The 288,358-nt window shown below is 34.8% G+C and overlaps 2 protein-coding genes and 2 pseudogenes across 4 annotated transcripts; 2 read left to right on the top strand and 2 right to left on the bottom strand.

Moving 5' to 3' along the window:
• The first annotated feature begins 24,997 nt into the window (after positions 1–24,997).
• Positions 24,998–25,117, top strand: LOC134379416 (U2 spliceosomal RNA; annotated as a pseudogene).
• Positions 25,118–62,769: 37,652 nt separating this feature from the next.
• Positions 62,770–189,322, top strand: PHIP (pleckstrin homology domain interacting protein). Of its 3 annotated transcripts, none has more exons than XM_063096465.1 (40): positions 62,770–63,067; positions 63,183–63,241; positions 63,369–63,398; positions 63,588–63,647; positions 79,613–79,763; positions 79,860–79,958; positions 97,525–97,685; positions 113,620–113,841; positions 114,121–114,221; positions 117,914–117,984; positions 119,517–119,617; positions 119,711–119,751; positions 120,487–120,585; positions 121,528–121,681; positions 122,654–122,788; positions 133,785–133,913; positions 135,600–135,825; positions 139,327–139,464; positions 140,153–140,336; positions 144,376–144,490; positions 146,572–146,712; positions 149,450–149,526; positions 151,831–152,062; positions 156,435–156,554; positions 158,188–158,295; positions 158,858–158,982; positions 159,114–159,196; positions 161,032–161,143; positions 161,362–161,423; positions 163,601–163,756; positions 165,053–165,173; positions 168,349–168,474; positions 171,405–171,474; positions 171,802–171,852; positions 172,120–172,269; positions 180,785–180,937; positions 181,707–181,870; positions 182,328–182,581; positions 183,133–183,330; positions 186,709–189,322. In XM_063096465.1, exons 1-40 carry the CDS (start codon positions 63,028–63,030, stop codon positions 187,344–187,346), a joined length of 5,457 nt encoding a protein of 1,818 aa, XP_062952535.1. In that variant the 5' UTR covers positions 62,770–63,027; the 3' UTR covers positions 187,347–189,322. The 3 variants fall into 3 exon arrangements, with proteins under 3 accessions (XP_062952535.1, XP_062952534.1, XP_062952536.1); XM_063096464.1 differs by having other exon boundaries at positions 144,373–144,490; XM_063096466.1 differs by lacking the exons at positions 62,770–63,067; positions 63,183–63,241; positions 63,369–63,398; positions 63,588–63,647; positions 97,525–97,685 and having other exon boundaries at positions 79,679–79,763; positions 144,373–144,490.
• LOC134378160 (ribonucleoside-diphosphate reductase subunit M2-like) lies at positions 107,006–108,131 on the bottom strand (annotated as a pseudogene).
• Positions 189,323–209,107: 19,785 nt separating the features above from the next.
• Positions 209,108–236,220, bottom strand: IRAK1BP1 (interleukin 1 receptor associated kinase 1 binding protein 1). The gene is made up of 4 exons (XM_063098181.1): positions 235,902–236,220; positions 222,789–222,854; positions 209,487–209,617; positions 209,108–209,378 (listed from the first exon to the last, which is right to left on the bottom strand). The coding sequence occupies exons 1-4, from the start codon at positions 236,214–236,216 to the stop codon at positions 209,108–209,110; spliced, it is 783 nt and encodes a 260-aa protein (XP_062954251.1). The 5' UTR covers positions 236,217–236,220.
• Positions 236,221–288,358: the final 52,138 nt, after the last annotated feature.

The following is a 288,358-nucleotide window of genomic DNA, read 5'->3' as shown; positions in this document are numbered from 1 at the left end:
AATGAGTAGTAATAATAAAATAAAAAATCCCATAGTCAAATAAAAACTTTTATAACTCAATGATAATGTTTATTCCTTAAGTTTGAGGGAGAAGTGACCAGATTGTCCTACAATAGTACATTTATTTAATTTCCTTCAGGTTTTTTTTAAACTAACAAGATCTAGTTTCTTGAGAAACTGGAGAGTAGTGAGTCTCACCTGCATCAGCTTAGGAATTATCATGAACCAAAATTACAATTCTTCATAGAAACAAAATAACCACACTTTTCAATTTTTAAAAGAAGTTCTTTTTCTAACCCAAGAAAATCCAAATAAATCATATTTTTCTTATTTCTATATAAATGTTCATTTCTATCCAAAGATTCTCTCATAAAGGCTGAATTTGGGGGAGATTTATCCCTGACAGCAGGAGGCAAGAAGCTGTAAAAAAGAAATGACGGTGTAATTTTAAGGAGAATATTTATAGTCTATGTACTAATTTATTCTTTTAAACTGGTTTGGTATTTTGAATTGGTCTAAAATAGGCCAACCCTACTAAATTTATATTGGATGATTCTTCAGCTATTACAAATGTGCAGACAGGTGGCATAGCACCATGGTTAAACACCCAGACTCTGGAGCCTGACTTGTGTGGGTTCAAATCCCAAACCTGCTACATTCTTGCTGAGTTACTCTGGGCAGGTTTCTTGAACTCTATCCTATTCTCAGCTATAAAACAGGAATAGTAACAGTAACTCTCTCAAAAATAGTTTGGTGCACGAAAACCTAGCAAAGAGCAAACACTAAGCGTTAGCCACTAGTATCATTGTTTTTATAAAGTGATAACTGCAGGTTTACTGTTTCTACACTTTTCTATCTAAAACATCTTTCCTTTCCTCTTCTCTCTCTACTCTTACTTCCATTTCCTCGACTGTTTTTCATTTTCATGGCCATTCTCAATTGCCTAACACAGTATCTTCACAAAGGTGCTCAGTAACTGTTGAATGAGTGAATAAACTAAACTCCTATTTATTTGTTAAGTTCCTTCAGAACCACCCCCGACCTTCTGACTCTCTACTGCAGTGGAAAGCGTGCCCTCTTTCTTGATCCAATGACCCCTTCTAAATAACCTATTATTACAGTTAATACATTGAGATGAGTTGATCTGTATAGGACTCTTTCTCTTTTTCCTTCAGATTTCTTCAAATTCACGAGATCTTGTTTCTTATTTAGGGATTATTATGAACTAGAATTTGTACTTGTCTTCAGAGTATTGGCTCTCATCTGCATCCCCTAATGTAGGCTTGGTAAATGATTGACTGATTACATGAGTAAATAAATGGACAAACCTATCCCGAGTCCTCAGCAGTGGCTGGATATTCTCTTGCCACTAGTCAACCTCCAGAAACTGTAGGCACAGGCCAGTGGCTCCTCTACAGTGGCCTGACCCTTCGAAAGCGTGGCAGAAACCAGTAGCAGAAGTCTGCCTGCTGTCATCAAACCACAGAATGAGAGCTACAGCTGGAACTTATTGTACTCTAACAGCTTTGTTTTATGAATGAAGAAACTAAACCCTTAAAAGATTCAGTTAGCCAAGGTCTCCTAGGACATTAGAGAAACAATTGAGAACACAGTCTAGGTCTCCTGGCTTGTGGTCTATACTTATCCAAGTGCAAAAATATTATCTGTAAAAGGCTTGCATGTTCCACTGAAAGCTTAGGAGTAATGAGTGAATGGAAGAGGGAAATAAAATAAGAAATATCTTTATTTTTCTTATTCATTATTCTTAATAAAAGTCTTGCTGGCTGCAATATCCGTCCATATGAAAGTTTTAACTATTCATGATCAAAGCCATTTGTAGCAATTACAAATAAATATTATTGTTTCCTACATTTTAGAATCTAAAAACATGTACTGCTTTTGTCTGCCCAGAATCTTTTCCCCTTTTTGGTAACCACACTTCTTTTTTTCCTTTGGGAATCTATGTCTGTCCAACTGCCAGCCTGCTTTGTGGTAATTTTAGTGAAGACGTTCAGACCATCCCAGTCAGGGTGTGGCCTGTGAACCTGGCTAGGCTGACTCTTCTGGAAATCTGAATCCCAAGCAGAGTGATGCTGAGGTGAAAAATGGCCAATGCAGATTCATTCCAGTGAGTTTCTGGGGTCTCCATCCTCTGGTTCCTTCCACCTAGATCCCTAGAACTACTCTAGGGTCTGCCTTTCCCCAGGAGTTACCCATCAGTTTTCTCTTTGATTCTGTGAGCTAATCCATATCCTTCCAACAAATTTCTTTTTTGTTTAATTAGGTAGAGTTTGTTTTCATTGCTTGCAATCAAACTCTAATAGCAGTTAGACTTGTAAGTTTCACTTTAGTTATGCTTTGTGGGTACAAACATAACTGGCAGAAATAAATCTAGAAAAAATTCTGTGTATGTATGCGTGTGTGTGTTACCTACTAAGTATATAACTGCAGAAGAGAAAATAGACTTTGTGCAATAATGCATACAAAGGGTAAACAGACTAACCTTGATTTTACCATGGAACTCTATGTGTGACTGAAGATAATCTGGAATTTAATTACTCAAACAAGAGATTTCCTTGCATGTTTAAAGTTGTCATAACTCTTTTATAAAAACATATCATGCAATATTACAGGTATAAATTTGTAAATTTACTTTCTTTGTTAACTGACCTAACATATATTGCATTACAAGTTAATATTTAAATTAAACTGATTTATTTATGCAGGTATAGTAAACCAATAAAACAGATAAAATTTATAAATTGGAGAAAATAATATGTAATTGTAGCTTAATTTATTCCTATTTATTACATTAAGCTACAAATACATTATAATGTATGAACACATAGATGCATGTAAAATTCTGTATAAATCTTGTTAATGATATTACCATAAACTGTAGCTGTTCTTTAATTTTAAATTGCATTTAATAAATTAAACTAGACAGTTCATAAAAGGTTTTCATTTTTAAAAATTTATGAAAAGTCCTTAAGAATTAACCCATAAGAATAACCATCTACATTCTCTCTAAAAAATAATTATCTTTTGGAAGAGTATGACATAAAGTTTCTCAGTAAATATTTGGGGATTTTTTTCCCTTCTTACCCATCTCTTCTTCTGATTGTAAAATTTTCGAAGGTATAATCTATTTAACTCTTTCTTGAGTAATGTATATTCAGCAGGCAGAATGTTACATCAAGTGCTGGAAATAATTCTGATGCAGTATTAAGAATGGTAGCAAAAAATTACCTAAAAATTTATTGTCTTTATATAGCCTTTAATACACATTTTGTACAATACATGTACACATTCTAAACAACCTTCTCATAGTTAATGTGTCAGTTTTCCTCTATGCTTGGTATATTCTTGAATTTTAAAAAAAAATGCATATGGAGGCAACACCAGTTTTTATCTCTTAAGCTTCGTAGGCTTCCTAATAAATCCATCTCTACCCACCAATCACATATTAGGTTGATTATACATGTAAGAAACTGAAGCCTCGAGAGATAACTTACCTAAAGTCATACACCTAGGAAGTGGCCAGGCAAACTAATTGCAGTATTTTATTATTCTAAGAGAATTCTCCATATCTCATTTATCTGTGACTTGAAGTATTTTCAGAGGAGAGGTAGAGAGTTGGAGAGAGAGCTCAGCTCTGATTGCTACGGATCTCTGCTTCCCTTAATCACTCACACCAGTAAGAGACATAGAGGAGAAAGAGGGGGAAACCACAGGGCAGGAGGGAAGAGTGGAGAACAGAACAGGAGGGAGCAGAGTTTGTGTCATTGAGGGAGGGAGAAAGAGAAGAACAAGCAATATCCAAACACATGAGCATGTTCTTTAAAGGCTGTCTGTGGGCTGCCATGGGGCTTGCTGAAATGGGCAGGAGGAGACATGAATGAAGGGTATGAAATAACAAGGGTAGTTCCTGGTTGAGATTTACCCATGATGACTTACATGGTCAGGAAAGAATGGGAGATGGCCATGACAACTAATGGCATTATCATTATCAGGCTAAGGGATAGAAGAGAAATAAAAGAGAATCCAAAAATAGTGCTGTTTGGGGACTTGGAGCAGAAGGGAATTAAAGTAGCTGACACAATGATTGTATTTACAAGAAGCAGAAAGATTTGCACTTGAAAGAAAATAGGAAATATGCCAAAAGATGTAAGTGGAAGGAAGGTAAATTGGGCAGGTTCCAATCTAATTTAAGGAGCTGCATATTTTCAATACTCCTACATGGCTGATAAAGGCAATAAGGTTTGAGGGTGATTCTTTGGGGCTGATTCCAAGGCAGCCCTGAAGGAGCTGCCAGTGGAGTGGGTACTCCACTCCATTGCTATTCATCCTTAGATCTTTCACAGAGCCTTGCATGGTGTATAGAATAGGTACTCGGTGCACAAATTTGAATGAATCAGTCACTAGGTGAAGCTCACCAGAGAGGACAATCTTGAGCCGCCAGAAAAGTAAACTTTCTTAGGACCAAAAACTTTTTCTTCCCTCTGCCCTCCTATTTCCACCTCCCTTTAAGAAATCCCTTCTCTCCAGTAAATCACTGGGCATGGCTGGAGTCCTAAAGTAACTCACAGAGGTAGTTATTTCTCTCAAGGCCTGTGAAATCGCATAAAATAACTCCATAGGAATAGAAAGACCAAAGGCAGAGAGGTCTTCAGAAATAACCTGATTTATAGGTATGTATGAATAATTGGTGCTGTACAGTTCTTGGTCACTATCCTAAACTGGGTCCTCAATATTTCCCATCAATCCCACTAGATCTTTCACATTTGCCGCAAGCTCTTTTTCAGTCCTACAGCAATCAATCACCAAGTCTTATCAATGCTACTTCTTGAATATCTCTCCACTCGGTTGGTTTTATACTTTCCCAGTTCTCCTCCTGAGAATCCCTTCATCCCTCCTCTTCTTGATTACAACACCAAACTCCTAATAGATTTGCCTACATTTCCTAGCATTCCTTTTCTTTCTACATTCCAGTAATTGCCCTGATCTTCTTTCACCTTCTCAAACATAACACATTCTCTTCCTCCATGCTTTTTCATGTCTTCCTTTTCCCTGAAACTCTTTCTCTGCACTCTCTATTCAGGCAATATCTACTTATGCTGCAGGTTTCCAATTAAATATCTCTTTCTTAGTGATTCCCAAATTCCTGGGTCAGGTTAGGTTCCCTTCCTATATGTTCTATCATGATAGTCAATTCACTTTACTGCATTTATTTGTTGAATGTATCTTCCCCGCTAATCTGTAAATTCCTTGCATGTCTACTTTACTCCTGTGCTCTCAGCTCTCTAAGTTCTACCCCAGAAATCCACAGGTCCGTAAATTCTCTTTACTTTCTCTCTACTTTTTCTCCTCACCAAAGCACAGGGAATCTTTATCTAGTCTGGGAGGTGTTGAGAAACCTTCTCTTCTTACACATCCTGCTTTTTTCAAATGTTTTGTTTTTGCTGAAGCCTAAGTTCTTGAAACTCAAATGCAAATAATTGATCTCTTTGTTCTCTGCATTCTGCTGTTTCATCCCTCTGCCCCCGCAATGGCAGGTGGAATAGCAGAAAAGTAAAGAGTATAGGAATATGAATGTAGGGGAGGGGACCAGACAAAATGTTATCTCAACTGTCGTTCACCTCACATTTACAGCCAGCATTTGACCCAAGAATGACATCTGTTCTCTGTGACTTCTGTGGTGGGTGCCATGCTGCACTGCCCAGGTTCCTGCTCTACAACTAAACATCTTACCCTCCCAGGAGTAAGGTATTTTGCCTGCTGACAGCTATCAGCTTTCAGCTTTCTCTGGGAATATCCCTTAGCTGAAGAGAGCTTCCGTGCCTAATTTCAAGTCTCTTCCCTTGGGCATTTCACATCCAGAATAAAGGCTGGCCCCTTTCCTAATCTAATCCCAGGAACTGGCTGAAGTCTTGTTGTGACTACATCACAGCCCATCATCTTGATCCCATCCTACTTCCTTCCCTTTCTCCATAAGTTTTGTTCCCAAGAGCAATCCCCAATAAAATTACTGCACACAAATCTCTATCTCAGAGTATGCTTTCTGGGGAGCCTGTCCTGCAATAGACTCCTAAGATGACATACTATATTTTTTTCATCCATCTACCTTCCAGTTCCAGAAACCTAAAAATAGTAGGGAGATTTTAGGTCACATGGCTTATTTCTGTTAAATTTAGATTTAGGATACAGTCAATGAGGATATTTGTTGCAAGAAGAGGGAGAAGATAACAGAGACAAAAAAACCTAGCACATTTGCTTCTCTTGATTGCATCAGGAAGATATATATATATATATAGAAAGCTTGGAGAATTAAAAACAAGAAAGTTGTTTAAATGAAAGTTGCTGACAATTTTTTAAGTAAAAATTATAAAATTTTATAAAATTCTCCAAAACCAAAACAATAACTTCAGCCATTTTGAAGAGCAAAGGTGTTACATACCATATTCTAAGACTTTTAGTGTCAGTTGCTTTTCACTGGGAAACTGAAACAAAAAAATCAACTTGAATAAAAGGCAAAATTAAAAGAGATAACATTTATTATGCTGGGATCACAGTGTGCTTTTGGTTCAAAGGAATGATTATGTTACTTTTTACTGAGAGTTAGAAGGATTTTAGAAGTCATGTGGTCTAAAGTCCTGGCCAGTGCAGGAGTATCTCCTGTGGGTTATTTTGCTTTTGCTTCTAACACACAATTATATTTCTAATATTAATTTTATATTTTCTTGTTTTGAAGTTGAATTAGTAATCCTTGCTGAACATCAACTTGCGGCCCTATGTACCACATTTCTTTTTCTTGTTCTTTGATTGTGTTAATATTGATGCATTTACCTATCTTTTATTCAGTTTTCCCCCTGGGATCTATTACATTTAGTTAGCACAGAGTGTCTAAAGGAGATAAATTGATTTACTTTGGTCTGCCCTCAAACTCATACTACACTTAACCCATGTTCATGATAGTTCAGAAGGTTTCCTCTCTTTGCTGAATAACTACAAAACAAAGGTGGACAGTGTCCACATAATGTAGTATAATAACTCTCTTGACCACTGCCTTGTTATGTATGAATTATGCTACCAAGATTGCATCTGTAATTTGTTTCCCTGTGTATGAGCGTATGTGTATGAGGAGGAAGAGCTAGAATATCCCCTTTGCCGTACAGTTTATTATTTTTTTTCCTCTTTATAAGCACTAGAGCACTTTTGTTCAGAATACGGAAATTAAAACAAAGTAATGACAGCCACTCTTTGTAAGTGTTTTCTATGTTCTAGGCACCATGTTGAGTGTTTTACATACATGTGACTCATTGAAGCCTTATAACCCTGTGAGATAGATATTAGATACCTACATTTTATAAATAAGAAAACTGAGGGTGGTGACCTTGAAGTAATTTCCTTAAATTCACATGGCTGGAAAGTTATCATAAGCAATTTCCAACTCTTCTTAGCCACTCTTTCAAAACTCTTAAAGATTTTTACGCCAGGTCTTAGGTGACTTCTTCAGAAACAGCTTCTCTGCCCTCAACTTTCCCTCTATGTTCAAGTAACCCAATTCCATAGCTTTTCCTCCTCTCCACATAACAATGCTTCACACTCCTTCCCACTACCAACCATCTTCCTTCTTCCAACTACCTCTCACTGCTCAGTACTCTCTCTGTTATCTCTTAGACCTTCCTAACTGGATGACAAGCTGCCAGATAAGATCACAAGAAGAAAACATAAAAAGCATCTCATCTTTCCCTCTTAAGCCTTTGCTCTCTTCAACTTCCTTGTCAATGAGTGTTCATGTTCTCCAGTTTCCCCAGGGAGGCCCAGTGCTAAAAATAGCCCTCTGTATGTGGTAGCACTGGGCAGCATTTCCTGAGGTATATGAGAATCTAAGTAAGAACAACTAGTAAGATGAGATGAGCAAATTCTCAGAGTGAGTGTGGGAACACCCTATATCTCTTCCTCGCTCCCATGGCTGAGATGCTCAGACTTCCACAGAAGTGTGTTCATAGTCACTCTTGGATACACCTTATCAAAAGGAAGTGGTGTGTTTCCTTCTCTCAGATGAAGGTGGTATAACTTATTGTTTCAAGGTCATAAAACAAGTGTAATCAGTGAGGTAGAAATGTAATTCCAATTTATCTATCAACCATGTCATTGTTCAAACTAAACAGCAAAGCTTGATGAGAAGTAAATGTTAATTGAACTGCTTAATAAATGTTTAAAAAATATGTTTAAATTAATATATTTATTTTATACTTATTTATCTAACTTATTCAACTTAACTTATCTAACTTACAATTATTCACTTAATAATTATTTGTAACTATTAAAATGTTGAATAAATATAATTAAACTCCCCCTCCCACCACCAGGCACCCTGTGCCAGTGCCCTAGGGCCCACATGGGTACCCGGGGTATGGAGCCGGGGATGAACCACCCGTGCCAGCACCTTGGGGCCTGCCCTGGCACCTGGGGTATGGAGAAGGGGACCGGTCCTCCATCCCACAACCAGGCACGCTGTGCCAGCACCTCAGGGCCTGCCTAGGGACCCAGGTAAAGAGCTGGGGACTGCACCCCCCTCCCACAACCAAGCACACCATGCCAGCACCTCAGGGCCTGCACTGGGACCTGGGGCATGGAGAAGGGGACCAGACCCCCCTCCCACAACCAGTCACCCCATGCAAGTGCCTCGGTCCCTGCCCTGGGACCTGGGGCATGGAGAAGGGGACCGGTCCCCCATCCCACAACCAGGCACACTGTGCCAGTGCCTTGGGGCCTGCGTAGGGACCCAGGTAAGGAGCTGGGAACTGGATCCCCCCCCACAATAAGGCACACTGTGCCAGCACCTCAGAGCCCACACTGGGACCTGGGGCATGGAGAAGGGGACTGGACCCCCTTCCCATCACCAGGCACCCTGTGCCAGTGCCCCAGGGCCCACATGGGTACCCGGGTTATGGAGCCGGGGACCAGACCCCCCTCCCACAACTAGGCACCCCATGCCAGCACCTTGGGGCCAGCCCTGGCACCTTGGGCATGGAGAAGGGGACTGTTCCCCCCACACACAACTGGGCACACTGCGCCAGTGCCTCGGGGCCTGCCTAAAGGGACCCAGGGTAAAGAGCTGGGGACTGGACCCCCCTCCCATAACCAGGCACACCATGCCAGCACCTCGGGACCCACTCGGGGACCTGGGGCATGGAACTGGGGATTGGACCATCTCCACAACCAGGAACACTGCCACCACCATGGAGCAGGCCAAAAACATCTCCTCCATGTGGGTGGCCAAACACAGCCACAACGATAACCATGACTGCTGTGAAGGTGGCTAGATGCCACAACCACCATGCAGATGGTCCACCAGCCATTAGAGTGAGATGACACAAGGAGAGTCACCAGCAGAGACAAGGAAAGGAGGAGGATGTCTGTCTCCACAGAGCCCATTTTGTAGTGACGGAAGAGGCATCTGCTCTATGATAGTATTGGGGGACCTGATCACACATCTCAGCATTGGACAGATCGTTTAGGCAGCAATTCAACAAAGTAACCATTATTCTTTCAGAGGGAGAGAAGAAATCTAGGGTGACTAGAGGGGGGAAGGGGAGAGAAAAAGGGGGATAGGGAGGGATTGGACAAGGGGCATAAAGAATAATTACAATTTGTAACAATATATATGCTAGTAATATTGATTTGATCAGCATATCTCAATGTTGAACCCCAAAAATATGTATAATCAATTTTGATTCAATAAAAATTTTTTAAAAAATTAAATAATTAAATAAATAAACAAATATTAAAAAAATATAATTAAACTCATTGCAAATTGTTGGAGGAAAATTTTCTCTCAAGAAGATTGCATTTAAAAAAAAGAAAAACTTCCTGCCAGGACATCAATGAAAGTGACACAATAAAGAGATGTCCGGGATTATAAGTCCATACTCTCCCCAGCTCACTGTTATTATGAGGTAATTTTTTTCCACAATAAAAGTAGCTTTATCATTTTTTAAATTATGGTAATAATATATTTTATTTCTAAAAATTCAATTTGATATAAGGAAAAAAGTTAAAATTACGGAAAATCCTCCACACTGAGAAAACCAAATTTTGTGACAATCCTTTTATGTATACACCTGGGCCTAAGCCAGTCAATTCATTTTTCTAGTCACAGGGATTCCAAAATGCAGCCAGTTGGGGCCAATAAGAGGTGAGAAGAAACTTGTTGAAAGCTTCTTTCCTCACTCTTAAGAATAGATTATTGGAGGAAATTGGCTTTTTTTCCTGGCCATTGTCAAGTGTAGGTGCCACTTCCAGAAAAACTGCTGTAGCCGTTTGATACCAGCCTCAGGAGGAAACTAATTCAAAAAAGTGTGCAAAGATGAAAGTATCATAAATAAATGAATTGAATAAAGATAATGGGTTAAGCCACTCTTAAAGGCTATGCTGCCTCTGGATTTCTAGCCATTGTAAGCCCATAAATTCCTTTATTTTTGAGCCTGTATGAGTTGGACTTCTTGTTAGGGGAATTCATTCTAACTAGCACAGGTATATTTTGCAATAAAAAAATTGCTTAACATTTGTATAGGATCAATCATGAATTTTCAAAAATAATTTATGGCAAGATGGCCAAATAGACGGTTCCTAGCATCACTCTCTCCCACAAATCAACCAATTTACAACTATTAAAAAGCAATGGCAGCCAAGCTGGGGCCATTAGAGCTCAGGGGAAGAGGAGGAGAGACCTATGGAGTTCATGAAGGCAGGAGAAGCCACGATGAGAGAAAGAAAGGATTGCTTCCACCATTTTGAGTTCCGGCCGCTTTAAGGCTAGAGCTGCTGAGCACACAGAGCAGAAGCTGGCAAAAGCCACAGCAGTGCCCTTCCTATGAAGTTGCGTGGAGGTGGCAGAGGAAAATAGGAACTTGGTGGCCCCCAGACCAACAAGACCACTAACAGGACCCACACAGGAGCAAGGAGTCACAGACAACAGAAAAAATGAACTATTAGAGGTTGGTGAGTCATTACAAGGGACTGGCACATGGCCTGTCCTATGGGAAGTGTTTGGAGTGCAGGCAATGGGGACGATTGGGCCCACCTGGGGAACACTGGGGCAAGGACGGCCCTCCAATCAGCACAGGACCACTCAGTGGAGACTCGTCAGGAATATAGAACTGTAGAGGGTGCAGTTTGCTGTAAAGTCTTAGGCCCAGACCAGAGTTTCTACACAACCCAGGTGTACTGTACCTCACAAGAGCCAGAAGTACCTATAAAGTCAACCATTAAAACCTGAGCTGCACAGAAAGCCTTCTCCAGGATATCTCCAGCAATGAAGCAGTTTAGCTCAACCACAGAGCTCAGGTACTAGTCCCTACAGGACTTTCCTCCATTTTAGAAGTAAGCAAAGGACAACAAATTAGTTCTAGTGCAGAGTTTAAGTGGTAGGAATAGCAAATAGTCCAACACAGAGCTGAAAGAAATAACAAAATACCCACAGACCAGAGACAAAGTTTGATATTAACTAGTAAAGTTCTAACACTACCAAAGAACACCTATAAAACCTAGAATGAGGGGGAAATGAAGGGGAGGGTTTGGATAAGGGGCATAAAGAATAAGTATGATTTGTAACAATGAATATATTAATAAAAAATGTTTTTTAAAAAATGTCTGAATTACTAACTTACTTTGAAAATTATCTCCAACATATAGGTTATACATTTGGTCTCCTAAGTTTTATATTTTTAAAATTTTATTATTTTGTTTTTCAACTTTTAAGACCTATTCAGTATTTTTGTATATCGTATGAGGTAGTGGTCCAACTTCAATTTTTTTCAAATGAACAGCAAATTGTGCTATACACTGTTATGTAAATAAAATGTACTAATTTACTAAATAAATCATTCTCTCCCCTTTTAAGTGAAATACCCCTCTTGTCCTATATTAAGCTCTCACGTACTCTGTAATTCTTGTTCCAGTCTACTAATCAATTAGTCTTTCCCTATGCTAATACCCAACCATTTTCATTATGCTGACTTTATAACTTATTTTAATATCTGGCAAGGCTTCTCATTATTATTTTTCATGTTCATACATTTCTTAGCTTCTCTTGGACATTTATTCTTTCATAAAAAATGTAGGATAATCCAATTTTTAAAACCATAGAGATTTTAATTGGAATTTCATTAAGTGTGTATAACTAGTTGGGCAGAATTGACATATTTGTAATATTAAATCTTCCTATGCAAGAATGGGGTATTTTTTTTCTGTGTTTTTCCATTTGTTCAGCTCAAGATGTAGCCCTTCAATAAGATTTTATGGTTCTCTTCCTTTAGGCCTTATACCTTTCTTATTAAATTTATTTCAAAATATTTTAAAGTTTTTGTACTATTGAATGTGAATTTTTTTTTTTTACATTTCTAATTCTATCTGATTATTTCTAGTATAGAGCCATACCATTGCTTTTTAAATAGGTATTACATGTACAGGCATGTTACCAAATTCCCATATAATAGTTTTTAAATGGATTTTCTTAGGCTAGTGTCTAGAATGACATTTGCTTTTGGTTTTGCATAAGTAGTATTTATCATATTTAGGTGGTTTCCTTCTATTCTTATTTTTTATTAGAATTTTAGTAGGAATGGCTGCTAATTTAATCACATGCCTTTTCAGCATCTATTAATATGGTTTAAATCCATTAATATACCGGTATAATAAATTTTGTTGTTGAAAGAATTCCTGACATAAAAGCATCTTTGCATCATGGCAACAAACTATACTAGATCATTGCTGATACACTCCTGGATTTTGTTTGCTAATTTTTTATTTAAAATGTTGCATTTGTATTCATAAGTGAAATTGGGCTATTTCTTTTTCTGTTATTATTGTCTAGCTTTAGTATTAGCATTATGCTAGTTTTGTAAAATGTATTAGCAAGCTTGACATCATTTTGTATGATTTAGAATAGCTTAAATAACATTGGAATTATTTATTCTTTGATAACCTTAAATGTGATAAATGTATGCATGTTTTGTTTATGTAGTGAAAGAGCCCCATAGTCAGCTCCTGATTACAACTAAGAATTACAAAACTCTAAAAGGATTACAAGTGGTCAATGTAGAAAAGAAAATGAATATGTGAAGTTGAGGTAAACAAAAATCAAAAGCAAATTAACTCCCCATTTCTTATCTCATGATGATGGCTCAAGGTGCATACTCTTACATTCCCCTTTAGGAAATGTCTTACCTTTTTTCTACTCCCATCTGCCCTGGGACTGTTCTGTTCGAACACTGTTGGAGCAAGAGACAGATCTGTGGGACCACTGGACACACTGCTTCTCCCATCCTCATGGTCATTATTTTATGTTATCACTATATCTACTGAGGAGGTTACACTGACTTAAAATCTTCTCTTTGGTTCTCCTCAGCATCTTGAGAATAAGCAGTGCTCACACTGATGATTCACCAAATCCCCACCTTACAATTCCCTAACTTCTTTCCATCTATAATCTTCATGTCCATTACACTTTGACACTTATCCCCATGACTGCATAAATCCTATCATTACAACAACTTTTATTTGAGCACTTTATGCCACACAATATTCTAAGAACTTTATGTATTTTAACTCATGCAGTCATCACAAAAACTCTTTGAGGTAGGTTAAAATTTCCTATTTGGAGACTGAGGCACAGAAAAATAAGTGACTAACTTGCCTAATGTCACACAGCTAGTAAGAAGCAGATTGCTATTGAAACCCAAACAACTTGCTCTTAACCACTACATTATATTACTGTCTCCATAAGAATAATCTCCTGTTTTTAATCCATTTCTACACCCATAGTTCTGCTAAACTCTCCCTTTAACCCCATTAAAACATCCCATTTCTTATAGAATATTTTGCTCTATCAGCCTCCTTTTGGCTTCACTTTCTTCCTTTTTGGATTGAACACTATTGAGATCATCAATCATTTCAACTACTTTTTCCCAAACTTCTTTATTTATCTAGAATTCACCTCTTCATATCATAACTTATTTTCCAAGCCCTACTATGTGCTCAGTTTTTTGTTTTTTTCTGCTCCTTCTCTCAGGCTGGCAATCACTGCTATAGAAAAAATGATGAAATCGTGTTGACTGACTTCACTGAATTTAAATGCATGAGTTACAGACCCAACTGGACAGGTACCACTGCTTTGCAGTTCTTTTTCTTCTGTCTAACTGGCTGTTTTTCCCATTTCTTATAGCAACTGTTCAATCAACAACTGCTTATAATTTTACTTCCTTCAATCTTGCTACTCACCTTCTCAGCAGAAGACTTAATTTCTAACATCACAGGAATGTAATGGCCATGATGAATAAACTCCTTTAACTTCCCTTTTCTGCCTCCAAATTTTCCTGTATTTTTGTCCTTCCCTTTACATGTTTCAGAGGAAGAAGTGGACCTATTTCTTTCCAGGCCTCTTAACTTATGACCTTGAATCTATGTTCTTCCTCCTTTGACTTGTATGACCCTTAAGTATTGACTTTTAAATTTGTGCTTTGATTAGGATCTGCCATGCTATGCTGCAGTAACAAAACAAATGAATAAAACCCCTAAATCCAATGGCTTGATAAAATCTTTATGGCCCCCACCAGGTCCATTGCGGATCTTCCTAACTCTCCAGAGCAATTGTCTTTGATGTTGTGACTTGTGAATTTAGGCAGGTGTGATCACGTGGTTTCCCACATCAACATGAGGTCCCCTTTGTTCCCATGACAGAGAAATAGAGACACTGGGAAATCACATAAGAACTTTTCACTGCCTCAGCCCAAAAGTAACACATTAAACTTTTGCTCACAATTTATTGTCCTGAACTATTCATATCACCTTGCCTAACAGCAAGGGAGGTAGAAATGAAGTAAATGAAGTTTCCCTTTTACATGAGAATGAAGAATATAAAACAGATTTGAGGACCATGTAGAGTTGTTTCTTTCCGCTTTTGTATCAACCATCACTCTTGCGCTCTCTCTCACTATTGATTCTTTTGCCTCTATTACAAATAGCGTCCAGACTAAACCACTTTGAAAAGTGCCTTTCATAGATAGTGCCCCACCCCCACTTTCCTTTTTGCCCTCCCATTTATATGAAATTTGTCAAATCACTGCAATCTAATTTTTACTCTTTTTCGACCAAGTTTGCTTGCAGACCCTTGAAAAATGAATTATCCCTTTTTCTCCCCTTCCTCACCATTTCATGTACAACTCACATCTGATATATTCCCCACATTCCAGCTGCACTGCACTGCTTGGTGTTATCCATATGCCCCCTGTGTTCACATGCCTCATTGTCTGTCCTCAAGCGAGTCCGTCTTCCTCAAATATAAGTATTCCTTCCTGGAACATACTTTCTACCTCCTTTGTCTCTTCAGCATCGATGCTCATTCTTCAAACCCAGACCAAATTTTATCTTCTTTCTGTAGCTCTCTATAAGTCCTACAGACAGAAAGAAGGCTCTCATATCTGCAATTTATAAGTAACTCTATTTTAACCTACATCATAGTATATTATAATTATTTGCATGATTGCTTAACCTTTCATCTAAACTATGAGGTCATTGCAAGAATAATTATATCTTATGTATCCATATACTCAGCACCTTACACAGTAGTGCCTGGTACTTTGAAGGCTTTCAGTAAATGTTTAGTGAATAAATGGCTGAATATATCAATGAATAGTAAAAATACTGAAAACTGATAGTGGAGAGTATATGTTGTAATTTTTTGGTATTGTTTATGTTAGGGTTCTGTTTTTTTTTTAAGTGAAAACTATGAATAATTATTTACATTTAAAAATTAGTTGGTAGCAGAAGTACCATGAGGTAAAGAATTACTAATACTGTTATAATGTATTATTTATGTAACATTAAATAAACATAGCATGGCACAAAACACATACTAAACAAACTATTCATTTCAAGGAGTTGAAGTATGTCTCAATATTTATGATACAATATCTTACAACAAAGGCCAGGGTGCTCTGGCACATCTCTAGTGATAGGTGAAAATGTCTATAGCATCAGTAATATAGAAGTGAATTTTATTATGCATGCCTAAGATGTTATAAATGAACATGTCCCCTCCAATATACATTAATGCTGGAAAAGGGTTGACCAATTAATAATGATGATGATAAAGCTAACCAAATGTTTAAGGAAAAGTCTTTTTTAAGGAGTCTGACAAAGTTTATAATTATTAGTCAGAGTTCTTTACATTTAAATGTGAAATAGATGATAAGGCTTGGGCCATGAATAAAGCTAATGTATGAAGACATTATTTCAACCATTAATTTTGGATGTTTTATAGTGCTTATTCACTTGATTATCGCATTCTCTCATTTGGGTTGAATTGCAAGACAAAAATTATCTTCTGACTCTTTCTTTTGTTCTAAAATATAAGCAAAAAGACAAGGGGATCTTGAGCAAATAAAACAGTGTTTTATTCATTCACTCATCAAATGTTCATAAGTCATTCCATATAAAATTTGGGCAGTGTGAACCTTGCTTTTGTTAGAAAACACATTTTTAAAACTAAGATTCTTTTATACATTAAGCTCATTACTTGTCCCATACTTTGGGACTGGTTGGGGGTAGGTAGAGAGGAGCCAGGAAATAGTCAGAGGGGCTGTTAAGCATCAAAGCCCCCGGCAAGAGTTTGCCCTGAGAAGGGAGTCAGAAACAAAAGCAGTCAAGGTTTACCTGGATGGACACAGGTGCAGAGCAAATCCAGAGCCCAGAGCCTGGAAACAAAGTCAAGTTGGATTCTAACAGACAAAGTCATTAAGGGGAAAGAAAAAAAAACAAACAAAAAAAACAACCAAGAGAAGTCCAGGTAACCAAGGCTGGTTAATGAAAAATGTAGTAAGAAAGAGGATCAAGGAGGGGGCAGAGAAGCTCATTTGGAATTAGTGCCAGAGGTATCATTCAAAGAGCAAGAGTACCTGTTCAGAATTCTGCTGGACATATCATTTTGCTTCTACTTTTGTCTATTCTTAATCTCCTTATGCTGGTGTTTTTGACTCCTAGGCCTTGAAGGCACAAGGAATGGCTTCTGACATTTTAACTCTTACAAACATTTTCTTTCTCTCCAAGAAAAAGAGCAAAGTTTTCAAAATCCAAAGGTAAAAACATGAAACTGATAATTTTTTTAATAATGAAGGATTCTTTAAAATTTACAGAAACCTTTTTTTCTTTTCCTGTTGTTTCATATTCCATCCTATGTGAGAAATATTTATATACCCCAAGACAATAGCCAAATGCTTCTCAGTCATTCTATATGCTCTATACCATCTCACTCATTAATTCATCTCCTACTAGTAGAAATAAATGGAAAGTATTCGAGTCAACTTTTTGCCATTTTGTTTATTTTATAAACAATTATGGTGCATTAAGAAAAAGAACATATAAATCTATACAACTAATAGTCATATCTTACAGTTACTGTCACCCTGGCAAAAATGAAATTTCAGAGTTGTTTCCAGGAAGAAACTTGAGCCAAGGATTCTTTCATGGTGGAGAAAGTCTTCATGGAGCATTCTCTTCTTAGATAACAAGGAAAGCACATCCTACATGTTATCTGTGAATGCCTGGAGGGAAGTAGGCATCAGCTCTTCTGTGTGAGGCTGGCAAACTAAAGTCACAGTGATAGCTACCTTAATTAGTCATCTATTCTGTACCAGGCACTGTACTTGAGCTCTCATTTTGACCATTAGGATCCTGTCATTTAGGCATTACTACCAGCATTATTTAAATGGAAACAGGCTCAGAAAAGTTTAAAAGTTTAGCAAAGGAAAAACATCTGGAACTAATAAGTGATTATAGCAAAGTTTCAGAATACAAGTTAATGTACAAAAGTCATTATTCTTTCCTGTATACCAGAAATGAACAAGTGGAATTTGAAACTAAAAATGATACCATTTATATTAGTATCCCCAAAATTAAATACTTCGGTATAAATCTAACAAAATATTTACAAGATCTTTATGAGAAAACTCCAAAACTCTGATCAAAGAAATCAAAGAAGAACTACATAAATGGAGAGATATTCCACGTTCATGGAGAGGAAGACTCAATATTGTCAAGATATCAGTTCTTTCCATTTGATCCATAGATTCAACTCAATCCCAGTCAAAATCCCAGCAAGTTATTTTGTGATATGAACAAACTGATTCTAATGTTCATATGGAGAAGCAAAAGACTTGGAATAGCAAACACAATATTGAAGGAGAAGAACAAAATTGGAGGACTAATTCTACCTGACTTACTATACAGTTACAGTAACCAAGAGAGTGTGATGAAAAAATAGTCAAATAGATCAATGGACCAGAATAGAGAGTCCAGAAATAGATCCACATAAATATAATCAATATGATCTTTGACAAAGGAGCTAAGGTAATGTAGTAGAGAAAAGAAAGTCTTTTCAACAAATGGTGCTGCAAGACCAACTGGACCTCCACATGCCAAAAGAAAAAAAGATGAAAGAAAAAAAGAATCTAGGCACAGATCTTACACCCTTCACAAAAACTAACTCAAAATGGATTATAGATCTAAATGTAAGATGCAAAACTATAAAATTCTTAGAAGATAACATAGAAAATCTACATGTCCTTGGGTCTGGCAATATCTTTTTAGATACAACACCAAAGGCACAAATGAAATAATCGATAAGCTGGACTTCATTAAAATTAAAAATTTCTGCTCTGCAAAAGACACTGTCAAGAGAATAAAAAGACAAGCCACAGACTGGGAGGAAATTTTTGCAAAAGACTTATCTGATAAAGGACTGCTGTTATCCAATACATGGAAAGAGCCTTAAAACTCAACTAAAAAAAAAAAAAAAAACCTGATTAAAAAGTGGACCAAAGACATAAACAGGCACCTCACCAAAGAAGATATAAAGATAACAAATAAGCATATGAAAAGATGCTCCACATTATATGTTACCAGGGAAATGCAAATTAAAACAATAATGAAATAACACCATACTCATATTAGAATGGCAAAAATCTAGAACACTGACAACAGCAAACGCTGACAAGGTTGTGAAATAATGGAACTCTCAACATTGCTCATGGGAACGCAAAATGGTATAGACACTTTGGAAGACAGTTTGGCTGTTTCCTACTAAAGTAAAAATACCCTTACCATATGATCTAGCAATCATGCTCCTTGGTATTTACTGAAAGAAGTTGAAAATGTATGACCACCCAAGAGCCTGCACACATTTAAAGCAGCTATACTCATAATTGCCAAAATTTGGGAGCAACCAAGATGTCTTTTAGTAAGTGAATGGATAAATAAACTGTGGTACATCTAGAAAATGGAATATTAATTAGCACTAAAAAGAAATGAATTATTGTGCCATGATGAGACATGGAGGAACCTTAAAAGCATATTAAGAAGTGAAAGAAACCACCCAAAAAGGCTACGTATGATATGATTCCATCGATATGACCTTCTGGAAAAGGCAAAACTATGGAGACAGTAAAAAGATCAGTGGCTGTCAGGGGTTAGGGAGAGGGAGGCATGAATAGGCAGAGCACAGAGAAGTTTTAGGACAGTGAAAATACTCTATGGCACTATAATGGTGGATACATGTCATTATATATTTGTCCAAACCCATAAAATGTACAACACTAAGATTGAACCCTAATGTAAACTATGTACTCTGGGTGATAATGATGTGTCAATGCAAGTTCATCAGTTGTGACATGGGTTCCACTCCGGTTGACAATGAGGGAGGCTAATGCATGTGCGGGCATAGGGGTTCTATGGAAAATCTCTGTATCTTCTGCTCTATATTGCTGTGAACCTAAAACTTCTCTAGAAAAAAAGTTTGCTAAAAAAAAAAAAAGTTTAGTGATGGTAACAGTGCTAGTGAATGGTGGAATCAGAAGTCAAACCAAGCTCTTTCTCCAAAATTATAATTTCCATCTTGGGCTCCCATCTGAGCTTAGTCAAGTCATTAGTTTCTCTAATAGTAAAGAAAAATAGAAATATCTTATTATACCTTATTGCCACTCTAACATAGATCCTGCACTTAGATGCAGATTGTGCAGAGATAAGATCTTTGAAATGAGTGTGAAGATGGCAAAGACATTTCAGGGAGTAGGCAAAGCAGTGTACTCCAACCAATTTTCAGTCGGTGGTATTAAGAAGTAGAGATTACGAGCACAAAGCCTCCATTTCCTCATCAGTAAAGTGGAGATGGTGATACCTGGTTCACAGGGTTGTAGTGAGGAGTAAATGAGACAATATAAGGGAAGTGTTCAGCTCAGAGCCTGCATATAGTAATCACTTAAAATGTGTCATAAATTATCAATATCATTATTATCATCATGGATTACAGTGACCAGAGTCAATAATACCGTTAAGGAAATAGTAATAACTAAGAACCAAGAGACTTCATTTATTGTGTTAGTTTCACCTTTAATCACTTGTGTTAACTTCTATGAGTCAGTTTCTCAGCTGAAAAATGGAAATACTAGTTCTCCCAGCCATAAAGCGTTGTGCAGTTCAAATAAAACAATTTCTATGAAAACAAGCTTTAAAAATATAAAACTCCTAAGTTGTTGTAAGTTTCTCTTTAAAAAAGAAAAACAGTTTTCATATCCCTAATTGCCTGGAGAATTTTGCTTCGTAGGGTCTACCTTTCCAAATAAAGGTCACACTAGGTGGATGGTGATTCTCACAGACTTGTGCCCACAATACTTGATTCTGAAAACACAATTGTCCAGCTTTTTGAGCAACAGCACATGCTTGTTTAAAGGAGTACGATCCCTGGAGTCTGAGAATGGGCCGTGAGGATGTCCTGCTTGGCCCCCATTCCTGCTCCTAGCCATTACCGAACTATGAATATCACAGACAGCCCAAAAGTTCACATCTTTGATCTGTGCATAATTTGGGCCACATGAAATTTTCCCTAATAGGAGCTGAAAACAAAAAAGCTCAGAGCTATTTCACCTATCAAAGACTTTTTTTTTTAATTAAAGGAAGTTAAATAGAAATAATTAGCAAATTATTTAGCTGTAGGGTATTAAAAACCAATTTAGGCTTTGTTTTTAGAATTTGAACTAGGTCAACATACCCAAAGTGAATATGTAAAATGTAGCATGAAATGTGTTTATGATATTGCCAGTGCTGTGGACCTCCATATGTAAATCAAGTAATTGCTGAATCAAATGACCCATTGTTCAGGATTACGTGATCATGTTGTGAAAGTCCAGATCATAATGTATATGCACAGTTAGTAGTGAAATTTTTTTGCTTTAATGAATAAGAAAAAGTGAAATATTTTTCTATCTCCATTAAACACTCAAAAGATCATACTCCTGCTCTGATTATTTGTTATTATGATGGTGCTTTTTTATAAAGATCAAATATGAGTAACCTACAAAAAAATGTAAGCTGTTCTTAAGGGCATAACATTTAGAAACAACATATGGTTCCTGTAGTTAAGAATAGGTTCCTTACATCATCCAAAGACATTCACAGAGAGATGAGTTGAAGGAAATAGTATCATGAGCAAGAGAGAAAAAAAATATCATCTCTTTTCCCTCTGCTCATCTTCTTGTTTGCCTGGCTGAATGTGGTTTTCATTTTATACCAAATTCTAAATGTAAAAATAAAAACAGATATTGTTCAACTTATAACACATGATCTTCAAATGCACTCATCTGTTGTTTAGTTATTTTAAATGTTATTAACATAGAAGAATACATCATATTATAAAATGTAAATATTAGATTCATTCATTTAATAAACATGAATTGAGTGCCTTCCCGTGTCCTAAGCTAGGCCCTAAGTGGCTGCATCTATTCTCTATTCACTATTACAATCTAGTTTCGGGGAGAACACAGACTTAATCTGACTACATTTTTAATCTTGCACTCTCTAGTTTTTTTAGTTCACAAAACAATTAGAAAATCATATTACTTAATACTGAAAATCCTTTAATAGCTTGCCATGTAAGTAGAATAAAATCCAGACTGGTTACTTTGTCATATACAGTCCTGCATGATCATGCCTATTCCTCTTCAATTTCAGCTCTTGCCAACACCATCTACCGGCCTTCTTTCAGGCTCTCACATCTTCCTAACTTCTTCCCACCTTAGGTCTTTATATACCTCTCTCCTCTGTCTGGAACAGACATACATGCACACACACACCCCATAGCTAGTTCCTTCTCATTCTATAGGTTTCAACTTAAATATAGCCTGGAGAGACTTTTCCTGAAATTCACATGTAAAATAAATCACTTCATATGCTTTCTCTCATTCCCTATTGTTTCCTTCATTATACTTATTGCAATTTGTAATCATGTCACTTACTTATTTTTTATATGTTTCTCTCACTAGATTATGCATTCCATGAAAGCAGTGGCAATAGCAGTACAATATCTTGACCTAGTAGATGTTTAATAAATTCTGTTGCATGAATGACTATTAAATGAATAAATCAATAAAGAAATAATTTCAAGGTAGCGTTTACACAGCACATGACAGCTAAATACTAATTCTGGATGTAGATTTTAGGAAAGGATTGATCAGAATGGAGTGGAATTTGCAGTAAGATCTTTCAGTATAAATGAAATAGTCTACCTTGGTAGGTCATATGTTTCCAGGAGAAATTTCTTCACTGAGTTCAATAAAATGAAGGGAAAAGGAAGATCCTTTGTGACCTACCATCCTCCCTCCTCTGTACAAGATATGTAGGTGGCTTTGCCTTTGTGCAAGGAGCATCGAGTAGGCAGGACTTATTTTATAGGAGGAGAAAACTGAAATTTTCTATAAGTGACTCAAGTATTATAGCTAAGACCTAGAACCCAGGTCTCTTTCCAGTTTCTTCCTGCCCCACTCCCATTATGAACACCAAGACTAACAAATCATAGATAATTCATAGACATTTATCTATGGCATTTCTCATACTTATTTCTTCTTTTCTTCTTCTTTTTTTTGCATCACAAACTTTTTTTTTTTATTTTATCATTACACGATGTAAACATTTCTTGAGGCCCTTTACCAATTTCTCTCTAATCATCCCCTTCTTCTCCCCCTTTCTCACCTCTTGTGGCCTCAGTTCTGTTCTCTCTTTTTAAAAGTTCAAGGAATTATCGTTGATTGTTCTATCTTTCTTTCTTTTCTTTTTTTTTTTTCCAGCTCCCACTAATGAGTGAGGATATATGGTATTTCTCTTCCTGTACCTGACTTATTTCACTTAACATAATTTTCTCTAAGTTCATCCATGTTGCTGCAAATGGCAGAATTTCATCCCTGTTTATGGCACAGTAGTATTCCATTGTATGTTCATACCACATTTTCCTTATCCAGGCATCCATCAATGGACATTTAGGTTGGTTCCAACTCTAAGCTATTGTAAACAGGGCTGCAATAAACATGCAAGTATAGGTATCCCTTCAACATGATGATTTCCATTCCTTTGGGTAAACACTCAGCAGTAGGATTCCTGGATCGTATGGCAGTTCTATCTGTAGTTGTTTGAGGAATCTCCATACTGTTTTCCATAATGGCTGCACTAATTTACAATCCCCCCAACAGTGCAGGAAAGTTCCCCTTTCTCCACATCCTTGTCAGCATTTGTTATTCTTTGTTTTTTGATACCGGCCAGCCTAACTGGCATGAGATGATATCTTAGTGTGGTTTTGATTTGCATTTCCCTGATGTTTAGTGATTTTGAGAATTTTTTCATGTGTCTATTGGCTGTTTGTATATTTTCCTCTGAGAAATGCCTATTCAGTTCTTTTGCCCATTTTTTAATTGGGTTACTTGTTTTTTTACTGTGAAGTTGTTTGAGCATATTCTGTATGTTAATCCCTTGGTGGATGCATGGTTTGCAAATATTTTCTCCCATTCCGTAAGTTGTCTTTTTGCTCTGTTAACTGTTTCTTTTGATGTGCAGAAGATTTTTGGTTCAATATCATACCATTTGTTTAATTTTCCTTTTGTTGCTTGTGCTTTTGGAGTCTTATTCATAAAATCTTTGCCCAGTCCTACTTGCTGAATTGTTTCTCCTGTGTTTTCTTTTTGCATTGAGTTTGTTTGGGGATCTTTGAGCCTCTTAGATCTGTAGGTTTGTGTCTCTCCCTATACGTGGGAAATTTTCCATTATTATTTCATTGAACAGGTTTTCAATGCCTTTTCCTTTGTCCTCCCCTTCTAGAACATCCTTGATTTGGATGTTTGTGTGCTTAAGGTTGTCTGCTAGCTCTCTTAGATTTTGTTCATTTTTAAAAATTCCTTTTTCCCTTTTCTTTGTCTGCCTGGGTTACTTGAAAAGACTATCTTCAAAATCAGAAATTCTTTTTCTGCTTACTCTAACCTGCTGCTTAAGTTCTTGGTTGTGTTTTTTATTTCATTGAGTGAATCTTTCAGTTCCATGGGCTCTGATATATTCTTTTTTTAAGGTATTTATCTTTTTGTAAATTTCTTCCTTCATATCCTGTTTTTTTTTTCTTCTTTTCTGATTTCATTATGTTGTCTGAGTCTTCTTGTATCTCATTGAGTTTCCTTAAGACTGTTGCTCAGAATTCCTTTTCAGTCATTTCGAGGGTTTCCTGCTCTGTAGGGTCCAATATTTGAGAATTACTATATTCTTTTGGTGGTGTCATATTTTCTTGGATTTTCATATCTCCAGTATCTCTGGGTTGATATCTGGTCATCTGGTAGAGCTTTTGCTTCTTCTGTTACTCTGGAGTTGGCTTTGAAGAGAAAGACTTCCTCTTCTTTTTCCAGTCTCCGCTGATAACTCTCCTTGTGCCAATGCAGTTGAGTGGCTGGTGGGCTGCTTGAACAATGACTGTGGCTGCTACTGTGGCAGCTAGCTGCTTTTGCAGCATCCATGGCTGTGGCAGTGGCTGTGATGGGCCACCAGCATGGAAGTGATGTTTTCAACCTGCTCCTGCCTTCTGCCCCATGTGTGTTCCTGAGGTTTTTACTTCTAAATTATGAATGCTCTCATCGCTTCTCCGCCTTTTGGCTAAGATCATGTGTAGTATCTGTTCTTATCACTTTAAATTATGAATGCTCTTTTTAAACAATTGAATCTGTATTCTTTTCCATCAGTGATGTGACCTGCTTTAAAATCTTAGTGTCATTGTTGAGGACTGAATACATTGACCTTGGACTCAATTCTGAGCTATACATTCATTTCTCTGACATGTTAGTAAAAGTTATAAAAGTGAAAGCAAAGCATCTGTATACTTATCTTCCAGTCCTTAAATTTCTACTAAATCATTATTTACAGATCTAACACACTTATAAACTACACACAACCACATATTATTTGTTCTTCATGCTAACAAAATTGTTTTGTTATGGTTAGAAGATTTCTAGTAATCATATTCTAATTCTAATTTCTAGAAGTAATTAGGTAACAAAATTATAATATTTAACAAAAATATTAGTCAAATTAACTAAGACACTTTCCTCACACAAGGTTGAATTGGGCCATATGAAAAGTTACTTTGCATAATCTCTTCATGACTGCATTATTTCCAAACTAATGTAGCCAACCTTTAATTTGAAAAGCATTGTACACATTAATTTATTATTTTCCTTTTTGAGAACTTTTTGATAAAAATTTGGTTGCTTTACTATCTAAATCTAATTTTAGCAGTAGTTAGAAGGTCCAGTAACAGCTCTCTCCAAGGATTTGAGGTTTGGCATCCACCTTAGTAGGCGTTGCTTTGCTTTCTGTTTTAACTAGTTTCCATGTAAGGGAATATGCATATGGTGTGAGATAATGATCATAATTTATTCTCATATGAATATCCTATTATTCCAATATGATTTGCTTAATGATTATCCTTTCCCCCATTGAATTACCTTGACCACTCCATTAAAAATTAATTGATCACATATTTGTGAGTCTGTTTCTTCACTCTTTGTAGTGTTCATTAATCTCTACAATGATACCACTCTTGATTATTGTGAAATCAAGAAGTATAAGTCCTTCTAATTTGTTATTCTTTTTCAAAATTGTTTTAGCTATTTCACATGCTTTACATTTTGAATAAGTTTATCAGTTTCTACAAAATAAGCCTGATAGATTTTTATTGTAATTACATTGAATGTATAGATTAGGTCTTAACAATATCTAATATGTAAGCATGTTATATCTCTCCATTTATGTAGGCTTTATTTATTTTCTCTCAGCAATGTTTTATAGTTTTCCATATACTGGTCTTAAACACACTTTGTCAAATTTATCCCTAAGTATTTTACATTTTGAGGATATTGAATTAGTATTTTTAAGATTTCCTATTTCCAATTATTCACTGCTAACCTATAGAAATTAAATAGATGTTTTTATGTTCACCTTTTATCCTACAACCTTGCTAAATTTACTTACTAGTTCTTGTAGGTTATTTGTAGGGTTCATTGGATTTGTTATAACAATTATATAATCAGCAAATAACTTTTTATTTACTGTTTATATAACTTTTATATATTTCTGTTGCTTTATTGCATTTATTAAAACCTTTGGTATGATATTTAATAGGAGTACTGAGAGTGGATATCCTTGCCTTATTCCCAATCTTGGGAAAAAAGCATGCAATCTTTCACTATGAAGTATTATGTGTGCTGTAGTTTTTTTGTAGTTACCCTTTATTAGATTGAGGAAATTTTCTTTAATACCTAACACGGTGGGAATTTTTATAATGGCTAGTTGTTTAATGTTGTCAAATGCTTTTTCTTCATCTATTGAGAAGGTCGTATCATTTTTCTTTTTTGTTTCTTGATTTGGTGAATTACATTGATAGATTTGCTAATATTGTGCAACCTTGTATTCCCAAGATAAATTCCACTTGGTCCTGATGCATTATCCTTTTTTAACATTTGTATTGCTGTATGAGATTTGCTGATATTGTGATGAGAATTTTTGTGCCTATGTCCTTGAGAGATGTTGGTTTGTGGGATTTTTCCCCGTTAGAATGTCTCTGTCATGTTTTGTTACCAAGGTAGTGCTAGCTTTATAAAATGAGTTGGGAAGTACTTCCTCCTCTCCTCGAGTTTGTATAGAGTTTGTATTATTTCATCTTTAAATGTTTGGTATAATTTGCCAATGAAGTCATCTAGGCCTGGAGTTTTCTTTGTGTGCAGTCTTTTAACCATAAATTAATTTTCTTTAATAAAAACTGCCTATTCCATTTATTTATTTCTTCTTTAGTAATCTTTGATATTTTGTGTCTTTCAAGGAATTTGTCCATTTCATGTAAGTTCTGTAATTGGCAGGCATGAAGCTTTTCATATGTTCTTATTATACTTTTAGTATAGGTGTGATCTGTGGTGATGCCTATTTTTATATTCCTGATAGTGTTAGTTTGTGTTTTCTTTCTACTTCTTGATCAGCCTATCTAGAGATTATTCGATTTTATTCATTTTTTTTCAAAGAATCAGGTTTTGGTTTCATTGATTTTTTAATAACTTTGTTTTCCAATGTATTGATTTATGCTCTTAGCTTTATTGTTTTCTTTCTTCTGCTCGCTTTGTTTATTTTGCTCTTCTTTTGCTATTTCAAGCCAGTGAGTGCACTGGTCAGTCCTATATAGGATTCGAACCCGCGGCGGGAGCGTCACCGCGCTGCCAGCGCAGCACTCTACCCAGTGCGCCACGGGCTCGGCCCTTTTTTTGCTATTTTCTTAGGGTGCAAGCTTAGATTATTAATTTAAAAACTTTCCTCATTTCTGATATAAGCTTTTAAAACTATGTTTCCCTCTAAATACCGTTTTCAGTGTATCACATAAATGTTGATATGTTGTGTGTTCATTTTATTTCAGTTAAAAATAATTTTCTTTGTGACTTCCTCTTTGACCCATATTTTATTTGTAAGTGTGTTGTTTAAGTTCCAGATACTTGAGGATTTTCCAAATATCTTTCTGTTATTGGTATTTAGCTTAATTCCATTGTGGTTAGGGAACATACTTTGCGTAACTTCAATTCTTTCAAATTTGCTGATGTTTGTTTTGTGGCCTAAAATATGGTCTCTCTGGGTAAATGTTTCTTTCACGTGCACTTGAAAAGAATATATGTTTTGCTGTTTTGGAGTGGAGTGCTCTATACATATCAATTATATCAAGTTGGTTGTTAGTGCTGTTTAGGTATATTCTTACTGATTCACTGTCTGATTTTCCTATCAATTACCAAAAAAACAGTACAGAAGTATCTAAATATAATTGAAAGGATAAATACATTTATCCTTTCAGTTCTACCACTTTATGTTTTATGCATTTGAAGATCTGCTATTAGGTACACACACATTATGTTATGTCTTTGTAGGAAACTGGCCCTTTGTTATTATGTAATGATCCTTTTTCTTACTCTGAAGTGTTTATCTGATATTAATGTACCCAATTCAGCTTTCTTTTGATTAGTGTTTTCATAGTACATGTTTCTCTATACTTTTAATTATTTTTCATTCTTTTACTTTTTTCCTACTCATGTCTTTATATTTCAAGAGGATTTTTTGTAAATAGCATTTAATCAGGTTTTGCCTTTTTATCTAATCAAACCATCTCTATCATTTAACTTGTGTGCTTAGACCTGCACTGTACAGTAAGGTAGCCCCTAACCACATGTAACTCTGGAGAACTTAAAATATGGCTTTCTTGTATCTGTTGGTTGATTTTTCTCCTGTTTATGGGTTGCATTTTCTTGCTTTTTGGCATATTTGGAAATGTTTGTTAGCACCACGCTCACCCAGTGAGCAACCGGCCATCCCTATATGGGATCCGAACCCGGGGCCTTGGTGTTATCAGCACCGCACTCTCCCGAGTGAGCCACGGGCCGGCCCATGTTTGGAAATGTTTGATTGGATGCTGACATTATTAATTTTACATTGTTAGATGCTGGGTTTTGTTATGCTCATTTAAATATTGGGCTTTGTTACTTGGAATCAGTTTGATCCTTTTGAGGTTTGCTTTTAAGCTTTGTGAGGAAGATGCAGAATAACCTTTAGTCTAGGCTAATTTGTCCCCATTACGGAGGCACAATCATTCTGAGGACTCTGCTTAATGCCCATGCGTTAGGAGGCTGTTCCACTCTGGCTAGTTGAAACACAAACTTGCTTGCCTATCTGAGCTTGAGGATTGTTTAGCCTATTCCTTCCTGGGGATTCTTTCTTTAGCCTCAGGAAATTCCTTCCATGCATTCACAGATCAGTACTCAGCCTCAAGACTCATGGGGAACCCTCGGAAGATCTCTGGAGCTCACTCTCTCTTTCTATCTCTGTCTCCATCTCTCTCTGTCTCTGAAGCTCTCACCTCTTTAGCATTTGCTATACAAATTCTAGATGACTTCATCTCTCTGAACTCCAAGCTGTCTCTTTAACTTAGCAAGACTGCCAGACCTTGTTTTGGTTCTCTCTCACTTTGAGTGGCCTGGCAGTAAGGGGCTGGGGGAAGGGAAGGCAATCAAAGCCTTGCTTATTAGTCTCTCTTTTCTCAGTGATCAGTATCCTGTACTGCCTATTGTCTGAATGTCTAAAAATTGTTTTGTCCAACTTCTTGTTGTTTAAAGCAGGAAGTTAAATATACCCTCTTTTACTCTGTCATGTCTAGAAGTAGATGTAGCCCACTTAAAAGTTTTAACGTAGATAGAAAATCATAAAATTTTTGGTTAAATCACTCTGATGGGAAAATTAATTGGGGAGTGAGACTAGAAACCAAAATTAGGTTAAGATGCTAATAGTCTCAGCAACAGACAGCAAGAGCATGAATTCTTGGCAGTAGACATAGACCCTGGCATGGATAAGAAGTGATGGATATAATAAATATTTACAGCAATAGTATCTACTGACTGAATCTGGGAAAATCAAATGAGATAATGAACACAAAATTATTCTCAAATATCCGTTTAAACATTCAATGAGTAACTACCATGTGCCCAGTTTGGTAGGTTAACAGAGTACAAATATAAATAAGCCATGGTACCTTGGCTAAGAAAATTAAGATTATAAATACAATTATAAAGAATGAAAGGACTGCCATAGTGAAAATATAAACAAGGTGCTATATTACACAAACAATGGAGCTGAGGGGAGTCAAAGAAGCCTTTAAAGAGGAGGTCATATTTGAGACAGTGCTTGAAAGATAATGAGAGCTTTGCAGGCAGATAAGGAAGGAGAGGACATTCCAGGCAAAAAAATAATACAAGTATAGTGATTTCCAGGAACAAAAACAGTTTTACCATGAATTAAGTGTAGAAGACGTTGTATAATCAAGGTGTATAAATATAAAAATGTAGTATTACAAAAGCAAGATATTATTATTGCATCTCGGAAACGTGAAAATAAGTTCTGGTGATGCCCTGGTACTAAAGGTAGATTCTGTGTCATCAGTTACATAGCACAGAAGAAATCAATATTTATGCTTACTTCCAATCCAGTATACAACAAATGCAATTACTTTCAAATGTCTGCATTCATGTACCAAAATAATGTTCAAACAATCCATGCGCTTTAAAAGAAATAAAAATAAATATTTGAAATAGCTCCAAGAAATAAAGAAAATGTTACATACCACTCATTATTTTAATGTTCCCTTTATGTAGGTGGATTTCATTGGCAATCATTGCTACACATCAGAATAATGTCCTTTTTATTTGCCTCCATATCCCTTAGTAACATATAGAGCTCCTTCTTGATATTTCAGTTTTAAGCATTCTCATGTTAACTTTGACTTAATGCACTTGTTTTCCATTTGGACTTCCCATCCTCAAGTGTGCTTGTTGTCTTCTAGTCAAGACCTCCTATTTAACCCTTTCCAGAAAATAACCCTCCAGTCTGTTGCTACATGATAGAGAGTTAGTCGACTGGCAGTGCAGAGTGGTGGAGATGTCTGTGGATGTAACTGCTTCTTAAACAGACATTCGAGCAAATCTATCCTCGCCCAACATTTACCTCCACTAGCAGAGGTGCCAAGTCCTGGGGCGGCAGGGGGGGAGTAGGGGCATGGGTGCAGGATTCTGCACTGTAAGTCAGGTTGCATCTCTACTTTTCCCCACTGCAGCCTCAGCTTCCCTGGGTCTGGTAAGTCAGTCACCATTTATCTTTCTTCTTTCCAGTTTCCTATATTCTAATAGTATTGTTTGGCTCTTGTTTTCCTTGCCCTTGTGGGGTTTATACCTTATTTTTAAAAATCCATTTACTATCACTGTAGTGGGCCTTCAGGAGGGAACTGAAAAATGCATGTGTTCAATACTTCCTTTTTGTCTGGAAGTCCTTCAGCTCATTCTTTTTTAATGTTTATGTCTGTGTATTTTATAATGTACATAATATATTTGTACAATGATACACATCTAATTCGTAAATAAATAAATAAATACCTAAATATTGTGTTCCTCGATTTTAATTATTTTTTTCTTCTTCTTACAGATAATAGTGTACGATTATAAAAGTTTGAAGATAACTGCTCTGCCTGACCTCTAAATAGTGTTGTCCTCCAGGGCTCAGAGCTTGGCTGTTTTCTCTTTTTGTGTTCTTACTCCTCCAAAGTGATCTCATTTAGTCCTAATGTTGATGACTTCAAAATTTATACTTTTAACCTTGACCTCTCCATTTAGCTTCAGATATCCAGATTCACACTTGACATCTTCACTTGGATGTTTAATAGTTATTTCAAATTAACATCCAAAACAGAACCCTCCCCCCACAAACTGCACCTCATTCAGGCCACCTAAGTTATTTAGTCAAAAATTTGTATTGAATTTGATTCTACTATGATACCAATGCCGAGAACGTGATACTAAACAAAACTGAAAAGACTGCTGTCATACAGCTTACATTCTGGAGGGGAAGGGGAAGAGGAAACAAACAAATCAAAAAATAAATATGTATCTTGTGTTTATATTTGTTTACATTTATCTAGGTGAAGTGCTATTGAGAAAAATAAAGATAGGTAAGATGAATGGGTAGTCAAGGTGTGGCGTGTGTGTGTGCATGCCTGTGTGTGTGTTTTCTGTGTCTTCTCTCTTGTTCTTGTCTTTGTGAGTTTGGGGGCTTAAAATACATTCATTAACTGCCATTTAGTGGAGTTTGGGGAGGATACTAAGGGAAACACATGTGTTCAATCCTCCATCTTTACCTGGAAGTTACAGAGTGTTATGGGACTATCTTCATGATAAGATGATAATGAAGCAGAAACCTGAAAGAAGTGAGGAAATACGAGATGTAAATATCTGGAAGAAGAGCATTCCAGATGGGGGGAGCTGCACATGAAAAAGGCCTAAATAAGGAGTGCACTTGATGTGTTCAAGGGACAGCAAGAGGTCTAGTGTTGCTGAAGTGTTGTTGAGAGATGGGATGGAAAGGGAAGCCTGTTAGAAAAGGAGGTTAGAGAGGGAGCAAGGGGTCAGATTATTTTTTGGAGGCCAGGCTGAGGATTCTGATTTTGATTCAGGGTGAAATGAGAGGCTCTTAGATGATTTTAAGCAGATGTTGTTAAAATTGCGTTTTAAACAAATCACTTTGGCCACGATATAATCTCCTACAGGGAGACAAAGGCAGAAGCAGGGACACCAATTAGGAGAGTATAGGCAAGAGATGATGATGACTTGAACTAGAATGGTGGCAATGAATGTGTTGAGAAGTGACAGGATTCTGGATATGCTTTGAAGTTAGAACCAACAGAATTTTACTGATGGATTGAACAATAGAAGAATCAAGCATATTCCAAAGTTTTTGACCTGAGCAAAATGGAATTACGGTGTTATTGAAATGATGAATGCTACAGGTGGAACAGATTGTGTGTAGGGGTGGGGGGAGGAACGGGAGCTCAGCTGGACATGCCAAGTTTGAGATAACCATTAAACAACCAGATATTGATGTAGAGTGTTTGTTGGATATGAGTCTGCAGTTTGAGAGAGAAATCAGGTGGATCATACAAATTGGGGCTCATCAATGTATGTACAGTATTTAAAGCCAGAAGACTTGATTAGATCAATGAAGGAGTGAGTATAGCTAGAAAAAGTGAGGAGATCTGGTGACTGAGCTCTGATTTACTGATTGGGAAGTTGAGGAAGAACCAGCTGAGGAGACTGAAGAACGAGCAGCCAATGAAATAGGAGAACCAAGAAAGGATGGTGCCTGGAGATCAAGTGAAGAAAGTATTTCAAGGAGAAAGGTATGATCACCTCTATTAAATGCTGCTAAGGAGTTGAGTAAGATGAAGTCTGAAAAGTGATTATTAGACTGACAATGTGGAGGTCACTGATGACCTTGATAAGGGTAATTTCAATAGAATGAAGGGGGTGAACACCTAACTTGACTCAGGAGAATAAGAGTTATCTGCTGGAGCAATGTTCACAGGCAGGCAAGAAAGAGGGGATCCAGAGCACCAATGGAGATGATGGTCTTAAGTAGGAGACCAGAAAGTACATCCACTGCAATTGGAGGGAAGGCAGGAGATTCAGTCTGTAGTAAACTGGTGGATGTGGCCAGAGTTGCAGAAGCTCACTTCTACTTGAAATAGGCAGCAAGATCATAATCAGCTGAGAAAATGAAGAAAGGATAGGTGATGGAGCCTAAAGGAGAAAGAAGATGTAAAATAGTTATCTAGGAGAGTAGGAAGATGAATTAGTCAGGAAATTATAGTAGGATTGCATGACAAGGCTAAATGCTCAGGAGCACGTGAGGAGTCAATGGAGATTTAGATTTGACCAGGGTTGGGGTTTTGTCAGGGAAGTTTGATGGAGAAGTGCAAGGGAGCTGCAGGTGTGGTGATGTGATTGTGTAGTGATGAGCATCTCAGCAAATGCTCTCTTAATCACTTGGTTGCTCTAGTCAGAAACCTAGGAACCATCCTTGATTCCTCCCTTCCTTCATGTCCCACAACAGTTTCATCAGCAGGTCCTTTTTTTACCTCGAAGGTACATCTGGAGTCTATCACCATTTCTCAATCTTCATGGCCACCATCTTGGCTTAACTACTCAACTCCTCTCGATACCAGTGACTTGACAGTCTAATTGGTGCCCCTACCTCCACTCTCACCACTGAGCAACCCATCCTCCACCCAGCAGCCAGAGTCAATTTCCAGCATCTTCACCAGATTATATAGACTCTTACTTCAGGCCTTCAGTGGCTTCTCTTCATCTACATACTTCAAGTAGAATGAGGACATGGACTTTGTCTCTTTCATTTCATTTCTTATTCCTATTTCTAGAGCAGTGATCCTCAAATTTATTCATCTAAAGAAGTTTACATTCTTAAAAATCACTCACAACCCCAAGGAGCTTTTGTATATGTCAGTTATACTATTATTATTATTACTATTTGAAATTGAAATTAAGAAATTTAGAAAATATCTATTCCTTTTTTAAAAAATAACAATAATAAACCAATTTCATATGAACATGAGTAACATCTTTATGAAAAAATAATTCTATTTCCTAAAACAGAAAAAAATGGTGAGAAGAATGATATTATTTTCTTCATTTTGCAAATCTCTTTAATTCTGGTTTAATAGAAGACATCTGTATTCTCTTATCTGTTTCCACATTCAATCTGTGGTAATATGTTGTTTGGGTTGAAATATATGAAGAAAATCTGTCTTCACAGGAACCTACAGTTGGAAAGGAAAAATATTTTATTGACTTTTCAGATAATTGTGTATATCTTCTTTGATACTATGCTAAAGCTCAACAAGTGGCAGTCCTTTAAAGATTACTTGCATTATGGAATCTGAAACCATATCTATGAACTTTTTTACTGGACATAAATTCATTGGTCTACTTTGATATTTGAATGTATCTTTTACCTACATGTGATTTTGTAACTTCATGCACTGGTAATTTCAAAAATATTGGTTCACTAGTTTATAAAGAGTTTTGAAATACTGATACATTTTATCATACAGTATCAAAAAATCATATTTGTTGTGATATCATCAGAGGAGTCTTTAAGTATTGGGAAGCTGTCAAGCTCCTAGTAGTGGATAAAAATTTTCCAAAATTCTGATTTTTATTTGAAAGCTCCAATTTTTTATTGGCACCAAATATTGTCAGTTGTTTCTTTTGAAATGACAGACTCACTTTTATTTTTGGGAAAGTGTTTGCAAAATACCCAAGTCTGAATAATCATAGTTTGTCAGCCAGTTGTTCTTTCAAGTAATAATGATGTTCTGTGAAAAAGCGTGGCTAATTCAGCTTTCAAATAATGACAAGAGTGTTTTTTCCTGAAGATGGCCTTTGTCCTTCAGCACACATACTTTCCATTTTATCACAAAATATTTAAAAGACTTACATTCAAGGTTTTAGATTTGGTAAAATTAATAATTTTTACTGTTTCTGCAAGAATAGCCTTAATAAATAAAACTGGTGTGTGTGTGTGTGTTTTTTTTTTCTGTGAGTGCATGTCAGTGAAGGACACTATGACCATTTGGTGCCTTGATTCCTGCTAAGGTGCTAGCAGTTTTACCCACAATTGCTTTTGCACCATCAGTGCAAGTGTCAACACAGTGGAAAAAACAAATAGCATCTTAGAATTGTTACATATATAGTGCTTATTTCACAGACACCCTAGGGATCCACAGATCATACTAAAACACATGATGGCCTAGCACATGGCAGGATGTTATTTAAATTTGTAATATAAACAAATGAGAGACTGGATTATTTTACTACTTAAGTCTGTTATCTTTGATACAACAACTCCCTATTCTAAACGTAAGTTTTAGAATTTATCATTTTGTTGGAAGCATTTTATAAGAGAAAAAAAACAAGGACTTATTTAATCAAAAGTACATATTAATGTTCATCTTTACGTGGAGCTGTGTAGACACTGCATGGATCAAGTTAAACAGAAGACCTTTTTGTCTTGAGAAGTTTATGAACACTGCAGACATAGAGGCCATAAACAGGGCTAATATTACACATGTACGTTAAGTTAGTTAATAATGCCAACTTTTAGAGGGATAACCACATGTTAGATGAGATGTTATTAATGCCTAAGTCCTTTAGGGAGGAAATTTAAAACCATACTAAATGACATTAAAGAAGATCTGAATAAATGGAGAGCTGCATTTATAGGGAATGACTTAACAATGTAAAAATGTCAACTATCCCTTAATTACTCTATAAACTCACTGCAATTCCAATCCAAATGTCAATTGTAATAGACAAATAGATGAATGGAATAGACATAAGGAATAGACAAGGGAATAATAGCTGTACTATGGTGGGAACTCCTGGTATCAACAATACTGAAAACCCTAGGAAGATGAGAAAGATGGAAAAATATATGAATAAATAACAAGTATAACATCACAGTAAGTAGAGAAGAAAATCCACAATAAGATACTAATTCACACCCATCAGACGGGGGGAAATTGCCCATTCTGATAATGCTAAGTGTTGACAGAGAAACAAGAACTGCTTCGTAATTTGCTCTTGCCATTTTGGAGAACAATCTGGCAAAGTAGTTGCATGTGTACTGTATGATTATTCTATCCCACTCCAAAAGAGAAAGGGAGAGAGATCTTACAAAAAGAAGCATATACGATAATGCATTTTTTCACAACATTGTTTGTGGAAGCAGTGAATTTGAAGCAAACTCGTCCACCACTGGAAGAATACATGAGAAGGCTGTGAATGTATACTACTGAATACTACACAGCATTTAGAAACGACATAGATCTTACAAACATAATGCTTTGTGAAAATGGAAGAAAAGGAATGAGTCCTATTTATGTGAACTTAAAAATATATACATACAAAACGACACTACATATTTCCAAAGATATATATAAATTTAAGAATATACATCAAACACATTAGAGCAGTTACCTGTTGCAGGAAAGGGATGTGATAACAGGAAGAAATCAATTTAAAATTGCTTTTTTGCCTTGCTCAGATCATTTACAATACTATGCCATGAATGAACCAAGTAGTCTGCATCTATCTCACCCTCCTCTAAAAATAAAAAAATAAAAAGGAAAAAAACCACATACTGTCATGTATCGTAGAATGGTAACAGATTCATGTAGTCTGCATATTTAGACAAGAATAATTAGAAAAATTTGCTACCTACCTCTTTTATCATTAATCAGACGAACTAGCTAGCGAACTGTAGAGTTCTCAAGGGCTGAAAGAAGATCTCAATAATTCAGCTTTTCGAAGTTTTCTGACTGCAAGTATATCTGCTCTCTGACTATACCAAATTGATTTGTGTCTATTTCTCTTTGGAAAAGCCGTCAGCAAAGGAGACTCCACATCTTCTTTTAATAGCCTGGTTTAATATTTAACAAACAACACCGTCAGTAAATTCTTATGTCTGCTCTATATTTCCACAGTTACTCTCAAGTCATTTCTCGAAGAATATAAATAAAAGTTGGTCTACACCTTTCTTATGATAATACTTCATATACTAGGCAACAATTGTTTCCAGACTAATTCCAGCTCCTTCTGTCTTTTCTCATGGGTCTTATTTATTCAACACTTTAACCATATTATTAATGTATTCTGAATTTTTTCACTTCACAGCATCCTCATCAAGGTGAGTAGACAAAAACTGGAAGCAATACTAACTCCACAATGGCCCAATGTGTGCCTATTCAAGAGAGAAATTATTTCTAACTATTACTTCCATAAGTTCTCAAAGATAATAACTAGTGGTTGAGCAATCTTATCAACATTTTTCTTTATGAATTTTAATTATAACAATCTCTTATATGTATAAATGTAACTATTACAAAGCACCATCTTATTTGATCTTCCAACAACTCAATAATGTCAGGAAAGATGTCATGATTCTATTTGCGCAGATGAGTAATGTGAAGCACAGAAAGATTAAGGTAATTTGCCTGTGGTCACTGAGGTAATAAGTGCTGGAGGTAGGACTTCTCACTGTAAGCATGTAAGAAGCACATAAAGAACTCGAATGGCAGGTAGTACAGAGAAAAGAGCACAATTTGTTGCCAGAGGACTTGGATTCACAGTCTAGCTCTGTCACTGGCAGGCATGTGACCAAATGGGGATAATAATGGGGTTGATGTGAACGTTACGGTTAAGGTGTAATGAACTTCATAAACTTTGATTGCCGTGTTTTCCTTGTTCTGATGAGTTAAATACATCTGAATTGAAAAAGTTATTCCAAAATAATTTTCCTTCTCTTTTCTGCTCCCACATCATCAGTTTATTCTTCTTGAAAATATCTTTCCTTTTGTTGTTATTGTTTTTTTCTTCCTGTTTCACCTGGAGCAACATTCCTTAGCTCCTCTTATTATTTCATTAACAACATTAGGAAAACGAGGAAACATTCGTTCTGATACCTTCATCCTTCTTTAGACTATATAGTCAAGTTTGAAAATATTTATAGACTGTGGACAAAAAGCATTATATGTTTGTACTCCATTATATTTGAGGTTTTGAAGACGTGAAAGATGGAGCAAATGACCACAGGAATCAATGAAGAAATATTTTAATATTAATGTAACTTTTGCAAGACTTTTTAAACCTTTATAAGTTAGTGTTGTACAGCAAAATTTCAGAATGTGTCAATGATCCACTACTGGAATACTTTCATTTATTGAACATAATCATAGTATGCGTATCCCAGATTTTCCCACCTCGAGCACCACAGTCTTTACAGATGCCACACAGTCTTTACAGCAATGTATAAACTTAATTTTTTGCTACATAGGGGAAATCTAGAAGTGTCTGCTTAACACTCCTAGACAATACCCTCTTTTCATCCACATAATTAACATTTGTCTGGGACCTCTCCATGTTTCCAGAGTTTCCCAAGACTTAGCTATATCCCTGGTCTACCTATGATTTGGTTGTTCAGTACTACCTTGGATTACGTGAGACAGTTTAATTCTATGTTTGCCTGAATGTGGTAAAATTGATATTTCTCTTGCTCGCCACCCAACTAATACCTGCTACAACTGAGGTTTACATGGTTAAGGTGATGCCTGTCAGGTGGACTTCTGAGCTAAGTAGGTCCAGGGGGAAAGCATAGAGCAGGAGTAAGGAGTCTGGTGAAAGTACATTAACCTGGCATCAGATAAAAAAATCATACATCGTGGGAAGATGCAAGACCTTTACCTAGTGAGTGTTATAGAATACATAGTAAAGGCATCAGCAACATAGTATTGAAAGAATAACCAAGTGAACTGATAGCTGTCTCTGCTTTTATAGATACTGTGAGCTCTAACTACGTAGTTGTGGTTGATTATGCTGTAATTATTTAGTGTTGCTTCAAGTCTTTAACCCTTTCAATGTGCTGCCATAGCTGTAACATTCTAAAGTGTGAAAGGAACATAAAAGATTTGAAGACTCAGACTGATATACAAAATATAAAAAAAAGAAGTTGGGACATATCATATTTTTTTAATTCTAGGTCTTTTCTCTTCACATTTAATGTGTCTAGATTTGGAATAAATTTTACAGTGATTTTTCTTTAAAATTCACCAGCCATCAGGGAAAAAAAGAGTAAGCTGTCATCATCTACGCATGTGCAAACCTGCATACAGAAGGAATCTGTTCAACTCCATTACTTGCTGTTTGAATTTTAAATTAAATTGGTATCTTGTTTATGTGAAGCAAAAACCTTTCACTAGAACACTGAACATCTATCTGTCAAAAGCTTCCATCTGGCTTTTAAGAGAAGCAATTTTTGATTTACAAAAAAAAAAACCCTGTGATTTTACCCAAATAGTATATGCAGGAAAAACATTGGTATTCCTCAACATGCCTAGAAATTCGCCCGTCAAGCCTAAGGATCTTAAAGAGGACAGGGTTTGAGCAGATTGTGAAATGCAGCACGTTACCAAAGTATTATCCTTAATTGACAATAGCCTAACATAACTAAAAAATTCTTTGACATCACACACACACATTTACTCTGAAATTCTGACTTGCTGCTGAAAGAAAAAAGGTATGTAATTATATGGATAAAAGAATAAAATTATTGGCAGGTAAAATAGATTACCTTCATTTAATATAGTTTTTCTCCCCCTTGAAAGCTACTGAGAAACAGATGAAGTGTGTTGAAATTGCTAACAACTGACAGCTGAGGGATTCATGTGTTTTCTGTGCTTCTAACAAATCACTAATTGTGGCTAGAATATCTATTTTTTAGACACACATATTTTTCAGATATGTGTCTAAAAAAATAACTTTGGATTAAATAAACCCAGGTCAAATTGAATTGCTTAACAAGTGATTGTATTCTCTTCATTCTCAAAAACTTTCAAGACATGATTAGTTCACGCACATTGTTAATTGAAGGTTCTGTAAGTTTCTGCTACCATATTTTTTAAATTATCTTTTTTTAGAAAAAGTTTTTAAAGTTTTATGAGAAGTTTCCATCAGGAAGTCTATCAAAAGCAATTGGTGATAATTAAATATGAGTTTCACTGCCATTTTAGGGGATCTTTTTAAGCTCTCATAGAGATTGAGAATTGATTGGGATTGAAACGAGAAGAAATCTCCAACTTTAAAACATTTGAATGACCTAATCTTGTAAAGAATTGAAAACTGTGCAGTATGCTTTGATGCTACTGATAACTGAGATGGCAAGATCATGAGTAAGGCAAATACTTAGAGTAAATTTACCCAGCCACATACTGGTCCTTACATACCCTTGCTTATTTTCTAGTACCAATTGACCTGACTAAGAATATTTAGGTGATCTATAGTTCAGAGTTGCAACAGTATTGGGACTTTTTATTTTAGAATCTCTCATTTAATTGAATTTTATAGTTTATCCAGAATTTGTGTTTTATGTCAAGAATACATAGCTTTCTTGCATCTTCCATATTTTTGTTTAATAAATAATTGTTACTATGTGTTAATGTGAGTATGACCTTTTGTAAAGCAAAGTTACATTATGTAAAGATGTTTAATTTTTAAAAAGTAATTAAATATATTTGCTTATCAGGGCCCTAGTAGAAGCAGCGAAGTGTATTGTAGCTTGACACTGACCAATCAGATTCAGTTCCTTTGATCTGCTTAAGTTTCAGGGATGGACCTTAAATAGTTACCATATCATGCCACATATCCAAACTGAAATAATTATTTAAGTTAATAAGTTTGGGAAAACATATGTAAGTGCTGATTTTTCACCAAAAAATAAGAAAAATAAAAGAGTTGGCAGAAAAACTCAGAAGCTGTAGCTCTATTTATTATATTGGACAACTGGCAAGTCAAATACACCCCAATGTATTAATAATGTAGTAAAATGAAACAAAGTATTTCCCTATTGAAATATATATAGATAGATAGATAGATATACATATATATATATTTTTGTATAAACTGGCTCTGTTGTTATGGGTGAACTAATTTTTTTGATATATATTACTTAAATCTAGGATTGAAGAAATCAAAATGAAAAACTGCCGTAAGGAGAATTAAGTGGAATCAGAATCTGAGACGTGGCATGAAAATGAAGAATATGAATGACTGGTGAAATTTTTTTTTAACAATGACTTCATGGTGATCATTCTTTTCACCAGAGAAATATTCCCAGGTATCAAAAATGAAACCAAAGGAAGCATTAAATCAAAAGTTGGTGCTTACCAGAAACAAACCCACGCAAATATGGTCAAATAATCTTTGACAAATGCACCAGTAATACACAGTGCAGAAAGGATGATCGCTTCAATAAATGATGTTGAAAAACTGGATATCTACATGTAAGAAGAAAAAAAATGAAATTGGATCTTTATCTTAGACCATAAACAAAAATCAACTCAAAATGGATTAAAAATTTATACATAAGACCTGAAATCATAAACTCCTAGAAGAAAAAATAGAGGAAAAGCTCTATGACATTGGCCTTGGCAGTGATTTTTTGAATATGACATCAAAAGCACAGGCAACAAAGGCAGAAATAAACAAGTGGGACTACATCAAACTAGAAAGTTTCTGCCCAGTAAAAGAAACAATTAACAAAATGAAAAGCCAATCCACAGAATGGGAGAAAATATTTGCAAACTATATATCCAATAAGGGGTTAATATCCAAAATATATAAGGGACTCATAAGACTCAATAACAAATAAACCAATTAATGGGCAAAGGGCCTGAATAGACATTTTTCCAAAGATGACATACAAATGGCCAGTAGGTATATGAAAAGGTGATCACAATCACTAATCATCAAGGAGATGTAAATAAAAGCACAATAAGATATCACCTCACTCCAGTTAGAATGACTACTATCAAAAAGTCAAAAGATAACAAGGGTTGACAAGGGTGTGGAGAAAAGAGAACCATTTACCTTTAAATTTTTGATGGGAATGTAAATTGGTACAGCCATTACGAAAAACAGTTATGGAGGTTCTTCAAAAAAGTGAAATAAAACTACCATATGATTCAGCAATCCCGCCTCTGGGTGTACAAGGGTACTTCTTAACAAGAACTGTTCATGGAAAGATTCATATTATCTTTCAATTCTATTTTTCCATGAACTTTTTTTTTTTTTTTTAAATAATACACCCTTTTATTATTATTATTATTTTTTTGTCTTTTCGTGACCGGCTGCGCCGCACTGCACCGGCCATCCTTATATAGGATCCGAACCCGTGGCAGGAGCACTGCTGCGCTCCCAGCACGGCACTCTCCTGAGTGCGCCACGGGGTTGGCCCTTCCATGAACTTTTTGAAGTACCCTCATATATCCAAAGGAAGTGAAATCAGTATCTCAAAGAGATATCTGCATTCCCATATTCACTGAAGCATTATAATAGCTTCAATAAAGACATGACAATCACAACAATTCCTTGAACTTTTTAAGACAAGTGAACAGAGATGACATAGCAGAGGAAGGGAGAGAGGGAGTGGGAAAGCAGGACAGGTAAAGGGTCATGTAAATCAACTACAATGTATATTGAGAAGTTAAAATTTTAAAAAAGTCAGTTACCAAATAACATAAAAAAAAAAAAAAGATATGGAAATAACCTATGTGTGTGCCAACAGATAAATGGATAAAGAAAATATGGTGTATATGTATATATACAATGAAATATTATTCAGCCTGAAAAAGGAAGAAAATCCTGCCATTTGCAACAGTGTGGACAAATCTGGAAGACATTTTGCTAAGTGAAATAAGCCAAACACAGAAAGACAGATATTGCATGATCTCACTTATATGTGGAATCTAAAAAAGTCATACTCATAGTAACCAAGTAGAAGGATAGTAACCAGGGGTTGGGGAGGGAGGAAATAGAGAGATGTTGGGCAGAGGGTACAAATTTGAAGTTATAAGGTAAATAAGTTCTGGGGACCTAATGTACAGCATGGTGACTATACTTAAAAATGGTGTACTGTATATTTGAAATTTGCTAAAAAGGTAAATTTCAATTATTCTAACCACAAACCAAAGTAGACATGTGAAGTGATGGACATATTAATTAGCCTGATTATGGTAATTATTTCACAATGTATACACATATCAAAACATTACATTGCATACCTTGAATATACACAAATTTTATTAGTAAATTAGACCTGAGTAAAGCTGAAAAAAAGATAGTTCTTAATAAGAACTATTCAAAAATAAGAAAGTGGACATTGTCATGAACATAAATTGTTTCACAGCTTCTGAATTGTTAAAAATGACATAAAAATAATAACATTTCCCCTAAATGAATCATGATAGAATGAATTATTATAGAATGGTTGAAATTCCTAGCCTATGTTCTGAGATTTGCTGCTGTTTGGTTGGAAAGAAAAAAATAGCAACTGTGAGAAGGAGTAGTGTAATTTTTAAAAAATAATTAAAGTCTTAGTAGATAGTATAATTAATTGTATCAAATTGGCTTCATGAGTTAGTGTAGACGTCTGGTAAACTAATACCTTGTTGCTTTCACTTGAAAAGTTGACCATGTGAATGGACAACTTTATCTTTTTATGTTTTTTATGTCAGTTTCCTAGAAATATTTTATAGTCTTAAACAAAAGCTGCACCTGAAAATGTTTTCATTTTTTAACGTGAGAAAAGAAATAAAAAACAAATTCATGATAGTTATATTTTTTAAGCCACCAAAAGAGCTGATTATACTGGTGTTGAACAATCAGTTATAATTTGGGATATGGCAGGAGATCATTGGGACAAAAATGTCCATTCTGAGCCCTAAGTGGTCTAGATTCCTAATTCTCCCTCAGAAGATAAATTTACGGGGGTGTTGTTTTACAGTACTTTGACAACGGGTCTGGTTGTTCTGTTTCTCTACTCTGAAACGGACTACATGGAAGACTCTTAACATTTCAGGAATTTAAAAATCCTTTCTGAGTATCAAATAAAACCTATGAATTCCAGGTACAGAAAAAAAAACACACACAGACAAACATTTGCATATATTTTTAAGATGTTCATAGATTGTCCAAAGCTCTGGTGCACCTGGTTCCAGGTTAAGAAGCTATTTTGCAATGTCACATGTTCTATGAATATTCTATGAGCACAGGCTTTTTCCCTGCCACTGATGTCTATAAAACTTCCATAACATTATATTCTCACCTGCTGTTAGGTATAATACCTGCTGGAGAATAGAACAGCAGAGGAGAGGAGCTTTGTCAGCCTATAGCAAATCCCAGAAGGGTACACACTAGCACACAAAAGGGACGAATAAGCCCTAGGTATTAGATAGTCTGTCATCACTGACAGCCCGAAAGAAGTCAAACCTAAAATTTGTCTGTTTCAAATTTTAGCACTTGATTTTACAGTATTTTTGACAGACAAATATATTCTTTACATAAGTAATTGTAGAAAAATTTATATTTTTCTACTTTTAAGAGGTTAAAAAACATCTTTATGACATTCCAACTCAAAAAAAAAAAAAAAAAGATAACAAAACAGAATATGGCTGGTTTCCAAGCTTTTCTGCAAAGACTAGTGCAGTGGTGAAGAAGAATTACGTACAGCAGTTAAATCTTTTGCTTAGATTTTTTTTTTTTTTTTTAACAATTAGGGAGTGCATTCATCATACAAAGTCTTACTGTCAAATTGATCCCAATAGATTACACTGAAGACCTTTTATGAAGCTGATGGGTGAAAATTTTATGAGTCAAGCATGGAGCTGAACACAACAGTAGAAAGCTTTCTTTCCATTCCTCATGGGGAAAAGCTGCCTTTTTTTTTTATACTGTCAAAGTTTCAAAGTATTCCAAAATAATCATCATCATCATCATCATCATCATCATCATCATAATGTAAAAGAGATAAATTGGTCAAATTTGAGTGACATCAATGCTTTAAAAGTTGAAGAATAGACTTCCATCTCCAGCCAAGACAAAATAATAGGGACTGGATTTACTCTCCTGCCTGAAACAAATAAAAAACTGAATAAACTAAAATGTATGAAGCATTGGTTTTCGAGAAATTAGATACCAGGCAATGAATGACAATGATTCTAAGAGACCAGAAACAAATGAGATGGGCACCAAGATTGTCCCAGCTTATTGCCTAGAAACAGTTCCCAGACTGTGGCAGAGTGGAGGAATCCAGCCGTCTCCCTGAGTTCAGGAGGCAGAGTTGACAATGCAGGGAGGCCAAGGCTGCTAGAGTTTACAGGGTGTGGAACTGTACATAAGGAGATTTCCTACACGCACTAACAAAGCTCACTCAAGAAGAAGTACATCATATTAATAGCCACATATCTATTTTAGAAATTGAACTTTTAGCTAAAAATATTTCTTCAGAGAAAACACCAAGTCCAGATGGCTGTATAGGTGAATTTATCCAAACATCTAAGGAAGAAAATCGTACAAAAACTCTGCCAGAAAATTATAAAGGAAAGAATACTTCCCAACTCATTCTGTGAGGCCAACTCTACTCAGATACAAGAACCAATCCTAGACCTTAAGGAAAGAAACTACAGACTAACATTTTTCATAAGCATAAATGCAAAAGTTCTTAAAATTTTAGCACTTTGAATCAAAAAGTGGGTTCCAAGTAGGGTTTTTCCCAGGAATGCAAGGTTGGTTTAGCATTCAAAAATCTATCAATGTAATTCACTGTTTTAGCAGATGAAAAGGGAAAACTCTATGATCATCTCAGCAGTTGCAGAAAAAACATAGAACAAAATCCATTCCTGATGGATTTTGCCCACAATTAACATTAGACTTAATGGTGAAAGATTGAATGTATTTCCCCTGATGTCAGCAAAAAGGCAAGTATGTATGCTCTCAACACTTACTCAACATTTTACTGGAGGTGAGAGTAAGAAAAAGAAATAAAAGGCATATAGATTAGAATGAAAGAAATAAGACTGCTTTTATCAACAGCAACATGATTTTCCTACATGGGACATTTTGTGTAATCACACAATAGCTATTAGAACTATTGCTTAGTAAGTTTGAAACATACAAGATTAGTATACAAAATGCAATTGATTTTCTACTAGCAATGAACAAATAAAAATTAAAACTTTTTTACAAAAGGCAAAGAAAGTTTAGTGGTCTGAGAATGGATAGTATTCACCACAAGCCTTTCTTCAGATAAGAAAAGTCCACACTAAGTAACAAAACAGATTCATATTTCCCATGGCTCATTAAAATTGCCCCATAAGTTGCAGGACTAGTATTTCTGATTCCTGGTTACAGATGAGATTGATGACCCATCCTATAAAAAATCACAAAACTACTTCTTCTCATTGCATTCAATTCTAATATCCATAATCTAAGACATTTGAAATTAGTTGCCTTCATTGACATGATAGATTTAAAATAGCTTTCCCTAGTTCTGTAAATTCTAATTTTAAGGAAATTGATTAATCCAATAAAAATAATCAGTCATTTGTGTAGTCAGAGTTGCGCACACTAACATGTCTTTTTATCCTGATAAAAATGCTGAGCTTTTGTTGTAAAAACAGAAAATATTTAGATTAATGGTTGAGTCAAATGTTAGCCCTTTCTTATTAAGTGTTTATTTGCTCTTACCGAGTGTTAATCACAACAACTGGTCAATCTATTAAAAACAGCCAAACTGTCACTTAGGCCTGGGTTCTCTCCCAAAGAGACCAAGAATGGCTTTAGGAGGTTCTTGTGCTTCTTGAAAGAGTAAAAAATATATTCTGTGCAAGAGCATTTTTCTGAGAAGAGGTGTAATCCTTCACTGAATTTTCAGAAGGGCTGTTACTTATGGGCTGGCCAGTTAGCTCACTTGGTTAGAGCGTGGTGTTGGTAACACAAAGGTCGAGGGTTCAGATCCTCATACTGGCCAGCGGCCAAAAAAAAAAGAAGAAGAAGAGGGGTTGTTACTCAAATGAACTTAAGAATCACTGAGTTAGAGATATGTCAGTGATGGTATTTTAAAAATATCTTTCATAGAGGGCCATCTTACTCCAAACAAGACTGATATGTTTAAGTACCTATTAACAACAATAGCAATGTACCAGTTACTATCATTACATAACAAACCACCCCAAGCTTATAGCATAAACAATAACCATTCCATATGTCCAGGGTACGTCAGAGGTGGCTTGTGTCTGCCCTATAATATCCATGAAGACTCAAATTACTGGGAGTGACTCAAAAGCTTGGGAGCTGGAATTATAAGGAGGCTTCTTCACTCACATGTCTGGTGCTTGTGCTGGGATGACATGAAGACTGGGCTCAGCTGGGACTGTTGGCTGGAGTACCTACATGTGGCTAGTCCATTTGGGCTCTCACAGCAAGGCAGGTATGTTCTGAGAAGGGAGCATCCCTAGAGGGAGCTTTTCAAGAGAACCATCTGGAAACTGCATGGCCTTTTATGACCTAGCCTCAAAAGTTATGTACCAACACTTCAGCCATTTTCTATTGTTTGGAGCAGTCACAGCCTACCCTGATTCAAAGGGAGGAGACATAGATTCCACCTCTTGATGGAGCAGTGGCAAGGTCACATTGCAGAAGAACATATAGGATGGGAGAGATTTTGGTAGCTCTCTTTGAAAATACAACTTGTCACTCAGAACAACAAACAAACTCTTCCTCTTTTTAAATCAAATGTAATAAGAAGTTTCCCAATAAAGGCTAAATTAATAGAAATTTGTCTGGCTTCTGTTAATCTTTAAGCAGGAGATGAGGCATTCATGTTATAAGGCTGATTTTCCCAAACATGAGACTTCTGCCACATAGCTTACTCTTGGGAACCACTTCACTCATCCTGACTTATTGTTAGTCGTAGCCATAAAATGGTATTCCAATTTCTATACAGATAATAATAATAACCACATATACTTGGAGAAGAGTAAGGGATGCTTATTTTACATAGTGTTTCTATTGATAAATACATTGAGATAACCTGTGTATTATGGCTAAAGTAATATAAGGCTGAAGTAATTTCATTCTTCTACAAATGTAGTTGCATTAAATTTCTTATTCCCACTTACCTAAAATGAATTCAGTTTATTATTTTTTTCCTATCTTATCTGCAGCTCAATAATGGCTTGCTTATTTTTCTCAGTCTGCATGCAGGTCTTTTTAACCCTTCTACATCAAAAAACATTTATTACATATTTTGCTATGAGTCAGGTACTTTGCTGATGCTAGAGACCATCCTTGCCTTCATTCCTTGTGGAGGACAGATATCAAGCAAGTAGTTATGATGTGATGAAGGCTATGTTGAATTTTGGGATACGTGCCATAGGGACCTGAAATGGGAGGTGCAATCTAGTCCTTGGGGTAGAATGTAGGAGTGGGGATAGAGCAATAAGTTTTGGGGGAACAAACAGCATATATAGAAAAGATCACGGCACTTTTAAAGAACAGAGAATGATATTCAGCATCTTTTAATGTGCTTATTGGCCATTTGAATATCTTCTTTTGTAAAATCACATTCAAGACTTTTAGCCCTTTTTTATTAGGTTATATGTCTTTTTCTTATTGACTGGTAAAAACTTTTAAAAAATATATTCTGAATATGAGTCTTTTATCAGATATGTATGTTTCAAATACATTCTCTCAGCCTGTGGCTTGCTTTTTTTTTTTTTTTTTAACTTTCTTAATGATGTCTTTTGATGAACAAAAGTTCTTAAGTTTAATACTGTCTAATTTACCTATCTTTTATGATCAGTGCTCCCTGTATCCTATTTTCTCACCTACCCCACATTCAAGAAGACATCTCTTATGTTCTTTTTAAGAAACCTTTATGGTTTATCTTTCACATTTAGGTCTCACAACCCATTTAAAATTATTTTTTTTAATATGGAGTCATAGTTGCACCAGCACCATTTATTGTGGAGGACTTCCTTTTCTCCATTGCATTGAATACTTGGCACCATTGTTGAAAATCAGGTGAACACATAGGTGTAGGTCTGCCTTCTGGACTCTCTGTTCCACACTGTCTTCACGATGGCAATTTTATTATTGTCTTGGAATCTGGTAGTAGAAGTCTTCCAACTTTCATCTTATTCTTCAATATTATTTTGACTATTTTAGGTCTTTTGTACTTTTACATAAGTCTAGAATTGACATCAGTTTCTCAATAGGGAAACACAAGTTAGAAATACAACAAAATCCCACTACCCATCCACCAGAATTGCTAAAATTAATGGCTTAAAATATTAAATGTTGGCAAGAATGCAGAACAATGGTACAATGGTACAATAACTTTGAAAATATTTGGGATTATCTGCTAAAGCCAAAAACACCCACCCTCTAATTCATTAGTTCTATTCCTATACATATACTCAAGAGAAAAGAGTGCATATGTCTACAAAAGACTTGTACATAATAACCATGCATACAATTATAACTATTCATAATAACCGTCTTATTCATTGTAGCTACCAACTAGAAACAAACTAATATCTCTCTATAGGCAAATACATAAACAAATTATGGTATATTCATACAATAAAATACTACACATCAATATAAAAGTATAAACTATGGATACATGCAATAACATGGATGAAACTCAGAATGGTATGTTTGGGGAAAGGATCCAGGCACAAAAGAGTACCATACTATGTGATTCACTTATATAAAAATGAAGAACAAACAAAATTAATCTATGATGATAAAATTCAGAATAGTGGTTACCTTGGGAAGGGTATTGAGGGAACTCTATCAGTGATGTAATTTTTTTGTATTTTGATCTGGTTGATGGTTACATGGGTGTACACATTAATTAAAGATTCAACAAATTATACCCTTAAGATTTCTGTATTTTACTTTATGTATATTACAGCTTAATTTAAAAATAAAATAGAGAAATGTCCAGAAAAACTGGAGGAGAGAAATCAAAGTGAAAGAGGGGTATGAAAAGAGGCTTGAAAACTTTATCAGATCATGCAGAGACCAAAGGGTATCCCACCTTCTGGTGTGACAATTATAATGAAAAATGAAGCTGATTGTTGAAGGAATTATTAGCAATAGTTGATCATTTTTGCTATCAATTAAAGTGGCACATCTAACTAGATATATAGTGGTGGTGTTAGTTATATCCCTTTTACTTACAGGTGGAAGAAACCATAAATGATTTATCTTAAACAGGAGAATTTATTGCATGGATACTGGGTTGTCTCAACCAACCCAAGGACAGGAACTTGGTATCAAGTAGAACAAGGACTTGGACAACATCTGGTCTGGCACTTTTCACCTGGAGGAAAATTTAGTAAGTATTTAAACATGATCAGGCAACTTGTAAGTTTATATAAAAGACATGGTTTGATTGTCCAGATGGACCATTCTCTTCTTGGGTCAAATCAAAAGCTTTTTGTTTTTATTTTTTTGGACAGTAATTATAACAGTAATTATATGATATTGACATTTGATAAGAATTTACCAATTCTTATAACAACACTGAAAGATAGATGTTAACACTTCCATTTTACAGATGTGGAAAATACAACTTAAAGAAAATTAGTGACTTAAATGTAGGCAAGTAGGGTTTAAATTCTTTCTGCATCCAAAATCCATGTTAATTTTATTGTACCATGTTGTCATGAAACATTAACATAAAAAATTTCAACTTGGAAATTCTGGAAAAATTAATGATTCTCCGTATATTTTGTGCATCTTACATCTTGCCCAAGTTTTGGGAAATCTGAACTGTTAAGTTAAAAAACTAGACACTCAAGGTCACTAAGGATGCAGGTAACTTGGGGTTAGACAGTCTTAGTATATAAATCCTCTTCTTTCAAAGATTTTAGAATCTCTTCAAATGCATTCTGAAAGAACATTTAGAATCAATGTTACAAATGCCTAACAGACTGAGATCTGATTTTGTGATGAGAGGGAGAGAGACATTAGAAAATGCCATTTTTAGTCAAGCTAGTATAGCGAAGTCAGCATTCTGTTCTTCAAAGTAATGTTAAGAGATATCTGTGGAAAGGCATATTAGCCCCCATAATGTCACCTGCAAAAAGTTTAAGAGGTATTCTGAAACATCCCTTGATTTCTTAACAGATTTAACTTTTATGGATTAAGGCCTTTTATTTTAATTCTTTTGAACCAATGATGTTACTTCCTTTGTCTGCTCTTGGAAATAACAAATAGTCTTTGAAATGTGGTAGGGCTTCAACAATTCGAAATCTCTCCTCTTTCAACCTTTAAGAAGTGCTCACAGGATACAATACCTGTGCAGTATTCTTGCCAAAAATCTTTACCTTTCATCTAATCATGAAGAAACAGTTAGCTAAATTCAAATTGAAGAACATTCTGCAAAATACTTTTCCTGGACTCTTGAAAACCATCAATGTCATGAAAGAGAAAAAAGGATGGACAACTGTTCCAAAGTAAGAGGAAGTAGAGAGTTATATCGAAGAAATGCAATGGGAGATGCCTGATTGAACCTTGGATCAAAAAAAGAGAAGGAAGGAAGGAAGGAAGGAAGGAAGGAAGGAAGGAAGGAAGGAAGGAAGGAAGGAAGGAAGGAAGGAAGGAAGGAAGGAAGGAAGGGCCATAAAGAACATTATTGGGAAAATGAGAGAAACTTGGGTGTGGGTTACCTGCTAGATAATAGAATTTATGTTAAATTTCCCTAAGTGTGATAATATAAGTGATCCTGTTAGGAGATACATTCTGAAGTTCAGGGTTAACAAGAACAACAACAAGAAAGTTCTTGCTAGTACTGGAATTGTAGAATTTGATGAATAAGTTTGTGATCATCCTTTCTATTTTCATCCTTACTTTGTTATATCCTTTCTCAGTTTTCAAAGATATTAGTTTTTAGTTCATTTTCCAGCAGCCAACTTTCTGTATCTTTATATCATTTTAATTGTCTTTCTCTAGATGGTTTCTAGCCTTATGTCTTCTTTAAGGTGTGGTGATTAGAACTTCAAAATATTTCTTTTCTTTTTTTTTTTTTTGTCTTTTTCGTGACCAGTACTCAGGCAGTGAATGCACCGGCCATTCCTATATAGGATCCGAACCCACGGCGGGAGCGTCTCCGCGCTCCCAGCGCTGCACTCTCCCGAGTGCACCACGGGCTCGGCCCAGAACTTCAAAATATTTCTAATGCTGATTTACAGTACCATGGGATAATGCTTTATATGTCTAGTATTCTTCCTTGTGTCACTTTGCATTAGTTTTTGGCATAGAAACTTTTTAGGACAATGTTTCACAGGTTTTAATTTAAATGTATCATAAATGCCTTGTGTAGCAGCTCATCTTAGGATCCTGCCATTTGACATTGGTTTGGCTCTTTTCTCCCCAGAAAAGCTTATTGTCAACTGAAATTTAATAAATTTTAATGTGTATTTGTATCCCCCATCATGTTCTAAAACATAAAAACTGACTGGACTGGCTCCAGTATTGACTCGGGGATATCAGCCATTGGCTTATATTCTTCAGAGGCTAACCGTGCTACTCTCTTCATTTCTCTTTACTAAATTTTGCACACCTATAGGTCAAACAAAACATTGATATTATATGTATATGTGCCTTATGTCATATGTACATACATACTCATACATTTAAGTGTATTTTTGTTAGAAGAGGAAGAGCAAATGAGAGTGTGAATCTAAGTAAGAGTGAAGTCTAGAATGTATCAAAAAGGCCTTGGGCTTTGGACCAAAACGAATGTTCCCATCCCCTGAATCCTGGTTCTGTCCTATACTGGCTTCTGACCAGGGTTGAGCCACGGAACCTCTTTGGGCAGCTGTGGGCTTCCAGGGATTTGTGAATATTAATAGCACAAGAGTCAGGAGATTGACTGGCTAAGAGTGAGGGCCCTGGAAGCAGCCTTCCTGGGTTTGATTCCTGACTTCACTAATCCCTGGCTTCATGTCTCAGGACAAGTTACTTCACTACTATATGCCTAAATTCTCTCATCTTTAATGTGGAGAGACAGTGGTAGTACTTTCCTCATGGGGGCCTGTGAGGATTAAATGACATAGTATTTATTAAACACTTAGAACAGTGTCTGACATACAAGTATACTAAATACTCAATGTTAGCTCTGTTATAAACAGTGCTATTATCTCATTCAGTCCTCACAGTAGCCCGATGAGTTAGGTAAAGTCACTATTCTTATATCATTTGTGGGAAAATGATGCTAAGCAAGGTGAAATGATCTCCCCCAGACAACTCAGTAAGAGACAGAGACAGGCTGACCCCGTGGTTCACTCAGGAGAGTGTGGCACTGGGAGCGCAGTGGCGCTCCCGCCACGGGGTTCGGATCCTATATAGGGATGGCCGGTGCGCTCACTGGCTGAGCGCGGTGTGGACGACACCAAGCCAGGGGTTGTGATCCCCTCACGGGTCACAAAAAAAAAAAAAAAAAAAAAAAAAAAAAGAAAGAAAGAAAGAAAAAAGAGACAGAGATGAGACACGTAAAAAAAAGTCTTCTAAAAAAGACATATTAAAGTTAAATGGCAAAAGGGAATTTGAGGGGGGAAAAAGGGATTTGATGTTCATTAGTTCAGGTTAGGTTTCCTTTTTAAAATTTTTTTTGCCTTATTTTGTATTCTGTGACTTTCTTTTAGTGATCATATCATCCCTTCATTTTGTATTCATATAATACTGTCATGAAGACTCTGAAAGAGCAAAGCTGATATTTAAATGTCACATGATATTCAGTGTTTATTTTAAGTACAACACACACTTTGCTTTCTTCCCTTCAATGTGAAAATTATCCATGTTTCCATGTGCCTCCATTAGTGTTGTAAAAATATGGCAAACTGGGGTAATCATTAGGATCCACCTTAATATGCCTGTAGAAATGACCATAGCTTATTTAAAAAACATACTCCAAGTAAAATAATTTAACAAATATATTCCAAGTAAAATATCCACTGAACATATTAAGTACCTGTTTTATATTCTGAATTGCTCCACATAATGGGAATACAGAAATCTAAAATTCAGGGACTGCCCTAAAAAAAACCTCTTACTTTAGTTAGTGAGTCAGAACAATATAAAACTATAATGTACCTGAATACTGTGCTACTGTAGAGATCCTCTGTGCTACAGAAGATCCTCTGGAAGCAAAAAGGATGAACACCTAGTTCTTTGTTTGCTGGGAGGAGAAACATAAGGTAAGGTTTCCCAAAGAGGCAATGATTGAGCTATGTCTTGAAAACTGCATGGAAATTGCCCTAGTTTGAAGATAAAGATTCTAGAAAGAAACACCAGCATGTACAAAAATTAAAGACATATTTGGAAAATTAAGTATTCCCATATAGAAGGAGTTTAGAGTAATTGTGGTCGGGTGGATAAAGTTGAGTGTGGACAGTTTGAGCAGAACACATCATGAAGGATCTCACATGTCATATTAAGGATTGTCTGGGAGCCATGAAGCATCATGGATGGAGTTTAAGCAGTTGAGTGATAAGATGCAATTTGTTAGCAGTTTATATTTCCAATCATCTGAGAACTTCTCAATAAGGGTCCTAATGATCTTGTACAGCCAATCGATTTCCAAGGCTTAATACAGTGTCTACAGTGTGGTAAATGCTCAACAAATGTTTAATATATGAGATAATAAATAAATGAGTCAATGAATCAATAAAAGAAACCAATCAGGAACTTGTTTCTGAACTACACAACAAATTATTTACAGGGGTTAGGATGAGATTTGCTTTTAAATATTTAAGCAAAAAAGGAGGCATTTTGGGGAAGATTGTCAAAATTTAAATAATTGTGAATGCTGGGAATTGGGTACCTGGGCGGGGAGGGGGTCATCCTTCTATTCTTATTACTTTTTTGATGTTTGACCTTTTTCCATAATATAGAGATTTTAAAAATTGCTCCCAGTTAAGGTGACTTGATTTCTAGACTTCAAATATTACTGTGTTGAAGCATAAATATCTCAGCAAAAAACAACAACAAAAAAACAAAAAACAAAAAAACCCCCACTAAACTAAACTTTTAAAGAATGACAATATATGTTTGTAACTTAAAGAAACTAGAAGGAAAGGAAAAATCTTGCACACTATAAAATTTTTGAAGTCGAGGCAACTCCTGACTCAAGTTTGTAAGTTTCAATCTAATTGTGGCTAGAGGACTTCTTGACTCATATCTCTCCGTGGTTAATATTGCATAACTGAAACTAACCTGTTAAAATTTAGCTGTTAATTTTTTAAAAACATGGAAATTATACCCTCACTTCAAAAAGTGTTTTGAAAAAAAAACCCATGAACCTATATCATACTGAAGTGATTATTTTACAAAATTTTGTTATTTTGTAATGGCTAAAAATTATTTAGTAGACTTTATTCCTGCTAGTATTTGTAAAATATATACATTTTGTACTAAAAACAACTAGGTTAAGACACAAAAACATAGTCTATATGTAATAAGTACATACATTGTTTCTTTTTCAGGAATGTGAATTCATAGTTAAATTTGAATGATATGTATAGCCATCGATTCATATTTCTTGCAGTCCATTCAATAAATTAAATTATTGCTGCTAAAGTCAGATTTTAATAACTGATATTTTTAGGGGACTGATCCGACTATGAAACCTCTGCTTTCCAGGGGTAGCCATTAGAGGGGGACACTGTTGCCTCAGATTAGCTCTCATAGCTAGGATCAGCCTCTGGTGAGCTGGGCATCTCCATGTGTTGGGATAAAGTACATAATGAGGGTCAAACTGCAAGCCAATGATTCTTCAGCTGACAATGGAAAGAAAGAAAGTATGCTTCAATAAGGATACCATAGTAGTAGGAATGGCATATCCAGGCAAGGGACAGGTATTAAGAGGTTGACTTTGAGTTCCTATGTCAATTCAAATAATGTTGCCCAGAAAAACAAAACACAGCTTCACAGAAGTAGTACAGGTCACCAGAACTTGTGACAAAGTTCTTATTTACTTTTCTAACATTTAAAAAATAAATTTCTATTAAAATGTTCTTAGTAGTGGTAAGGGAAAAGATGGTAATATAATATAAAATAATAAAATAAAAAGGAAAAGAAATTGGGTGATTGAAAAAGGAAATTACTTTTGTAATTATTATTCTAATAGAAGAATGCCTGTGAATAGGCATTAGGAAGAACTATCTTCATTATTGTGCCATGGAAATTTGCCAAGGGTCAACATGAATTTCTTTTTAAAACTTTTTTTAGGTTTGATGGGATCTGGATCTGAAATAAAAATTAAATGAGATACCTAACTATTTCAAAGAGGTGACATTAAGCAATATTAAACATAGAGAGGTTTGAGTCAATGTAAGTCCTGGAAACTTTACAAATTAGAGTCTGAAAGATGCAAAATAATTTTTAAAAATTCAGTAATTCCTCTAGCTTAGTAAAACTTAACATCTGAAGAGGCCATATTTACCTTGACTTTGGCAAAAATGTTGAAATAAGAAAAATTTAGTAATACACAAAAATGCATATATATATACACACACACACACACACACACATACACTGCACAAATGGAAAATACTTGTTCCTTCGTACTTTCTTGCTTTCCTTATGGAAAAGCAGAGGCAGGGAGGTAGGAATGAGGGAAGGCAGGAAGGAAAGGAGGCAGGCAGGCAGGAAGGAAGACTTCTCCCCCCCTCTTTTTGACAGCAATTGTGTAAATTTTGTGTAATAACCAGGACAGCTTAAATTAAGAAATGTTGAAGATTTTAATATGTGTCAGTCCCAACTATAAGGAGCAAAGAATAGATTCATCTTTATATTTTTAGAGTTCTTAGGATATGTCCAAACTGATAATATAAAACGAGAATTCTTTTTCTAATTTATAATATACCTTATTTCACATATTTCGTTCACCATTGGAAATGAAAGTTTTAGTGATGGAAGAAAAGGAAAATTTTATGGAGACAGTTTGAAAAAACTGAAAATGTGAGGATATCAGGGAAAGGTGGAAATCATATACATGCACTTACCCCAAACCCCAAAACACTGAATGACAAAAGCAAGTGTAAAGTGTAACTTGTGCAAACCAGGAAGATGAGGATGGTAGGAGAAAAAGACAATATATTTCTTTCTTCCTATATGATACCACTTAACATTCTGAAGAAAGATGTTCTTTAATGATACCAGTGACATTATTTCTGACAACTCTTGAGGGAAAAAAGCAAATACATTCTCAGTCTCACAATATCCCATTTAAAGGCTATCTGAGTTTGTCTATAGATCATTGTCAGTTGGTAAGTTATGATGAGAATTTTGAAATCCAGTATAACCATTTAATCTGCACCTCTATTTTTATGCACTCAAATGTAAACATGAAAATTTTAAGTGCAATGGGATTTGTAGGTGTGATCTCACCTACAAAATAAAAAATTATATTAAATTATAAGCTTCTCAAATTTTAGCATACTTATCTCAGTTGAAAGATATACTTCCCATCAATGCTATTTTATTTTATTTTATTTATTTTATTTATTTATTTTTTTTGTCTTTTTCGTGACCGGCACTCAGCCAGTGAGTGCACCGGCCATTCCTACATAGGATCCGAACCCGCGGCGGGAGCGTCGCCGCGCTCCCAGCGCCGCACTCTCCCTAGTGCGCCACGGGGTCCGCCCAATGCTATTTTAAATTTTATAATTGTATGATAGAATTCATCCTTTGTTTGTGCTAGTTAGCTAATCATCATTTCAATAAATATGTATAAGTATATCCAGCAATGGGAATAAAGCAAGAGGTATATAACAGGAGATCTTTGCCCAGTATATATACAGGTATATAAAAAAGAAGAAAAACAAAAGCAATTTACAAATAAGGTTGTATAATTAGACAGGTCTCTTACAGGAATTCAGAAAATGAACAGACCATTTTTGGTTACAAATTCATTTTAAATCTAAGTTGGCTTCATTCTCAAGTTTGAGTTGAACTTTACTTATAGTCTCAAGTCAGACTTGTGTGCACTCTGACAGTTCAGATCTCATTCTTTCAAACAACCATTCTCCCTAACAGTGTCTAATTCGGTGTCCTTGATTCCTTGTGTTTTTATTATGTAGATATTTCTCATTACTTGTCAGATAAACCTCCCCCTTCCCTTTCCATAACTAAAATGATTTTTCTCCTTTTGGGTTCTTGAAGTTTATGAATTGAGGCACATGTAAAGGCAAGTGACTACATAACGCCACTCCTCAAGTCGCATCTTAAAATCGCATTGGTAATAGTATGCTTTATTTAAAACATCACCATCAGCAACTTCCCAGAGCCTCTGTGCCCCTCCTCCCTCAAATCTACCCTCTCTTCTTCCACTGTTCTCTATTCAACCCAGCCCACTCCTGGTCCCTCAGACATTTTCCTATGATAGAACATGCCTACAGACTTCTCCTTTATGTTTCCTGCCATCTGGAACAGCTTTTTCTGCTTCATCCACTGTGTTGCTCCAAATCATGGGGGAATATGTTCCAAAATTGTTTTTCTTCTTTAATCTTCGTAATTGTACTGTTAAATTCATGAAGTGATTTTTTAAAAAAAAAACTGTATAAATAAATCCATGATGATGCGTATTTCTTGTGCAAATTAAGACAAAAAATTTAAACTATTAGGATTATATAATTTGGAGGAAAAAAGATTGACTGAATTACTAAAAACATTTAAATATGCAAGGGATTATATGATTGTTGGGAACCAGCTAATATTTGTTACAGATTATAAGGAAATATGCTCTAATTTAAGTAAAAGGATTTCTCAGTGAGATGTAAGGGAGAATTATTAAATAATGTTAAATTTAAAAATTGTTAAACAACAGAATGGCTTACTAAAGTTGGTTATCCTTATTTTTCTGTAGCAGCCAAATAGTGTATCTGCTCATGTACTTCAAATTTGGTAAATATTCTTGCTTTATGAAGGAAGAAGGATGTTTGTTTGAGAAAGTCAGACAGGCTTGGATGGAAACATACAATATTGGGGAGCAAGCCACAAGGAGTGTGGTTTGTTAAACAAGACCCTTTTGACAGTTGTATTCTGTTCTTGGGGCAGATGAGTCCTTTAAAAAGGTATTTTTTGGAGATGAGTGTCTTCTACTATTTCATTTCTGTACTTCTTAGCATAAAGCTTTTGCTATAAAAGAAATATAACATCAAAACAAAAACAAGATTTAACATATAATTTTAAAAGGTGTACTTGTAGAAATTTTTGAGTTGTATATTATTAACCGTATTAGTGAAGACAAACCAAATTTCATATATGTAATAGAATTTTTATATTTATGAATACTACCCCATTTTGTCTCAGAAAGGACTTAAATGGCAGCATATGGTTATTTTATTAGAATACTAGTTTATCAAGATCAAGACAAAATTTTTGTTAAATGTTTTTCTTGTTCTGGTGATGCCAAATGAAAAGAAGTGATGAATTTCACAGAAACTTTTACATTGCAAGAAAAGTTTATAATTCTCCTAAAAAGACTTTTATATAAAAACATTGGTTGTGGGCTTTCCAAACTTTTATTATTTTTTGTTAGCCTTCCTGTTCAAAAGGCACGATCTTTTTTAGTTGATATTTTATTTTTGAAGTCCATGAAAAAGTTAAAATAAACAAATAGAAAGGATATAGATGGAATCCAAACTATCCTTATATGCAAAAGAGTTAGCTGAGAAAAGAATTGCAAGGGTCATTGCTTTGGAAACTAAAATATAGGACTCCCAAATAAGATTTTCTTTCTACTTGATATGTACAGACTTTTTGTGTACACATGCACAATAAAAGACTTAATAAGCCTTATAGTTAACTGATGTTGCCAGAATTCAGTAACGTGTTTTATATTTAAAGAAATTAAAAGGTTATATGTGGTATTTGTTACAATTGAAGGACTTAGTAAAATTCAATTTTACATACATTGTTAAAAACAAAGAGCTTATTTGGCTGAAGAGAAGTTTTAATTTTTAGTAGGTAATGTATATTTTCTTATAAAAAGACTGTTATTAATTCAATGCATGTAGTTAGTTCAAAGACAGGGTTACATCTATCTTCAAATTAGATATTTGAAAAAGAAACTATAAACATTGTCCAAGGTTAATCAAAATGACAGGAATATCATATTTAGAAACTTAGAAGGGGAATTTTTCTGAAAAATTTTTTAGGAGCTAAAATTTTTCCAGTAGCATACTTAGGAAAAAGCTTTCGTAGCTTCTAAATGAAAAGCATACATGAGATAATCATGCTAGCTTTTTATGTTTACACACCACACACAAGATATATTTGGAAAACTTTATCCAGAGTAATTTTATATTCCATGTCATAATTTGGTTTCTTTTCCTTTACAAGGATAAAACATCCATTAGTAAGAATCACTAATACAAACACATTAAAACCAGAAAATTCCAACAATAATTTTTAGTTCCTAAAATCTGTTTATTGGAAGAACATCATGATAATGTAAAATAACACAATTATTTAAAAACCCTAATACTTTTTTAAAAGTTAAGATGAAATAGGTAGCTTCAGTCATAGAAATAAATACAATTGCAAAAAAGGCATATAAAATGTCTATCTTTTCAAACCCAACCATCTACAATCTGGCTACTTTACCTATAATAGAATAGAATTAAATGTTTTTAAAGATGCAAATATTTTCAGTATTTGATGATAGCCATGTCAAAGAAAAAAAATGAAAAACAAAAACAAGACAACCAGTTATTTTGATAAGTAGGCTGCAATAGGACAAGTCATGTTAAACTCCCATTTTTATTTTATTAAGATTGAGTTACAAAAGGCAATTTTACATCCTATTATTCCGAAGGGGTTAAGGCTTTTCTCCCTTTTTCCTCACATTTATGATGATTTTTGGAGGTTTTAGTATAGAGCATCACACCAGTGCAGTCTTGCAGTGCAGCCCAAGGCAGTTGCAGCAAGTATTTCCCACTAGGAATGTAAGGAGCTAGGAGGGTACAAGGCTTGAGGAAACAATCTAGAAAACCACAATATAGCTTGTTGGTCCTTTCCCCCAAAATAACCTTTTTAAACCAGACCCATAAAATGCAGTTTATGATCTAAAATTTTAAAGGAGCATCTTTTGTTAAATGTTAACAAAAGAACGACTGTTCTAATTCGCTTTAAAATGCAATCCTTCAAAAAAATTTAACTATCAAGTCTTTTTGGAAAGTGCTTAAATCATCTGGAGATAAATATCACTTGGTATCCTTGTTTTCTAACAAATGGCTTTTTCCATTGTTTCCATTAATTTCACCCATATTCGTTTTTTTTTTTTAAAAAAACAAGGCCCTTATCCTCATCAGCAAAACACAGATGTATGATTTAGCATATAAAAACCGGTAATTACATACTAATTTACAAAAAGATTAATTTTTCTTTTTTTGTCAGTTTTCAAGAAGGCTTTCCGTGATTAACTGTAAACAGTAATGGTTTACACCTCAAATTAGAAGCCATTAATTAGCATGACGAAGTCAATTGCAAGATACACAGATAATTTAAATTAATCACTAATCACCTTGGCTAAACTGTAGTATACTCTTTCAATATCCTTCGGTAGGTTATTGATTTGTCACTAAATAATCTCCAGATCAGTTAGAGATAAATATTAGCGTCCTTTCCCTTTCCTCAGGTTTACATGGTCTCTTTTTGTAAACACTTAAAAAAGCTTTAAGGTTCTTTAATCCCAAACCCCTGATTAGCCATCACTAGCCTTTTTGTAATCAGAAAAAGAGTATCTGAAGTACAAATCAGGAGTTCGCTTTGCCCGTTTAACAATAAAAAACGTTTTAAAAATGTACGCTTAAGGCAATGGCAGTAATAAAAGAAATAAGCAGAGGTGGCTTTCAGCAAATAACGGGTTTGCAAAAGGCAAGTGCTTAACAAAAAGCAGTCCTAACCTCTATTGCAATATACAGCACTTCAATAAATTACACAACACTTGCATAGGCTGCAGAAATAACGCAGGACAAGACTTACACAGATGCCAATCCGCAGCATTTATACACATGCACATGGCAAGAGACAGAAACCAAACACTATCATTCAACTCGGGCAAGGTAGCGCGATTCCGAGTTTGCCCAGCTAAGAGTGCTCTCTGCGTGTGTGTCTGTGTGCGCGCGTGAGAGTGAGACCCATCCTTGGGGCATTTCCCCTCTTTGGACAGTTTTGCTTCATTTGTTTCCTATTTCTGCTACATAGAAACTAACTTCCATCTCAGCCCCAGCCAGCTCCGCTGAATAGAGCCTGTGCTGCGGCTCCGTGTGCGTCAGATCCCTCCGCGGAGCAGTCCCCGGCCCCCTCCCTCCCGCGAACGGCCTCCACAGAGAAAGCGCCTTCCAGCCAACCGGGGGTTCTGACTCCGACATCTTCGACTGGAAATTAACAAATAAATCGTACCGCCGGTCGGGGAGGAGAGGGCAGGGGCTGCGCCGTGCCGGATGCGAGGCGCTGGGGGCGAGGGTCGAAGGTACTCCTTTTTTTGTGCCGGGGGACTGGGGCGCGGGCCGAGGACTGAGCCGAGCCCGGGGCCGCGAAGGCGGAGGACTCCTTTCTGTGGCGGAGGGATCCGTGGCGGAGGCGGCACGGCCGTAGCCGCTGCCTGAGAGTTGTTGTTTCCTCCTCCTCCGCCTCCACCGCCGTTGCTTGAATGGTGGAGCCGAGGTTCGGCTCGTGAATACACACTGACAGCTATAGGGCAGGCGGCGGCACCATCCCCGCTTCCCCTCGGCGGCGGGGTGTCCCGCCAGCGGCCCTGAAGTGACCCATAAACATGTCTTGTGAGAGGAAAGGCCTCTCGGAGCTGCGATCGGGTAAGTCGGGGGGCTGCCGGGGCCGCTGGCACCGGGCGATTCCGCCCGCGGTCCCCCGCCCCCCGCCGCCCGGCCGCTCAGCCTGTGTGTCTCCCCGTCCTTCTCTCCCGCGCAGAGCTCTACTTCCTCATCGCCCGGTTCCTGGAAGATGGACCCTGTCAGCAGGCAGCTCAGGTACGGCGGCGCGCGGCGCGGGCCGGGTCGGCGCTCGCCGCTCGCGGGCGTGGGGGAGGGAGCGGCGGTCTCGCCGGGGCCGCGGCCCGGGGCGCGGGGCTCAGCTCTCCCCGCTTTGTTGTTGCAGGTGCTGATCCGAGAGGTGGCCGAGAAGGAGGTAAGGGCGGTGGCGGCCCGGCGCCTCCCGCCGCTGCGCGGTCGCCCCTGGGCCTCTGAGCCGCCGCCGCCGCCGGCTGGGCGCGGGGCGCGGGGCTCGGGGTCCCCGGCGGGGCGCGGGGCGGGCGGGGGAAGGGAGCGGGCGGGCCGGGGCCGGGGGCCGGGCTCATGGGGCGTCCTCTCCCTGCAGCTGCTGCCGCGGCGCACCGACTGGACCGGGAAGGAGCATCCCAGGACCTACCAGAATCTGGTGAGACATTCACGTCGCAGAGCAAAGAAACTTTTCCCTGAGTCGAATAAAAATTGAATTTCCCGCAATTTTTTACACAGACAAAAACTTGGCCCCAGAACGTGGAAGCTCCGAAGGCCATGGGAAGTGTTGGGAGGCCGGCGCGGGGGCTACGGGGGCCAGTGGCGGGGGGGACCCGCACCCTGGGGCCGCAGGGGCTGCGGACAATTTATTTGTGATATTTTGTTAATATACTAGAAATAAAGATACGTCATGAGTGTTGTGCAGTGCAAGGCCGGAGGAGGAGGGGCCGGCGCGCGCGTCCGTGCGGGCGCGGGGGCGCGCGCGAGGCGGCGGCGGCGGCCTCGGCGGCGGCGCGAGGAGGGAGGGCGCGCTCGCTCGCTCGCTCTGCACGCGCGGCCGGCTCGGCTTTCTCCAGCCCTACACAATAGCTGGTGACTAACTGCTCCGAAGTGGCATTAGCATTTCACAAGCAGGCTATTCAGTCGCAGCGGAACCGTGGCAAGACGTTATTTTTTTCTTTCTCCCGTTGCTTTTGCTGTCCGTAAATTCAGACCTAGGTTTTTTGTTGGAGTTCAGATGTGCGGTGATTGGTGGCCAGCGGCACATCTTGCACTTACCAAAATATATATTTACAGAAGTGTGAAGCCTGTAATACCCTAAAACCAGAAGTTTAACAGCTTTTTTCTAATTTTGCCAATTTTTGTGCTGTGCCCCTTATTCAAGGGCACTGAAGAATTTTTATTTTTATACATATAATTTTTGTGAGATGGAACTTGGCAGATAAAAGTTTTTCTGCTTATATTGGTATGTATTTTGTTCAATAGCATGAAAAATACCTGTTTCTTAATTTTGTGGATTTTCAAAGTGGATGTTTTAGTAATTTCTAAAAATTGTTTTCCAAAAGTGGACCTATCAGTATTCTGAATGAAAAAGTAGTTACTCTGAAGTTTACTTTAAAGGAGCCATATTTTTCATAACGTTTTCTGCTCCTAAACTGATTTAGGTTGTTTATATGAATTTGTATGTTGGGCATTTAAAGCAGTCACACCAAGCCTTTGAAATGTATGCAATTCATTGATTTTATGAGACATTTGTAACTGTTTTGAGATAGTTAAAGATAGTTAAAATTACTAGTGTTACTTCATCAGGGTTTCTGTAGTGATTAGGAGGTTTCAGCTAGCTTCGAATGAGTGTCTTCTGTGAGGTGAAGGCATGATAGGATTTTGATGGCTTTTGTTTCCTTTTACTTATAGTACATTTCCTAACTTTTGTGTATAAATCTCTTACGATTTAATGTAAATTGTTGATGACTGCTCACAGCAGTTGAAATAAGCAAGGGTGCTAGGTTTCATAAATCTAATGGTGACTCAACCGTATATTCATTTCCACACTTGAAAGTTTGTTAGTTTTCAAGTAGTGATTTAGGCTAGTTTCATTCAACATTTGGCTAAAGCGAATGGAGTTTGAAGTAAACTACGAGATTGACTATAATATTTGAGGTTAATTTTTAAGGTTTATAAATATTTGACAAAAATTTTCAGTCAACTTCAGAGTCTTTTTTGCTATTTGAAAAAATTTCTACAAAAGTTATAATATTCCATTTTTAAGAAGGGGCAGGTTTTATAAAACTTTTTGCATCTCCTTCCTTTTATAAAACTCATTTTTGCATTGCTTTTAAAAACCGACAAACCCCAAGTCACTGAGGATTGCTGTGTTTCCTTAACTTGGAGACTTTTGGTAGTGTTACATTTATATTTCCTAAATGAAGCAGCTAATGGTGTCTGGCCAGGTTATGGGAATGTTGATTCCTAGTAGGAATATTTGTTTTCTCAGTAAAAACGGGTACCTATTTTGATTTTGATATAATTTAATTTTTCTGAAAGGGAGAGGGGTTTCTCATCTTTCATGTTAGTAAAATGAGTTTATATTTCTATTCTGTTTCTCAGATTTAAGATATACTAAGTATCATCTTTAGTAGTGTATTATTATCAGAATCTACCTATTTTGCATGGAAGTGATTTTTCTTGGAGAGTTCACATTCTTACCAGAACAGTCATGTTGGCATACTCACGAGACAGTTAAGAATTCTTATTAGAACTTGGAGCTCTTTGACTCATTTTCTCTATTCATTCATCATTCTCTGTATCTACTGGATGCCAGGCACCATTTGAGGTGCTTTTATATCTGTCAGACTATGTATCTAGGTGTGTGGGTTAACTTTGAGTTTTCTATTGAGATTTGGTTTGCTCTAAAAACGTTTTGGAACACCAGGTTTCGGAGCACATTATTTTTGCTTAATAGTAATTCTTGAAATTTTATGTCTGGGTGAGCACATGCAAATTTGTCCTGTACAGTATTTTCTACTGTCTTAATTTATTCTTATGTCTTAAAAAAGTTTTACTTTGTTGTATATCAAGTTAATTTACATAACATCGGTTTAAAGATTATTTGGTGAGTGAAACTTTGTAATTTCAGTAGTTTCTTCTACCTGGAAATGATTTGTTGCTATATTAACTGAAACTGAGCAGTATTTTAAATGAGAGAATTCATATGTCAGACTGAAATTTCTAGAAAACCTCGAATTATAGCTGTTTAGGATGGTGTGTAATATTTGTGAGTTTAAAAATAGTCATTGATCAGCATCAGTTAGTCACCCTACGGATATAATCACAATGATTGAATTTTGATCAAGAGGAAAATAGAGTTTAAAGAGCAGTTTCAAAAGTTTACATGTGAAAAAAATCAAATCAAATCAATGCATTTATTTCAAGTGTGATTGCAAAAGGAAATGCTCACAATCTGAGGGTTTTTTCTGCCTTAGGTATTAAAAATCACGACATTACCATCTATCTTAAGATTTAAAACATTTAGCAAAATGAATCAAATTTTATATTTTATATTTTTAAAAATCCAAGATTTATTTTAAAGTGAAAGAGCATTTTTCAAGCATTTATCAGAATTCTTATTTTTTAAATGGAACCAAGCAGAGACAAACTTTTTATAGAATAAGAAAAATGTTTTTTGGACAAAGGGAAAACTTTGTCATCTATTTGTTTATTTCTTAGTTTGGATAGTGGAACAAGTTGGTGGTTTATTAAGTCTGCTTCTTAGTTGTCCCCTTAATTAGTTATGATTGCATATTTATGAGATCTTGAAGTAGAATTTTTAAGTGTTTTTACCAGATTTGGGACTCTCTGATTACATTTTTGCTTACAAGGCACTTTTTTCATAACTGGATTCATGTTGTGCTTCTGTTAAAATGATGTAATTTTTGCTTTTTTAAAATAGTGATATTTGCTTTTGTTAAAATCATTTGACTTTATTAGAAATCTTTCTTTTCAAGTGGAAGTATTGGGAATCAAGAGATGTGAATAGTGGCTTAAAACCCAGCTCACAGTTAGCCTGCAGGTAAATTTGGGCAAATCATAGAATTTCTCTTTACTCTAGTTATCTTATTTGTAAAATAATTGGTTTGAAATTTTTCCGAAAATCTGTGATTTTGAACTAGAAATAACAGTACATTTTCTTTAAGTGCTCAACTTTATTTCTTTCTTGGAGTTTAATTTTCCAGAAGAGAAAAGTAGATCTAGGGAAATCATGCAGGTTAAAAAGTTGTATAAATGCTTTTCATAGTGCTGTTCTTTGGTTGTAATGTCGTTTCTCCTTGCAAAGATGAAGATTTTGAGACACTAACCACACTGTAAAATATCTCTTCGTGTCTCTATAATTACTGTGTTTTCCACTATGCTTTAAATACTAGTTTTCATAAGTTATTGGTGGTCTCAAATTTAGAAATGAATAAGAACCATGAGTGGGATTTACTTAAGTTTATATCTTAGGTATACATTTTTTTAGAGTGTGATGATTAATGTGAAAGTTAAGGTATAAAACATAGGAGAAGAGTTTTAGGAAAAAAATAACATAACGTATTAAATGTTTTTTGAATCAGGGGTTCCAATTCCATATTAAAGATAATATGGTACTTTTAAGACATGACCAGTATAATTTTGGGGGGTGGGGGGATGAAGAACATGTAATGAAGTAAATGTGTATAGTAGAGTTACCATTTCCTTTTTTAATATAGTTTCAATGAAATTGTAAGCTTTGCTTGGTTGTCTGTTAAACAGGGCTTTAATATCAGTCATTATAATGATGAATAAAATACGTTAGGTGTGAAGGGACTAGTATATGCTCAGGGGATAAAGGGGCAACACTTCATCCTTTCTTAAACATACAATTATTCTATTGGTACTTACACCATTTAAAAAATTTGAGGCATTTATAAAAATTTTTAAATGAAATAAATACTCATTAGATTCTTAATAATCTTGAATGATTGCAAAGTGACATGAACATAAAGGGGAAGTTGGATTGTCCCCTTCCCAGCCACATAGTGGTGCTTTAAATGATTGTTATGACGTTGAGTAGTATTGAGGGAGGCTGTTTCCCATTCTTTCTTTCTTTTTTTTTTTTTTTTCCGGCAGCTGGCCTGTATGGGAATCCATACCCTTGACCTTGGTATTATAACCTTGTGTTTCCCATTCTTAAAAATGGGCTAACAATACCTCCTACTTTTAAGGTTCTGTAAGTAGTAACTGACTGGCACGAATCAAATGCTGTGTAAGGATTTGGGTTTGCTACTATCATAACTTTAGTAGTGGTAGTAAAGGTTGTTCCAATTATAGCTTTGTATTGTATTAAATTTTTCTTTAAGAAAAACATTTTTATTTCAGAAACAAGTATGCATTACTTTGTAAACATAGCAGCTGCAGTATAAAAAAGGTCACTTTAAAAACTTCAGAAGATTCTATTAGTATAATTACTTTATAGATTTAAGCCTAGGAAATAAGAAAGTTTAGTAAATACCAGAAATAAATCATTTTTAAGGCATTGTGGATAGACCTCTAGAAAAATTTTGCTGCTGATTCTAATTATGACTTTTTTGTGGAAGAATGAACATTAAGAAGTGTTTGGGTGGTTGAAATATCCCAAATTGATTGGAAGATGTATGAGGCTTTTTTTCTTTTGGTAATGATTGGAATCATTTAGGAATATGTGAAGGGAGCTTGGCTGCTGCATCTGGCTCCATTTTATACAGAGACTTGTAGGATTTTAAACCGTCACAGTAGTTTGTACTCTTTTTGGAAATTGTCAGAGAGGAGATGTTTTGTCTTCTGTTTGTCAGTCTGTTTAAAGATATATATGTTTTAAAGATAGTTTAATAAAGACATTTGAATCAATCTTTAAGTTAGCTTTAGGTTAAATAAATCATGTCAATGTTACTTTTTTAATGTACTCAGAATTTCTTTGTAAAGTAGACACAAATTGTTTTTTTGTTTTTATATCTGGAAACTTCTCTTTCACCTAGTAGTCATTCTTCTCATTCCCAAATTTTGCTGTTATCTAGCATGTCACTGCATAATTGTAATAGATGAAATTGTATCCTGCACAACTTATTCTGGACAAGTAATACTAAACAGATTAATTTCATTCTTCTTAGTAGTTTCCTTGTATACATTTCAGCATTCATAGACAAATATGTGTAATACCTAAGCCAAGTGGCCTTAGATAGCAGAGAGTACTAAGCATATCCATTTAAAATAACTTACTATTTTAATGTATTTTTAATTGACTTCCAAAAAGTCAGGCATTATAGGTGTATATTAGAAAAAAAATTTTTTTAACAGCTAATTATTTTAGGATATTTAAGTTGTTTTTGTAATTTATATCTAAAAGTGATAAAGGCTATATTACACAATGGGAATCATTTAAAATTTTAGAAATAAATTTTAAATGTATGAAGATTTTAAGTATCTTTTATTTTGTGAGAAGCTATGTTGGTGAAATTATGAGTAATTTGTGAATGTTATTAAATTACTTTGGAATTAATAAATTTAATTGTGTATAGAATATACAGGAGTGTATTTTATCACAAATTGGGCAAAATGATAATACCTTTTTTATGGAATTTGAGAATGAAAGGTACTGAAAAATTAAAAACAATTATGATATTCAACAGTGATATATATAAATGTTGAGAACTTTTGGTCTCTACAGAGAAGGTCAGTCAGTTGGGAAGCAGGTCCATCTGTAGTAATTTGCCTTACGCGTGTATGTAAGCAGTCTTATTTGAGCTTGGGCATCACAGATAAGGAAAGGCATGATTGGATGAGAAGTTTTTGATACTAAGAAAATTTATGGTGGCAACATAGTCTGATGCAGCTTCTGCTTAAGTTAAAGTAAATTGTAAGAAGAATGAGATTTATAGCATAAGCCCTAGGTTATCCATGGCATAATGGATGATGGTAGCCTGTTGCAGAAGCACACAAGAATCTATGTATTCTGGACTATAGCTGGCATGTGGTAATGGGGACATGACCCATTTGGTCTCTATCACAGATAGGGAACAGGCACTTGGCTTGTCTTGAAAGAGGTTATAGTATAAATGCAAGAAATATTTATCTTTACTTGTGTCTTTGACTCTGGCTGAGGTTTTGGGTGTGGAGACACTAAATTTTAGGTGACTTGGTGAAATTTACATTGTCTCACACAACTTTGCTGTCAGTGTATATGAAGTATTAGTTACTTTGAGTACTGTGTTTGAAACTGAAACATTACTGAAAATGAAACTGGTTGTTCTCTTGAGATTATTTATATTATCATTTTAAAAATAAGCAGTTTAAAGATTTTCCATCTTTAAATTAATAGACAGTAACTTTTTCAACATTCATAGATTTGAGTTTTAAACAGGATTTCTTATTGCATAGATTTTGCTTAGCAAATATATTTGATTGAAAAACAAAACTTCACGTGTTATTTTAAGAATTTAAATTTTGTCATTTTGTTGTGTTTTAAGTTAATTTTTATAGCAATCCCCACTGTGGTTTATGGAAACCTGAATTCTGAATAGAGTTTTTTTTAGAAAGATAAAATTAGATTGTGATGAATAAAATTTGGAAGAGTAGTATTGCGTTTTCTTTAAATGACAAGTTTGTATTCATAATTATTGATAATATGAACTGAATTATCTAAATGAGTTCTTAATGGTTGATTAGATTCTGAATATAAGACACAGTGTTTCAAGCGTATTTATTCATAATTACTTAAGTGACCACTTGGTTGTCTATTTACTCTTAATAGGGTTCTATATTAATTTTATTGTACTTCTAGTTATCAAGAAATTGGAGGCACCTAAAAGTCCTTCTGGGAATACTTACCCAGCTTAGAGGATTTGGCTTGACCTGACTTATAAGGGTTCTATTAAGTTTTTAATCATCAAAACTGGGTGGTAATGGGGAGGAAACTAAAGTTCTAAGAAGGAAACTAATGTAATAAAAATAGTAAACTTGGAATCGAAAGACCTGGGTTTGATTACTGTTTCTCCTGTTTTCCAAATATATGCCCTTGGAAACACTGTTACCTTTGGACTTCAGATTTCTTTACTTGTGAAATAGGACAATACTTAAGCTTATTTGCTTATGAAGATATAAGTTTTCAGAACCCTTGGCACAAAGTAAGTACTCTATATTTTTCTGTGGAGAAGCTATTAAAGTAAAAAAAAAAAAAAAATCAGAAAATGCTTACTTGCTTTAAAGATTATAGATATAATTTAACCCAAACTTTGTTACTGTGGTAACAAATTTGTGATTATCAACTTGGAATTTTGAGAATTATATGGGCTGAGATTTTGATAGTAGGCCTTATAGAGTAATTAAATAACAAATAGGGTTTTTTTAAGTTTATAATTTTGTTTGTATGTTATAATAGTCACAAAAATAAGAACTGTATTCCATTAAACTAGACTTTTAGAACTCAAACTGTAATAGAAGGCAAAAGTAACTAGCCTTTTAGATCTGACAAAATTGTGAGAAAATAGATTTGAGAAGATCTGAAGAACTTTTTTAGTACCTATCAGGTGTTTAAGACATGACATGAAGGATATTAAGACATGTTAAGGATGAAGTGAATAGCCTAGTCAAGACATGATACTGGTGCCAAACCAGTATGGTAGATCTTATTTCCTAAAATATTTAATTATATGTTACAGGAAAGAATGGCATTTCGAGGTCTCCACAGGTAAACCAAGTAATTGGAATGAGTGTATTGATCTAGCCTTACTTTGAAAAGGTTATTAAAAGGATATCCAAAATTTTTTTCCTGTTTACGTCCAGAAAGATTTTTTTCAACATGAAAGGGTCAGTATGTAATATGTAATGTGGAATGCAGTTAAAGTAACAGTCAACTCTTATGTCAGGTACAGTGCTAAGAACTTCATATGGTTTAAATAATTTAATAATTATGAATACCTTTTAAGGTGGTGACTGTTGCAATGCCAATCATACAGATGAGGACATTTAGAGTAAATGCTGTCCTCACATTCAGAATTAGCAAGCTTAAACCCAGGCTGTTTGACTTGAAGTCTCTTATTCGATACTACTGACCTTTTCTTTAAAAATTGAGTAGAGAAGTTCCTCATGAAAGTATGTTTGGTGGAATGCAGTGGCTTCCAGATCCTTTATATTCTCTTCTCACTAATAACACTTACATTTTAACTGTATCTTCCACTGATAATGGCAACATTTTCTTGGCTGGAAAGGATGGCTGTTTGTGTGAAGTAGCATACTAACCAGAAAGAGGTCGGTTTATTCAAAGATGCAGGATAATAAACTACTCAAAAAGCTTAGTTTCTTTCCCTGTTTCTTCTGTATGACAACTCACATTAAATTTAAATTTAATTTTTTCTGACTGAGTTTAATGTCTGTGTTTCAAACTACTCAAAATGTCTATTTTATAACTTGCTTATATGTTGCACATTGATATATATGTGTATTTGAGGCAATAGGTAATTTGTGAGGCAGTGTGAATATAGGCTCTGTAATTAGACTGCTTTGATTTGACTCCCATTTCTACCATCTACTTATTGTGTGTGACCTTGGGAACGTTGCTCTATCTTTTTGTACCATAATTTCTTTATAGAATGGAATAATAATAATATGTATCTCTTAGAATTGTTAAAATAATTTACTGAGTTTTTACATGTAAAACTTAACCACAGGGCCTGGTGTTTAGTGTGCAGCCTATATGTGTTAGCTATATTAGTGTTATTAACATTTATCATACTTAGCTTTATACTTTGGTCATATTTTTTAATGTGTTGAATATCTTTTAACAGTTTGAAAGCAGCAATGGTCATGGAAAGTAATGAGTATATTAGCAATTGAGGATGTCAAAGGTTTTTTTTCCCCAAATAATGGTTTATAACAGATTACCAGGAATGCCAATATAGATATTATGAATAAGGGATTTTATTAAGATATTTAAAATGTTCTTTTTAATTATTTTGTGAGTAAAATAAAAGTTGGTTAAATGAAAATCTTAAGTTTAATATTAAAGATATGGGGTTCTTACTAACTTGAAAAGTAAAAATAATAAATGTATAGCCATAAATGAGCTATTTTAATTTTTTAAATATGTTTTTGTTTTACATTTTAAATGTTGATCATAGTGACATGGGTTAATATTTATGAAGAATATGAATATGGCTAATATATTTTCGAAGAATAATTTTTAGAAAATGTCAGTAGAAAAAGATAGTTTTCCTTTATTTTATTATTTATTTATTTATTTTGGTATCGGCTGGTTTGGGGATCCACACCATTGATCTTGGTGTTATATTTCTTTATTTAAAAAAAAAAATTTATAGTTTAGTGTGAGGTCCAATTGAGAGCAAAAAGATTCATGGCTCCTGTTCTGTTGTATATGGTGAAATAGAGAAGAAAAGCATTACATCATTGTACTTTTAAATGTATAATCACAAATTGATACATAAGTTAAAAAGGAAAAGTCACAGGTAGTGTGTAACCAAGAAAATATACTTAGACTGAATAGAGTAAAGGAAAACAAAGGAAGTTACATTGGAGGGAAGAGCTGAAGCACATGGAAGAGTTGTCTGGGCAAGGGGAGTGCGGGGAAATGCAGAGAGTGCACCACATGGGAAAAGCTTGACAGGTGAGAGAGTGTAGGAGTGTAGGTAAAGGACCGGAAGGAAGGCTAGTGTGTCTGAAATGTGGAAAGTAAGAGCTGGGATGTTGCCAGATGAAGCTAGAAAAAAGGAAGTGATCATACATGCGTTTCAGAGTTTGTAGATCATGTTAAGGATTTGGATCTTTATAAAAGATTGAAGTAAGCCTCTGAAGTGTTTTAATATATGTGTTTTGGAAAGAGCATTTTAATTGCAATGTAGAGCATAGATTTGAATGAGGTGGAAGGCATGAGTAAATGTGGGAAAGATAGGAGTGTATTGCAAAAATGATTTGAACTTGGGCTGTTATGGAGATAGAGGAAGATGGGTTTAAAGATAGGAAGGAAAAATCAGCTGGATATCGGAGATGGAAGGGGAGGAAGGAATGGGCAGTGTAAAAAACACGATTCCTTGGTTTCTGGCATTTAACGTTGGATAGATGATGTTAACATTCACCAAGGCAGGGAACAGTTTTGGGGGGGTGGTTTTGCCCTGAGGATCTATGGGTTCAGTTTTGCATATATTGAATTTAGGAGGCTTTGGGACTCTAAAGAGAGATGTCTTGAGAAAGTTTGATATGCAAGTCTAAGCTATAGATATATACTTGGGAATAATTGGCATAAGAATTGTCCAAATAGTATACGAGGGGACTTCAAAAAGTTTGTGGGAAATGGAATTAAAAGATAAAAATTAAAAATATAAACTTTATTTCTCAACATAAGCTTCATCAAGTTTAAGACACTTGTAAGTGATGATATCAGCCATTTAGTCCATCTATAAAAAACTGAGGGTCCTAGGAATTTAACCATGTCAATGCATTGTTTTTTACATTATTAACTAAATAAAAATGGGTGCTCTTTAAAGATTTTTTAAAATAGGGAACAAAGTCAGAAGTAGCCAAATCAGACCGTAAGGTGGATGCCTTCCCATGGAAGCACTCAAAAAATTGCCTTCGTTCTGTGAGAGGAGTGAGTAGGAACATTGTCATGGTGGAGAAGAACTCTCCGGTGAAGCTTTCCCAGGCATTTGTCTGCTAAAGCTTTGGATAACCTTCTCAAAATACTTATAATAATCCTCTGTTATTATACTTTGGCCCTCCAGAAAGTCAATAAGCAAACTGTCTTGAATATCTCCAAAATCTCTTGCCTTGACCTTTGCTCTTTACTGATCTGCTTCTACTTTGACTGGACCACTTCCACCTCTTGGTAGTCATTTCTTTGATTGTGCTTTGTCTTCAGGATCGTACTGGTAAAGTCATCTGTCATCCCTTGTTATAGTTCTTTGAAAAAATGCTTCAGGATCTTGAATCCCACATGTTTAAAATTTCCATGGAAAGCTCTGCTCTTGTCTGCAGCTGAGTTGGGTGCAACAGTTTTGGCACCTATGGAGCAGAAAGTTTGCTCAACTGTAATTTTTCAGTCAGAATTGTGTAAGCTGAACCAATCAAGATGTCTGTGGTGTTGGCTATCGCTTCTGCTGTTAATCATTGGTCCTCTTCAATTAGGGAACGAATGAAATTAATTTTTTCCTTGCAAATTGACGTGGATGGTCTGCTTCTGTGGGCTTCATCTTTGACACATTGTCTTGTCACTTTTTAAAACGAGTTGCCTATTTGTAAACTGCTGATTTTGGGGCTGGGGGGGGATTTTTCCCATAAACTCTTTGTAAGTGATTTCACCATTCTTCCACCCAAGCTTCACCATAAATTTGGTGTTTGTTCTTCAGTTAACAGAGTTCATGTTGCTCTTTTCAAACTGAGGTCTTAACCTTCTTAGTGTCTCAAACTACATCCTTTTCTGACATGTTATAACAAGTTGGTATGAGTTTATTTTGGTGCACAAAAATTTTGAAATTCATGCATAGTTTTTTTTTTTTAAACATCCATGCATTTTCCGTGAACTTGGAGACTCTGTCTAATGAAAGGAAAAGAGCATCTGGAACTGGGTTTCATGACCCAAGACCTTAAGGAACTTTGTCATTTAATGTCTAGGTAGAAGAGGATAAGCCTGTAAAGGAGAATGAGAAGGAATTGGTATGAGAGGTAGGAGGAAAGCCAGGGAGTATCACAGAAGTTAAGAGAAGACAGGGTTTGCAAAGGAGGAAGTGCTCAACAGGGTTAAAAATTACTAAAATATTAAGTAATGTATAGATTTTAAAATGCTTATTGGATTTATAATATCATTCAATTAAGGTGAACCTTTGATAAGAGCTATTTTTTGTGAAGTTGTGAGTGTGGAGGCTATTTTGGAGTAGATTAAGGAGACATGGGAGATAAAATGATATTGCCTATGGACCATTCTTTAAAAAACATGTTTCTGAAGAGGAAAAGAAAGGGAAGGTGGTAGTTGGGGGATTTGGGTGGGGAGGGGTTGGGTATAGGAGTCAGGCAGGATTTTTGCTGCTTCCTAAAGTGGAAGCAAAAGTGAGCATGTTTAAATGTGTAGATGGGAAGGAGTTAGTTGAGAGGGAGTTGGTGAATTTACAGGAGTGTGGAGGACTAATTTATAGTGTAGGATTTCCATGAAGTTGGAAAAGTTAGGATTCAAAGCACAGGTAGAGGGATTAGATCTAAATATTAAGAGGGACAATTATGTCAAGAGACAGAATTAGTAGAGGGGTAGGTAGGTTTACAGATTTGATGGGGAGGAAATAGAAAGCTTCAGTCCTCCTCCCCACCCCCCATAAAGTTGGCTAGGTCATCCATTGAGAAAATGAGGGTTTGGGAAGAGGATTCAGAAGTTTATATGTTGGAAAAGAGAGGATAATATAGAGCATCATTTGTCAGTCTGTTTTCACTGCTCTTTCCAGAGACCTTTCATGGTGGTATCTCAGGGACTGCTAAGAGGAAGCAAGTAGGGAGTTAAGCATTGAGATATGTGTTCCCTGATGCCACTTAAGTAAGAACATTTCAGAGAACCTGTATTTTTATCTGTTTCATCTAAAATTTTGTTTGAGTATGTGTTCTGTGGCTTTTAAAAGTGTCTTATACCCATTAGAATAAAGAAACCATGTAATATAAAGTAGAAATTGTTTACTTCATCTATTTTTATGTGCTCGGACAGGTACTAACAAAATGTTTTGAGTTTTTGGGGAGTGGGGAAGTCAGTAGCTTCTGCATATTCTCGTGTGTTCATTTATCAAGCACTTAACTATAAGTACTGAATTAGGTACTGGGTAGACAGAGGTAAACAAGGTCTAATATCATGTCTTCCCACACAGCACATGGACAAGTAAACTGGCGATTTTAATGCAGGGATCTTATGAACCCCCAAACAGGGCAGATAGTGGTAGGGCCTGTTTGTGTATTTCTTTGGGGAAGAGGATGATACCTATCATAAGATTACCACTGAGGTTTATGTAGCAAAATATATTAAGAACAATTAATATGGTATAATAACTACTACAAAGTGCTGAGGGGATAAAGGGACGTTTGAGAACGAGCATAATGTGCTGTGGGAACACAAAGATAAGATGTCCAGAAATAAGGGGTAAAGGTCATAATAATGAAGTCAGGGAAGGCAGTGAGGCATAGACAGAAACATAAAGGAGATTGAGTTGTGGAGGTAGGCGAGTAGAGAAGATTGCCAGCAGAGGGACCAGCTTGTATGAAGTCTTAAAAGCCAGAGAAAGCATGAGGAGGTTAAGAATTGAAAAATATCTCCTCTAGCTTAAAAATGAAAGTTGATTTTGAAAACTATTTAGTCAAAGTGGATTCATAATGTTTCATTAAAAGATAGAATTCTGCAGAAAGGATTTTTGGGTTTACTACCTGAGAATGTATTTTGCCAGAGGATGCCAGAACAGGATCATCATAAAACTGAAGTTAATATGTAATGAACTTCATCTTGTTAAAGTAAAATTTTTAAAAGGAATTTTGATCAAGTTGGGCAGTCACATTAATATAGTCATCATATTCAAGTTTAGAATGGGAAAGGACCTTATAAATATTCTAGACTTTTTCTTTTAAATTTTATTTTTAAGTAAGTCAGTTTGGAGAAGATTAAAGAAAAGTATAAACACAATTTTAAAAGCTCATATTTTGGTATATAAGGAAAAGTGCTTTTTCTGTTTTATTTAGCTAACCATACTCATGTTTCCTAAAGTATTTTCTGAGTGAATATGATAGATATTAGGGGAAAAGGGATTCTGTAGCTAAACGAGTTTGAGAAATTGTTGGTTAAATATTAAATAGATTTATCTTAGGATTTCCTAGAGGCTTTAATGTCAGTGCTCTTTTTGAAAAGCAGGGATGTAATATGTATAATTTGTGTTATGTATACTTTATTAGAACCCCTTTTTCCAGAAGTATTTATTCTACCAAGACTTAATTGACTACATACTTTATGTCAGACTTTGTCTTAAATTATCTCATCAAAGTGTAACAGTATGGTTCCATGCTATCTTCATGACAGGAGTGGATTACGATAAAGAATAAGGTAGGTTTCTCTTACTGGCCTTAGCCAGTAAGGATGAGTATTAACCATCTTTAAAAAAAATATCATTCATGGTCTTCTGCAGTTAGAGTATAACAGATTCTGCAATATTGAATGAAATTATTTAACTTAACTTCCCCCGAAAGCAGTCTTATTACAAGGAATTCACATTAAAATTGGCAGGGCTTGGTGAACTTGAGTAGAAATTTTCAAACTACTTGGTCTTAGGACCCCTTTACACTAATAAAAATTATTGAAGTTCTTTAGTTTATGTGGGTTATAATCTATTGATTTTACCATATTAGAAATGTAACAGTTAACGTATTAGAAACTCATTAAATAATAGTATAATAAGCTAATTTCATATTAATATAAGTAACCTTTTTATAACATAATTATTTTCTAAAACAAAACAAATTTGTGAGGGGAGTGGCATTGTTTTACATTTCTGTGAATCTTTAATGCCTGAGTTAAAGAAGACAGTCTCATATTTGCTTCTGCATTCAGTCTATGTGACACCCATGTCATGTGGCCTTTGGAAACATCTAGCATACATTCATGAAAAATGAGAGTGAAAGAGCAAATAATGCCTTAGTATAATTCATAGTTTTTACCTGAGGAACCTCCAAGGTTTTCCAGATCATCCTTTGAGAACAGCTAAACTAAACTATTTAGTTACTACAGTGGGAAATTTTTTGTAACTTGATAGCTAAATATGAAGTGATAAAATAGTATATTTTTTCTAATTTAATTCTATTTAGATCGTTAGTTTTTATTTTTTTCTTTATTTTTATAACAGTTTTAGTTTTACAGAGAGATTGGCCAGAAAGTGCAGATAGTTATTAGCATTTTATATCATAGTTTTAGTTGCTGGCATAAATTAAGCAGTATTTTGAAGTTCTAAAAGTACTCAAACTTTTTATAGTCGGTAGGTTTATTTTATAGTTAAAACTTGTTTAAAGCAACAGTTGGAAGTTTGTCTTTTTTTTCTCTGTAAGGTTTCTGGAAAATAAGTTATAAAATTCAGCATAGATATTCTATTAAGTGTTCTTATATTTTGTGATGAGAATGTAAACTATCAATTCTTTTTAATTTTTAATTCTGGAGATTTTCTTTATAATAGCAAAGGCTAAAACCATTTATTATATTTTATAGGTAAATTTTTTTTAGTTGTTGCTTGAAGTTTTTGAAAATTAAAATGATAACCTAAAATGGTGTGTTTCAGTTTATAATGCTGGATATTTTTTATTGTTTAATATTTGCATTGAGTAGCTTCTGTTAACTTATAACTTGCTACATTTAAGTTACATTAATTTTTAGCATTTTTTTCTTGCTCGGTGGATTAAATGATGGTTGAGGTAGCTATTTTATTCTGTGAACTTTCCCCCAAGTAAAACAAAATGCTGACTAGCCAGAACAGATTACATATTTTTAAATGTATGTTTCAGCATAAGGAATTATATCACCATACTTAGCAAATTTTTTTATGTTTGTCTTTCACATAATAGGTGAAGTATTACAGACATTTAGCACCTGATCATTTGCTGCAAATATGTCATCGACTAGGACCTCTTCTTGAACAAGAAATTCCTCAAAGTGTTCCTGGAGTACAAACTTTATTAGGAGCTGGAAGACAGTCCTTGCTACGCACAAATAAAAGTATGAAATTTTTCTAATAGGATTTAGACATTATTTTTCTCACTTTTTGTTTTTGTGTGCTATTTTCGTATGCATAAAAATATGTGTGTTTAATAGGCTGCAGGCATGTTGTGTGGAAAGGATCTGCTCTGGCTGCATTGCATTGTGGAAGACCACCTGAGTCGCCAGTTAACTATGGTAGCCCACCCAGCATTGGTGAGTTTTTTGAGTTCACTATGTAGTAGATATCCTCTTGGTAAAGAGCTTTTGAAAATAAAATGGCTTTTTAGTTAACTGTGATACCAGAGAACTGCATATTTTGTACATAAAAATTCACAGAGGGAAAAACCATCAGGTTTTTTTTTGGATAGTGGTATTAAATAGTGAAGAAATCATAATAATGTGTAATTATGGATTGTGTACATTGTGTCTTATGTGGGCTAATTAGCTCATCGATATTAGATTTTTACAAAAAATTCCTTAGTAAAATGTGTATTATTAAGTTGCGTTTATAGGGATCAGTACCATAATTCAGAGTAGTTTAATGTAGAAAAGAAAAATAGTTTGGTTATCTTCTAAGAAACACAGTGTAATTTTTTTGCTTTTAAAGTTTCACAGAAGGATAACTGATGCAAATATGTCTTTGTCTTGAAATGCCTTTCACCTCTACTACTACCAGGCCCTTATCTTACCTGGTTTAATATAGCATCCTCCAAACTAGTCTTCTTGCTTCTGGTGTCTTCTACCTCTTTCCTTTCCATTGTACTGTGTACACTGTAATATTAATATTCAATTGCTATGTCACTCTTTTGTTCAAGGTAGTATAAAGATATCGATTAAGATATTTTAATGATGGTATATTTCCTCTACCACTTAGTCAACTCCTGACTTTCAGAGACCTTTGTATTTCCCCCACTCACACCCTCCTGCCTAGCTAGTAATGTTATTCTCCCTCTCTCTTACACTTATCCAAATCTTACTTATTTCTTCCTTTTCTGAGTACTTATACTGATAGTCATTATTGTGGTTTTTTATAACTTTTGTGTGGTGTTTATATATATATATCTTTTTCCATTGTTTTACCTTCAACTTTTTTGTATCTTTAAATTTTCCATGTCTCTTAAAAATAGCATAGAAGTGGCTAAAAAAAAGGATAATCTTTGTATTTTATCTGGAGCATTGGGTTCTTTACATAAAATTATTGATGTATTTTGGTTTGAATCTATTATCTAACTGTTGCTACTTTTGAAGGTGATCTCTTTTTGTCTGGTTGCTTTTAAGATTTTTTTTCTTTGGTTTTCTGCGGTTTGACTGTATATCTTGGTGTCAATTTCTTTTTTTATCTTGCTTGGGATTTATTAGGCTTCTTTTGTAATATCATTTATTGGAACTGATAAATTCTCAGCTGTTTTCTTTTGAATAACCTTTCTACTCCATTTTCTGTCTTCCCTGGAACTTCAGTTAAACAAATGCTAGACTTTCTCTCACTTTATCATCTGTTACTCTCTCTTCTATGTTTTACATCTTTTTGTCTTTCTTTGGTGTATTCTGGATCATTTCCTCTGACCTCTTTTCCAAAGGTATATTATGTGATATTTGCATGGTAGGCAATCATGGATGATCGTATTTTACTTTTTTTAACATGTGATTGTCTGGTTTAATAATTTTAATATGTAATATATATATTCAACAACCATTAAAACAACAAAGAATTTGAGACACTTAGTATATTTGCACTTAGAAAATTATACTGAGGGATGAAATAATTTTTCTGAAAGAAGGGGAAGGTAAAATACTATAACTTTCCCTTGTAGGGAAAATATTATCCTCTGTTTGGAAAACTGCAGATCCATGTAATAAGAGGACTCTGTTATGCTTGTTCTTCCAACACATTGTCAGTCCTGTGGTAAACAATGAAAGTATAAGAATGATTGATGGTAAATAATTTTTCTCTTAATGTTCGCTGTGTAATTACTATCTGCTAGGTACTATTCTAAGCATTTTTCATTTCTTTTCTCTTTTAAAACTTTAAATGGTCTCTGGGTAGGAACTGTTTTACAGAGAAGGAAATAGAGGCATGGAAAGGTTTGGTAACTTGACCAAGGTCATGCATTCAGTGAGATGTGAAGCCAGGATTTAGTCTGGACTGTTTGATTGCATTATGCTGTGTTTTATTTCCAGTAAGCTAAAGTTTCCAGTAATAATAACACTTGGCTACTTGAGAAAATTGGTGTTAGTAATTTTTTAGAAAAGGATACCAAATATTTGTAAAACCATATAAAATATTTTAGGCCAGGTTACTGATGGTCAGATCAGTAAATAAATACTGCTGACATGGAGCTAGAGATATAAACATGGCAAAAATACCTAGAGTTTTGTGTCAAGCATCCAAATGTGACTGGTTCATTCAGAGAAAAGAATTAATTACCAAGTAGGCCATTGTTGTACCTTTCTAAAAGACTTTATTTCATTTTTAGGTTTTAAGGTAGTTTTTTTTTTCTCTTCCATTCAGATTTTCAGGAAAGTCATAGTTCTTTATATTAAGAAATACCCGTACTTGCTACTTTTTAAAAATTATATTTACATGTATTTTTAAAAATCACTGAAGAGAAGCTGGACTGATCAAAATAACTCTGTTTATATAGTCATAGTTTACTGTTATGTCTTGTCAGAGTTCACTGTGGTGTACAGTTTTTCTTATCATTGCTATAAAGCTGTGAATAGGATGGTGATGGAAAGAAAAAGTTCACCAGGCTTCTTGGCAGAATGGTTTGTCTACATAGTGATACAGTGTATTGTTTCAAGCTATTACTAAATATGGGTCAGAAGAATTTTTCTTTAAATATGAATATTTGTAGTACTGACTTATTACATTTGTTGACTTCTCTTTGCAATCTTCTGTCTGGCTACTTTTAAGTTTTTCTTTGCTCTTTCCGTGGTCAGTGTTGTATTACCAGGTATCAGTGGAGGACGGATTTGACATTAACGTTTAACTTTAACATTTTAGCTTTTCTTAAGATATAGATTTAAATGTTTAACAGAGATCCCAAATATTGAAATTTTGACACATTATGGTAGTAGGTTTTTTTTAAATAAACTTTAAATTTTGGAATAAGAATTCATTTACTGAAAAGTTGAACAGATAGTTCAAAGAGCTCTTGTATACCCCTCATGCAGTTTCCCTTAATGTTATAATTTTACATTACCTGGTACATTTCTCAAAGCTACTAAACCAACATTGGAACATTACCGTTAACTAAACAGCAGACCTTATTCATATCTTACCAAGTTTTTTTTTTACTAATTGTTTTCTTATTCCATGATCTAGTCCAGGACACCATACTACACTTAGGATTTGTTCATTTTTTATTGAACTTCTTGCTGGAACTCAGAGGATTATTTAAGATGAAGGCGGTGGCAAAATTGGATTTCTTAGATATTTTCAAAATATGCAAACTATTGGACCTCTTCATTTGAATATTTCACATTTGTCTCAAATTTGAAAATGTCTAAAATAGAAGTTTTAACCTTTTGAAATTTGATATGTCAAGCTAGAAGCATAGGAATAATTTTATTTTAGGCTTATTGTTTATTGCTTATGTCTATTTTGTAAATAAGACCTGTTTGTTCTATTCTCTTGAATCTGTTCTTCATTACCATTGTCATAACCACATTTCAGGCCTTGCTACTTCTTGCCTGAAGTTCTACATCATTCATTCACTCACCATGTAAATATTGAGTCCCTGGATTGTATCTGACATTGGGCTAGGATCTGGGCATTGGAGTTGCTGGGTAAACAAGAACATGACCTCTCCTCTTCTAGAACTTAGATGCTACTTGATCCCCTGCCCCTGGTCTTACTCCTATACCCTACGACTTGGCTCTAGCCAGGATTTCTTAAACATGGCACTGTCCACAGTTTGGCTCAGGTAATTCTTTGTTCTAGGCAGCTGTCCATTGCAGGAAATTTATCATCATCACTGGCATGTACCCACTAAATGCTAGTAGCATCCCCCTTCCCCACATTGTGACAATTAGAAAAGTCACCAGACATTGCCAGGTATCCCCGGGGCAAAATTACCACTGCTTTAAATTTTCTGAAATGTAAATGTGATCCTGTCATGCCTCCTCCTTTCCCCCAGTGATTTTGAATAGTTTCAGCTGTTTTAATGTGGTACACAGACTGACCTTTTCTCACTTTTCCTTCTGTGTCCTCCCCTGTACCTTGTGCTCTAGGTTTGTACAACTCTTTGGCAGTTCTTAGAATCTGCCATACTCTTTTTCATCCCTTTTTCTCTACATGTGTTTTATTCTCTATGGAATGTCCCTCTCTTTTTTGTACATTTTATGGACATCTGTCTATTTATCCTTCAAAACTTAAATGTCACTGGGCAGAATTAAGTGATTATACTTATCTCTACTATAGCTTTTATTACGTGGTTATGGCTATATTTTTTACCTTTGTTTCCTTCACTATACTGTTTGGTCCTAGAGGATAAATATTATGTTTTATTGCTCTTTATTGGCCTAATTCCTCAGCATTAGCAAATATTAAATGAAAAGGCAGTAGATGATTAATGTAATTCATACACTGGGGTGAGACAGGAAAAGCTCAGGTGGGTAGGGGGTGAAAAAAATAGAATAGTGGATACGAAGAATAAGAGAGACTTGGTCTGAGGATCACTTTGAGGTAAACAGGGTTGGGGGTGTGTGTGTGGGGGGGACCACACCAGAAACAGATTTTTAAGAAGTTAAGTTTTTTAGGTAGACTGGGTTATTTCATTACTCATGGAATATTAAAATCCATACCTATGCAATTTAAAAACCCATTTGACTTATTTCAATGTATTTATATTCTGTTTTATTATATTATCTCCTTATAAATCCCAGCTACTTTGTACCTCCTGGACTTTGATGTAAATTGTAAAATTGAACTGGAATTGAGTTTCAGGGTAGGAGACCCAAAGTGGTTAGCTGCTGTACAGTGCTCTAGAACCTCTCTTAATACTATATTCAAAAGCAAAAAACAGAAGATCCCACCAATCTGTTGTTACTAGCTTGTAACTCATTTACTATGGAAGAGATATATGGTGTGTACTTGGCATAGCAGCAATTACTTTCAAAGTAATTCGAAATTCATTAATTTTAAAAATTAACGAATCTCTGGTATTGTCCTTTCTTGTATCACCTTACCCATATTATGCCTGTTTTCAGATATAGTTTATTCTGTATTTGCCTATGATATATAACCCTACTTAAGTAATAAATGGACATGGGATGGGGGAGATCAGAGAAGAAGAGATTTAAGCAGTTTTTAAAGGTCAAATTTGGAGATTCATTTAATGCATGTTTATCTTGTGAAAAAGAGTGTAATACATTAAGTTCAAGCAATCTTTTGCTGGTTGCTTTGTTTGCATTTTTCTTACATTTACCATATTAGCAAAGTAAACTTTTTATCTCTGGGTCTTCCATTTCTCATCTTTTTTGGTATTTTGCCTTGATACTTCCATGTCTTTGTTTTACTTTTTGCTTCCATGGATGGTTGCTGTTAAGTTCTACAGTCTTGTCGGGTGAGGATAAGTTTTGAGGAACCTGAATAAGGAAACACCTTTGCCTTGAAAAATAGCTTTGCTCCTCATTCAGTTAGTGCTAAGGAGTCTACATTAAAAGAAGTCTTAGATCTTGTCTACATTTATAATTTTGTGATTTTCTGAGAAACAGTTTGAACAAAGCAGCAAGGAGTCACTTAAAACTAGATAGTAATCTTTGAAAAGAAGACTCTCCTCCCTTCTGACTTTCACTGTTTTTTATATATATATATATATTGTTTTTTTTTTTTTTTTTTTTTTTTTTTTTGTGACCGCTAAGGGGATGGTGACCGCTAAGGGGATCGTAACCCCTGGCTCGGTGTTGTCTGCACCACGCTCAGCTAGTGAGTGCACCAGCCATCCCTATATAGGATCTGAACCCACGGCCTCGGCGCTATCAGCGCTGCACTCTCTCTAGTGAGCCATGGGGCTGGCCCTCACCGTTATATTTTGCCGTATGAGGGTACATCAAAAAGTTTTTGGAAAAAATGGAAATAAAAGATGATACAAATCTTTGTATGAACTTTTTGAAGTACTCACGTAGTTCCAGTATTGCACAGTATTTGAATTATTCTGCAGTTGGTAATTTCTTAATATTTATTCAATGAGGACTTTTTCCCTAGATCCTTAGGGGGAAAAATATTTTTTATGTAATTATTAGGAAGATTGTTTTATATTATTATACATCTATAAGATTTAACATATAATTTTAATATGTAATATATATTTTAACACTTTAACGTATAATTCAGTAAATTATAAGATTATAATAATATTCCTTGGACTTTTCCCTATTGACGTATTCTTTCTCTAATATTCTCTATTTAGTTTTGTTCCTTTCCTTCTACTCAATCCATACTTTATCCCTAGTTAGATATCTACTTATCACTTATTTAAATACATTTACTTTGACCTATTGTTTCTCAGTAACCATTTTTTCTTTTAGAACTCATTTTCTTCTGCTGGTTTATTCTGCTTTTCTTTTTTTTCTTTTTTGTCTTTTTGTGACTGGCTGCACCGCGCTCAGCCAGTGAGCGCACCAGCCATCCCTATATAGGATCCGAACCCGTGGCGGGAGCGCTTCTGCGCTCCCAGTGCCGCACTCTCCTGAGTGCACCACGGGGTCGGCCTTTATTCTGCTTTTCTAATCATAATTTTAGTCTTATAGTTCTATAATTTGTGTTTTTGTTTAATCATTTCTGACTTAGTTATATTCTTTTTTGTCTTGATCTTTGTTATTTAATCTTCATATTTCCAGTTGGCACAGTTTTTGTTTTTTTGACTTTCTTCAATATTCCCCGCTGTCAGTCCCTCTACCCACCATTTTCTTCTTTTTTTTGCCTCTTAAAAAACAGGTTAGCTGTGAGAGACTCCCAATGTGTATTTGCAATTTTGTATTTTTTATGGAAATTAAGTTAATGTTTATTACACCAAAATACCAAATACATGAAGTACACATTTATTTTTATTTTTTCCTTTGCTTAAATTCCTTTTCAAATTATGGTTGACCAAAAAAGGGTTGAAACATTGAAGAATGGCAGTTACCTTAGGTGAGTTTAAATTGTTGCTCTTGTAGCTCCATTTTAGTTTCTTTTGTAAATAATAGGATGAAATTTATTTTTAGTTTATAGATGTGATTAGGGATATCCCCCTTCTCTCACACTTTGTGTGATGTATCTGGCAAACAATTCTGGTAGTAATTAGGAAGCACTAGCCATTTCCCCTTTTAGTTTGCATCACATATTTTTCCAGAGTGATTATTGGGTTTGATGTTGAATTTTCATATCTGTATAAGTGAAGCAAATTAATATTATCATATTATTTTTCTCGTAAGGTCACTGACTTTTTATGTTTAATTTCTTCAGGGATCCTTTGAAGTTAAGGATTTGAACATTCTCCTAGACATCTTTTGAAACTGGGAAGTCCGTGATTAGTCCGAGTACATATTTATATAAACAGAGCAGTAATTTGTTCATCTTTTTAAGGAAGCTGCAGGGGAAAAATGGTCTCTCACAAAAGTCTTTAAAATGTAAAAAAAAAAAAAAACTTCAGTCAAGTTTACTTTTATAATACATTATTGTTAAGGGATAGTCGATATATATGTTGGTATAAAATAACTTTGACTTTGCAAAACATTTTATCTCATTTGTTTTTCATAGCAACTCTGTAAGACACCCTGCACTTTATTAATGAGGAAACCGAAGCTTAGGGAAGTAGTAACTAATTCAGTTATATCTCTGGTTCAGATCTTATGTATTTAACTTTAGATCACATTTGTATAGCACCTTTTTGCCTTCTTTCTGAAATTCTTTATGCATTAATGTACCAGCTGTGTCTACTTATTGGCAGTCCTCAGCATATGTACTCCAGAAACAATGAAACACGACATGTTCTTCCAAGTTTATGAATTGCCAGATAAATGATTAAATTTGAGAGCAGATATTCAGTACGTTAAGTAAACCTTAGTAATCTTGGTGTCTAACTGGTTAAATTTTTTTCTAAAATGAAATTGTTTTTGAACTGTTTGATTTCTTTTGCAAAATGAGCTTTTGCTTTTGGTGCTGTCTTTTCCAATCCATTTTCATTGAGGTCAGGAGATAAAACTGCAATTAATTATCCCAGCAAATCTTATTATGTTACTCCACTCCTTTCTCCCTAAAAACCTTCAACTTATTATTACTGTAATTTAGTCCAAAAAGCCTAACGTAGCTTAGAAAGCTGCAGTCTGCCCCCTACCTTCTCAGTCTGTTCTTGACACTTGCTTGCCCTTCCGTGCTTTGTGTGCTAGTCATACCTGATTGCTTTATGTTGCTTGAATGCTATGCTCTTTCTAGCCTCAGGCCATTGCACATGCTGTTTCCTCAGTCCGGAATATCCTCTCCTCCCCTCAACATTCTTTGGCTGTTTATTTTTTAGGTCTTAGTTTAAATGTTAGTTTTTTAGAGACGTCTACCCAGATTTCCCTGGTAACCCTTTCCCTGCTGCCCCCCATATGTTTAGAAACCTTTGGTATTTATTTCAAGATTTCCCTATATCTTCTATTTGATAACACTTATAATTGTTGTAAGTCCTTGTTTCATGTCTTTCTTCCCTGCTAGACTGCAATCTCCATGAGGGTAAGTACCATGTCTTTTCTTTCTCCCTGTTACATCCACTAGCCCATACTTGGCTCATATAGGTGCTCTATAAATGTTTGTTGACTCAATATTAAATGATTAAAATGTTTAACATACAACAAAACTACCTAACTTAAAAATTTTTTTATTTAAAAGAAAAAATGTTTTGATTAAAATAACAATAAAAACATTTTAAAATATTTAAAACTGAAAATATCATACCACTGTAGTATTTTCTTTTTGAAGTAGCATTAGACTAGTTTCCAGGAAAGAAAAGAGGAGGAAGAATAAATACTATTCCTAGTAATGATAGTGTTTGCCCTTTCTTTTAGTGCTTGTTATGTACTTTTCATGAATTTTTTTTGCTTAACTCTTGGAATCATTATCTCTTTGCTTTCTGTATTTTATTTGTTAGTATTTGGTTTCCTTTCTTTATGGTATCTGCTAAATCTTAAAAATATGGTGTGTTTCAAACAGGAGTTATAACTAAACACCAAAATTGAATATGTAGAGATATGGAGAGTAACTACAGTGCGTACTAGTTATTTTAATTACAGTAGTAAAACAAGGAGAGAAGATCTCATGGGTGTTGTTACCCAGGTGACTATTTCCCTTTTCTATTCCCCATTACCAGCCCCCTTTTTTTGTGGACAAAATGCTGATTATAGGATTATCCTTCTGATGTTGCAGCCTCCTCCTACTTTTAACTGATGTTGAGACTATTGTTCATTATAGTCATTATTGTGGTGTTTATTTGTCCTGTTCCTATGTTGGTCACTTGCTAGTTACTGATGCAGGATGATATAGAGATTAGATGGTGCTGTAGAAATAAACGAACCTGTGTTGAATTATTTCCCACATTATCTCGGGCCTCAAATTATGAATATTTCTTTGTTACTTCAAGGTACTATCTATATTAGTAACCTCAGAAGAATTATCATGGTAAGACTTTCCATTGTGGCTCCGTAGTGTATTAAATGTTCCTCCTTATATGGGTCCCTCCTAAATAAAATTTAACCTAAAACAATCTTTGACATGTTTCTCTTTCATTAAAAACTCAGTGGGAAAGATTTTACAAACAAAACTTAACAAACAAAATTGATGGCCTATTTTATTATTATTGCTTTGAATCAAAGCAGACATGAATTCTTTTTCTTTATAGCATATCATATTTAAATTTATTGTTAAATAGGCAACGGTCATTTTCTGTAGCATAATATACATTCTACACTTTAATGTACTTAGTCTTTAGTGTTTCTTTTTTATGATTAAATAAATTTAAATTCCTTACATCTTTTTCCCTGGGTCTGTTTATATCAGTCTTTGAATTTAAGTTAATCTCTTCAGACATTTTAGATTTTTCATATTGCTCTTTTGAGTTTCTTGGGGTAGATTTAAGTTACACTTTATTAAGTTAAAAAATCAATTAGGGGCCGAGCCCGTGGCGCACTTGGTAGAGTGCTGCGCTGGGAGCGCGGCGACGCTCCCGCCGCGGGTTCGGATCCTATATAGGAATGACCGGTGCACTCACTGGCTGAGTGCCGGTCATGAAAAAATGACAAAAAAAAAAAAAAAAAAAAAAAAAAATCAATTAGAATTAATGTATGTTCAGTGGAGAAAGCTTGGAACAGCTCAACAACCAGTCAGTCTCACTACTTATTTGCTATTAATACTTTGGCATATTTTAATCTTTTTTTCTAATATTTGTCTACATAGGCAGCATGTTAAGAGTACACTCTTTGGCACCAGACTATCTGAGTTTAAACTTGGACTTTTTCTTTAGGAAAGTTACGTTTTATCCTTTACTTTCCTTATTGGTAAGGAATTATCCTTTTTGGGGATAATAGCACAGTACTCACCTCAAATGGTGGGTGAGGATTAAATGAGAATGTAAAGCGCTTTGCATAGTACCTGACATGTAGTAAAGCACCCAGTAAATGTTAGTCATTATTTTCCAAACATGGTACACATTATAATAGTGTTCTATAGAAGCCTTTTTCTACCTACATTGTGTGTTTTATTGTGTCTTGACATTTACCTACATTATAAATTGCAGCAAATGATAAAACTTTCTATTATAAGATTTTTGAAGTCCTTCTATTGAGAATCTCTCTAGTTCCAAGCTGTAGTGGTTTCCCTTTTCCTTTATAGCCATTTTCTCAAGGTATTTGACACCTAGCTTTAGCATAACCTCTCTTGTAGAGAATTATAACTAGCGGTTTTTTTGTGACCTGACAGTCACATCTCCTTTTAGGGAGCACTTTTGTGATTCCCTAAAGTGAATAACATCTTATGTAATCTTATGCCTTATTATTTATACCACACAATATGTACATTTATCTGATAGAAATTCTGAAATCATCAAACAACATATGTTGAAAACTATTTGGACTTGAAATGGACTTGGGAGGTCATTTCCATAGAATTTGCTCTCTGAGTGTCTGGTCGTGAATATCTATTTGTTTAAAATTGGAGGTGGCATGTATGAGGTGTAAATATCCTTTTGGAATTTGTTTTCATGTACTCTTGCTACTGTTTTTAACACTTTTTGTAGTTCACTCAAGTTTAGTTTCATAGATTTCCAAACTCTTGTATTATAGTAATGGATTATTAATCTTATGTTTAGAAAGCCTTTATTAACACAGATTATAGAGATTAAAATGAAACCTAGGTAGTGACTATCGAGACTTCATTCTCTCATATTTTAATTTAGGAATTGTTTTTGTGGTTATTTATTATAAATTATAATCAGTTTTGCATTTTATTTATGGAAAACCTGGGGGCTTTCCTTCCAAGTGTTTTCTTTAACCAGAATCACAGAATAAAATTTTTCAAAACAGGGTTTAAAAAAAATGAATTTAATAAAAACTAGTTAAAACAACCTTCTGGTAAAATACTCTGACGTTGTTTCTTATCTGAGAGCTTTTTCTGTATCAGAAAAGGGCCCAAGTTGTACTGAGATACCTTCTGAGTTACATATTTTGTCTTCTTGTTGCCTCATCTAGTTCTTCTACTATCACAAAAATTGGTTCTCTGGGCTTTGGAATCTACAGCCAGTGCTTCTCCTTGCATTCATATTAGGCTACCAGCAGCAGGGCTCTGCTTTCATGAGTTGGCAGAAGTTGCAGGCACTAGTTCTAGGGCCCTGTAGTTCTGCTTAAGGGGGAACTGCTTTCCTACACTGGAATAGCTATTATATAGCATGTTATATTGCTCTTAACAGTTACAAAATAACAACAATGAAAACCTCTCTCTGCATAGTAATTTTATTTTTTTCCAAATGACCTTTTTTAACCATGGTTAATTTTGATCTTGGATTATTTATTGTAGTTTCACAGTGTGTGCTTGTTCATTTTACAAAGTGCTTTGCAAAAGGAGAAAAAAGTCTAAATATTTTGGAGGGAGGTGATGGTATTACTACTTTAGTACTTATTTGCAGAGATTTCTATCATGTATTCTTCCAATGTACTCACAAATGTAATTGCTAAGGTTATTGCAGATTCTCTTTTTCTGGAAGCTACCCATATTTTTTTCGTGACTCCGTTTAAATGGTATATATTTGTATAGTGAGAGACATTGACATAACTTTGATTGTTTTTTATCTTTTTCTGAAATCATTTACACTGAAAACTTGGGCCCAGCTATAGGAAGAAAGCGCTATATTCTGGATAGAAAGATGTCAGTAGTTTATCAGTGAATGAAATTAAATTTACATTTCCACCAATGTTGTTTGTTTGTTAACAGTTGTCTTCAAAATTAGTTAATAAGTAATCAAGAATGAGGCATTTTTAAATGAACTCAATAATGAAGAGGGATACCTGGATGGATATTAAAACATCATTAAATATAAAATTAAAATTTGGGGACTGGCATACGAATAGACTGTCAGGCATGTCAGTGGCCTAGCATAGAAATATACATACGATATAATAATCACAATTTAATAGAAAAGAGGATTGGTAAATGGAAAGGCTGGAGAAAATGGTTAACTAGTTGGGGGTAGAAAAAATATCTTCAGAGACTTCAAATGTGTATTAACATTGTAGATGCATTCAAAGTTAATTGAGGGGCTGGCCAGTTAGCTCAGTTGGTTAGAGTGTGGTGCTGATAACACCAGGGTCGAGGGTTGAGTCCTTGTTACCAGACAGCTGCCCCCACCCCCAAAAAAAAGTTAAGTGAGAAATTTAAACCACAAAAAAGTAAAAGAAAATGTAAGTGGGTATTTATTGTATTGTTGGCTGTCCTATTACAGGACCCTTCATATCAAAGCAGTAGAAATCACTAAGGAAAGGAAAAATGTTTATAGAACTGACTACATAGAATTTGTGAAATTGTGGGATGTCAAAGAATATTGCAATGTGAAAGCCAAGAATATTGTGGAAAATGGAAATATTTCTTTAGTAATATAACTGGAGAACTTGAAGTTTAGAACAAGTAACTTAAAGTCACTGCAGTTTTAGGTTTGAACATAAGTCTGAATTTAAATCCTGTCTCTTACTTCATTAAGGATTATGAGGGTATTTCAAAAGGTTCATGGAAAGATTCATATTGTAATTCTATTTTTCCACGAACTTTTTGAAATACCTTTGTGTAGCATAGCTATTAAAATGCTGTTTATGAGAAAATCCTTGGCAAAATTTTTAAAGGTGATAGGTGATAAAATTATGGATTTTTCTCCTTTTATGTTCTTATTGAACATGCATTAGTATTGTGATTAGAGAAATAAACTGATTCTTGAAAAAATAAGTAGGTATGAACTAAGAAGTTGTGACTTGTGGAGGAATTTGATGTATCATCCTAATACCTGGGGAAGTAATGGATAAGAACCTACTGGTACTGGTCTATTTTCAGAAAATTGAGTAAAAATATATTTACTTCTGCCCTGCCCTCCAAATTAAATCTATTTAGCAGGGCAGTTGAAGTGAGGCACTATTTTCAAATATTTTGGATCTTTTAATCTGTCAGATAAAGAAATTTCTCCATTTTTGTTATATTTTTAAACCTAATTATGTAATTTATTTGTTAACTAACCAAATTGATCATCTACTAAGTATCGGCCACCATTGTCAGCTTTAGGCTAATGAAAGAACAAAACAGACCAAAAATTCTGGAGTTTGTTATGTTGTAATGGGGAGAGGCAGGAAATAAGCAATAAACGTAATAAGCAAATAAATGTATAGTATCCAGTGATAAGTGATGAATAAAGAACAAATATAGAGCTCTATAAAGGGGGATTAGGAATTATGGGTGGTAATAGGGGGTGGGTTGTAGTTTTCAATGGACTGAACAGGTTAAGCCTCATTGAGAAGGTAATAGACATCTGAGAAAAGACTTGAAAGGGGTCAGGGAATTAGCCATAATGTGGGGAGAGCATTCTAGGTGGAGGGAACAGCCAGTGCAAAGACCCTAAGTTAGGAGGATGCCTGATGTGTTGGAAGAATGGTGGAGATTAGAGGAGCTGAGCAGGCCAAGGGACGAAGTAGCAGGTGAAGTCAAAGAGGTAATGGGAGTTTGGGCAGAGTCATAGTAGGCTGATAATGTAGGGAAGTTGGTGTTTATTCTGAATGAAATGAAGAGCGTTGCAGTTTTGAGCCTAAGAAGTGATGTTAGAGGTCAATCAGGAAGCTTTTGAAATTTGCCACAGTCTTTCAAGAGGAGGTGACATTTGAACTGGTCCTGGAGGAGAAGAAAGTATTTGTTAAGCGAAAAAGATATGTTTCGGTAGGCTTTATTTCAGAATATTTCCCATCACCGTACTTAAGAAAATGCATTATTTATTTATTTATTGAAAATAAATACTTTTAAGCCAAAGATGTGTATGCTACTTGATTTAAGGTTGAAACTATAACGTCATATAAAGAATGTCTTTGTGTCTTTTTATATCTGTTTAACCAAGCTCATTTTAAAAACTGATGTTCTAGTTTAATAAAATTTAGGGAGATCCTGTAATCCAAGAGACATTTCCTTTTTATTCAAAAATTTAATTAGTTTATTATTAATTTCTTTAGAAAGTGAATAATTGCCTTTTGCCTTTCTTCCATAAAACTGTAAATTAAATTGAAACATTTTATGTATGTTATTAACTAAGATTCATATATATGTGTATATATAGAGAGAGAGATGTATATATATATATATAAACTTTTTTATTTAAAAGGCTCTACACTCAAGTGTGAAAAATATGAGAGAATTTCTGTCCTTAAGATACTTAAGATCTGGTAGGGGAGATAGACATTATGTAAATAGTATAATAAAAGAAAACATGAGTTCATTGAATTGGAGTCCAAGACCATCCTCCTCTCTACCTTTGTAAAAATTATCTACCTATTTGATCTGTTCAGGCCTTCCTCAAATTCAGCCTCTTCAGTTGTATTTTGGCTACTGAGCTCCATACCTACACTTGTTCTTTTTCCTCTAACTTCTGTAGTTAGAAAGTTTGAACCGCCAACTTCTTACCTGGGAGCTCTTTACATACTGTTCTCTCTGTATGTTATATCTTTTAATGATGTCACACAAGTTCATAGATTGGTTGAGAGCAAAGACTCTGCTAGGTACCTTCTCCTTTAGGTTTCAGTCATAGTATAGATATTCAGTAGTTAACTGGTAGCTAACCATTACAAAGGGTAGTGTGGAATATAGTTTTAAGTATAAATGTATTTCACTTAGTGTGTTTCTGGAAAGTTTTACTTGAAAAGTAGACTGTAAAGTAACTTTTTGAAAGGGATATTCTTCTGTTCAATTGACCAATTGACTCCCAAAATGAAAATAAAGATATAATCTTAGTTTAGGTCAGAGATTCAGTAAAAACTATGTATGTGTAAGGGAACAGTAAGATGTTACTGTATGTGTTAGGGAAGCATTTTTTACTTAGAAAATGCTTTATTGTCTCTGATTTTTAAATCAGGTATTTGTAATGAATTCATCTAAAAAAAATTCTGACTTATACTTAACTAGTGTTTGATCGTCATTGAGAAATAATAGTTTTGATATTTTAATTATCTCAAGCAATCATGTATTCATACCTGAACAGTTAAATATTTTCATAAAATTTGACATTTTGAGGATTTTGTAAATTTTGGATAGAGGCATGTATTAGTCTGTTTCTGTTACTTATAATAAAATACCTGGAACTGGATAATTTGTAAAGAAAACGAAATTTATTGCTTAGAATTTCAGAGGCTAGGAAGCCCAAAGTTCAGGGAACACATCTGGTGAGTCTTCTTTGGTGGTGGCTTTGCAATGCAGGGGTCTCACATGACAGAAAATGGTAGAGTAGAGAGAGGGTCAGTCTCTTTATGTTCCTCTTTTAAAGCCCTAAGAACCATGCCTCTGACCACCATTTTTAATCCATTAACTAGGCGTAGTCCTCAGAATCTAATCACCTCATCAAGGCCCCACCTTTGAATTACCGTAATAGGGTTTCCCACCCTCAACAATTTCAGTGGAGATTTAAGCTTCAATGAGTTTGGGGGCATCCAGTCTATAGCAAAGGAATTAAAATGCATCTTTGTACCACTGTCAATATTTGTGTGATAGGTTATAATTTATTTTCTTATGGAAACAGGTGAGTCTGGGATGTCAGTAATCCTTGGTGTTTAGATAAGACAATGTGAGTTCTCATCTGGGAGGACAATTGATGTCTGTGGTTTTGTGTGATTTTTGCACTAATTCGTTTGGAGCCAAAGCATTGGAGGATGTCTTTTACCAGGCCGTTTCTGTGCATAGGGAAAATGTCAGTGGTTAAGCTGTTGCAAATTTATTGTCTCTGTTAAATTATTTATAACCAGCTTAAGCCTAAATATGTTAATTCACAATTGTCATAACTTGTCTTAGACATTCCCCGGTTTTGGAATAGATTGTTCCATGAACGTATATGCTAACAGCAAGAGAAATACTTGATCAGAATGTAAAATTATTGCTGTAGTAAAAGAACGTATAAGCATAAGTAATTATTCTTTAAAATCTGCAGTGCCTCCATCTACATGTCTTCTCACCAGGCCCCGAGATGGGGTTTTTTTTGTTTGTTTGTTTTGTTTGCAAGTATAGTATGAGACAAACATTTATTGGATGTGAGTAAAATAAGAAATATTATGATTCTGTACAATACACTCGTTATATTTATGTTTCATCAACTTAGGGCATAATTGCTAGACTCCAAACCTGGGATAAGTAGTATTTTGTATATATATTTAATTTTCCTTGTGACCAAATTCAAGTGAGAAACTGTAGTTTTAACTATCGAATGCAGATGGCAGTCACAGTTTTTTAAAAAAGCCTTATATTAAAAGATAATCCAAAGGTTAATAATGTACCTACAGATCAATCAACATTTATTTATTGAGCACCTTCTTTGTCTATAAGTTATCAGTATAGAAAATACAGTAGTAATTTGAATGAAAGAGAACATTTGGGGCTAGACTCAGCATATTGGGCTTTGTAGCAGAAGATAAACTTCAGTCAGATCTTGAAAGATGGTTAGAATGGATAAGTTGAAAAGAGAGAGCTACTGAGATGTAGAAGAGTCATTACACAGGGGTTTGGCAAGATTCCTAGTTTAATTATTTTTTAATAATGCAAGTGACTTATTCGTCTGTCTTGTTGCAAAGATTTTTTTAAACATTCTGTGTATCATATTTAGAGTGTTTAAATATTACTAGTTGATGAGAAGTAAAAATCACTGGATTCCAGTTTTAACTGCTTTTGTGAAAAAAACTATTTCATAGTAGATAGCTTTTAAAGAAAACTGTATAAAATGCTTCAGTTTTTAAAGAGCGCTAGCCAGAGAGTAAAGAAGTCTTGGTTTTAATTCTAGCTTTATGCTTTACTTTGTGACTTTGGACAGGTCATTTAACTGCATTTGCTTATTTATGAAATGAGGATAATAGTGCCTGACTTATTTCAAGTGAAATATGTTTTTATTGACTATTTTGAAGACTTTTATCTAGGAACCACATATATTAGAAAGCATCTTTATTTTTACTAACATATGACAAATTGGAATATATGAATTCTTAAAAGGTGATAATTTAGTAAAATTAATTTCTGGATTATATTTATTTTCCCCCTTTTTCTTGGTAGCGGATACTCTGTTTTCAAGGAAGCTGAATGGGAAGTACAGGCTTGAGCGACTTGTTCCAACTGCAGTATATCAGCATATGAAAATGCATAAACGAATTCTTGGACACTTGTCGTCAGTGTACTGTGTAACTTTTGATCGAACTGGCAGACGGATATTTACTGTAAGTAATTTTTAAAGTATTGTCTTTATTCATATATGGAATTTAAGAAACAGTGTTTATAGATAACCTGAAATAAAACCTTTGTTTTTTCTTTTAATGGGAAACTGGAAATTCAGGTCATTTAACTTGCTATAATAGATGATTTTACTTAAATTTGGACTTTATCCAAGTTTGGAAAGTTCCTGAAAGACATGTAGCACAGTCACAGTTATATTGTCTGTAGAAAACCACTTGCTTGTCTATGAGAAATTCCCTTAAAATAGTGATAGAAACAATTCTGAGCATATCTAACATTCTTTGCTGATTATCTTTTATCCTTAGCACCTCGTTCTTAAAAATATCTTTTTTATTTAAAGAGACTCTGGGTTTATTTATTTGCTGCTGTTTCTTTAAACCTGCTGAGTGGAGAAAAGCAGAGCTTTTCAGCTTTATTTTACATGAGAAAATTTCTTTTGTGAATATTTTGATTTATTTTTAGGTGCCTTAACTATTACATTTGTTAAGAGTAATACTCATTACACTATTATGGTTATTCTTATTATTAAACACTACCCTGTGGGCTGAAGGTATGCATTCATTCACAAGTTCCTTAATTTCTTTTGAAATAAGGAAATTCCCATTTCTGTCTTTGAGGAGAGTAGCTGCAAATTTTACAGTCATGATAATTATAGATTCCTCTTTTTAGTATATTTGCTTGTAAACTGAGTCCTATTTATACCCACTTCTTCTTTACCCATATGTTAAGTCATCTTTAAAAAGCTAAATATCAGGATGTAGGAAAGCATTTTTATAGATCACTTCCTATGTCACTATTTTCCCCTTTCAACTTCTCCTTATCTCCATTGTTCTCTGTGAAACAAAATAAAAGTGAAGTTTTCTAAACTTTCTGACAGGTTATTTTCAGAGTGGAGAGCAGGCTTCTTAATATTTGCTGAATTACTTGAAATGTCTATAATAGTAATTTGTTCTCAGTTAGTAATTGATAATTTATTTAGCCATTCAAGTTTAATATGCTAATATTAAAATTTAGCTTTTAAAAGCTAAAGTAAATTTGTCATTTCTAGTGTTTTAAAGACTTCTTTCAAAAGCATAGTAAGTTTAAATAATGAGAAAGAAGCATTACATTGTATTTATATTTCATTTTGGTGAGTATAAAGTTATGCCATTGCACTGAGATTATGAAAAATATATAACTTTTTAGGTTTTGATGTTAATAAAGTACATTGTAGGAATTTTTTTTAAAAAAATGATAGGGATCGTAAGCATTTGTTTGTCATACTTTATGAAGCCTTTGTGTTTTGAAATGAATTATATATATAATCTTCTGAGATTTTTTGAGGGAAAATGCAATGAAATAATGTGCTCGTTGCTATCTTAGGAGTTTAATAGAATGGAAAGTACAAAGTTAGAAGAGCACTTTGAACCAGAGGTTAGCAGTCAAATTCAGCTCGTCACCTGTTAAAAAGTTTATTCAAACACAGGTGTGCTCAGTTGTTTATCTATTGTTTGTAGTTGCTTTCCCACTACAATGGCAGTGTTGAATTGTTATGACAGAGAAAATATGACCTGCAATGTCTAAAATATTTCTTATCTGGTTCTGTATAGAAAAAAGTTTTCGTCCTTTTCTATATATTTAATTCCTCTAATGGCATTTGATTTGGGGAATAGGAATGATATGTGAAGAGTTAGCTGATTTGTAGTTATTTCCTTTAGTGGAAGGCACATAAATAAAGGGAAGAAAAGTAGCCCTGTAGTATTTTATATGGTCTTACCAAGAGTCTAAAAGATGTTTATGTGATATAATTTGCTAATTGTGTCAAACTCATAGTATCATTGGTAGTTTTTTACTGGCTCATTTACAGATTCCAAAATAATACCTTATGAAAAGATGTAAAGACATGAAAGTACTGTTTTTTTAAAATTTCTTCATATTTTTATGATTATCACCTCAAGTGGTGATAGGGTACATATGTGTTCACTGTTCATATCACCTCATGAAGTGGGATGGATGCCGAGTGTTTTCTCAGTAGGAACACACCAGACACTGACTGGTGCTTTGGAAATCAGTCTCAAAAATTGATAGTATAAGGCTTTAGGATAGTAGATCATGATTGACCAGTGAAAGATTCCTGTAAGAGAACCCACTGTTATTAGTTATTGGAATAGCATTTCAGTAACAGACCAACCAGTGTTTCCTTTTTATTTATGGCATTTTAAGACCTTGCAGATTTCTTTTGAAGGTGCTTGTATAGATACATTTGAAAGCTTTCTCCAAGGGATTAATTCTCTTGAGTCCTTTCTCAGGAGGCACAGCTAGAGGTCGTGTGGTGTTGTGGTTATGTGCATCATTTTTAGCATCAGGGGGCTCTTGGTCCTGCTTTACCACTTCCTAGTAGCGTAATTTTGGCAGATTACCTCACCCCTTTAATCTCCAGTTTTCTCATCTCGTTTAAAAAAAAAAAAAATGGAGGAGAGTAGATAATAATAGTACCACCCCCACAGGATTTTTGCACAATTATATGAAATAATGCTTATAAGTAGTATTAAACAAAGTATGCAGTACACAGTTATTGTTTTACCTACTGCTGCTGTTAATTTTATAGATAGATTTAAGTAAACTTTATCTATTTTTTACCCGACTAAAATCTGATTTATAAATGCTATACAAGATTTAAAAGGAAATCATTGTAATTGATAAGTGAAATTCTTTATTAGGAAAATTTATCATTATTTTGTACTAGAATATTTTTAAAATAGATCTTTTTCCAATAGAATAATGAGAAAAACATAAGAGAGGGAGGTAGCATAATTTCCAAGTAAGATTTTGCTCCCTGATTCTCTCTTAGCCTTTTAATTTTTCTACTTGGTTTCAGAATCATTGCCTCAAATATTATTTACCAAAGAAAAGCAGAGTTAGTGAATTCTTAGGACTAAGGCACTCAAAATACAGCAGTATATTGAACACCATAAAAAAATTGGGGAGTTTTTTTGCCCTCTTTTTCAGAAACGTAAAATGTATCTCTTGTTCAAATTAAGGCAAGGAACACAAAATATTTCCATCAATATAAGAAGTTATAATAACAAGTAGGAGTTTATGCCTTCCTTTAATGAACTTTAGAGGCTTTATGAGCCAGTCACTGTTCTAAGCACTTGGGATATAGAATTGAAAGACGTTATAGCTGTCCTTGGAGAGTACACAGATGGTTAACAGACAATATTGATAATAATGTGATAAGAACCTTGATAGAAGGTGCACAAGATACTGAGGTGTCATAAGAGAGAGGTTCCTGTCCAGCTTTGTGGTAGGAGATGGTTAGTGGAACTTCCTAGAGAACTGACACTTCAGCTGAGTTGAGCTGGATATTGCAGACTTAAGGAAAGGCATTTACAGACTTTGGGAGAATGTAATGTGCAATTGTCTATCGTTGAATATGGCATAGTATAAATATGGTCATGATTAAGCAAGAGCTAGACATGTTGGTGGGTGACAAAATCATCAAGATCTTTTACAACCTGCTAAGGAGTGGATTTCTTACCTGAAGGCAATGGAGTGCAAATGATGGATTTAGATAGAAGAACGAGTAGAATTTCTCTTTTTAATGATCCCTTTGACATTGTGGAGGGTGGATTGAAACTAAGGATGTATACAAAGGAGTTGGTGGAAATAAATCATTAGGGTTTGAACAGAGTCACAGTGGAAGTAGGGATGGAATTAACAGATTAAAAATAGGATTTCTATGACTTGAGACACTGATTTGTATGTAGGAAAGGAGTCACAAGGAAGAGTATGGGATGACATGTTTCTAACTTGTGTGACTCAGCCCTGTTATTTACTGCAGTAGGGATTTAAGGGGAGAAGTTTTTGAAGGTAGAACATGCCACCTTTGAGATATCTATGTGGGAGGCCAAATAGAAATGCCCAGTAGGCAATGGGCACTCAGGTGAGAGATCTAGCCTAGAAGATTCAGTGTAGCAATCATTCAGTATGGAAAGGGAATATATTTCTTCATATGTTTGTAACTTAAGAAGGCTGAAACTTTAAAAGCAGACAAAAGAAGAATGAGTAATCAAGACTAAGGAACTGCCTGAGAGGCCAGAGAAAGACCAAAAAAGATGTGGTGTCTTAAAAGTCGAGAGATGAGTATTTCATGAAAGACAGAAACTTAAAGTAAAATTAGGACTGAAAGGCATCTTTTGGATTTGGCAAGGTCATTAATGACTGCTAAATGAATTAATGGTCTGAATGTTTGTGTCTCCCCAAAATTCTTATGTTGAACCCTAATCCCCAATGTGGTGTTATTAAGACGTGGGGCCTTTGGAAGATGATTAGGTCAGGAGGGCTATACCTCATGAATGGGATTAGTGCTCTTATAAAGGAGACCTGAGGGAGCTTGTTTGCCCCTTCCACCATGTGAGGACACAGCTATAAGGCTCCTTCTGTGAAGCAGAGAGAGAGCGTTCTCCAGACCCTAAATCTGCTGGTGCCTTGATCTTGGCCTTCACAGCTTTCAGAACTGTGAGCAGTAAATTTCTCTTGATTGTAAATTATTACCCAGTCTAAGGTATTTTGTTACAGCAGCCTGAACAGACTGTGACAGTGACCTTCACAAAAAATGTTTTATTTTAGTATTAGAGATAGGAGTGAGATTGTAATGCACTGAGGGAAGAGTATGGGAATTGAAAATTTGAATGAACTTAATGTAGATTAGTCTTTTTAAAAGCTTGACAGTTTTTAAAAAGATAGTCTGTTTTCTGAATGTGGCATACTGCCCCTGAAATTTGTACTTCCATTGTATTGTTTTTCCCTACTATGTTGCAGTGAACTTGTTTAGGTGTCTGTTTCCCTATTAAGTTGTGAGCTTTTTCAAAGCATAGTCGTCTTCTTTTAGTTTTTATATCTGTGGTGCCTGACAGAGTAACTAGTGCATACAACAAATGAATGAGTCAACCAGTTAGATATAAAAATGAATAATGTCCTTTCTTGCAAGAAATTTAGAATTTGTTAGGGGAGATACATATTTACATGTGTGCAAGGTAAGTTCCCCTGTTCTTCTGTGCTTTAGTTACATTGGTCTTTTCCTATACTTCAAATTTGCAAAGCCTTTTTAAGGCTTAAAGCCTTTGTACTAGTAATTCCCTTGGCCTGGAATTGTCTTCTTCAGAATGTTTATGTGGCTGATTGCTTTATTAGCAGGTAGAGACTGGTAGGATATCTTGGTTTGAAGATCTTGTCATAATCTTATAATATGTCCTGACAAGATACTAATCAGTTAAAAGAGGAAAAATTGCTTCCTTACAGGGGAGAAACCTTGGAAGCACTAACATGACCACTAATGTGACCAGGTTAACTTCACAAGTGGTGGGATAGGTTGACATCATGAGTTCTCTGAAATGGAGCATTGAGAAAAACACAGCATTTTGTCTGTGGGATTCCTGTGAAGACAGTATGACCTGGATCCAGACATGAAGAAACATTTGACAGACCCAGGTTCTGGGCCATCCGACAGATTGTAAGGTCTGTTTTCTTTATAAACTGCTGAGGACAAGAAAGAGTAAGCCATAGAAAGTATTCCAGATTCAAGGAGCCTGAAGACACATGACAGTTAAATGTAACATGTTGCTGTATGGGGTCCTGGGCCCAAAAGGAAAAGAGAACATTGTTGGCAAATTAGTTTGACAGAATTTGAATGGGGCCTGTGGATTTGATGGTAGTGTTGGTTTTCCAATTTATGTAGGCAAGTATCCTTGTTTTAGAGAAATACACACTGGGATATTTAGAGGTGATGGATCATCACATCTGCAGCCTATTCTTAAATGGTTCAGAAAAAAGACTAATAGTAATGGGTGGGTGTGCAGGGGTGTGGGTGTGTGTTATATGAAGAGAGAGGGAGGGAAGAAAGGTGGTGATGAAGCAAATTTAGTGAATTGTTAAGAATTAATGAATCTTGTGATAGAGATATGTCTCCCATATCTACAACACCCAGATTCTTGAAACTTCTGTAAGTTTGAAATTCAAAAATATTTTTTAAAAGCTCATAGGAGATTGTGTATAAGTGATAGCAAGTATTCAATACATTTAGTCATAATGGAAAGGAGAACCAGAGTATGGTAATGTAGAGGAAGATAAATTGTGAAAAATCTGTGTGTGCTAAGGGGAAGGAACTGAGAGAGCAAATATGAAGAAATAAGAGGAGATCATTGATATGCAGTGGTTTTTAAAAAGGATAGATAGATGAGTAGATGAAAGTGGGCTGTATAAAAAAGCAGTTTATTTGACTTTAAAAAGATAGCTAATTAGGTCCACAATTAATACATTCCACTTTTTAATGTGAAATATTTCATCTGGTGAGAGTGTTGGTTTGGAAAAAAGACTGGGTTGTGGAGATGAGATATAAAGAGTGGCAGTCAGAAAGAGTATTTAATAGGGACCAGTTTAAAAAGAAGGTATTGCCGATTAGGCTTAGCTTCCCAAATAAATAGGAGATCCACAAATTTGCAATGGTGCAGAATTAGTGTGATGATATCCTTTACTGTAATGGTACTTGGTATCATGGCAGCAGGATCAGAGCAAGTGATGGTTAGATTGATATAGGGCTGGTCTTAGGTGGTATAGATGGACAAGGGGGGCAAGAAAATTGGGCATGTTATTAAAATGATTGACACTGAAATTTAGGATAATTTATGAGGGAAATGAAAGAGAGGTCTGATAGATTGGGAAGAAAGAAAATAGCCTCTTGAAAAAGTAATGAACTAAATTTAAATTATAACCAATTTTTAGTTCTGACTAAAGAATAGGCTGCTTTTCAGCTTGAATAAGAAAATGAAGTAGTATGCATGACAATATACATGACATATTAAACATTCATTTCTACTATTCTAATGACAATAAAAGGTGAGATCCCTGACTCAAAACTATGTAGTAACAGCAAGAGAAATTAGAATTCTCTTTGTTGACTCTGCCAGATAACAGTAGACTTTCAAGGAATGCCAAATTCTCTAAGATATTTAAGTTAAAAATTACAATGTTTATTTTATTTTCATGTGGAGATAGTAATCTTTGATTGGTCTGGATGATTGCTGTTTTTCTTTTAGCAGAGTAAGGTTTACAGATCCATATTTTAATTTTAAGGTCATCTGAGCAGAAATAACCTGATTCCAAATGCATGCAGTTTTCTGCTTGCAGAAAAGTCAACCATTCTTTGTCATTTACCAGTGCATCCTGTAAAATACTTTCTTCACTGAACAGTTCACATAGTTGTCACCTCTAATCTTCTAGCTCTTAATTTTGCACAGCATTCATAATTGACTGCTGGGCCTTATACTTCATTTATATAGTCAAGAATATCTACTGAACAAGCCATACCAAAAAGAATTCTGTCAAGTTGTTCTGAAACTTAGCTTTCCTTTAAATAAATAAATAGTTCAATTAAGCCCTTTAAAACTTGTCTTCTGAAAGCTAATTAAATTATTAAAATTTGGTGGTATAGACTTTAGGTTCTATTGTGATTTCTGCATTTTGCCTTTAAAGTTTACTTATTTTGGTGTTGCCCAAGTGTAAGACCCATGTAATTTGGATTTAACTTTAGGTAACAATAATTTGAAAGTTGAGAAAAGCATCTCATATTACAGAAATTTAAAAATTGACTGTACAATAAATGATGAAAACAACTGTCAGCAGAACAGGTCAGTCAGTATACAATATAATCAGTTAACAAACAGGGCCAGAGGACCTACATACATCATGTGTTATCTTTCATGTAATGTCTTGGCTTTTTTTTCCCAAACACAAAGGCAGATTAATTCAAACTACCTCTATTAAGTATTATCTATTGGTTTATGCTTCCTTCTGAAATTAATATTTGAAGCATGTATTAATAGCTCATGCAATGCTAGTTTTCTGCTGAAGTTTAAGCATATACCAACTGATGCTCAGATTCAGGCAAATGTTAGAATTACACTGAGCAATGTTTAATCAATTATGCACTTTTCAAAGTACAAACTACATGTAAAAGCTAAAAGGGCATATGTATATAGTAAAAAAACATTTTCTGATTTAAAAGACATGGATTAAATATAAATGGACTAAGTCTCAACAGCACCTACTTACACGCAAAAATAAACAAAATCAGAACGAACACCCAACTTTTAGGAGAGCCAATTTCAGTCCTGGTTTTACCACTTAACAGGAGCAGGATCTTAGATGGGTCATTTTGTGTAAGGGCAGTTTGAAAATTTACAATACTGTCTTAAATCCCACCTAAAAAGACTCTTCAAGGATCTTTTCATAGCAACGAGAAGTTGGGGAAATTACAATTTGAGAAATAAAATGATACCTCCCCTCACACATGTTAAGACCCAGGTCTCTGACAGTTGACTAGGTCATGCCTCAATTTCTAATGATTTAAGTTAGAAGTTCCTTGCCCTGAAAGATTACCCTTTGTCTCTTATCCCACAATGCTCTACTTCAGCTGGGGCAAAGAATCCCATGATATTCTACCAGGGCTATAGGATAAAAAGCACAACCTGTCTTCTGTGTGGCACCAGCAGACTAATAATATCTAGATATGCACAAGATTGACTTTAAAGTTGACTAAAGAGGATTTCAGTTCATTAAAGAAAATAAAGCTTAGAAATTATATGCTTAGTCTGCACACATTTAATTTATTTTAGTCACTTAGGAAATTTTGAATTGGCTCCCATTAAGTGGTAAATAGAATACTTTGGTGTAGATACCAAATAAATCGGGCTTTTACCTCAACAGTACAGTGTTTATTTGTGTGTAAAGTGTCCATTTTATACATAAACTAGTTAAATAAACTTTAAAATTTGCTTTCAACTCTCTTGTTATAGTAACTGAATGTTTAATCCTGCTAGGTCAAACTCACTTTTGAGGGTTTCCCTCAGTTGAAAGCCGCGATTGCCGCTGTTAGCTGTTACTGCTGTGGTGGAGTCACAGCCAGCCTGCTTGCAAAAGCCTAACACAGACAAGATTCTTTCCTAAGCATCCAAGTGGCTTTTATCTTAGTGATACGGCTAGGATTATTAATAAGCAGGATTGTTTTTGAAGTAACTACACAGTTCTAAAGATGCTGTTAATGACATGGACAATTTACAGTTGATACACTTTAGCTCATTTTTTTGTGTGGCTTTTTTTTTTTTTTTTTGGTAGCTAGCTGGTACAGGGATCAAACCTTAGACCTTGGTGTTATCAGCACCACACTCTAACCAACTGAGCTAACCAGCCACCCTGATTTTTGGTTTTTTGTTTTCTTGGTAAGGAAAAATATTATCAGTAAAACAAGAGAACATCTTCAGTTCATTTAGAAGTGAGCATCCAAGGTAAAAGAATTCTCTATTGGACCCTTCTTCTCAAAGTTAGTACTCCCTTCTGGTGAAGTATTCTCCATAAAGTCAAAGGGATTAGCCACTCTGAAAACCTTACTAAAACCCAGTTCCAGCATAAACCTTTCTTCCACGAATTAAATGTAGTGCTTCATTAAGGTGCAGTTCATCCCAATGAGCTTCACAGGCAAGGCCTCCCTAAGGAACTCCTGTTCTATCCTTGCTGCATTGGTAATTATTTCTTTCACTCTCTGCTCTGGTGTTTTGTGTAGAAAGTGTTTGAACGTTAGGCAGGAACAGTCACAGTGCAAGCCCTCATCTCTGCATAAGTTCATTGGAAAATGTGAGGCCAGGCATCAGTCCTCGTTTCTTGAGCCAGAATATTGATGCAGAAGAACCAGAAAAGAAGATTGCTTCCACTGCAGCAAAGGTTACAATACGTTCTACATAGGTAGCCTCTTTGTTCCCAATCCAGTGCAAGGACCAATCCGCTGCCTTCTTGACACAAGCCATCATTTCAATGACATTGAAGAGAAATTCCCTTTCTTTGGAATTTTAATGTAAATATCAATAAGGCAACTATAGATTTCAGAATGTGTGTTTTCCATGGCAATTTGGAAGCCATAGAAACAGCAGGCTTCTGTAATCTGACTTTTCTGGCTAAATCGCTTCACCAGATTTTCATTTACTATGCCATCACTCACTGCAAAGAAAGCCATAGGATGTAAAATATCTCTCCTCAGGTTTCAAGCCTTCCCAGTGCTGAGTGTCCTTGTAAAGATCCACCACCTTGGCTGACCAAAAGGAAGCTTCAGCTTTCTTATACATTTGCCAAATACCATGTATGGAATAGGAAAGGTGACAAACGGTGGGGATTTTCTCTCAGGAGTAGTTTGTGCTCCACGCTGGGGGCAGGTAGATTAGTTTTCGGCTCCATAGGCTCTTGGAAGATCCTCCTTACTGTCTTGCTGGCCAGGATGTGGGTTCTGCTGAGGGCTGGGTCATGTTCTTTTTGTAGGCCAGGCTGAGCCCCTTCAGCAGGGAGAGCTGCAGCTACTGTTGCTGGTCTGTCAGGGTAGTGAGCAGGATGTGGATGGAGAACATGGCAGGGGTGGCAGGAGCAGGCAGATGCAGAACTCAGCAGCTGGGACTGGAGACCCACTTGGCCTGCTGGGTTTCCTGCATCAAATTTAAGTGATTTATGACGTTGGGTAGGAAGTTGTTTCATGAAGTTTTCATGTCACTAGGTAGGCCATTTTTTCTGAATTTTGAGAATTTTAATACCCAAGTGCACGACAAGGTAGAAAGCCATGTCACAGAGACCTATGGTACTTTTTCTTCACCAGAACAGCAAAACTGGACACTGCCTAGGCCTTATTTATGGAGAATGCTAGTATTTGTTTTTGAGTTTTGCCTCAAACTTTTTATTTTGAAGAAATGTATTCTCCAAAGGGATTTACAGAATTGGAACTTTTTTTGGATAGACAAAAAAAGGAATTGCTTGCAGTAAGAGATTTAGTTGGATGCTAGAAGGAAAGGGCATTGTTATCACTACTTTGTTATCATTGTTATCACTACTTCCATACAGTGTTTATTACATGAAATAATAATGATTTAAGGATTTCAGAGTAAATGCTTGATTCCATCTTCCTCTGTCCCATCTTCTTCTGTATTCATATTGACTGTTTTAAAGGCACAGTTCTTTATCATAGTGTATGGTTTCTTCAGGTGTGGCAATGGAAAAAGCAAATTTATAGGGTATTTCAAGACAAATTCTTAGGTTCGGGAAAATCTAAGTTTTATTTAAGTTCCACCGTTTCTCACTGTGCATCTCACAATTAATATCTACACGGTTATATTTTCAGGATAAATAGCCATATACTCTTTCAGCTTCGTAGGCATCATCCTTCATTGACTAGATACCTTCACACACACAAAAAGCACTGTCAATTTGGTGTCTCATTTTGTTTTGGGATTTAAGCTAAAGGCTACGCAAACTTTTTGTTGTGATTTTTCCAGCTTATCCTAGGTTTGATGTAAACAGACAAATAATAACATATTCATGAGCACTCTTTCACAGTAATTATAATTTTACATTATTGCAAAGTGAAACTAGTGATCCACTGCTGTCTTGTGTTTGCTTGGGATTAAACACTAGCTTAATATTATAATTAGTTTTAAAAATGAATTCCAAAAAACTATTCCAATTTTGTGTCCAGCTCCTGGATTTTTTAAAACGTATTCAGAGTTTTCAAGATAAAAATCTACTCTAAATGCTCTCCCTTAGCAGTCTCATTTACTATCATTATTTCAACTACTGCCTATCAACTGTTAACACCCAGATCTCTATCTCTAGCCTAAACCTCTCCTTGGAGCTTCACATCTATTCCCTAGTGTCAAGAAACCAGAAGGGTTTGGCTAAAATATTATAGTGACTATCTCTTGTCTGCTTAAAATTCTCTAGTAGCTATGTCACCAGGTTGAGTCAAGTTCTTTAACAGGCATTTAAAATGCTCTTTCTTAGGTAAAACCTTTCCAGCTTTAGTTTCTTATTTTCACCTATACTTTGTACTCCCTACTATTCTAACTTTGCCAGTCACCATCCCTAGCAGCAATGTCTAGTTGTTATTGAAAAGAAATGACTACTTTTTTTCCCCTGGGTGTTGGAACTTTGCTAGAAAAACTGTGTCAGTTGAGGCATTTCTAAAATCATGCTATCTAAATTTGCTAGATCTTTTCTCTCACTGTTGATTACAGAATTTTTGCTTCTTTCATATTGCTCTTATTCCATTGCATTTCCAAGCTTTCTTCACTTTTTTGGTTCATTCTTTTGTTTTTTCTCCTTTTCCCCCTTTTAGGAAATAATCCTCAGATTTTTGTTTTGTTTTTGCTAAGGTTACAATCATCTAACTTCTTTACTTTTTGCTTTAAAGTTGTTATACCTCTACCCCTACCCTACTTATATGTCTTTCATGTCTTAGAAGAGATGTGCCCCACGTTGTTATATCATCCCCTTTCATCATTTACATAACATAGATTTTATTTTTAATATCTATAACTTTTAACATTTTGATTTTCTTTGATTGAAAGACTACAATGTCCTACTCTTTGGCTTATTATTGATCTCAGTAACATTTGCAGAGCTGTGGGTAGGCATGAGGAAAGTAAGTTTGTTCAGATTCTCAACATTTTGGTCTTCTTTAAGTGAATAATTTTTATCAATTTTTTAATCATCTTTCCACATTCATTTAAAACAGCTATAGTGCTTTAAAAAATGTTTTCTCAGTAAATTTAATTTTTCTTCTGCAGTACTTTTAAGTAGATTATTTTTGTGTATTTGTATTTCTTATAGCCATTTTAAAATAACTTAGTTGAATTTGTGCTCAGATATCTTTAGTTTCAAATATCCATAAAAAGAAATGAATGATCACAGGTAATGGTGCATAAAACAGAAATTGTTAAGGATCTTTAGAGTTCTGTTGGAAATTCTGCCAGAAGTTCTGGGGGGTGAGGATGAAGGTAGGGGCAGCAAACTATTCTACAGGTCATGGAAGAGGAAAGTGAAGAAAGATTTTCCTGAAAGGGAAATCAAAAATTTCTCTCCTGCAATTCGATGGAAGAAAAGAAAGGTTAATCGGGATAATATACACTCAGGGAGAAGAATATGCATTGTTTTTTGTTTTTAGCACTTGTCTAAATAAAGCAAAATTATAAAGTAAGTTAGTAAGATTACTAAATAATAAACTCAGTAGGAATATAGTGGGACTTCTTGTTATATTTTAATTGGTGAAAGTCACTGGAGGCTGATATTACATCCCATATTGCCAGTGTTCCTTTCATTAAAGCTGACATTTTGGTCAAAAACTGGAATGTTTTTTGTTTTTTAACATGAAAAATACAGGAAACACCTTCTGTAATAGAATGCAAAGCAAACACTTATTTGGATTCATATATCAGAATTTTGGAGCAGAATGAGATGTCATGATTTTACTTTTGTCATGTGGTTTAACTGTGGTAGTGTACTTAAAATTTTATGTTTGTATTGATTGCAGGTTAGAGTCAAATACTGCCTTAATTTTGGGGAATAAGATAAGCAAACAAAATAAATAAATTGACTGAATTTGTGGAATTTAGAGAACTTGAGTTGAACGAATGCTTTAAAGCCATTTTTTATTTAACAAAAACCTAGTGTGCTTCTCATGTGCCAAGCAGTATTATGGACTGGCTTTCTGGAAGTCATAGTCTGCTACAGCTCTTTCTTCACTTCCCACAGATGAGTGATATAATCCTTATCCTCTCTATTCCCCGAACAGCTATTGAAACTCTCTCTTCTGATCTTTCTCTTCTGCTGTAATTGTTTTACCGTTCATTCACTCCTGACTGTATTATTTTAACAACTTTCAAGGTCTCCTTTCAATTTTAATTTATATTGATGCCAGGATGATCTTTGGAAAACATAAATCTGATCCTGATACTCACTTGCTTGATATTCTTCAGTGATCCTTATATCATACCATATTCCTTTGTATACCATAAAAAGTCCTTCACAATTTTTCCCTACTTTTTCATCATGTTTTCACCTCACACACTATATTAGCTTGCAGGCTACTTGCAGTTCCTTGAACTTTTTAGATTGTTTCACATTTTCATGCCTTTGATCATATTTTTCTCTCTAGTTGGTATATGGAATATTTGTTCTTTTAAAAACAATATTATTAAAATAATAAAAATACTACCACCACCAACAGTGTTAGTAGGTAGTCTCTCTTTATATATAGCTTTTACCGTGTACCAGGTACTGTGTTAGCTCTTCATCCTTATTTACTCATTTAGTCTTTGCAACAGCCCTATGAAGTAGGTACAGATGAGAAAACTGAGGCACAGGAAGTGTGTAACATGTCCAAAGTCATGCAACCAGAAAGTGGTCTTGCCAGGTCGTGAATCTAGACATTTGACCCTGGAGCCTGTGTTCTAAGCTACTATACTACATTGCCTCTTCGTGTCTAAGACTCTGCCTACCATCACCACTTCTGGGTCCCTTTCCAGACACTCAACTCTCCATCTCTCAGGAAAAATAGACCATTTCCGCGTTTGAATTTCTGCTGATTAACAGTGGAGCACTTAGGACATGTTGTTGCATTTACACTCTTCTGTTTTGCTTCTCAAGGACAGGAATACTGTGTCTTTGTATCTCATCCTTGTATCTGCAGTGGTGGCACATATTTAATCACAAGGCAAATGGATAAATGAGTACATGGATCACTGAATTTTAAAGCTGAAGGGAACCTTAGAGATTGCCCAATTTAACCTCCTTATTAGATAGACGAAGAACCTGAGATTAAGTGTATGTGATGGGAATACCAGATTTTAATGTAGATAGTTTACCAAAGTTATGTTTTATTATTAGTGGTTGGTAAGCGATCTTATTTGCCACAAAGCTCACTGGTTTTATAGTTAATTGAAGGGTGTTTTAGGTAATATTGATTTAAGATACAGCATTTAACATATACTGCTAATCCTGTGTTTGTGATCATTTGTATGTCATATCTGTTGTCAGTATGAAGCAGAAAACTTGCCTGAATCATTTGCTTTTGTGGGTCCTCTGAGTACTTTCTAATATCAGATATGTGTTCTTTTAAGAATTAGATTGGAAGGTCATAAAGAATTCTAACATGAAACCTTAGTAAAACTATATCCTGCAAAACATTGAGTAATTTTGCAAGTGTTTCCTGTTTTAGTTTTATGTTAAACAGTAGAAAATGTGGCAAAAATACTGATATATGGGGGATGGACATATGGAGATTAGTGACACTATTCTTTCTATTTTTTTATGTACTTAAAATTTTTATTATAAAAGATTAAAGGCTGGACGTTCTAATCTCTACTTTGGCTGTATGAAACTGGAATGTTTACTTGTAAATACAGATATTCATAGGAAACTGTGTCCTTTACAATTTCTTCCTGAACTTATGCTATTATAACAGAGTAAACAAGTAATTTATGTATTTTTATTGGCTTTACACAGATAAGATTAATTTTTTTCTGGTAACTGGTTTTAGTTGATGTTATATAATGTTTTTAGCTGAAGATCAATGATAGGAAACTCATATAACATATAATGTGTTATAAAATAATGTGTTTACCTTCCTGGGAGAAAAAGCCCAAAATTAGCTTACTTTTAGATTTGCATGACAAAATGACATATATACTGTTAGTCATCATTGTATATCACATTTGTTTTGCAATTATAATTTTGTTTTATTACTTCAGAAGTTCAAATTCTTTCACAAGGTTCCAGATAGAGGTTACCTTTGACGGTAGATAGGGAACCATAGGTAAATGTTAATTATTGCCAACGTCCTTCTGCTCTTATTTTCTGGTGGGCACACAGGTGTTCTTTGTAAGTGAATGATTTAATTTAATAAAGAGCTTTATGTAGATGAAAATTTCTAATACAAGTATTTAACAATACTCAGTACTTCAAAATATAATTGTTAGGAAGTAAAGATACAGGTATGATTCCTTTATCAGTATTGAGAATTTAAAATTAAAATTTATAGGTTAATTCCACTAATATCCATCTTATTTTAAGGGTTCTGATGACTGTCTTGTGAAAATCTGGGCAACAGATGATGGGAGATTATTAGCTACTTTAAGAGGACATGCTGCTGAAATATCAGACATGGCTGTAAACTATGAGAATACCATGATAGCAGCTGGAAGTTGTGATAAAATGATCCGAGTCTGGTGTCTTCGAACCTGTGCACCTTTGGCTGTTCTTCAGGGTCACAGTGCATCTATTACATCACTACAGGTAATTGTTTTTAGTCCCTGTAAAATTCTTTTTGGTTAAAGTAAAATTTAAATTTTAAGAAGTCACTATTATAATTCAATGTATAAGTCCAGTTAAGATGAAGAAAGGAGTATGTTTGCTTTCTTAATGAATATATGGACTTTAAATAACATGGTAATTGTATTGTGGGTGTTTTCTAACTTATTGTTAGTTACTATTTTTATGGTAAAAAGGTGGGTTTTATTTTTGGACTGTGTCACTCTTCTTGTAAAGATTTTTTTTTCTGTGATTGTTTTTCAGTTCTCACCATTGTGCAGTGGCTCAAAGAGATATCTATCTTCTACTGGGGCAGATGGCACTATTTGTTTTTGGCTCTGGGATGCTGGAACCCTTAAAATAAAGTCAGTTACTATTTTATTTCATAGAATAAATATGTTTAATTTAATGTTTAAAATTGCTAAAGTATGAAGTAGTCAACAATAAGAATAAATTTACTTTTTATCCTTGAATAAATAATAGAAATTCTTTTTTGGCTCTTCACTGACCTCTTTCATTTTTATGCCTCCTCCTTTTTTTTCATGATTCCAAGAAAAGTTTTCTCATGTTAACATGCTTGTTTGTTTTTTTCTTATATTTGTTCTAGTCTTAGCTCTTTCCTTCAGAATATAACTTTTATTACCACTTGTTTCTATGTGCTGCATAGTTTTTTCTCTGTAGCTCTTTTTGTTACTGAGAAACTAATCTCAAAGTTCCCAATGCTATTCTTTAGAATAATTTAATTATCTGTGTTACTGAATCTACAAACTTTATATTTTATTGTAGATCTTTGGAAAGTTGGGGAAACAGAATCATTGAAGTTTCACTAAACTACATAAAGGTAGCTAGATGCACCCCTCCCACCATAATAGCATTTTGTATTCATGCATTCACCAATATTAAAATATTGGTTTATCCAGACAAGTTGGCTGTTTTCCTTTGAGCGTTTTTACCTTCTTGTGTGAACCCAATTGGGATACCTTTGTCTTTTCCTATATTGAGAAGTGATTAGCAATCTTCAAATTAGGATAGGAACAGAAAGTATATTACAAAATTAAACTCTTACCTTGCTTCTCGACGATTACATTGCTAAGTACAACAGTATTTTATATTTCTGGAACCTTGAGAAGTGAGTTTTTCTCATATAAATGATTTTTTTCAGAACCTTTATGTAGAATCACGTATAGCTCACTACCCTAACACAATATTTTTTTATATAAAAATGATTTTATATAGACATAATTAGGGAAATGTATATAATTTTCTGTTTTTTTAAAAAAAAATCATCAGCATTTATATTTATTTTAATAGCTGACTTGTTCTTTGCTTAATGATTTTCCTATTTTTGGACATTAAAGGTTTTTTTTAGTTATTTATAGGTAGTAGTCTTTTCTATCTGCTATTATAATTGTCCCCTAAAATTCTTTAAAGCTAGAGTCAGACATAAAATTAAGAGTAATTAACTTCTCTTTAGATATAGGCACTGGGACACCTATTTTTCTTTCCATACTTACACGTGGTTGATAACTGCCAAAAAATTTTGCAAGATATAGATTGTTATTGTGCTTATGTCATATGGGCTTTAATTATAGTCAAAGGCAAAAATTGTATTGAGCTATTAATGCTTTTGTATTCTCTACTGGAGAAATGACTTCAGAATCTGCATTAATTGAAACAATCAGTTCCACTTTGGAAACCCAAATCTCTTGATGAATTCACTTTAACCTAGGGTTTATGTGTATGTAACTAACTCCCACCAGTAAAGATGCTGCTGCTCAGGCAGGTAATCTGAGTGTCTGGGTAACTTAAAAGCTAGCCCAAGAGTTCTCTGGGTAGGAAGAATCTGTCCAAGCATATTTAGACTAGGTGTAAGGAAAATAGGAATTCTAAAATATGAAGGTGATATTGATGATTACAAATATTTATTAAGCTCTTAGTCTGCCAAGCTATTACTGAGCACTTTACATTTATTATCTCATTAATCTTTATAATAACCCTATGAGGAAGGTACAATTATTATCTCTAGGGCAGATAGGGAAGGAAACAGGGGAACAGGCCAGGTCACACAGATAGCAGGTGGTAGTGGAGCCAGGATTTGAATACTAGAAGTATACTGTCAGGATCCCTTCTTAACCACTGTGCCAAACTAAATAGCAGTTATTCATTGACGGACTGTTTAGAACTTGTTGAACCCAATTAAAATACTAATAATGCTAATATTTATTGAGTGTGTTGGGCACTGTACTAAGTAAGCACTTTATATGTATTAAACTCATTTAATTCTCCCAGTAACTCTGAGATAGGTTCTGTTGTTACCCCCATTATACATATGAGAAGACTTAGGTAAAGAAATGTTAACTTGTCTAAGATCACACACTAGGATAAATAGCAGAGTTGGAAACTGAACTTAGAGAGTCTGAGTCCAAGACCCTCTTTAAAAATGTTTCCTCAACTATGAATTTAAAAATAAATTATAAATACCTGCTTATGTATTTTTTCCCTTTAAAAATATAGAGTAATATCTGTTTAAAAATGGCAGTCTGTAGGATTATTTGCATATTCTGGTACTGAGTTCCAAATGAATGGTTGCTTGGCATTTAATTGAGGAGTTGTACTAAAATTTAACAAAAATGTAGAGTTAAAATCCATGAGATATTAATGAAAGTAGCATACTTAATTGCTTTCATAATTTTAGATTGATTTACTTAAGTTACAGTTTGTTTAATTTTGGTCTGAATAAATGTTTATGTTTTAAGAATGTTTTAATAAATATCTGTCTAAACAGGTTCTGTTGTGCTTAGCTATAAGCATTTTAAGAAAATGTGCATTTTAAGAAAAATTGTTACAAATGTCAATTTAAAACTATTTACAAATTTCTTAATCTTTAAAATTTTTAAACTACTTTTTGTTTCATTCTTTATTGGTGAGAAGAACTATTCTCATTGCTCAGAATATTTAATTGATAGATAAGAAATATTTTATATATTTTTCCCCTAGTTGATCACAAAACTGAAATTGCTCTATATTTGTTTGCTATGGATTGTGAAAGGTATGCAGTGTATTCAGGCTTAAGGCTCTAATTATTTTTGCATTTCCTCCCCTAGTAATCTGAGAAAAATTAGGTCAAAATGTTCAGTAAGTAGGGCTTCAGATATAGTCACTATATTGAAGCATTACATACACTTTGTTATTAGATCTGGTTTTATGACTAAAATCTATAATGTAATTTTTTTCTTTAATATAGTTGATTGTAACATTAGACATTTAATGTCAGTAGTATTAATATACAACATATAACTTGTAATATTATAGAATTGATGTAAACACAGTTGAGTGTAACCTATTTTCTATAGATCACTATTTTGAATGAGCATTATAGTTGACATAAAAGTCAGATAGTCTTCAGATTTTCACAAGGATAAACATAAGATTCTTACTTTTTGAAGTCTGAAAGGACATGTGTTGTTACATCAGAAAGTAAACAGAAGAGAGAAGCTTAATTAACAATATCTAATACTGATAAAGTTTAGTTGTTGATGGTATATATAAGCCACAGAGGCAGCACCTGTTTTGCTAGTGTGTTCAATTTACAAGTAACTTATTTCCCTGTATATTTGTATGTTGTTATTCTATTGTATGAAAAACTGAGAATATGTTCTTTTGTTTTTTGGCGGCTGGCTGGTACAGGGATCAAACTCTGAACCTTGGTGTTATCAACACCATGCCCTACCAGCTGACCTAACCGGCCAGCCCCGAGAACTTGTTAAATTTGATTAGAAGTGAGTATAACTAATAACTACCACCAACAGTGACTTTGGGATTGTTCCATATGCGGATTGTTGTGTAATCAGGAGCTCCTACAAAATCTATATCTAGAATTTCTACAAGATCTGGTGATGATGACACACAATGATGATTTCTAAGTTGTTTTTAGGAAGGGAGCCATCTGTTGCTGCTTATTTAATTTTGTCCTCCTGCGATTATTTTTTGAAACAGCTTATTTCTGGTGTTACTGGTTCTTTTAGTCTATTCTCAATTGTTTACTTTTGTATTATAGTCCGAGACCTGCAAAATTTACAGAGCGCCCTCGGCCTGGAGTTCAAATGATCTGTTCTTCTTTTAGTGCTGGTAAGATTTTTTTTCTTTTCCCCCAATTTCCCACTTAAAGTTGTGTATTAGAAAGTAGAAAACATAAAAGTTATGGAAAATATGTTCTAGTAGAAAACATAAAATTTTGGACAATACTTACTGTTGTATTGTAAATCAAATTCTCATACATATGCCAGAGCTAATAAGCAAACAAGAATGATCATCAAGTAACTTAGAAATATTTCATCTTTGCTGTAGTTCAGTTTATATAATCACATGACTAATGCTTTTCTTTAAGAAGACCATAGTGCTCTAGTAGGAGACAATAAATAGTTTCAAAATTGACTCTGTTAAAGAATTAATTTTTAAGTTGTCTCATTGGAAGAAAGGTATTTTAAATCTGCTTTATGTTTTCGTGGATTTTGGAGGTGTTCCATAGCTAAATAAAATACATTTGATTGATATTTGTACATCTTTATTAATTTGCTCCAGATTGTTCTTATTTGCTATTTAGAAAGTAGTTGTAGAGCAATGCCAATATTTCAGTTATATTTTCAGTTTATGTGGCAGCCTTTTGAGTAGATGTGAGGGTTTTTTAAACAAATTATGATCTGGATATTTGAAATGAATTGATGAGACAATTAAATGAAACATGAATAGATCCAGTATGTAATATGCCTAATATCTGTTCCTTCCATTTTTATTTTCAGTTTTACTTTATCTGTTCATTTCATAATTGTGATAGCAGTATTACCTGAGATAAGGTATATCAAGCTGATAGAGTGAGTCTGTTTTTGCCATATTAATATCCAAACATCTTCAGTTTCTGAGTTCTAGATTTCCATTGCTACTGCCATGAAGACAGTGTTCCTTCTAGTAATAACACAGATATTGGCACTCTACGTGCATTCAGAGTATTCTGAATTCAAGCTTTTCTTTCAGAGATAATTTTATTTTTTTAAGGGTTCAGTGTGTATTTAGTAAAAGTACTTAAAGATTTTATTATGTATAAGCACTGTTTCCAACACTGTGGTAGAATATTGCTCTCAAGAAGGGAGGAAATTACATAAACAAATAACTAATGCAAGGTAAAATGTATGTGGCATTAAGATAGAGTCTTAAGTGAGTTCAGAGGGGAGCAGGCTCATTTGAGTGCAATGTTTGTAAAGACACGTTGCTGAGGGAGTTGAGCCTTAAAAGTTTGTTAGGATTTTGACAGATGGGAAATGGGACGAGAGAAGGATTTTAGCATAGTTTAGAGGACATGTTTTCTGATGAATATGACTGATAATTTTAACGTGGTAAGATTATGTAACCACTTAGTGAAATTATGTCTGACCAAAGCTTTTTACTTTTGTAAATATTGAAAAATTCATCCCACTCAAAGCTATATTGGCAAACTTGTTTCATAAATTCCAATTAGGTATATTACATATTTAGGATACATATGAATGGTTTTAAAGTAAAATGTTAATTATTCAATATATATTGTAATGTTGCTTGCATTTTATTATCTAATTTTCAGAGACTTTGAAGTTGTGTTCATAAATGTTTGTTGCTGTTCTTCATAGGTGGAATGTTTTTGGCCACAGGAAGCACAGATCATATTATTAGGGTTTATTTTTTTGGATCAGGTCAGCCAGAGAAAATATCAGAATTGGAGTTTCATACTGTAAGTATTAGTGAAAGACATTAGATGGATATAGTTTAAATGAGTTTAACAGTTTATATTCATTTGCTTTTATATTTATCTGTTTATATATAGGACAAAGTTGACAGTATCCAGTTTTCCAACACTAGCAATAGGTAAAATATTTATTTATATTTGTCTAACTTAATTTCAATTTTAAATTATGAAATTAAGACTAGTAATAAGACTACTGGTAGTCAGATTTTATTCAGAGTTATATAGGGATTAATTGCGTAAAATAAAGATCTTGACCAGTTATACTTAAAAGTAAATGTGGCCTTCACATGCATGTAAACATGTCTTTATGTCTTATTTGCAATAATGTTGGTTTATTTGAACACTTTTATAATAGGGACTTTTTAATCTACTCTGTATATTCCCTGTATGTAGAGAAGCTTTTGGTAGAGATTGAAAATGTATCACAGTGTAATATTTGAGACAGAACTGTTTGTTGATGATAAATGATGATGTATAAATTTTTCTGTGTTCTTGTTTTAAAATGAAATAAAGCTACTTCTAGACACCTTGACTAGAACAAGTCAAGTTCTTTAATACTAAGAGAAAAATCAATGTTTTTCCACTATTTCTAGGGCAGTAAATAGTGGCCTTGAATTACTTTTGAATGTTATTTTTGAAACTTGGCTATGAATATTAGAACATTTGTATATGAAATTTTAAAAGCCTCTAAAGTTTCGGAAGTTTAAACTATGTGAGAGTAATTTCTATTGAATTAGAATGCTGTGTAAATAAAGATGAATGCTATCTTTTTAAAACACAGAACTCTGAGAAAAGTGCATTTTGGTAAGTCATGTGTGATTTTTCTTTGGGGGATTGGATTCCTTTTAATATAGGTTTGTAAGTGGGAGTCGTGATGGGACAGCACGTATTTGGCAATTTAAACGAAGAGAATGGAAGAGCATTTTGTTGGATATGGCTACACGTCCAGCAGGGTAAGAGAACAAATTTGAAATATTACGTATTTATAGACCACTTAAGTATGTTATATTGCAGGTTGGAATGACTCTTGGCCTAGTCAAATTCCATGTTAAAATGATTCCTTTTGGGCCGAGCCTGTGGCGCACTTGGTAGAGTGCTGTGCTGGCAGCGCGGCGACGCTCCCGCCGCGGGTTCGGATCCTATATAGGACTGACCGGTGCACTCACTGGCTGAGTGCCGGTCACGAAAAAACAACAACAAAAATAAATAAATAAAAAATAAAATAAAATGATTCCTTTTGTGCCATAACTAGAGATTTGGTTGGAGATCATGTTGATTTTTATGAAATGATTTATTGCCATATATGAGAAGATGTGCATTAATGTTCAATTCAGTTTTGTTAAGGGGATGATAGTAGTAGTGTAAGAATAGTTGTAACTTTATAGAAAAGGGAATAGTTGGAGCTTTTAATATTTTTTTCAGAAACTAGAGCATGTTATAATGTTCGATCTATCACAGAGGGACAAAGTTTTATATCCAGTAGTTTTCTCCAGTCTAGATAAATTGTTACACGTTACAACTGTTATTTAGTTTTAATATTTTATCATTTACCTCTACTTGAGTTTGTGTATAGTCCTCTTGGATGGAAGAGCAGAGCAGTCAGCAAGAGATGATAGCAACAGTAAAGGAGAGTGAGCAGCAAGGCAGAGTTCTTGAATCTAGACGGAGTTATAGCAGTGATATTTACCCAACATTATCTGTTACTAATGGTCTAGGAGTGCTAGAATACTGAAAATTCTAGATTTCCTGTCTTGTTGATTCAGACGGTTTTCAGTTAAGTGATTATCCATGTTAATAAGTATAATTATACACTATAAGAAAATACATTTAGGTTTTTGTTATACTAGTATTTTAATAAAGTTGGTGTAAACAAATACTGTCTCCTTCACTTTCAGCCATAACCTTCAAGGAATAGAAGATAAAATCACAAAAATGAAAGTAACTATGGTAGCTTGGGATCGACATGACAATACAGTTATAACTGCAGTTAATAACATGACTCTAAAAGTTTGGAATTCTTACACTGGTCAACTAATTCATGTCCTGATGGTGAGAAAAAAGTCTACTTTTTTTGGTATTACTGAAGCTGACTGCAGAATGGAATATTTTCATTGAGGAATGAAGTCTTTTATGTTAGCTACAAACACTTGCAAGGGTAACAGGGCTTTGTGGGAAATAAAATGCAGTTAAAATAGATTTGGCTCAGAAATAACATTGTAGATGCTTGCTGTTTGTTTGGTATGTAAGGGTGTATTCTCATGTTTTACTAAATGATAACAAAGCCATGGACAGTGATACTAGTTGAGTTTCATTATTTATAGGTGGGCAAATTTGTGTTTTGCTTTGCTTTTTTTCTTGGCTCCTGGCCGGTACAGGTACTGAATCCTGGACTTTGGTGTTATCAGCACCACACTCCAACCAACTGAACTAACTGGCCAGCCCTTATCTGTTGACAAATTTGAAGATTTTTGCCAATTTAATAATTCTTAAAATTCAATTTCTAGAAATGTTGTCATATTGGTGTTTGTATTAGTCCATTTCCATTGCTTATAACAAAATACTTGGAACTAGGTAATTTATAAAGACAATGAAATTTATTGCTTACAGTTTCTGAGGCTGGGAAGTCCAAAGTCCATCTGATGGTGGTGACAGTGACCCAGAGATCTCACATTGCAAGATGGTGGAAGCAGAGAGATCAGAGAGAGTCAGACTCTCTTCTTCTTTTAAAGCCCTTAGAATCATGCCCCTGACCACCATTTTTAATCCATTCACTACTGCGTGGTCCTACAATCTAACCATCTCTTCAAGGCTCCCACCTTTCAATTACCATAATAGGATTTCCCATCCTCTCAACAGTCACAGTGGGAGCAAAGTTTCTAATACATAAAACTTGAGGGACACTATTCAAGCTCCAGTGAGTTTGGGGGGAACATAACTCAATCCACTACAGTGTTTCATTAAGTTTTGTTTTTATTTCTTTTTTAATATTTATAATCCTTTGACACTTCAAAAATATTTCAGGGTCATGAAGATGAGGTATTTGTTCTTGAGCCACACCCATTCGATCCTAGAGTTCTCTTTTCTGCTGGTCATGATGGAAATGTGATTGTGTGGGATCTGGCAAGAGGAGTCAAAATTCGATCTTATTTCAACATGGTAATTACCGGTTTCTTCGTTTTGTAGCTGTTAAAGATTCAGGGACATCTTTATGAAGGCACTCTGCATATCACAAAGGAAATCCATTTAAGAATTGGTTCTTACATTATTTCGACTTTAAATTTATACCAATAATGAATTATTTATTTTACACCTTTACTGAGATTCTAAATTTAAAAGAAAATTAATTATGCATATTATAATGTTGTGATAACTGGTTTAGTTTTAGCAGTGGAACTTTGGCCAGAAATTCACAAGTATGAAGGTACAATATAGATAGAGAAGAAAAAATGTTTGGAAAACTGTGTGAAGAAATTATAAGGAAATATTTATATTGTATGGTTATACTTCATTAGCAGTCCTCTAGTGCAACAGAATATGATTCAAATGCACTGATTTTAAAATGAAAGCCAAAGAATCAGGTATTTCTTGCCAAGTGGTAGTATATTAGATATTTATTTGGGTTTATGCCCTTCTCTAAATTTTGTTTCTTATATAGATTTTAGCTTATTTTGCCAAGTATTTGAATTGCATACATACAGCCTACCAAGCAGTGTTTCTACTCCTCTCTATAACCACTACATGAAATATAGAGGTTTCCTCAAATACTGCAGTTTACATAGTTAACGGTTTTTTTTGTTTTTGTTTTATCTGCTTTCTATATATTAGGTATACCTTTCAGCAAAGAAAGGAAGAGAAAAAAATGTATTTACGTTATTTTGGCATGTTTAGATTTAAAAAAAAAAATTATAGAACCCTTTGGTAACAAATTATAAAACAATACAATTAGTTGTGTTTGGTCAGAATTAATTTGCAAAACAAGTTATTTCACAAAACAGTCATTTGTGAAGTACAATAGTTTGTGAAAAAATTACATGAAAGAGATGCTATATTTGATTGATCATCAGAATAAAGTTACTTCTATGTAGTAGGCAAGCAGACAATAAATGGAAATTTTATTAGTGAAAGAATTAGCTTTAACTGTCTTTATGGCAATGCCTTAGTGTACATAAGGTAAGAAATGAAGTTTGTAAAATCCTCATTTTTCTAAAAGACAGTGTTATTTAGGGTATGATGGTTAGAGATGGATGGATTTCCTTTGTGATTGTATAGAGGAGATTTTTTAAAAAGTAAATCTGTAAATATGCAAAAGAATGTTTTCTGCTTTTGTATCCTTGTGTTTCTATTTTGGTCCTTTTTGGAACATCTTTTTTGAATCAGGAAATTAGTCATTTCTCAATTTGTGTTTATAGCTTCAAAAGAAAAAGTTTGTGGACTATACATTTATTGATAATTTCATCTAGTAATTTCAAATTTTCAAAGGGAATTACTGTATTGGTTGTTTGGAGAGAAAGTTTTCTCTCATAATTGAATACTGCTTTCACCTTTCAGTTATAAAGGTGAAATTTTCCTCCTCAGGTAAGTTGGTTACACTAATATTTCACCTTTTCTTGAGATATAAAAATTGCAGCACCTTGAAATTTAAGTGATTTGCTCTTAGACCATTACAAATTAGTGTTGTAACCAGGAGTAGGTCAGCCATAATATTTTGTATACTCTTTAGTATACTAGCTAGGTATTAATTACATTACTGCCTTAAAGATTATTTGTTGTTTAATAAGAGTTTTAGAGGAAAGACATATATATATATATATATATATAAAATGTATTCTGCATTAAAAAAAAAAGAAAACCAGAAAATCAGCTATGCTTCATCTTAAGATACTCCCTTTTATTTTTTGTATGATTTTTAATAGTTTTCAGAATGCCTCCACATATATTACCTCATTTGGGTCTCATGAAAAACACTGTAATATAATTAGTACAGATTTTATTATTTCTGGTTTTATGAATGGAAAAACCACAGAGATGATGTGCTTGCCCAGGTTTACCTAGGTCACACAGCTATTATATGGGCACTCGGGCTTATGTTTTCTGTATGTTGCTAATGTGTTTTTAATGCTAAATCTAGTTATGGTTTTTTTGTTTGTTTGTTTGTTTTTTGAGCTTTTCTAAATGTCATTGTATAGCTAATTTCCAACTATACCCAGTAAGAGATATGTCCAGGGGGGGTAAATGTTTTTATGATGGTATTAACTCTGAGCAGATCATTTGAGATCTTATGCTTTAACTTGATGATTTTTTTTTTTTTCTGTTTGTCTTTTAATTTAGAAGCTATCTAAGTGCCCTACTTCTTATTGCTCTTCACTCTTTTGTTCATTTCATTGCTTGTTTTATCTGTGGGCAAATGGAAGATAAAGCATCCAGCATCGCTATTAAAAAAATATAAACAATTTGAAGGAAGCATAGCAGCTTGTGTTCTCACTGTCCGCTATCATAAATGTAGAGTTTTGGCTACAGTTGTAGCTGTTTGGCTCTGTGTAGCTAATCAATAAGTTTTTGAGTGACTAAAATAACATAAAACTTGACCAAGTACACATTCAGTCCTTGATGTTAACTTGCTAGTAATCACAAGTTCAATTTGTAAATGTTTTTTGAGCACCACATGGCAGTTCTAGTCATAGTTTCTTGGAAGATTTGAGGAATTTGAGGATGAATAATTTTAGTGGAATACTCCATTTTCAGACTAGAAATGATGAAAGTTTAGATGAAGTATTACTCAGATCAAGTAATATTTCATGTGAATTTTAAAATTAAAACTTATAAAATAAAAAGTGAATAAGTAAATTCACTTATGCCTACTGCCAGAAAATTGTATAAATTATATCATTAAAGGAACAAAAATTTTATAAACAATTTTTTAAAGTACAGATTTTTATCAAGTATATTTTGAAAATACTGTGTTAATATTTGTCCCTTTTAAAAAAAATTAAATTTTACATTTCAAATTTAAAATACCTTTGCAAAAGATAATGGAAATCATGTAACAGATAATTCAGTATTTGTATTAATCAGCATTTTACTGCACTTTTCTTACTATTGTGGCAATTAAAATTCTTTTTCTGAAATTTTAGAAATAGTCAAAAGTACTGTATCATCATAAGCTTCAGTGAAAAGTTGAATTTTTAATTGCCTATGTTTGATATTTAGAAATTACATTTTAATAAATTTTAAATAACTTATATTGTGAGACATTAATATTTTAATATTGTATTCATAGTCATTCAGATAAATATTCTATTTTTTTTTTTTCTGTATCAGTTATGGCTTATACTTTTTAAAATTTCGTTTTCTTTATTTTAGGACCATCTAAATTTGTGAACAGATTAAAAGGTTTGAGATTGGGGATTGAGATAAAGATACTTAGTTCCTTTTATATTTATGTAATCCCCTAATTTACTTCATTTCCAAAATCTTATAAGAGGATTCTCAACTTGCTAGGGGTATCTAGAAAAACTAATGAGATTATTTTCCTTATTTTTACTGCTAGCTTTCCTCTTAATAGAGTATCTGAATGATAAAAGCAGTTGGGGAGTGGGTCCTTGGTTTGTTTTTGTTACTTATATGACAAGGTAATATTTTAAAAGAAGCTAACACAGGGCATGAAATGGAATAGACAATGCATGTTTCTTGCATTCCACCTCCCCACTGTTGTCTCTTCTTTACTAAAAATAAAAATAAACTTTTCAAAGCATTTGTTGGAAAAGCCTTTCTTTCTTTTCTTTCCTTTTTTTAAAAATGAACTAGGAAAAGGAACTAGACAATATTGTAGAGAAAATTATGAACATAAACTAACCTTACTCTTTAAAAAAAAAAAAAACTAAATTCTAAGTAAGTTTTAAGTTTTTATCTGCGTTCTTCTAGAAACCACATCAGTTATTTATTCATGTTTCAGCTGAACAGTTCTTACATCTCTTGAGTATTTAAGGGAAAAGTAGTATATATTTGGATATTTTATTGGAGCACAAAGTGTATAATAAGAGTATTTCAAAGTAGTTGTGTATAGCTTAACAAGCCTGTAGTTTTGTTGGCATTGGCAGGAGATAAATATCAGGATAGCTGTGCTTTGATGAGAGTTGTTCTAAACTCTAAATTAAACTATACTCCAATTAACTGCTAAAAAGCGAATAAATTATTCCCAGAAACAACTTGTGCACTCTTTGAACTGAAGTTGAGGGACAGTAATAATTCCTGTTCCCTGAAAAAGATAGGCAGGTTTTTATTAACATAAAGTTGTTTTATGGACATTTTCCTGTTGAATTATCATAGTACAGCTAAGTTTTAACTAAATGAATATTAAATTAATTTGAAAAGATAGGAAGAGACTCTCATACTTTCTTAGTACTAGACCATTTGAATATTAGATAGTAAATAAAAGATTTTTAAAGTAAGATTTGTAGACCCCATATTAGTAGCTTTCCTCATTTCTCTGGTGCTTTTGCTTTATCTCTGTTGCTCTCTTTCTTTTTTATATAGCCCTAGCTGTATCTTTGAGACTCTCTCTCCCCGTATCTTTCTGTTTCTGTTGTGTTAATCACAGCTGTAGTTTGTTGCCTCCTATCTGGTTTTGATTTTAATTGAAGAGTATAATGTGTCTTTGCTAGAAAGTGGTTTTACTGAACTTGATTTTTGCTTTACTTTTGTTTCATGGGTAAATTCCAAATAACAGTTTTTATTTAAAGTTTTCCTTATTTTTATAATTGCTCTCTTAACCTTTCTTTTACTTAAGAGATTTTTTAAAAATATGTTCCAGTGTCCACTAATCCAGAACAATATATTTCTCCTTGCAACGTTCCAAATGAGCAGAAGCTGCCAATCTACCACTCAGAATTTTTGCACATGCATACTTCTTCTGACATTAACATGTTCTCAGTGTGACCTGAATTTTAGATTTAGACAATTGTAGCTGTGCATGTATCTAGAAAAGGGAGAAATAGAAGTTCAAGATAGGTATATCTCATATTATGGTATCTTTTGTGAATCAGGATCAAGTAAGTCTTTCTTTCTATTCTCTCTGTTTCTGTCTGTCTGTCTGTCTGTCTGTCTCTCTCTCATCTATCATCACCTAACAAAAAAATGTCATATATCTACACTGTGTGTGTTAAAAGTACTCTCTGATGGTTCCAGTCCTTGTTTTAACATCTCTGGGTAAGAATTATTTTCGGCCCTCTGTTCGTAAGTTTTAGTTATTATCACTTTCTTTCAGGTTTCTGCAGTTTTTCAGATTCTATCTCTCATCTATATCTTGGTACCAAAGACATCTGAAAATCTCTTGCCATGAATGTGAGTTTGTCTCTCTAGCTTGTCATACTGTATTATATCTGGTGAATTACTTTTACGTAGTTAATTCTTTGACATACTCCATGATCACTGTTTGAGATTTGATAGATATAAGGGAAAGTATGTGAATTTTTGCAGACTGTAAACATGCAGATGAAAACATTTTGATAGTAAATATTTGAGTGCTTATTTGTGTTAAGCACAAAATTTAAGGACCACAAGGAAGAGTTAAGACATTGTCCTTGTTTTTAGCAGGCTTACAATTAAGTTGGGGAGATTATATGTACCTTAAAAGATAAATATTGATAGTTTCTAATGGTAGCATGACAAATGAGAACAGACAGTTGCTATATCTATAGATGTAAGGATCACTTCAGAGTGCATGGGCAGAGAAAGTATTGTTGAGGAAAAACTAGACTATAAGCCAGTAAGAAAAAGAGTGAATTTTATAAATATGAGGAACATTATAAACAACAAGGTAAATGCTAAGACATCCTCATAGAATAGTTTAGAAAGTTTGGAATAGATTTTGGAAATAGTAATGGGTCATAAGATAAAAAGCATAAGTTAAGGTAGATTGTTGATGGCCTCAAATGGTTTCATAAGCCTAAAGAATTGTGAACATGGTGGGAATTTTGGTATTTATAGGACAGTCTAGAGCTAAGAGAAAAATAGTTAGCCAGTAGCAGTATTTCAGGTATGAAATTGAATAGGTGTGAAGAGAACTACTTTAATTGGTAAAGTCATAATGAAAAATTATAGGGGTGGGTAGTAGGAAATTTGTGAAGGAAAAAAAATAGAAGACTTGGTGCTTTGTGACTGATGCAGGGATTAGGTCTGCAAAGTGACAGTGAGGAAAGATTTAATAAATGTGTTCAGAGTGTTGAGCCTAGATGACCTTGAGAACAATGGTATTATTGATGGAAATATGAAAGATGTGAGGGAAAACTTTTTTGTTTAGTTCATTTGCATATGTGTTTATTGTGTTGGACTGCCCGTGTGGAAAATGACCAGCCAGCACTTGGAGAGAGAGTACTTAGGTAGACAGGCTAGGAGTAGAGAGAAAAAAATTGATATGTTTCATGTAGTCCCATATGTAGGTGTTTGCCTACTCCTGGAGAAAGAAAGGGCAGAGTAGATGGCTTGGAGCTTAACTTTGGGAAATACTCATATTCAGTGGAGTGGAGAAGGGATCACAATCAAAAGTGTATTAAGAAGACATCATGCTAATATCATATAAGAGAACGAAGAGGAGAATAACTTTTTAGAATTGCTTTTTAGTATTGCTGTCAGAGAAATAAGAATATGGATAAACAAAATGCTCTTAAATTTGAAGATGGATTCTTTATTTTGGTAATAATTTTTTTGTTGCTTTTGATAAAAATCCAGAGCTGATTCTCCAAAATCATTTTTATATAATAAACAAATTATTTTTTTTATATAGTAATTTAATCCTATTCATTTTGTCAAGCCAAGTATAGCAGTTTCTTTTTTTACTTACATTTCTTTATCTTAGCACCACTTATTTTAAATAGGTATCTTTAGTTCATATGTAATAGTTATCTTAAAGAACTTTCAGTATTAAAGTAATTTGATGACACCTGGACTACTAAAATGTGGATAGCTTCCTTTAAATATAGTCTTTGTTTACATAATTACTATAGTAGTGATTAGGAGGTAACCAAAGCATATTTTAAACATGCGTATGAGTGTTTTTCTTCACTATCTAGTGTACATTGTTAGTTTATTTTCTCCCATGTTGATCAACTCTAAAGATTCTATATCCATTAGGAAAGATTTTCTAAGGGTAATTCTTAGCATACATTCCATTTCTCAGCTGTTTGACTCTTGGTGTGAGTCTATATCATAAAATTATTAGGGTATTTTAAAAGATGCATAATTTTAAATTTTGGAGTATTTTCTAGGTAATATGCCCCCTTCTAATCTGTGGTATGTTTAAAAAATAAGACAAGGTAACCCTGGTCATAGAATTGACCATAAGAGGGAGATTCTGCCTAGGGTAGCCCATATTTTTAGCTTTCCTGCTTTATGTCGAAGTCCTCTAGTAGCACATACTTCTCATATTGAGCTACAGATACAATGGTACTTCAAAAAATTCATGGAAGAATGGAAGTAAAAGATAACACGAATCCTTCCATGAACTTTTTTGAAGACCCTGTGTGTGTTCCTCATGATTAAAATAATCTAGATCATGTAATTTTAGTTTGCATTCTAGTGCTTTTCATATACCTCATTTGCAGATTTGTGTAGTTCTTCCAGGAAGCCTTCCATCAGATGGTAGGATTTTAGAACTGGGTAGGACTCTAGTGATTATTTTAATCATCTCTGTCACTTAGACCTCATTCCTTTGTCTCCTTTAATTATTGGGTCTTAGACCTCATTCCTTTGTCTCCTTTAAGTATTCATCTTTTTCCTTCACAAAAATTACTTTAGAAGTTGTATATAGTACCCGAAGTTGTATATAGTACCCCTCCTTAGAAAAGTTACTGGTATTCATCCTTAAAATAATTCTGTTATCATCAAGGATCTTAACTCATAAATTTTTGTATTTAATTTTTTTAAAGTTAAGTATAAATCTCTAAACTAACAAGGTTATACTACTCGTTTCTTGGTAATGTATGAGAATTTTCTAATAGGGGAGTCGTTATTTTAACATGTCTGATCCTCTCATCTCCTGCTTTAAAAAACAACAAAAAAAATACTTTATCATAATTGCTGCAGATTTTTTTTCCCTTTAATGCCTATTCTTGAAATTTTTGCAGTTATTGGTAAATACTATCTCACGGATTATCCTCGGCCTTTCCTTATGTTATTTAATGTAATGAGTTTTATTATATGATCTTTATTTACATATGTTCTAAATAATGTGTAACAAGCATACTGATTTTATTAAAGGAATAGTTCATCTAAAATTCACCTATTTTGAAATTTGCCATTATTGCTTATTAATTTCTATTTTGTAATTTTTTTTTAAACTATAGCATGCAGTAAGTACTAGCATAAGCTATATAACTATTAAATTTGTGTTGATTATTCTCTTGTTAGGCTGTACATTTAATTTTATGATAAGCCTATAAACCTTTCATATGGATATATAGAGTATTTTTTTTTCTTTTGGTTTTTCAAGATAAATCTCATTGCTTTCTAGTTACACATGTATATTTAAATAGTGCCTTCATTATTAAATTTTTCCTTTGAGAATGCTTACTCAAATATTTTGACCCTTGTTTAAAAGATAAAATCCTTCTCAGAGGAGAATGCTTAACTTTCTTTTCTCATTGGTGTAGTTAATCATGACATACATCATAAAAATAGCTAGGGTGTTTTTAGTTATATAGGAAAACTAAAATATTTTCCTACTTTGCATCACAACTGTTTGAAAAGCCTAGTCTGCATTTCATAGGTATAGATGTTTATTATCTGAGAAGCCATTAGTAAAAATAAACTTGGCTTTTTAATGAATATGGTTATAAGCACATTTTCTGATTGGTTCATGAGTAAAGCAGATTCTTTTAATGCTGCTTTTATGAACAGTAGTTAGTCCAAGTAATGTACTCTTCTTTTTTCTGATATGATTTGAAATGTACTTTCATTTTCTCCATATAAAAGTCACTTTTGGAGTTAAACTTGCCTTACACCAAGAAAATTGGTACCATCCTGCTGTATTCACAATAGAATGTGTTATGTAGGACACACAGTGATCTTAAATATGATTGCTATTTTTTCTTTGCTTTTTTATAGCTTAAGTTCCAATTCTCCCAAAATATTCTTTTACAGATCTACTGACTGTAAATGTGGCAACATTGGTAGATGGCATGTTTATAGGGTTGATTAGGTTCCCCCATCCCCTCAAAAAGAAAAAAATGTAGAGCATGATTACTTAAGCAACACATGAAGGATACACCATATTTACAAATATCTATCAGATTTCCTTCAGCTTTGCTGAATTGGGCTCTTCCATATCTCTTCCTCTGTACTACTGTGTACTCAAAATCATAAACTTTGATGCATAATAGTATTATAGTTCTGGAAGCATTTATTAGAGTAGATTTATAAAGTAGTTGCTTTTTTGTTTTCTCTGTCTTCTGTGAAATTTTGAATGAACTGAGATAAATCATCTGAAATCATATGGCAAAGGCAATTTCAATTCTTTAGTTTTGAGTTTTTGATAAAAAATTCCATTTAGAGGTGAACTTTGTTCATGTGGTCACTTATTTATAATAGTTTATAAAACCTTTTTTATTCTCTTAGAAACACTGAAAAATAAAGACTTAAATCCTGACATTTCTACTTACAGTCTTTCGTTTTTGGCAAATGCTAAGCTGTATGACCACTTATGTTAATCTGCAGAAGTAGTTCTGTTCTTTCTTGTTTTTGATTTATTTTGAAATAGACTTAGAATCAGTTACTTTTCTCTGCTGTCTTATCCTCCAGCTTCATTCAAACCCAAGAAATAAGTGAAATACTGTTTCACTTATGATTCATTTTCTTGCTTTTATGGTAAATTTTGTGTGTGTTAGACATTAGATAAGTTTACCAGTTTTCTTTAATATAATCATATTAAAAAGTTATAACATTGTTGAAAGTTATTCTTTCTTTCCCATTATTATCACCATCCAAAACAGCATTTAATAAGCACCGTTGTACACATTTCTTCTTTCCAACAAGCTAAAGAAAAAGCTAGTTTTCCTTTTGAGTCAATTCCATTTGTGATATTATATTAACTTCTTAGGCAGAGCCGTTCATTTTGTAGTTATATTTTCTCTTTTGACCAAAGTGCAAACCTTCCTTGAGAAATCACCTCCTCTTCTTCTTAACTTTAGCTCACTTCTGTATTTGGTGAACTTTTCTCTTATTCAAACGTTTCCTGCAATATTACTAATAAAACTTAATTTGTTCTAGATCAGTGGATACCGGAACAGAAAGGAGGTATTTCTTACCTGATAATGTGTGTGTGTTCCGATTCTGCTAATCCAGAAATCCAATCACATTTGTTGAAAATCATCCTTAGTTGTTATTTGTTAGGGAGTCAACTCCCTATTTTAGTTGTTTCTGAAATTCAGTCCCTAGATGTGCTTTAGATAGGGTAGAATTTTTACCTCTTTCAGAACACTGCTAAAGAAGTTTTCAACTGGAACATAGTCTGAAGAAGCACTGAGAGCAAAAAAATTCAGAGTGGTGATTGGCCACCTCTGTTTGATTGACAGGTTGCAGGGAGAAACCCATTCGTTCTGGATTAATGGAACTGGAAAACAGAAAACAATTATCAGGTAAAAAAAACCTTTTCTTTAACCTTTGAAATTCACCATTTAAAAGATGAGTCAGACCACCAGGCAATTAATTACCAAAAGGAATAAAATTTAGTGTCTTGTGAGTAGTGATTTCTGGCCACTACTTCCAAGAGTCACCAGAAAATTGCTAGTTACTACATATTTTCAGCCTTTGCAGAAAGGGTGTGATTGTATGAAGATGGAATGTAAGGCTCAATTACATTTTAAATCTGGGTTAAAAATATGAAGCAGAATTCTATGGGTGGGGGAGATTGGCGTTCTTTTGTTTCCTGAATTGTGTCTGGTCTGTGGATAAATAAAGTACTTTGTATTTCAAGGCTATTAATCTGGCACTTATCATGAATATTCACAAATTTTATTACTGCACTATGTTTGTTATGATTAATCTTCACTTCATTAGGATGTATACTTATTCATCTTTATCATAAAATTCTAATAACAATAGTGACCAGTTCTTTATAATTAAATGGCAATTTTCTGATTGTTGATTAAATATATTTCAGATTGAAGGCCAAGGACATGGTGCAGTATTTGACTGCAAATGCTCTCCTGATGGTCAGCATTTTGCATGTACAGACTCTCATGGACATCTTTTAATTTTTGGCTTTGGGTCCAGTAGCAAATATGACAAGGTAGAGTATGATGAATACACATTATCTTACTTTTTTTTTTTTTTTTTTAATCCATTGATGTTTAGGGGTTATATTGTTTTGGAGTGGGTGAGAATCAATTTTTGCGTTCAGCATATAAAGCTTGACATCATATTTTAAATAGTCTGGAAACATGTTTTGGAAAGGAGGGTGAAGACAGCATTTATTAAATCTCACTTTTCTGTAATATACATTAGATAATAATTAGACTGTATTATTTAGAAATCTGTATATTTTGGAAGGAATAACAGCCCGCTAGATCAATCTAGATTGAAGTTCTTAACTTGAGGAATATAAGCTTGGGATGGAAGATGTTGTCTATAAAGAGGCTCTTTGAAATTGTGTAAAATATTTTACTTTTATAGATAATATGCATTTGTCTATGGTATGAATGTGCTTTCATGTGCTTTTCTTTCTTTCTTTTTTTTTTTTTTTTGTCTTTTTGTGACCGGCTGCACCGCGCTCAGCCAGTGAGCGCACCGGCCATCCTTATGTAGGATCCGAGCCCACGGCGGGAGCACTCCTGCGCTCCCAGCGCTGCACTCTTCCAAGTGCGCCATGCTTTTCAAAACTCTATGACCTACTCATGGTAGCTAATGTTTTTTAGTAAAGACCCTTCTTTAAGATTAGTGACTAAAAGAATTAAGTTGCTTACTTGTGGTGGAGTGGTATAAAAGGTTATGATAGTAAAAATTTAATAGTTCATAATTTAGCTTAAGAAATTCCAAATTAACCAATAAAGTAAAGTTTCAGATGTGTCAGGGTTGTGTTTATATTAATAATTTTGTATTATCTCAAAAAATTTTAGAGAAAATTCTTGTTAATTCTTAAGTAATCTTGTCATGTTAATTTTTTTATATTAATATTACATGAACCACTCTTACTGTATACCAAAGAATTTAAGATAGAAAGTGTGGTAGCTCTGTGAAAGTAAAAGTACCATTGAATGATTTATGCCTAGATATGATTTTACTGTTTAATTTAAAATTGAATAACTTATTTTTAATAGTAGCTTTTTAATACTGTAGTCTTCCCTTATCCGTAGGGGCTACCTGCCAAAACAACCAGTGGATGCCTGAAACCATGGATAGTACCAAACACTATAAACACTATTTTTTTTTCCTATTCAGTAAGGGGTGGGATAGCATATACAGTGTGGATATTTTGGACAAATGGATGATTCGTGGAAGGAGTGGGACAGCGTGAGGTTTCATCACAGTATTCAGAATGGTGTGCAATTTAAAGCTTTTGAATTCTTTACTTCTGGAATTTTCTGTTTAATATTTTTGGACCACCATTGACTGTGGGTAACTGCAACCACAGATAAGGGGGGATTATATATGCATTCTCTTTCTTATTCAAGAGAAAATTTAAAGCAGCTGCTTTTGCGATCATAAATTTTAATGTAGAAAACACTGGGTCTTCAAAAAGTTTGTGGAAAGATTTGTATTATCTTTCAATTACATTTTTCCGTGAACTTTTTAAAGTACCATTGCATAGGTAAAGATCAGTTTACAATTAATTCAAGAAAAGAATATTCTTTTAAATTGTTTCTTAATACCATGATCTGTATTAAAATGTTTGCTTGTCATTAGAAATGTTGTAGATCTTTATCTACAATGATACATTTCTGTTTTTCCAGTCTTTTATGGACCTTTGTTTTTACAGATAGCAGATCAGATGTTCTTTCATAGTGATTATCGGCCCCTTATTCGAGATGCCAACAATTTTGTATTAGATGAACAGACTCAGCAAGCACCTCATCTCATGCCTCCCCCTTTTCTGGTTGATGTTGATGGTAACCCTCATCCGTCAAGATATCAGAGATTAGTTCCTGGTCGTGAAAATTGCAGGGAAGAGCAACTTATCCCTCAGATGGGAGTAACTTCGTCAGGTATGTGCTTATATTCATAGGTAACCATATTTTCCTGAATCTTATACAATAACTAATTTAGTAAAACTTTGTTTTAAATTGTTTTGAGCAAATGAAAAGTAAAAGTATTGCTTTGTGCTTCTACAAAGTTCTTTCAGTAATCCTAAGGAACAATTGAGATTTAAAATAGTAATTTTGGTTTATATCCATTTATAACCCATGGGGACTATAGGGTAGTTTTTATATTTGATATGAGATGAGCAAATTCCTTTATTTATTCATTCATTGACATTTATTGAGAATCTTCTGTCCCTGACACCTACTAAGCCATGGGTATTCGGTAGTGCATTAAACAAATAAGATCTTTGCTCTCATGGGATAGGTTAGAGAGATTAGTAATCATAGTAATAAGCAAATACATAGTTAAAAATTGTAATGAATGTTATTGAAAGGAGTAGTAATATGATGTGAGAGAGAGACTAAGACTAGATGGCCTATTCACATTGAAAATTGTTTTAAGAAAGATCAGTCCTTAAAGGTTTATGAGAAGATAGGGATGGAGAGTGTTAAGAATTGTTTTAGTGAAGTAATAGAGTGTGAAAGTCAAATTAGTTGAAAAATTGAATGGGAGTTAAAATGGAGACAAGGTCTATAGATGACTCCTCTTCCCCTTTTGACAAGAAGTGTAGCACTAATTTATTAAGTGAAAATAGTGAAGAGGCTCTGTAAGGAAGGTTAAACCATTTTTGTCATTATGAAATCGTATGTTATATTTTAGATTAGAAAAATGTTTATGAAAATACTTTAAGTTCTAGACTCTAGTATAATGGACAAAACCTCTAAGAAGATTTTGTGATGGGTGACTTATAATGAATTTAGATTCTGTAAGCAGCACAGAAAAAATCAATCTCATTGCATTATAGTGAATCCGCGTCTTATTTTTCTTGAAGGATTGGGCATGAAATTGCAGTGAAGATGGATGTATAGGATAGATAGTACTGCTCTTACAATTAGACATGGAGAGTGAGGAGAGGCATTTGAGGAATCGTTCCGACTGCCACTCATAGAGAATAGTGTACAGTTCAGCAGACACGAATATCTGGAGTCTGTGAATCTAATGTGTCTCAGTGCATGGATGACCTCAAAGAATATAAGAATAAAAAGTATTTGAGAAGTCTAGACAGGTGTTCAGATTAGACAAGTCTCAGTATTAGAGAAGTACTGACCATAGGAGTGAAGTTAAGAGAAATGTCTTAGGACATTTAAGAATCAGATTGTGCCCAGATCTCAAAATAGGTACCTAAACTGGGGTTTTAGGCACAGGAAATAAGGAAAGGATGTACTTATTAAAAAACCAGTGCTGTTTAATTATTATTTTTGTTACTTTTCCCCCCATTTAACAGTTTATAAAGGGATTTCATAAATAATATCTTGTTTGATCCTTGTATCTATGGTATCCCAATCCTAAAAGTTGAGAAAATGAAAATTTAGTAATATTGTTTCTTGGAATCACAGAGACTCCAATCCCAGCTCTGACTTCCAGTCCTTTGTTCTTTCTTCCATAATACTAAGCTGCCCTTAGAGTGTAAAGTGGTCATGACCTTAAAAATGGAATAGGTACCACTTACTAATACTGGGCCACAAGAGAACCCAGAGCAATATTTATGGCTTCATAGTGAGTCGCAAACTTTTCAGTGTTATGATTCACAGAATTCAGAGTAAAAGTCTTTTCTGTCATTATTTTAGGTTCATCTAGTACAAAAACAGTTAATACAAAAATAGAAATAAGAAAAATATTTTTTGAGAAAAACTTTAGCATCATTACTAATTATATTTCTATTTGTAAATATAGATCTGTAACAAAACTTTTTTGGGGAAATCCCTTAGAGTTAGGTAAAAATAGATGTTGGCTGTTATAGTAATAAACTGGCTTGAATACAGTTGTTATATTGACACTGGACAACACACTTTAAATGTGCTTCCTCAGTTGTAAACTTGAACTACACCTGATTACTCGTCAGCATTCAAACATAACATGTTTTTCTTGCAGCAAACCAGAAAAGACATTTTAACTCTTATCTCTGTCTGCTTTTACTACCACTTTCTAGCTTTGTGACCTCAGACAAGTTATTTTATCGTATTGAATTTTAGTTTCCATTATAAAATAAAGTAACATTATATTCTTAATATATGTAAGTTCTCTCTCCTTATATCTTTCTTACTACTACTTCATTTCAGAATATCCTTGGTATCTTCTCTTTCCAATTTAAGTTCACCCTAAATTATGACCTGATAAAATCGCTTATATACCCACACACCTGATATTAATTGCTGCCTTCTCTATTCTCATGGCAATATTTTTTATATATTTTATAATACTTAGAACTTTTTTATTCAGCAGGATTGAACATTTTTAAATGCCTTGCATTGTACTAGATTTAGAGAATATTAAGATAAACAAGACAGTCCATGCTTTTTGATGAGCTTCCTTTATGTTCTATATTGTGTCTGAGTACTAAGATAAGTATAAATTGTTTAAGGAACTGAAAGAGGGTAGCAGCTAATTCACAGGTTTATCACATTTGTCCTTACAGTGGGAATATTGTGGTCAGAAGTTCCAAATCACAAAGGTGTTTTTCTGTTAGCAAGGCAGAAGAGTCAGGGTGGTCCTAATATTACTGGTATGGGTGAGAGCTGATGTTGGAAATGTAGGGTGGGTTAAACTACACCAAGTACCTCCCTACCTTAGAGCCTTTGTGCCCTCTGCCTTCCATCAGGAGTGTCCTTTTTCTTGCTCTTCACATGGCTGACTAATTCATGTCTCAGCTCAAATGCTGTCTTCTCAAAGAGGCGTTCTCTCACTTTTCTGATTCACCATAGGTAGTTCTCATCTCTCTTCCTTCCCTCATTGTCTTTCTGATCACCCTCTTTATTTTAACATTTTTTACAATCTGCATTTATTTGTAGGTTTATTGTTTACTTTCCCCATCAGGATGTTAGCTCCCTAAGGGGCAGAGATCTTGATGTCTCTGATTCACCTCTGTTTCCCAATACCTTGCATAGTTTACAGCACATAGTAGACACTAAAGAATTTGTTGAATAGGTGAAGCAGTAAAGTTTTTTGAGAAAATGGGTATTCAGATTTGTTTTTTTAAAAGAAGATATGATCTAAGTGGAGAATCTTACTAGATGTATAACTTTGAACAATTATTTTGGTTTTCTCATCTGTAAAGCGGAGGTAATGATATGTAACTAACTGAGTTACTGTAAGGATTATGGATGCCTGAATCATGGTAAAAACACTTATTAAAAGTTAGCAATCATCCTCATTATTATTTTTAATAAATTAAGATGGGAGCGTGTTTTCTTTTTTTTTTTCTCCCATCATTTACAATTGATTATTTTAGGTCTTTTACCCAAGCAGAATTTGTGTTTAATTTTGAACTCATAAGTGAGATCGATGATTAAAATGGTTTGAATGGTGACCAAAATATCCTTAGCATTTTGTGTGGTATTACATAGGATTGAACCAAGTTTTAAGTCAGCAAGCAAACCAGGAGATTAGCCCACTGGACAGCATGATTCAAAGACTGCAACAGGAGCAAGACCTGAGACGTTCTGGTGAAGCAGGTATCAGTAATACCAGCCGTTTAAGTAGAGGTAAGCAGGGATTCTATTTTAAGTGAAATATTCAAAAATTTGAAACAGCAAAAATTTCTAGCAGTAGGAAGTGGCTATACAAATTATAGTACATCCATTAAATGAAGTATTAGACAGCCAGAATGTTCAAGGTTTTGATGAATATTTAGTGACCTAAGAAAATATTCATAATATGAGGTTCCAAATTATAGGTAAGTTTTTTCCTTCTGAATTTCCTATACTAAACATGTAGAAATTAGAAAAAATTTTTAAAATCAGTTTATTCAGTAATTTATAGAACATAGTTAAAGCCACGTTCTTGAACATCTCATCACCTTTGTTGTGTTATATTATTAAGCTTTAAGAGAAAAGTTAAAGCAAATTTACGAATCATTAATGTCCTTGGGTTTGACTATTTTCGCTTCTTAGGAAGCTTTCCCAAAAATACTCAGCATTTTTTTAAAGTAATGATTTTACATCCTTTGGGTTTAACAGTTTGTAGTTATGATTCATTGACTTGTCTAATTAACTGAATAACCATGTTTTATGTTCATTAAACTTTTGCCTGTAGTTTAATTCTTGATTTGGTAATTGATTTGTCACAATAGGAAGTTTCTTCTGGAAGACAGTATAGTTTTTTTTTTTTCTGTTATAAACTAATGTAGAACTGTCTCTAAATATAACTTACCATACTAATTTTTCCACTTAGGCTCCGTTAGTTCTACCTCAGAGGTTCATTCACCACCAAACATAGGACTAAGGCGTAGCGGACAAATTGAAGGCGTACGGCAAATGCACAGCAATGCCCCAAGAAGTGAAATAGCCACAGAGCGAGATCTTGTAGCTTGGAGTCGAAGGGTGGTAGTGCCTGAGCTGTCAGCTGGTGTAGCCAGGTAAGGGGAATTGTGAATTTTTGTGTACCATAGTTGCTTGTGTTCATTTTGAGTTATGATCTTCAAAATACTTTTTCAGCTTTGTAATGTCTCTTATACTTATCTGAAAAGCTAGTATTTTAAACTATTCATGACTGTAGAAAAATTATATTTCTTAAATACATCCTTTTCTGGAATAATTCATGTAAATAATATTAGATGGGATGTGTTAAGGTGAATGGGGAAAATCATAAATTTGGATTGACCAAACAGGAGATTTTACTGAATAACATGTTTAAATCTTAGTTTGTCCCATTTAACTGTATCTTAAAACATTTTATAAAGTTTGTTATAATTATTTAGGTTTTAAATGGATTTTGCTGATCATTCATACCATATCATTCACTGGCATAAAGAAAATATATTAGTTGTTGGTAAATATATATATATTAAATCAAATGATGCTTTTTATATTTAAAGTATACTTATTTGAATTTAGAAGTATTGATTTATTATAATTCTGTTCTCATAGTCCATGCTATGAGGGAATGTTATATCCAGTTCCTTTTGATTCTTTAGTCATGAAATACTCATGAATGAGGTCCATATGAACCTAAGGAAGACCGACTTCTATATTATAATAAAAAGTGTGAAAATCAAAATGTGTATTTGAATTTAAGATTTTCTAGTTCTTGAGCTCAAAAAATAATAGTAATTATATAATTAAAATATTTTTAATAGTAATATTCATAAAGGTTATGCCGTTTAATTAGACAGTACATATACTTCCAATCTGTGTTAGAATTTAGGATTAAATATACACCTAAGATATAAATTTGAACAGTAACTTTATCTTATGATAAATATGCCCAGATGTCTGTATATTTTTCATTGGGTTCCTGTCTACTTTTTAATTCTAATATTAAGGTTTGAAGGAGGTTCAGTAAATAACACCCATCTTTTCAAGGCCAGTTCTGAACTAATTGAAAAATAATGCAGAGGAGAAAAAGATACATAGGAAATCAGAATATTATTTTTTATTACTGATACAGTTGTGAAGAATGTGGCTTTTATCTGCATGAAATTGTGTTTCCTACTACTAAAGTTGAAACACAAATAGTAGTGAGCCACAGTATTTCTCCTCATGGTGGGCATCTGGTTTGCTTCTTTAAAATGCAGAGCAGAATGTATACATTGGATAGAATGGTATAGGGCGGGGCCATACAAAGTTGGGTTTTCCTTCCAGAGCATATGAATTGAATAGCTCATTCCGTCTTTCCAGGAGGGGAATGAAAAAGGAGGTGTGGTCGCTAGTTGGTTTTTGAGTTCCTGCATATGTAAGGAAACATGAGGAGTGAGGAAGATTTGTTTCTCTGCAAATATTCATCACCTTTTTATCTGTCATTGGGCGTAACCATTAAACCTGTGGCTAAGCAAGGCTGTGGCCATCACTTAAAGGATATTCTTAATTTGACTTTCCTAGAGCTTTGTCCCCAGCATTTAGTACTCTTTGGGAATCTTCCTGGCATCCCCCTGGTGGGTAGTTTAAAGTTTGCTCCTAAAAGGTTATGAAATGGGTCAAACTAGTACATTAGTTAAAATTAAATTCAATCACGTAGCTGACAAAGGGTTAATATATTTAATATATAAAGAACTCTCAAAACTCAATAGTAAACAGAACTGTCCAATCAGAAAATGTGCAAAAGACTTCAATAGACATTCACCAAATAGGGTCTACAGATGACTGATAAGCACATGAAAAGATATTCAACAGCATTAGGCATTTGGGAAATGCAAATTAAAACCACAATGAAATATCACTACATACCTATCAACATGGCTAAAATAAAAAATAAGTGACAGCACTAAATGCTGTGGAGGATGTAGAGAAAACTGGATTATTCATTCATTGCTGATAAATGGCACAGCCATTGTGGGAAACAGTTTTGCTTTTTCTTAAAAACCTAAACATGCATCTGCCGCATGATCCAGCAGTTCCACTCTTGAGGATTTATCTCAGAGAAATAAAAACTCAAGTTTACACAAAATTTGTACAAAATGTATAGCAGCTTTATTTGTAATAGCCAAAAGCCAGAAAAATACCCAGATGTCCTTTAGTGGGTAAATGGTTAAACAAACTGGTATGTCCACACTTTGGAAAACTACTCTGCAATAAAAAAAAAAAAAAACCTATTGATAAAACAACTTGGATGACTCTTGAAGGAATTATTCTGAGTGAAAAAAAAATCTCAAAGATTACGTACTGTATGATCTCATTTACAGAATATTCTTGAAATGACAAAAGTATAGAGATGGAGAACAGATGAGTGGTTGCTAAGATTGTGGGAAATGGAAGGATGAGGGAGAGGATAGAGAAATGGGTATGATAATAAAAGGATACAACAAAGGATCTTTGTGGTGATGGTAATGTTCTGTGTCTTGACTGGGGTGATGGACACACAAACCTCCACATGTGATAAATTTGCATAGAACTAAATACACAGGTTTGTGCGCGCGCGCGCGCACACACACACACACACAAATGAGTAGAAGCATAGCAGGAAGTCTGAATAAGTTCAGTGAGTGGTATCAGTGTCAGCCTCCTGGTTGTGATATTGCACTATAGTTTTGCAAGATGTTACTATTGGGGTTGGGCAACTGGATAAAGTATACAAGGAATCTCTCTGTATTATATCTTACATGTGAATTTATAATTATATCAGTAAGTTCAATTTTAAAAAGAAAAAACAAAACATTAAATCCAAGCCCATCCTTTTCACAACATTTAAATTCACTCGTTTTATTTTCCATTTAGAATTATGACCCACCCACACTGGAGATTTGTAATTAAGTAGAACGACAACATTAATATACTCTAGTAATAAAATATCAACAGTATAGAGGTGCTTTAAGTTTGAGTATTAACTCTCTTCCCATTATGAAATCTTAAGGGAAAAATTAAAGTTCAAATATTAATACTCTTGCAGTTCAAAAACTTTAAAGTTGCTAAGAAATTAAAATAAAAAAAAAAATTCTCTTGTCCTTGTTAGTTTAGGTTCCATGAAATTAAAGTTCAAAATTAATGTTCTTCAACTGTTATTGCTCGATTTCATCTTGATGTTCAAGTTTTTTCAGTAGGTGAAGCCTGACTTGCCTCTGACTGGAAAGAACGTAGTTCTTTGAGGGCTTCAGGAGTTGTATTGGTTCAACCTCAAGGCTCTAGTGTGTCTCATTTTTAACAAAAGATTCCAGCATACATGATTATCTGAGCATAGGCCATTGTATTAGTCCATTTAGGTTGCTTATAATAAAGTACCTGGAACTGGGTGATTTATAAAGAAAAATGAAATTTATTGCTTATGGTTTCTGAGGCTGGGAAGTCCAAAGTCCATCTGGAGGTGGCAACAGTGACCCAGGGGTCTCACATTGCAAGGTGGTGGAAGCAGAGAGAGCAAGAGAGAGAGAAAGGCAGACTTTCCTCTTTTAAAGCCCTCAGTACCACACCCCTGACCACCATTTTTAATCCATTCATTACTGCATGGTCCTACAATCTAATCACCTCTTCAAGGCTCCACCTTCCAAACATCATAATAGGATTTCCCACCTTCTTAACAGTCACAGTGGAAGCTAAGTTTCTAATACGTAAAACTTGGGGACACAGTTCAAGCTGCAAGGAGTTTTGGGGGGACATAATTCAATCCACTACAGCCATATTCTCACACAATTAAAAGAAATCCAATTTCTATCCCTTGGAGCACTTACTCTATGAATAACCATATTCCCAGAACCTAATACTTGATTTTCCAAAGACCATAGCAGAAATGGTGGTGTCAATTTCAAGCAGACAGAATCTGAATATCTAATATTGCAGTCATCTAATGCCAGATGTCCTTACCTCAAAACCTGTGAATTTAAACTCAGAAATTTTACCACATGCTTCCCATCTGGAAAGAAAACATCAAGAGTAGCATTTCTTCCTTGATACTTAACATTCCTTTTGGGGGGTAATCAGTTGTAAAATTTACATTAATGTATATGGCTTTTAATATTCTTTCAGTAGGCAAGAAGAATGGAGAACTGCAAAGGGAGAAGAAGAAGTAAAGACTTATAGGTCAGAAGAGAAAAGAAAACACTTAACTGTTTCAAAAGAGACTAAAATACCCACTGTTTCAAAGGTAAATATTAAATGCTTAGATGTTTAGTATTTGCTCTGTAAGTGTAGTGACCATAAATGTTAATATTCTAAACAGGATAATTAATAAAATAATGTAATTAATTCTTGATTTTTCTCTCTGGATTACCTATTGTTTACCATTTCAATTTTTTAATTCAACATATCCTGCCTTCTAGCATACCTTTTCTCCAAATGTCAATTCTTATATACTCATTAAATCTAATTAATTATACAAAAATAAGCCTGAACAGGAGCTTTCTTCAGTTCTACTGCTGGTTGCATACTCTAAAGCAGTGTTTTGTTTTTGTTTTTTCAGTGTATCTTTTTGCTATTTTGTACGTATATTTTATTGTAGATAATGAAATTGGCTATTGCTGCTATAAATAATAGTTCTTATTTTCTTCATTAAGGGAGGTAGATTGTCCCTACTAGTTTTGCCCTGTTGGTTTCTCTGTCATCCTACTCTGGATAGTTGGTTTCTCTGTCATCCTACTTTGGATCCAGTGGATTTCTGTTGGTCTTGCCCTAATCAGGGAGAGATGTATACTTACTCCCCTGAGTGCTGAGGAGTCACAAGTATCTAGTCTTCCATTTCTTGTTTGTTTGCTTGTTTACCATCTTAGCTTGAAAGCTTCAGAGGCTTAGATTCTGAAATTGGAGAAACCTACATGAAACTTCTTTTCAGGTCCGAGTCACCAGCTAAGCAGTGATCTAAACGAAGAAAAAAATAATTGGTCTTCTGACCCAGCTTTGTGCTTCTTCTTTTCATTTGAGTTCCTTACACCTCCTACATCAGTCTCCTTTTCTAGAATTCACTTTTCTGTTTTATGATTTTTCTCTTCAAAATACTCAAGTAGTCCTTTGCTATTTTATGTTTTTCTTTATTAAGGATATCATACCAGTGATCAGTAGGACCGCATAGTTCTAGAATTCCTGTTAGTGTAATAAAAGATAATTTCTTTCTAAAATCTTTTGCTTTTTGTTTTCTGGTTGGTTATTTTTTTCACGGTGACTGGAAAGCATACCATTTTCTGCATCCTTTGCTCAGAACCCAAAGATGTGGGGGCATAAACTCAAAATTTTGAAGAGAGTTTATATTGCTACTACCTATATGGATGGAATATGGTAATATCTATTAAAATTAAAAGGTGTGCTTATAATTTAATCCAATAGTGACACTTCGAAGACTTTATTTTAGAAATAAAAGGACTGATGTATATGTATACACATATATATGTATGTGTGTATGCACATATTTATAGTATCTCTGGTGGCAAAAACTGGAATAACTTTCGTGTCCCTTGGTGGAAGAAAGGTAGAATGTCATGACTTTAAAAAAAGTTAGTTAAAACTCACTTCATTGCCTTGGAAAAAGGTTCATGATGTACTGTTAAGTGAAAAAGTAGGTAGAACTGTAATGTATATAATATAACTTCATTTTTGTTTTCAAAATCTAGTGAGAATGAGGAAAGGTTTAGAGCACACCTGTCAGGCTGCTAACTGATAATCATAGACGTATAAAATATGAGATGACATCTTTCATCTCTCAAAGTTGCAACTTTTTTTCTTTCAGTGATACTTGGTACTAACTGTGCAAGTGGTAGTCTAACACAAAAAAACTCTTTAATAAGGTTGGTTTTGGGCAATATGTTTAGTCCCAAAATTGCAGTGGCATAAACAAGTTGGAAATCTCTATCATATAAAAACCATGTAAGGTCCAGGCCTAGTATGGTGCCCTCAGTGTTGAGGACTGAAGCTCTTTCATTTTTTGATTCTCCTGGATCTGACCTCATGCCTCAAAATATCAATATCCTCATTTAAGCCTGCAGGATAGATCAGTCAAGGGAAGGTACAAAGGGCACATATGCTCTCTTAGGAAAGTTCTTTGATGATGTTCTACAACATTGTCTCAGGTATCCCATTGACCAAAACCTGTCACATTAGTTCATTTAAGGAATGAACTAATATTTAATAGTCTTAAATAAGAATGAATTTTTTTAATAACTAAAAAATTTTAACTTTTAAACTAAGAAGCCTGCTCTTTAAGCATACTGTGAATAAATTTAATTTTCTTTTTTCCAGAATCATGCTCATGAACATTTCCTGGATCTTGGAGAATCCAAAAAGCAGCAGGCAAATCAACACAATTATCGTACAAGATCTGCACTGGAAGAGACTCCTAGACCCTCAGAAGAGATAGAAAATGGCACTAGTTCTTCAGATGTAAGATTCACAAATTTGTTTATATTTTTAATTATTTTTTTAATATGACTTATCTTTTGCATTTATTGATATATTTATAGATGTAGGTCATAGATAGCATTTTTAGGTCTTATAATGATATTGATAGCTTTCATTTACTAAAGATCTACTACCAGGCTTGGCACACAGATTCATAATCTCAAATCCACAGAACAAATTCATATAAATTAATTATTCTTGTTTTATATATAAAGGTCCTGAGGTTCAAAGCTGTTGAGATTACACATTCACCTAACTATTAAATGGTAGAACAGGCATTAAGTGCAGGTTCCTTTCACTTTAAAGCCAAGCTTTTTAAATGGTACTATGAAGCTCTAGTACAATGTAACTATAACAGCTAATCAGTAGGCATTTGACAATTTTGTTTAGTTTTTAGCTTTCTCATTGTAATTTTTAAATTTTCCTCATGCATAATGATTTCCATAAATATTGTCCCTACTAAATTATACATTCTTTCAGCAAAGGCAGTCAATTGGCAATCACAAACTAATCTTAGTCAGCACTTATGACTGTCTTCTTTCCCCTCCCCATCACCTGCTTTCCCCACAGTTAGGTCAGAGATGCAGTCATCATAGATATTGCCTGCTATACACTTTAGAAGCCATGTTGTGTTTTGCAGTGTTAGACATATATGAGAATTCTCTGAGTATATTTTCTGTGGACAGGGCGATACGAATTCAAACTGAGAATATGCTAACCGCAGCTTAATAGGTAGTTTCCAATGGCTTTAGGTCCTAGTATGGCCAGGTCAAAATGATGTGTTCAGTCTGGCAAAAAGACAGCATATACTAATTACATAAACGTGACACAGCAATTTGGATAGATGCACAAAACAAACTAAGTATTTGCCTTATAAAATATTTCTTAAAATATATGTGGGCTAGTTATTTTATCTTATAAAATATATTTAGTTTTGAAAGATTTGTAGTATGATTCTTTTAAATATTGTTTCTATAAAATACTGTAAATATGATTGAGTTTATTAGAAATTTATAACATGTATTTCCAGGAATGTATCTGTTACATAAAGAAAAATGTTATCAGATACTTCACTTGTGTTCAAAATGAATTTATTTATGCTTTAACATTCTTTTAGAGCAGTTGAATTAGTTTCTAGAGGAGTACCTTGAGAACAGACTATCACCTCGGGCATAATATACTAATTAATGGAAAGAATCCTGGTTTTTTGGGATCAAATTTTTGTACTTTAGTAGTTTGTATTTGAAGTAATTCTGTTTCTTTTCTCCCCCTTTAAGGAAGTAACGTACAAAATGTAGGACTAATCATATCTTTTTTTTTTTTTTTTTTTTTTTTTTGTCGTTTTTTCGTGATCGGCACTCAGCCAGTGAGTGCACCAGTCATTCCTATATAGGATCCGAACCTGCGGCGGGAGCGTTGCCGCGCTCCCAGCGCAGCACTCTACCGAGTGCGCCACGGGCTCGGCCCAGGAATAATCATATCTTTTGTGTGGATTTCTCACTACATTGAGTAGAGATTAAATTTGTTAATAAAAAACTATTGGAATTTGATCTTTCATTTTTGCTTAACTTTTAAAACTCTGTGGAATAGTCATACAATTGACATTCTTCATGAAGACATCAAAATGAGAAAAATTTTCTCCAAAATATATTATTTTATTTAAAAAGTGAAGGAATACATCCTATTGTTCTTGGAAAATGGTCTGAATGTTCCAGGGAAGTAATAACACTTGACCATTCTTGTGGAAAGTTGTGTGGGCTTTAATGGCCTGGATTCAAATCAAGCTTTGTTGCTTATTAGTTGTGCCACCCTGGACACATTTCTTAACCTTTTTAATTTTTAGTTTCTTTTCGAGCTTTAGTTTATTTAAATAATTTCCCCATATTACCAACTGTGTTTTGTTGAGACCAAATGGGATGATGTATACAAAGTGTTTAGAGTAGTTTCTGACATATATTAAAAGCTTAGCAAGTAGAGGGACTATTGTTATTGGAGCATAAAGTTTATTTGAGCAAGGAAGAAGTGGTGTATAATTTTGTGACCAAAAAAACCCAACTTTTTTATGAAGAAAATGTCTTCACAAATAATATTCTATGGAAACAGTGTTTGGGTTTGGGTATTTTTTTGTTTTTTACCTTTTGAATAAAATAAGCCCAGAGGTAGAAAGAATATCCTTTTCTGTGTGGTAAGGTTATTTTAATAATAATAAATTAAATATAAATGTCCCTAATTTTAAGCTTCTTAGAACATCTATACAAAAGAAAGTTTAATTTTTTAAAAGGCCCAAGAAGTAAAAATTAATTTCAAATGTTAACTGTAGAATTTGATATCATTTGGTCTAGAAAGATACATTATGAGGCTTTAAAAAACGTGAATCATCTGAGATATTGTTCTGAGACTCAGAGTTCTTTTGAGGTGGGGAGGGCAGCTGACCAGTATGAGGATTTGAACCCTTGACTTTGGTGTTCCAACACCGTGCTCTAACCAACTAAGCTAATCAGCCAGCCCCTAAGTTCAGTATTAAGTATAAAGTCTTTATATACATTTAATTCTCATCTTTTTGTATAAAAACATAAAAGCTGTGTTTTACAACAAACTTAAATTAGGTTTTAATTTAAATATCCCAATATGATTGTTATAGATATCATTATTTTTTTCTGTAATTGGAGAATGTTATTTTGTAAATTGTGCAGTAAAATATGTATTCACTGTCTCTTAGGATGGTGAAGTGGTTGCTGTCAGTGGTGGAACATCTGAAGAAGAAGAGAGAGCATGGCATAGTGATGGCAGTTCTAGGTAAGTGAATTTTTATTTCTCCTAATGTTATATAAAATCCTGAAAAACCTTAAGGGTTTTTTTGTTTTTGTGTTTGTTTTTACCAGGAACAAATATCAGAGTCTTTTTTGGTTTAAAATTAGTTCTTCTTCAGAACTTCTTTCTGATTATCCAACATTTAGATTTTCTTCATGACATGTTTTCTCTAAAAAATTTTTTTGATAATTGCAACTTGATTTCAAAAATGATGCTTTTAAGCTTTTTATCTCCTTACTTGGTTATATCTTTGAATACTCTTATTTATAATATTGAATCACAAACTAGTTTCATTACCGGTTTTGAAAAATGTTTAAGCATCAACTTATGAAAATGATGAGATCTTATAGAATTAACTATCTTATATAATGGGATTTATGTAATACTACTACTACTATTTTCTATAGGAATTGGGAATAAGCTTTCCTTTTTTTCTTTTATCTGTGTCCCATTTGGTCATACAAGTGAGGATTTCTTCAACTCCTTATGGTGGTGATTCACATTTTTACAAGGCTGATGGCCTTGGCTAATCTTGCAAAGCGTAGCCTTTGGAGGAGGTAATTATGTTTAGCCTCTTGCACTTATTCCCCATTGCAGTGGCTCTTAAAATAGAAGTGTCAAAGAAAGTATGAAGTGGAGACTATAAGATTTTCTTCTTATCAGTTCTAGAATCAAGGGCTTTCCTATTCCCAAAGTAGTGATTTCTGATTATGTCTAGTAGTTTCTGTGTTTGAAATAGGGCAGTGAAGGAAAAATTCACCTTCTTTTCACTCAGCAATGGAAATGGAGTATCTCAAACCATGAGACAACAGAGGTTCCTATACTGAAAGAGCAGTGTTGGCTTCAGCAGTTGGGGACAGTTGTTATACAGAACATGGGCTCTGGAGTTTGTAGTTATATCTAATTGGCAGCAGAAGATTTTCTGTAACAGCTGAGTATCCAGAGAGTGGCTACTGTGAGATTTGGCAAGTGCCATTTACAGTGGTTATGGGCTGGGGTTAGTATAAATAAAATACTCATAAGATATTCTAGAATAGAGTATCTGAAAATATTTTTTATTTACGTTCTTAAAAATAATTTTTAATTTCATAGTGAAATCATGAAATAATGCTAGAAAACACCTTAATTACTCGTTTCATATCTGTGATGATTATTCTTGGGAGGATTAGGTAAATGACCATTAAGGACATTTAGATCTTGGAGGGAGGGGTGATGATGGTGGAACAAAACTCCAGAAAAATCTTTCAGTGTTAGTATTATCAGCTATATTTTTAGAGATATGAGGTCGTGTATTACTTAATCTAGACAGACTAATTATTGATTTTCTCATAGTATAACTTAGATTCTTAAGGCATTTATATTTATAGAACGGTAAAAAGTAAATAAACATTCTCATGTACTAAAATTGAAACAGAAGATAACATAACTAGATTCTTTATTTTGCAACATCAGTTCAGTAAAACATGTCTGTGAAGGTAAACTAAAAAGAAATGGCAAACGTGATTGTTATCAGTACATAACGTAGTAAGCACTTTTTTTGAATTATGGCATGTTTTGAAGCATAAAATATATCTAAGGTGTAGGTAGGTAGAATAATTTTATTTAAATGAAATTTCTTTTCTTGTTTTTGTGTGGCTGGCCAGTACGGGGATCTGAACCCTGATCTTGGTGTTCTAACTGAGTGATCTAACTAGCCAGCTGAAATTTTTTTGTTTTTTTTTAACATACTAAGTAAAGTTTGCAAGCACAGTCTTTCCACCGGGTAGGAACGCTTCTGACCCTGCCAGTTCAATATCCAGCTATCAAGAGAGCACTAGTGCTATGCCTTGGAAATTCGTCCTGTCAAGAACCTCCCACCTTCCCTCAAAAAAAGGCATCCCTGGCTCCTCCTTAATGTTGACACCTCCTATGCTCTCCAGAGCTATTTTTCTTCTGTAGCTAGAACTGAGGAAGATGACACCCCCCCACACACACAATATTTTTATATGCCCTACAATATTTTTAACCTGCAATACTCAGTATTTTTCTTAAAATCATAGAAGGTACTTAAATTGTTATTTCACTTTTAGCTGCGTCCATATTTGTCATCAATTTTTGTTTTAGATATTTGGTGAAGCCTACAGAATATTAAGAAACTTTTGAAGATGAGTTTTAAATTAGGGAAGTAAATTTGTTAGTTCATTAAGTCTGTAATGTCTGTCATTCATCTTTATTATGTTTTTTCTTTTTATAAAACAGTCTTAGAATTTTATCTTTCGTGTGTTTTTAAAATCCCTTCTTTACTTCTAGCGACTACTCCAGTGATTACTCTGACTGGACAGCAGATGCAGGAATTAACCTGCAGCCACCAAAGAAAATTCCTAAGCATAAAACCAAGAAAGCAGAAAGCAGTTCAGATGAAGAAGAAGAATCTGAAAAACAGAAGCAAAAACAGATTAAAAAGGAAAGGAAAAAAATAAATGAGGAAAAAGATGGACCAACATCACCAAAGAAAAAGAAGCCCAAAGAAAGAAAACAAAAGGTTGATCTTTCCTTTATTATAAATTTAGTGTTTCTATGATAACAACTTAAAGCACACATTTTAAAAGTGCAGTTGAGCATAAACATTGTTGAAGTGTATCAGCAAGTCATAATAGAAAAAACTCAGTACACAGCTGTAAAATAAATTATACCAAAATAAATTTTGTTTACTCAAGTTTTTAGATGTTTAGGATGTAAGAGTATTTACTTTCAAAATTACCATGTTCTACGTATTAAGTGTTTAATCTTAAAATATGATCAGATTTTTCTTGATAGTCACGTAGGATTTATTCATTTATTTATGTAAAAAAAAATGCTGCATAACATATAGTTTATTAGCCTATCAATTGCCTTTATGTTTAACCATCCATATTAACTGTTGTTGCTGAAAATAAACAAAAAGTCTAGGGGAAATCACTACATGGAGTAAGAATGACTGAACTTGTCATAGTTGCCCACATGGCAAATATGAATCTAAAGTGGGATAATATAGGCTTCTTGTATCAAGCCTTCATTAATTACATAGTGTGTGAGCCATAAATTTTCAGTCCTTAGGTCAGTAGTAGTATTGGTATGATTACTACATGTTATGCCTGTGAACAATTTGAGAGAGATCAGAGAAAGTAAGGAATCAATCTTGTGGAAAGAAGATCTATCAGCTATTACAGAGTTGAAATTCTTTAACTTCGGAATGAAAATAAGAGCTGATTAATTTTTGCTCTGAAGTAGACATGCTTTTGCTCCCCAAAAGACTGTAAATGGGAAGCATATTTGATTAAACAAAAGGAAGTTTTTTAAAAACTTCTACCGTTTTTAGAATTAAATGTAAGTTGCCATTTGTAGAATTAAATGCTAAAAGTTTATGTAGAGTATCCTCAGAGAGCTTTGAAAAAGTGTAAAAATACATATCTTAAGTGTTTATTTCATCTGCATTGGTTAAATTCTTATTTGTTTCAGTCTTATACAATTATGAATTATTTTAATTTGGATTCTGCAGCTACTATTCTTATTGTCACGTCCTTTGCTTTTGTCTGAGGAAGCTTTACCAAAGAGAACACCACACATTTGCCCACAATTTTTCTCTTCTGTCTTGTCAGTGATGATAAATGTAATCTGACGCATTGTTTTATGTAGTAGACAGATTGGTTGAAAAAAACTGATTTAGCCATGTATGTGGCTAATAAGGTAAATGTTCTTTTTCATCTCAAGACAGTTTTGATGCGCTTTCGATGAGTTTGCAAGGATAAGTCACTATAAGAACCTAATTCCTTTGTCCCAATAATATAATTTGCTTTTTCTGGTCTCCCTTGATTTGATAGTTATCCATAAACTAATACCATGGGCTCCTTCATGCAGTGCCACATATGGATCCACTGTTACTGTTTGACTTATTTTAATTTCACTGTTTTGCTGTCAACAAAGTATTGTAACAGGATCTATCTATACCGATAGATATATGTGGGACAGTTTAAATATCGTAAGATTGGGATACAATAGACTATTCCCTTTAGTTTGAATTCTTTTTCACATGCCTACCAGTGGATTTAACACTAGGTGGAATTGTTCTTGTTTCTTAGTCCTCTAGTTAACTCTCAAACACAGTAGTATGCTTAGTTGTAGAGTTGGAAAGCAACTGAGAGATCATTAAGTGTGAAAAAGTGAAAACATTTTCCATATGACTAATTCTTTTTGAATTAATTAAGCAAAAAAAGGGCAAATATATAAAATGATTATTAAAAATAGAATTTTCCAAAGATGTAGTAAAGTCATCTCAGGTGGTGTCATGTATATGTATATATCCCTATGCCATTAGGAGCACTGGAAACCAGGTCAATAAATATTTATCAGGTGCTTACAGTTTGTAAAGTAATACAATAGATAAAAAGAAGTATAAGACATAATTCTTATTCTAAAAATTATGTGTGACTAACAAGATGCTTAAATGCCCCAAGATAAAAATAGAGGAAATGCCACATAATTTAATAATATGTAAGTGCTAGATTAATTTTAGGGATAATAACTCAGAAACTAAATGGGAGCATCTTATATTAGGATTTCAGATAAGGTTTCCTAGAAGAAACAAGAGTTCAGCCAGGCCTAGAACCATTACCATGGATGAAAAGGAAAGAAATATAGCTTTAAAAAATAATAATAATAATAAATAAATAAATATATATATATATCAAATCATAAAGCCGGGAATTTTGAGGAATAGTCAATGCATTATAACTCTTAATGGCTGTAAGTATTAAGTGACACATCTGCTTTAACCAAAAATTCTATGTTCCCTAAGAATTATTGAAGAATAAAATTTGTCCTCATAATGATTCATGGCAATGCCAAAGTCTTACAGTTATAAATATGATTATTCCTGTTTAATACACATCTTACCTGTCTTTATGTAAGAGTTATCAGCTATCCCAGTCAACATAGATATTTTACTTATGGGGATATATACTTACCTAATGCAATTAATAGTACATTGAGGCTGGAGTTATGACTTTCCTTTTTTTTTTCTTTTTATCAATTAAAATGAAAGGAAACCTTTTTCAAACAAACTTTTGCTTAGAACCTTAATATATAGAACTGATAAAATTAGAGCTGATCTGAATAAAACACATGGAAATTCCTGAGTTGTAGAATCTGTGTGATATACCCATTGAATAGCACAGAGATTACTTAATAGTTTGTGGATCAAATAATTGGATATCATCTGACTTAATATCTCAAATATTACAAATTAAACTCATTTCCCAAGCTTTTCCTCAAACCTGCTCCACCCCAACCTTCCTCATCTCAGGGATGAAAACTATCTTTTAGTAGCTTGAACCAAAAAACCTGGAGTTTTTCTTAATTCCTCTTTTTCTATCATACTCTACATCCATTTCATTAGGGAATTCCTGTGGCTCTGTCTTCTAAATGGTATCCAGTACTTGACTGTTTTTCACCACTTCACTATCACATTGGAGTGAACCACCATGAACTGTTACTTAAATTACTGTAGTAGCCTCCCATCTGTTTTCCTGCTTGTACCCATTTCTCCCTAGGGTCTATTTCCTAAAGCGGAGGTTAACAAAAAACTTTTTCTGTAGAGGACCAGCTACTCTGCCATTGTAGCCTGAAAGGAGCCATAGACCAAACAAATGGGTATGGCTGAGTGCCAATAGAATTTGACTTATAAAAACTGTCTATAGGCTCTACTTGGACTGTGGAACATGAGTTGCCAATCCCTCTTCTGCCTAATATTCACCAGTGGATCCATCTCATACAGTAAATACCAAAGGCCTTTACCCCTCTTGCTGTCCATGATGAGAATGCCCCTAATGTGTTTGAGAAACAGCATGGTATAGTTAATAGGAAGAGGAAAATGAATATTGGGAAACAACTATAATAGTACCTGCTGCAAGTAGTGTTTTCTGATATCACATGATGGCATTGCTTCTTTTTAGTAAGCTTATATAAATTCATTGTGATAACTATCTTTTTTAAAAACACAACAGAATAAAATTTAGAAGTCTTACTGCACAAACACTAAACTTAAACATTTTTAATCAATTGCATAAAATTTCTCTACTTCTTCATAAGTAATATTAGGTTTCAAAGGCTCTTAGAAAGTCTGTTATTCTTAAGTCTAAGGTAACAACATCAAGACCGTTTGTTGCCACTTGTAGGTGACCAGCAAAGTTAAAAGCTTTTTCTCAGACATAGTTTTATTTTTATCCATGACAGTTAAAAAGTAAGGGAACTTGCTTGACAACATTTTGTTTGAAAACAACCTCAATTTTTTTGTTTGTTTGTTTTAGGAAGCTTAATGTGAGCCAAGAGTGTGAAATGGCTACTGTAAGAAAGAGAGAAGTGTTCTTGGGCTATGTAGAAGTATAATGCTCACCTCCTGGAAATAATTAGCCTTCTATATTTTGCACTCAACTCATCTGAGAATATCTTATTTAGTTTTTACTAACACACCATGACTAGAATTTCTTTTAAAAATTTGAGTATGTCTTGGTTTTTTATAAAGAATGTTTATAAAACTGTTAGTATTTTCGAAGGAAAGGAGACTATAAAAATAGAAGAATGTACTTTGGGGTTCATGGGGCTGTCTTTGTTACCTAGTTTTGTTGTGATTGTTGTTTGTGGGTTTTTGGTTTTGCTATATACTCTTTTATGCAGTGATTTGGAGAGATTGAGTAACTCTTGCCACTGCTGCCATTTTTCCAGAATAAGTTTTAGTGCTTAAGGATATATATTTTTTTTATACAAAGGTTCCCTTTCCCTTTCATTTAACTGCCTCTGTAGTTATTTTAAAGAGTGATTGGTGGATGAATGCTTTTATGATAATATTGATTTTACAATGTTCTAAACTTTAATCTTAGAGGTTGGCTGTGGGAGAACTAACTGAAAATGGTTTGACATTGGAAGAATGGTTGCCTTCAACATGGATTACAGATACTCTTCCCCGAAGATGTCCATTTGTGCCACAGATGGGTGATGAGGTACTTTTAAACTTAAGTTATCTTCTGTTTTTGTCAAGTAAATTTATACATTCTTTATAGCTCTTTAAACAGAATTCTAGAAGACTGTAACAGTTTCATAAAGTATTTCATTCTAGATGTTTGTCACTGTGTATCAAGAAGGTACAATTAGGAAGAAAGATCTAATGAGAATCTTTTGAGGCTACTGTAAATATTGTAATAGTAAATTTAAATATTATAAGAGGATAGAATTTTTGGCATTTTAAGAACTGGTATGTATTTTTTAATAAGAGTTTTATTGTCAGTTCTCTTTTTATAAATTAAAATATTCATTTTTCTGAGCTTAAGTTTTAAATATATAGCATAATAAAGGAAAACAAAATTTAGCACTTTATTTTTATTTAATTTTATTTTTGAAATGTATTTCATTTACTCATAGTGTTTATAATTTATTTGTTAGATCTTTAAAAAAACCTGTAATATTAAAATAAATATTACTTTATTTTTAGGAAAATGTTCAGAGTCTATGTTTCCTTATTTTATAAACAAATTTTAAAAGGCAGTGTTATCTAGTGTCCAACAGACTGAAAATAATAAATTAGGAATTAAAAATAGAGGCTTCTTTAGTAAAACACCCTAATCAGCAGTGGTTAATACATAATTTTTAAAAAAGGAAAACAAAAACTCTAATGCAAGAGTGACTCTAAAGAACAGTTAGACAATTCATTTAGAAACTCTACTTGCCTCAGAAAACTTGAAGACACAGAGCATTATGACATTGTTATTCAGTGATAATTCTAACAGATCCTGCAGCATTTAAGAAGAGGCTAAATTATATTTAATATATTATTTCAGGATGGCCAGAAAGTTTGTAATTCCTTATTGAGTGATTTCTTTTCAAAATGTTTAAGTTGTTTTTTTAGTTGATGGTGCTTATACAGGTAAATTCTCATTTTTCAGCACCATTTCTTCATTTGAAATACTAGACAACTAGAGTAATAATTATATCAGTGAATGGAATGAAAGTGTGTGGGATAATGGCCATCCCAAAATGTTACTAAGAACTATTAGTATTTTTTTTGACAAGCTCTTCTATTTCTAATAGTGGGAAGAGTACTTTGTATCAGGCTACTGTGTTCAAGTACTAGTTCTACAAGACAGTAGTCAAGAGTCACTTAAATTTGACCTTCATGAAATGAAGCTAACTATATGCTGTGCTGTCTTGTTAGGTTTTGTGTAAAGATCAAGTAAGATAAAATATATTTTTCATTTTAAAGTTTTGTGCATATATATACACCACTTGCAAAAAAGTAAGAACAAAAGTAAGTGAACAGTTAACTCATGACCCCTAGTAACAATTGACTTTATTAGACAGAATAGATTAACTTATTTTGAATCCAAGAATAAAAGGGTGAAACCAAAAAATAATGGCTCATCTTAGCTTCTACGTATATATACAAAGTAATATTACTTAGAACACTTTGGTTATGATTAAGTGACATTAGGACAACTTGAGGAATGAGTGTGGGGGATCAACATTAGAATTTCCATTAGCTCAAAGGACAAGATTTTCTTCTTAAAATTTTAGCTGATACCTTGCATCTTGGATTAAAGGAAACACATCTAGGTTTTTAAATTGTGACTTTCTTTTTAGGTTTATTATTTCCGACAAGGGCACGAAGCGTATGTTGAAATGGCCCGGAAAAATAAAATATATAGTATAAATCCCAAAAAACAGCCCTGGCATAAGATGGAACTACGGGTATGACATTGATTTATTATTTAATAGCCCACCCAAAAGATGTAATTATATATTATGGAGAAAATTGTATTGAGGGTTACTATTTTAAGTATAAGAAACATATCATGAAGATACCTTGTTTAATTGAAGCACAGAAACATAAGATTGACTGAATTTATATACTCCAATATGCTTTATATATGGGGTACAAAATTTAGTTATAGTGAAAATTAGATAACACTAATGTGTAAGGTAAACTTCATATTTGCAAATTCGAGTATTTCTAAGTTTATCAGTAGTAGTTCAAAATTATCTGGAAGTCTTTGGAACTGTGTTGGAAAACTCTTAGTAAAGATTTCTTTCTTTTTCTTTTTTTTAGTTTTTTAAAATTGCAGTATAACTTGCATACTATAAAGTACAAAAATCTTCAGCACACAGCTGAATGAGTATTTACATATACACACAGAGTAATTACCACACAGATCAAGATTAAAACCAAGAAATGTTTTCTTCTCTATATTTAGCAGTCCATTTTGTGGTTTATTTTGTAAAGATGGTTTCTTATTTTATGTATCTTTCTCAGGAACAAGAACTGATGAAAATAGTTGGCATAAAGTACGAAGTAGGATTACCTACCCTTTGCTGCCTTAAACTTGCTTTTCTAGACCCTGATACTGGTAAACTGACTGGCGGATCATTTACCATGAAGTAAGGACTATTGAAAGAGACAGTGGTTTCTTTGTATTGTAGATTGTTTTTCACAATTCAGATAAATTTGAACCTCTTTTAAATATTTTTAGGTATGTGACCTAATCACTTTATTTTTATCCTGTAATTAGATACCATGATATGCCTGATGTTATAGATTTCCTAGTCTTGAGACAACAATTTGACGACGCAAAATATAGGCGGTGGAATATAGGTGGGTGTAATTTATTCAGAAACCGTAGATGTTTGATACGTCTTTTTTCCTAATAAATGATTTACTATAAATTGCATCAATAGTAATTTTTACTTCAGTCTTTCCTTAGAAATGTTTTGAGGCTTACTCTGAATGGTGGACTCCATGAGTATTCTTTGCTTAACTTCACTGCTGTCATTCTACAGACCAGTTCTTCCTCTATAACATAAATGTCATCAGTTTGCATAGGGTCATAAGAAACAAGTCTGTGAAACTCATCATTATGTTTCCTGTAAAGTTGTGGTGGTGTCAAGAATGCTGTTTACTAAATTATATGGTAGCTCTCGCTAAGCTCAGTGTCACTAATAAGCATCAGAGGAACAATTAGAGAGTCTTCATTTTGTAATAGATCATATTTCCTTCTTAACATTGGCTATTAGAGTGCTTGAATCTAAATGTGGATACATACACACTCTCTCTCTCTCTGCATTTGTGTTCTATTAACTTAGTCCTGGCTCCAATTTTCTTTTTCCTCATATTTCTTTTACTTTGTTTTTCTGATTTTTAATTTGTTTTATGCTATGTGTCTTTGTAAACTTTTAAATCCTTTTTGGGTAAAAAATGAAAACAGGGCCGACCCCGTGGCGCACTCGGGAGAGTGCGGCGCTGGGAGCGCAGCAGCGCTCCCGCCGCGGGTTCGGATCCTATATAGGGATGGCCGGTGTGGTGCGCTCACTGGCTGAGCGCGGTGCGGCCTGTCACAAAAAAGACAAAAAAAAAAAATGAAAACAGAAATAAGTACTTTTCTCTTTATTAAAAGAAAATAAAACTGATTCAGAGTAGTTGCTGGCTTGATTAGTTTTTCTTTAATTGTGTGTTAAAAATGTAAAGAGTACCTTAATAGAAGGCATCACTCAAAAACAATGGTGAGGTAGACATCTCCCTTTCTATTGTGTAGATAATGAATATGAAGTTCAGAAATAACTAATTAATGTGTTCAAAGTAATACCAGATATGTTATTTGAACTCAAATCTTTCATCTCTGTGCTAGCCAGGAAAAAACTTATTAAGTACTGTGAATGCCAAGGAAGGGAGAAAGCATTACACAAAGAGAGTGACTTACAGTTTTCATATGACACAGAGTGAAGCTGAGAAAATTTAGACAAGAAAAGGCTATATAGCCTTTGTAGGTTATTTGGATATTTGGGAAAAGCAGTTTAAGTAATATGACAACAGCTGAGTGTAACTGGATAAAGAAAAGACACAAGGAGTGCTCTGTGTTTTACAAAGATTGGTTGTTTTTATTTTTGTTCCTTTTTTGTTTGTTTTTACAGGATAGGGAGAGTAAGTATATATGTATATATATCAAAATTAAGGGGTGATTGAGATGAAGGAAGGCAAGTTGGATTTTTTTGTGTTGTTTTTGGGCTGGAGTCATGATCGTTGGTTGGTTAGGGAAACCTCCCTACAGAAAGTAAGAAATTAGAGATAGACTATAAGTATTTGTTGAGCAGAAATGATCTAACTTTATTTTTATTTGATTGAAAAGTTTGCTTATAGTCCTAATGATGAACTTAAAATGCTAGATTCGTAAAAATGCTTAAGACAAAAGTGAATTTCTCCATAACTTAATGAAATCTAAGAAATAGGATTGGAAACTGATAGTCACACTTCAAGCATGCTTATTAATTACTTTTCCCCCTCAATATTGCTGACTTTACTTAATTATTTTTGAAAAGTGTAGGTCACTTTTTTTATAGGCAGTTTAAGTGCCTTAAAGGTATACTGTGTGAAAAAGTGGTAATAACAGCACTATTACATTTCAGAGTAATAGAATGACTTTTATTCTTGTCCAGGTGACCGTTTCAGATCAGTCATAGATGATGCCTGGTGGTTTGGAACAATTGAAAGCCAAGAACCTCTTCAACCTGAGTACCCTGATAGTTTGTTCCAGTGCTATAATGTTTGGTAAGGAAATATTTGTTGTATTTTAGTTCAGCCAGGCTTGCCTTGAATTTTTTTCCCATCTGTTAATAAAGAAATAAAGACACTTCTTTTAAACACTGAAGCAATTATTTTTAAAATGTGTTTTATGCAATTTGCAATATAATATTTAGATTTTTAAATATTTTTATAATATAATATTTTATAACATATTTTTATTAATATTTTTATCTTCCTTTAAGCTGGGACAATGGAGATACAGAAAAGATGAGTCCTTGGGATATGGAGCTCATACCTAATAACGGTAAGTGTATGTGAGGCCTTGTGTCTGCAGTATGGAGTTAATTTCTTAAGAAATCTGATTTGCTAACTTGCTACCACATATGGTGGTTGTGAGGATCAAACAAAATATTTATTCAGCAAATATTTATTGTATACCTACTGTTGATCCCAGAGGGTAGAGTAGGCTCAGCAGTGAACAAGATAGACATTATCCTTGCTTACTTGGAATTTATAGTTAAATAGGGAAGATTGAAATTAATTTATTACAGCAGAATATGAAAGTATTTTGGTAATTATTATTTAACCCTAGAAAGCAAAGTTTGGGGAGCAAAGACACTTTTTCTAAACTGCAGTAGAATACTTAGAGTATAACATAATAGTTAAGAGGCCAGGCTTTTGAAGGAGACAGATACAGTCATATCCTGACTCTGCCATTTTCTATGTGATCTTAGTATGTTCCATAAAGTCTTCAAACACCAGATTCTTAGGACTCAGCCTTTGAAGTTATCTAAACTAATACCTTCCTTATAAGGCTGCTTTGAGAATTAAATGACATCATGTGTGTAAAGTGCTTAATATAGAGCCTGATGCACGTAAGAGCTCAATGAAGAGGTAGTCATAATTAATAATAGTAGTAACTGTCATCTTGCATGTGGCCTGGTACACTCAGGATTTGGGAGTTAGCCCTAGGCAGTGAATGTGACATCTTGATATTCGGAAAAGGTCAATGAGACAAGCCTGGAGATTACATTTTCTTGCTACCTCATTGCCCATTTTTGTTTCAGTTTTTTTAAAAATATGATACATACACACAATTATATATGCCTAAAAAGAAAAGACTATATTCTGGATTATTAATAATGCTTAATTATAGAGGGGATTATGTGGACTTCATAAATTATCTTTTATATTCTATATTGTTTGATTATTTAAAAAACAATATGTTACTTTTGCTATCAGATAAAAAGGAAAAATCTTTAAAACAAAAGGAAAAATATCTGATTTGTAACATAGTAGAAACAATCAATTATAAATGGAGTTGCTCAATAGTTATTGTAATCTAAGAAGTCAGAGAAAAGATAACTTCGAGAAAATAAACCTAATCTGATAAACCTTAGAAGTGAGAAAAGGGTTATGTCGATAATTGTCTAAGATTAGTTCTTTGCAGAAATTATACTTTAAAAATTTAATACCAATAATGTTTTTTCATCTCACTGCTAAATTAGAGCTGTTTAAGATTACAAAATATCTTAATGAGTTTGTGACAATGTTATATGGCATGTCTTCTGGTTTTGTTTTTCTCCTTTGTGAAAGTTTGAATTTGAAGTCACATTGGACTGTTGTGAATATGAGAGAAATTTACCTAATTGGTGTTGTAATGCCTAGGGTATTTTAAAAAATGAATTAGTAATACTAATTTACTAGTTTGTTTCCTATCTAAATATATCTGCAGTGGGTGGGATTTTTGTTGTTTTTGTTCTGTTTGGATACACATACATACGTACCCATAGAGTTTTAAGTGTATTTTGTGAAGAAGAATTTTGATAGTACACGAACAGTGGCATATTTCCCAGTGTATCTCAATGAAATCTAGTCTGAAGGAAAAATTAGCTGGTACATTTGTAGATTTTGTGTCACCACCACTCTCTAATGATTCTGCTAGCTAAAATGTTAAAGATTCAGAAAGCATACTTTCATCATTTAAGTGCAACAAGCAAAAGAATCATCTGTTAGTATACATGATTCTTACTGTTTCTACATTAAAAAATTGAGGCTTTCATTGAAGTATTCCTGAAAAATGCCACTTTAGTTCAGTTTCACCTTTTGTATGTTTTATCAAAGTAAATATGGCAATGAAATTATGAAATGATTCAGAAAACTTTGAAATTCACATCATTTTATAGAAATGATTTCTCCTTTATCTGTAACTTGATAATAGAGTGAGTTTTCAGGTATAATTTTGGAGCAGTAATTAGATCATCTAGAGAATTATTTATGTTTATTTTCTTTTTAAAAAGTAATTTAAATTTTATTGACCTTTACAATATACTTTTCTCTATGAATATAACAAATATATTTACCAAATCTGTATGAAATGATAATTTTGTGACAATATCAATTTTATGTGCTCAAGCTAACCTAAATATTAATAAATTACCATATATTTTGCTTATCTGCTTTTCTGTCTGTGTATTTCAGCTGTATTTCCTGAAGAGCTAGGTACCAGTGTTCCTTTAACTGATGTTGAATGCAGATCATTAATCTATAAACCTCTTGATGGAGAATGGGGTACTAATCCCAGGGATGAAGAATGTGAAAGAATTGTTGCAGGAATAAACCAGTTGATGACATTAGGTAAATAATAATAATAACAACACGTGAGTATAGAAAAAGCTGGCAGAAAGCAGAGGAAAAATACTATTATTGAACAAAAAATTTTTTTCCCCACAATATCGTGAGTCAGTGGTTTTCAAACGTTTTTAAGTAGAATCTCTTTTGAATAAGATCTTACACAGGACTTAAATATCTAAAACAGTTATAAATAGGGTTATTCTACCTCAATTCAGAGTGGGGGCCTCGCAGAAATGCCAAAGTTATCTCCGAAAAGTCTGGGTTCTTCACAACCCAATATGAAAACTCTTGACATATTTCAGCTAAAATGATGTAAATTGGAGGTGGAGAAGGGTTGAAAGCTCAGTTATGATTATATGGATAGCTATACCAGCTTCTCCCATGTTTACACACATATACTGAAGAGAATCTTTTTAAGGGGAGAAGAGAATGTGTATGAACTGCTTTTGCTATTAAAAAAAAGAAGAAAACAGTGATCACAAAAAACTTGATTATCTAAAGTCTGGGCTTCCTCAATAACTCTAGACTAGTGTGGTGCTTTGTAGCAACCCATTATGTCAGTAAGGAATCAGCTTCAAATAGTCTAGAGAGAAATTAACATGAATAAGAGGAGCTGAAGAAACTGGAGACACAGATTGGAGGATTTTTAAGTCCTAAATCTTTTATCAAATGGCAACACTTTGTAAAAATAGCCTCATAAATACTATCTTAAATAACTTTGGCAGTATTTCAGGATATAATATAGTCTAATATGTGAATGAGCAAAAATATGGGGAGTGATCTTAACTAGGTTCTAGTTTTTGCTCTACCAGCGTACCGTGTGCAGTGAAGTCAGTGATATTGAGTCAACTTCTGGATCTGTTTCCTTTTCTCTGTTTGCCTGCTATTTCACAGAATAATGTTATAAAGATGAGATAAACTGATAAGTTTTGGAGAAGGTAAAAGGTTACATTTGACTGCAGTTAATGATAGAATGGCTTTGTTGAAAAGATCCAGGGATGGCTAGCTATCAGTTATGGAAATGTATGTGTATGTTCTTAATAGGCTAGATTTAGATACTTGTCATTTCTTTCTCCTAGTAAATCTATGAATAAAAAATATTCCTAGAATTTTGCAATGTAAATGTGGACATAATAAAAAGTGAGACTCTTTTATGTCAACTAAACTATATAGTTTTATGAAAAGACAGTGGCAGACTAATGGTTATGTAGATTAGGACATATTAAGTCTTAATTCAAACAATTCTCCTTGAGTTATTTTAAGCATACAAAAATAAATTTACAAACTTATTTATTTTAGATATTGCTTCAGCATTTGTTGCCCCTGTGGATCTGCAAGCCTATCCCATGTATTGCACGGTGGTGGCATATCCAACGGATTTAAGTACAATTAAGCAAAGACTGGAAAACAGGTTTTACAGGTTAGAACCATTTGATGTAGCTACTACCAAAGGAAAGCTAAATGATTCTTTCACCCATTTACTGATCTTCTTTCTATAGCAATGTTCCTCAACTTTATGTATATGTGAATGCACATGCAAATCACCTGGGTATCATGTTAAAATGTAGGATCTGATTCAGTAGGTTTGGAGTAGGGCCTGAAATTCTGCATTTCTAACAAGTTCCCAGTAATGATGATGGTCTATAGACCACACTTGGAATACAATTCCTGAATACAGTTTTTCCTAGATGCTGATATGATTTTATGTTCACTATTTTCATATTGTAATTTATAGAAGCAAGCCAAAGTATTTAATTTTCTCTTAGATAACATACTAAAATATTTGTTTGCTCATGGATTTTTCTTAAAATAATGTCAAAAATTAAGTATTTTGTTCTTATTTTGCTTATATTAAGTTTATGAATACTTATAAAAAGGTGAAATTAGAAAAGACTCAGAGCATTTTGCACAGTTGTAGGTTTGTGTGTAATAGATCTACAGTTAAAAAACCAGACATAATTCTAGTTAATTTGCATCTTCTAGTTAACAGTTTTGATGAACATTGAGTTCTTAATCTTAGACAGGCTTCGTGGGCTTATTCCCTAAAATGTTTTGTGAGATAATAAGTATAAATCTATAGTTTTCACATAATGAAATTGTATTTTTTGTTTTAATTTTTCTTACATGATTTCTTCGCAGGCTAACAGTATTGTGATTTTTATAATAGTGCATTAAAATATTTTGTGACTAATTTTATATTACTCCAGTCCTATCCATTATTCTTCATTTTAACCTATTGAAATTTTTATTTATATTTTGTACTCACGTTTTTCTGTATAAAATGTGCCCTTGGTACTTTTATTACTTACATTATATTTATATACCTGGCACTGAAAACACCATTTGTTATTCCTTACTAACAAAGGGTTTCTCAACAGCAGCATTACTGACATTTGGAGATAGGAAATTCTTCATTGTTAGGGACTCTAACCACTAGATGCCAATAGCAGTCCCCTAGTTGTGAGAACCAAAAATGTATCCAGACATTGCCAAATGTCTCCCAGGGGGGCAGAATCACCCTGGTTGAGAACCACTAGAATAAAGAAAACCAAGATATTAGACTTCAGGTTCTAAAGATTTCTCTGATCTTGTTAGGTGTACTTGCTATTGCTTCACTCATATTTGTCAAAAGCTTAAAAATGAGGAAGAAATCCACTATGATACCCGGCCATCCTACCCTCAAAGTATACCTCTTTAAGTCTTTTAGTGCCACATGTTAGAAGTTTAAGAGAAAAAATGGAGAAGAAATTCTTAACTACATTATTCTTTCTCTCCCTAGACCCCTAAACTGCTAAAGATTAGGAGTTATACGTAGTGCTTCAGAGATGGAACAAGACATGGGAGGATGAGAGGGAGAGAAATAATTGTTCCTATATACTGTTGTTGGACTCGAGCTGGAAAGATAAGCTGCTAGCATCTCCCACTATTGTAAATATACTTTCTCACAGACAAACTGCTCAACATAATTGCCACAGTGTGCTATACAAACTGTCCCCAACTTAGGATGGTTCAACTTGCGATTTTTCAACGTTGCTGTAGTACAAATATGTATTCAGTATAAATCATTCTTCGAATTTGAATTTTGATCTTTTCCTGGGCTAGGCTAGCAATGTGCTGTGCAATATTCTCTCTTGATGCTGGGCAGGGAGCTGCAGCTCCCAGTCAGCCACACAATCATGAGGGTCATCAACCGATACTCTACACTATACTATGTTGCCAGATGATTTTGCACACCTGTAGGTTAATGTAAGTGTTCTTAGCATGTTTAAGGTAGGCCAGGCTAAGCTGTGATGTAGGTTGGGTTATATTAAATGCATTTTCACCTTAGAATATTTTCAATTTACGATTGTTTTTAGGATCTTTTCAATTTATGATGGATTTATCAGAACATTTCCCCATCATAAGTGAAGGAGCATCTGGATTTCAAGATACATTGTAGCTTAAATAGGCTTTTTTGGCATTAGCCTAGCTTTTAACCAATTTACGAAAAAACCCAAAAACTTTTGAAACACAGTACTTATAATTTATAAATTGCCTATTTTCCAACCTGATAATATAGTTATAAGTCTGAGGTATGTTGTTATTTAGTACAATGATGCTTTTACATGCTTTTCACTCTTTAAAACTTTTTTTGCTTCCCCCTTTACTCATTGGCTTCATATTTCTTACAGTTTATGGTTTTCCTTTCTGATACTTCTAGTTTAGCCTCTTTTAACTACTGCTATCAGTTTGCCCTGCTGGTATATTTAATGCCTTATTTTATACACAATTTTCTATATGGTACACTGAAGATATCTCTGATTCCATTATTAGAATGAGTCTCATGAATCTATTTAAAGTGCACAGAAGTTTTTCTGAATGCTTCTATATCCACAATAATATGTGCTTTTTAAATTCCATTAATTGTATTTTTGTTCACAAATCAGCAAGATTTTCTAAGTTGTTTTCATTATTGTTTTAAGTTTGGCCACATATTGGATAATATTCTCATAAGTTGTCTTTGGATTTTTCTTTACTATCAGAAATAAAATTACAGAACACGAGAATTTATTTTAGCATTGTCAATTAAGGGTTCAAAAAATAATTCTCATTTAGTTAGGTTTCTTGGTAAACCAACACACCATGTTTTTATATTTTCATATCTTATAAGCAGGCTATCAGTTAACTTTTATTTCTGTCATTTGATTATCAGTAATATAATTAGATTAAAATTGCTTGTTTCCTTTTTCGTATAGAAGTCAGAGGTGTTTATTATTAAAAAGTGGTATCATACATTACAGAAATATGTAAAGCAAAAACTAAAAACTCCTCTCTTTGTCTTTTCCTGCCACTCCCCTTATAGACATTCTCCCTCCCAAAAAGAAGTCATTGTTAATAGTTCCGTGTGTGTCATTCCATACATAGTCTGTGCAAATACAGAGTTTTTTCCCTAACACAAATGGGGTAATGCTTTTTAAAAAATAGCTTTAAAGGTGTGGGTTTTATGATTGATTTAAGACTGAAATTAAAAAGTCAGAATGTCTCAGTTTTAAATTGTGTGCACATATTTCTAAATATAGTGACGTTGAGACTTCAGTATTTTGTTTTTTTCAAAGGCGGATTTCTTCCCTCATGTGGGAAGTTCGATATATAGAGCATAATACGCGAACGTTTAATGAGCCTGGAAGCCCTATTGTGAAATCTGCTAAATTTGTGACTGATCTTCTTCTACATTTTATAAAGTAAGTTATTTTTCCATGCTTAATTATAATAGTTGTAATAATTACTGGCACTTTAATATTTTAAAATGTAAAACAACTAAACATGTGAAATGTAAAATACAATCATTTTTGTTATACGTAGTATCACATGCTGTCACATAAACAGAGTTCCTTTCAAAATAGAAAGTATCACATGCTGTCACATAAACAGAGTTCCTTTCAAAATAGAAAGCATATTATGTTTGTGTCTGAAGAAGAAACATTTAGTTCATTGGCTAATATTAGTTTTACAGTCATTAAAATTACATTACAGTTGGGTTCTACAGTTTAAATAAAAAACATGGATCCTTTTCTTGTTCCAACTGTTGGACGATAATAGTAATAGTAAAGGTTTATTGAGCATGTATTGCTTTACCTACATTAGCTCTTCTAAACCAAATAACAATCTTACAAATGGGTAGAGATCATTATCTGGAATTTCCAGTTGAGGAAACTAAGTCTTTTAATGGTAAACTTGTCAAAGGTTGCTTAGTAAATGAAGGTCAGCCATCTGATTTGAAAAATTTTTCACCTTAACATTATATTGTCCCTGTCAAGTTTATGAACAAGTTTTTAAGTATTTCAGTAGGAAACTGAATTTAACTTTAAAAATTCGTCTCCCTCACAGTCAAATTTACTTCCTCAGTCACTGATCCCATAACAAGAGTGGTAACTACAATTTATTAAGGCAGAAGCAGTATTTTGTGTAGCCTTAGGATGAATTGAGGATTCTAAATTGAAGCCAGAGAAATATATCATGTATTTTGAACAAAAGAGTGCTCTCATTTAATATTAATGTTATTATTTATATTGGATATTTTTTTCTGGTTAAGAAGAGGTAACTATTTCAAAAACTTACTCAGCTGTCATCAGCTTTCATTTTCATAAAGAGATTATTCAGGCTTATTTAAAAAAAAAAAAAAACAACAAATAAACATATCCAGCTTCCTTCTCATTACTGAGCATAGTCTTAATCTTAGGGTCCCTTTTCCTAGGGATTAGTTTGTGGTTTTTGCTAAGGAATACAGGTAATTTCACTATAAGAAAACACCAAACAAAATTAGTAAGATAAATTTTGTGCCTTTCTCTACCTTTTGCTTTCCAAATGGTTTTGGGGGCTATTATCACTGCTTTTCCTTTTATTCAGTGAAATTGGTAATTAAACATTAATTATCCTTTGAGAGCTCTTCTGTAATTTTATAAGTGTTATAACTGTGTATGTACATCTTTTTTCAAAGAGATATGAATCAATAGGTTCACATGATCTAGTAATATTCATATTCCAGTGAAATAATTTAGATGAGAATTATTTTTACATTTGGAATAGCCTACGAAATGCATTTCTTTGAAATAGTTACTTTAAAATGCTTTTGAAATGCAGATTAATGTGATATTTAAAGCATTTATATTATATATCTGTTAAAATAAATCCCTGGCATTGATAGATGGATATAATTTGTTAAAAACTATTTTTAGCTGACAGTAATTTTCAGGAAATTTTGATTGTTAATTCCTTGAAATTTTGATTATTGTACTTTTTAATTGAGTTGGCAAAATTTTAAGCGATATATACAAAGTAATATACTAGGTAGATACTTAGAGATAGAAATAACAATATTTTTACCCTTTTAATACAGTTTCGTAGAATAGATAAATTTGTAAGTAACCATAATATAAGGAAAACTGTGATAAGTAACAAGAGAATTATATGAAAGTTTAGGTGAGGATAGGGTCACTTCTAACTGTGATGGTGGGAGTTCAATAAAGATAAAGGGGAAAAAGTATGTTAAGACATTATGGATAAGGCAGATATTGATGGATTCAGGAGAGATAAGGTGAAAGGAAAGCCATTCCAGGAATGAGTATCATGAGATAAGAAAGTTAAAAGTTATTAAGGGTAATTTAAACTATAATTTAAATTGGCTGAAGTAGAGTGCACATGAGTGGAAGTCATAGGGATACAACGCTATAAATTTGAGTTAGAACCAGATCATGGAGGGCCCTGAGTGCCAATCTAAGACGCTAGACTTTTGAAATATGAGCTCTGGAAGCAAAAGGCTGTTGAAAGTATTTTAACATGAGAATAACATGTTTACGCTATTCCTTAAAAATATTAATTTGACTGCAATGTCAGATATTAATTTATAGAGAAGAGCCAAAAGCATAAATAGCACATTGGCTGCTACAATTGATCAGGTAAGACACGATGAAGGCTTAATTTATAGAAGTGAGAAAAGAGCAGATGCCAAGAGATTTTGAGGATAGAATTACTGATTGGGTTTATAAGGAAACAAGGGAAGGAATAGTGAAAACCAAGATTTCCATTACCATAAGAATGGTATGCTGTTAACAAAAAGAAAAAAATAGAAAAAGGAGGAAGAGTATCTGGGGAGTAGCAGTTAGGTTTAGATGTGGAATTTCAGGTGATGGTAGGATGCTCAGGAGAAGGGTCAGGACAAATAATAGGAATTTGGAATTCATTAACACACATGAACTGCAGATATATAAGGTTATCGGAGCAAAAGGTATACTGTCAAGAAGAGATAACTGAGGACAAAATTTAGGGAATACCTATATTTAAGAATGAAGGAAAGAAGGAATTGGAAGACAGGAGGTATATTAACTTTCCCTTGAAGACTGAGGCATGAAGAATGCATCCTGGCACAGCAGTAACCCGAGCAAACACTGGGAGGTAAGAATTGTGTTTGGTGTAGTAAAATAGGCCAGATTAGAGGCTCTACATAGAGTGGAGGGGGCAGGGTTAAACGTGTGTGCATATGGCATTGGAGTCAACCAATGGAGAAAGCCTGTAGATTCAACTTTTAAAGTCTGGTTGTCGGAACAGATTTTAAAGGGAAAAAAAATCTCATATCTCTAATCTTATATATTAAAATTTCCTTCTTGGTATTCAGGGATCAAACTTGTTATAACATAATTCCACTTTACAATTCAATGAAGAAGAAAGTTTTGTCTGACTCTGAGGTATGTAATATTTCATTATGATTACTGTGTTGGTATTCTGTGCATAAAAAATTTACACATTGTAGTTTTCAGGTAAAAGCTGTTATGAAAATTATTTTTTGTGCACTGCTGTAGTTAACTTTTTTAAAAAAGTGATATTCAGAATTTTCTTGTTACAGTTAGAAAAACTTTTTAAGCAGGGGGAGTCTTTTTAATGAGTCAGTAAAGTGCCCCAGCATATATATTATGGGTTTTCCCAAGTGTAAAGGAAATAATTGCTAATTATACAACTACAGAGTATAATGAAATCTAGAATGTTTTGTGAATCTGATAATTCTTGCTTCAAAGGAAGAAGAGAAAGATGCTGATGTGCCAGGAACTTCTACCCGAAAAAGGAAGGTAACACAGTTTTCGTTTTAGCAAAAGTGCTTTATATGAATTTAAATGTATTAAGAGCTGTTTTTACTCTTAACATTTTTAAAGACATTAAAAATTACTTCTAAATCAGTTTCAGTCATAAAATGCATGGTTTTTAGACCTAGGTGAATGATATTTTCTTTTATTTGAATTACTGTATATTACCTAATTATCTAAGACTGCATTAAAAATACAAATTTTATTGTGCAAGTGCTATTTTATTAATATATTTGAACATTTTTATTTCAGGACCATCAGCCTAGAAGAAGATTACGTAATAGAGCTCAGTCTTATGATATTCAAGCATGGAAGAAACAATGTCAAGAATTGTTAAATCTCATATTTCAATGTGAAGATTCAGAGCCTTTCCGCCAGCCAGTAGATCTCCTTGAATATCCAGTAAGCATTTTTGAAGATATTTTCTTTACCTGTCAGTTTGGTACATATCTTATACATGACAGTTGGCTGTTTAAGTTATTTTTTTTATGATTATAGCTTATTTCTTTATTATTTCATAAATGTTCTCATTATCCACTTGGTTATATAGAGAATCTGAGTTGAGTAGTATGGTAAAATGGGAGGAATTAAGATTACAAAGAATTGAGTTACAGTTCTAGCTCCTCTTCCCTTACCAGCTCTCCATCTTTGAGCAAGTCACTTAGTTTTCCCATCTGAATATTTTTTTTTACTATTTCTTTTCTTCCCCACACAAATTCCATGAATTTATTTTGCAATCGTTTAGGAAACAAGAATAATAATACCTACTTCTTACAGGGTTATGGAGATGAAATAGGAATACATAAAAATAGTTTTTAAATGCTGAAGCATTATACAAATGTAAGGTGGCATTATTATATATATTTAAGTTATGCTAGTTTATGATCTTTCTGGAATACATGGTAAAAAGAGTTGAGTGAACATGATTCAAGTATTTGTTTTTTCAAGCAGTCTTAGCAATCTCAATTTAGCTTAAAGTGATTTTTTTATTCCTTGAAAGGTGGTACAATTCAGATAACATTCATAGTTTCAAGTGAAAATAAAAAATGTTTTGTAAGGCATCGTGATCTAGGTGTGGTACCATCCTACTTCAGTATCTGTTTTTTACATATGTGTCCTAACTTGCAATGGTGAAAATAGAGATTTCATCAATAGTTAAATATCATAAAATGATGTTTTTCTTTTCATTCAAAAAACCCAGAATCATGGACTCTTACATGTGGCAGAGAAATCTTTATTTCCACCAGTGTGTTAAATTGGGCTAATTTGAATATTACCTTCCAAAAAAACCCTAGAAGAACTGAGCTGATGTTATACTGCTCTGGTGTTCAGTTCTCTTTGTTTTTGGAAGTTGTAGATTTTCCCTTGTTTCTTGTAAGCTCAGCTAAGTATTTTTTAAAGTTGTTCATTTATCCATTGCTTTATAGATGTTTGTATTCTGAGCTTTTCCCAGAGAAGAAGAGTTAGAAATAAGCCTTAATGTTTAGCTTCTAGAGGCACAAGTATTAACACTGTGCTGAGGAAAGTGAGGCCTTGGGCCATGGTGAGGAAGGCATTTGGAACTGAGACCTCACCCTAAACCAGGACTGTTGAAGTACTGTACCCTGAATGAAAAGAATAGAATAATTCCTTCTATAAGGAAGAATGTCTTTCCCAGTGGCTGTGGTGTCAGAGGAGAGAAATATCCTTGAGCTTATGTTATGCATGGATTTAGAATCCAAATTTATGCTACCATCTTTGTATAGAAGTCCATTATGGGAAAAAAACAATCCCTACTGAAGATGAACTAGTGATTTTAAAAAAAAAAAAAATTAGCAATTCTGTGAGGGAGTTATTCACCATATATGACAACAGAAACAACAAACAGAATTATCACCCTGTCCCCCAAAACTTGAGATAGTAGATTATTCTGAAATACTATAGTTCATCAAAAAGAGAGAGAGACACTATTCACTGTAAGATGATTGTCACAGTGTACCACCGAGAAAAAGAATGCTGCCAGTTAAACTTTGATATCATCTTGGTTAAGAGGATAAATTAAGGAATAAGAAGCATAAGGGAAAAAGACATTATTTGAGGGGGAAAGAAGGTAAGACATATTAAAACAAAACCAGCTAAATAGAATTCTAAGAATGAAATGTAATATCACATAAACTTATTCAGCAGTTATTTTAATCCGTTTTGGGTTGCTGTAACAGAAATACCTGAGACTGGGTAATTTATAAAGAACCTTACAGTTCTGGGACAGCTGCATCTGGCATGGGCCTCAGGCTGCTTCTACTCATGGCGGAAAAGCAGCAGTCAGCCAGCGGGTAAAAGCAGATCACATGGCAAGAGAGGAAGCAAGAGAGAGAGAGAGAGAGGAGGTGCCAGGGTCCTATAAACAACCAACTCTCATGGGAACTAATAGAGCAAGAACTCTCTCATTACTCCCTCCTCCCCCAGGGAGAGCATTAATCTATTCATAAGGGATCCGCCCCCATGACTCAATCAGTTTCCAACACTGCCACATTGGGGATCAAAATTCCACATGAGTTTTGGATGGGACAACACATCAAACTCCATCAGCAGCATTAAAAACAGATTAGATCTCTGAAAAGAAAGTTAGTGCAAAGATCTAAAGAAATTATACAGAATGCTATACACAAAGAGATAAAGAGATAAAATGTCTGAAAGAGAGATTAAGAGGTAAGGTAGATAGAATGAGAAGGTCCAAAATATATCCAAACAAATTCAGTGGGAGAGAATAGGGCAATATTTGAGGATCTAATGGCTGAGAATTTTCTAGGTTTGATAAACATTTGAAAAGTATGATTTCTGTGCAAGATACATAAGAAAAAATCATTACCTAGAATAATAGTGAAGAATCAAAACTTCAAAGACAAAAAGAAAAATGTTAAAACAGTCATGGAAGAGGCTTGAGACTGCTCCAACCACTCATTTTATTGATGTGGAACTGAGGCTTAGCTCTCCAAGACAGGTAGCTATTTATTGACAGTTCTAGAGCAAGAACTCATACCCTTATACTACTATATGTGATAATAAGCAAATGAATTTTTATATAAAGAAAGTAGATTACTTTTCAAACTTAGGGCAGAAATATATAAGAATGCAGTCATCTCTTAAGTATTGAAAATAGTGAGAACAATATTTAGCAAATGTTTAGAACCTGTCCTTCTAGCTAAGAGTGTTAGCAGACAAAAAGTCGCAAAAGCAAGAAAAAAGTTTAATTTAATCTCTTCCTTTTTGTGTTACTCCCTATGGAGGTGTGTTGTTTTTTACTGTCACACAGGATAAGAGAAAAACTTTGGATAACCTGCTTTATATACTTCAGAATTAGCTATAAGTTGACTATCAGCCTTATTTTAATGGACTATTTAAGGCAGATAATGCTCATTATACTTTAGCTTTTGTATGAAAATTTTAGTTCACGTTTTGAGTTTAATAAAATATTCAAAGCAAGATGTTAAAAATTAAACTTTTTGGTGGAAAGTAACATGCTAAATATTCTACCTCATTCATTTATTCAGCAGAGTTATTTTGAGCATCTACCATGTATTATACTTAATGATTGAAGCTCAAGATGTGGACTAGGAAAAATTAAATGTTCTACATAAATACATTTTACATTTAACCAAAATTTTGTAAAACATTTAAAAAAATTTGTAGCATTTTTATATTTTCCCCAAATCTACAAAGTTCACGAAGTCAATAATGCCATAAAATTCGATATCCAAATAATTAAAGACTATGTCAAAGTGGTTACCTTTAGAAGGTGGAGAGGCTAGATACTGTTCAGCTGGTTTTACCATCACATAAAGCAGTTTTGTGGCTACCTTTTTTTCCTTTTTTGCAACTGTCTTAGGAATCTGGGATGCAGCCTTCGGAATATCTTTTTTAAAATGACAGTCTTCCAATAGTGGTGAATTTAATTTCTGTAAATAGCAGAATCATTTAGACCAGTTTTGTTATATTAGGTAGACTGAACCATACAATACACTGTTTTTGCCTAAATCAAAATTTTACTGAAAGTTACTACCTCTGATATTGTTGTGTGGCTTTATAAAGTGGCTGTGAAGTCATTTAGAGTTTAGACATTTCAAAAATGTTTTGGTCAAAGGCAGTGTAATTAGACTTCTGCTTCTGGGAAGATGGAGTAGACATACTTTTCCTATTTCTCCTTCTAAGTAGAACTTAAATTTGTGGACGTTATATATAAAACAAACAAAATTTCAAAAGGTGAAGACAAGACAGACAGACTGGGGACCTCAGGACCAACACAGTAGTAAGTTTCCTGGGTTTGTTTTTGCCTTATATATCCCATTCTGAATACAGGAGAAGCCATCAACCTAGAAATGCCAATGAACACTGACTAAAAAAAACCCTAAGAAAAGCCTGCTCTTTCTAGCCAGAAAACCAGGAAAGGGGCAGCCTAGCAGCAACACAGAAAACTTATAGGCAATACTGCTCTACTCCAGCCAAATACTACAGAAAAATCTGTGGTCCCACCCCTTTCCCACCAGTGAATGCCAGTAGAGAACCACCCTCATTTCCCTTAAATACCAGTGGAGACCACAAGGGGAGCCTGGACTTCTACCGCTACCTGGCAATAATGAGGTAACCCTTCCCCCATCTTACTGGGGTGGTATTGTTGAAGGCCTAGTGGACAGTCAGGACTTTTCACCACTTGTCAGTGATAATAAAACCACCACCAATAGTGTCAGTGTAGGCCATTTAGGGAATAGTAACAAGGCACTACCCGCTCCCAGTCTAGGTGGTGTCAATGGAAGCTTAAAGAATCTGTATTCCCATCCCTTCCCAGCAGTAACAAGGAGATCCTCCCCACTCCTTGGGTAACTTGCACCCCCACCTGGGGTAACAAGGCAATACCCTGCCCACCCATCACCTCCAAAGTGGTGTCAGAGGAGGCCTGCTAAGACACAAGATTTTTAAAAGATCCATTCTCACACCCCAAATGTGCAGGTTTCAATTGAAAATCACTTACACCAAGAACTAGGAAGATCTCAACCTGCATGAAAAAAGGCAATCAACAGATGCCAACATGAAGATGACACAGATGTTAGGATTATCTGACAAGGATTTTTAAATAGCATCATAAAAGTGCTTAAGCAGTTAAAAGCATACTTGAAACAAATGAAAAAAATGGAAGGTTTCAACAAGGAAATAGAGGAACTGAATGGAAATAGAACAAATTAACTCAGTACAGAGAACAGAGAAAAGAATCAGTGAACTTAAAGATTTAAAAAATGGGAAGGGAGGAGAAATTTCTATACTTCACTTGAATTGGTAAAATATACATTTTGCTTCAGTTAAACATAGTTTTGAAAATTATGCTTAATTGAAACAAAAATTAAAACACGGTCCAGTGTATATAGAGGAAATATTTAAGACAGTTATAGTATAACTGGAGAAGGTAAAGGGACACAAGGGGATAGGTAGTTTCTATACTTCACTTGAACTGGTATGGTGTTGATGCCAGCAGACTTTGATAATTATGTATGCAGTGTAAAATACCTAGAACAACCATTACAAAGAGATACCATCACAAACTGACAAGAAGATTGGAAAAAAGTAAACAAAAAGCAGAACAAACAGAAAACAAAAAATCAATGACATAATTCATTGAAATTATACAGAATGTGTTTCCATCCACAGTGTAATCAAACTGGAAATCAATAACAAGAAAATGTTTAAGCATTTGATAACTAAACAGCACACTCATAAATAATCTATGGGTCAAACAAGTCCCATGAGAATTTAAAAAAACACATTGAACTCAATGAAAATGAACATAACATAAAAATTTGTGGAATGAAGTTTGAAGCGATGTAGGGAAATTTATAGCACTAATATACACTAAAAGAGTATATCTGAAAAGAAGTCACAGTAATCTAAGCTCACTCCTCAAGAACCTAAAGAAAAGGAAAAGTAATATAAATCAGAAGCAGACAGAAGAAAGGAAATATTAAAGAGCCAAAATCAGTGAAATGTAAAACAAAAAAACAGAGAAAATCATGAAACCAAAAGCTGGTTCTTTGAAATAAATAAGCATTAAAATTAACAAACCTCTATTAAGATTTACAAAGCTAAAAAAAAGAGAAGACACAAATAGGTAGTATCAGGGATGAAATAGGGGGATATCACCACAGACCCTGCAGATATCAAAAGGATAATAAATACTGCAAGCAATTCTACACATATAAATTTAACAACTTAGATGAAGTGGAACAATACTTAAAGTATAAAGTACCACAAGTCACCCAATATAAAATAGATAATTTGAGTAGCTCTATAACTATTAAGGAAATTAAACTTGCTGTTAAAAGCTTTCAAAAAAGAAATCTCTAGTCCCACATGTATTCAGTGAAGAATTCTACCAAATGTTTAAATAAGAATTAACACAAATTCTACACAATCTCTTCTAGAAGAGAGAAAAAAGAACACCTGAACTCATTCTATGAAGCAAGTGTTACCCTGGTATGAAAACCAGACAAAAATAGTATGTAAGAAGAAAATGCAAAAATTCTTAACAAAATAACAGCAAAGTAGAATTCAGGAATATATAAAAATGATTATGTGCCATGACCATTTGGTGTTTAATCTGGAGATATATAAATTCGAAAACTAGGCAGTGAAATCCGTCATATTTAACAGGCTAAAGAAGAAAAATCACATGATCGTACCAATTAATATAGAAAAAGCATTTGACAAAATTCCACACTCATTTGTTCTAAGAATGTACATTTTAGATATGGTATGATAAAGTCGGTGTGGTTGCAGGAGGAAACAAGAATGAGGCTTGGAAGAAGTTTATTAATATACTTGCGGGTCTCAGAAAGGAGGTCACCACACGCCAAACAGGACCAGAAGGGAAGTGCCAGGTTTGGTTGGGTGGGGAAGATAGGAGTTAGGGAAAAGTTAAGAAACCCTTTATTGGGATTTCTGCAGGGAAGGCAAGTCAGAGTGAACAGCTTAGTATTGGCTAGTTTGAATAATTCTGGTGGGTTCTGGGGTATAGGGGTGGTTTATAGTTGTCTGGTCCTGGCCGTGGGATGATTTAGGGCAGGGAAAATATTGTCTTGGTGTATAAGAGTTAGAAAAGGAGGTGGTTGGGGCTATATTCTGAGGATTGATTGGTTTGTAATATGAAAGACATGTTCTTAGTTGATCTCTTTGCAGTAAGAATTGGCTAGCCCTGGGAGGGGCATTATTTCCCCAGGTCTGTAAGGCCACCAAATACCAGAGCATCAAGAATAAAGAAAATAAGAAAACATAGTTAATTGGCCCCATGATGAACAGATGCCAAATAGACAAATACAGAATCTAAAAAAAAAACAACAACACACATTAATCATAATAAAAATGCTAAGAAAACTAGGAATAAAGGGGAACTTTTACAACCTGATAAAGAACATCTATAAAAAACCTACAGGTAACATCATGCTTAATAGTGACTGAACAAGTGCTTTCCTCCTGAGACTGGAAATGAGGCAAGAATATCCACTCCCATCAGTGCTGTTCAACATAGTACTGGAAATTCTAGCCAATGCAATAAGGCAAGAAGAGGAAGTAAAAGGCATACACATTGGAAAGGAAAAAATAAAACTTTGTAAAGGCAATAATCCTATCTTATATTGTACACTTTTTACTTTATAGTCAAATGTATTTGATCATAATTTAAATTTGGTGGTTGTTTTAGTCCGTTTTGTGTTGCTATAACAGAATTACCTGAGACTGGGTAATTTATAAAGAAAAGAGGTTTATTTGGCTTATGATTCTGGGATGGTTGCATCTGGCATGGGCCTCAGGCTGCGTCTACTCATGGTGGAAAAGTGGCAGGCAGCCAGCGGGTACAAGCAGATCACATGGCGAGAGAGGAAGCGAGAGAGAGAGAGAGAGAGAGAAGGTGCCAGGGTCCTTTACAATCAGCTCTCGCAGGAACTAATAGAGTGAGAACTCACTCACTACCCCTCCTCCCCCAGGGAGAGCATTAATCCATTCATGAGGGATCCACCCCCATGACTCAATCAGTTTCCAACACTGCCACGTTGGAGATCAAATTTCCACATGAGTTTTGGAGGGGACAACACATTCAAACTCCATCAGTGGTGTAAAGTTAAGTTGTTATACTTCAAAAAATACAGTTACATGCTCAGGGACTATTGAAAAGATACAGTACTTTTTGTCCCTATAAAAGATAACATTCTGATAATTTTCTGTTGCTCTTCTGCTTTCACTTGTCTTTTTTGGCTTCCAGTCTGTTGCCTTGTTTTATACATAATTGAATAGTTGGAGACCTTGGGTGATTCCACTTCTCTGTGGCATAAAGTATGTAGACTTTGTGACAACTATTTACATTTATAAATCTTGATTACTGCAAAAAACCTCCCAGTTATAGTACTGAAGTTGAGGTTACTAAAACTCAGGCCTCCACATAAATAAGATGTTAGCATGCTTCCATTTTCTTTATTTCCTTATTTTAAAGTAACAGTTGTGTTTCAATGAGTCAGCAACCTTTAGGATTTATAGGTAGTTTACAGTTTGGGGTTTTTTTTTTTTACATCAAACTTATATGTAGTTGTAGAGCTTAGCTTTTTTATTACTCTTAACTACCCCTTTCCAACACAACTCTGTCCTCCCTGGGGACCCCAGCAAAAACAGAAGAACTTCTGTGTTCTTGAAAGAGAAAAGTCCTGTGTTGATTGCAATAAAAGAGAGCGTATGAAATAAATAAAAATTATTAGAAATAAGGAAGCCTTGATGAAGGAAACAAGAATGATTATTAATAGTTCTAGGACTTGTACTGTGTGAATCCTTGTGCTGAGAAGTAATGCTATGTGGTGGTAATAATAATAACAACAACAATAATAATAATACCACCTGTTTTCCCTCCTAGGACTACAGAGACATTATTGACACTCCAATGGATTTTGCTACTGTTAGAGAAACTTTAGAGGCTGGGAATTATGAGTCACCAATGGAGTTATGTAAAGATGTCAGACTTATTTTTAGTAATTCAAAAGCATATACACCAAGCAAAAGATCAAGGGTATGTAATTGTATTTTTATTGATGTTTAAATTAAATTAGTAGAAAAGTATGTTAAATAGGTAATTATTGCTTTTATTTAAAATTTACAGCAAAAACTTTATTATGTTCTTAAGAGTGTGCTAGTGGAAAAAATAATTTACATCTTTCTATTCAGTTCCTTCTGTGAAATAACCTGATGTCATTCTTGATATTTAGGAATGGTTAGTTTTCTTGAAGTAATGTGGTTGAATAGAAATCATATATGAATTGTCCTTGTATGTACTGGAGCCATCTGGGCTTAACTTTTCCAGGTCTTTTCCTCATTTATGGAAAGGAGCTTTTTAGTGACTGATTTATAATAAGTAAAAATATAAATAGCACTCACTTCTCTTTGGTCAGACAAGATATTACCAAGAGGTGATAAGTAGCAATGAAATGAGAAAGAATAGATGCTCATCCTAGGTAGCCATGGAAAACAGGTTCAAATGCTCAGGAATAGTTTCATTATGATAGTATTCACAACCAAAGAGTTTTGTCTGTGTGAGCCATCTGAATTCAGAGTAAAACTTTTCTTTAAGAATCTTTCAAAGCTTGGAAGATCCCTAATCTAAACACAAAAATAATTTAATTGTAAAAATGCTTCAGTATACTCTTATCAAAAGTGACTAGGGAAAAGGAACATAAAAAGCAATATTTACATTTTAAAACATTTTTATTAGAAAAATATTTAAATGACATTTTCCTTTGAGAAGTGTTTGAACACAATTTTGTTTTTCTTTCTTTCCGTAGATTTACAGCATGAGTTTGCGCCTATCTGCTTTCTTTGAAGAACACATAAGTTCAGTTTTATCAGATTATAAATCTGCTCTTCGTTTTCATAAAAGAAATACTATAACCAAAAGGAGGAAGAAAAGAAACAGAAGCAGCTCTATTTCCAGCAGTGCTGCATCAAGGTATTTAATTTCTTTTAAATAGTATTAACTCATCTATAACTTTGTCATCTAAATGCTAGAACTTGGTGTTTTTTAATACTTCCTTTACTATTCCCTATATTGCAGAATGATATATTTGACATGCAAGTTCCTATGATGTGGAGGATTTTTAATCTTTTAACTAAAGCTATACTAGTGTAAGTGCTTAAATTCAAACTGCTAAATCTATACAGTAAAACAGCATTTTTAGGATAGTGATGGCATCATGCTTTCTGTCATATAACTGTAGCATTTACAGCAATCCTTCACTAAATATTCACTTTTCAAAGGCTCACAATCATATGAAATCCACTACAAATCTCATGTTTTAACATATTTCATAATAGTACAAATATTGAATCCAACAGTATTATAAAACTGTGTTTTATTCATCCATTTAGAGCTATAAGAATAACTAACAATATTATTTTATTTACAGCCCCGAAAGGAAAAAAAGGATCTTAAAACCCCAGCTAAAGTCAGAAATCTCTACCTCTCCATTCTCTACACCTACACGATCAATACCACCACGGCACAATGCTGCTCAGATAAATGGTAAAACAGAATCTGTGGTTCGAACCAGAAGCAACCGGGTGATTGTGGATCCAGTTATCACTGAGCAACCATCTACTTCTTCAGCTGCAAAGACTTTCATTTCAAAAACTAATACATCTACAATGCCAGGGAAAACAAGTAAGACTCAGTAACATTTTCTAAATTGGAATGTGTACAATGATTTTTCTTTTTTTCTTCCTTTTTTTTTTTTTTTTTGGTTATTTAAACTTTTACTTTGCCAAACGAAATATACTGGGCTTTAGTAATTTCTAGCAGGCACTGTTGTTTTTGCTTTCTCTATTGTTTTTCCTCTTTTTTAAAAAAAATGTTTTTAATAAGAAAGAAAATTGAAGTTTAGGAATGTCAGTGTAGAATAATGCTTAGAAGTGGCAACTCTAATCCAAAGTGCCTGAATTTAAATACCCAGGCTTGCTAGTAGTTTGCCAAGACTTGCCTTCATAACCTTGAAATGACTGAACAGTTTCTGAAACTGCTGAAACTTCAAAAGTTTCTAATTGGGTGTGCCTTTTTCCTATTAGGAAGTAGATCTCCTAAGCAAGCTTTAAGTATCCCCTAAGTTTTATCCTCTGGGCTAATTCAAGCATTTCAGGTTAGAAGCTATCCCAAACTTCTTGCTTTTTTTAGGTTCAACAACTCTAAGCTTTTAATCTTTTGTGTGTGTATTTTAGTACTAGAGAATTCCGTGAAGCATTCCAAAGCCATGAATACTCTTTCAAGTTCTGGTCAATCCAATTTTAGTCATGGCACTAGGAATAATTCTGCAAAAGAAAACATAGAAAAGGAAAAGCCAGTCAAACGTAAAATGAAGTCATCTGTACTCTCAAAGACATCCACTCTTTCAAAGTCATCAGCTGCCATTGAGCAAGGTAAGGTGTTATATCTTTCAGGATATGGTAGATCCTTCTTACAAGTGATGCTTTTATTAGAGTTTGCATTTATATTGACTTTTCAGGCATTTAAAAGTCACACAATCTGTATTGATAAATTTACTGAGGCATCTTTTGTTTTGCAGCTTTGTGTCAAAAGCACACTGTATCGTCATTAAATTTAAAAAGACAAAAAAAGCTCTATATAGAAATAAATTCTAGAATCGAAGGCCTTTAGTATTGCCAATTAAATAGTTTCTCACTTCATTATTATAAAACCTAAAGAAGTATATCCCGAAAGTTTAAATTAAATTAGATTTAGTTAACCCAATGTAGCATTTGTCACTTTTTGAGAAAAAAAAATTAAGTTGTTATTAGATCATAAAATACAACACACTAATCTTTACTAAATAATAGTTCATCAGGGTTGTCTACAATCAGGCCTCTAGTATACAACTTTTTACCCCTTATAGTTACGCTTCCAAGTTCTTTCAACTGCACATTTTAGTTGTAAAACCTTTATGTTTGAAAGACAAAGTAACAGTTTACCATATGACATGTTAAAACAGTATGGCTTCTTGACAGCATTTTATATCACGACTTCCAAAGTGTGTCTAAGATATTTCCTCTGCATGGTTCTCCCCGGAAACATCACTGATAATTTAATTTCTCTACTGGCACACCCTCACTTTGGTTAATGCATTTGGATCTACCCACCTACCTAAGCTTAAAATCAGAGAGTCATCCTAACTCTCTCTTCGGCATCCGAATCTATTCAGTAGTCTTTAGTTCTTGTAGTTTTCTACCTTCATATTTTTTCAGTCCATTCTCTCTTCTATGGCCTTAATTCAGGCCTGTATACTTTCTTTCCTGGACTGTTTTCTTAGTTCCTAACTGGTCTTTCTCCCTCAATTCTCAATTCTTCCTTACCCAGTCCATCATCCACATTGCAGTCAGTGATGTTTCTAATCGTTTTTCTCTAGCATACATGTACTCATGTGCACACACAACACACGCAGAATTAAACTTCTTTGCCTTCAAATCATATGTAGAATCAGATTTTATTTTATTTTTGTTTTTCCCTGTTATATAAAACTCCTTGTTACTTGGCTGTTGCCTAATATTCTAGGTTTCCTTACCTTCTTTCTCCTTTTTTTGTCCCAGCCATCCTAAACCACTTAGAAGTCCCTGAATATCTTTTGTCCTTTTCTGCCTTCTCTGGAATGTCTTTTTTCCTCCTAGGTTAATGGTCTCCTATTACCTTTCAAGTCTCAACTTACAATAGCACCTTTTCCAGGAAGCCTTCTTTTGGGTTCTTTAGACAGAATCAAGCACTTGCTTCTTTATGTTCCCAGAACAACCCTGTTCATTACCTTTTGTGATACTTATAATGATGGTAGAATTTCTTTTTAATGTTCTCTACCCTCTGAAGAATTAGGGCTCTTTTGTTTAATTACTCGTTTTTTTAAATCACTTATACTTGGTATATAGTGGGTTTTTAGTGTTTAAATAAATAAGTGAATGACTTTGCATATGAGTGTTTTGCATTTTTAATATCTGCTTCCTTTCTGATCTGAATTCAGAGTTTGAGGAGTCTCTCGGCCTTGCTTCTGTCACTTATGAATCCTAGAGAAATCAAATGTATATAATGAATTGGTTCTAGCATTATGACAGGGGAGGTCCAGTTTCATAGCCAATTTGATTTATAATTTTTGAGTATTACACATACTCAAGTGTATTAGTATAATATAGAAATATATTAGCTATTAAATGACTCACTAACATTGATTTATTATAAATATTGATATCTGAATTAACTATTACAATCAAGAGCAGTGCTGTCCAATGGAAATATAATACAAGCCACATATGTAATTCAAAATATTCTATTCATCATGTCTGATAAAAACAGGTAAAATTAATTTTAATAGTGTATTTTATTTATCCCATTATTTTGATTATCATTTCAACATGTAATCAATATTATTAAATATATATTGCTTTAGTATTTAAATCAAAATTTAATTAAAAATTCAGCTCCTCAGTTGCATAGTTACTTTTCAAGTGCTCAGTAGCCACTAGGTTAGTAGCTACCTTATTGGACAACACAGCTCCAGATCAGTAGTTTTTAAACTTTTTTTTTTTTAAACTGCTGAATTCCTTTTTAAGAAAGCTACATTAGTTCTTAACCTTTTTAGGTTATAAGTTGCTTTTTAAAGTTGATGAAACCTATAGTCCTTTCCCCAGAAAAATGTACATAGACATATCCACACAAAATTTTGTACCATTTCGAGGGGTTCATGGAGTCCTTGAAGCTGATCTATGGAATTTCTGTAGTGGGTACATGGACTGAATATTTAGAACCCTTATCAGTAGTATTAATGAAAAACAAAAGAGAGATACAGAATCCTTAGGCAATTTAAGTGTAACTGTTTGGTAGAAAATATTTAACTCCTTTATGCACACACCCACATTTCTCCTCTTCCCAGTTATGGTACCACTAATCGAAAGAAAATCATTTGTAGTGTGGGGTCAGGAAATCAGGGCTTTGCCTTTTCCTGTTGCTGGTGGCTTTGACCTTTGATGAATCTCTTGATTGCTTTTTTCTTGGTATTTATAAGGTAAAATTCAAATCTGTGGCAAAAATGCCATTATGAAGAAGCATTTTCTTTAAAAGCAGTTTCCATGTCTCTGTGGATTTTCTTAAAAATATTCTATTACAAATCACCAAGGATAACCAAACAAAAAAATTTCAGAACTTTGGAGGATAGAAGGAATTAAGAATTATTCCAGTCTTGATTTTCTCTTATTCCTCCTCTTGTTGATAAAATGATTAGAGGAATGTAGGAGAGATTAATATGTTTATTTGTTCAGATTACCAAATTAAAAGGTCATGAATTTTACACTAAGATTATTTTCCATAAGTGAGCTACATGAAGGTAGGAGTACAGAAAAACCCTTTTGTTTAATGAGTTCAACAGTAAAATTCTTTGTGTTTGTTAAACCCTGTATAAATTAACATGGTCATTTTGTGGAGTATGAAACAGTGCTGTCATATATTAGAATGTATAGTAAAGGTATGAGGAATAAGAAATCTGTGCTAATCCCAGCCCTATCACCAATTAACTTAGACTGTTTGTTTGTTCTGAGCTTCACTTGCCTCACGAAGTCATTAATAACTTCATTAAATCTTTGTGAGTTTTAGCTAGAAAATAATATCGTTTAACTGTTAGCCTCTTCTTAGTTCTTTTCCTCATTTTAGTAAAAAAATTTGGATTGTGTCATTACACGTAAGTATATCAGTGATCTTATTGATTAGTTTGAGGGTCAAAAAAAAAAGGAATTTCGTGTAGTAAGTGTACTCTTTTTCACTTTTAGGAGATTGTAAAAACAATGCTCTTGCACCAGGAACCATTCAAGTAAATGGCCACGGAGGACAGCCACCAAAACTTGTGAAGAGGGGACCTGGAAGGAAACCTAAGGTAGAAGTTAATACCAATAGTGGTGAAGTTACACACAAGAAACGAGGTAGAAAGCCCAAAAAGCTACAATATGCAAAGCCAGAAAATTCAGAGCAAAATAATGTGCATCCCATCAGAGATGAAGTGGTTCCTTCTTCAACATGCAATTTTCTTTCTGAAACTAATATTGTAAAGGATGATTTGTTACAGAAAAAGAGTCGTGGAGGCAGAAAACCCAAAAGGAAGATGAAGACACAAAAACTAGATTCAGATCTCATAGTTCCTGCAAATGTTAAAGTGCTAAGGAGAAGTAACCGAAAAAAGACTGATGATCCTATAGATGAGGAAGAAGAGTTTGAAGAACTCAGAGGCTCTGAACCCCACATGAGAACTCGAAACCAGGGTCGAAGGACAGCTTTCTATAATGAGGATGACTCTGAAGAGGAGCAAAGGCAGCTGTTGTTTGAAGACACCTCTTTGACTTTTGGAACTTCTAGTAGAGGACGAGTCCGAAAGTTGACTGAAAAAGCAAAAGCTAATTTAATTGGTTGGTAACTTGTACCAAAATATTTTACTTCAAAATATATAAAGCAGGTACAGTTAAGGAAGAAGTAGAACTAAGGCTTCTGCTTCCTTGCTGCTATGGTGGATTAGGGAATGTTACGATTTGATTTGCAAAAAAACAAAAACAGACCTTACAAGACACTTCACTTCTTTAAATGAATATATATATATATAAATATATACATATATATTTTAAATGTTTGCTATTTATTGCCCTTAGATAGGTTATGCATTTCCACATTCATTTTATTCACTGTTTCAAACAAAAGAAATCGAGGACCTGTTATGAATTCCTGATTTATTTACGGAAAAGACAGTTCTGCTACACTCTTAAGGAGCATAATAATCCTAGTGATAGAGCATTTCATGTTAAAATGAATTATTTTTGACCAAGCAAGGTACATTTTTATTGATACAAAAGTCATGCCCCTAGGAAGACAGATGTTACACACAGTAGCAGTAAATTAAGAAAAGTGTTTCCTCTAAAGGTAAATATAAAATTTCCACCATTTGATACTCTATAAGGTTTAATTTTAATTATAGAATGTTCATCTACAAATTATCTGGAGGAGGCTTTTGCTTTTTTCCATTTCTGCCAAACTTAAGAGAAAATATACTGATGGAAACATATCCACATTGGAAAACATTTGACTGTCTAATTTTTCAGACCTTGATTCTTATATCAATCACTCAATCTCTGTTTATTGTGCCAAAGACTAAGAATCAGTGCAGAGGGAAGCCTGTTTTTGACTGTCAGGACAGCATACACTTTTCAATATTGGAAAGACTATATATTCTAAAGAGCAAGTTATTAAAGAGTTATGCTGAGATATATCTTTTTTTGGTACTAATAGTAGAAAATAATGCACTGGTGGGTCCTTTGACAGAGATGTTTTAGAGAAAATGTTTAAGTGGTTAAAGGATTCAAGGAAAATACAGGAAAAAGAGGTATGGGATTTGATGTTTACTAGTTGATCTGGATTAATGTCATTTCTAAACTTTAGACATATCTAATAGGCTAAAATGACTTACAAAGAAACGTGTCTGTGTGTGTATGTGTATATATTGATAAATGGGTAAAATTAAATATATATACAAACACATACTTATATACTATTACCCAGGTATAAATTCTTTTTTCAGGATTTTTTAGATAGCAGTAGAATAAAAATAATTTTAAAATGTCATACTTTATAGTTTAATTTTAAGGGGAAGATTGGTTATTTTCAATTATTAAAGGTTAAAATAGGCCAAATCACTTTTTATGCAATCATGTTTTATACAGTGGTCTCATTGCACATTGTGTTTTTTCTGCACTTTTTACGGTATCCTTATCACGCTGATATGTCAATATACACCCTAAAGAAAAACTCCATTTAATGATTGTGCCTTGTATTCTATTATTTTTTGCATCATTAGTAAAATTAAGTTGTCTATTGTAAATGATAACTATATGACTTAGGAGAATGTATTGCTATATGTACTGCTATGGAAAAGGAAAGCAGTTATTTATTTGTTTATGGTACAGTTATTTTATACCTTAAAAACCAACATAAATATCATTTCTGTTGTTTGAAATTTATTGTCCATTTTTTTAAAAGTTTAAAGAATGTAGTATTTTCTGAGGACTGGTAATGGTACAAAAATGTAACCAAAATTTTCACATACTACATTTTTAAAAGGTGAGAATGGGGAAAATATGTATCGGCATGATCCTGATGTAGAAAAATAAAGTCTTTAATTGAACCTTGGCAAAACACATTACATAATTATTTCTTTACATATTTCTGATGAGAGTAAATGTTAACTGTCATTTGATTGTCTTGAAGAAAAATGAAAAGTGATGCATTTGGGCTTTTTAGATTGTTTGTAACAAAATTTGTACAGAAATCCTCCTGTGAAATTAAGTAAACCATTTTCCAGATCTTGACTGGATTGCTGTGATTTTGCAGTTGAAAAATAACTTCAAAATTTTCAGGTTTTTTGTATATTTATTTTTTTCTAACAAATATATTTAACTATATAATTAAAATTCAGTAAACTCTTCATAATGCAGAAATGGATGGCTTGGTTGTATAGTAAAATGAGTCTTTGAATTACACCATTATTGAAAATAATAGTGTGTATGTTTGAAATTTAAGTCATTAATGAGTTGCTTTTGAAGGCAATCTATTTGAAATATGTAATTTCCTGATGTTATCTGCATTGTGTTAGAAAAAGTAATAGACTATAAAATCCATTTTTGTAAAAAAAAAATATATATATATATATGTACAGTTTTCAGGTGTGTACAGAAAAAGGAAGAGCGTACACAGTCTTAGAGTGGAATATACCTCTAATGTGGTATGTGAATTCTAATTCTAACTGTTGAGCAAAGAAATGAGTATTTACCATCTTTCTATAACAAGTAAATTATTATTCCTGTTCTAAAGACACTGTATATTTATGACCTTATTTGGACATATTAGACACTGGTTTCTTAGTAAAGCAAAATGACTTGGATCAGACTCATTGTAATTGAAATACTTAAAAAGATACTAGTAATACCAGATACAGATTTTATATTTTTATAATTTAGCTTCTATACGTTGCAAACATTGAATTAAGAAATTTAAGTCATCACCATATTTTTGTTTTGTTTTACCACTTGGAAAAATATCCTCTTTGAGACAATAATCCCATGTATGTACTGTTTTTAAGCCAGAAGGAAATGTGGACAGTTGTCTTAGGTGAGCAATAAAAAATTCTCAAGTTTACTAAAAGTTTCAAAATATAACTTCTTACATGCATGGAAAGTATAAATCAATTTATGTATTTCTAAGTACTCAAATATTCTCTTCCTCCTCCAACATTCTTAAGTCTTAATGAATCTTATAAAATTTATATGTTACAAATGAGCAGTTTAAGCATTTAGTATAATTACAGTCTCATAACCCTGGGCAATAGATATATAGTTTCTTAAAATTTTATCTTTTGCATCTGCTATTATGGCATTGGATTATTTTCTTCATATATTTATGAACTAAAGATTTGTTGGCCTTATTTCCATTGTTTTTATTGTACAGCTTCACAAATTTGAAAACTATTTGGTGGCATTATTACAAGACTGTCTTCCTCGTTAAATGTAATTAGAATAATTGTATAGAATATTTGTGAGCTTGATTACGTTACATCCAAAACAGGGGATTGACTGAATTTAGTAGCACTTGGAAATGAATTACGTAAGATACAGTGATCAAAAGCTCCTCATGCAGCGTGTATTGTAACATCTAGAACTGTCCCTTATCTGCAGGGCAGTAAATTAATCAGACTTTAACAGATGCATTCAAATACCATTTTTATCTTGTGTGATGTTAGTAGCAACATTTACTTGTTTTAAAATATGATTTGTAATATAAATTAGTTCCTCCAGTTAACAGTGTTTACTTTTATTCTGACATTCCATTTTATACCTACCTACCTACCTATATACTTCTCTCATATGTCATCTGGAAGCGGTTTTGATTTTCAGTTTTTTATCTAATGAAAACAAAATTTATTCTGACTGTGTTTGTTCACCTGAAATTTATTTTGAGTAGGTTGAAAGGACCAACATACTTGAGTGATAAAAGGGCTATTAATGTTCTTATATACAGGAGTTACTTGATTTTAAAATCATAAGGGAAGTTCTTTCATCTTCTGTGAATTATGCCCATTTACTTAGGAAGTATTTCTAACATAACAGGTTGAGCAGTGGTTTAGTTGTATTTAGGCAAGAATTTATTTTCCTATTAAAATTGGGAAAATACACCTTTCCTCACTTCCATCCTTACACTACCCCTTCGTTCTCCTAATTTCCAAGTGATCTGAACTAAAATTAATATTACATTCACTAAGAAACTATTTTTGTTCTTAATTATACTGAGAGAAACATTCCAAATCAAAAGTCATTTTAAACTATGTATACAGTACCCAGGAAGAGGTCAAATTAAATCAGAAGACTGTAAGTACGTACCATTTTTGGCGCTCCAGAGATAAACCTTGTACACACTGCAGTAAAACAATGAATAGATGAATATATATTATTTTTAGTTTTGATAGCTCTGTGTTGAAATATTTAATGCAGATAAAATTATCAGGAAATTAACCTTATATGGCACAAACCAAATACATAATAGTGCGTGGCTGAGTTTCTATGTTCAAGGAACTAAGAGAATAGATTCTAGATGGTATATAGTACACACAGATATAAGGCAGATGCACACACATGATGGTTACTTTTAAGATAGTGTGTATTGATTTATCACAATGATAGACTAAAATGAGACAAAAGTACAAAGTTACATTTTTGGACCATATTAATGCAAGAAGACAGGGGTCTTACTAAAAATCTTTTAGAGAACTCTTTAATCCTGTCACAGGATATTTAGAGATGTAGAATGTAGCTCAATTTTTAAAAAGTAACTGACCTAGAGGGTTAAAGTTGAAACTGACACATTTTCAAATTAAAATTTTGCTTATTTTGTACAGAAACACAAATCTGTTGTATGTAATAAGTAACAGAGATTAAAAACATTAATTATTTAGCTTTTGAGGTTTTTGTTTTTTTCCTTCCAGGCCTGGAGTATCATGTTTTATAATAAACAGCAGTCTCACACCAGAATAGCAGTGCCCTTTCTTTTTGTACATATTGATTGGACCTTTCTTTACTGTTAACGTGAACACTTTCTATGTTAGTTTTGATGCATAATTCTTTGAATCCTTTTATACAAACTAGAATGTATGTGTAAGAATTCCTGTCCCTGCAATGTAGTAACTACAGACTTATTTTTAAATAAATAGAAAACTTGTTTTTCTAAGATATTTTGTAGAGCCTCATGATTTCTTTATTGTTTGCCCTATTTTTTTTTTTTTTTTTTTTCTGGCAACACATAAAACACTGGGTACATAATTTCAACAGGCACTTTACCAAAGTGGTTACATGGCAGGAGCCATTATGTAAATGCTGGTTCATTATAGTTTCCAGTGTCCTGTCTACTTAACCAAATGTTAAAATTACCAGCTAATTAAAGGATTTGGGGTACTTTAATATAATTTAATTCCAATATGACTAAAGGTTAATAAAAACTCATTTGCTTTTTTTGTACATTTTGTGTAAATTACTGTACCGAGTGATAAGTACTTCGATATTCAGATACTTTTGTAAGATAGATTTCACATGAATACCTTGCATAAATATTTTCTCAAAAATGTAAAATTTCTGGGGGAAAAGGTAAATGTAAGAATGATGAAAATTATTTTTTAAGCAGTTGTAGAAATATTGAGATTCATAAAATTACTGCTGTTTTCCTAGAACTTTGGAGTGACATACATTTTTACTGACTTCCTAGGAATCCCAGTGTATAGTATGAAGAATATTAGATATGAATACATAGGCTATAATAATTCAAATTAAGCACATGGGGGTGATCTGTAGTTTTCTGCTATTAATGATCATTTCCCTAAGACGTTTTGTTTAAATTACTTAGTATAAAATAAGTTTCTAAGTTGAGGAAAGCAGGTAAAAATTCCCAGGTACCTTTTCGTTTTCTTTCTAAAGTATACTGGCACTAATATCTAGTTGATACTTAGAGGAACCACCCAAGAAAAATTCACTTTTAGCAATAACTTTATGATTTAAGTTTCCCCTGTATTTTAAGGACAGATTAAAGATCAAAGTACAAAACCTCTGTTCCTTGCAATATACCTTATAATCTCTGCATTTAACTCATTTACCATATATTGATTGCATTTTTTGTTTAGGAAAAGAATGGTAGGATTCATTGAAGTACCTTTCTACCTAATTAGTTAGACATGTTGGCAGCACAGTGTAATGGAGAGAACTGGGCTTGGAGATGGGAAATGGGTGTTTGATTTTCATTCGTGACAGTAAGGAAGTAAAGGAACCCCAGCAAGCTCATTTCATCTCTTTGAACTTCGTTTTCCTTATTTGTAAAGTAAAAAACAATTAGATTATCTTGGAGAACCAAGTCAAGTAGGCTATGATTATATCTCATTTGTATACTGTCCTCTGTACTCCTGGCTCAGTCCTGGCTTTTCTTTTTAGTCCCTAAATAAAATAAGCCATTTAATGTATAGCTTCCAGGGAAGCAGTGTCTTGTGGCCGTAACTGTAATGAGCGTGAGATTTTCTGAACCTTAGAAAGAGTTTTGATTGTGTTGTTGCAACAACACACTACTGTATTGCTATAAATTGTGAGTTGATTTGAAATATTTGTTTATTACTAATAAATACTAAAATTTGTGATTTTTCCAAGGGCCCTCCTGAAATGTCTAAGATAGTTTTAGTGTAAAACATCCTGAAACTTTTTCTAAATTTAGGATCCAATCTTATGGGAAAGAAGATTTAATTACTTGGTTAAGATAGGATCTTGGATGCCTGAAAATAATAGTTGGTTTTCTTTTTCATCAAAATGAAGTAAAATATGTGAAAATAAACCTAAAAGGCAGACTAATTTTAAGAAAACTTAGATCTTTCACAAGTGGGAAACTTGGTTTTTGTTTTGGTCTTTTTGTTTTAATGGTCAAGGACTTAAAAAAAAGCAATGAAAATTATTCTGATGAGATAAAGTACCTCTGCTAACTGAATAGATTATACACTGGGTAAAGAGCAACTAATTCTCTTGAGCCCTTTAAGAACGATTTATTATTTTAACAGAAAACCAAATTGTAGTTTGGTATTAATGCAGTACTTGGCAATAAAGGTTACACAAACTCTTCCCTCCCCCTCCCCTTTTAACATACTTTTCTTGTGAATAAATGGGTCAAAGCTCAGGAAACTCTGCCAAATTTTTAGCACACTTTATAGTTTCTTTTCAGATTCTTATTCCCTATTCTACTTATACTCAAGTTTTCATATTTTGGAACAAATTGACACATTAAGATAAAATTCTTTGGTCCTTGAAAAACAAACTCATTCTGTTACCCTGACACACAGTTGTATTTGTCTATCACTATTGTTAGGGTAATCTCAGCTACCTATATTAACTACAAATTTTAACCAAAGTAAAATAATTTCTATTTCACAAAGAAAATTGAAAGAAAGGTAATTTAAAACTATCATACACAAGCATTTTCGTAGAATAACAAAGCTCATGAATACATAGAGCACAACTTCTAAACCTTAAAGTTGCAAAAATGAACATGTTCATTAAAAATGTGACCCCAAATAGTCAGTCCATACTGCATAAAAAGCAAACGTATATAATCTTAAAATTATGTTTAGTGAGCAGTATATCAGTACTCAGTCTCACTTAAATAAGTATCCAATGATTACCCATTAACATTAGTCCAAAGTTTTAGTTACCTGAGGATCTTGGAAATTATGTTCAAGCTGACATGCTGTATAACAATTATTTACAGGAAATCATTTCATACTTAAGAGATAAAGACTTTCTCACAGACAGAGTTATTGTTTCAACTCCACAGCTTTAGCCACAAGTCAGACAAACACAATCTTAACAGTCCAAATTTTAAAAAACTGTTCTTTCTTAATTGATTTGAGCTCACAAAGAAGAATATGGAAAACAGAGACAAGATTTTTAAAATCTCTCACCCAAGTTAGGTTAGATTTTCATCAGATCTCAGACCATAAAACTAAATTTCAAATCATTGTGGGCACCAATGAGAAATAGTTTATCAGTTGTGAACAAACCAAAAACAAAAACATGACAGCAAAGATAAAAGGAACTCATATAAAGGATTCTATTCAACTCATTAAATAATGAAAGAACAATTAGGATGTTCAAAGATTGTTTGAGGAAGTAAATATTTACAGATAATTTAAGTGTGTTAAGATTGTTGTACATGTTTTGTCACCAAAAATGGTGGAGTGGGGAACTTCAAATCTCCATCCCCTGACTAAAGCAATTATTAAGCTGGAAAAATCTGCCAGAATCAACTTTTTCACAACTCTGGAATCCAATCAAAAAATTAACCAGGGAATGCTTAATGAAAAAAGCAGCTGCTGAGTTACAAATGAGTGTTATGGTGTTTTAACTTACCCACCTTTCTTTCCCTACTTTCTACCTTGGCTGTGGCCATAAACATGGCAACTTGCATTCCTGGTACAGTTTGCTGGTACCAGGGAGCTATATGGACCCTGTTCTCAAAGAAGTGTTGTGTGTTTTGACTTGTCTAGTGGCTCCCTGAGGGATTGGCTCAGGGGCTTTCCTTTGTTTCACCCACCTCTGAACCTTCAGCTTTCAGGCTGAAGTGGCCCCCCAGGTGGTGTTTGTCAAAAGCATTGAAAGGCAAATATACGAGCTACAGCTGCCTTGGAGCAAGGGACACAGATGGGGCAAGGAGCAGACAGACTGAAAAGTGTGAAGGAAGAGACTGGGGAAATATACATGGGAGAATAAAAGCTTTGAAAAGTCTAGAAGGCCATGTGCATGCCCAAGGCTGGATGATGGCTCAGAAAAAAACCTGAGAAGATGCTAAATTTTCACCTCCATCTGACCTTTCCATACAAGCAAGAAGTGAAGGCTAAGGCAGAGTTGTAAACAGCCTGCCTAACCATTGAAGTAGTGCCCTAACATAGAGCCAATCTGCAAAGACTTGAAAACTAGGTTTTGGTTTTGGCATTTTTGCCTTGACTCCAAGTATTTAAGGAAATCTCTGTCAAATCATTACCTGACTCCTAAGCTAGGGAAACAGACTTCAGTGGCTACACATGACAAAGAATACAGTCTTTACAAAAATAAAACTAGTTTAGAAACATCACTAAACAAAAAACTACAACACACAGTAAGCAGCAACAACAAATCCTAGGGAGGGGGGAATATCTGATTTCCAGAGTTATACATTATAATATTTAAAATGTCCAGTTTTTAACAAAAAATTGAGTTATGCAAACAAAGTATGGTCCATTCACAGGAAGATAAAATTGCTGAATTAGATAAAAAACTGGTTAATGTTTTACAGAACAATACCATAACTTTGTGGTTACTTTTTCCACTGAACAGAAATGACTTTACTGGTCAAAAAATCTACAAGTTATCATGTAACTTCACTTAATCTGGAACCTTTAACCAAAATTTGAAAAGTTATGGAAAAATGGTTTCACATACTCAACTGAAACTCCACACCCAAAGATTCGTTAAACAGATAATTTTATCAAGCATTCTGCTGTTCTCATGATATATGGACAACCCTATTAAGTCACCATATAGGTCATGGTTATCCTTAAGAAATACTCTATCATTACTATTAGGGAGCCAATTGTATGTTAATTAAGTTATCATAGTGATTAAAGTAGCCATATTGTTCACCAAATAGAGTGATACTATTTCATTGAATGACAAACAAGAGGTTTCACTTTAAATGTGCAGTTCTTAATTAGTTCTTATCACTTTTTGGTCTAAGCTATATTTAAGGATGCCATCTTCTCAGTAATGGCTTTTGAGCTATCACACTTTCACAGTCCATTTTAGACCATGCTTGTATAACATATGTATACATGTTATTATAGAAGCCTTATGAATTATAAACATTAAACTTTTTGTTTAATAAATTGCATATACTGTATGCAAATGTAAGCATGAATAGTACATTTCTCTCTAACAAATCAGGAGCCTGAATGCACTCTAATATCTTTTTTCTACATTTTTGGTGACATACTCTTTATATCTTCATACAATAATAATTTTGTAATATTTCCAAGATTTATGCATGTCATTACACAGGTACTTGTAGAATTCATTCATTTTCATTGCTGTATGATGTTTATTGTGTGAACACATCACAATCTAACCATTCTGTTGTGAGTAGACATGGTGGTGGTTTCTACCTTTTGCTATTATGAACAACCCTGCTATGGATGACATTTTTTCCTGTGTCTGTTTTTGTACCACTCCAACCCATTCCCTACACTGTTGCTGTTAGTGGTGATGGTGGTGGTGATGTGCACGTGTATGATGCATGTGTGTATACCTAGTAAATCGAGTTCTCATCATATTATTTAAAACTTTTCAACCTGGTGGCTTGGAATAACCACCTGGAATAATATGGTGAATGACCTCAATATATACTATTACAATAATTACGACAGTCACTCTCTCAAGCAATTCCTTTTGAGGATATACATCAAAATTGTGATGTTGCAAAGTGGCTTTGCTATTCCTCTTCCTTTTTGTGAGCAGAACCTACTCCTGTCACTGTCCACTCTGTATTCTGGCACTACAGATGCTCTAAATCTGGTCAGATGTGAACACGAATCTCTTATCACCAAAGTTTTCCAGGAAAAATCAAAAGGAAGTTCTCTTCTGAGAGGTTGTCCCAGAAAAAGTTACAACAGTGAAAAGAGCATAGGAGGAGTCAAATGTCCCTAGTCTTCAATCATGGCTCTGCCATTGATGAAGAGTCAAGTAACTTAACTTTCTGTCTCTTTACACACCTAAAAAAGGCAGTTATAATTCCTGTATGGCCTGCCTTCAGTGCTGTAGAGGATCAAAAACAAAACAAAACCTTCCATGTGACTCTCAAACATTTAATGAACACCTACTTTGTCCCAGTCACTGTATTAGATACAGAGATAAAACACATGGCCCCTTGTTTTAAAGGAGCTCACAGGCTAGAGCAGTGGTTCTCAACCTTGGCTGCACACTGGAATCTCCTGGGTGGTGATTTAAGAAAAAAACACACGGATGCCTGAGTTCCCTGCATCTTGGCCCTGAGAGATTAGAAAATTTACTTAAACTCTCAGCTTCACATGTATGATGATGAGGATAATAATAGCTACTTCACAGGGAGTTGTAAATATTCACTACACCTGCTTAACCCTGTGCCTGGTATAGGGTATGCAGGTGACAAATTGCTGGGAGTGGAGTGGGATGAATATGAGCAGGTTGCTGCTAGCTATGATAGTGATCTCTGCTACCATGGAGGGAAACGTGGATGCTATAAAGACACAAGAAGGTCATCTAACTCAACAGAGATGGTTGTTCTGAAGGATACGATCTTAGGAGTTTTTAACTTAAACCCCAATAAATTAGCCAGATGAGCTGGGGAGGCAATGAGGGGTGAGTAACATACCAGGGAGGGGAGCATGTTCAATTCCCCTGGAGCTAAGGGGCTGGATCTTGGGGCCCTTAAAACCATGCAGAGAGGGCTAGCCTCTATGCTCCTGACCATCAGGAGCCACCAAAAAGTTTTAAGTTGGGAAGAATGTGATCAATCAGAGTTGCATTTAAGTTAGGTCACTATGTCCTGGCATGGATTTATGGTGACCTGATTTTGACACTGGAGTAGAGTGATCAGTGGGGACAGTAACCTGGTCTCAGGCTGTTGCCATTGGAACAGAGTAGGGGCCTGAGAGGAAAGGGGTAAAGAGGTCAAATCTACAGCCCTTGGTGGCAGTAGGGTGAGGAATGTGGAGGACACGAAGGCCATCTGGACCCTTCGTACCAACGGGCAAAGGAGGGAAGTGCCCAGGTCCAGAGATGGGGTTCAGGGAAGGGTGTGAAGCTCTGGGTGGACTATGGCAGACTTCTCTAGGGCTGGTGAGGAAACTGCAGACAGAATGGTCCGGCTCCCTCACCTCATATCCAGCTAAGCACGACTCAGCATGTCTGTCTGAAATACCTTAGGTAGGAGTGGAACTGTGCATGTGCGCACATGTGTTCATTCGCTATCTGACTCCAGTATAAAAGACAATGGCTCTGATCAGCTGCGGGGCTGAGCTCCAGTTGGAATAAAGCATGTCAACCTTGCCAAGGGCTCCCAGAATCTTTTTCCAACTACCTAGCTGGCTCCCGGCACAGGACGAGTTTGAAGGGTCTGTTAGCCAGCCTGACAAGGGCCCAGAGGATCTGGAATGCCCACAGGCCAGCAGGCCGAGAAGATGTGATTGAGACCCCTGCAGCGGCGCCTGGGCGGGGCTCACTCCCCCAGGTGACTGTGCCGGGCAGACTGAGTGCGCAGTGTGCACTCGGGACTGCAACAGGGCGGAGATTGAGGGGTCCATGTGCTGGGGTCCTCCCTCTCCCATGACACTCCGAAGCCTCATTCTTAGTATCACTCAGATAAATGTCAAGACCCGGCTGGCTTCCACCTGCCTTTCAGACCTCTCAGTCCATCTTTGGTGACCCATTCAAGCTTTTCCATTCTTTTCCTTCCACTCTTTCCCTGTGTTCTTGTCGGAAACAGAATACTGTAATGAAAACATGCCATTTTTTAAAAGTTATGAAAAATATCAAACATAGAAATAACATCAAACATCTAGTCGGTATCCAAATTTCCAAATGACTCCTGCTGTAAATATCTTTGTTAGTTTAAATGTATTTGAATCAGGATCCAAATAACTACACACATTGTAATTAGTTACTGTGTCTCTTAAGTAATCCATAGGTTTCCCTTTCCATTTGGACTTCATCACAGCCTATGTACCCCTTCTTATTGTTACTGGAGTAAATTATTATTTTTTAAGGTCCTTCTCTTAAATAGTGAAATGTGGGACACACCAGTGATGTTCAGATTCCCTAAATCTGAAACTCTATTGTAGAATTCTGCATTTCTCAGGCCTTTAAAGCCCAGCCTTTTGGCTTGGAATCAGGAAGTGAAAAAAAGCATGCAAATACTAGTCTCTTTAATTATGCATTCATTCAGGGAGATCCTTGAAGTACTTTATAAAACACACACACACAGACACACACACAATGGATTTGCTGATAGAAACTATTTGGTTAAAATCTTTACATTTCAGGGAAAGGGAAGGTTGTGGTAACCTTCAGGACAACGTGTTATTTGCTTGCTTTTCCTTTTTAACTCAGTAGTTCTCCTCCTCAATACAGACTTTTCTCTCTGTCATTTCATATTTTCTCTCTAGTCCCAAGACTGGCCTTTCATGCCATTACTCCTTACAATTTTCTGTCAATGCTCTAATGCCAAACGCTGGCTGACCAATCATCAAGGACGCTGTAGGAGAAATTTGGGAGTAGGTAGAAGGTTGACCCAGAGTTGACCTCTTTCCTCCTTCAGCTCTAGGATTGCATGTAGATCAGGAAACAAACCTGTTGTTGGGGAAAGAAGTTGAAAGACATCTTCCACCAAACAGATTAGGGTTGGTGAAGAGTCAGCTGAGGGTGGTTTAGAACATTATTGCACATTGATTTTCCACTCCATTACATGTCTAAAATGAGAAGTTTTTTTGGCAGATGCACATACTGCAGCGATACTATAGGCACCTATTGAACATTGACCAATAAGTACTATGTCATATAGTTACCAGACTGAGAATAGCCCAATTTGGCAAAATAGTCCAATCTAATTAGGCTATCTCAATTTTTTTTCTGTGTGTGTATTTGACACATACAAAAAATAAACATTCTCAGTACCAACTTTTATTGTTTTAATACAGAAAATATGGATTAAATGGCTCCTAGAATTTCAAATCCTCCTCAAGAAAAGAGCTTCTATTCTTAATGAAGAAAGCTTTATTGCAGTCTAAGCTTATTCTTTAATTAATATATTTTTATTACAAATATCAAATGAGTTTTTATCTGGGCACACAGATGTAAGACACCTTATGTGAACCCAAGTTTTGTGGAAAAGTTGGTGCTTAAAATAGGGGGAAATAAGGGGAAATGATAAATGCTCTTTATCATTTATTTTAAGAAGAATAGTTGTAGCTGGGAAGAAACCTAATGATCTGGTAATGTCTCTAATTAGTTTTCAATCCAATATCAGAAAACAAAAATTAGGCAGTAGTAATTGGAAAAACACCCAGTGTTTCAGATATAAATGTTGCTAAAGGAATTTGCACATCAAAGTTTATAAAATTGTTTTTCTTCTTTTTTCCTGATAGATTGAGAAGCATCTTGAAAGACTTATCACTATGGTGATATCTGCAAATAGTGTAGTGGTAGTTTTGCAGCTCTATGTTCTGCTAGCAACTCTATCAGCACGGCTCTCTCAGGGTATGCAATGATTCTGCTCGGAGTCATCAAGAAATAAGAAGGTTCAACTCTACTGTAATTCTGTCTTATTTTATTTCTTTTGTCTTTCAAAAGACAGCTACCATCCTTCAGAGGAGAACTGTACTCATCATTTAGGATTATATTTTGAGATTTTGGGGGCAGATAATAATGTGATTAATCAATAATAGTGGCTTTTGTCAGATAAAAGATATGAAATGATGTGCTCATTTTACCATTTATGTTGAAAAGTGAAGTCCTAGAATAGAAATCCCTCAAAACTCTGATAATCAAAGATCAATTTGCATTCTCCTTTTTAATTACAGTGGAAGTTCTATAATGAAGTCATCCCCCCTTATCTTGGGAAGGTGACAACAAATTATAACACTATAGCTACTTACTAAGTATATTAGTACACTATATGTACTTACTACTACAATACTTTTCAACAATGTTTTAGTGATTTCAATACTTTTAAAATCGCAATTAGCTTTAAGAACTCTTCTTAAAGTCTTTTTAAATACTAGCTTTAAGTACTTATGGGCAAATGGGGGCAAACAATTTTAGAGAAAAATAAGGTCACTTAGTAACTTTAGATGACAAGGTGTAATTTCTAAAAAATATTTACTTTTTAGCTTTATCTCAAGGAAAATGAAGCAAGAAAAAGAAGACAATGGAAAAGTGATCTCCATCTGTTCTTTGTCCACTTTCTTTCATCTGCTATTTCCCTATATAGTTGGAAAATAGACTAGGTTATTCAGTAAAAAAGAATTTCCAACCTTCTATGTACTTGAGGATAGTTTATTCCAGTACACATAATATCTTATTTCTAGCTCTTTGTCAGTATATACTCTACTTAACCTTTGGGAGAAAATAATCACTGAGTTATTATCACTATTTAAGAAAGACACGGTGTTTCGTTTCAGTTAGAGCTGAGGTAGAGAATGTGGTCAGCTTTTTGACCTCCCTAAGTCTGGATTTTACCCTGAAACTTCATTATTTGCTTGCAGTTTTGTAAACTCCTGGGCATCAGAGAACCATATTAAAATATTACTATAAAATCACATTTCAGTGCTGGGTATTGGTATACAAGACTTTAGAATTCTTTTTCTTATTAGAATAGACCAATTTTGACTACACAGGAAGAAAACTCCAAAGTGTTCCAGAGGCAATTGAGAGGCGATTGATTGAACTAGAAGACTTATTTTACTTTATAAAAACAGTGTGGTCCTAAAAGTTTTTTTCTAAATAATAAATTTTGTCCAACTTATATTCCCTTTAAACATGTACAAAATTAGAAAAATATTCTTTTTTTGTAGGAAAAAAATTGGCTGTAAAGAATAATACAATTATAGTAGAAAACCAGAAAAATGGTATGTAACCAGGCTGTACTCAGATTAAAAGATTACATTCTTATGATAAACTAATCTGCAATTCTGACATCTTATTCCAAGGACAACTGAAAATTTACTGGGCCTGATGTGGAGTGTTTATGTATTTTAATACTCTTGTTTCATGGGAGAGGTCTATTTTCTCTTACTTTTACACAGAAAAACTCCACATGGTTGTATAAATGGCATGTGGCTGTTATCACCAAACAATATGTGAAATCATTAGTTAATATTGGCCAATGAAGTGTTTAATCATTTAGATAAAACATTTCTAAAGTATTGGATTTAGTATTAGTGAGGTCATCAGTTCTCTGTTTCTTATTCAAGTTAAGTATTAAATAATTGAATATTTTAAGTGAATGAAATGTTTAAAGGAGTAATATTTTGGGATACTGCGAATTCTTAACATTCCTACAGAATGAAACCAATATAATCTCTCTTCAAATATATGCTGACCTTGGTAGTTTGCTAATAAATTCTTTTTAAAGGTTTCAGTTGCATATTCATATTGATTTCTTTGTAGACGACATGAATCTGTATCATTGAATATCATTTTAGCAATGGGCACAATGAAGATAAAGAAATCTATGCCTGCTTCGCAGGTATTGAGCTTGTGAGATATTTGATATATTAAAAATAATTTTGTATTTTATTAGGTTGACATTCAAGTTTTTTTTTTTTTTTTAAATTTTATTTTGTCGATATACATTGTAGCTGATTAATGCTCCCCATCACCAAAACCTCCCTCCCTTCTCCCTCCCCCCTCCCCCCCAACCATGACATTCAAGTTTGAATTAATTACACTCCATCACCTCCTCTAACATAGACTGTTTTCATGTCTAATTTAGCATAACCTGAAAAAATTTTCTTTTGATGCTATTTACTTACTTGGGCTGGCGTTGATTTATATGAAGCATTACACTAATTATTTTTAAATGACATTACAATATATATGACCGATTCCATAGAAGGAAAAAGCATAACCATTTTATATGAGTTACACACTCATTATTGCTATTAAATACAAGTATGATTTTCTAAAATAGACTTTGGAAGTAAAATTAATGCCCAAATTAATGCCAATGGAAACAAATTCAATTTAAGCATCTGTTTATTAAAAGTTATAAGTTAACTGAATTTATTAGATGCAATTTTATAGTGGCTGCAGTGAGAATTTCAAAAGCAACTTTCCCGGGGCAGTGGATTATGGCATGTGGTGAGGAATGTGTGGCGCATGTGGTGAGGAATGTGTGGCACAAGTGGTAATCACCCTCAGTGGTGATAGGAAGTAAAGGGCAAAGATACACACTTATAGCCAATCCAATAAGCTTGAAATGAATATGGGTTCTGAAACAATTTAAGAGACTAGTTTATACAACAAAATGTTTGTCATTGCATAGCCACAGACTCGTTTTTGAGAAAGCTAGGCTTTGGAGAAATAAAAGTATGCCTCTTGGAGATAAAATGTGCAAATGCAGTTTGAATGTACATTCCAGAATCAATGTTTCATTCCTCTTTTCTGCTTTCATGTGTACCAGTGTTTAAGTACTCTTTTACTAGCCATGTAAATTTATTTTTACTGGGAAAAGGAATGTTTCAGACATAGTCCTACTCTTGAGGAGTTCATAGTCTTGTGGAGGGATGGATAAAAAGTAATTAGGATGTAATGTGATCAGCATAAAATTGATGTATGTGTGAAGTATTATAACTATTTGCCTGCTTTTGACTCTTTGCTCAAAATTGTTTGTTGAAGGGAACAGCAAGATAGGTGATAGAATCTTTATTTTTGACAGATACTTCTATTTTGAAAAATAGACATACCCCACTCCCACCCTACTTCCAGCAGACAGTAAGCAACATGGCATTTGGAAGACTTTTTTTTAAAATTCAGGGATCAGTAACTTGTTTCAGGATCATTTTAGACTAGTACTTTCTCCAGCCACCTGGGCTTTTCATTTCTTGGTGTGTAAGTTATTTTTAGTTTTTGATTCACTAATATTGTCTTGTTAATTACACTGAATATATGAAACCCTGATAAATCTTAAGCCCTGTGTAGTAAGCAAATAATATGTTTTTGCTTAGTCTTTTTTTTCTTCACTATTATAATAGAACCAACTTACATTCAAAGTCCAAAGCCAGCATTCGTTCATTTTGACGTGGGATTGGTGATCCCACAAGTGACATGGCTATCTGGGAGTTGTTGGTTGGGATGTTGAAGCCAAGGCTCCAGAAGAGTGACTGAAATAGAAATGTCCTCCTGATAAACAGGTTTAAAAGGGTATCATTTTTTTTGAATAAAGCAGTACAAACAGTTCTTGAAAGATTTATGTTACCTCCATGACTGAGAGCAATGTGTAACTCGGATTAGCCACTATGAATTCTAGTCTTTTAAGATACCTAAACATTTTAAAGTAATTTAGGCCACAGGAGGTTATGAATAGAAGCTATTTGGCTGCATATACCATGTGCATAATAGTAAATGTCTATATGTTATTTTATTTTTTATGATAATCTATGCAAGTTTTATTTATTTATATTCTTTATTTTTCACAGCTGACCAGTACAGGGATCGAAACTTGGACCTTGGTGTTATCAGTGCCATGCTCTAACCAAGTGAGCTAATTGGCCAGCCCTATAAGTTATTTTAATTAATTTATATAGTGTTTTTTTCTGGAATGAATAATAAAGCATTTGCTTCCCATTAAATTTTATAACGTAGATAATCATATACTAACTCCCACTTTCAACCTCATGATTTATGCTTTTATTTTTGTAGGCCACAAGAACTCATCACTATTGAATTATTGCCAAGTCTGAGAAACTCAGGACATCCTTGGTCTACATTCCTGAGGAGGACAAAATAATAATTATGGAATATGAGGTATAGCATCTTGAATTACAAATTATTTTTCCAGGTCTTATTTATTTACACTGAACTCAAACTGTCTGTCTAAGAAAAATACTGATAAAAGTAAGGTAAATTGCTACTACAAAAAAAATGTAATCTTTAATATGTAGCTGAATGAAATCCTAAATGTTATCAGTAATATATAGAAACCTTATTTAATAGCATTTCCTTTTAAAAAGGATAATATAATGGGTCGGTTTCAAATGTTCTAATTAGAAAAAAATTTATTTTTTGTCTTACAGAAAAAAATAATCGTAATTTTCTGCTTTCTGGAAAGATTTTTTAAAAAGGGGATTCAGAAGAAAGAACTTCTGCCCAGATTAAGTTTATTGTAGCAGGATTTGTGGCACAAATCCCCCAAAGAATTAATTGCGAGACTCCAGTGTATGCCATGTGTTAGAAATTAAATTGCCATTAAGAAGGAAAAATACAACAATCACAATAATTCCTTGAATTTTCAAAAGGAGAGAATGGAACTGAGGCCATCCAAGGCAGGCAAATGGGGGGTGGGGGGGAGAGGAATAGGGAGAAATTGGTAGAGGGCCACAAAAAATGTTTATATTATGTAATAAAATAAAAAAAATAAAAATATATAGGAAAATGATTTTAAAATGTACAAAAAAATTAGTTGTACACTTGAAAAAAAAATTACCATCAACAACTAAATTTGGTACCCTTAATCTTAAGTATACAGAATGCCATACATAAACCAGTCCAATCTTAGAAAGATTTCATCCCTTAGCTGCTCTAAAGAAGTGTAAGATTATTTTTTTGAAGCAATATCTTTTCAAATTCCTGTAAATTCTGAAAAGTGCCTCCTAACTTAAAAAAGTTTTATCTTTAGGTATTTCATGCTAAGTTGAAAGCCTTCTTTATCAAATATGATGGCACCATATGTATTATGAAACCATGGCCAAGAAAAATCTACCCACATGATTAAATTTTTGTTGAGTATGAATAATTTTTTTTCTTAATGCATGGCACTAATTCTACTTTTCTACACAACTGGATAAATAAAAGTTAAGATATAATTTATACTTCTTTGGAAATAAAAATTCAACATATCTTACACTGGTTTTCTATTAACTTTATTTTCAATATGATAATTTAAAAATTCATCTTAATGGAGATTTGGAAAAGACAACTTTTAACTGGGTTGACAATAATCAAACAATGCAGTTCATACAATGGCTACTACCATTTATTGAGTAACTGCTATGCGGCAGACATTATTCTTGTGGTCTTATATTTCAATTTTAATCTTTACAGTAACACTGCAAGGTAGGTATTATTAGCGTCTTTAATTGTTAAGAAAAGGGAAGATTAAAGTGCCTTGCCAATTTTACACAACTGGTAAATCTGCTCAGCAAATATTTGAGAGCATACTTCGTGTTGGACCTGATACCATGCTGGGACTAGAACCACAGCCATGAACAAGACTGACAAGATCTCCACCCTCAAGGAGCTTACATTCTAGCAGTAAGGTTAGGATTTGAATATAGGGTATTGGATTCAAACTTTTCTTCTCAGCTTCCACACTTTCTCCCCTTAACACTGTAGTAGAGATGAATGAAATTGTTTCAGGGTCCCTTAAGAAAGTGGATGGGGATAGAAACTATGTACTAGACTATGTTGTAGGAAAGAAATGGTGGGATGAGTATCAGGATGTATCAAAGAGAAAACCCTATGACCTAGATGTATGGAGAATGGAAAGCTTATGCTGCATAACAGACATGGCTTATGATCACCTGTAGATATTACATAATGCAATAGCAATAACATGTACTTGCTGTTAAGTTTCAAATACCCTTAAGGGTCATTATTATCTCAGCATATGAACCTGCACTATCCAACAGAGTAGCCACTAGCCACTTAGGGCTCTCAAGAACTTGAAATGTGGCTAGTGTGACTCAGTAACTGAATTTTATTTAATTTTAATTAATTTAAAAACTGATACTTGATCCAGTTACTGGATCTTTTAAGCATGTTTAGAAAACTTGGGTATGTGAATCTATTATTTCAAATGTACATTTTAGGACATTTAAAGACTGATCAAGTATTTTTAATACAAATTTAGCTTCTGAATTGAGATGTGCTGTAATGTAAAACATAAACTGGATTTTGAAGACTTAATACAAAAAAAGAATTTAACGTATACCATTAGTGATTTAAAAAATATTGATTACATGCTGAAATGATATTTTGTATGTAATAGGTTAAATAAAACGTTATTAAAATTAGTTTCAACTTTAAAAAATTTTTTTACTTTTTACTTTTTAAAATGTGTGTACTAGGAACTTTAAAACTGCATACATGGCTTGCATTGTATTTGTATTACATGGTGCTGGTATAATCTAAGGAGCCTTGTTGAAGAGAGTCTGGTCTATTATTACACCTTCTATCTCTGGCATCAAAATATTTTCCTAGTATACTTCATTGCCCCTTTATAAAAGGCTATGCAGTGTTTATCATTCTTTCTGTTACTGTTGTGAAGTTGTTAAAGTTGGGGATACTGGTCTGCATCTTAACAAAGTGTTCTCTTGACCTAGTAAGAAAACTGTTGGATGTCTTGAAAGAGATAGTCCTTTATGGATCTCACCCTCCTGTACATCTTTCTGGGTTTGCCAAGAATGAACGACTGTTCTTTACCTGGGTCATTTCTCAGCACTGAGTTTTCAGTGAGCATCCTTGAGGGATGAGGCAATGTCTCCCTCCAGGACAAAAAGCAGGTTTGCTTCTGTTCATGACAAAAAGCAGTGAGTCCTCCAAGCTCAGTACTCCTCAGCTACAATGAAAACCCACTGTATGGGTAGCCATATTGTGTACAGCCATATCATGTTGCCCCAGGGAACCTGGGACAAGGGGAACCAATGAAAGTATGCTGATTCTCATGCTCCTTGCTGTGCCATGAGTAATAGTCCTTTGTTTTTATCCCAGGAGTCTCATGTCTTCTGCAAACATCCATGAAACAGTAACAGGCTAACATTAGTTTGTAAGTAGGATAAAGTCAAATTGCAGGCCCAACAGAATGCACTTAAAATCATTTACATATACTCATCATGAGTTGTAGGAAATTGTTAGGTTTAATGGGATATAAGGATTCCTTTTTATATGTAAAAATTTGTTTTACAATTTTTAAAATTAAAATAATTTGAAACTCAGTTTTTATAAAAAAAAAACTGGTTTCACATAAAAACGTGGCTGAGTATCAATATTTGTCCCTAAAGGAGAAATATTACACATGTAATGTACTTGTATGAATTGTCAGTATACAAGTGTGCAAATAATACATTTATTTCCCAAAAGTATTTCTCAGAGTAAGTTTTTGACAATAGAAACAGAAAGTGAATCTAAGTATTCTGAGAGACTATATTTAAGCATTGACAGATTTTGGAAGAAATAGTTTATCTACTATTATATATACATATTTGGGACAAAAGTAAACATAAAATGTATAAAAATATATAAAAAGATACAAATACAATGTATTTTAGTTGGAATTTCAGAGATGCTTTTTTTTCTTCTCTTTCCCTTTTACCTCAAAAGTTATAAATACTTTTGAAGCAGCATGTATTGTTGCATTTTTGATTTTTTGTTGTACAGTTAATGAACTTGAGAGTCTGGATGACGGGAGGTCATCTATTTGTCCTTCCCATTCTTTTGTTTCTTCTTCTTTGATTAGTAAAGGTTTTCCTAGGGTTTGGCCAACAAGGTTACAGACTTCTTGAGCTTTGCGCCACGCATTCTCAACAGCAACGAGACAGGCTTGCCGTCTTAGAAATTAAATGCAGAGATTATTATTATGACACTTAATCAACTGAAGCACTGAATAATTTTGTTTAAAGAATTGATAATTTAGTTAAAGATATGCTCAAGCTTACCGAAGGTTCTCAACAGAACCTGAAGTATGATAGAACTGGGGTGGGCTGATGACAACAGAGCTATCTAGCTTTTCAACAAGAAAGTTACAAGTATTTTGCATTTTTCCAAATTCAGTAAATATAATGCAGACCTGTAAATGAAATGATACTTGATGTTATTTTCATGCCTGATGTATCGTTTCAAAATTTTCTCTAAATGAGAGTAAAAAAGTAAAGCCAGATTATGATGTCATTTTATAATATGTAACAGATAAGAAAAGTCAATTTGATACTTATAACTAAATTATTCTGTTATTAAAGATTTTTGATTATGAATTTTGAAATTTATCTAATATTGACTTCATATTTTAAAATTCTTGTTAAACCAGAGACTTTTTATGAAATTCGAGGATTCCCCCTTCAACGTAGTTATTTGACTAAATTCTAACCCTGATAACTTTTTCATGACTCCTTAGTCCAATCTATGCCATTAGCTTCCTGATTAGCAGTAATTATATCATAATTCACTGCTCTCATTTTATGTTTTTTCTTCCAATAGTTATTTTCAGATCTATATGAGGAAGCAAATCTATTTCACCATGTCCTCTGCCATTAAATATGTGGAAAGCAGTTCTTATATTCAGCAACACCTTAAAAACATAGTCTTTAAACATTTTATGGAAGAGGACTAAACCTTTTCTTCTAAAGAACTCTCATACAAAACAGGGTAGGTCTGAGTACCAGAGACAAAGAGAGAGGTGAGATGATCTCACCTTACACAACACAGAACACCTGCTTTTAATAATAAATGTTATCCATTGAGGACTAATGCTCTATGAAGTTTCAATACTAAGTATCAGAGCAACAAGGAAGGGAGCAAGGATTTAATTTATCACCTTAATTTGCTGTGGAGTATGCATAAAGCAAATGTACTTCACAGGGCCTGATTTTCAAAAGTCTTGCAGTTTCAAATATTGACCTTGCAAAGGACAGGAAATTTTCCCCAGGCTATAGTCTCTGTTGTAAGATAAGGAATTGTAACACAGCAAGGTTGCTGGCTCAAAGTCAGACAGGTTACTGATTGATATGTAAGGATACTGGGAAATTGCCGTAAGAAGAGAATGTTTGCTAAAGTCAACTTTTGTTAGTGGATCGACTTAATTGCATTATAGAATGTCACCTTGCTTGTCTTACTGAATGTTACCAACTTCTATTGTTAAACTTGTTAAACTGTACTTAGAAAAAACCCCACCTATGTTCTCTTCCTGTAACTTCCTAGTCTGGAAAATAAATGCGGGAAGAGAACCCCAATTTGTGGTTAACTTCTCAAATTGAAGGAATGCCTTGCTCTTGAGGGTTCTGGGAGATTAACCCCTTTTTGGGGCTTCTCTCTGCTCAGAAGAGATGGGCTTTGAGTAATCTTTGTTGGCTCCATCACCCAAGGGAAAAGGGGCGACAAATCTGTGGGTGGCAAAGCAACAATTCTCAAAAGATCAGAAAACTCCAAAGCATGCAATTTTGTCTTTTATTGAACCATTCTCTACTTTTATTAATCCATTAGTCTTCTTCCAAAGACCAGTTTCTTTTTTTTTTTTTTTTTTGTCGTTTTTTCGTGACCGGCACTCAGCCAGTGAGTGCACTGGTCATTCCTATATAGGATCCCAACCCGCGGCGGGAGCGTCGCCGCGCTCCCAGCGCAGCACTCTACCGAGTGCGCCACGGGCTCGGCCCCCAAAGACCAGTTTCTTAATGAACAGCACATACTGCTTCCATTACCATTACTCCTTTTCTTAATCTCTTATCCGCTTTTATATTTAATAGTCCAAGAATATTTATGAAGTTACTAATGATCTCCTTATCTTTTTTCTCATGCTTCCTAACATTTGCTCTTTTACATTGCCAACAGTTAATTCCCACCTCTCCATATCCCAAACTTCTAGCTTCTTTGGTTTCCAAGACACTGTTTTCATGGTATTCCTTTGACCATTTTTTTCTCCATTTTCTATAGTTTCCAATTCATCCTCCTGTCCTTTCTGGTCAAGCAATATTGGGCTTTTTGTGGACCTCTTCTACCATCATAGTTTATTTTTTAGCCTGTTAAGCTACTTACTGTGGAAAATTTCAAACATACACAAAAGTAGAGTTAATGGTATAAAGAACCCCAGGCATCCATTACCTTGCTTCAAAAATTATCATATTATGGTAATTTTATGTGTATTATATATGTATATATGTATATTTACATACACTACATATATCTACTTTTTTTGATGTACAGTTCTATTAATTTTGACAAATGTATAGAGCTCTGTAATCACTGTAACAAATATTTAGACCTGTTCTATGATACTCCCCCATTTCCTTCAAGTAACCTCTTTATTATCAGTTCCTTTCCTAACTCCCAAACCCTGGCAACCATTGATCTGTTCTCCCTTGTTACAGATTTGCCTTTTTTAGAATGTTGTATAAATGGAAGCATATAGGCATGTATCCTATTAAGACTCACTTCTTTCACTTAGCATAATGCATTTGTGATTCATCCATGTTGCTGCATAATAGTTCCTTTTATGCTGAGTAACAGTCCATATAATGTAGTCCATTATATGGATGCAACCACAGTTTGAAAAACATTTGGGTTGCTTCCAGTTTTGGGCTATTATGAATAAAAATGCTACTTTTTCAGAGTAGTTCTAGATCTTTTGCATTTCCAAATATATTTTATAATCGGTCTGTAAATTTCTATTTAAAAAAAAGCTGGCTGGGATTTTGATTAGGATTGTAATGAATCTATATGCATACCCATTTAGGGAGAACTGAAATAAGATATGAGTACCTTAATAATATTGAGTCTTCCAAACTATTAACAAGATATGTTTGTCCATTTATTTAGGTCTTTTAACATTTCTCTCAGCAATGTTTTGTAGTTTTCAACGTATAGGTCTTTCACATCTGAGATTTATCTCTAGGTATTTAAAATATTTGATGCTTATTAGTCCTGTAGCTTTTTTATCAGTTCCATCAGATTTTCTACAAAGATGGTCATGTCCATTAATAAAGACAGTTTCGCTTCTTCCTTTCCAATCTGGATGCCTGTTACTTTCTTGCCTGACTGCACTGGTTAGAACTTAAAGTACAATGTGAATAGAAGTTGTAAGAGTAAACATCTTTGTCTTGTACCTGATCTTAGGCACGAAGCATTCAGTGTTATGCTGTTAAGTATGATATTAGTTGCTGGTTTTTAATAGATGCCCTTTCTCAGTCTGAGGAAGTTCCCTACCATTCCTAGTTTGCTGAGAATTATTATTAGGAATGGATAATAGATTTTGTTAAATGCTTTTTCTGAGTCTATTGTGATGAATATATGGTTTTTCTTTTTTAAGTTTGTTAATATGTTGAATTAGGTTGACCAATTTTTCAAATATTAAACCAACTTTTTATTCCTGGGATAAACCACACTTGGTATTTATGTATTATATATCTATATATAGATATAGATATAGACAGATATTCACACATATCATTGGATTTGATTTGCTGAAATCTTTTCATAATTTTTGCACATACAGTTATGATGAATACTGGTGTGTAATTTTGTTTGTAATTTCTTTCCTGATTTTATCATCTGGCCCCTAAGAATGAGTATTCCCTCTGTATTAGTCCATTTCTGTTGCTTATAACAAAATACATGGAACTGGGTAATTTATAAAGAAAACAAAATTTATTGCTCACAGTTTAGGAGGCTAGGAAGTCCAAAATCCAGGGAACATGTCTGATGAGGGTCTTGGTGGTGGCGACAGTGACCCAGAGGTCTCACAATGCAAGATGGCAAAAGTAGAGAGAGCAGAGAAAGAAGGACTCTCCTCTTCTTTTAAAGCCCTCAAAACGACACCACTAACCACATTTTTAATCCATTCACTACTGCAGAGTTTTACAATCCAATCACCTCTTCAAGGCTCCACCTTTCAATTACCATAATAGGATTTCCCACCCTCTTAATAGTCACAGAGGGGGCTAAGTTTCTAATACATAAAACTTGGGGGGCACAATTCAAGCTTCAGTGAGTTTTTTGGGGGACATAATTCAATCCACTACACCCTCCTTTTCAGTTTTCTGGAAAAGTCTTTTATATAGAATTGGCATGATTTCTTCCTTAAATTTATATACTTTCTGATTTCCCTTTCAATTTCTTCTTTGACCCATGGGTTAATGAAAAGTATGTTAATTATTTATTTTTAAATTTTTAAAATTTTTATTGAATCAAAGTTGACCATACATATTTTGGGGGTTCAACATTGAGATATGTTGATCAAATCAATATTACTAGAATATATATTGTTACAAATCATAATTATTCTTTATGCCCCTTGTCCAATCTCTCCCCAACCCCCTCCCCCTCCCCCCTCTAATTACCCTAGACGACTTCTCTCCTTCTGAAAGAATAATGGTTACTCTGTTGATTTGTTGCCTAGATGATAGGTCCAATGCTAAGAAGTGTGATAAGGTCCCCCAATATTTATCACAGAGCAGATGCTTCTGTCACTCTGAAATGAGCTTTGTGGAGAGAGACATCCTCTTCTTTTCTTTATCTCTGCTGGTGACTCTGCTTGTGTCAATGCACTCCAGTGGCTGGCAGACCATCTGCATGGTGGTTGTGGTATCTAGCTGCTTTTGTGGCAGCCATGATTATTGTGGTGGCTGTGGTGGGCCACCCACATGGAGGCAATGTTTTTGCATGCTCCTTGGCACTGGCAGTGTGCCAGGTTGTGGGAGGGGGTTCGGACCCCTTCTCCATGCCTTGGGTCCCCAGGCAGGTCCTGAAGCATGGCATGGTGTGCTTGGGTGTGGGAGGGGGGTCCAGTCCCCTTCTCCATGCCTCATGTCCCCAGGTGGGGCCCCAAGGTGCTGGTGCTGTGAGTGGTTGTAGGCAGGGGTCAGGTCCCCGGCTCCATGCCTCATGTCCCCTGGCAGACCCCAAGGTGCTGGTGGTGTGCCTGGGTCGGCACTAATTTTTTGTCCTTTGCTTAATTCTAAAATGGGGGAACTTCCTGTGGTAACCAGTACTAGAGCTGTGTGGTTGAGCTAAATTGCTGCTTTGCTGCTGTTTCCCTAGGGAAGGCTTTTTGTGCAGTTCAGGGTTTAATGGTTGACCTTATAAGTATTTCTGGCTCTCCAGAGACCAGGTGCACCTGGGTTGTGTAGAAACTCTGATCTGGGCCTGAATTTTTTCATCAAACTGCACCCCAGCAATTCTATATTCCTGACCAGTCTCCTCTGAGTGGTCCTGTGCTGACTGGGGGCAGATCAGTTGTCTTTGCTGTGTCCCAGTGTTCTCCCAGTGGGCCTGTCTCCCCCACTGTCCATGCTCCAAACACTTCCCATGGGGTGGGCTTTGTGCCGGTCCTTTGTGATGACTCACCACCTCTGAATGGCTCCCCTTTTTCAGCTGTTCTGGCTCCTCATTCCTTGCATGGGTCCACGAGAATGCTGTTAGTGGTCTTGCTATTCTGGGGGCCACTGAGGACCTCTTCTCCCCTGCTGCCTCCAAGCAACTCCATCCAAAGGGCACAGATGCGGCTCCTGCCGGCTCCTACTCCATGCGTTCAGCAGTTCCAGCCTTAAAGCAGCCGCAGCATGAAATGCTCAGAGTAGTTTTTTCTTTCTCTCATTGTGGCTTCTCCTGCCTTCATGAACTCCATAGGTCTCTCCTCCTCTTCCTCTGAGCTCCAGTGGCCCCAGCTTGGCTGATGTTATATTTTTATAGTTGTAAATTGGTTGATTTGTGGGAGAGAGTGATGATGGAGACTGTCTATTCCACTATCTTGACTGGAACCCCAAAAGTATGTTATTTAAATTCCAATTATTTGGGGGATTTTCCAGGGATCTTTCTGTTATTTGTTTCTAATTTAATTTCACTGCAGTGAGAGAACTTACTTTGCATGATTCAAATACTTTTAAATTTATCGGGACTTGTTTTATGACCTGGAATATAGTTTGATCTTGGCAAATGTTCCATGTGCACTTACTTAAAAGGAATGTGTAGACTGTGTTTTTGGAGTCAGCTCGAAATGTCAAGCAGGCCAAATTGATTGATAATATTATTCAAATATTTTATATTCTTACTAATTTTCCATCTACTGTTTTTATTGATTATTGAAAGGAAGGTATTGAAATCTTCCACTAAAACTGTAGAGTTTCTCCTTGCAGTTCTATCATTTTTGCCTTAAGTATTTTGAAGCTTTGTTATTAGAAGTTTTTAGGACTGTATGTCCTATTAATTTAACCTTTTATCATTAGGAAATGACCTTTTTTATCTATAGTAATATTCTTTGTTCTGAAATCTCCTTTTGTCTGATATGATTATAGCCAATCCAGCTTTCTTTTGATTCATGTTAACATGGTATATCTTTTTCTATCCTGTTATTTTTAACAAATTTGTGTCTTCATATTTAAAGTACATTTCTCTCAGGCAGCATATAGATGAAATTTACTTTTTTATACAGTCTAAAATGTCTGCCTTTTATGAAGGTTTTTATACCATTCTCATTTGATTATTAATATGGTTAAATTTAAACCTGTGAGCTTGATATTTATTTTCTATTTGTCTCTTCATTGCTCCCCCTTTTCTCATTTTGTTTTCTTTTAGATTGAGTATATTTTGATTACTCTATTTTATGTCCTTCGTTGGTTTATTAGCTGTAACTCTTTTTGTTGTTATTTTGGTGTTTGCTTTAGGGCTTATAGGATACATGTTTAATTTATCATAATTTGCCTTTAAGAGATATCATACCATTTCACATATAGGAACCTTACAATATTGTACTTCTGTTTTTCCCATATAACATGTTATAATCCCTATAGTTCATCATCATGTTTTGCTTAAACGGTTATCTTTTACATAAATATAGACATTTAAAAGATATTTACATAAGAAAAATATCATCTGTTAACCCACGTAGTTACCATTTTCAGTGTTCTTCATTCTCTTGTATAGATTTATATTTCCTTCTGGTATCATTTCCTTATGTCTAAATGACGTCCTTTAGCATTTTTCATAGTGCAGGTCTACAGGCAATGAATTATTTTAGGTTAGTGAAAAAGTCTTTAATTGGCCTTTGTTTTTGAATAGTATTGCTGGTGGATATAGAATTTTAGGTTTAGTGTCTTTCTTTTCTTTTAGTATTTTAAAGATGTTGCTCTACTGTCTTCTCCCTTGTACTGTTTTCAACAAGAAATCTGTTGTTTTGTCTTTGTTCCATTGTACATAATGTCTTTTTTTCCTCTGGCTGTTTTAAGATTCATCACTGGTTTTGAGCAATATAATTAAAATGTACATTGATATATTTTTTCATATTTCTTGTGCTTATGGTTAATTGAAATTTCTGAATCTGTGGGTTTATAATACTAATCAAGTTTGGAAATATTTTAGTCATTATTTCTCCAAATATTTTTCTTGTTCCCACTCTCCTCTCCTTGGAACTCCAATTATTTGTATATTAGGCCATTTGAAGTTGTCCCACTGCTCACCGATTCACTTTTATGTCTTTTCTTTCTGTGTTTCATTTGGATAGTTCTTATTGCTATGTCTTCAAGTTCACTAATCTTGTCTTGTGTAATGTCTAATTTGCTGTTAATCCTATTCAGTGTATTTTTCATCTCACACATTGTAGTTTTCATCTCTGGAAGTTCAACTTCAGTCTTTTTATATCTTCCATGGCTCTAAGTTCTGAGTATATGAAATACAGTTATAATATAACTTCTAATAACCCTGTCTGTTAATCTTTATACCCGTCTCAGGTCTGGGTTGGCATGAATGACTTTTCTCCTTATGATGAGCTTTATTTCTATGCTATTTTACAGGCTGGAAATACAGACCAACTCTAATAAAATAAAATTTTACAGAAATAAATGTAAAACCCCATAGTTCATTTTGAAACAGTAATAAAGTATAGATGGGAGGAATATGATTTTTTTTTTTTTTTTTTTGTCGTTTTTTCGTGACCGGCACTCAGCCAGTGAGTGCACTGGTCATTCCTATATAGGATCCGAACCCGCGGCGGGAGAGTCGCCGCGCTCCCAGCGCAGCACTCTACCAAGTGCGCCACGGGCTCGGCCCAGGAATATGATTTAAAAGCAGCATGTAAGAAAGACAGTATTACTAGTTGTAATTATGAACTATGACTGTAAGCTGAATGAAAGGAATAATGTGATGCAAATGCAAAAAAGTTAATTCAGCCTTATGTGTGTTATTAGAAATAATTATTCTGGAATAAGGAAGATAATAATCTCTCTCTAGTATGGACTGGTCAAATCATAAGTAGGACACTATATCTGCAGAGACTTTAGAAGGAAATTGGCTAACTAAACAACGAGTTTGTCATATAAGAAATGGCCAGAGAAACTAGGGATTCTTACCCCTAGAGAAGAAAAACGATAGTGTACTTCAAGTGTATACTTCAAGGAGGAAGTATTACCCTTATGTTGTTACACTAAAAATGGATAGGTACTGGTGAGTTGATTTTTAATGTTAGAAAATTTTGCATTGATTAAATGTCTAAAAATGGAATGGGTCTTATATATTCATGCTTATTTAACAAAATATTTCATAACAAAAATGAATAGTTAAAAAGATTTTATGGGATAATGCATGAAAAATGCTTAACATATGGCAAGCATGCAAGGAAAAGAAGGAAAGAGGAGAGAGAAAATTGTATGAGAACTTATACTACTTTTTCTATTTGATACACATTACTGAATGCCTATTATATCACAGGCTTTCAAAATCCCTCTCTACACTGAGATTATGACATGACATCAGAAGTAGAAAGAGTACCAATATAGGAATCACAAAGCCAGGGTTTTAATAGAGCCCCCCCTCCATACACCCAATCACCCACCTTTAAAGAAGTCATTTCGAAATGTTTTAACCTTTAAGGGGAAGTAGCAGAGTGGGTAAGAGGTTAGATAAACAATCTCTTAAGTGCCTTTCAGGATAAAAATTTCGGATAGTATGTGAAAAGTAATGCTCTAATCTAATCTTTTTTCAAAATTTATTTATAGCTTTATTGAGGTATAATTGATATACCTATAAAACTGCACATATTTAGTATATACCATTAGATGAGTTTGGACATATGTATGCACCTATGATATCATCACCACAATCAAGACAATAAACACATTTTTCATTTCCAAAAGTTTATGTCCTTTCCTTTTTTTTTTTTTTTTGGTGGTAAGAACACTTAACCTGAGATTTACCCTCAACAAATTTTTAAGTGCACAAGACTGTATTACCTGTAGGCACTGTGTTGTACAGCAGATATCTAGAACTTATTCATCTTGTACAATTGTAACTTTATCTCCATTAACACGTTCTTACCATTTCCCTCTTCCCCATTCCTTGGCAACCACCATTCTAGGGGGGTACTTCAAAAAGTTCATGGAAAATAGAATTAAAAGATAATATGAACCTTCCCACAAACTTTTTGAAGTATCCTCGCATTTTCTGTTTCTATAAGTTTGATTATTTTAGATACCTCATATAAGTGGAATAATGCAGTATTTGTCCTACTATGACTGACTTATTTCACTTAACATAATGTTTTTCAGGTACATCCATCTTGTTGCAAATGGTAGGATTTCCTTCTTTTTTAAAGCTGAATAACGTTCCACTATATCTATACAACACATTTTCTTTATCCATTTGTCTGTTGGTGGATACTTGGTTGTTTCCATATCTTAGTTATTGTGAATAATGCTGCAATGAACATGGGAGTACAGATATCTCTTCCAGATCCTGGTATCAATTCTTTTGGATATATACCTAGAAGTGGTATACCTGGACCATATGGTAGTTCTTTTTCTAATTTTGAGGAACCTCCATACTGTTTTCCATAGTGGTTATACCATTTTACATTTTTCACCAACAGTGTACAAGCATTCTAACTTCTGTACATCCTCTCCTCACCAACACTTATTGTCTTTTGCTTTTTTGAGAACAGCCATGCTAACAGGTGTGAGGTGATAGCTCACTGTGGTTTTGATTTGTGTTTCTCTTATAATTAGTGATGTTGAACACCTTTTCATATACCTATTGGCCATCTGTATGTCTTCTTTTGATAAATGTCTATTCAAGTCCTTTGCCCATTTTTTAAAATCAGGCATTTCCTTTTTTGCTATTAAGTTGCAGGAGTCTACATACCATCTAATCTTATTCCATAGAAAGGGGGTCTTCAAAAGTTAATGAAAAAATTCTTATTATTTTTTAATTCTATTTTCCACAAACTTTCTAAAAGTACCCACATATTTAACAGTTCATGAGAGTACTTGTATATGTTCGACATTAGATTTTAGTTTTTGTTACATTCATACCCATAAAGCCACACATTGTTTTTTATGCATAGGTTGGCATACTCTTTATCTTGTGATCCCATTTTGTTGGTCTCAGCTGACTGTTGGTGCTGACCTAAAGGGAATCACATTTTAGATTGTGCTATCTATGACTTCTGGCTACCAAGGAGCCCTATACAAAATATAATCAGATCTTAAGACATCTGAATAAAAAATATTAAATAGATAAGTAAAGCAGAAGGAAGAGAAGTAGAGTTTAGCCAAATCCTCATTTTGTCATGTCTTAAAACAAACAGCGCTAAGGGACTCTTTCTGTACCTGGAAGGTCAGTCCCTAGAACAACTCAGTAGTCTAAAAAAACATTCCAGTTTTCCATGAAGCCTGGCTATGTAGTTGCTGGGACTGTTTCCTTTTCGTCCTTACTCCCTGGTGGTACCATCACAAAAAACAACCTTAACTAAGATAACCTACTCCTATCTATGTTCATTACTGGGGGAGTGCTATAACATACTCCAAGCTTTTAACCTCTATAATTTGGAATCTTACCGGATGGCTCTTCATTCTGTTTTGAAAGGTGTTTTTCAGTCCCTACTGCTACAGAATAACTTTTACCAAAAGGATACCTAATTTTAGAGTTCTTTGAGATAGTTAAATTTTAAATGGAGAAATCACAAAACTATTAAAGCAAGCATTGGGGAAACAAACAGAATATTGTGGAAATTATAATCTCAAGAGATAAGAAGCCAGGGTTCTAATTTTCATTCTAATTCTTGCTCTATGACCTTTGGGAAATCTGGATCTATCTGATCTGAATCTAAGATCACATCCTTAAAATTTTAAAAATAATATATTATCTGCCTGGAGAATCAGGTGATTTCTTGAGGTATTTTCTACCTCTAGACAAAGATTTTCTCACTAAATAAACAAGACTCCACTCTAACCCCACTCTTCTGTTTCCTCTGAGGCAGCAAGGTGGCAGCACTAAGCACATACCCCAAAACATTTGGAATCAGAAAAAAAACCGCAATTCTGTAACCTAACCACAACCCAGACATGCTCTGATTTCAAAAATTCCTGATCATCAAATCTTTAAAGATAAGTAAAAAGTACAGGAACTAAATGTTATCTCTAATTGAGTGTATTAAAAATACTTTCATCTTTTTAATTTATGTAAAGGTTGAGTTGTTTTTATTTATTCATTTATTTTTTAACTTTTATTCTTATTTTTTTCTTAATTGACTCATGATAATTGTATGTACTTATGTAGTACAAGGTGTATTTGTGTACATATCACAGTATTTAGCATATCCATCACCTCAAACATCTATCGCCTCTTTGTGTTGAAAATATTCAAAATCCTCTCAATAGCTACTTGAAGTTATACAGTAATTTGTTTACTGTAGTCCTTCTACATTGCTATAGAACACTAGATGTTATTCTTCCTCTACAATTTTGTATACATTGACCACCCCCTCCAGTCTCTAGAAACCACTATTCTATTCTCTACTTTTATGACATCAACTTTTTCAGCTTCCACATATGAGTGAGACCATACAGTATTTCTTTTACTGTGCCTGGCTTTCTTCACTTAACATAACTTTCTCCAAGTTCATCCATTTTGTTGTGAATGGCAGAATTTCATTCTCTTTTATGGCTGAGTAATATTTCCATTATGTATACATACCACATTTTCTTTATCCACTCATCTGTTGATGGACATATAGGTTGGTTCCATATCGTGGCTATTGTGAATACAGCTGCGATAAACATGGAAGTGCAGGTATCTCTTGGACATGTTGACTTCCTTTCCTTAGAATATACCCAGCAGTTGGAATGCTGGATAGTATGGTAGTTCTGTGTGTTGTTCTTTGATAAACCTTCACACTGTTTTCCAAAATGGCTATACTAATTTACATTCCCACGAACAATGTATAAGAGTTCCCCTTTCTCTATATCCTTGCCAATATTTGTTATTTTCAGTCTATTTGATAATAGCCATTCATTTTTTTTTAATAAATTTTATTTTGTCGATATACAATGTGGTTGATTATTGTTGCCCATTACCGAAACCTCCCTCCCTCCTCCCTCTCCCCCTTCCCACCCAACAATGTCCTTTCTGTTTGCTTGTCGTACCAACTTCAAGGAATTGTAGTTGTTATGTTTTCTCCCCCCCCTGGTTTTTGTGTTTGTGTGTGTGTGTGTGTGTGTGTGTGAATTTATTTATTTATTTTTAGCTCCCACCAATAAGTGAGAACATGTGGTATTTCTCTTTCTGTGCCTGACTTGTTTCACTTCTGAATGATATCTGATTGTGGTTTTGATTTGCATTTCCCTGATGATTAGTGATGTTGAGCACCTTTCTATGTACCTGTTGGCCATTTGTATGTCTTCCTTTGAGAAATGTCTACTCAGCTCGTTTGCCCATTTTTAAATCAGATTACTTATTTTTTATTATTGAGTTTAAGTTCCTTATGTATTCTGGATATTAATCCCTTCTTGGGTGCATAGTTTGCGAATATTTTCTTCCATCTGGTTTTTATTTTTAAATAATACTTATCACAACACAGTATAATTGCATTATAAAACAAAAGAATGTTGAAAAGTGTTTCAATCCTTTATGGTATGACTTTATCCATTTGCTTTTTATCTTAGAATAAATTTCTCTCCTGTAGTGCTTCCTGCTCACTAGCCAATAAAATTACTAAAATTTTATTCAGGTGGCAATTAACTGCTATTTCCCTTTTACTATTTTAATTCCATTTTAAACCATTTCTCTTAACTAATCTCATTAAATTTATTTTAAAAGCTCACACAGATATATTACATCAAAAATTATTTTGAGAAAAATAACCCTTTTATCAACACTATGAGAATCATTTCTACTGTACGTTTCAGTTCAAGAATAAAAATAAATGACAAATTGTCCCCACAAAGTCATGCTGTTTTTAATTATTTGTTAAGATTAGTAGTGCACACCTCTGCTTCCATGTGATAAGCATTTTCTACTCTTCTAAAATCCTTTGTCACAGTTACATTTTCTGCCTGAAACAGAAAGTACAAGAATATTGTTACTAAATGTTTGGCTACAAAATGCAATTACTCTAAAACATAAATTAGAAACCCAAACTTATTAACATCAAGAAGATATAAAGTATGCAAAACAAAACTGCTTTACCTCATGTTTTAAAACTTTCCTAAAGATATAAAATTAGTTCAGAAACCTATAAAGATTTGCTTAAAATTTCATCATAATTGTCACTCCATTTATAAATTTTTACATTAGCTTGTAAAGAAAGTATGAACTTAGGGTGGTATATATCTGAGGAATTCTTTGTACATAAAGCATACTTAATCTTACAAGAGTGCTGGAGTTTATAAAATGTTCAGTTTACAAATAGTTTAATACAAATTTACTGAATATCTATCATGTGCACCTTTGGTCAAGTTACACACTTTTTTTGAGCCTTAGTTTCCACATTGATAAAATTAGGTTAATACAATGTACATCATACAGAATTATTTTGAGGATTTAATGAGAAGTTGTATATAAAGTACAGTATTTTGCATAGAGAAAGCACTCAGCAAAAGTAGTTGCTAAGCTACTAGGACAGAAATATTTCTTGAAACACTGAACCTGGGCTAGTTTGCTTTTAGAAAAGTAGTATTAATGTTTTTTGATTCCCTGGGTAAATATAGGGTACATTATTCTGATGAAAAAGTTATATTTATTTACTTTCCAAAAGAGATTTTAAATTCAGTGCAATGAACTCTTCAGCTACTCGGATCCTTGGGGACAAGCAAAGCTTATATTTTATACATTTAAAAAAATCTTTCAGAACACATAATAAATATATAATGATTATTTTGCCAAATAATGATGTAATTGTAAGTTATTCTGTAGGGGATATAGCTACATCTAAATTTTAAGATATTAACTAATCACAAAGCAATTTATGCTATCCAGAAAAACTCTAAAAAGCTTTAACCTGAGTATTTGAACTCAAGTTCCAATTACAGCTCTCATGTCACTCCCATGAAAATATTAGCGCCATTTTTTTATTATAAAAGTAATACCCGCTCATTGTAGAAAATTTAGAATACAGACAAGTATAAAACAGTATTGTATGTAATGCTTATAATTAGCTTTTTTCAAGTGATTAACATGAAACCTTTATGTCATTTAATATCCTTTTATGACATATAAACATATCTTTCTTGAATTTTTGGAAGCCTTTTTTTTTTTCTTTTTTCATTTTTTCCTCCACTTCACTTGATAAACACACAGAAAACTTCTGATTAAAAAATTATTGGAGAAATAATTCTAGGAAAGGTAGTTGGAAAGAAAAGTATCTTTTTATTGTTATTTTTGTTTGTAATAGTGTTATTTTTAAAAATATAAATGATACACACTAATTAAATTTAATACTAGGGAAAAGACCAAAAAAGAAAGTAATAATGTCCCCAAACCCCTTTACTGTTAACATTTCAGTAAACCATCTATTAATGCATATAAAAATAGCAGATCTATGTATAGACATTTTCACAAATAAAAGTATATTCTACATGCTGTTCTGAACTTTTTAAATAAACTTTTTATTTTGGAATAATTTTAAATTTAAACAAAATTTGCTAAGATAGTACAGAATTCCCATATATCTCAGTTTCAGATTTCTCTGATGTTATCACCTTACATTACTACAGTACATTTGTCAAAAGTAAAAAGGCAACACTGGTACATTATAATTAACTAAATTCTAAACTTTATTTGGATTTTACCAGTTTTTCCATTAATGTCCTTTTTATTACTCCAGGATCGAATCTATGATACCTTGTTGCACTAATTCATTAAGTCTCTTTAGTCTCTTCTGATCTGTGACAGTCTATCAGTGTTCCTTTGATTTTCATGATCTTGAAAGTTTGGGTCATATATTTTGCAGAAGGTCCCTCAATTTGGGTTTGTTTGATGTTTTTTCATGATTAGACTGGGGTTTTAAGTTTTAGAAAAGAATACTACAGAAGTGAAGTGCCTTTCTTATCACAACATATCAGGGCATATGTGATATCACATGGCACTGCTAATGATGTTAACCTTGGTCACCTGGTTAAGTAGTGTTTGCCCAAGTTAATATTTTTCCCTTTCCATACTTTATTGGAGGCATGTCACTAAGTACAACCCACACTTACTCAATAAATACTATATTTTGTTGCTCAAACTGTTCTAGCTTTGGCCATTGGGATTTATTTCAGGTTGGCTTCTATATCCTTTGGACATACCCCTTCCTTCATTTTTTGAGAACTTCCTTACCTTCTAGGACAAGATGCTACAGACTTATTCCATTTCCCTGCCCTAGCCCTAGAACAGTCATTTCTCCAAGAAGCATAGTACCTTTTCTTTGAGACTGGTATTTAGAACCAACATCTGGATGCTGAGGATGCTCACTGCTACTGGGGTGTCATTCTTTCTAGCCCTCTCAGTGGATAGAGCTAGATAATATATGTATGTGTACTAAATCACACACATACATATCTACAATTGTTTCTGTATCTTTCCATCTGTATATATACGAAGCTAAACATGAGTTCACAATGATGTTTCCAACTGTAATTCAGAATCATAGAGTTCATTCTAACTTTCCCATCTTATCTGTAACTTGCCTCTCCAAGTGAGAAACTTGGCTCCCACCATCCACCAACTTGTATTTTTTCAGCTCCAGTATACATGCAAAGCAGTTTCAGAAATGTTAACTAGTTCATCCTTGGAAAACAAATTTGTCAACTAGAGTATAGCTTTTAGGTACCTTTATTCTTCACCCTTACATTTTCCAGTCAAAACACCATTTCCCAAAGTTACTTAGGACACTCCATTTTCACCTTCAGTGCAGTAATAGTCACATAGTTGATAAATATATAAATAGTCGCATATTGATGCATTTGGAAGTTCCAAATAATATTACAGGGAATGTCGGGGAAGTGAAAATTGCCTTTTGGCAATCAGATTGAGAAAGTCTAAGCAGAAAATAATGTTTCCAAGAGGACACATACGGAACCTAAGCAAAGTTTCTAAGAGAAACTAACCAAACTGCAACCACAAAAATGATTAGCATTCTTTTTCTTCTTGATTGCTATGACCAACTTTAATTCTCTGGGTTTTCTATGAAACAAATGAATAAAATAGCCATTCACCAAAGTGCTTCTGCTTTACTAATTTTTCCTTGGAACGACTCAACACAAGCCCAAAACCCCTAAGTGACTCCTCCCTACTCCCTGTTTCTGAAACATTCCTAAGGTTCATCGGGATGCATTCTTTTTGCATTATGCTAAATAAACCTAACTTTGTTTCACTATAAATATATTCCTGGTATTCTGGCTGGTGGGCTCCCACATAGAGTGTGAGATTTTTTTGTTTATCAATAGGGCAATGGTTCTCAACGGAAAGTGATTTTGCCTCTTAAGGGACATTTGCCAATGTCTGGAGACATTTTTGATTATCACAATCAGGGAAGGGGCGTATACTGCTGTCATGTAGAAAGTAGACAGGGTGATCAAGTGTCCCTGTTAAACCTGGAAAGGTTCCTGAGACACAGGCCAAGCGGTTTTAAAACTTGAATAGGGGCTGGCCAGTTAGCTCAGTTGGTTAGAGTGTGGTGTTATAACACCAAGGTCAAGGGAGTCCGGATCTCTATACAAGCCAGCCACCAAAAAAAAAAAAAACAAAAAAGCATTAAAACTCAAATAGTTCCAGGTAAACAACACATGTTGGTCACGCTATGGGGAGGGGCCAGGAATGCTGCTAAACATCTTACAATGCAGTGGACAGTCCCTGACAACAAAGAATTATCCAGTCTAAAATGTTTGTAGTGCCAAGACTGAGAAACCCTACCAAACTGAGTACAAAACTAAATAATGTTAAAATATAATAGCCTAGTCCATTATGTTTTCCTGAGTAAGCTACTGTTTTATTTAAGTACAAAAGGCAGAGTTTTAAGACAAAATGGTCGAGACAGGAATAACTATGTAAATTACATGGAGGAAGCAAGCTAACATTGTCAATAGCCCTAAGAATTTATCTTTTCATAGGAAGAAACTTAAAAAGGATAAACATTAAGAAAACCATAAAACTTTACAGAAAAAATATTTCAATAAATAGACTGGAACACAATACTGTAAAATCAGCAATTATCCTGAAATCAACGTATAAGCAATGCACAACATAAACAGAAGTTTTATTTGTCCTATAGAATTTTCCACCATCTGGATTTCTGATTGTATCCCCATGTTGTCATTTAACATGTCCCTCTGTTCCCCGCAGATAGGAAATCTTATTGGTAGAAGAGTAATGAGGAGAGAATTTACCCTACAAGTGTTTCATAATGATGTAATAATTTAAACAGTGTGGTACTAATACAGGAGCACAGAAAGGACGAAATGAACTAGTATTCTGAAACTGATTCAAGAATGTCTGAAGATTGCAAATAACAATAACAAATGACATTTCTTTTTTTCTTTTTTTGTATTTTGACCGGTAAGGGGACCGCAACCCTCGGCACGGTGTGGTCTGCACCACGCTCAGTCAGTCAGTGTACCAGCAATCCCTATATAGGATCTGAACCCGCGGCCTCGGCGCTACCAGCGCTGCACTCTCCCGAGTGAGCCATGGGGCCGTCCTACAAGTGACATTTCAAAGCAGTAGGCACAACACGCAATATGGAATCCTCATGTTATACATTCTGCTCCTACTCCCTCTGAGCAGCAACTATGTGGTTCAGGGTAAGTCCTGATAAGTTCAAACCACTTAGGATTATCACAGCTGACTTGCCACAGGATCAGGTTAAACACTAGGCAGAGATCTAAATCTAAGCTGATTAGTCTATGGCATTTCTATGGCCACGAAGACAAGTACAGGTTGTACATTTAGAGAGAACTGTAGACTTTTAAAAAAGAATGTGGTTGTAGGAAATAAAGATTATTGTCTTTCTCTTTAAGGTATAACGTGATGCATGGCTTGGGAATGTGGCAGTCATTTTGGTATCATTCAGGAAGATGCGGGTAAAGCCAAGAGAACTGCATCAAAATAGAGCCGTGACCATACTATACCTGAAAGCCCATATTACAACTTATTTTCTCAGTTATGTAAGGCAATACTTTTTATTTTTAAAGGCAGTTTTGAGATAGGTTCTTGTACGTGCAGTAAGAGAAAGATAGACTACAATAAATGTTCTCAGTACACCTACTTACCTATTTAAGAGAAAACAAAACCCTTATGCTTATACCAAAGTAAATTCCAAGAACAAAATAAATGTTTAATGTACTATCAAGAATCCTTGAAGATTCCAGGAAATATTAGTTAATGGTTATATAGCCTTAGGCTTGGGAAGAACCCCATAAGCACTACATCAAAAGCATAAAACATACAGAATAGATTAATAAATTTGGCTAAATAAAACTTTAACTTTTAATGTTCAATACTATAAGCTAAGTTATATGGCAAATAAGAAACCGGGAAAAATTTTTGCAATATACGACAGATAGGTTGTTGATAACCTTAATTTTTAAAGTTCTTACAAATTAATAAAGAGACATTAGAAAGATGGGCAAAGTATTATGAACTGGAAATTTACATGAAAAAAGTTTAACTTCAAATGTTAAAAAAATAATAGTATCATTTTGTAGACTACTGAATTGGCAAAATTAGAGAAGAAAATAATACCTACTGGGCCAAGTGAAAGTGTTAACTTACCTTGTAGAGAGAAATTTTTCATAAGCCTTCATATATAGATAACCCAGAAATTAATGTCCAAAGAACATTAATTACGGACACGTATAAATATACAGCTAAAAGGACATTTATTTTGTCATCATTTTTAATAATGTAAAACTTTAGCCAGTGTATATGTTTATTCTGTTCCCACTTCTCCCTATGTAAATTTGGGTGCCCCTAGAAACAGATCCCAAGAATTTGAGTACAGTTAATTTTGGAGGTGATCCCAAAAATACCAGTAGGGAAGTGGGGAGCCAGAGAATGGAAGAAAGCAACTAAAGAGTGTGTTGTCAAGCAAATTACTACTGTGGGCAACTCAAATTTAACCTGCAGAGCAATTCTTGGAACTGAGGTGCAACACATGCCTCATCCTTCACAAGGGGTGAGGAAGCTGGGGTCTCCTTTCCATTCATCATCTCAGTCATTCCATCCCACATCAACCTTCAGATGAAGGCTGGTAGGGCTGGGGGAGAGGATGTTAATTATCTGGCATTACTGGCTGGCCTCACTTGCAGGCAGACTGAATTCCTGATACCAAGGAAAGCTTTCACTTTCAGGCAAGGAATTCACAAATGTTAATAGACAAAAGTTGGGTCTTCATGCACACAAATGTGAAGTGCCAAGGGATATCAGTGGGGAGGTATCAACTGCATCTGCTACATCTCCTACCTAAAACCTCAATCACCTCCTGCCCAGAGAATAAGGCAACATACTGTAGTTGTGAAAGCATGGTCTCTGAGGTCAAAGTTCTTGGTTGGAGTCTAAACTCCGCTACTTTGCCATTGTATGATTGTGGTCAAGCTATCTGCCAATAACCACTCTGTTGCTGAGAGTTCTCATGTGTAAAACAGCAATTGAAATACTGATCTAATATGGTAGGAGTATTAAATGAGATAACATTTGTAAAAGGTCTAGCAGTAGTAAGCAGTTTTGCTTTTTGTTTTGTTTGTTTTTGGAGGCAGGCTGGTACAGGGATTAAACCCTTGACTTTGGTGTTAGAGAGTAACACTCTAACGATCTGAGCTAACTGGAAGCAGTTTTTTTTAACATAAATAATACCCAAGTCTTTGGTAGGACACAGGAGGCTTTCCTCCATGTTCTTCTGCTTCCAGCTTTCTTTTCTAGTCTTATCTCTTGATTTCTCCCCATGTTCCTAGGTACTCCTCTGTTCTAGCCATACTGACCTGCCTATAATGCTCTGAATATATATGCTTGCTGCATTCTAATGTGGAACTTAAATGTTTTTCCTTCAGCCATTGTTTAGGATTTGATGCAAGTGTCACTTCCTTTATGAAATCTTTCTGGAATTCCTCAAGTAAATGAACATTTCTTCTTTTCTTGCTATACTGTATTGTACTATGTACACACTTTCATCACAGCCACTTTTTCTATACCATGATTTAGACCCTATCATGAGACTCCTAAAGCAGAGTGCCTAAATTTTACTCATTCTCTATTGCTAGTGCCTAACAACATGCCTGAGGCATTCATTATATATTTATTGAAGAAAATACAATTATGAGTAGACAAATACTGAAGTTTAAAGCCTATGGGGGAAGGTGTGGGGAATAAACCTACAAATCAGAAAACAGTATAATTACATACATGATTTGAATGTTTGTTTTCCATCCAAAATTCATATGTTGAAAACTAACCACCTATATGACGGTGCTAAAAGGTGGAGCCTTTGGAAGGTGCTTAGGCCATAAGGGCGAGAGTCTCATGAGTGGAATTAATGCCTGTATTAGTCCGTTTTGTGTTGCTATAACAGAACACCTGAGACTGGGGAAATTATAAAAAACAGAGGTTTATTTGGTTTGCAATTCTGGGACAGCTGCATCTGGTGCGGGCCTCAGGCTGCTTCTACTCATGGTGGAAAGTGGCAGGCAGCCAGTGGGTACAAGCAGATCACATAGTGAGGGGAAGCAAGAGGAAGCAAGAGAGAGAGAGAAAGAGAGGAGAGGTACCAGGGTCTTTAAAACAACCAGCTGTGGTGGGAACTAATAGAGAACTCATTCACTAACACCCCCCCCCCCCCCCCCCCCCCCCCCCCCCCCCCCGGGAGAGCATTAATCCATTCATGAGGGATCCGCCCCCAAGCCTCAAACATCTTCCAACACTGCCACAATGGGGATTAGATTTCCATATGAGTTCTGGGAGGACAATACACCCAAACTCCATTGGTGCCCTTATAAAAGAGGTCCCAAAGAATTGCCTTGCTCCTTCCACCATGTGAAGGCACAGTGAGAAGGTGCCTTCTATGAACCAGGAAATGGTCCCCAACCAGACACCAAATCTGCTGGTGCCTTGACCTTGGACTTCCCAGTCTCCAGGACTGTGAGAAATAAATTTCTGTTGTTTATAAGCCACCCAGTCTATTGTATTTCTTTACAGCAAACTGAACCAACTAAGACAATATTACATTGTTAAATGACATTTAAAAATGAACAGTGATAGAGAATGCTTAATAAATGTTTGTTAGCTAAGGAAATACTGTTTAGAACTTTAAAACATCTTTTCCATGAAAACAACACTAAAAATGAGGGTTATACCTTCACATAAGTTCATAAGTCTGTTATCTATAATATAGCTGAACTAATATTCATTTAGTATTTCATTCATTCTTCATTCAAAAAAAAAACAGAGTATACTCTATGTGATATGTATAGAACATAATCCATAAATGCAAAAAAAAGACAAATGGTCTCTGCTCTGGAGAGGTTTAGAATATGGAGGAGAGACAAGTAAATCAAGAATTATAAACCAGAGTGATAAGTTTTATTACAAGCAAGGAATGGAGTGTTGTATGGCAGGGAACAGTGTTATGTTACAAAGGGAACACCAAGGAGGTGAGGTTGGGCTGGTTCTTAAAGAAATAAACAACCCCCCCCCCCAAAAAAAAACACCCCAGAAGTCAGCTCGTCAAAGAGGGAAGAGAGATGACACAAAATGAGAATAGAGTTAGGCTCCATCAATTAAGCAAAGGAGTTTGGATTATAAGGAGCCCTTTAAGCAGGAGAACAGTGTTTATAAACCTTACAACCCAAGATCTCAAAGTTTAAAAATGAAGAGGGACTTTGTGAAGACCCATAATTCATCCTCAAAAGTAATATAAATGTTATTTTTATTATCAACTGAACAAATTATCTACATGACTGTTTTCCTCCAATAGCAGAAATAATTGGGAGATTACTATCCTTCCTATGTCTTGCCTTGAACACTGAATATTAATGTAATTACTGTAAGTTGGACTTTTTTATTTTGTTTTACATATTACAAGTTAGAGCCATGTGAGCTTAGTTTACATTTTATGTAAATAAGATAAGAACTAGTTATATTATTCAAACAGGACTGTAGCACTGGCAGCAGTTGTTTTAAGAAATATTTTTCTAAACATTAAACCCACTTTATTCACATTATTTATAATTAGCATTTGAATTCTTCTAAATTGTAAAATCATTCAAAGAATTTTTTTATAAATAAACTTTTAGTAACACTCATGTTTGTAAATGCAATACAAGTATATTTTCTCATTAAAATAAAGACTTGCTTTTGGTGATATGGCATTTCTAGCAATAAGCTGGAAGCAAGAATGCATTTTTAAAGCAAAAATTCTCAACAAGATACTAGTAAATCAAATTCAACAGCTCATTAAAAATATCATTCACTATGATCAAGTGGGATTTATCCCAGAGATGCAAAGATGGTTTAACATATGTAAATCAATAAATGTGATACACCACATTAACAGAAAGAAAGAGAAAAAATATATGATCACTTCAATTGATGCAGAAAAAGCATTGGACAAAATTCAACATTTCTTTATGATAAAAAGCCTTAACAATATGTAACTCAATACAACAAAGGCCATAGATGACAAACCCACAGATGATAATATACTGAATGGGGAAAAGCTAAAAGCTTTTCCTCTTAGATCAGGAACAAGACAAGAGTGCCCACTTTTATTACTTCTATTCAACATAGTACTGGAAGCCCTAGTCAGAGCAATTAGACAAGAGAAAGAAATAAAAGGCATCCAAATTAGAAAGGAGGAAATCAAACTGTCCCTGTTTGTAGATGCCATGATCTTACACATAGAAAACCCTAAAAACTATACCAAAAAACTCTTAGAAATAATAAACAAATTCAGTAAAGTTGCAGGATACAAAATCAGCAAGCAAAAGTCAGTAGCATTTCTATATAGTAATAGCAAACTATCTGAAAATCAAGAAAACAATTCTTTTTACAATAACTGCAAAAAAAATAAGATACCTAGAAATAAACTTAACAGAGAAGATGAAAGACCTCTACAATACAAACTACAAAACTTTTTTTTTTTTTTTTTTTTTTTTGTCTTTTTCGTGACCGGCACTCAGCCAGTGAGTGCACCGGCCATTCCTATGTAGGATCCGAACCGCGGCGGGAGCGTCGCCGCGCTGCTAGCGCAGCACTCTACCAAGTGCGCCACGGGCTCGGCCCTCAAACTACAAAACTTTTAAGAAAGAAATTAAAGAGGACATAAATAAATGGAAAGATATCCCATGTTCATAGATTGGTATGAATATTATTAAAATGGCTATCCTACCTAAAGTCATGTACAGATTTAATTCAATCTCTATAAAAATACCAATGAACTTCTTCACTGAAATAGAAAAAAAAAAATCCTAAAATTCTTGTGGAACCAAAAAAGACCCTGAATAGCCATAGCAATCCTGAAAAAAATGAACAAAGCTGGAGGCATCATACTACCTGACTTCAAATTATACTACAAAACTATAATAACCAAAACTGTATGGTACTGGTATAAAAACAGACACAAAGACCAGTGGAACAGAATAGGGAGCCCAGAAATAAATTCACATACCTATAGCCAACTGATCTTTGAATACATATTGGGGAAAAGAGAGTCTCTTCAGTAAATGATCCTGAGAAAACGGGATATCCACATGCAGAAAAATAAGACTCGTTCCCTACCTCTCAACATATACAAAAATCAACTTGAAATGGATTAAAGATGTAAATGTAAAACCCAAAACTATGAAACTACTAGGTGAAAACATAGGGGAAATTGATCCACGATACAGGGCTGGGCAAGGATTTTTAAAATAAGACTTTAAAAGCACAAGCAATAAAAGCAAAAATAGACAAGTGTAATTCCATCCAACTAAAAAGCTTTTACACAAAGGAAACTGTTAATAGAGTTAGGAGACAACCTACAAAATGGGAAAAAATATTTGCAAACTATACATCTGACAAGGAGTTAATATCAAGAATATATAAGGAACTTAAACAATTCAACAGCAAAATAACAACCCAATTGAGAAATGGGCAAAGCATCTGAATAGACATATCTCAAAAGAAGATATATATGGCCAACGGGCATCTGAAAAAAAATTCAACATCATTAATCATCAGGGAAATTCAAACCAAAACAATGAGATACCACCTCATTTCGGTTAGAATGGCTATCATCAAACAGACAAAAGAAAACAAGTGTTAGTGAGAATGTGGAGAAAAGGGAACACTCACACACTGTTGGTGGGAGTGCAAACTAGTACAGCCATTATGGAAAACAATATGGAGGTTCCTCCAAAAATTAAAAATAGAACTACCATATGGTCTAGCAATCCCACTACTGGGTATATACCCAAAGGAAATGGAGACAGTATGTTGAACAGATATCTATACTCCCATGTTTATTACTGCAGCACAATTTACAAAAGCCAAGATATGGAATCAACCTGAGTACCCAACAACAGATGAATGGATTAAAAAAATGTGGTATACACAAACAATGGAATACTATTTGTCCATAAAAAAGAATGAAAGCCACCATCTGCAGCAACATGGATGGACTTGGAGATCATTATGTTAAGTGAAGTAAACCAGGCACAGAAAGACAAACACCATATGATCTCACTCATATGTGGAATCTAAAAAAAAAAAAAAAAATTGATATTATAGAGATTGTGAGTAGAACAGTGGTTACCAGAGACTGGAGAGGGGAGGAGGAAAGGGAAAACAGGGAGAGGTTGGCCAAAGTGTACAAAATTACAATTAGGAGGAATAAGTTCTGTACTGCACAGTAGGGTGACTACGATTAACAGTTAAGTTTTGTATATTATATAATAGCTAGAGGAGAGACCTTTGAATGTTTCAACACAAAGAATGATAAATGCCTAAGGTGATGGATACATTAACACCCTGACCCATCATTATACAACATACATGTATCAAAACATTAGATTGTACCCCGTAAGTATATATAATTACTGTGTCAATTGAGATAAATTTTAAAAAGAAAAAGAAAAATCTAAAAAAGAATTCATTTTACCAACTCAGTTTTACCCTGGATAAGTCAATTCTGGCCTTTAGGGTCCTCTGTAAAATGAAGAAATTGAGATAGTTGATCTCTTTGGTTTCTAATTTTCTTTTATTCTAAGCATCTGGAGTCTGACATAGTTGGAAGCAATGTAGACTTCAAGAACACATGGGTTCAAATAGCGTCCTGGTTAAAATTCAGAGCATTATTTGACTTCTTTAAACCTGCAAAATGGGGATATTAAAACATGCCTAAGTAGGCTGCTGTGAAGATTAAATAAGGCTGGTTCATTTTTTTCCTTCTTTTCTTAGAAGTTGGCTTAAGGTAGGATTTATTTAGTGATCTGTTTCATGGACATCTCCGGTAAGTACGTAAAGATATTTCATATATGTGGCATCTACAATATGCTGGCTTAATTTTAAAAGTTAAAGGTAAAAAAGTTGGAGACATTTTTGGAAATCTTTATGAAAGGAAAATGGATTCAACCTCCTTCCTTTCCTCCAACGTTAGTATTTGTGAAAAATCCTTAAGAACCACTCCATGCCAAGCTTTGCATTGTTGGGAGGAAGTAGGTTGTGCTCCTCACTTTTCAATTCCATGGTGCAGAATAAAAAAAAGGCAAAAAAAAAAAAAAAATGCTTAGCGTACAGAACTCTACTTAGACAAGTAATTACAGGTACCATTTCAAGTTTAACATTTCATCATTTCAAGTTTACAATCAAAATCATTCCAGCAAAGACAAAAACCAACCCACTTTTCATTCCTTTACATTTTAGGTTCACTGCAGTCAATAATTGCTTTCACCTACGACAAGATGGGTCAAAGAATCAGGTCCTGGCGCCCTAGAATACCAATGCGACAAAGGCGCCTAAATGCTCCATACTCTCCCTACCTCCACCCCCGCCCCAGGGGCTAGTTCGGGCCGACCACCCGCCGAGCCCTTGGAGCTGTTCGGCGCCGAGCCCTTGGAGCTGTTCGGCTCGAAGTTCCTCTTCCGCGGAGATCTCACCTGCAGACCCTGCTGCTGGAGGCTCTGCGTGATGTAATCTAGGCGGCGGCAAACACTCTTCTTGGCCTCCGCTGCCGTCACCTTGGTGCTGCTCACTCGAACTGCTACCTGCGCCCGGTCAGGGCCCGCAGACACCTCAGCGGTGCCACTTACGTGCACTTCGCGAGTCGCAGTTTGGGCCGGTGCTGAAGAGAGGGGACGGCGGACAGCGGGCAGCGTCTCTCCGCCGGAGGCCAGATTGTTCTCCCGGCACCGGTCAGCCCAGGGAACCAGTTCCACGAAAACCCGCGAAGGAGGGACTTGCTGCACCGACATAGCTATGGCCGCAGGGTTTCCGTAGCAACTCCAGGCCTACGGTAGCCGAACGGGCCAATAGACTCCAGGGCTTGTCTCTACAAGGAACGCTGGGACGGACCTGGAGGCCGTGGAGTTTCTCGAAGTCGCGAGCTGTGCCTCGTAGAGGATCTTGCCAAATCTCTCTCACCAGGTGTTGGATGAGCGCGTAGTTACAGTTTTTAACAGGTTTATCTTATCGCTTTCAAAACTCTTAGCCGGCATTCTTTGTGGCCTCTCTCTGGGTTTCGCCTTTCCACACACACCGCCTCGGCGTCCTCCCCGCGCCTCCCGCATCTCAGAGCAAGAAGGTCAAGAGAGAGCAGGGGCTGAGAGGGATCGCTTTCGTATTTCACTGGCCCGGGTCTGTGATCACCCTCAGCCTCGTTTTCTCTGACATTACCGTGCTAACTAGGGCCACGGAGTTTCGAGCGTTAAGGTTTAGCCCAGCTACGTTTTTCGTTTTTTGTTTTGGTTCGCGAGAGGTTTCTGGTGGGATGAACTAGTTTTTGACAGTGTGATCTTGGGCAGTTTATGATTCCTCGAATCTCAAATTCATCTTCTCTGTAGCAATGCTGATCATAATTTTCACATTTGCTATGTGGTTATAAAGTGCCCATGGTATGTAGAGTGCGTGGCATATGGAAAGTAGAGAGAAAATGATAATTGTAATAATAGCTAAAGCTTTGCCATGATTTTCAAGTCTCCCGAATTTTCTCCAAAATTCCTGCCATGGCTGCATCCTTGAACATGGACAGGAGAGACTCAGACACTATCAAAGCACATTCAACATGGGTGTTGCAGGGCCTTTGCAGCTTAAATCTCGTCTATACCCTTTTCTTGAGAGAACCTGTATAGCAGAACCCTCAACTTCCCCTCTTCCAGGCCCCCTGTTCTTACCGCTAAGTAGTGATCTTTGTAAAAATAGCGCTCTCGGCTCATCTCCCATTACTACTAGAATTTTATCTAGAGCATTGAGGGAGAAAAGGAAATTTTGAATAACTAATTAAAAAAAAAATAAAAAAAAAAGGACGAGAACTATTCTATAGAATGGAGACTGAAAAAGCCAAATGAAAATCCTCGTGTAGTTTCTTCTGTATCGTTTTTTCATTTCTTTTTAATTAGTGTGATAATTCGGCTAAATTATTTGGCTTATCAGTTGGTTAGCATAAGTTTGTATATATTTGTTTTGATGTTTATTGTTAACTGAAAACAATTATGTACTATTTTAATTTTAAAACTAACTTAATTTTCCCCATAATTTTTACAACATAAGACACACAAAATAATGTTTCTTAACCTTGGTGGAAAATTCTTTTTCCCTAGTGATAAATGTGGAAGAATATAGCTTCCAAAGTGAATTATTGAATAAATAACTGTTTAAGCAAAAAGCAACAGGAGTTTTAAATGTATGTAAGTATTTAGGGTATGATAAGATATTTCAAATCAATGAGAAAAATGGTCGAATAAGTGGTACAGGGACAATTGGTTAGCTATTTTGAAAAAATTGAGCTGTATTTTATACCATAAACTGAAAACAACATTCAAATGAGACCAAAAAGAAAAAGAAAAAAATAAATAAATAAATAAAAAGGGTCGACCGTGGCTCACTCGGGAGAGTGCGGCGCTGGGAGCGCTGCTGCGCTCGCTCCCGCCGCGGGTTCGGATCCTATATAGGGATGGCCGGTGTGCTCACTGGCTGAGCGGGTGCGGGGACACCAAGCCAAGGGTTGCGATCCCCTTACCGGTCACGAAAAAAAAGAATTAGAAGAAAATATAGATAAATATAAATATAATTGTGGGTATGGGAGGGCCTTTCTTAGGCATAATTTCAAATGCAGCAATAATATAGGAAAAATGTGAAAAGTCTGACTACATTAAAAAAAGACTATGTAAAGCAAAACAAAACCATAAAAGGTGAAGGAGGGAGCAAATAAATTGGGTAAAATATTTGTAACATTTATTATGTATAAAAGGCTAAGAGGCTTAGTGTTTAGAGAGCTATTACCAGAAGAAACAAACATTTCAAAAGAAAAATGGATAATGAACACAGGCAAACAGTGTTACTATCCTAGGGCTGCCGTAACATAATACCATAGATTTCAAAGCTTAAACAACACTAATTTATTTTCTCACAGTTCTGGAGGCTAGAAGTCCAAGATGAAGGTGTCAGCAGATATGATTTCTCCTGTGGCCTCTCTCCTTGGCTTGCAGATAGCTGCTTTCTTGCTGTGTCTGTATATGGCCTTGCCTCTGTGTATACCACCACCCATGGTGTCTCTTCATCTTCTTACTAGGATACCAGTACTATTGCCTTAAAATCCTTTTGATTTTTTTTTGACCTTAATTACCTCTTTAAAGGACCTATTTCCAAATATAATCAACTTGGGGTTGGAACTTAAACATATGAGTGGGGGTGGGGTCGGGTACACAATTCAGCCCATGATACGGACCAATAGAAGAAGAAATACTAATAGCCTATAACATGAAAAAAAAGTTTATCTTCACTAGTAAAGAAATGCAACTTTAACTACAGTGAAATATCCCTTTTTTAACATTATATTAAGTGATATTAAGCCAGGCACAGAAAGACAAATATTGCATGGTTTCATTCCTATGCATAATCTAAAAGATTGACCTCATAGAAGTTGAGAGTAGAATAGAGGTTACCAGAGACTGGGAAGAGGGGGAGATGGGGAGAAGAGGAGATGGGGAGAGGGTGGTTAACAGGTAGAATGTTACAGTTAGGAGAAATAAGTTATGGTACTCTTTTGCACAGTAGGGTGACTGTAGCTAACAATATTGTGTATGGCTAGAGGAGAGGAGTTTGAATATTCTCACAAGAAAGAAATGAATGTTTTAGATAAATATGTTAATTGCCATGATTTGATCATTATACAATGTATACATGTATTGAAACACCACGCTGTACCCCATACAATTACCGTGTCAATAAAAAAATCCCTTTTTTTGACTATTATTTTGGCAAGTAATAAAGTCATTGAGAATGGAGAAAGAAAGATAAAAGAATAATTTTGAAAGAATAATGGATTAGTTCTTGGTGACAGAACTATATAGTAAATACAAAAGAAGCATAAGCCTAAGCTGACTTAAGAGATTTCAACCTGAATAACTAGGAGAATGAATGAGGATGATAGAATATATCTATTTGTTCAGCTCACAGTGACCCAGTTCTCCTTCAGAGTCAAGGCTGAGCCCTCAGCAAACATTTTGAATAAGATGACTGTACTCTATCAAGTTGATTGGACCAAAAATAGGCACCTGATTCAAGCTGGGCCTGATAGAATTTTTAACGTGAGAATTTATATTTATATCAGATTTCAAAAATTCAGTGTTTCAGGTACATACATTCATATATATATATAAATCTTGAGGGATATAGATTGACCATTTTCCACATACCATTTCTACCAGAGAAGCAGAATAAGTCAGTGTATAGAGAAGACAGAGAAAATGATATGAAGGAAATCACACATTCAGAGAGGAACAGAGATTATATGGAGAAAGATCCAGATGCAATGCCAGCCTGTTTTTAAAATTTTTTAGGGGCCTGGTTTTGCTCCTAACCTGGAGTTCTATAAAATATTTCTGTATCCTTATTGTAAGACTCTCTCTCCCTCTCTTTACATAATCAGCTTGACTAAGTTTTATGTTATCTTAGAACTAAGAGTATTGACTGATAGGAGTAGAACATCGAGAAGGAGAATTCAAAGCTCACTTGTATCCATTCAGCCTTAAAGAGTTTATAGAGCTCCACACAAAGTGGATCTCCAGGTGCACTGCTCAGACTTCACCCTTTGGGAAAATTTTCCCTCTCCAGTTTCATTCGAGGACATCTGGAATGATGTTGCAATGTAGCTGCTTCCCATTTTTGACTGGCAACTGCATATCAAGCTAACCTGTCCATAAACTACCTATAAAAGCTCAGGCCTTTTCCTTTTCCTGAAGCTGCTCATACAGTATCCCCCATGTAACTATTAGTGTGAGCTGAGGGAAGTGGTTTGGTGCAACACTGGTGAGTGGCATTGGAGTCTGGGCTACCTGCTCATGCAGCTTAATTATGCCCTTTGATCCTGCTTATATTTGATGTCCCAGATGTACCATTTTCAACTTTTGATGGATTTCTGCTGGGCTTTATAATTTGGTGTGTCTGGCAGGACCCAGAATATGATGGGAAATTCTGAACATCTCAAAAAAAAAAAAAAAAAAAAATACTGAGAGAAAAAAATAAACTCACCTAGAAGTGTGTATTAGTTAAACTATCCCTCAAGAATGAGATCAAAATAAAGATGTTTTCAGGCACATAAAGACTGGAGCAAGTTTACCATCTACAGACTCTCACTAAAATATTACCATAGTCCATGCCTCTATAATATCAGGAAACCCAAAAGGAAAGCATGGTGTAGAAGAAACAGTGATAATCACAGAAATTGATAAAATACATCCATAAATTTAATTTAACTACTTATTGAAAATGGTTTCTTTATATGTGAGTGGTTAAGCAAAGGTTGAAACAAAAACTCTAGACAATAATGAAAGGGGAGTAAATATACTAATTGCATTTGATTAGAGCATTTTAAGGTCTTTGCCTTGTTCAGAAAGATGCCAGAGGTACTGAACCACTTTTACTCTGTTGTAATACTGTATAGTTAATTACCTATAGGAACTATGTTAGTAAATGAAGAAATCAAAGGCAGCAGAAAAGAAGGCTCAAAGAAGTAAGAGGAATATTAAGATAGCACAACGTTATAGAACCACCATTTGTAAAATTTGCAAAAAGAGAAAGGTGACCAATAATGTCAAATGTTACAGACAGGTCAAAAATTTGAGGATGGAGACATACCTATCAAACTTGATATTTAGCAGATTATTAGTGACCTTTCAAAGAAATGTTTCACTGAGAGCTAAGGTGACAAAGATTTAAGGGATGAATGACCGACTGGAAAAAGGAGAGAGAGGTAAATATTTGTAAATATTGTCTACAGTGAGTTTTTTTTTTTTTTAAGAAAAAGTAATTGAATTCAGACTTTCCAGAAATAAAGTGAGATAATAGCCTATCTTAACTCACAAATACCTCCCACATGGGAAATAGGTCTCCTTCTTGCCTTTTCTCATTATTTCCAGGTTTGTTTCTTGCTTGCTTATAGGCTTCCGATGTTTATTTTTTGGTACCTTAAATGATACAGGTAGAATAGAATAGTGGGCATAGTGTGTGCTGTGTGGACCATGCAGATTTTTGCCAGTCAGAATTTAACTTGTCTTCTCTGACCGCATTACAGATTGCACAGATTCGGGAGTCTGATGATTATATCTTCTCCTTGAAAGTTGCAATTTAGTACAGAAAAAGTACTCTTAAGTACACCTTTGTTCCCTGAGGGAAAATAAACATGAGTCAGCCTACCCACAATATCATCTTATTAGACTGGGCTTCCCTATATTTTGCTACTGGAGTCGATACCACTTGGCTCTGTGTACATGCTTTACTGACCTCTTGGACACTTCAATTTTTCAGGTAAGCTTTTGCTTTAAATATTTTCTCACTTTGCTCATTTTCTCCTTAATTCATCTCACATCACTGGTTTTCTTTTATGTTAACTGTCTTGTTATTCTTGGTTTTCATGTGTTTAGCTGCATAATGTAACCACTTAATAATTTAATTGCTCATGCAAAGTACTAAATGCCTTATTTAATTAGGGAAGAAGTAATGTTTTATAAATAAAGCTACTATGGTAATAGTAACAATTATTAATTATAATTATATCTTAACTGATTTACACTCTTTGCACCCAAGAGAGTAAAAAATGTTTGACAGTTTGTTCGTGTATTTAAGCTGTGAAACTCTAACTTGGTTAAAGACTGCTTCTTGATAGTAATTGCTTTGAAACAGTGAATTAGAAGTAGCTTTAACCGTAGATATTTTAACTTCCAAAAATATTTAATTCCAAATTCTAGTAGTGTCCAAGCTAATAAGATATTGCAGATATATAAATTACTTAGGGAGGAAATCTTATTTAATTTATTGAGTTTATACAATATAAATGGTCAAGTTTATACTGTAACATCCTGGTAAAATTTTAACAAATAGGGCTACTTCCATAAAAAATACAATGCTCACAGATACTATATTAGATGTTTTTAAAGAATTATTGTAACTATAACTCTGTAAGCATGCAGAAGGGAAATGAAATCTTGATTAGATGGTCAATCATTAGAGATCTAAGAGGGCACATAACCAGATAGATGCTAAATAAATTAGCAAAATTATCAAAGAAAAAAGATGATATACAAAACATTGATACAGTAAAAGAGAAAATACTGTAAGAAAGAAAATATAGAATTTGGAAGCTAGGGGAAGCATAGTCTCATTTTACAGATGAAGAAACTAGAATACGGATAGTTTTTTAAGTTATATGCCCAGATTACCGGTAGAATCAGTCTAATGTTCTTTCCACTCTGTCATGCTGCTACCCTGTGATCAATGATTACTTGCACTACGTACAGGGCCTATTGCTGCTGGCAAAGCTCTTTCTCAAAACAAATGAAAAAACAAAATATCTGCTAACACAATATAGAGGAAAATGGCTTATCTGAAAATACTATTCATTAAGGGACAGTACCTGTTAGAGGAAAAATTTTAACTCAAGTTAAGTGCCCATAGGGATGGAGTTAAAACATGTAATCTTTTCTTTTTTTAAACGGGTAGAAACCATGCTTATCACATTAATCTTAGAAAATATATATTGTGAGAACAGTAAAAGATTGTCCCAAGGAGACGTAGGGTTAGATAAATAACATTCTGAGAATGGCAATAAAGCTAAAAAAAATTTCTCTCAGAAACATGTTCATAAAATTCACTAGAGTCAGCAATACTGACTAACAAGATACGGAGGTGGATAAAGAGAAATGAACTGAGATGCAATAAATACAAAAATAGAGAAAAAAAACTACATTGCAAATAACTAGCATCCTTGGATCTGCCCTTTTTCACAACCGTAGTTATTGTCCTTGTAGACAGCTTTCCTATCTCTTTGCTTCCAGACTTTCCTTCTAATTACCAACTGTTTAATTCAAAGGCCATTAAATCATTGGCATCAGCAAGTCAAAGCTTAAGATAATCTTTTGTATCAAATTTAAATTTCAAATCTGTGAACCTCAAGGTTGCCTATGAGTAGTTCCACCCTTTTTAACCTAAATGATCTTTTGATGTGCCTGATTTCTGTCTCATTTATAGCCAGATTAGTTTAATAATTTTCATATACACTTAGCAATTTTATCTACAATTCTTAACTAGCTCACTAGTCATCTGCCTATAAAGAAAATGCTCCAGTTTCAAGTTAGTCACTCCATATTCTGTCCATCCCCAAATGCAGTTAATTTTTGTTTGTTCAGAAATATAAGTGAATGAAATAATTATGAAAATTTGAACAATGTGACTGGTTTAACATAGTAGCCTATATGAATTATCAACCTTAAATGAGTTATGTTATAATAGAATTTTTAATGATAAGATTAAACTAAACATAGTAAAATTTCTCTGATAATTCAGAATATTCTTCAGAATCTTAGAGTGCTTCAGAATCTTAGAGTGGCTTAGGCTCACAATATAAGCAAGAATTGTTATTCAATAGCACTACAAAATAAATATGATTATTAAGGTGTTCTGGATGTTTTTGTCTTCTGAATAAATAAGAGACTATCTTAACCTTCAAAACACATGTATTCTTTGGTCTTCTCATACTAATCCTGCCAATGGTAATTATTTATGGAATATCCTGGGAACTTAGTTATTTGACTCTTCAATATTTTGGCAATGTAATAACCCACTCTACTGGCTCTGTGTTTTTTGTTTGTTTGCTGAAGTTTAATCTCAAGTCTTATAAATTTATTTTTTTAATGATGCAAAGTCAAATTTTGACTGTCTAAACTGATTTTTCCAACATTATCCTTTTGTAATGGCAGGAGAGGATAGACAATTCAATCCCTTGTTGTTTCTTTTCCATTTGCCTAATCCTCCTACTGAGGTAAGTGTGCTGAAATGATGACAATTCCTGTGAGTCCCTCAGTGTTGCCTGGAAAAAGCATGGGCTTTGTGGTCCTACAGTGGTTGAATGTCATTTTCTAGATTTGTGACCTTGGAGAATTTGCTTTAATGTTTCTGTAAAATAGAGATATCTACCAGTTGCAGAGACTACTAATGCTCACCAATATTCATGTTCTCATTTTCTTTCTGGGCACAGTTAAACTATATTTGTCAGCCTCACCTATAGATTGGTGTCCCCATTGCTGATTTCTGGCAATGGGTTGTGGATGGAAATAAAGTGCGCCACTTCCCGGCTTGGCCTATAAAAATCTTTCACATGCTCTCTTCCCGTTTTCTCTATCTACTGGCTGACTGGAGAGGACTCCAGAGACTTATGGGAGATAAGAGCTATAAGACAGAAGAGGCCTAAATCAGAGCCTCCTGCCAGTCCCTTGCCACCCTCATCAGATGTAAGCAAGAAGTAATATTTATTTTATTAAGCCACTGAAACTTGGGGGACATTTGTTTTAGCAGGTAGACTATCCTGATTAGTACACCTCATAGGATGATTATGAAGATTACAGGAGGAATCTTTGTAAAGTTCCTGATACAAATTAGATGGTCAGTAAGTGGCATTTATTGTCACCATCATCCTTTATACATATAAACATGTAAGTATTCAGGTATTATAGATGCTCAGAATTCCCCAAGTAAACAGACTCCACAGGATCTGAACTTGCAGGACTGACTTTTTGCTGTTGCTTTTACAATTAGACCCATTGTTGCAACTTCCCAGATTTCTTGGTGGTATGGATGGTTAATTCAGCTAGTGACAGATTTTGAGGTTACATAATTAATCCCTTTGTTGGCCTGTTAATTTTATCCTGTATCATTGTAACATACAATACCCCTAACTTAAGTCATATGTCTTATATCTTTAATTGTGTACCACTCAGAACCTAGGAGAGAGTGACTAGACAACTGCTGCTCAACAGAAATATAATATGAGCCACATACATAATTTTAAATTTTCTGGTAGTCATGTTTAAAATGGTAAAAAAAAAAAAAGGTAAAGTGAATTTTAACAATATATTATTTAACCTAATTTATCCAAAATATTGTCATTTCAACATGTAATAAATATTATTTGCATTCTTATTTTTTTGTGCTGTCTCTTTGAAATCAGTTGTATTTAATTAAAAAAATTTAAATTATATTTATTTGTTAATATTATTATTCTTTTACATTCTAAGATGATGCTGTGGAGCGGTTGGGGGGATGGGGGAGGGGAAGGGGGAAGGAAATAGGGTGGGAGAAGGAGGGAGGAAGGGGGATGTGGTTGAGGCCTTTGGCACACCCCTCATTCCTGCAGGGGAAACCAGAGGGCTTCCAGTGGTGGCTAGATGGTCATCGCTGGGCTGGTTGCAGATGTTGGGGGTGTGTGCTGAAGCCCTCAGCCTCCTACTGTCCCAGCTCGGGAGCCTGCAGAGCTTCCTGCCATGGCTTGGTGATCATCACTGGGCTGGTTGCGGGTGTTGTGGGGCAAGGCTGAGGCTCCTGGCCCTTCCCCCTCCCTGGCTTGGGAGCCCAGGGGGCTTCTGGTCCTTCTAGGTTTTCTAGGTGTTCTTTGGTGATGTGAGACCTTTACTAGTTAATATCAAACTCTGTCTCTGGTCTGTGGATATTTTGTTTTTCCTTTCAGTTCTATGTTGGATTATTCACTGTTCCCAACACTTAAACTCTGCACTGGGATTAATTTGTTGTTCTTTGCTTACTTCTAAAATGGGGGAACTTCCTGTAGGGACCAGCACTTGAGCCCTGTAGTTGCACTACATTGCTGCTTTCCTGCTGATTCCCTGGGGAAGGCTTTTTGTGCAGCTCAGATTTTAATTGTTGACCTTGTATGTATTTACAGGTCTTGTGAGGTCTGGTACTCCTTGGTTGTATGGAAACTCTGGTAAGGGCCTGAGACTTTTCAGCAAACTGCACCCCCTGCAGATCTGTATTCCTGACCAGTCTCCACTGAGTGGTCCTATGCTGATTAGGGGGCAGATCAGTTGTCCATGCTGTGCCCCAGTGTTCTCCAGTGGGCCCATCTCCCCCACCACCCTCACTCTAAATACTTCCCATGGGACAGGACATGTACTGGTCCCTTGCAATGACTCATTGGCCTCTGAGTGGCTTCTTTTTTCAGTTGTGTGGCTCTTCACTCCTATGTGGGTCCACAGGAACCCTGTTGGTGGTCTTGCTAGCCTGGGGGCCACCAAGGCCCTCTTCTCCCCTGATGCCTCCAAGCAACTTCATATGAAGGGCACAGCTGCAGCTTTTGCCAGCTCTTGCTCTATACACTCACCAGCTCCAGCCTTGAAGTAGCCGGGATTCAAAATGGTGGGAACAATCCTTTCTTTGTCTCATCATGGCTTCTCCTGCCTTCATGAACTCCGTAGTTCTCTCCTCCTCTTGCCTTGAGATCTAGTGGCCCCAGCTTGGCTGTTGGTGCTTTTTAATAGTTGTAAATTGGTTGATTTGTGGGAGAGAGTGATGCTGGGGACCATGTATTCTGCCATCTTGACTAGAAGCCTCTGAAATCAGTTGTATTTTATACTGACAGCATGTCTCAATTGGACTAACCTTATTTCAAGTGTTCAGTAGTAACATTTGTATAGTGGCTACCATATTAGATAGCTCAGGAACAGATAAATCAGAAAAGACTTTATTAGTACTTCTGGGGGAAAAAAAAGGAACCTCAGAAGTCATGTGCTGCTGATGTTGGATTAGTCACATTTTCTTTGCACATGGAGGAGAGCATTATTTTTATTGTTCTTGGAGAATAGACATGGGAGGGCCAAATCCACATCATCAGGTCCAAGAGATGAGCATTTTACTTATGGGTGTCATTTATTTGGAGACACAAGTCCTGAACTTTCTTTGTAGCTCCACCTTCTGTGGTGCTCTGCATATAGAAGGCTATTACCAGGAGTCATTAATGGGGATGATCGATGCTCACATAATTATGTGCTCAACATTCTTAAATTTATAATAAAAATATAACCCTTACAGGAGACCTAATATTCTTAGCTCATATCCTAAGGAAAGCAATCAGCCTGAAACAGAGTGACAATCCTCCTGCCCCAACCCGCCAAATCTAAGAAAACAGTAAAATGTTTGTTTTTCTTAAGGAAGAATTAATTACTGCTTGTCTCAACTTTCAAAGGAAATTTAATTTTCTTGTATGAAATATAGACTTTAGAAATCTATTTTACTGTGTATTGAAATGTGCATTTATCCTTGTTTCAATGAAACTACAGAATCCAGTCACTTTCTAGTATACAAAACGAAAAACAGAATTTAGTTCAAAGACATTGGACTTACCATTGTGAACAACATCTGAATAGTACGGTTACTTTAAAAGTGACAGGCAGTCACCCGAAGGAGGAAAATAATATGTTGCAAGTTTGAAAGAAAATGGATTATAAGATGTCATATCATGAAAAGGGAATACTGTCTTTGATATTCAAAGCACCAAAAAAGAATTTAACGCACCTCATGCTAGAGAAACCAGAGATACATTTGATGCTTAGAAAAGATAGGGTTTTAAGAAAAAAATTATTGTGTTTTCCTTTTCTATTATAGAAAGGAGATTGGATATATGAGTCAACCAGGGAAAATTTAAGGGGAATGTAGCATATACAAATCAGAAGATACAAGAAAAAATTGTTAAAGCTAAATACACACAGATTGTTAAATGATAATGGAAAGGAATGTGTCATTTTTAACATAATGTATTTTAAACTTACAGATAGGATGCTTTCTTTTACTGGGCTCATACATCTCAAAATCTGTTCAAAGAGGGACAAGTTACAGAGAATTATTATAAAAACTTCCCTTTTCTCCAGAACTATTGAAAAACTGAATGGTGAGCTCAATATCTTACCATATGAGTCTATCAGTTTCATAGGTGTTATGGCACAAAGGCTGGATTAGAACCCATTTTTAAAAAGAATAACCAGTTTTCCCTAATTGGAGGCCTGTTAACTTACCAGAGTAGAGCCCATTTGAATTGTGTTGAGTTTCTTTTTAATAGCCAGATGGCCTGGAATCTGGCTAATATTTATTATGAAGGATAGCAGGTTTAGACATGGATAGGCTACTATGGATCACTGCTACATTCCTTATCACTTTGGGAAGAAATCTATTAGGAACTGCAAGAGATCATTTGCGTTTTAGGCCTGGGTCTGAATCACCTGGGAATTATTATTTAAGATGCAGATTCCAGGCTCTGCTACAGATCTTCTTAATCAGTTTTACTGGTAATGCAGCCTAGGAATCTTCCCTTTAAAAAAGCTTCCCAAATGATTTGTGCCGTGAAATAGCACCTTAGAAAAATGAGATAATAATTTACAGTGGGTGTAAATTAGGAATGTAGTGTGGCCACTTCTTTTTTAAACTTCCACCTTAATAACTTGAGACTCACGGGTTAGCTAAATCTATCTGTCATTTCTCTGTTTGCCCCTTAAACACCACACTACAAAGAGTTGAAGGCTAAGCTTGCTCTGGTTTGGATTTATAGTAAAATATTAGGAGTTGAGGACTGGCACAACTATTTTATTTCCGACAGAAGAGAGATGGGCTTTATAGAATAAGTATTCAAAAACAAAATAACCATTTTTGGAAAATGTTCTTTGGCCTTTACTTTGCTTATAGCCATCAACCTATTTAGTATATACATAATAAATAATAAATATTTAGCATATAAATAGTAAAACCTATTCATTAAGTTACCTAGAATACATTTTGCAATGTTTTATTCTTCGAAGATTTACCCAGAAGTTACATTTATTAAAATTAGACATCCTATAATTATTATACCAATGATATTTGTAAGGGCAAGGTAATTAGATAATTCTGGCCTTAAAAAAATTTCATGACTGATTATTTTAGCCTTTCTCTATATCATAGAATTGTTTACTTTTTTTTTTGTCGTTTTTTCGTGACCGGCACTCAGCCAATGAGTGCACTGGTCAGTCCTATATAGGATCCGAACCCGCGGCGGGAGCGTCGCCGCGCTCCCAGCGCAGCACTCTACCAGGTGCGCCACGGCTCGGCCCAGAATTGTTTACTTTTAAAGTTAGTTTTCTCTGTGTGTGTGTCTAAGCTTTGCTAAGAAAAATAAACACTTTTTCTTCAGCTTTATTGAAGTATAATTGACAAATAAAAATTGTATATATTTAACATATACAATGTAATGTTTTGCTATACGTATATTTTGAAATACATTGTGATATACATACATTGTGAAGTGGTTACCCCAAGTTAATTCATACATCAATCACCTCACATAGTTACCTTTTTTGTGTGATGAGATCACTTAAGATCTACTCTGTCAGCAAATTCCAAGTATAAAATGCAGTATTATTAACTGTGGTTGACATGCTATACATTGGATCCTCTAGACTCATTCATCTTATAACTGAAAGTTTGTACCCTTTGACCAGCATCTCCCCATTTCCCTCACCTCCCTGACCCCCAGACCCTGGCAACCACTGTTCTACTGTCTGCTTCTGTGAATTTGACTTTTTTAGATTCCGTAGAAGTGAGATGATCGTGTAGTATTTGTCTGGCTTATTTCACTTAGCATAGTGTCCTCCAGTTTCATCTATATATTGTCCCAAATGGCAGTACTCCCTTTTTTTTAATGGCTGAAAAATATTCCATTGTGTCTATATATGTGTATATATACATCTATCTATCTATCATTTATCACGTATATTACATTTTCTTTATCTGTTCATCTGTTGACAGACCCTTAGTTGTTTCCAAAGCTTGGATATAGTGAATAATGCTACAATGAGCATGGGAGTGCAGATATTCCTTTTTAGACACTGATTTCATTTCTGGGTCATATGGTAGTTCTATTTATAATTATTTGAGGAAACTCCATACTGTTTTCCATAATGACTGAATTCACATTCCCACCAACAGTGTACAAGAGTTTCTTTTTGTCTGCATCCTTGCTAATACTTGTGAGGTGATATCTCATTGTGTTTTTTATTTGCATTTCACTGATTAGTGATGTTGAGTAGCTTTTCATATACCTATTGCCTATTTGTATGTCTTCTTTATAAAAATGTCTATTTATGTTCTTTGCCAATTTTTAAATTGGGTTATTATTATTATTATTTTCTATTGTGTTCTATGAGTCCCTTATATGTTTTGGATATCAACCCCTTATCAGATATATGTTTTGCGAATATTTTCTCCCAGTTTATAGGTTGGCTTTTCATTTTGTTGTTTCCTTTGCTGAGCAGAAGTTTTTTAGTTTGATGTAGTCTTGCTTATTTTTGCTTTTGTTTCCTAAAAAATTTTTTTTTGTTAAGTAATACTGTGGCTATAGCACCTGATGGATAAAATTTCCTTACTTTTCAGGTAGATTCATAATTCCCTTAAAAAAGTTTAACCCTTAAAAGAAAATTTCAGCCTAAATTGTTTCAACCAATGAAAAATTTAGCCCCTTAATTCATCTTTTTATATCTTCATTGGCTTTACCTTATGAAGAATAAAGATATGCAGAAAATTTTTAAAAATGAAGTTTCTCAGAAAGATAATTTCTTTTCATTTTTTCTTATCAGAGTAAGTACTTTTCTTAAATAGGATGAAAATACTGATTCACTTTTGTAAGTCTTCAGACCCTACTTGGTATGACACATCCCTGGGTTTGCTGTGGGTATTTTGGAAGCTAGAACTATATTGACCCCTTGACATGAGTAGCAACAGACTGTACGAAGTCTCCTTACAGACACAATAGGGACAGCAATGAGACACTTTTTGATCTCTAAAGGGAAGACGTAGGAATGAAACTGTTCCTTAACCCTCATCATTGTTTACCACAACTCTTCAAAGTTTAATTCTAGATTCGGTACGTTTATTTATAGTGCGTGAAATATGTAACCATGCCTTTTGCTACTAATTTGCAGATACCTGAAATACATTTTTGACCTATTGTGTGATGGTCAATTTGAAATGAATGGTTTCATTATATAGTATTATCTATAGACTCCCTGGTCTATTTTAGTATCATATGACATATTATCATTACTAAATTTTTATGATGCTTCCCAGGGTATTTAAAGCAAATTTAATCATAATGTTCCCCTAAATTCACATTTTAATGAAGCAGAAGAAACTGATTATGTTTAAGTGCAAAAGCTTATGCTGCTGGAAACAATTGTTTTCTCTTTCTCAATTTATTTTTTAAAATTAAAGTGCCTCTTGTATTAGTCCATTTCTGTTGCTTATAACAAAATACCTGAAACTGGGTGATTTATAAACAAAAACAAAATTTATTGCTTACAGTTTCTGAGGCTGGGAAGTCCAAAGTCCATCTAGTGGTGGCAACAGTGACCCAGGGGTCTCACATGGCAGGATGATGGAGGCAGAGAGAACAGAGAGAAAGACAGACTCCTCTCTTTTCTTTTAAAGCCCTCAGAACCATGCCCCTGACCACCATTTCTAATCAATTCACTACAGCATGGTCCTACAATCTATACACCTTTTCAAGGCTCCACCTTTCAATTATCATAAGAGGATTTCCCACCCTCTTAACAGTCACAGTGGGGACCACGTTTCTAAGACATAAAACTTGGGGGGCACAATTCAAGCTTCAGTGAGTTTTGGGAAGACATAATTCAATCAACTACAGGTCTCTTAAGGAGCCATTTGTGCACTGAGTAAAAAAGGCATATATACTGTTTTAAAATTTAGGGTAATATATATTTTTAAGCTTTGTTGTCCCACAAGTAGTTCGGTGTACCCCATCCTGCTGACCAGAAACTTCTTCAGATTGTCTAGTGATTTGGGTCATTCTTAAGCAGTAGTTCCCAACATTATATGTTACTTTGTAGGTGATGTACTTTAAATATTATGGTTCTTCATGTGATTGTAGTAGATTATATTTTAAAGGACTTACTCCCTCATGGTCCTTGTGCTAGGTTGTATTATTTTTCCCTATTACTCATTGCCTCCTTCCCTTAGGGGGATTATACTGCCCAGCCCCAGGATTGGCCATGTGCTTTTTTTTTGACTAATAAGAGCGTAATGTATGTACTGTCTAAGCAGAAACTTTACTTTCAATTATTCTACAATTGTTCTTTTTCCTCTTGCACAAGAATGGTGTATCCCTCTCAGAATAGTATGTCACAGACCTGGAAGCGAACTCTCTGGAGCCAAGGCCCACTCGGCATATTCCAAGGAAACCTTGGTTGTCATGGATTTGTAAAGATTGCTGCATTGGATGCTTCTTAGCACACTGACTTCTCTGCAGATGTCTGAGGGTTCCTCCACTTTGGGAATGTGAGCCTGAGTGAGTGGACTTACTTTTCATGTAGAGGCGTAGAAGAGAAACCTTGAAGTGATGCATGGCACAGTCTCCTCCTTCCCCCAGGAAGAAGGACCTTTGGGCCTGCCCTGACCTTCAGGCCCTGAAATCTACAAGCCTGCTTCCTTCTCTAGTCCAGTCCACCCCACTTACCTGCCTTCAGTCTGCTCTCACCTTCTAGAACACAGCAGATCCGCGGAGACCACATGCCCTGCGGTGCCAGCGTGCGACCCAGCAGGTAGGCCTCACTACCGCTGCTCGACTCCATCCCCAACCCAACCAAGTGCATGCCGATCAGAGAGCCACCCAGCAGGAGAAGCAGAAGATCCACAGAGACCATGCACCCTGCAGTGCCAGTGCGTGATCCAGCAGGTAGGTCTCGCTGCCACTGCCCAACTCCATCCCTAGCCCAGCTGAGCACATGCTGACCAGAGGGGCACCTCTCCAGAGAGGCCCAAGACCCAAGGCGACCATGCACCCAAGGCACTAGTGGGTAACTGAGCAGACACAGAGGCAGCCATACCAAATTGGCAGCCCCAGCAGCATCCTAGCCAGACAACAGTATCAAACCAGTGGACCATGAAATTCCCTGCCACAGTGACTAAACATGAAAGGAAAGATACCAGAAATATGAAAAATCAAGAAAGTACACCACCAAAGGATAATAACTCTCAAGCTCTAGATCCTATAGAACAAGAAGCCCTTGAATGTCTGACAAGGAATTTCGAGTGATAATTCTAAGGAAACTAAATGAGATACAAGAAAACTCAGCTAGACAACATGATGAAAAAAGGAAAAGTATACAGGACCTGAAAGAAGAAATGTACAAGGAAATCAATGCCCTGAAAAAGAATGTAGCAGAGCTTGCCAAGCTGAAGGATTCATTCAACAAAATAAAAAACATGACAGGGAGTTTAATAAGCAGGCTTGCAGAAGCAGAAGAGAGAACTTCTGACCTTGAAGATGGGTTGTTTGAAATAAAACAAGCAGACAAAAAAAAAAGGAAAAAGAATTTGAAACATTGAAGAAAATCTAAGAGAGATATCAGACAACCTAAGTGCTCAAATATATGAGTCATGGGTATTCCAGAAGGGGAGGAAAAAGGAGATTGCATTGAAAACATATTCAACAAAATAGTGTCAGAAAACTTCCCAGGTATAGGAAAAGACACATATCTTCAGATTCAGGAAGCTCGTAGATCCCCAAACATATTCAACCCAAAAAGGTCTTCTCTAAGACATGTTATAGTCAAATTGGCAAAACTCAAAGACAAAGAGAGAACCTTAAAACCTGCAAGAGAGAAGCGTTAAATCACCTATAAGGGAGCCCCAATCAGACTAACATCAGACTTTTTTTTGACCAGTAAGGGGATCGCAGCCCTTGGCACGGTGTGGTCCGCACCATGCTCAGCCAGTGAGTGCACTGGCCATCCCTATATAGGATCCGAACCTACGGCCTTGGCTCTACCAGCGCAGCACTCTTCTGAGTGAGCCACGGGGCCAGCCCTAAAATCAGATTTTTCATCACAAACCCTAAAAGCCAGAAAAGAATGGGATGATATATTCAAAATACTAAAAGACAGAGATTGCCAGCCAAGAATACTCTACCTCACAAGGCTATCTTTCTGAAATGAAGGGCAAATAGATATTTCTCAGACAAACAAAAACTGCAGGAGTTGACTACCACACGACCACTCTTACAAGAAATTCTCAAGGGAATACTTGGTTTGTTACCTGAAAAATAACTACCACTGCCATAAAAACCCAAGCAAAATCAAAACTCACTAGTAAAATAAAAATGTCAACAATGAAGAGAAAACAACCAAAAACGTTTATCTACAACCCAAGAACCAACAAATACAGAAGACAAACAGTAAATCAGAAAGAAAGGAACAAAAGACACTTAAGACATCCTAACAAAAGTCAATAAAATGCTAAGAGTAAATCAACACTTTTCAATAACAACTCTTAATGTAAAAGGATTAAATTCCCCACTGAAAAGACACAGACTGTCAGACTGGATTAAAAAGGAGGACCCAACTATATGCTGCCCTCAAGAGACCCACCTCACCTATAAAGACTCACAGAGACTAAGAGTGAAAGGATGGAAAAAGATTTACCATGCAAACAGAAATGAAAAACGAGCTGGAGTAGCTATTCTTATATCTGATAAAATAGACTTTAAACCAAAACCATAAAAAGAGATAATGAGGGCCACTTCATAATGATAAAAGGATTGATCCATCAAGAAGACATAACAATCATAAATACATACACACCCAATGTCAGAGCAGTCAGATTTATAAAGCACACTCTATTAGACCTAAAGAAGGAAATAGACACTAATACTATAATAGCAGGGGACCTGAACACCCCACTGTCAATATTGGACAGATCATCTAGGCAAAGATCAGCAGAGAAACACAAGATCTAAACAATATTCTAGACCAATTGGACTTGGCAGATATCTACAGAACATTCCATCCAACAACCTCAGAATATTCATTCTTCTCACTGGCACATGGATCACTCTCAGGATAGATCACATATTAGGTCACAAATCAAGTCTCAACAAATTCAAACAAATTGGAATGTATTTTTTCAGATCATATGGATTAAAATTAGAAATCAATAACAAACCAAATTCTGGAAACTATACAAACACATGGAAATTAAATAGCATTCTACTTAATGACATATGGGTCCAAGGAGAAATCAAGCAGGAAATCAAAAAATTTCTTGAAACTAATGAAAACAATGATACATCATACCAAAACCTGTGGGATACTGCAAAAGCAGTACTAAGGGGGAAATTTATGGCATTAAATGCTTACTGCAGAAGAATGGAAAGATGGCAAGTAAACAACCTAACACTTCACCTTAAAGAACTAGAAAAACAAGAACAATCCAAACCCAAATTTAGCAGACAGAAAGAAATCATTAAGATCAGAGCAGAACTTAATGAAATTGAAACCCAAAAAACAATAGAAAAGATCAATGAATCAAAAAGTTGGTTTTTTGAAAAGATAAATAAAATGGACAAACCATTAGCACGGCTAACTAAAAAAAGAACAGAGAAGATCCAAAAACAAAAATTAGAAATGAAAAAGGTGATATTACAACTGGTACATCTGAAATACAAGGAATCATTTGAGACTACTACAAACAAGTATATGCCAACAAATTTGAAAATCTGGAGAAAATGGATAAATTTCTGGACACACGCAAACTACCAAATCTGAGCCAAGAAGATGTAGAGAATCTGAACAGACCAATAACAATAAAAGAGATTCAAGCTTTTATCAGAAGGCTCCCAACAAAGAAAAGCCCAGGACCAGATGGATTCACAGCAGAATTTTACCAGACATTGAAAGAGGAATTAACACCAATTCTCTACAAACTCTTCCAAAAGATTGAAACAGGCAATTCTCCCAAACTCATTCTATGAAGCAAACATCACCATGATACCAAAACCAGGTAAAGATACAACTAAAAAAGAAAACTACAGCCCAATATCCTTGATGAATATAGACACAAAAATCCTCAATATAATACTAGCTAACAGAATACAGCAACACATACACAAAATTAGACACCATGATCAAGTGAGATTCATCCCAGGGATGCAAGGTTGGTTCAACATATGCAAATCCATAAATATGATCCACCATATCAATAAAATCAAACACAAGGACCATATGATCATCTCTATAGGTGCTGAAAAAACATTTAATATAATTCAAGACTCATTCTTGATAAAGACTCTCTATAAGTTAGGTATAGAGGGAACGTATCTCAACATAATTAAAGCCATATATGATAAACCCACTGCCAATATCATCCTAAATGGGGAAAAGCTGAAGGCTTTTCCTTTAAGAACAGGAACTAGACAAGGATGTCCACTTTTACCACTCCTATTCAACATAGTGTTGGAAGTACTAGCCAGAGCAATCAGAGAAGAGAAGGAAATAAAGGGCATCCAGATTGGAAAAGATGAAGTCAAACCGTCCCTGTTTGCAGATGACATTATCCTATATATCGAACAGCCTAAAGCCTCTACAAAAAAACTCTTAGAGTTGATAAACGATTTCAGCAAAGTTGCAGGATACAAAATCAACACACAAAAATCAGAAGCATTTCTATTCTCCAGTAGTGAACATGCAGAAAGAAAAATCAAGAAAGCTTGCCCATTTACAATAGCCACCAAAAAAATAAAATACTTAGGAATTGAGTTAACCAAGGATGTGAAAAATCTGTATAATGAGAACTACAAACCACTGCTGGGAGAAATTAAAGAGGACACAAGAAGATGGAAAGATATCCCATGCTCTTGTATTGGAAGAATCAACATCATGAAAATGTCCATACTACCCAAAGTGATCTACAGATTCAATGCAATCCCCATCAAAATTCCAATGACATTTTTCTCAGAAACGGAAAAAACTATCCAGACATTTATATGGAATAACAAAAGACCACACATAGCCAAAGTAATTCTCAGCAAAAAAATAATAAAGCTGGAGGCATAACACTACCTGACTTTAAACTATACTACAAAGCTGTAATAACCAAAACAGCATGGTCCTGGCCTAAAAACAGACACACTGATCAATAGAATAGAATAGAGAATCCAGAAATCAACCCACACAGCTACAGCCATTTAATCTTTGACAAAGGCACTAAGCCTATACACTGGGGAAAAGACAGCCTCTTCAGCAAATGGTGCTGTGATAACAGGATATCCATATGCAGGAGAATGAAACTAGACCCATACCTCTCACCATATACTAAAATCAACTCAAAATGGATTAAAGAATTAAATATACACCCTGAAACAGTAAAACTTCTTGAAAAAACATAGGAGAAACACTTCAGGAAGTAGGACTGTGCACAGACTTCAAGAATATGACCCCAAAAGCATGGGCAAGCAAAGGAAAAATAAACAAATGGGATCATATCAAACTAAAAAGCTTCTGCACAGCAAAAGAAAAAATTAGCAGAATTAAAAGACCACTAACAAAGTGGGAGAAAATATTTGCAAAACATACATCTGAAAAAGGATTAATATCCAGAATATACAAGGAACTGAAACAACTTTACAAGAAGAAAACAAGTAACCCAATTAAAAAATGGGCAAAAGAGCTAAATAGGCATTTCTCAAAGGAAGATATACGAATGGGCAACAGACACATGAAAGATGCTCAACATCACTCAGCATTCAGGAAATGCAAATCAAAGCCACACTGAGATACCATCTCACCCCAGTTACGATGGCTAATATCCAAAAGACTGAGAATGATAAATGATGGTGAAGTTGCAGAGAAAAAGGAACTCACATACATTGCTGGTGAGACTGCAAAATGGTGCAGCCTCTATGGAAAATGGTATGGAGGTTCCTCAAACAATTGCAGATAGATCTACCATTTGACCCAGCTATCCCACTGCTGGGAATATACTCAGAGGAATGGAAATCATCAAGTCGAAGGTATACCTGTTCCCCAATGTTCATTGCAGCACTCTTTACAATAGCCAAGAGGTGGAACCAGCCCAAATGTCCATCATTAGATGAGTGGATATGGAAAAGGTGGTATATCTATGCAAAGGAATACTACTCAGCTATAAAAAAGAATGAAATACTGCCATTTGCAATGACATGGATGGACCTAGAGAGAATTATATTAAGTGAAACTGGTCAGGCACAGAAAGAGAAATATCACATGTTCTCACTTATTTGTGGGAGCTAAAAATAAATAAATAAATACACAAACAACCTGGGGAGGGGTTTGGAGAGGGAAGAAGACACAACAATTACAATTCCTTGAAGTTGATATGACAAGTGAACAGAAAGGACTTTGTTAGGAGGGGGGGGAGAGAGAGGAGGGAAGGAAGTTTCTTTAATTGACCACAATAATCAACCACATTGTATGTTGACAAAATAAAATAAAATTAAAAAAAAATCATTGACCATAATATTCCCTGGGCACACTTTTATTCACTGTTGTCTTTAGTTATTTTTATTTCAGATATATGTGATTATATGTTGAAATTGTATATAAAATATTAAACTTGTAGTTCATCCTTTGCTCCTTTAAGCTACAATTTAACCATCTATTCAATATTTTTTTTTTATTCTTGGTCTTTTGCATGTACTTTTTAAAATTTATTTTTTATTGATTGTGTATATTTGTCGGTTACAGAATAAAAAGATCAAAACGTGTAAAAAGAAAAAAAGAAGAATAGTATGTCACATTCCTTAGCTAGGATTCTGGAGTGAAGAAAACTGCAGACAACACGGGATATGGGCCAGAAATAAACCTTTATTTATATAAACAACAAGATTTGGAGGCTGATTTTTACCACAGCAGAACCTAGCAAAAGCTTACTTCTTAGACTAACTATAGTCCTTGTTTAAAAAAAAAAAAAAAGAGGATACATAGGTCATCATATAACTCAATTCTGCTCTACCGACCTCCACTTCAGGCTATAATTGCTTTGGTCCAATCCACTCAGATTATTTGGTCTTGAGGATTTGAACTAAGAGACACAGAACATCATGTTCAGTTATGGTGAACTCGAACTGAAAGGTCTTATAGAGCAAGAGTTGGAGTTGGCCCTACGAGCTAAAGTTATGAAGGAGCAGAAGGCATACATGAACAGAGGAAGCTGATATCCAGACTCCTAATAGCAGTCAACATTTATTGAGAGCTTACTTTAGGTAAAACATTGCTCTAAGACATTCCATGTATAATCTTCTTTAATCTTTATATTCATGCTACCAATAGGGCCATGTTGAGACACCACTTGCAATAAGCACTGATTGTGGTGCTTTGTCATCATTCCCCTAATGCAAGCAAAACCCCAGTAGAATTTCAAATAATACCTATTGTATTGTAAAATTTCTTCTTTGATGACTATTTTGATGCTTTTTTATATCAATTAAAAAGAAACATTTTATCATTTCTTCTTGGTGCCCCTGCTTTGCTGGTGCACTGAGAACCTTCTTATTCTGCCTACTTAGTAATATATCACTGCTTTATGAGGTAGGTACTAATATTATTCCACTTTACAAATAAAGAAATAGAATCTTCAAGAGGTAAAATAGTTTGTCTATTACTAAAGCGACAGTAAGGAATGGAATGGAGATTCAAACTCAGATCTATTAGATACCAAAATAGGGATACTTAGCCACAGCAGAAAAAAAGACATAAGACGATAGGAAGCCTCTGAGAGAGAGCTAGAAGGAACTGTGCTCTTGATTTTCCAGTTTATAGCTCCCGTTCAGCCTGGCTATACTTAATATACTACCCTTACATGCACACTGGAGGGAGGGAGGGGAGAGGGAAGTCAAGGAAAATGCCCTCATCTATCTGCCTTTAGTGTTACTCTCCATTAGAGATATCTTAAAGCAATATTGCTTGTTTGTTAGTATTTTACTAGGTTTTAGTAAAGTGGCCTGTTCAGTTTTTGCCAAAGACCTCTTTCTCATTAGGCCACAAGTAGCTAGGTCAATGACAGCTATGCAGAATGTATAAAAATTTAGCAACTTTGTTACTTGGTCAAGCTTATTGTGCCTGGTGTTCCTCCTCTTTAAGATAAGTACCATCCTCTGTAGTTTCTCAGACCCTTCAACAAAAACTGATGTAGTGACTCAGTTTCCGAGACATATGTACATTTCTTAGCCCGAGTGGTAGTGTTAAGAGTATTTATTCTTGACTGAGACTGATCTTACCATCATCATTGCCCCATTACCCATGGGGCCTTGGGTAAATTTCTTTTCTAAGGACCTGCCACATAGGGCTGTTGGGAGGCTTGGGTAAATGAATATAACATGTAGGTTCCTGGTATAGGCTGAGTGATGATTGATTGAGTGTTGGCTTTTTTGTTATTTATTATCTACATATAGTGCTTAGTGTGTTTACAAACTGACCATCTCTTGAAATAACTCTCAGGCTTACAGCTTCCAGGCCAATAGTTTAGAAAGCCCAGAATCTCAGTCCATCAAAAGGGATTAATCCTTTAAGGTAATTTTGATTTTTCTCTCAAAGAGGATTTGGAATATTGGAAGGATCTTCCAAGTGAAGTCTCCCCTGAAGGCACCTTTGTTACCACTCACACTGGTGAATGTTGTTCAGCTTCACAGTGGTGGTATGGTAGAAAGGAGCATGAGTTCCTTACTCTGTAGCTGTGTTCATCCTGGTTAGGAGCTTCCCACAGGGAGTAAAATAGGACCTTTAACTGTCTCATTGTGACTTGACGCTATAATACTTGAAATTTTGCCAAAACCTTTCCCCACACTCTTCATCAGCTTTTGGTAATCGGCGGTGCAGTAGGGACCTTTCCCTGTAATCACAGAGCAGAGACCAAGAATTCTAGGTTCTCTATCATCGGCAGGTGCAGCCCCTCAGGTGTTAGGAAGCTTCAGCTAGGTGTGTCTAAAGCATGTAACCATATTGACCACAGTTTAGACCAATGGTTCTCAAATTTTTGCATGCACAAGAATCACCTGGAGGACTTGTTAAAGCACAGAATGCTGGTCCTTGACCTCTGAGTTTCTGATTTATTAGCTCTGGGTGAGGCCTGAAGATTTGCATTTCCAGCAAGTTCCCAGGATATGATGTTGCTGGTCCAGACACATAGTTTCTCTAACTGTATTGCTAAAAATGATTTTAGTATTTAGATGGTGTTCTCTCTTCATAGGGAATTTGCCACTCAAGAATGTTTTTATAAACAAATATATCAGATAAGGATATATTTGACTGGCAGATACAACTGCATAAAAGCTGTTGATGGAGACTTGTTATATTGAGTTCGCTACCAAACCAAAGTATATAGCAATGACATTTGTATGCTGACTGCTTTTTGTTTTGTTAATTGTAAACATTAAATAGAAGTATATCTGGGTGAAGTACAAAGATAGGTAAAATTAAATTTAATAATATGAAACATTTTCAAGAAATATAATACAATTTTACTTTTGGACAACATATTTTTATAGAAATCAAAATAAATCATGTCCTAATTTGAGGGGACTAAAATAACACTGATGAAATTTATCTTCTTTGCTGAACACAATGAAATTTTAAACCTATTTACTCCTAAAGGGGCTATGTGTTAAAGGGGTATATAAAATGATATTGATAACTAATATGTAGTTTGTTATGTGTCAGGCATTGTGCCAGATGCTTTCGATACATTAGCTCTTTTAATCTTCACACAACCATATGAGATAGGTAACAGTATTCTCATTTTAAAGATGAGAAGACTGAGGCTTTGGGAGTTTAAGTGACATGCCATGGTCGTATACCTAGGTAGGTTTTGAGTGAAAGTCTCACTCTCAGGTTAAAGCTTTTAATCAGTAACCTGTACAGATTTTAGTGCAGGACAAAATTGAGAAGTCGCAAAGATGAGCCCTCTATATTGTCACCTTTTAACGATCTTTCCTCCTTCACGAAGAAAAATTTTTGTCTCTGAAATCATACTATTCCTGAGGTTAAGTTTAGAACTTGACGTGCTTGTGTTATGTTAGGATTCTTAGGATCCCAAGAGAGAAAAAACTGAATTCTTGGGCCTGTCCCATTCTCTTGCCTGGCTCTGCTTTTGATGAGCTCTATAAAGTTGGCTAAGTCACTGACCCTACTCATATCTCAGATTCCTAATCTTCTTTTTGTTCTATGCAAGTTTAGCCTTCATATTTTGAAACCTCTGTAGCATGATATCTTTGAGTACAATATTTAAAAATGAAAGAGGCTAATGCCTTCAATTGTCAGACTTATTTTAAAAAGCAAAGAAACTGTTGAGAGCTAGAGTTGCATTTTGTGAATCTTATGCATGCCTTTAACTGACATTAGAGCCTAATTTATCAGGTTTATTTCTTGTTGTATGAAGGTAGCTTTTGTAAGAACTATGCTGTTCTGGTTTTTACTTTTTTACTCATGCCAAGTATTCTGTGAACATTACTCTTGCAATGCTGGATCTGACCCACATTGACAAGTGCTTATTTTCCTTCCTGAAGCAAAAGCCTATTAACACTACAAAAGGTTTCAAACCATAAGATTCCTGTTGCTCCAGATATTCTCTCCAATTCAAATTGACGAGTTTGCACTCCATCAAGTGCTTTGTAAAAGAACATGTTCATCTGTATCTTCAGAAAAGTATATCACATAAAGTGTGAAGCAATATATTATTCCCCAAGTATCAAAAAAACCCAAAACAAAACAAAAAAGGAAAAGTACCTTATATGTTCTTTCAGTAATAAATTTATTCATAAACTCCACATTTAGTGAGAACCCACTATGTGTGAGACACCGATGCAGCTAGACTCAGAATATCTTTTAAAATATTTGAATGTATAAGATATTTACCTTGGCTTTCTTGGAAACTATGCAGACATTTTTATCAGTGTAAAAATAAAAAATTCATTTATATAGCTTGATATAATGTTCCACAGGCAGTTCTATATTCCTGTGTGTACAAAGGCAAGAAGAGCCTCTTGGTTTCCATAGAGCAGGGTTTGGGGGTGTGGCATCTCAGTCTACATCTATTGAGTACTTGTGGCAGGTACTGTATCAAATATTGAATAAATACTATCTCATTTAGTCCTCTCAGTGGTCCTCAGACACAGCCACTATTATCTCAATTTTGCAGTGTGAAAATAAGGCCTGGAGAGCTAAGTCACTTAAGCAAAGTCACACAGCCTCAGAGTTAGGATTCAAATTCTTGTTTGTTGACTCCAAAATTCATGCCATTAACTTTTATACTCCTACAGTTGTTTGCCAAAAGGTTGTCATATACTTTTGGCTTTAAAGTCCCTGAAGCTTAAGTACCTCTGGGTTTTGCAGCAGATGTTGACATGGAAGCATGAATTGTAATAATAATGATGAAAATATCAACATTAATAATTATAATAGTTAATATTAATATAAACGGTAGGAATAATTATAACAAGAGTTAGCTAATATTATAATAGCTAATAGTAATAATATTAATAATGTAAGTCATATATTAACAATAGAAAAGCTACTATAAATAATCTTTACTGTGTGCTAGGCAATGTTCTGTGCATTTAACAACCATCCACCCATATGGTTTAAAAGCAGAATGTAAGAGAAGCCATATGGAAGTATCTTGAGAGGCACAGTAAGAAGTTAGAAGGCATATTTTTTACCTATCAAAGAAAGCACCAATGATGTTATCCATATACTTGTAAATTTTGGGAAAAAATGATCAAACTCTTAATTTTTATTTTCGTATTTAAGTTCTATAGGTTTAGCTTTGGTATTAACTAAATGCCACCCAAATGTCAGTACAACAAGATTGGTACCACATTTGATTCCTTTTTATCAATAACATATAAAGAAACAGTGAGGAAAGATATAGTACATTCATCAGTAAATTGCAGTCACTTCATGTTGTATTTGTTCTCATGGCCCTCGAAGAGTAAGAGCACCAGGGAGACTTTTTGTTTTAGTTTCTTTCTATAGCTCACCTATCAGCCCCTCAGATAATTTCCTGGTGCTTTGGCTACTATGATTTATAATTTTTGTATTCTGGGGTTACCAAAACTGTCTTATTTGTGTTCTAATGCCTTCAGAGCTGACTCTTAGTTTGGAACATAATTCTCTGCTTTAGATGTTTTCACCTGAATAATATTGTTTGCTTGATATGCTTGATTGCTATGCTTTTTAATCCTTTTTCTGTATTAGAATCATCTAGTGAGATAAAAAAAGAAAAGGATGGACTCAATTTCTAAAGATTCTGATTTAATTGATATGGTACTTTTAAAAAGACTCCCCAGGAGGATCAAATTTGCAGCCAGGGTTGAGAGCCACTATTTGCAGCCAGGGTTGAGAGCCACTGATTTCCCAGAAGTATTTTCTTCTTTGTTGCCCAACATTTTATTAGCTTTCCATCTCTGAATTCCAATGTCTTTGCCTCTTAGCACCACAAACAGGATGGCATCAAAGTAGAATTTCCTCAGCCTATTCCTCTGAATTAAGTTCAGAAAGCTCAGGCCAAATATGCAAAACATAGAATTAGAGGAATGACTCAGGTTATTTTGTAAATAATCTCATTAGCTCTAGGAAACCAGGAGAGCCTTATGTGGCTTGAGGCTTTATTTGGTTTAAATTGACTTGGTAATTAAAGTTGACTTAACAGTAGTTTGTATAGGTATTTTTATCTTAGAAAACCAGGCTGATAATTGATCTGTTACATATGTGTCCCTGTGTGTGTCATTGTCATAGTGATAAGTGTTATGTATCACTATGATGAATTTGTCCAGTTTTTATGCCATTTGTGAGAGAATTATTTTATTATGCTCCTTTTTAATGTTGTTGATTAATTTTTATAGTTCTGCTATATAATGAAGCAGAACATAGTCATTGTTCAGAATTGTTCCTATATGTTCATTATGATACTTATTTCCTTATGTAAAGGAAATGATTTCAAGAACTGGGGGGTGAGTAGGTGAGAAAATTGTTATTTTTCATTTCCTTTTATTTTTGCCTGAAATGATCAATAGAATGTATCTTTTTCTTGATTAGACTTTTTCTTTTGAATATTTTTACTTTGCTGGGGGAACCTACTCCCCACCTTCTCTAGCATTCGTAACTATTTAACTGCTTAGTTAAATAACCACCAAGTGATTGAACAGTTAAGAACTACATTATCACTTAGATGTTGTAAAACTGATTATTTTGATATTCCTATATTTTGTCTTAAATAATTAATATTCTATCAGAAGTTATTGACATAGAAAATACTTTGTGAAAGGACTTTTTTCTTACAGAATGAAAGACCTAGAGAGGCTTCCTCATCTCCCCCAGTCTGCACTTTCAGGCAACTGATGGTCTGAACCATTAGCATTTCAGTTATTTTTTGATAATCTTTTATCTTAAAAGGTAATAGACACTTAAACACTTTAGCAAGGTACAAAGAAGAAAGTGAAAAACACTCATAATTCCATCATGACTTATTCTTTCTTAATGCATGTCTATATATCAAAGTTAGTTCCTGATCTGATAGCTTATTTCAAAGGTTATTACCTTGAAAGTCATAGAGTCTTTCTTTTGTGTATAACTTCTATTCCAATTTTGATCTTTTTTCCTCACTGAGAACAGTAACTTAATTTCCTCCTAAAATACCTTAAATACTTTGAAAGAAGAATTTGAACATAGCATTCATGTATCTACTATGTGAAATGAAGTAAATCCATTTAATCTTTGCTCATAATGCTGATATTCTACCTACTGAACAAATTTTAGTATCTCTTGGATCTTTCCAGTTTCTCTGAAACTCATTTAAATTTGTGTATTAGAACTAGAAACAAGCCTGTGAATATAGACAGATGAGTCAGCAGTGTTCTGATAATTATTTGTGTCTCTCTTCCAACCCCACAGACCGTTCAAGATTCAGCTGAAAATTCATCCCCCTTAGGATGCTTTTCTTGGCTGATGCATTCATTTGGTCTACTACATTCATTGCTGTGAGATGTTTTGGAGACCCTCAGGGCAAGGGAGAATGTACATCTTTGTGATTTTTGATTTTATGGCCTCTGCCCCGTATCTCTTAGCTCTCTAAAGTTGTTGGTTTTTTAAAACTTATTCTTGTAAATGACTATGTGTGCTTTAGTCCTTTCATTTATTTTCTCTGAATGACATGTAAGTTCATTTTAGGGTTATGGGAGGAAAGTGGCAAGTCAAGTCTTCTGTTTCTTTAATATTTTTTTCTTTCCTCTTCTCTCACTCTCCAGGACCTCATATGGGTTATGTTAATGGTCCTTATTTATTAAAGTTGAAAGAATCCAACAAAGATCAGATTTACAAAAGACCAATAACTCATTCTTTGTTTTACGAATTTTGAAATATATGAAATATCTGAAATGTGAAATATATGAAATGTATTCTATTTCTATGAAAGATATCAAATGTGTGGAAAATACTCCATATGATGTCCTAAAAACCTGCTAATCACTTTATACTGCTAAAGTTGAGATTCTTTAAGAATTGATTATATTCTGCTATATTTATCATTTGTAAAACTTATATTTGGTTCACTTTTAAATCTGCCTGTCTTTTTCATAATGACCCATTCTTGCCTTAATAGTTGCTATTCCTTTAAATATTCTAACCTCCCTTATTATAGAGTCCCTTTAAGATTGCTCTATTATCTGTGGCTCCCTGAGGATTACTTCTCCCCTTTGATGGGCCACTCATGGCATTTGCTTTTCCATATTTGCCAGCAGCTGTATCTTTTGCAGCAATTATCTTCTGTGTGCTCTGAATTGTAAGGTGTCCTTTTGGGGAGGTTTTATGGTGGCCAGTTACAGTGTCCTACAGAACCTGTTCTAGACCATTTCCATTGGTTTCTCTACTTGAGGTTTCCATTCTGGGTGAGTTGTGTGAGAACTCTGTCTCCACATCTGCAAGCAATGCAAGCTGAGAGCTCTGAGTTCTTAGATAAGTCTCTTGTTTGGCCTACACTGTCATCACTAGTGGGGGTTGTTCTTCCAACCACACCTCCTCCCTTCCCAGCTTCCAGGTCAGTGCCAGCTCTTGCCTGTGCACTGTATCTGGCATCTTTACTTCTGCCTCTTGGGTACATTCATTCCATAAATGTATGTACCTATAAAGTCTGGATTTCAGGGCCGAGCCCGTGGCGCACTCGGGAGAGTGCAGCGCTGGGAGCGCAGCGACGCTCCCGCCGCGGGTTCGGATCCTATATAGGAATGGCCAGTGCACTCACTGGCTGAGTGCTGGTCACAAAAAAGACAAAAAAAAAAAAAAAAAAAAGTCTGGATTTCAGCTCACAAGAATTATTGTTGGTTCACTTTGTCTGCACATTTGGAGACTTCCCTTACTTGCTTCAAGCCAGGTTATGTATTTCCCCTAACATTTTTACCCAGCATTATTGTGTATTTGAAAGGATAGAGATGCTTCCTGCTTCAGCTTAGCCCACTATCTAGACCCAAAATCTTTACAGATTGATATTAATCTCATTCCTTTTCATAGACATTGTTTCTTCTCACTGTCCATTCTTCCCTGTATCTTAAAAAAAAAATCTATTATATTTTTTATTGACACATATTGATTGTACAAATTTATGGGGTACAGAGTTATATTTCAATACATGTACAATGTGTGATGATCAAATTAGGGTAATTATCATATTGATCATCACAAAAATTTATCATTTCTTTGTGATGAGAGCATTTGAGCTCCTCTCTTCTAGCCATTTGAAAACATACAATAAATTATTGTTAACTATAGATGCCTACCACTACTATAGACCAATAGAACTTATTTTTCCTATCTAGCTGTAATTTTGTATATGTTAACCACTCTCTCCCCATCTTCCCCAGCCATCTCTCCTTCCCAGCCTCTAGTAACCCTAATTCTACTCTCTATTTCTATAAGCTCAACCTTTTTTAGCTCCCACATATGACGAGAACATGAGGTATTTATCTTCCTGTGCTAATTTTGTTCACAGTGACTGTGCTGAACTAAATACTCATTTCTTCCACTTCTCTTGCAGCTAAAAATGGCCAGGTGACATGGTTCTGGCCAGTGAGACTAATAATGATAATAAGGAGATGGATGCATCTGGTGCTGTCTTTTTTTCACTTTGTTCCAATCTTGACACTGACTTAATGTCTCCATGAAGTGACAGGCATGAAGACAAAGGTCAATGTGCTAAGGATAGTGGACTGAAAAGCTGAAAAGAACCTTGTTAATTGATGACAGTGTTGAGAAACAGAACCAAAGGCAACAGACTCCTGCTTGTGAAGACAAAGTCTTATTTGTATATGTCACATTTACTTGGCTTTTTATTTTTTTGGTTACTTGCAGATGAGCACATTCCTACTTGATATATATCTATAATAGTTGGGATAATGGTATTAGGTAATAAAATAAAAGGGAGGAGACTCTTCTAATGATAGCTTTCCAAATTGTCTTGGCTTATATGATCTTTTGAACAGTAATTGATTAGTGACAGTGACATGTATTAAGCAAGAATTATTAGAATTTATGAAAAATCAACACAATTCCAGCCTACTTGCATTGTGGTCTTTAGGTTAAAATGCTGGCATATGTTTATAGTTGACACATTAAATTAAAATTCTGCTGTATAAATTTGATGGCTTTATGACTTGGTAGCAGAACAAACTTCTCTAAGAAAGTCATCTGACTTTTGTTGCTGTGAAGAATAGAAATGTATTTTGTTTCTGCTTCATTATAAATTTTCTTTATTTATATTTAATTTTTTATTTTAATATTTACTTGTACATGTTTGTCGGGTGCAGTGTGTTGTTTCAATACATACGTATACTGCACGATGATTCACGTAGAGTAGATAGCATAGTTTTGTATTCTTTAGTCCATCACTTTTCCTCCTCCTCATCCCCACCTTCCCTCTCGGCCTCTGGTAACCTTTATTCTACTCTCTACAACTATGAGAACCACTCTTTTTTTTTTTTTGATTCCACATATGGGTAATATCATGTGGTATTTGTCTTTCTGTGCTATTATAAATTTTAAACTCCAGCTTTTGCATTACTCATGCATCTGAATAATGTATAGTGCTACATAGCATTTTACATTACAATAAACGATATATAAAAGATAATAAATATGACCATAGTAGAACATTTAAGAAATTAATAGGGAAGAAATTATAAATAATTTGTACAGTGGCCAAAAATTTTTAATCCTGATGTAAATAGAGTGGAGCATGGAACAATAGATATTTAATTTTTTTATGTGAGTAATGTGGGTTTGATAAACAATGTCCGGAAAGTGCTCTTGGTTTTTCATATATATTCCTCCTTTCATATTGTGCAGTGACAAGACATTACATAAGATGGCAGTAAGAGATTACAAATGTTCCCTCTAAGAGTGACACATTCCAGAGAATTGCCTATGAAGTATAATAAAAACAATTACATAATAGCTATTTTGCATTGCTAGATTTATTGTATTTATTATTTTAATTGACTACCACCCCCTTTTCTAATGGAGAGAAAAAAGCTTCTAATTTAGTGTTCACATACATTTTTTAAAGGAGTCATACACAATGTTATAATTCAGTTCACTCTTCTCTGCCTAACTCTCTAAAAACTGAAATTTTGCTTATTTTTCTGGAGCTATGACTTAATAAAGTAAGCTGGGGTTTCTTAGAATATTTTAGCATCTTAGAAAGATAAATATATTATTGCTTACTATAAACTCCATAAAAAGAATATATTTCCAGAGATTATTCCATTATTGTTTTCCCCATAGATTATTGGACTAGATTATATTTTTAGAGTATGTCATTATTTCAAATCTTAGAAAATTAATCTGAGATGAACTAGATTTTCCAGGATGTAGTAGATATGAGACTGATAGCAAGACTTACATCCTTTGCAGTTTCCAAAAGATGAAAATATTGCTTTGTGCCACTCTCCATTAGCCCAGAAATTAAGATAAAGTATAAATAATGACTGTATATTGATAGCAAATCGAAAAATTGGAGGGAAAATTTCTAATATTAAATTTGTACTGATTTTTTTTTGTGAAATAACTTCTGTATTCTTTAACCTTGGTCTGTAAGCACCAGGGTTCCATCTGAATGTGGACAACTGTGCACATCTGTCAGCTAAGTCAGAAAGGAAAATATCAAATCTATCTGTATAGAATCTATGTAGAATCTTGATATAGATTTATTGTTATCGTCAGAGAACTGAAGTCCATAAACCAAGAGAAGAAATTACTGCAGCAGAAACACTTCATAGATGACAAATGTGATCTTGCTCAACTATTACTCTTCTAATATAAGGAAACTGCATTTCAATTCTCCCATTTTCTACTTTCCAGAATACTAAGGGGCATGAAATTCTTCTTTGTACCTAAACACAGGATTTGGGGTATTTTTTCTGTTCTTTTGGGACAAATTCTGTACTCTTGGGATAAAGTGGCATAGCATTTGTTTTACAACATCATGCATATTAAACCCAATATAAAGCATGTCAGTCAGCAAATGTTGCAAGTCATAATTTAAGGGAAAATTGTACAGTATAATTGCTGTTATTATTTTAAATATAAATTATGAAATTTTATGTTTATTGCTTTCTGACCATTCAAACCTTGGAAGTAAACAATTTTAAATTATAATACAGAGTTTACTTCTACTCCCATTTAATATATGTTGTTTATTATTTCAAGTGTATATATTAAGATTTTTTTTTATGTAGGGTACAAAGTTGATTTTCAATAGCTGTGTACAATGTATGATGGTTAGATAAGGATAGTTAGATTATTCATCACTGCAATTCTTCATCATTCTTTGTGTCTTTTTACCTATTTCTCATTAACACCCCCCTCTTCCCTTCTCCTCGCCTTGTTACAATAAAAATTTATTTTTAATTTAATACTATTATATTAACTCTGACAGGTTTTGCTGAAGAGTTAGCAATAAAACATTCTTGGATGGGCGGTTTATAAATTTTTACCTTTTCAAAGAAACTACATTCTCTCTACTTGTGGTCCTATCTACACAGTTTTTATATTCAGACCATTTTGATTTGTTTTGTTTTGTTTTTATTCAGGATACCCACTATACCTATATATCAATTCTTACACATGCAGCCTCAGTGAGCAACATGGTTCCACTCATGGTTCCCCAACAAGGTTCCACAATGACTGTCCCTCAGTATCATCTATAGTTCTTGAATCTGAGTATCTTTTCATAGTGGGGGAATCTATTATCTGCTGTCCTTCACTTCAGGGTCTTAACTGTTTTCACAAATGTTGAATTATCTGTCTTATAAGCAGCTGTCTGTAGGATTCAGTGTCTCGGTTAAGCTAGATACTAAATTCTGTGCCAGCTCTTGAGTTCCTATTCAGCTCTGGCCAGCAACTAGTGAGCTTTTAGTAGGGTGCACGGTTGATACAATAAAGTGCTATATTGGGGTGATGGTGGGGTGGGGCTGTGTGTGTGCGCCTTTGCATGAATTTGCCACATCTGCTTATTGTTGCATTGAGATAATTCTCAAGGAATGTTACAAATATTCCTCTTCTGCTTTGGAATGCCTGCTGCCCAGAGGCTGCACAGGCATCACTGTTGTGGACTCCAGGCTGAGGTGTGGTGATTGACCCCTCACCTCAGCCCTGATGCTCTTCTTTGCATATAAAGATGGTCAAAATAACAACAAGAACAAAAATTAGAGAAGCTAAGAGACCTGATGGAAACTCAAACACACAAAATCAAAGAATGGAATGCCATCAGTGGAGATTCAAGTCTTCTCTTATTGAAGGAAGATTCTATGATAACATGTAATTTTTAATTGATTCTAGTTTCAATCAGAAAGAAAAAAAGAGAAGACGACATTGGTTATTATTTTTTACTGTAAAAGACATTATGTAGAGAAAGAAATATTATAATGAAATTATTTAAAGAAAAAGAGTCTGTTGCCTTTCTAGAACTGTCTTCAGTATAATATCTGATGTTGTGTATGGTGAAAGGTGATCTTGGAAGTTTTCTGACCTTTAGAGGAAGTTTTAATATCATCTGATAATGATGATGACAATGACAATGATGATGATGATAAATGACTACAATTTTTTGAGCATCTGAAATCCATTTTTATTATTCTAATTATCTAATCTACTCTGCAAGGTAGAAAGTATTTCCATTTTACACAGGAGGAAACAGATTCAGAAAGTTAAGTAACACATCTGATGTCACACATATGTGAGATTCAGTGGAGGAGCTGAAGTCTGAAACCAGCACTGCCGTCTTCAAAGACTGTGATTTTCTTGCTACACCAGGGATCCTAAATTTTGTTCAGAGAATGTTTAGGGAAAACACCAGATCCTAAGTGAGTTAACATTTTTAATACTTCAATGCTTGTTGAAAATTTCTCCTCCTCTTCCCCCACTTCCCCCTCCTCCCCCTCTCCTCCTCCTCTTCCTCTGCCTACTCCTCACAAGTATTGTGGCCAAATGAGTAGAAGCGATCTTTCTAGGAATCTGCCTATATAACATCTTTTGAGAGAAATTCAAAACTATGTTCCCAAAAGAGATTTTTATAGTGAGGAATTTGCTACTTGAGAAAAAACAGTTCCATTCAGTGGTAACTAATTCAAATCTAGTCATATGCTTTGGAATGATCCTTCAGTCCTTTTGTGGATCAGGCCAAGACATTGAAAATAGTATGAATGAGCTTTAGTTGCCTTTGTTTAAAAAACTGGTTCTGATACTCATCAGCTGCTATGGTTTGAATGTCCTCCAAAGTCATTGTGTTGGAAACTTAATCTCCAAAGCAACCATGTTGAAAGGTGGGACCTTTAAGAGATAATTAAGTCATAAGGGCTCTGCCCTCATTTATGAATTAATGCCATTATCATGAGAGTGAGTTCGTTAACGTGGATGACTTCAGCCCCCTTCTTCTTTCTCTCTGTCTCTCTCCCTCTTGCATGCAATGTATGTGTGTGCATGCATGTTCTCTAGCCATGTGGTGCCTTCCACCATATTATGATGCAGCAAAAGGGCCTTACCAGATGCAGTCCCTCAGTATGGGACTCCCCAAACTACAAAACCGTGAGCCTAGTAAATTTCTCTTCACTATATCCAATCTGTGATTATTCTGTTTTAGCATCACAAAATGGACTAAGACACCAGCTCTGTGACCATGGGCAAATTACTTAACTTTTTCTAAACCTTAGCTTTCTGGTCTAATAATAGCATGAGAATTGGATGAGTTAATGAAAGTGAAAGCACTCAGCACAGTACCCTACAGTACCTACCACTCAGTAAGTAAATGTTAGTTCTGATTATTATATTATTCAAACATACAGCCCAAATAACCTGGTTTCAGAGAATACAAGCAGAGGCATATTCCACAGGAGCAAATTTACAAAGTAACTTTTAAGGCACACCTTGAACTTCAAAGAATGGCAGAAATACCAAAATAAGAATGGAAATATCCAGTTTAAAATGTGTGAATATGGTGCTTGAGCTGATGTGAAAGTTCTTGGTTCTTCACACTCTCTGCAATAGACAATACTGTTGCAAAATAGTAGTGCTTCAATGAGAGATCAGTGTCACACCAGATCAAATGAGGTGTGTGGTAAACTTGGGCATTATTAGTATTAAACAGTGATCTGGCCCATGTTGGCATCTTAATCCTCCAGGTGCTCTAGGCCCTTAAAACATCAAAGTCCAGTTACATTCCTATTAGTTGTTTATACAAAATGCTCAGACTCATGGGATTCTTGCCTTATTCAGAAAATGCTAAAAGAACAGCATGATCTTAATGCCGAACTCAGTATGAGTAAATCACGGGCATTTTTAGACAGTTTTAGCAAACTAATTACACTTTCATTGTTCCAGTCTTAAAAAGGAATAATTTCTCAAATAATTGTGAAAAGTCTAAAAACCAGTTTGTTGAGGTCTGAAACAAACTAGCCAATGCTATCAACCCTCAAATTATGTGAAACGATTAATGTGGCATTTCCACAGAGTTTAATTGGAAAGTAAGTAACACTAGAATGCTCCATCTAAAAAGAACAGTGAGGAGTAGGGTGTTTGGGGAAATGGCACAGTGGGCAGTAAATGCCAAATTCCTGATGTGCATCCTGAGGTGTGGAAAATTTCTCAAGCTTTTTGTACTATGAGGGATTGGGCATGTCTCTGATTCTTCAATCTTCTCCTGAGGAAATTTCGGTTTCTCTATGAAAGGGACCCAATTTAGCAGTAGTGTTGGAGACATTTGTATTGAGATCACAGGTCCTATCTGGGGATATCAGTCTTTGGAAGATTATTTTCTATTTAGCTTTCAATTACTTTGTTATGCTAAAATCATGACTTTATTGAGGTCATTAATTTGAGTTTCACCAAAGAAAAACCAATGTAAGCAATAGATTGTAATTGAATTTAACTGCCATATTTGTGTACTTGGTCTTGAAGGAGGAGGAGGAGGTGTTTTCAGACACAGAAAGCAGCGTAAAGAACAATTTGGAGATTTGAAAGAATATTCTGTGATTGGGCAGGCAATGGCAAAGAGTCTTGTTTGTCAATAATATTGGGTCTGGGTCTTAGAGGGAGGCCAGTGAAAGAGGAAAGATTGACTATCAGATCTCTAGAACAAAAGTGTCTTCCAAGCAAAACCCACTTCCAAATCGAAGGTCTTACATTGTGTGCATTCTTGCTGTTCTTTTCCCTCACAATTTCTTCCTGTTAGTTCTATGATAACTGAATTACTGTGGAAACTCTGGCAATGAGTGTTAGTCTTTGCTAACAGTTAATCATAATAAGAAGAGGTCACAAAAACATAAATGATTCTTATCATTTCATAATAATTGCATTTTTACATAATGGACTATGCTCCTGCTTTCCCGTACTGGAACTGGGCTTTCACTCTTCCCCGCTTGGCACATTCTTTACTCCCCCAGCAGGCAAGGCTGAACCCTGTAAATTATGCCCACATATGCCTCCTGTTCCTGTATCTTTCTTTTTCTCTTTTACCAGATATGCTCCTGACTCAATCCCACCTTTGCTCCTCGGACACTTTGATTTCTTCTGGCTAGGCTCCTGTTAGTTACACTTCTGTTTGTTCACTAACTTCTGATTGTTTATATTTGGTGAAGTTTCTCTCCTTGGCTTTCTGCTTTATCTGAACCAGATACTGCCCCCTACTCTACCTGTACCTCCCTAGAATTCTAGCCATATTATCTCAGGCAGAATTCCTCTCATAACTTGTTGTTGACACTCCTTGCATCTTGCCTTGCAGTATAATTTCTCTCTCTCTCTCTCTTTCTTTTTCTTTCTCCTTCTCCCTCTCCCTCTTTTCTTCCCTTCTCTCCTAGCTAGATTTTAAGTTCATCAAGGGTATAGCCTAATTTATCTTTGAACCATAAAAATAATAAATGTTTATTGAGTTCTATTCAAGAGTTAACATTTTTATTTCATGTTATATCTAGTAACTCAAATTATTACATTTTTCTTTTTCCCTTTCCATAAAATATTATTTTCACCTCTAAAATAAAAATGGAGTTGTTTCATTACTTTTATACTTTATGCCTGTATGGCAAATTCATGAAAGTTACTTCCTATGTGATCACTTTTACAGGTCTCTAAGGATCTTGTGGGAAATAAATGGGATGATGCATAAAGTGCTGCAAGTAGTGACTGGCATAGAGCAAGTCTCACTAGCATTAGTGCTTTTAATAATTAGAAGGACCACAATGTTATTTACCTTGATTTCACACTGTGCTTAAGTGTGTGAAATCAAGGTAAATAACATCGGAAGGAAATATTCAACTCTGGTGAGTTCCTATGTAATATTTATTTTTTTTCTGGCCAGAGATCAGCAGCATTATGCCAAAAGTAAAACCTCAGGTCCGTAATAATCTGTGATGTAATCACATAGATAGTTAGAAGTGGAAAGATTATAAACCCTCAACCTGTATGAGATGCAAAAAGATCTCTTATAGTACTATAAATAAATTATTCCAGTTACACAACTGCCAATCATCTTTTTCCAGAGATTTCATGATTTTGCTGATGTCTTTCTGTGTGCTAATGTGCGTGGCTTGGCCCAATGCACAATAGTGATGCCACTAAATCATGCTGATAGCTATCTAAAGGGGTACCCAGACTTCTCTCTCTCTCTCTCTCTCTCTCTCTCTCTCTCTCTCTCTCTCTCACACACACACACACACACACACACACACACACACAAACATGATTTTAACAAACCACCATCAGGAGGGTAGAAAATCAGTAAATGAGTTTTCTGATTGTGGGGATGAAATTGCTCTAACTCATTGATACTCTCTCCCAGACTCCCATAGTGAGATTACATAAGTTGCCCAGGTTAAACAGTAGGAAGAAGCAGAGCTGGGCAGTCTGGCTCCATGTTTGTGCTGTTAATCAGTCCAGTAAGTTGCTTCTATAATAAATAAAAAATAACTATAAGGAATAATGTCAATATATTCTGTACATTAGGAAACATACACAAAATAAAAATTAAAAAGACTAAGGCAGTGTTTTAAAATATCAGGCTAATGATAATGGCTTTATATAACCAATGACCATCACAAAGAAGAACATATGCATGAGATGGTTCATAAATGATGACTGTGGATGTAAATCCATATTGCAAATTGCTGTCTCGATCATTTTGAATCTTTTGATCAACTTTTTGTCTAATCTAATAAGATCACTTTGTTTTTAATCTTAGAATATGTCTGCTGAAGAATTTCTACCAGGTGTAGAACTTTCCATGCTGCCATTTTCTTTTTCATTTATGTGCTTGCATCACTAGTATTATCTTCAACAACTGGTGTCTTTTGAAGGAATATTTTAAAGCAGTTTTTCTTCTTGTGAAGATTAGTTTAAATAAAACTTGATAATATAATCTGCAAATCCTCCTAACTGGTCTCTTATACATTGCTGTAAGGTGTAACCTGCTGAAATCAGAGAATGAATGAATGCATAAGGGCACCACCATTTACGCCCTCGTGCCTGAAATGTGCATACTTCCTTCAGGATATTTTCTTCACTGTATGAGATGTGGTGCCTCTGATATACTTACTGAGCAAGGATGCCTGTGACAATTCATATATTAAATATAGACTCTTATGTTATTTTTATACTCAGAAAAAAATAAAAATGAAAATTCTAATATGTTTTTACATACACAAAAGAATTGTCTTGTGGTCCTTCCCGGGGTGTGCACATCTTTCTATGCATTACATTACCCTTGAAAGGCAGCCAAAGAAGTCACCTGAATGTAAGAACTCAAGTATGAAAATACAGCTATAGCTCAGAGGCAAAGAAAGCTTGTAAACATAAAACTCAATAGAGTTGCAGGAGAAATTTGGCCTACAGATAATGACAGATATTGTTAGCGTATTTAAAAACTGAGAAAAATTCAAGTTGCAATAGTTCTTTCTGTTAAAAATCTTTTTTCTCTCTCTCTTTTTTTTTGTCAGACAATTGCTTCACAGTTATGTTAAATCTGTAATTTATACCTTTTGGTTGAGGCCTATAGGTACATTGTGGAGTTAACAAAATGTTATACACCCATTGCTCCTCTCTTTACACTACTGGGCCAGGATTTGTTGCTTGATTGCAGGCACTAATGAGCCACAAAATATTATTCTTCTGCTAATTTAACTCAAGGAGGTCATTGGGGATTTGTTCAAAAAGTTAAGACAGGGATGGAGTGCTTGGCTTACAACAAATTAATTCACATGAGATTTTTCTTTGCAAACAAAACAAAACAAAGCAAAACAGAATAAACCAACCAAACAAAAACAGTCAAGAAAGCTGTATGCCAAAAAACTACTGCACAGCTTAAACAAATAATTTTCAGATAAGTATCAAGTTATTTAGTCCCAATTTAGATGCTTAAGGAAAAGACCATGCCTTGGGTTGAATGTCCCCCCAAAACATAATCCCCACTGTTAACTGTTGAGGATGGGAAATCTTATTAGCATAATTAAAAGATGGGGCCTTGAAGAAGTTATTAGAATGTAGAACCATGACGTAGTGAATAGATTAATAATGGTGGTCAGGGCTTGCTTACAAAGGCTTTAAAGCATTGCACATGAGAGGTTAGTCTCTCTCTGCTTCCACCATCTTGCAATGTGAGACCACTGGGTCACTGTCACCATCACCAAGGTTCTCACCAGATGTGTTCCCTGGACTTTGGACTTACCAGCCTTAGAAACTGTAAGCAATAAATTTCATTTTTCTTCTAAAATACCCAGTCCCATGTATTTTGTTATATGCAATAGAAATGGTACCAGAGAAGTGAAGTGTTGCTTATAAAAATACTTGAAAATGTGGAAGTGGCTTTGGAACTGAGTGTTAGACAAAGATTGGAGGAGCTTGGAGGACTCAGAAGAGGACAAAAAGACAAGGGAAAGTTTGGAACATTTTAGAAACTGGTTAAATAGTGGTGAGCAGAATGCTGATAGAAATATGGACTGTAAAGACCATTCTAAGGAAGTCTCAGGTGTGAATGAGAAAGGACTTATTGGAAACTGGGGTTAAGATCATCCTTTCTATGAACTGGCAAGCAACTTGGCTGCATTGTGTCCATGCCCTAGGACTTTGTGGAAGTTGGAACTTAAGAATTGTGAACCAAAGTATTTGTCAGAAGAAATATCTAAGCAGCAAAGCATTAAGTAAAACTATGTGACTACTTGTAACAGCCTATGCTGAGATATGGCGGGAATGGCACGACATAAAGCCAGAATTTAAAAGGGAAGCAGAGTGTAATGATTTAGAAAATTTGCAATCTGGCCATGTGGTAGAGAAGCAGAGAGAATTTTCAGAAGAAAAATGCAATGGTACTAAGAAGATTAGTACAAAGGAAAGGGATTATGGAGAGAAGGGGGTAAAAGCCCTGAAGGCATTACAGAAGCCTCTGGGACCAACCCTTCCATTTCAGGCCCAAAGACCTAGGGAGACAGAATGGTCTTGGGGAAAAGGCCTGAGGCGCCCTCCACAGGCTCGCTGCTCAGGGCCACCTTGGAAAGCTGCTTTGGCTACTCTGGCTGTGGCTAAATTGGTCCCAGTTGTGGCTGGACCTGCAGCTTTGGAAAATCCAAGCTGGAAGCCTTGGTGGTATCCACATGGTGTTAGATCTGCAGGCTCACAGAATGCCAGAGCTCTGAAGGCTTGGGAGCCTCCACCCCAATTTCAAAGGATGTATGGAAAAGCTGGGGGCCCAGGAAGAGATGTGTACCAGGGGTTAATTGACCACACAGAGTCTTCACTAGAGCAATGCCAAGCAGAAATGTGGGGTCGGAGTTGCAGCCGAAAAACCCCAGCAGCGCTGTGTCTAGTAGAGCTGTGGGAGCTGGACCGCAATGGAGACCACAGACTAGTGAACCTACCAGAGTGAATGCCAGCCTTGGAGAGCTGAAGTGTAGCCCAAGACCAGGAAAGCCATATGAGCGGAGCTGTCTGAGGACTTGGGGACCCAAACCCAACACCAGTGTGCAGGGGACATCCATTATGGAGTCAAGGTACATGATTCACCAGCTTTGAAATTTAATGCCTGTCCTACTTGGTTTCAGACTTGTTTGGGACCTGTTACCCTTTTCTTTTGGATTATGTCTCCCTTTTTGAATAAGAATATGTACCCTATGTTTGTCCCACCATTGTATCTTGGAAGTAGATGACTTGTTTTTGATTTTACAGATAGGAGTTTGAACTTTGGACTTTTGAGTTGAAACAAGTTAAGAATTGGGATGGAATGAATGTATTTGTACGTGAAAAGGACATGAATTTTGTGGGGCCAGGGGTGGAATGCCTTGGGTTGAATGTCCTCCCAAAGCTTAATCCCCACTGTCAACTGTTGAGGGTGTGAAATCCTATTATTGTAATTAAAAGGTGGGCCTTGATGAAGTTATCAGATTGTAGGACCACGATGTAGTCAATGGATTAATAATGGTGGTCAGGGCATGGTTATGAAGGCTTTAAAAGCATAGCAAATGAGAGGTTAGTCTCTCTCTGCTTCCACCATGTTACAATGTGAGACCACTGGGTCACTGTTGCCACCACCAAGGCTCTCACCAGATGTGCTCCCTGCCTCAGAAACTGTCAGCAATACATTTCATTTTCTTTATAAAATACCCAGTTCCATGTATTTTATTATAAGCAGTAGAAACAGACTAATACAGACAATGTTTTATAAAATGATAAAACACTAATTACATTGTAACTTGCATGGCCTTTACAGTGTTTCCTTGTGTAACCAATCTGAGCCAGGCAATTTCACTTTAACAGTTTATTGTTTTTCACTTTTCTTACTTAAGACTTTATTTTACCTTTTTGTACTTCAGGAAATTTAGCTTTGAGTAATTAATAGGTCTGCCATTATCCACATATAAACATGTTTGTATATATGTTTGGATAAAACAACAATGAAAATATCACAGGAAAAGTTAAAACTCTTTTGTTTGCTTAGATTTAAATGTAAGTAGGTAAATAATAATTATGAGAAAAACTCTACCATAAGTCAGAAGTGTTATTACATCCTCTATAAAGCAAATATATTTTTGATAGATGTTGATCAATGCAGAATAAGTGGAATAATTGAATAAATTAAATTCACAAATTTTACTGTATTTGTAAAATGAATTCATCCTCTATTTCCACAAATCAAAATTTTAGATTTTCAAGCAGAGTAAATGGCACAAATATTCCTTGAACAGAGTTTAAGACTCTATTTTATTTATTTGCACGTTTTTCAAAGTAATTCATGCATGTGAAAAATAAACTAGCACAATAATGAAAAACAGCTGTCCTTTACCTTGCCCCTCCAAATCCCAGTCTTCTTTCCCAGAGGCAACCATTTTTTATTTCTTTCAGCTGTTTTATCTGGTGTTTTCCTCTTTATTATCTGTTGATTTCCCATCAAGGTAAGGCTTTCTGTACTGCCATTTTACATTCTTTCCCCACACTTTATTTCCTGCCAAACTACCCTTCTGATGTAATAATATAATAATTTTGGGGGTAGATCAGTGTGCAGTTTTTACTTTATTGATTGAGAAAATGTTATTTACTACAAAGCCAAGTGGTAATTCATGACTTTGTTACTTTGTTTTTCATAGGACTTTTTTCTTTATAGTTAATACTTTCCTCTTTTCTCCCCACACATTAGTTTTAAATTTATCTACCATTAATTTTTTTTTTTTTTTGATGGCTGGCCAATACGGGGTGTAAAGCTACAGCAATAGCTACACGACTTTGCCAGTTGTTGGGTTGAGGCAATAACTACCCTATTAGTGTTTCATTATTTTAGCTATACTAAGTTTCCACTTGTATTGTCCGGGCTAGGGGTTAGGGCCCACAGACCCTTCAAACCCATTGTACAGACTGGGTCACAAACCCCTCACATGCTAGGCTAGGTCACCAGACCCCTCACATGCAGGTCCATGCTAGGTAATGTGGGAAAGACCCTGGGAGCCATTAGCAGATGACAGGAGCTCAGTCCTCAGCAGCAGGAGGAGCCGCAGCAGTGGTGGTGGCCTCTCGGGGCATCCCAGGGGCACTGACAGCAACAGCTTGCAGCAACAGCCTCCAGCAGCAGTAGCGGCCTCCCTGTGGCCCCCCCCCAGGGGCACCCCAGGAGTAGGAGGGCGGGGTGGCCCATGGATGAGAGCGATTCATCCTTTATACTTAAGTCATAACCCAGGACACCTGGGTGCACATGTGCAATTACATCAGACAATAACCAAGGAACACATAGGTGCACGTGCCTATTTATATCAAATGCTCAGCAAGATTCTGAACATCTGAGGGGACCTGACCATTTTCCTTCACTTTCCATACAATCTACCCCTTCAGGGTCCCTCGCCATACAGTCTATGCATTCAGAATCTTCTGCAATGTTCCCTTAGCGAGGATAACTGATCCTTGCATTCACATGTTACACATTCCATCTCAACAGTCCCAAAAGTCTTTAGCTTGTTGCATCACCAACTCAAAAGTCAGAAGTCTCATCTGACACTAAAGGCAAAATTTCTCTCAGCTGTGAACCTGTAAAGGTCAAAAACAAATCCATCTATTTCCAAGATACAGTGGGACAGACATTGGGTACACATTCCTGTTCCAAAAGGGAGGAATAGAAAGGAAAAACAGGCCCCAAACAAATCTGAAATGCAAACAGGGCAAACATTAAACACAATGGGGCATCTGCGCCCCAAAGCACTGGGCAGCCTCACTCCTACAGCTCTGCCAGGTGCAGCCCATTGAGCGGCCCTGGTGCCTGTGGCTTTTCCAAGCTGGTGCTGCACGTTGCCAGCAGCCCCACAGTTCTGGGGTCCTGGCAGCAGCCCTGCTGTCCTGGCTCCACTAGACATTTCCCTAGTGGGGGCTCTCTGTGGGAGCTCTGACCCCACTTTTCTGCTCCACACTGCTCCATAGAGGACCTCTGCAGTGGCTCCACCCCTGCTGCAGGTCTGAGTCCCCCAGCTTTTTCATACATCTTCTGAAATCTGGGTGGAGGCTGCCACATCTCTACTGCTCTCAAGTTCTGCTGGCCCTGCAGACTCAACACAACATAGCCGCCACCAAGGTTTCTGGCTTCTGTTCTCTGGAGCTGCTGCACAAATCACACTTGGGGCCACCTGAGGCAGGGCTGCTCCAGCCAGAGTGGCTGGGATGTAGGGAACAGTTTCCTGAGGCAGCAGCGCCCCAGGTCTGTCCTCTGGAGAAACTCAGTTCTCCTAGGTCTCAAGCACTGTGCTGGGAGGGGCATTCTTCCAAACTTCTGAAATGCCTTCAGGGCCCTTCTCCCATTGTCTTGGCTCTTAGCGTCTAGCCGCCCCATCCCTGGCTCCTGAATTACTTGAATCAGGTCGGCATATGCCCGTCATTCACTCAGTCTCAGCAGTTCAGTGTTCGCTCACATAGTTTGAACAGCTGCATTCGCTCACCCTGTCAAGGAATGGCTGCCCTGCTCCTGTGCATATCTGCAGCTATTCTGTTACTGCTGCCACAGAGACAGGTGCGTGGTAATGGAGGCTAACTTTCCCACCTTTTCACCAGGTGAAAACATACTTGGAATTCTGCAGGGGCACCCCTCCTCAGGTCATCTGCGCATCTGCATGCGGCACTCTTTTCTCGGGTTTATATGGCACCCATCAAGCCATTGGGTTTAAGTGTCACCCACTGAGCCATCTGCCTTTGGACAAATGTGACATGTGTTTACTACATCATCCGCAGAGCACATCACCCCATCCACCCTTAGGTCCCTTAGCTGCAGCAGCCAGGAGGCTCTCCCTGTTTCTGCCACTTTACTGTTTCCCCAAGCCAATCAAATCGACCTGAGTATATGGGACATAGGTAGTGAATTGGGTCACCTGTGGGTTGCCTACCAGTCTTCCCGGTCCCATAGGCTGCTCGTGCTTCACTTTCTGATGAGCAGGTCATTCCAGGAGACGCACAGTCTCCCCAACTCACCATCAGGTTTGTCATCATCTTTGATGTAAGAAGCAGGGATGACTTGTTACTGTACTTCAGCCTTCAGGGCACGTACTTGCATTTCCAAACTGTCTGCTTTCTGCTGCAAATCTCAAAACTATGATGCTTCATGGGGTTCCTGGTCCATGTTGGCTCACAGTACAGCAAGCAACAGCCAGACCCCCATTCAACAGGAAAGCGGCCACTGGGCACCACATACTCAAGAGTAGCCACATTTCCTCCCCCTCTCAAGGGGCTTTTTGCTTCTTTAAGTGCTTAGAATCCTACCCATGATGCCAATTGTTGGGCTCTTTTACGTGCCCAGAATCCTGCCATGAGTACGCAAATTGCCAGGCCCTTTTACCTGCCCAGAATCCTGCTGACTACGCCAATTGTAAAGCTACAGAAATAGCTACACTACTATACCAGTTGTTGGGATGAGGCGATAGCTACGCTAAAACCAAAATGTTTCATTATTTTAGTTATACTGTTTCCATTTGTGTTGTCTGGGGTAGTGGTTAGGGCCCACAGACCCTTCAAACCCATTGTACAGACTGGGTCACAAACTCCTCACATGCCAGGCTGGGTCGCCAGAGCCCTCACATGCAGGTCCATGGTAGGAAAGACCCTGGGAGCCATTAGCAGATGATACGAGCTCCGTTCTCAGCAGTAGCAGCAGCAACTTACAGCAGCAGTACCAGCAGCGGCAGTGGCCTCTTGGGCATCCCGGGGACACTGGCAGCAACAGCTTGCAGCAACGACCTCCAGAAGCAGTAGTGGCCTCCCATGGCTCCCCTGGGTCATGCTGGAAGTGAGGGGGAGCCCGTGGATCAGAGCCACTCATCCTTTATAGTTAAGTCATAACCCAGGATACCTGGGTGAACATGCACAAATACATTAGACAATAACCAAGGAACACCTGTGTGCACGTGCATATTTACGTCAAATGCTCAGCAAGATTCTGAACATCTCAGGGGCCCTGACCATTTTCCTTCCCTTTCCCTACATGGGGATTCGAACCATTGACCTTGTACCATTGATTTTTAAGGGCCCTATCTGATGCTTATCAATATTAATTTCAAAGTGTGAAAATATTGCAGATAATTATCAATTTCTTGAAGTTTTAGACTTCCCTTCTAAATTTCACTATCCTATTTTCCCCATCTTGATTGGTTGCTCCCTCAGCCTGATAAATTCCTGTAATCCTAGTACCTTCCTTTGTAGCTCTATCCTATTTTAGCTCTGCTCTTTTCTACATTGTGTCTTTATCTTTTTTTTTTTTTTTAATTTCTTTTTCTGAGGCAAGTCCTCCTGTGACTTGGTAGGAAAGGGTGCATAGTAGGCAACTTAAAAAAAAATTATTGCATATCCAAAATTTCATTTACTTCCTCCTCACACTTGATTAATATTTTGGTTAGATATTTTATTCTAAGTTAAAAAAATTTTCCCATAATATTTTAAAAGCATTGAAGTTAATGCCATTCAGAACCCTTTGTACATAATTTGATCTTTACTCTGGAAGCTTTTAGATTCTCATCTTTACCCCCAGTGCTCTGAAATGTCATCAAGCTGTGCCATAAGTTTTTTTCTTTCATTGCACGTTTCAGTGTGACTGTTTACTTTGTAAACTCATGTCCTTGTACATTTCTTTATATAATTCTTTTTGATGAATTTCTCCTCTCCAGTTGCTTCTGTTTCATCTTTCTGTAAGTCCTATTTTTCAGATATTGGCCCTGATGGATTAGTCCTCCGAATCTCTCTACAAATATTTCCCAACTCTGTCTAATCATTTTAATTTTTGAGATAATTCCTCTACTTTTCTTCTAGATATTTTTTTATCATCTAGATTTTTAAGTGGATTTTTTTCTGACTCTGATATTTTTAATTTCTAAATGCTCTTTTTTATTCTTGGATCATTCCTTTTCATACTGGTTTTTGGTTTTCTGGACACAATAGTTTCTTTTATCTTTTTGATGATATTAATAATAAATTTTTCTCTTTGAATTTTCTACTTGTTTCCTTCAGGTTTTTTTCTATCTGTTTTGATCTCTCCTTTCAGTGTGGAGACTTTTTTCAAATGTTAAGTGATCCTTTGCTGTCTGCTCATATTTAAGAGTACAGCAGTAAGGAGCTAATTAAAAACAGCATGAGAGTGGGTGAAGCTGTCTGATTGAGTGGTGCTTTAGGCTTTTCATGGTTGGATCCTTAAATGTCAGTATCTGTAGGTCTTTTCTTTGGGTTGATGATTTTTTTCCAGAGAAAGATCCTCAAATCTGTTGCCTGTGAAATACTAGCCTGGTTGTAAGAGTTCTAGGAGATGGATAGCGGAACACAACTTGGGGGAGGTCTCATCTCTGCCCTTTGCTGTTTGAATTCCCCAAGTCTACAGCCTTTCTGGTTCAAATTTTCTGGAGAATTAATCTCTGCTATCCTGCCTAGGGTAGGGTGTGTTGGCAGTAGGAGTGGGGTGTTTGCCTGCGTATATACTGACAATGGAGGGGATGAGTATATAGCCTATAATCTAGTACCTGTATTCAGCCTGCATATCACTTCTACCTTCTGACACTTCTGAAGTGTTGTCTCTAAGACCTTCACATTCTAAGTTCTACAGGGGAATTCAGTCACCCAACTCTCATCAGCAGCTATCTCTGTAGAGACTTTATTTTTATTTATTTATTTTTTTAAAAGATGACCGGTAAGAGGATCTTAACCCTTGACTTGGTGTTGTCAGCACCACACTCTCCGTAGTGAGCTAACTGGCCATCCCTATATGGGATCCAAACCTGTGGCCTTGGTGTTATCAGCCCCATACTCTCCCGAGTGAGCCATGGGCCGGCCCTCTCTGTAGAGACTTTAGATCAGAGCTTCTCCCTCCCTGTTAGGCCGATTATCATTCTCCATGTGCTTTCCACCCTCAGTATAAGAAGGTACTTCAAAAAGTTCATAGAAAAATAGAACTAAAAGATAATACAAATTGTTCCATGAACTTTTTGCAGTACTCTTGTACATGTTGAACTCTCTTATCTTGTCATGAGTCGTCTGCTATTTTGGTCCTTGTAGTATTTGCCCTTTTAAATCCTTTGCCTCTTTTTGATGGAATCTCAGGAGGCAGGAAAGATTAATGCATATGGACATTTCACTCTGTTTTATTGATGTTGGAGGTATGGTCTGGGGGTCCCGTAGTTGGCCTCAACCCACCCAGTCCTCTTGCCAGGTTCTTGACTCTGCCACAGGAAAAGAATTCAAAGGCAGAGTCACACTAGACAGTGAGAACAAGTTTAATGAAATAGATGAGAAATACAGGTTCCACAGAGAGAGTGCAGCATAGCTCCAGAGATTGAGCAGGGCCCACACCAAGTTTAACACAAAAGTAAGTTCAGTACAGACAGCATGTCTAAAACAAAAGCAAGAAAAACATATTTAATGTTCGGTACAAAGTGCAGGCTGGCTCAAGAGAATGAGCAGCTGCTTGCTGAAAATAAGTTAGATACAAAGTAAGATATACACACCTCAGCCAGGAAGTGTGGTTAGCCTCCAGGAAAGTGAGCAACAACTCTGCCTTCAGCTGGGATTCAGCTTTTACAGTTTCTCTATCTAATGAATATTCAATCAAGGGGGTGGTTCCCAGTTATATGCACCAGAATGTTCTGTGCTCGCTATTGAGCATGCCCAGCCACCGGATTGCATAAGCCAGCCCTCTGTGGTCTCATTTTCTCATGTTGGTGCTAAAAATAGGTCTAACTGGCAACAGTAACTTTCCTCCAGGGGAGAGCCCAGAGGAGGAGGCCTGAGACCTCAGGGAGTAGCTGACACCCAGAGGCATGTCCTGAAACCTGAGCCCAGGGAAAGTGAACACATCCTGTATCATTATTGGACTTTGACTCTTCAAAGGTTCTGAACTTCCCCTCCCTCACTATTACAAGTAAGAGACAAAGATAGTGCCATTCTTAGGCTATAAGTTCTCTCTCAGTGGTCTCACACTCAAAGTTCTTCATCTTATCTTTAAATTTGCTCATGGTTTAGAACTGCACATGCAGAACAATCTTAAGCACTTCAAAAACAGGAATACAGTTTCCAGTTACGCAAGTTATGTCTATTAAGAGCTCCCTAACCGGTGTGCTGGTACATAGTGGTGGCACCACAAATGAGTGTGAGTGTTAGATGCTGATCCTCTCAGTCATGGGCAATCAGGTCGGTTCTGGGTCCATGGCCTCGTGTATTCCATTTATTCCAGTGTTCCATACAAATAGTATTATTTTGTATGTGAAGTATGACATGGAGAATGTTGAAAGCACTGTTTTAAAGCAATGTGGTTGATATTTTCACTATAGGACTTCATACTTTGGACTGTTCAATCTATGTTTATATGATATGGGGTTTACTTTTTAGTAGCATTAGTATAAGTGAAAAAAACTCGGAGTATTCATGGACAATAGTATTTAAGTGGATTTTTGGGAGGAGGTTGTAACGAGACTGATCTAACATTGCTTTTCCCTGTAATCTTTTATTTATCAGGAGTAGGAATTCACCCAGGTAAAAGACATATTTTACCACCGTCCTGGATTAGTTTGGCCTGTTTTTTACTTTTTATAAATAGAATCATATAGTATGTTCCCTCTGCTGTCTGGCTTCTTTTGTCCAATGTGATGTTTTTGAAAGTGATCCCTGTTGTTGCATGTAGTTGCAGATGTTCGTTCTTATGGCTATACAGTATTCCATGTTGAGACTGCATCCAACTTATTTATCCA

Source organism: Cynocephalus volans, chromosome 5 (assembly GCF_027409185.1).
Source record: "Cynocephalus volans isolate mCynVol1 chromosome 5, mCynVol1.pri, whole genome shotgun sequence".
Taxonomy (NCBI): Eukaryota; Metazoa; Chordata; class Mammalia; order Dermoptera; family Cynocephalidae; genus Cynocephalus; species Cynocephalus volans.
This window is presented reverse-complemented; position numbering and strand designations above follow the sequence as displayed.

What these genes read in the sequence shown, in the direction of transcription:
- PHIP (XM_063096464.1), top strand. Translation starts at nt 63,028, where the DNA reads ATGTCTTGTGAGAGGAAAGGCCTCTCGGAGCTGCGATCGG. An exon ending in CCAGGACCTACCAGAATCTG is followed by an intron (nt 63,648 to 79,612) that starts GTGAGACATTCA and finishes TTCACATAATAG; the next exon opens with GTGAAGTATTACAGACATTT. An exon ending in TTTTCCAACACTAGCAATAG is followed by an intron (nt 119,752 to 120,486) that starts GTAAAATATTTA and finishes CTTTTAATATAG; the next exon opens with GTTTGTAAGTGGGAGTCGTG.
- IRAK1BP1 (XM_063098181.1), bottom strand. Translation starts at nt 236,216, where the DNA reads ATGTCGGTGCAGCAAGTCCCTCCTTCGCGGGTTTTCGTGGAACTGGTT. An exon ending in CTTATCACATGGAAGCAGAG is followed by an intron (nt 209,618 to 222,788) that starts GTGTGCACTACT and finishes TTTCATTTACAG; the next exon opens with GTCTGCATTATATTTACTGA. An exon ending in GGTTCTGTTGAGAACCTTCG is followed by an intron (nt 209,379 to 209,486) that starts GTAAGCTTGAGC and finishes TTAATTTCTAAG; the next exon opens with ACGGCAAGCCTGTCTCGTTG.